At 47.9% G+C, this 288,358-nt stretch overlaps 4 protein-coding genes and 1 pseudogene across 4 annotated transcripts; 3 read left to right on the top strand and 2 right to left on the bottom strand.

Annotated features, from left to right (window-relative positions):
• Nucleotides 1–244: 244 nt before the first annotated feature.
• Otop1 (otopetrin 1) lies at nt 245–28,379 on the top strand. Its single transcript, XM_051164940.1, has 6 exons — nt 245–832; nt 12,973–13,109; nt 19,240–19,298; nt 22,628–22,758; nt 24,440–25,347; nt 28,073–28,379. Exons 1-6 carry the CDS (start codon nt 436–438, stop codon nt 28,241–28,243), a joined length of 1,803 nt encoding a protein of 600 aa, XP_051020897.1. The 5' UTR covers nt 245–435; the 3' UTR covers nt 28,244–28,379.
• Nucleotides 28,380–50,356: 21,977 nt separating this feature from the next.
• On the top strand, nt 50,357–52,134 carry Drd5 (dopamine receptor D5). Its single transcript, XM_051164913.1, has one exon. The coding sequence runs from the start codon at nt 50,646–50,648 to the stop codon at nt 52,077–52,079; it is 1,434 nt and encodes a 477-aa protein (XP_051020870.1). The 5' UTR covers nt 50,357–50,645; the 3' UTR covers nt 52,080–52,134.
• Nucleotides 52,135–80,678: 28,544 nt separating this feature from the next.
• Slc2a9 (solute carrier family 2 member 9) lies at nt 80,679–198,390 on the bottom strand. Its single transcript, XM_051164825.1, has 13 exons — nt 198,302–198,390; nt 189,986–190,064; nt 183,040–183,138; nt 166,124–166,284; nt 156,253–156,377; nt 150,547–150,692; nt 133,899–134,031; nt 119,514–119,701; nt 111,600–111,710; nt 104,307–104,408; nt 102,265–102,340; nt 89,851–89,978; nt 80,679–81,154 (listed from the first exon to the last, which is right to left on the bottom strand). The coding sequence occupies exons 2-13, from the start codon at nt 190,031–190,033 to the stop codon at nt 80,900–80,902; spliced, it is 1,572 nt and encodes a 523-aa protein (XP_051020782.1). The 5' UTR covers nt 190,034–190,064; nt 198,302–198,390; the 3' UTR covers nt 80,679–80,899.
• A 7,848-nt stretch (nt 198,391–206,238) lies between these two features.
• Nucleotides 206,239–206,540, top strand: LOC127205602 (high mobility group protein HMG-I/HMG-Y-like; annotated as a pseudogene).
• Nucleotides 206,541–233,128: 26,588 nt separating this feature from the next.
• On the bottom strand, nt 233,129–268,144 carry Wdr1 (WD repeat domain 1). Its single transcript, XM_051164823.1, has 15 exons — nt 268,009–268,144; nt 267,594–267,715; nt 257,798–257,888; nt 253,020–253,167; nt 251,927–252,107; nt 245,971–246,048; nt 245,676–245,756; nt 245,140–245,373; nt 242,245–242,334; nt 240,150–240,304; nt 239,246–239,333; nt 236,952–237,062; nt 236,256–236,429; nt 235,857–236,001; nt 233,129–234,241 (listed from the first exon to the last, which is right to left on the bottom strand). The coding sequence occupies exons 1-15, from the start codon at nt 268,022–268,024 to the stop codon at nt 234,135–234,137; spliced, it is 1,821 nt and encodes a 606-aa protein (XP_051020780.1). The 5' UTR covers nt 268,025–268,144; the 3' UTR covers nt 233,129–234,134.
• Nucleotides 268,145–288,358: the final 20,214 nt, after the last annotated feature.

The following is a 288,358-nucleotide window of genomic DNA, read 5'->3' on the forward strand; positions in this document are numbered from 1 at the left end:
TCAGAGACACAACCCTTGGCGCACACCTCAGCAGCCCTCTGATCTGGCACCCACGATTCTGTGTGTCCGCTGGCACCCCACCCCTCCCTCCCCGCCAGCCCGGGAGCCCGCGGGTGGCACCTGTTGCAGTCCCCCGTTTCCGGGGCGCCGGGGTGGGGTAGGCGGGCTGGGCGCAGGGGTGGGGTGCGGGTGGCACAGGCAAGGTAGAAGTGCAGCAGGGCTCGAGGCGCAGCGGCAAGGGCAACGGGCTGCCGGGACCGGGGCGGGCATCAGAAGCTCCGGGAGGAAGGCCAGTGGCTGGGACCTGACCGAGGGCCCAGAGTACCGGAGGAGGGCACGGGCGACCGGGGCTGGTGCCCAGAGGGCGTGGGGAAAGGACAGGAGCCAGGAACAACGTGCAGAGAGGGAGCAGCCGTCCGAGGACTAGACTGAAAGATGCCTGGGGGCCCAGGCTCACCCTCCTCTCCCGCAGCATCCTCAAGCTCCTCGCGTGCCATGCCGTTGGGGATCGCGGCATGCCCGCTGCCCCCACCTTCCCTGGCCCGGGGGTCCCCACAAGCTTCTGGGTCCCGGCGTGGCGCCAGCGTCCCACAGAAGCTGGCGGAGACTCTGAGCAGCCAGTATGGGCTGAACGTGTTTGTGGCGGGGCTGCTGTTCCTGCTGGCCTGGGCAGTGCACGCGGCAGGTGTGGGCAAGAGCGACCTGCTGTGCGTACTAACCGCGCTCATGCTGCTGCAGCTGCTCTGGATGCTGTGGTACGTGGGCCGCAGCTACATGCAGCGCCGCCTCATCCGCCCCAAGGACACGCACGCGGGTGCGCGCTGGCTCCGTGGTGAGTGCAGCCCGGCCGCCCTCCACATCTCTCCTGGAGATGGAACTTCAGCTCTATGCTTCATCTCCTTTCCCGCTCTCCCCTCGACTTTCCCTTCTCTGCCTTTAGGTTCTGTTCGAAGGTCTCCTTGCTTAAAGTTCTGTTATGAAGTTTCAGGTTCGGGCGCGGAGGCCACACTCCTCGTCTTGGCGCTCAAGGCTTCTATGATCTGGCTTCAGATAAACCCTTTCCTTTCAAGCCCTCATCCCGCGCGGCAGGCTGTCAACGTCTCGCAGTTCCAGTCATATTGAAAGCCCTCAGGTCCCTACGTATTCTGTTCCTCCTCTTGGAGTGTCATTCCGCCCTCCGCCCGGTCAGCTTTTCATGACTGAACTAAGACTTCCCTGAGACTGAATCCCCATCTTGCTACTCCATTCTGTGCTTCTGTCCACACGCCCGCCCCCCTTCCTTCCTGTAGCCTGGACTTCAGGCAGCTGCCTCTTCACCCCATTGAGGGGAGCCTGTGATGCTCGGTCCTAGTGGCACATAGGCCTGGCTTGGAGCAGGTGCTGAGAGAATGAAGGAAGTCCTGAAGGGCATGGTCTGGGGGGACATCCTCACTGAGTTAGGCAGTTGGAGGCCTGAATACTAGAGGGGCTGCCCATATTGAAATGGGTCAAAGGGGGCCAGGGCCACGCAGGGCAAAGGGAGAAGGCTGGGATCCAGGGCAAAGGGAGCTAGCTGACAGGATCCAGGGCAAAGGTGGCCTCCTCCCACATTCTCATCTTAGAACTGTAATTTCCCTTAGAGCCAGTTTCCCACTTTTTGCACATTTGACCTCAGGCAAATTCCTTGGTTCCCTGCAACTGCAGCCCCAGTGTGAGCCTAAGCAGAGGGGGAAATCTCTGCATGGGGCTAGAGGGAGCTTTGGGAAGGAGAATTCAAAGGGCCTTTTCATCAAGGCCGTAAGGAATCCCCTTTTTGCTTTGAATAGAGACATCCAGGGATCAGTTTATCTCGCCTTCAGGAAAATTGTACATTACTGCAAACTGCCCAAATTCTCCAAAATGGAGATTTTGGTTTGTGGATTATGGATGGGGGGAGAGGGGTCAATGTCACATAGACGGGACTGGTCCTGTTACCCCAGGATATTGACATTTTGACCCTTCCACAGAAGCATCCTTACCTCCTCTCTCTTCTCCATCCCTTTTTTCTTCAGTTCTTCTTTTGCATCTCCCCTCCCCCTTTACTTCTGCCTCTTCTCTTTCCTCACTTCCTTGTCTCTCTCCGTTACCATCCCCTTTCTCCTTTCACGCTTCCGCCCTCTAGTTCTCCTTCCTCTTTCCCTCCCTGCCTTAATCCCTTCCCTCACTCTTTCCTCCTTTCCTGTTATTTCCTAAGGTTGGGAAGTCAGAGGGAGAAGCAAGGCGAGAACGTAGACCAAGGTTTCCCTGTAGACACACGCAGCCATGTCTTTCAGACACCATGTAGGGATGAAGCAGAAGAGCAGGATGGAGAATAGCAGACACTAAAACGTGCATACCCTCAGGAAATGGTACCCAGGAGGAGGGCAAGGGAGCTAAGTTGGACGACAGAGGGCTCACGATGTCCAGATGCTCAGAGTCCAGGGCTCCAAGGAATGCTGAATGGCTGGCCAGTGTTGGGTACTGTGGGGGAGTCTGGTACCACAGAGAAAGGGATTCAGCATGGCTTCTGTGGGATCCCTGCTGACACCTGGGAGAACAGCACACAGTGGGAGGTGTGGACTCTCTGGAAGTTGTCCCACAGTGATGTACCCATCCCTATGAGGCACAGGTGCTGTGCAAATGCTGTTGGCCCTGGAAGGCACAGCTTGTACTCCCTGCTTCCGGCTCCTTCATCTTCCTGAGCTCTGGCTCTCACAGGAATTAGGTGAGAATCTCAGCTACCTCATAGGAGAGGAGCAAGCAGAAAGGCATTGAGAGAAAAAAGCTTGCCACACCCTGGCCATTCCTGCTGAAAGCTGAGTTCATTTGGGAGTGGAAAGACAGTTACCAACCATTACCTAGGTGCCAAGAGGAAGCAGCTTGGCCCCAGCAGGGATTGACATCTCCGTTGGACTCTTAGCTGGAAAGACAGGTTTGTGTCCTGTCTGTCTGTGGGCCAGTGTCTTGAAGCTGATGCTTTGGGATGAAACCTCCTTCCCTCTCCAAAAAAATCCCCTGCCATCACTGAGGTTTTCTATGGGAAGTTGTAGAGCTTTGATTGATCTGCAAGGTGCCTCTTTGAGCAGGAAATATTTTATTCTACTTTCTGTGAGGGAGGAGTGATTTTCTTTGCAAAAAACAAAACAAACAAACAAACAAACAAACAAACAAACAAAAATACTGACCCACTTAAATAATTGGTAGTAGCATTGCACCACAAGCCTAACTAATGAATCTAACTAACTAACTAACTAACTAACTAACTAACTAACTAACTAACATAAATCTAAATCCGTCTTTGCTGACTGAAGGAGGAGTTCCTCTAGAAGAGATCACTGTAGCCTCAGAACTTGTGCCTGCCTCCTGAGCAGCAGTGAGCAGCCTTCTTATGAGTTAATCACCACTTTCTGTGTTTCTTCATTGCTAGCCTGCTCAGGATGCAATGAGATTGGGAGGGTTTTTTGTTTTTTGTTTTTTTTTTTTGTCTGTTTTAAGACCAGAGATACTTTGAATACAAATTCTGGAAATAGTGATGGTTACAGGTGTAGTTACTAAGTGTGTTTGGGATGCCAGACTCATTACAGCCAGCCAGAGCTGTTTTGTGAAAGGAGATTACCCCTGAATTTAGTCTACATTTCAGATTTTCAGCTTCTGTTTTCAAACGAGGCATACTTACACTTGTGTTTTTCCAGACCTCTGTCCAGTATGCTACCACAGGCCATGCCTGGAGATGGGCAACTTGAGGGGGGGGGGGGGGGGGACTGAGATTAGTAATGTTCCTAATGGACCAGAAGAAAGGGGACAGATGTGAGCTGTCTTATGAAAGGCTGGTCTAGGGGTGGTCTTAGGACGAGCTGCAAAGGCAAAGGCAGGAAACACAAAGGTCCCTGCATGAAAAGAGGCTGTCCACAGTGACAAACTGAAGGTGAGAGTGTGTGTGTGGAGGGGGGGGGTGCAGGGAGATCAGGCAAGTTGGCCAGAGGAAGAACAGAGGAAGAAGGCAAGGAGAAGAGGATGGAAGTGGAGGAAAAAACCAAGGGAAAGGAAAGAGGGAGGCAGTTAGGTTGGAGGACAGGTTGTCCTGCCGGCTGTCCTGGCTGTCATCTGCTGACTTCAGGGCAGGCACAGCAAGCTTGAGACCATACCTGGAGCTCCTCCCCTAGAGTTCTCTTTTCTCTTCTTCTCTCCTCTTTTTCCTTTTATTTTCTTTATTCTAAAGGCAGTCAGGCTGTCATGTGCATCCCAGGCTGGCCTCCACTTTCTTATGTGCTGAGGATGTCTTTGAACTTCCGATGCCCTGCTGTTACCTTCCATGCCATTACAGGCACACACTCCCACACCTGTTTTACAAAGTGGGAGGATTAGCAGCAGTTCGTCCTGGCTGCTAGGCAAGTACTCTGCCAGCTGCACTTCCAGCTTCATTCATATTCTTGTAAGCCAAAAGCTAGATGCAGGCTTAGCATTCTTTGAAAAGAAAGTAGGGCTGTAGGGTCTCACAGGGCAGTGGCCCCAGGTCGAAGGAAAAGGTGTTGAATCCAGAAGATGTGGCAGTTCCATGGTAGGAAATGCTATAGGCCTTCATCTCTCTGTTCAGAGGAGCCCTGGGCTTTTCGCAAACAAATGTCATCTGGAAAATCTTTCCTGCCATTTTTAGGCTACCTGCAGCTCTTGAGTTGCTGTTCTCATGACACTTGCCTCCCATCTGCCCAGCCCCAATCCTGCAGGAGACTGTATTATCTAGTTACTGTTTGTAACTGAACAGACTGTGAGTTCCTGAAGGTGCAGACACTTCCTGAATATACTCTCCATGATGTCCCGAGATCCAGCACCAGGCTTAATGTGTAATGAGGGCCAGGTAGTATCTGTAGAATAATTGAATCAGTGGAAGCTATGTGTGATGGGTGGTTGATGGGTGTGTGGGTGGGTGGATGGACGGGTGGATGTGTATTTAGTGTGTATAGATGTGTTGATGGATGGGCTGGTGAATGGGGCAAGGTATGGGTGAATGGACTGGTGGGTGTATGTATAAGTGAACGGGTAGATGTGTGTGTGTGTGTGTGTGTGTGTGTGTGTGTGTGTGTGTGTGTGTGTGTGTGTGTGTGTGATGTCCATGTATACTGAGTGGATGGGCTAATGTATAGGGGAATGTATTAGTGGATGTATGGGTGACTGTCTTAGTCAGTGTTCTATTGCTGGGAAGAGACACCAGGGCCACAGCAAGTTTTATAAAGGAAAGCATTTAATTGGGGCCAGCTTGTATTTCAGAGGTTTAATCCGTTATTGTCATGGTGGGATGCCTGGCAACACACAGGCACACATGCTGTGGGAGAGGTAGCTGCGAGTTCTTCTCCATGTAGACCGATGGGCAGCAGGAAAAGAGAAAGACACTGGACCTGGCGTGAGCATTTGAAACCTCACTCCCCCGCCCCAGTAACAAACTTCTTCCAACAGGGCCATCTCTGCTTCAAGAAAGCCACACCTCCTAAGAGTGCCACTCCCCAGTGGCCAAGCATTCAAATATATGAGCCTATGGGGGCTGTTCCTATTCAACTACTCCAGTAAGTGAGTAGATCCATGATGCAAGAGGCTCCAGGGAAGAGGATGAGAGCTCTGGGGACAGGCTGCACTTCAGTCTAAGGAAGCACTTTCAAACCTAAGCAATAGCCACTGCGATGACACGGTGAGGGATGGTGAACTTTCCAGCATGCATGTACACTGGAGGCCAGATGATGGCTGGTCGTGATGCACTGGGGGAGTGTCCTTCCAGGGAGTGGAGATGGAGACAAACTCTGGGACTGTCCACCTGTTCAATACTCTAGACACAGAGGAGAGTCTTTGGTGCCAGCAGCAGAAAGGTGGTTGGGTGTCTTGGATTACTGTCAAGTAAAATAGCTAATTGATTATTGCTTTATTCTTTACAGTGTATGGTGTGTGTGTGTGTGTGTGTGTGTGTGTGTGTGTGTGTGTGTGTACTACAGCATGCTTGCAGCACTCAGAGGATAACTTGCAGAAGTTGGTTTCTCCTTCTGCTCCATGGGCTCTGGGGATTGCACACAGGTTTGCAGGCTTGGTGGCAGGTGCCTTTACCTGCTCCTTCAACTCGATTCCAACTCATTAAGTTTCCCTTCTTGGTGCAATGAAGAGAAGGCATGACGGTAACATCCTACCTGTAGAGCTTCCTGGCTATTCCTGGGGAACGCTTTGGAAGGAGTCACTGAGTCTTCTCAGCACCGTGAGGCATTGTGGGAGACATTATGATCATTATCTCCATACTACAAGTTGGGAAACCAAGGCACAGAGGTTACATAAATGCTCAAAGTCTCAAAAATTAAATGACAGGAAATAGGACTTGAAGCTAGGCAGCCTCTCTGGCATGTTCCACTTTACTGCCTCTTAGAGCGTGATTGATACTTTTCAACGTTCTATAGTAAAAAAAAAAAAAAAAAAAAAATATATATATATATATATATATATATATATATATGCTCTATTTTAGGTGAGACAAAGTTTTACACAGAGAGAAAATTGTGTGATTTGATTCTTCTGTGACCTCACAGATTTTGTCTATTTGACTGGTCTGGCTCTGAAATCTTCTGCTCTGTTTTTTATTTTTATTTTTTAAAGATTTATTTATTTATTATGTATACAGTGTTCTGCCTGCACGCCAGAGCCAGAAGAGGGCACCAGGTCTCATTATAAATGTCTGTGAGCCACCATGTGGTTGCTGGGACTTGAACTCAGGACGTTTGGAAGAGCAGTCAGTGCTCTTAACCTCTGAGCCATCTCTCCAGCCCCCTTATTTTTAATTAGTGTAGTTACATATAAAAGCAAATTGTTATTGTTGTTTGAGACATGGTCTCATTATACACCTTTAGCTAGCCTGGAATTCACACAGATCCACCCGCTAGGATGGATCTTTCCAGTGCTAGGATTAAGGGCATGTGCCACCACCGGCTGGCCAAAAGTTCTATTATTGAGGCTGCATATAATGTTACATTTTCCTCATTCATTGTGTCTTATCATTTGTAATGTGAAGGATTCTTTGTTCTAAATACCCTGTGTTCGGATAGTAACATTCCCTTCCCACTTTCTGTTTGTGTCTCCTGCTTCCCCTCGCCCACTCTTAACCTTCTCTCAATAACCACTTAGTTATATAAAGAGCATATCCCCTCATTTCATTTTTAATTCCATCTTTCTGATGTTGCTTCCTAGTAAATGAGACAATTTGGATCATTCTGGGCTGCTGTTTGCTTTTCATATCTGACTATTGTTTCCATTTTATTTATAGTTATAATGATATATTTTATATTATCCCCCATTCTTGACTTTTAAAATTATGTTGTTTCAAATTTGTTCTTTGATGATTTCACACATGTATACAGTGTTTTCTGGATGAGATTACCCTCCACTCCCCTGCACCAGTTCTGATCTCCCCTAGTTTGCTTTTTTTGCTTGCTTGTTTTTTCTTTTTTCTTTTTCTTTCTTTCTTTCTTTCTTTCTTTCTTTCTTTCTTTCTTTCTTTCTTTCTTTTTGTTTGTTTGTTTTTGTTTTGAGCACTTGGGATTTTCTTGTTTTTCCACCACACAAATGGATGTTTCATTTTCTCTTGTCTTATAATCTAGGGCATGCAACTCTCTACTTGGAGAAAAATACTAAGTGCCTGCTTCAGCAAGTCAGTCTGTTCCCTGCACCTCCTGTCTCTCCGGACTGTACAGATTCTCCACTCTCCCCTCCCTGCTGCCTCTACCTCCCTTAACGTTTCTCTCTCTTTTTTCTTTCTTTTTACTAACTTGTTCATTTTACATCCCAACCCCAACCTCACTCCCTCCTTTCCTCCGGTCCCACCCTCCTACCCACTTCCCCCATATCTGGCCCCCCACCCAAGCCCCGGGTACCAACCCATCCTGGCACATCAAGTCTCATCAGGACTAAGTGCCTCTTCTTTCACTGAGTCAAGACATGGCAGCCCTATTAGGTAAACAGGATCCAGATGGAGGCAACAGAGTCCAAGTCAGAGACAGCTCCTGTTCCAATTGTTAGGGGCCCCATTTGAGGATCAAGAGCCTATCAGCTTTTATCTGTAGGGAGCTTAAGATCAGCATGTTCTTTGGTTGGTGGTTCAGTCTCCACGAGCCTAGGTTAGTTGGCTATGCAGGTTTTTTTTGATCTCTCCAGCTCCTTCAATTTTTTCCCTAACTTTTCCACAAGACTCCCTGAGTTCTGCCTATTTGGCATCTTTAGTATCTGCATCTGTTTCCATTAGCTGCTGGATGAAGCTTCTCAGATGACAATTATGATAAGTTCCTGTGTGCAAGGATGGCAGAGTATCAATAGTGTCAGGGGTTGGGTCTCTCCCATGGCGTGGGTCTCAAGTTGGGCCAGTCATTGGTTGGCCTTTCCCTCAATCTCTGCTCCAACTTTTATCCCTGAACATCTTGTAGGCAGGAAAAAAAATTGGGTTGAGGGTTTTGTGGATGGGCTGGTGTGCCCCTCCCTCCACTGGCTATGGAAGATGTGGAGTGAAGGGAACACTCCTCCATTGCTGGTAGGAGGGCAACCTTGTAAACCACTTTGGAAATCAATCTAGCAGCAGTTTTTCAGAACATTGGAAATAGTTCTACCTCAAGACCCAGCTATACTTCTCCTGGGCATATACCTAAAAGATGTTCCAGCATACCACAAGGACACTTGCTCACCTATGTTCATAGCAGCTTTATTTATAATAGCCCAAAACTGGAGACAACTCAGATATCCTTCAACTTTTCTTTTTTCTTTTTAAATCACCAGACATTTAAAACCTTTCTTCTCTTCCCCATGTGGTCTTTCTCTAAACTTCAGGTTTTGCAGAGACAGCTTCTTGCTTTCTGGATATTTAGTCTTTAATTTGCCTTAACAGAGACACCCACCCATCCCCGAGGCAGTTTATCTCCAGGCATCTGAACTCAGCTTCTTATCTTTTCTCATCTAGTAAACAATCTCTCTCCTCCACTACTCTCCCATCTATTAACCCATTAGACAAAAACAAAAACGAATTGCCTAGTTAGTCATATGTTGCCTGTCTTCAACAACTTACTAACTTACTCTCTTTTGGCTCAGCAAACATGACAGACACCTCAGCTGGAAACCAGTTCTATGGCCTTCCTATCCCACCCAACTTTGTGTCCCCTCATCAAGGCCAATTTGTGCTGCCCAGATAGTCTTGGACATGTGACCTTCCAATGAAGTTGGTCTTCAGAGGCTACATGTTCAGAGAAAACTGGCCCATCTTCTCCTAATAGTTCCCCAGTTAGAGGTGGAACTTCATGTTAAGTCCCACTTTTTTTTTTTTAAGTCCCACTTCTTTAAAAACTATTTACTTGTCTCATTTTGAGAAAGGACCTATTGTATCCCAGGCTGGTCTTGAACTTGCTGTGTGGTCAAGGATGACTTTGAATTTCTGATCCGTTTTTTACCTCTAGGGTGCTAAGATTATTGGCACATGCCTCTGCACCCAGTTTATGTGATCTGGGGGTTGAACTCAGGGCTTCCTGCACACTAGGCAATGTACCAACTGAGCCACATCCCCAGCCCTATGGACTCATATTCCCTCTCCTCTCCTTTTACAATTTTTACCCAACCCCCATCATCACAGAAAGGGCAGAGCTACCAGCCCCTGACCTTGGGGGACACCCAGAGACTACAACCAAACCCAGACAGGAGGAACCCTCAGTCTGTATCAGTAGATGAGTGCAATGGAATCATGGAAGGAAGAGAGGACCCCGGCAGAACCAATGCCCTGTCAATCACGGACACACTCTAGACCACTTTGGGGCCCCAGAACAATCTCATCCACCCCACTAGGGAACTTGTTGGAGATACTGTGGCCCCATCTCAGACCTACTGAGTCAGAAACTGGTGTGGCAATATGAACTTTATCAATGCTCTTTCCAGGGTGTTCTGATGTGTGCTCAGGTGTGGAGACCACTACTGTAGACCATCTTCATTTAGTAGGTGGGGAAATTGAGTCTAAAGTTAGGGAGAGAACATGTAAGAGCACACACACTGGTCTGGTGTCCAGGATCCCAGAGCTCAGGGCTTGGCTCTTGCCACCAAACCAGGCTGCCTCACTTTGTCTTGTTACCATTATTTCCTCCCCTAAATCAGAAAGGACCTATTTGTCAACCAATCTGAAAGCACTGGGGTTGAATCTCCATTCTTTCAAAGGTGCTGATTTCCCTGGGGGATTGCCAAGATTAACAAAACACGGCTTCTCATCATTTCTATAGGGCTCTGGGCTGCAAGAGTGAGCCAGGCTTGCATTGCATTTCACCAGAGGCAGCTCTGGCAGTCATGTAATGCGATCGCTCCTCCTGGGCTCCCACGTTGGTGCCTCAATACCCTGTACATGTGGTTCAGTTTCCTCTGTGCATGGGAGAGGACATGTGAGTTCATGCCACTGATGCCAGGAGGGCCCAGAAACTCAGACACTGCTCAAAAGTCCAGCATTGCTGCTTTTCTTGTTCAGATTTGTATTTGTCCAGCATCTTCCAAATGTGCTTTGTAATTCCTGGCCAGAATTCTTTTGTTTCTCTCTCTCTTTGCCTTCCTTCTCCCTCCACCCTCTTAGTTTTTCAAGACTGTTTTTACATTTAGCTTTGGCTTTCCTGGACTTGCTTTGTAGATCAGGCCTTGAACTCACAGAGATCCACCTGCCTCTGCCTCCCTGAATTCTGGAATTACAGGACTTCATGTTTCTGCCCAGATGTTTCTCTTTTTCAATCAAAATCATCAATAATATAAAAAGTGCTTAACCCTTTACATTACCTGGTAAGAGCCTTTTCTGACTGCTAGCAGAGACACTCTTCCTACTGAGTTTTAAGAAGTCAACTTTCTGGTTTACTTTTATTTGTACATGTGTGTGTGAGTGCATGCATGTACACTCTGTGTGTGTGTGTGTGTCTGTAAGCTCAGTTTTCTTAACCAATATATTTTATTATGAGCTTATTAACCGATCATACATCCCTTATAACCCGACTAACCAAAACAATAGGAAGAGGATTAAAGAATAACAAAACTGTAAGGATATCTGTTCTGTGGAACAATTCTCTTGGCGTAATCAGCAGGATTTCTTTTGCTGGAACCTGGAGTAACCAGAATCTAGAACCTCAGCAGGAGTCTGGAGTCCCGAAGCCTTCCCTCCAGTGGTTCTCTCTAGGAGCATCTCAAAATGCAGTGATGAACAGCCAAAACTATCCCTAGTCTCAAAAGGCCCCGCCTCCAGTTTTGGGCTCATTTATATAGCTCCTCCCAGAGTCTGTTTACGGGATCTTTTCAGCTGGCAGCAATCAAGCTCCCGAGGTGGCTTGTCTTCTAGTGGATTAACCTCACCTGTTCTCACAAGACCATTCTGATCCCACATGGGATCATAACAAAAACAGGCTTATCTCTCCATCATATGTCTATACCTGTGCATATGAATTTGTGCATATGTGGATGCACGTATATGGTCAGTAGATGGCAGATGCTTTAGTGTCACTCCTCAGGTGCCATCCCCCTTTACTTGAGATAAGTCTCTCACTAGCCTACTATCTCACCAAATAGGCGAGGCTATCTGGCCAGCAAGCTCCAGGGATCTGGCTGTCTAAATCTGCCATCTCTCCATCTGTGGGGCTTGGCCATGCTCAGTTTTTATGTGGGTGCTGGCGATTTGAAGTGAAGTCCTCACACTTGCCAGGAAGTGCTTCAAAACAGCCATCTACCCAGCCCTATTGTTTGCTTGTTTCCTTGTTGAGACCACCTATTTTAGGGGCTGGAGAGATGGCTCAGGGATTAGGAGTACTTGCAGAGGATGGAGATTAGTTCCCAGGATACCACAACCACCTGTATCAGCAGTTCTAAAGGATCTGATGCCCACTTCTGGCCTCTGAAGGCACTGCCAAAGTGTGGTGCACATTCACATGCCCAGGAAAACACACACACACACACACACACACACACACACACACTCTCTCTCTCTCTCTCTCTCTCTCTCTCTTAATATTAAATAAATCTATAAGAAGAATAGCACCAATCCTAGCAGGGATGACTTGGTGTCTCTTGGTCTTGGCTTGCCTCTCCTTAACGTTTAGTGGTTTGGGAATCTTTTCTTGTACTTGGCGGCTATTTTTATATCATCTTTGGAGAAATGTCTGCTCAAGTTTGTTTGGCTAGTTTTATCCTGCAGATGTTTTTGTGTGTTCTAGATATTAATGGCTCTGTAGAAAGTGTCTTAGTTAGGGTTTTATTGCTGTGAAGAGACACCATGACCATGGCAACTCTTATAAAGGAAAACATTTAACTGGGGCTGGCTTACAGTTCGGAGAGTTAGCACATTATCAGCATGGCAGGAGCACAGCAGCATGCAGGCAGACATGGTGCTGGAGAGGTAGCTGAGAAGCCTCCATCTGGATGGTCAGGCAGGAGGAAGAGAGAGCCATACTGGGCCCTGCTTGGGCTTCTGAAACCACAGAGCCCATCCCCAGTGACACACTTCCTCCAACAGGTCACATCCACCCCCAAAAGTCCATACCTCCCAGTAGAGCCACTCCCTATGAGCCTATGGGGGTCGTTTTCATTCAAAGCACCACAGGAGGTAATGTTCAAATATTCCCTCCCATTTTTGGTGACTTCTTTCTTTGCTGAGAGTGTTCTGTGGTTCACATACCTTTTCATTTTGATGTAATTTATTGCTTGATCCAATCTCATGAAGCTGTCTCTTATTTTTTTCCTATCAGTTTTGCCCTTTTTAAATTTTGATATTTCAATGTTTGGATAATTTTGAGTTAACATCCACCTACAGTATAATGGAAGGTCCAGTCTCACTTTTTTGCCTGTGGGTGTTGAGTCTCCCCGTGTGTGTGTCCTTGTTACCTTTCACCCACATGCTCTAGCGTTGACGTCATTTATTTGGGATGACACTATGCGTGCTAACACACGTGTGTGTCTTCTCCTGTCTAGGAAGCATCACACTGTTCGCATTCATCACCATCGTCCTGGGATGCTTGAAAGTCGCATACTTCATTGGATTTTCAGAGTGCTTGTCAGCGACGGAGGGAGTTTTCCCGGTCACCCATGCAGTGCACACACTGCTGCAGGTAAACCATTGGTGTTCGTTCATGGTACCTCTGCTCCTGTGCAGTGTCCTGAGGTGTGTAAAAGCCCGCAACACCAACACATCTAGCTGACAAGAGTCAAATTCAGAATGATCCCATGGCTCCCATCAGGAAAAAGAAGCTGGTCCAGTCACTTCTCTGGACCACTGGGACTCTTTGCTCCCTGTCTTGTGGGCTGGAACCTTTTTAAAAATATTTTTTTATTTTTTATTTTTTAAACATATTTTATTAATTTATTCATTTTACATCTCAATTGTTATCCAATCCCTTGTATCCTCCCATTCCTCTCTCCTTCCCATTTTCCCCTTACTCCCCTCCCCTATGACTGTGACTGGGCTGGAACCTTTCAAGAACACTGTGAGTTTCTTGTTTTTAGAATGGATGATGAACTTAGTTTCTCTAAGAAGTAAGAGTTTGATAGGTGTTATTTAAATACACAGCTCACAGGCAGAAAACATACCTCCCGACTGGCCTTAGCGGGACTGTCTGGTGGCTGGGAGTTACCTGATGAGGAAGTCATGGCTGGAGTCTGTTTAGCACTTTAGGATATACAAAGTGCTTTCATGTTTTGATTTTATGCTCCCTAACTGGTATCACTATTTTTTTTTTTTTGGAGGCTATAGAATTGTTAGAAGGTGGGTCTTGGCTGGTGGAAATAGGTTTCTGGGCTGGGATTTTGATGGCTCCCAGCACAGCCACTGGGTCTGGCTTTGTTCTGGTCTCTTTCTCTGCTTTCTGATCTGACAAGCCTCTGTCACACACTCTGGACACCATGAACCCTGCCATGCAGGCCTAAAACCTTATGAAACGGAGACAGCACAAGCCTTTCCTCTTTTTTTTTTTTTTTTTTTTTTTGAATTTTAAAGATTATTTATTTATGTATTTTTAAAATTAATTTATTCATATTACATCTCAATGGTTATCCCCTCCCTTGTATCCTCCCAAGCCTTTCCTTTTTAAGCTGTTTCTGTCAGGGATTTTGGTCCAGTTGATGCTAAGTAACAAATACAGTGGCCACTGATAGATGAACGGATGGAGAAAGATGCTATGTATTTATGATGGAATAGTATTCAACCATAGCAGTGAGGAAATTCCATCACAGATAGCAACACAATGCAACTGGAGGATGTTACATTCAATGAAATCAATCCAGTAGGAAGACAGATCTCATGCAGCCCAGATTGGCCAGGAAGCCATTGAACTTCTGATCTCTCTGCTTCTATCTCTGAAGTTCTGAGATTACAGGCTTGCGTGTGACTACTTTGGATTACACAGTGCCGGAGATTGGGACACAGAGCCCCTTACATGTAGTGCACTTACGAACTGCACTACATCCTGGATAGCCAAGCATAGAAAGATAAAAACTGTGTTTTCACATATACATGGATAGTAAAAGGCTGATCATGTGGAAGTGCAGGACATCCTGGTGACTACCAGAGCCTGGGAAGCTGTAGGTGTGTAAGGCCTTGTGAGAGGATGCTTGCTGCTTGCCGGGGTCAGAAGGTAGCTGGACAGGAACAATAATGTTCTGCCGCACAGGAGAGGGACCAACTATAGGTGGCAGAAATTAATGGAATATTTTCAAGTAACTAGTAGAATCTGGGTGTTCTCAACATAAAGAAATGTGGCTCAGCAGTTAAAGGCACTGCTGTGCAACCCTGGAGACCTGACTCACAGCCTGGAAACCATGAAACGGTGGAGGGAGAAAATCATGCTCACAAAGTTTTCTCTTGACCTCTACACATGCCTATGCCCATGCACACACACACACACACACACACACACACACAGAGAGAGAGAGAGAGAGAGAGAGAGAGAGAGAGAGAGAGAGAGAGAGAGAGAGAGAGAGAAAGAGACAGAGACAGAGAGACAGAGACAGACAGAAAGACAGAGAGACAGAGCGAGACAGAGAGAGAGAGAGAGAATGACCCTATTTGCTCACTGCTCACTGTACAAACAGAAAGTGCATTGCACAGCATAGCTAATCAATAACAAACATATTTTAACATAAGAACAGATGCTATACCAACCTTTTCTCTAAGTCTTTCTTATTTTATATATTTCAGCCATATAGTATGATGTTTTCACATATGTACACATGGTAGGTGATTATAATCAGGAAAATTGTTATAATTAGTACCTCAGTCTCCCTTCTTGGTCTTACTATGGTGAGAACACCTATAAGCCAGTGCCAGCAAGCCTGCAGTAGACAACACAACATCCCAGCTGCAATCCTTATCTTAGCCACCAGATCTGCATACAGCCATCCTGCGTGCTTGCCACTTTGGGCCCTTTGCCTGCATCTTCCCACTCCGCCCCCGACTCGGTCTCTGTTCTTCTGTGTATTCAAGTCTTCATTTTTGAGATTCCATATATGGTGGGCTCATGCATTGTCTGTCTCCCTGTTCCCAGCATATTTCACTTAGCATAACGTCCTCCAGGTTTGTCCGCATTGCCATAGATGATAGAATTCAGCCTCCTGGTTTTCTGAAGAGTAACTGGAGCTCGGAGAAGACCGGAGCTTACATCCTGGCAAGAAACAAAGATGTTTCCTCCTTCTGAGTCACCCTGGAAGACCATGAACTTGGCCTTTCAATGCTAATGTAATAATATCCTCAGTCATGTGTAGCCCCACAGCTACAGTGGGCATCCTCAGTCATGTGTAGCCCTTCATCCACTGTAGAAATCCTGTGACCTGATTCTGTATGGCTTGGTGCTCTGATCTGGGTGGCAAAGCATAGATAGAAGAGAGTATCTGGCCAGTGTGAGGGGGGATACTCTGTCTGCCAGGGCACTGTCCCAAGCTGGAGCCGAGGTGGTGAGTCATAGTCACTGGAAGAGGATATTGTGAGGCAAGCGATCTTTCCACATGTGGGGTGAGAGAGGAGGTGTAGGTCCAAGGAGCTGAGGTAGGCAGTGGCAACCTGGAGTCACAGCTTTTTTTTTTTTAAGATAAGGCTTCTTAGCTTGGACCGTGACTGGTGCTGACTGAGGCTATCAGTATGACCTTGGGTAATTTCCTTAGTCTCCCTGGGCATTACAGGAGTTACCTGTGAAGAGGGGACAATCAAAAAGGGAGGGCTATTAGGATTCTGCCCGAGTCTGCCTACCTGTGATGTCATAGCCTACCTGCCACTGGGCGTGGTCCTACCCATTATATAAAAGGACAGACCCACCTTGCTCCTCTCTCTCGCCTCTTTTTCTCTTCTTCCCTCTTCTCTTTCTGTCTCTATCTCTCTGTTTCTCTCTGGCATACTCCTTTCCATCTTTTCCTTTCTCCCCTTGCTCATATGATAAACCTCCCACTATCATACCTATTATGTGGCACATATTTCATATCTCGTATTTCATTGGCGGTACTTTCTGCCATGGGCTTGCTGTGTTGACAAAAGGTGTTAAGCATGAACTGAGCTTCGCATAAGACTCGTGTGCAGGAAGCATTAGTGAAATCTGAGGGCCTCTCCTAGGAGGTTGGGCCCCATCTTGAGGGGAATTGTGAGTCACTGAGGGCCTTAGGCAGAGGAAGGGCTTATACAGAAGTGTATTTTCAAAATATTCACATTGGTGGGTACAGATCTCTATTTTCCTAACTTGGGCATTTGGTAAGGCAATCAGTTGACTGCTCTGTGGCCTTGGACACACACTTATTGTGTGCTCTGCTACAAGATGGCTAGAGAATGAGAAGCAGATAGTTTAATAATAAAAACTGCTCATGTTGAAATTGTGATCAGAGCACAGAGCACGGAACTTAGACTCCTGCCTGTCTTGAGTGGGTCTTTCAGTAGTGGTAAGCGCAGCCATCACATTACTGTATGACCATCCCTATCATCCACCTCCAGAACCTTCTCATCTTGCAACAAAAACTCCCTCCCCCTTAAACAATCTCCCACCTACCACTCCTCACAGCCCCCACTTGACTCTCTGTCTCTGTGAGATAGTCTGGATTCTATGTAAGTCTAGCTCTGCCATATTATGTCCCTTGTGGTTGGTTTACTTACTCAGTGTGATGTCTTCAGGTTGTAACATGAAATAGAAAATATCCTCTTTTGGGCTGGAGAGATGGCTCAGAGGTTAAGAGCACTGTCTGCTCTTCCAAAGGTCCTGAGTTCAATTCCCAGCAACCACATGGTGGCTCATAACCATCTATAAGGAGATCTGGTGCCCTCTCCTGGTGTGCGGGCACATATACAGACAGGACATTGTATACATAATAAATAAACCTTTAAAACAAAGGAAATATCCTCTTTTGAAAGCTGAGTCAAATACAACTGTGTGTGTGTGTGTGTGTGTGTGTGTGTGTGTATGTGTGTGTACACCCCACATTTTGTCCAGCCATTTATCTGTTGGTTGCACATAGGTGGTTCCTCTCTTGACTGTGGGACTTCCAGCCGTATGGAAAGTATGCATATGTGTGTATATGCACGCACACGCACATGCATGCATAGTTAGGCATGTGCACATCTTTTAGCAGCCATGTGTCATAGTCATCTTCTCTATTACTGTGGAAAAATACTGAGCAAAAGAAATTGGGGGCAGGGCTTATTAGATCCACCGGTTACAGCCCATCATTGAGGGAGGGCAGGGCAGAAATTCAAGAGAGGAACCTGGAGGCAGAGAGCATGGAGGGACACTTCTAACTGGCTTGCTCTCTCTAGTTTGCTTACTTAAGAGCTTATTTTTCTTTTATGTGTATGAGTGATTTGTCTGCATGATTGTCTGTGTTCATGGAGGCCAGAAAATGGCATTAGAACTCCTGGAACTAGCATTATGAACATCTGTGAGCTACCATGTGGGTGTGGGGAATTAAATCTTGTTCCTCTGGAAGAGCCACCAGTGCTTTTAACCACTGTGCCAATGCACTTTCCCGCACAGCCTGGGCACAACTTCTTAAGGATGACACCGCCCACAGTGGCCTGGGGCCTCCTACATCAATTAACAACCATGAAAATGCTTCACGACCATGGCCCTAGCCCAGTCTGATGGAGGCAATTCCACAACGGAGGTTCTTCTTCCCTCCGAGGCTCTGAGTTGTGTCAAGTTGGCAGCTGAAGCTAACTATGACATTGTCTATTTTGTGTCTTGAGACAGATTTCTCACTTACCTGGGTCTTGGCAATTCAGCTAGGTTATCTTCTCAGTGGGCCCCGGGAAGTCGGCTTTTGTGTGGGCCCTGGGGATTGAGCTCAGCTCCTTATGCTTGCACAGTAAGTTGTTATTAATTAAGCTGTCTCCTATGTGATAGAGTTCATTTCTAGTTTTAACCTTCCTGGTATGTAAAAATTGTATATATTCTTTGACAATTTTATGCACGTGTATAACACACTCTGGTCACGTTCACTTCAACCCTCTCCGATCCCGACGCACTCACACTAACACTTCCCTCCTCCAACAAGTTCCCTCCTATTTTCATGTCTTTTTATTTTTGTTTGGTCATTGTTTTGTTCAACACAGGGCCGGCCATGTGAACGCTGGGACCTGAAACACTCCGGGTCCCAAGCATTCAGATCCACTTGGGGATAGCCGGTGCCAGCGTCTGTGCCCCTCCTTCTCTCCTGCATTGTTAGTGATGACATGGCCAGGGGTGGGATAGCATACCTTGGAGTCCAAAGGAGGCCAATCCAAACCAACACTGCTCTTCACTGAAAGTGCTCGGCCTTGGGTTTCTGGATGTCGGTGCAGAATAGCTGTTCAATGAAAAATCACTGGCCCAAACCTGACAATTATGACTAAAACAACCACTGGGTGGGTTTCGTGACATACAGACTGATGCCCCATGCCTATCCCTATCCCAGAGCAGACATCCTCAATCCATTGCAGCACAGCTCCATCTACAGCAGATAGCACCAGTCAGTTCTAACTGTAGCTTTTTTAGGAGACACCCTCAATCAAATACAGATCTCCATCTGTAGCAGACATTCTTAATTAATTGCAGCACTCTTTCCTCCTGACTTGGGAGGTCCCACCTTGCTTCTCACTGGATCACTATTCCTGCTGTAGAATGGCTCTGCTGGCATAAGGAAAGTCATCTGCTTTCCCCCAGTTTTATAACTTCTCAAGGGTACAAACAGAACAGCCGTTTCCCCACTAATGTATCTTGCTTTATTTCCATCTAGGTCTATTTTCTCTGGGGCCATGCTAAGGATATTATCCTGTCTTTCAAAACACTGGAAAGGTAAACAAAAATGCAAACAATTGCTTTACATGTTGGTTGATACTTGTTTCGATTAGATGTTAGAACAGACCAGACTCAGTAGCGGTATCCAGCTGGGGCTATAAACCCCGAGAGCAGATTTCTGCTCTGCCCCAAAAGCAAATCCCTTCCAGCACGTCAGTCTCTTCTGAGCCATGCCTGGAAGACAAAAATTTCCCTTTCAGGGCCCTCAGTTTGCATCTGTGAAGTAGGGTACAGTGAGGTGGCTACCTCTGAGGATAACTGATACACAGTGTCCATCAAGTGTTGGGTCTGCCACCAGTTCTCCTTGGTTGTTATGGGGTCAATGGAAGAAGTCTGGAAGGAAGGGGCCAACTGTCCAGGGGCAGCTTAGCTATGGATGGACCAAGGACTCAACAACTGCTCTATGAAAAGATCCAGTATTGGGTACCCTTCCCATGGGGGGGGCATCAACACCTCCCTTCCAGCAGTTGAGATGACCACTGGCCTTGAGCGGATTGGTTGACATATGACTAATCATGCTGACATCTCACCACGAGGTATAACAGCTTCAACAGGCTGCAGACATAGAGATCGAGTCTATAACCAAGTGCATCCTTTGCGGCTCCAGTTTGCACAGGGCTAGTAGCCTGGTGCTGTGGGGAGGGTGGTATGATACTGAGGTGTCCTTGGCTGAGTGAGAGGCACCCTGGAGTTCTCATCCACCATGTGGCCTGTGCAGGAGCCTTGGCAGTGATCTTGAACCTCGGTGTCAGGAATACCAGAAGCCCCACCTCATGGGCATGGTGGGCGGGGCATGAAGTGTTCTCGCCTGGTTCCCCAAGGGAGAAGTAGTCCCAGAGATCCAGGACTTACAGAAGCCATCACTGATAACTTTTGGGGTCGGTGAAGTGGCCCAGTTGGTACAGTGCTTGTCTAGCATGCATGGCCCTGGCCTCAAACCCTGATACTGAATAACCATGCATGGTGGCATTTGTCTGTAACCCCAGAGTTGGAAATCAGAGGCAGGAGTCAAGGGTCATTCTTGGCTATGTAGGGATACTGATATTGAGGCCAGCCCTGGCAAAGGCTTCCAAGCCCATTATCACATCTGGTCTATCCCTACTTCAGTGTGAAGGTACACTTCCCATCTGCTGATGTGTTGAGCAAGATGGCGAACATGTTCATTTCTACCACCCTGAGATTTTAGATGCCAACCCTCTTTAGGAAAAGTGGAAGATGAGGCAGTCCCAAGAATGTGTCATGGCCAAGGCTGGAGCTGAATCCAAGGTGCCCCTCTAGAGAGGGCTGGCCTCACTTGTTGGCTCCCAGTTACTATGTCAGCAGCTCTGGGCTGGGTCTGTGGGCTTCTGAACTTGCTAACCTCTTGTGTGACCTATATGAATGCCTCCATCCTGTCATTTCCTTTGTCAGTAGCTTCTCTTCAGAGTTCCATCCATCTCTTTCTCCAGATACACAGTTGAGAAGAACCATGGTTCTTCACACATCCTAGAAAGCACAGATGGATACCAGCAATGACTCCTGGCATGCATTCTGCCACTGTGCTCTAGGTGTATAGGCACTAAGTGTAGGGAAGGCCTCAGGCCTGGGGCATGACATTTGCCCTGAGCTTGAAGGACTTTTCCCCCCTCTAAAGTGGCCTTAGAAGGCTATGGCTTTCAGACTGGTGCATGGCCAAACAGCATGACCCTTGGCAACCTTACACTGCTACTGTGGCTTCAGCACGCTCGTGATTGGACAGTGCTTCATGGATCAGGGAAAGGAGAGACAGAAGGGCAGCTGTGTGCACTATAATAAAAGGAAAGCCACCTGCCAGAGGTAATGACATTGTCCAGGCTATATTAAAAAAGCTGGCTGTGAGCTGTAGCGATAGGAAGGCACAGGGCCAGGCTGATGGACAGGCATCCATGTTGTCTGTTTTTTTTTTTTCTTCCTACATTAGTTCTGGCAGTTGGGCAGATGCTAAAGATGGCCATATCAAACAGAAAGGTGCTTTCTGCCCTGACTCTTGGCAGGCCTGGGTTCAGCTGGGGTAGACACTCAGGAGAGAGGCATGGAGGGTCTGCGACAGACATATTTCTGTTTTTCCATAAGTGAATCATGGATAATTGGTCTCTGAGCTGGACAGGGAAGCATGCACAGCTGCCTCTGGGTAAGGCAGGGGAGTACCCACAACTGCCTTTAGGCTCTCCTCCCCAGTCTACCTAGGATGCCTCTCCTGGATAGCCAGGCTGCTGTGCCTGGGCAATGCCCAGAAGCTACCCAGGCAGATACAGTTTAATCTGCAGCCACATCGGGGTGCAGGAGATTCACAGCAGGCAGGGATCACATGGAGACCATATGTCCTTCCTGCCTCCCTTCTAGTCCCTAGTCTAATGTCCAACCTCCCATGTCCCCTCCTCCTGGTAAGCTGGCTTAGAGGCAAAGGGCAAGACTCTGGACTAAGATTCTTCTCATCATTTCAGTGTGGCCACTTGAGAATTTCTGAGCCTAACTGAGACTCCGGAAGCCCAGAGTGTCATCCGGAGCAGGCCTCTGCCGTGTTACACTCTGTCATCCTCAGTGGGTTGGGGTTTCATTCCATGATGGTTGGTCACAAGCACAAGGTGATGGGCACAATCTCTGCCTTCATGTCTCTCACTCGACTGTTGAAGGAGTCAGTGTTGGAAGGAAAAGGGGCCCACAAAGAGGTTTTTATTATCTTGTACCACCATTATTATATCGCCAAATAAGCAAAATCTTTTCAGTAATGCCGCATGGATTACACGTTATATGCCCCTAGCAAGAATGGCCAAGGCCAGCTGCAAAAGAAGCCATGAGACAGTGTATGTGTGTTGTGTTGTGTTAGTGTCTTTGTGCAGAGGTGGGAATGCAGAAGCAATGGATGGTGATTTTTGGGCTGGTCAATCAACAGGGAGTGTATACTTGCTGTCCACATCTCCTTCATTGCTCTCTCTCTCTCTCTCTCTCTCTCTCTCTCTCTCTCTCTCTCTCTCTCTCTCTCTCTCTCTCTCTGTTTTCCCTTTGAAGAAAGAGTGGGCTTTGGGCATGATTGCTTGGCTTTAGTAAATTTTCTTCCCTGCATTCCTGCTCCCAAGATGCAGTGTCTTTGATGTTCCATGGACAGGCAAGTTCAAGGCGAAGGCAGAATGCCAAGATTCTATGACCCTCAGCCAGCTGGACCAGTGGCTGAGAGAGGAGAATTGTGTGTGTGTGTGTGTGTGTGTGTGTGTGTGTGTGTGTGTGTGTGTGTGTGTACACATGCACTGGATGTCTCTGTCTTACCCAGGACCAGTCAAGAGAAGGTGTCTGGTATTTGCGGTTTTCAGGTTTGGGGTGATCCACTCGGTGTTCACGAACCTGCTGCTGTGGGCCAACAGCGTCCTGAATGAGTCAAAACACCAGCTGAACGAGCACAAGGAACGGCTCATCACTCTGGGCTTCGGGAACATCACCATAGGTAAGGAAGCCTTCCCAGTGCTGGACCATCCAGGTCCCTGGGGAGCCACCCGAGTGGACAGTCCAGCTGGGGATGGTTCCTCTAACCCCACAGCCCTGCATTCTCCCTCCCCAAGGCAGTAATTATAGGCTTCACTTGGCTTGGGCATGTGGCGGTCCAGGGTTATGATTTGGGTGTCTGTCTCTCACAGCTCATTGGCTGGAGAACTCTGTGCCTATTTTCCACGGTGGAAGATTGGTGGTTTTCTCTGTTGGCATTTTAATTAGGCCTCTCTCAGCAAATCTTTCTTCTGAGAGGTTGAGCCTGAGAGATCCGAGGAGCTCTCAGCTAGCCTTTTGCACATGAAAGTTTTTTATTTTTTATTTTTTATTTTTAGCTGACTGCATTTGGCTCATTATTTAGGCTCCCTCATCTTTATTTTTTCTTTGCTCTGCTGGGGAAGACAGCTTGGGGTTGGTGTTAATTTTCACATTGTCTCCTGGCGTTCTTGAGTTCTTGAGCGTGTATGACGTTACTGTATCTGCTTAACGACACCTGGACGGAGAAAAAGGGCAGGTGGAGTGCAGCGCACTGGGAATTAGAGGGCTTGAGTTTTGCTCTGTTCTCCTCAGTGCTAGCTGTGTGGCCTTTGGAGGTTATTCAACCTCTCTGGGCCTGCCTTTCCTCTTTATAAAGTGAGAGGACTTGAAACCCCCCATGCTTTTAAAGATCCTTCTGGCTGTAGCCTTGTGCGAGTGGGGCTGGGCAGATACAGGCTATCTGAGGCCACAGGAGTGACTTCTATAGCCCTCTCGTGAGAAGGGCTCTCTGTCTTTGGCTTCATTCCCTCCTTGGTAACAATGGCAGCCACAGCAGTGACAGTTTCATAATAGAAGTGAACTTTTATTAGGCACTTCCTGGCTTTTATTAGGCACTTGTTGACTATCTGGCAGGGCTTTAAGCATTTACAAGGTTCACTGACTCCTTCCTGGCCTTACTCTGTGGTGGGCAGTATTAACTCTTAATAGGTAAAGACAAGGAGCTGCTGAATAGTGATGCGCCCGAGGCTGCACAGCCACTGAGAGACTGAAAGTTTCTAGCCAACTCATGCCATGCTAGCAGTGTCCAGGTGAGAACTTTTTCCAATCAGAAGGGGCATTTCCCACAGAGCCCTGAAAAACATAGTCTAAACACACACACACACACACACACACACACACACACACACACACACACACACACACACACACACCCTGTATTCACAGAGAAAAATAGAAGCACAGAGGAGCAAGATCTAAGAGAAAGCTCAGACCCCCACTGCTTGCTACCTTTCTGGCTTATTCGCTTTGGGATCTTTCCTGTTTATGGATCAACTTGTCACTGACCCTCTGTCTCTTACACAGGATGGGTTATAGTCTCAATCCTCTTTAGAAGCCTGCTTTTGAAGTTCAAGGGTATATCTCTACAACACTGTTCATAAAGGAGCCATTACATGTTAACATATGGATAGAACATGGCTGATGCTATTATGGGAGTGAGTCCTCACTTCTTTCTCTATGTAGCCATGTCGTTAAACGTGATGATGATTGTGGCTCATGTGCATTTTGGGTCTAGCCTCCAGGTCCAGGCTGGGGGAGGGGCTTGTAAGTCTCCTTACCGCCTGAGCTGATGGCTGTCTTTTGTGCTCTTCCCACTGCCCTAGTTTTGGATGACCACACGCCACAGTGTAACTGCACACCACCTGCCCTCTGCTCCGCCCTCTCCCATGGGATCTACTATCTGTACCCCTTCAACATCGAGTACCAAATCCTGGCCTCCACCATGCTCTATGTGCTGTGGAAAAACATTGGGCGCAGGGTGGACAGCTCCCGGCACCAGAAGATGCAGTGCAGATTCGATGGCATCGTGGTGGGCTCGGTGCTGGGCCTGACAGTGCTGGCTGCCACCATCGCGGTGGTTGTGGTGTACATGATCCATATTGGGCGCTCCAAATCCAAGAGCGAGTCTGCGCTCATACTGTTTTATATGTATGCCATCACGGTGCTGCTGCTCATGGGGGCTGCTGGGCTGGTAGGAAGCTGGATTTACAGGGTCGACGAGAAATCTCTGGATGAGTCCAAGAACCCAGCCCGCAAGCTGGATGTCGACCTCTTGGTGGCCACGGCCTCGGGCTCCTGGCTTCTCTCCTGGGGCTCCATTCTGGCCATCGCCTGTGCTGAGACCCGCCCACCGTACACCTGGTACAATCTGCCCTACTCCGTCCTGGTGATCGTGGAGAAATACGTCCAGAACATTTTCATCATTGAATCGGTGCACCGTGAGCCTGAGGGGGTCCCTGAAGATGTGCGCACCCTGCGTGTGGTCACTGTTTACAGTGGCGAGGCTGCCGGACAGGCTGCATCCAGTCTCGGGAGCCAGGGGATGGCCCTGGATGGGTCACCTGCGGTCAATGGGAACCCGTGTCTGCATCAGGGATGCGGTAAAGAGGACCAGGAGGTTGGCTGGGAAGGAGCTGTGGGTACAGCCCGCTGTCCGGACTTCTTGCAGGGCGGCGTGAAGAGGAGGCTTCTCAGAAACATCACGGCCTTTCTATTCCTTTGCAACATTTCGGTAATCTCCATCAATCTATTATTCTCTCTCTCTCTCTCTCTCTCTCTCTCTCTCTCTCTCTCTCTCTCTCTCAGTCTCTCTCTCCCTCTTCCTGTCTCTCTGTCTCTGTCTCTCTCTGTCTCCCCCCTCTCCTCGTCTCTCTTTGTGTCTCTGTCTCACCTTGTCTCTCTCTGTGTCTCTCTCTGGCCTCTGTCTCTTTCTGTCTCTGTCTCCCTCTCCTTGTCTCTCTCTATGTCTCTGTCTCTCTGTCTTTCTGCCTCTGTGTGTGTGTATGCACAAGTGTGTGAAGGCCAGAAGTTGATGTTGAGATGTCTTCTATCAATTCTCCACCCTATTTTTGATGAGCCAGCATCTCTCACTGACTCCTGTGCTGATCAGTTGGATAGACTAGCTGGCCAATGAGTCCCAGGAATCCTTTTGTCTGCACGGCACCCCTCAGCTCTGGGGTTACAGCCCCATGCCTCCCAGCCAGGCTTCCTGTGTGGTCCTCATTCCTGCCCAGCAGACACTTCTGCACTGACCATCCCCCTAGTTCTCAGTATTTTAAATCAACCAATCTATTATCCTCACTTTTTCCCACCCAGGGACCAGGGCTGTGATAAGACTGGGAACCACGCCCCCACCCCAGCAAATGAGTGGAAATGGACTGTGTGGGGGGGGTGGAATAAGGAAGCAGTGGTGAGGCTACTGGAACCCCAGCAGAGGGGTGGCCTGGGTGGCTGCAAGGTGGAGACTCACAGAAGGTCTAGATAATCATAGAGGGACGGAGTGATGTGGGAGAGGCAGAGGAAACCACAGATGATGCTTGCAGCTTGGAGCAAGCAAGCATCTGGGAGGAAGATGATGTCGATAAGAGGGGAGATGTGAAAGGCAGGGTGAGTTGAGATGTGTGCCAAGCACTCAAGTGGCCAGTGGAAAATATGTGCAGGAGTCCCAAGAGTGGCTCACATGGCGGGGGGGGGGGGGTGGTTAGGTGGAAGTCAAAGGCCCCAGCTGGTGTTTATGACCAATGCCTAGGTGACAGCCCAGGAGGCATATGCACGGAGAAGAGAGCAGGACTCATAAAGAGTCTGAGCAGGAGCTCTTGGTGGGAAAATGGCTGAGTTAGAGAGGGGAGACCCTTTTAAAGTCCAAGAATCTAGAGAAAAAAGTGGGACAGGGTACATACCAGAGAAAGTTCAATGTAGAGGTTAAAATGAAGGCATATGTATCAGTCACTTGCTGCTGTGTAAGAAATATCCCCAAACGTAGAAACTTGAAACCACAGGTATTTATCATGTAGCTTCTCCAGGTGGTGAGCCCAGAGTAACTGTGTGTCTGTCCACGATCCTAGCCTGGCTGCAGGCTGTTGGCTGCAAGACTTCCCTTTGGGGATTTGGATTCAGTGCCTTTGTGGGTTGTTGGATGGAAAGCATGAGTTCCTCACTGCTACTGCTGGCCTGGAACCATCCTCTGTCCTTTGCTATGCAGCCTCTGCATAGGGTGGCTCATCTAGAGTGTGTCTGCTCTAGCCTGGGAGGCAGAGAGACAGAACTGTGCAGCAAGTAAGAGAAGACCTAAGGCGTAGAGAGGGCCTTGGCATCCTAGAGAGCGGTCAGTGGGAAGGAAGTGGGGAAGAGTTTGAGAAAGATGTTGGGACAGTGTATAGGTTCTGGGAGTGACAAGAACAATAGTTTATGGCTTTAGAGGTTTTGTTGAATTCCTTTGATGCTCACTCTCACCAGTGCCCTCTAGAAAGGGTTGGGCTACAGATGAGAAGGTTGAGTTGGTGTAAGGGCTGTTGGAATGGAGAGAAATGGGTGAGGTTATTTGGGTCTGGAGTGCAAACTGAGGAAGCTCACAGATTTGTTGGTTCCCATGGAGGTGAGGAATGCTATACAGACAGACAGACAGATAGACACACACACACACACACACACACACACACACACACACACACACACACACACACACACACACACCCTGCCATTGTGAGTCATGTCTGTGTCAGCATCCATGGAGCCAGGGCTTTGAGTGGGGACCCCAGGTGTCTTGAAAGCTTCTGACATGGGCTGGAGAGATGGCTCAGGGGTTAAGAGCACTGACTGCTCTTCCAAAGGTCCTGAGTTCCATTGCCAGCAACCACATGGTGGCTCACAAGCATCTGTAGTGTGATCTGATGCCCTCTTCTGGTGTGCAGGTGAACATGCAGATAGAGCACTCACTCACATACATAAAGCAAAACAACAAAAAAGAACTTAAAAAAAAAAAAGAAAAGAAAGCTTCTGACCACAGAGTCACAACTGTGACACAACGCCTGCAGCAAACAGCTCAGGTGGGAGAGGTTGGCTTGGCCTCACGTCTTTGAAGGTTTCTGCTCAGGCCTGGCTCATTCTGTTGCTTACAGGTCTGTGACAGAGCACCCTTGTGGAAGTGCAGAGGAGAGCAGCTTACTTCCCAGCAGCAGAGTAACAGAGATGACAGGTTTGGGGGCCAAGACACATCCATTAGAGTAATCCCCAGTGACTTACCTACTCTTTCTGTCTCTCACCTTGTGCTAGTCCATTAAGCTGTGGCTCTGGCCTGCCTTAGCCCACTAATGAAGCTAGCTCCCTCGTGACCTAGTTAACTTGTCAGCTGGGGACCAGGCCTGGGAGACATCTCCAGTTGTGCCTGTGGTGCGAAGCTGCCTCTCGGCAGTGTTCACAGGTGAAATGGTGACGGGCGGCTGCCTCTTCTCTTTCAGCTTTGGATCCCCCCTGCCTTTGGCTGCCGCCCCGAGTATGACAACGGATTGGAGGAGATTGTCTTTGGCTTTGAACCCTGGATAATTGTGGTCAACCTGGCCATGCCCTTCTCTATTTTCTACCGGATGCACGCAGCTGCTGCCCTCTTTGAGGTCTATTGTAAGATCTAGCTTGTGTCCTCATAAAAGGAGAAGGGACCCAGGAACAAGGGGGCTCTGCAGCCACCTGCCAAGGACTGGGATGAGCAAACACTGTCAGACAAAGGCCTGACGGATGCCTCTTTATATCCACTTGCCTGGCGTTGCCCTTGCCCTGGGTGACAGTGAACAGTTAGATCAACTGCACTAGGTGGCTGGACCCTGTCCTTAGTGGGCCAGCTCCAATCAGATCCAAAATGATTCCATGTCTTTTTGCTTGAGACCCTGTGTTTCAGAAGAGGGCAATTCAAGTTTGGTGGGAAATGATACAGTTTTTTTCATAACAAGAATTCCCTTGTCTGTAATTTATGTGACTGTGTGTAACTGTTCCCTGGCCGTCTGTGTAGCAATCAATTTAAATTTTTTCCTTCTCAGAGTTACTGAGTTTGGAAACAAATGCATTTTAGTTTATAGTTTTAGTATTTAATCTGGCTTAATTACGGGGCAAAATTACCTTCAATCAACTGCATGAGAATTTGTTTCTAGATTAATACAAACACATGGGCTTACCTAAAATTTTGGTTTATTTTTATTTGTGATCATTTTGAAGTATTAAAAAATATAAACATTTCTTTTTTGGATACACCTATATCCAGTTTATTATATAGAAAATCTGCATATTTTGGAACAGGAGACAGGAAAAATTACCCATGTTGCGTTGCTAACAAGCATTTTGGACATTGTGGAGTATCTTTTGTCTGTGATGGCAAGAATAACTTTTCTACTGTTGTACTCGCTGGTGATAACCTGACATTTCTAATGTTATCCTTGTGCTTTCCCACTTGACAATATGATGATACCTTTCTCTACACTGTCATAAGTTCCTTGCAAATATCATTTTACCACTGTCAATTTATCAAATGAATGTACCACAATTAGCTTTTTTGATTTTAGAGCACTCACGAGGTTGCTTTCCTAAGTGGCCCTGCAAAAGTCAACCATGTTTGCAAAATGTTCCTTTTATCTAAAATTGTGTCTTAAAGCTGGGCACAGTGGTACATGCATGCCTGTAAGCCCAGCACTTGGGGAGGCAGAGGCAGGAAAATCGCTATGAGTTCGAGGCCAGCCTGATCTACAAAGAGAGTCCAAGGCAGACAAGGCTACACAGAGAAACTCTGCCTTGAAAAACCAATAAATAAATAAATAATAAAAACTATGTTTTAAAAAGGTGGTTGGCTCTCCACATTCACTGATCTCACATCTGCATCCAGCCAGCTTTGAATGTAAAAATGTATTTAAGAATTGGGTCTTGGGGGGGGGGGGGCGGGCGGAGAGATGGCTTGCTGCTCTCAAAGACTGCCAGAGTTTAGTTCCCAGCATGGTGTCAGAATTACTCCCTGTAATTCTGTCTCCAGAAGAACTGACATCCTTTTCTGGCTTCCAAGGATACCTGCACTCACATACAAGAGTGTACCACTCCCATAAACAAAAATAAAATAAACCTTTAGAAAAGAATTTCCTCTTACAGACTTTTGCTTGTGATTTCCCTTGAAACAATATTATTTAGCAGCCATTTCGGCGACATTTGAATTGTGTTAAGTTTTGTGTGTGTGTATGTATGTATGTATGTGTGTGTGTGTTTTGAGACAGTACCTTGTATCTTATTTAGGCTTTTCTCAAACTTGCTATTTAGCCAAGGATGACCTTTGACTCCTGATCCTCTTGTCTCTACCTCCCAAGTGACAGGGTTCAGGTTTGCATGGCCATGCTTGGTTTTACGCAGTTCTGGGAGCTGAACCCTGGGCCTATGCTCCACCCGAGAGAGCTACATTCCAGATATTAGGTATTGTAAATGACCCAGGGAAGATCTTAAGGCCCACAGAAGGAGATGCACAGACTATAGAAACATACAATACCCTGTTGCTAAAAGACTGGAGCATCCATGGGCTTTACTATCCGTGGGTCCCTGGGACCAGTCCCCTATGGATAGCAAGGGACACCCCTATATCTAACACCAGGAAGCCACACTCAAAGTTTATAAACATTTTAGAGCCCCCTAAGGAATACTATAGACACCAGAGTAAGTCTTTGTAAGTGATTTTCCATACCTTTTGAAACTGTAATAAACTGAGCGTACTCACTGTAAATATTAGTGTTAATGCAGCTACATCCAAGTAGGTCATTTCTTTTTTCATTGACTCATTTATTTAATCGTTTTATAGCCTGATTGCAGCCCCCTCCATGTTCTCCTTCCATTCTCCCTTCCTGTCTCTTCAGAGAAGGGGAAGCCCCTCATGGGTACCAACCCACCCTGGCACATCAAGTCGAAGCAGGACTAAGCGCATCCTCTCCCACTGAGGCCAGACAAGGCAGCCCAGCTAGGAGGAAAGGGATCCAAAGGCAGGCAACAGAGTCAGAGACAGCTCCCATTCCAATTGTTAGGGGATCCACAGGAAGAAGAGAGAGCTGCACACCTGCTACATATGTGTAAGGAGCCTAGGTTCAGCCCATGCATGCTCTTTGGTTGGTGGTTCAGTCTCTGTGAGCCCCCATGGACCCAGGTTAGTTTACTCTGTAGATCTTCTGTGGTGTTCTTGATCCTCGGGGTCAATCCTTTTCTCCCACTCTTCCACAAGACTTCCAGAGCTCCGCTATTGTTTGGCTGTGGCTCTCTGCATCTGTTTCCATCAGCTGCTGGATGAAGCCTCTCAGAAGACAGTTTAGCTAGGCTCCTGTCTGCAATCATAGCAGAATATAATTAGCAGTGTCAGGGGGTGGGTCTCTCCTATGGGGTGGGTCTCAAGTTGGGCCAGTCATTGGTTGGACATTTCTGAAATCTCTGCACCATCTTTATCCTCACCCTCCTTGAAGGGAGGACAAACTTTGGGTCAAAGGTTTTATGGGTTCATTGGTGTCCCTGTCACTCCATTGGAAGTACCACCTGGCTACAGGAGATGGCCACTTCAGGCTCCATATCCCTCGCTGCTAGGAGTCTCAGCTAGAGTCACCCCGATAGACTTTCAGGAGCCTCCCTTGTCCCAGAGATGACGCTACTGATTTCTGTTCTTTCTCCCAAGTCTTCACCCCGCCCCCATTACCCTCTCTGTTTCCTCTCCCGTTCAGTTCCCTCCCTCTATCTACTTCAGATGTCTATTTTAATTCCCTTTCTGAGTGAGGTTCAAGCGCCCTCCCCTGACCCCTCCTTGTTACTTAGCTTCTTTGGATATGTGGGTTATCTTGAACTTCGTGGCTAATATCCTCTTATAAATGAGTAAATACCATGTGTGTCTTTCTGAGTCTGGGTTATGTCACTCAGGATGATATTTTCTACTTCCATCCATTTGCCTGAAAATTGCATCTTTGGATAAGTGGGTTATCTTGAACTTCGTGGCTAATATCCTCTTATAAGTGAGTAAATACCATGTGTGTCTTTCTGGGTCTGGGTTATGTCACTCAGGATGATATTTTCTACTTCCATCCATTTGCCTGAAAATTGCATCATGTCTTTGTTTTTAATAGTTGAGTAGTACTCCACTGTGTAAATGTACCACATTTCTTTATCCATTTTTGTTGTTGTTGTTGTTTTGTTGTTGTTGGACATCTAGGTTGTTTCCAGTTTCCGGCTATTACAAATAAAACTGCTATGAGCATAGTTGAGCAAGTCTCCTTGTGGTATGGTGGAGCATCTTTTGGATATATGACTAGGAGTGGTGTACTGGGTTTTGAGGGGGAACTATTTCCAATATTGAGAAAGCATCAGATTGACTTCCAAAGTGGTTTTACAAATTTGCCCTCCCGCCAACAATGCCCTCCCCCCTTGCTCCACATCCTTGCCAGCATGTGCTGTCACTTGAGTTATGTATTTCTGTGTGAGGGGACAGGAGTTACAGACACTTGTAAGCTGCCATGTGAGTGCTGGGAATCGAACCTGGGTCCTCTGGAAGAGTAGCCAGTGCTTCCAGCCATAAGACATCTCTCCAATCCTGTCACTTGAGTTTTTTATCTTAGCCACTCTGATGGGTATAAGATGGAATCTCAGAGTTGTTTTATTTTGCATTTCTCTGACGACTAAGGACATTGAACATTTCTTTAAGCGCTTCTTGGTCATTAGATATTCTTATGCTGAGAATTCTTTTTAGCTTTGTACCCAATTTTTAATTGGGTTATTTGGGTTGTTGCTGTTTGATTTCTTGAGTTCTTCATATGTTTTGGATATTAGCCCTCTGTCTGATGTAGGGTTGTTGAGGGTCTTTCCTGATTCTGTAGGCTGCCATTTTGTCCTATTGATGGTGTTCTTTGACTTGCAGAAGATTTTCAGTTTCATGAGGTCCCATTTATTAATTGTTGATCTTATAGCCTGAGCTGTTGGTGTGTTCAGGGAGTTGTCTCCTGCGCCAGTGAGTTCAAGACTTTCCCACACTTTCTCTTCTGTTTGATTTAGTGTATCCAGTTTTATGTTGAGGTCTTTGATGCACTTTGACTTTTAATTTTTTTTTGTAGGGTGATAAATATGGATCTATTTGCATTCTTCTACTTGCAGACATCCAGGTAGACCACACCATTTGTTGAAGATGATTTCTTTTTTTCCATTATATGGTTTTGGCTTCTTTGTCAAAAATCAAGTGTTTGTAGGTATGTGGGTTTATTTCTGGGTCATCAATTTGATTGCATTGCTCAACCTGTCTGTTTTTATGCCAATACAATGTGTTTTTAAAAATTACTATTGCTCTGTAGTACATCTTGAGATTAGGGACTGAGATTCCTCCAGAAGTTTTTTTTATTGTACAGAATTGTTTTAGCTATCCTGGGTTTTTATTTTTTCCATATGAAGTTGGGAATTGCTCTTTCAAGATCTGTAAAGAATTGTGTTGGAATTTTGATGAGACTTGCATTGAATTTGTAGATTTCTTTTGGTAAGATGACCATTTTTACTATGTTAATCTTATTGATCCACAGGCATTGGAGATCTTATCATCTTCTGATATCTTCTTTGTTTTCTTTCTCCAAAGATATGAAGTTCTTGTCATACAGGTCTTTTACTTGCTTAGTTAGAGTTACAACAAGATATTTTATATTATTTATGGCTATTGTGAAGGGTGTTATTTCCTAATTTCTTTCTCAGCCCACTTATGGCGTGTATAGAGTTTCTTGACAGGCAATGAAAACAGCTTTTTTTTTTTTTTTTTTTTTTACATGAACTAAACACTTTATATCTGTTTTAGGAGAAGAAAGCTTTAAATAAATAGGCATACATTCTAAAAACAAAAGATGTTAAAACACCTTCATTGTAGAACACTGGTTCTCAGTCTGTGGTCTTGGCTCCCAGGGGACAGATGACAATATCTACAGACTTGTTTAGCTGCTGTCACTACGGGAGCTGCTGTCACATAGTGGTAGAGACCAGGGACACTTCTGAGCATCCTACAATACAGAGGAGAGTCCCAATCCTAAATGACCTTTCGGTCTCAAACAAGAGTAGTGCTGAGGTTGAGAAACCATGATTCAGGCACAATGGCTTGTTAACTTGCAGTTTCTAGGTACCTGCTAGTACACACACACACACACACACACACACACACACACACACACACACACACAGACACACACAAGAAAGAACAAGGTCATTCTTACATGCACTGAACTTGGATGTAACTTGCTGTTTTTCTTAACTCTACAATGACTCTCTGCCATTTCCCAATCCACATGGCCTTGGTTTTTACCCTTTAGCCTGCATAGGGTTTGCCTTGGGACTTCACAGTGACTCCTGCCCTCCTGGCTGGAAGTCCAGATGCAGTGGGTCTGGAGTTTCTGAGGCTTGCCCTCCCATCAGCATCTTGTCAACCCATGCCCATGTAGAAGCATCATTTTGGAGTCTGTTAAGTACTTTAGTACCATTAAGGCTCCTTGTTGGATTTCCTTTCATGGTATTGAGATATGATTATGGGTGACTTTGGAGAACATTTCCAGGAGATATTTATGCCACTCTATTTGGTCATCTGTGACCTAGGACATTCTGGTACATTTGGAGAATTTTCTTTTGTTGCTACTATTCCAAGCTGCACCATGGAGAACACCTTTGTTTCCGAGCTTTGGCATTTGTCCAAAGAGCCCTGTTTTATGCTGGTCCAGCAATCATGGCGTGAGAATGCATTTCTGAATTTCGGTTGGCATGAACTTGACCCTTCTTTTTTTATTTTTATTTTATTGATTTATTCATATTACATCTCAATTGTTAGCCCATCCCTTGTATCCCCCCATTCCTCCCTCCCTCCTGCTTCCCCCTACTCTCCTCCCCTATGTCTGTGACTGAGGGGGACCTCCTCCCCCTGTATATGCTCCTCGGATATTGAGTCTCTTCTTGGTGACCTGTTATCCTTCCTCTGAGCGCCACCAGGCCTCCCCATCAAGGGGACGTGGTCAGAAATGGGACACCAGAGTTTGTATGAAACTTGACCCTTCATTTAAGCCTTCAGTAGTGTGGAGGTCTCAGCTTCTGGGTTTAGGCTTTTGCCAAGAAGAGGGAGGAAGCCATAACATTGGACTGGAGTGTAATGAGAGTGACCCTGTTAGAGCTTGACCAAGTAATCACTGTGTCATTGGACTCAGAGTCTTTTAGGGGTGACCCTTATAAAGACAGCCCAGACAGCAGGCTGGGCAGTGGATCTCATCTGCTGGCCATTAAGCTTTCTGCTTTAGCTTTGGCAGAGGGATAGTTTATTATTATAATTTTTTTTATACTGAGGCAGTTCACAAGGGGAAACTAAAGTGAATAATATCCAAGCGTTAGGCTTTCGGTGCTATAATAAAGGAAACAAAAAATTAAGGCCGTAATGAATGAGTTTCCTATACATCTGCTTGGCAAGACACATTGATCTGTTTTCTGTTACTATGTATGATACAATGGCTGAATCTGAGTATTTATTGAGAAAAATTGGTTTATTTATTTCACAGTCTTGGAGGTTGAATGTCCAATCAGCTTGAGTGGGCTCTGCTTCCATGTGGGAAGGCCCTGGGGCATTGTCGCATTAAGGCTGGACCACGTGGAAGAGAGAAGACAGGAAGTCAGAGTAAAGGGAAGGCCAAGGTTTCTCCTACAGAAATGCTCTGATGAGGAATAATCCTTTGTCTTGCAAGAACCACTTTAATCCCACCGAGGTCATGCCCTCAGTGACTCAAACACCTCCCACTAGTCTCCACCTTCAGGAGGTCGCATCATTGCTCACCATCACCACATGGAGGAGAGAGCCTCTGACACATGAGTCCTGGGGGGGGGGGGGGTCACGCTATGTCCTAGTCAAAGTAGTGAAAAGAAAGAGATGCATGTTGACTGCGGAGGAGACAGGAACAGGTAAAAACCAGCCCAAAGAGCTACTGGCAATGCTGAGTGAGGCTGGAGGTGCACGTTTCCTAAGACTGAGCATTTCCAGCCCTCTAGAGTCTCCTAAGACTTGCTCAGGGGTAGCCAGGTGTTCGTGGCAGCATCGCCTACGATGGGGAAAAGTAGAGAGCATCCTTGACGTTTGTCAGGAGTGGGGATACAGTACAGAACTGCTCCCACAGTGGAGTGCCTGCAGGAATGAGAGGGGATGACCCAGAACTCTCTCTTTCAATGGGGACCATTCTCAAATAGTGTTCAAGGAAAAATTCCAAAGCACAGAAGTATAGACAGCACGAAGCCACCAACATGATGCTTAGAAACAGACAGGATAACCCCGAGCATGCTAATGTTCTTGCAGATAATGTGCAGCAGAAGTTACTGACACACTAGGAAAGAATGCCAAGTCCAGTGCGGTGAGCAGGGATGGTGCTGGATGGAGACCAGGGGTCAAGTACATGCAGTGCCTCGAGTATTTTCGCTCTTAAGCAAGGAGACCATACAGCGGCATCCATTGTGTTTCCCTCGGTAGTTTTTGTATGCCTGAGGTGTTTTATAATGAAAACATCTAATAGAAAAATAAGGAGGAAGTCCGGACAAAGCTACCACTGGAGGTTGTCAGTACTCACCCATGGGGGTTGAGAAATGGTGTCCCAGCCAGGTGTGCTCTGATCTCCGAGGCAGTAGATCCCCAAAGTAGGGTATCTCAATGGTAGTAGCTGTTATGATCACGTGACTCAGCCCTCAGAGAGAATCACGTGCTCATCAGCACCGGCCAAATTGACACAATATCTCACTTTTCACCTAGTTTAAAAAACAAAACAAACAAAAAACCACCGTGAGGTAAAAGGGAGTCTTGCTATGGAGAAACGTGACCAGCAGGGGGCGCGCTGACTGTCCCTCTGCCTCCCGCGCCCCCATCCCCCATCCCCCGCACTGAGCGCAAACCCGAGACCAGCAACAAGTGAATGTTCTTTGCAAGGTGAGGACATCCTTTATCTAAACCGAGCCCTTGTTGGTGACACTTCCTTTGCCATGTCTCTTTGCTTGCTGGCCTTGGTTTCTAACACAAGGGTCCAGTCCTGCATGAACCTTCGCAGCGCTAGAGGGCGCTCTCAGCCCGGTTGGAAGAAAGTGACTTTCAGACATCAAGTGTGTGGCCCAGGACTGGGCCTCATCCCTGGGGAGGCTTAAGGGGTTGGGGTCGGCTCTCCTGCTGGAATGGGGAGAGTCTTGAGGTGACTTCTTAATGGTGACTACTAAGTGCACTTAAGCCTATCTTTGCTGGAGGAGAGTACAGAGTCCAGGGCATGTGTGATAAGGAGGACAAGAGGGATAGGCATGTCAAACTGTTCCTGCAAAGAAAGAGTGATTGCACACACATTCCTGCAGGGATATCTCCTAGAATCTGGTCTTTGCAGAAAGAACGTTTCGGGACCTCTGGTCTGGAAAATGAGAAGAAGAGGTTCTTTGCTGGATATAGCCTAAGGAGGATTTTCATTACCAAGTAGGAAAACGGTGAGGTGTGTGTGTGTGTGTGTGTGTGTGTGTGTGTGTGTGTGTGTGTGTGTGTTATTCTTTCTGCCCCAAAGTGACTGTGGGAAGAAGTCACTGGGGCAGCTAGTGTGTGATCACAAAGCAGTTCTTTCATGCGTGCAAGACCAACCTGTGAGAAAACAGGAGCCCAGAGGCCTCCAGGACACGACCCTGGAGACACCTTTTACTGAACTTCTTTTTATGGGGCCTGACCAAACAATATCTATATTTAAACCAAAGAAAGTAAACTTAAAAAGAAAAAAAAGGAATCGGATAGGCTTTGTGGGATGTTTCTGCCTTCTTGAGGTGAGAAAGGGAACTTGAGTGCCTTAGTGAGTAGGAGTAGCTGTGGGTACAAGAAGGCATAAAGGCAGAACTGAGCTGGCTTTGGCCCCAGGTCAGGGTTTGGTGACCCCCTAATGTTGACATGTCTTCTTTGTTGCCTGTAGTTGACTCAGCCTGGTCACCTCCTGCCAGTCAGCCTCAGAAGGACTCTTGCATTCCAACGCAGAGGGACCAGCCTGAGTAATGGAGGCCTCTGAAGCAGGAGTTGATGAGGGCACTTTGAGTCTCACCCACTGGCTGCCATTTTCCACGTGTCCACAGTCCAGCTTCATCAAGAATCCTCTCATGTGTGCCAGAGTCAGCTCAACACCAGTGGGGTACTGTTGCCAGGGTACTCTTCAGTTCCATAGCGATCATAGTCTTTGACCTGACATAGCTGGCAGAGGAAGGCTCTCTTGGTATATTCACGAGCCTAAGCTACACACAGGTGGCAGGGGAGCAGCCGTGTCCAGAGGGCCAAGTAGTTCAAGCTAGGCTGGAGAGAGACAAGTGGAGCCTCCCAGACTATGGCCAGGAGAAAGGATGACAGGATCCTTTGGACCAGTGGCTATGGGTGAACACAGGAATGCACAAGGCTTTTGATCCTGGTGTGAATCTGTCCACTGTGCAGTCTCCTTGAGGCAAGAGGAGATGCTAGCAGGGGCCAGAGGTGGTATCTTCTGGAGAGAAGGCTCGGTTCTCCACTCAGCTGGTGTGCACAGAGTTGGATGGCCCCTCAAGGAGGTGGCTGACACGGTGTGGAAAGAGGCTTAAGTCTCAAGCTGGGTCTCATCTGCCTGTGGCCTTCGTTTCCTGCACTTTGGCTGACGGAGGGTCATCAAGTGACTTGAGATGGCACCCAGGCTGCCCTGCATGTATTCTGCCACAAGGAACCCTTACGGTAGTTCCAAGTAGAAGTCCTAGTGAACCGAGGGGTGGCTGAGCAGCACTAGCTGTTTCTCTGCAGATGGGCAACGCTGATCTCAGCCACCACTGGCTCTCCACACAGTCCAAAGAACGAGAGAGAGAGAGAGAGAGAGAGAGAGAGAGAGAGAGAGAGAGAGAGAGAGAGAGAGAGAGAAACCCACCATGCCTGAATATACCTATGTGCTCAGAACCTGTAAATGGGCACCCAGTGGACAAGGCTAAGTCAAAGATACCGAATAGGCAGTATGTCACCCCAAGTGTCCTTGACGGAGGAGGCGGTGTGACCCTCTAAAGGAGAGCTATAGGATCTGGAGTCACAGGGGAGGGAGGCCAGCCACTGGTGGAGGCTGGGAGGGACAGCAGAAATTCTTCATGTAGGTTCCCCCGCCATTTAAGCCAGCAAGATCCACTCTGACAGTCCTCACCTCCAGGACACTGCAGTGATAAAGGCCTGCTGTTTTGTGCCTCTGAGGATGTTCCAGCAGCTACAAGGAACCATCCTGTCCTGCTCTTTGTGCCTCAGACACGAAGAGACACAGACACAGAGAGAATTCGAGGATGTGCTCAAAGCCAGGTGATCTGAGGCATGAATCAAGCCATGTGTGGCTCAGGATCTCTGTAGAATGAAGGGTGACCCCAAAGACATGCATCCTCTAGGCTGGCCCTGCCCTCTGGCCCTTCTCTGGATTGTGTATGTGGGCTCCCCCAACTTTGTGGCTGGTTAGAGTTCTTTGAGGGTTCAAAGGACCTCTTGGCTCCTTACTGCTCTCTTGGATGACCCAGCTCAGAACCAAGGTTTTGCTTCGCACCAGGATATCGCTGATCCCTAGTTTTGTATCTCAGTCCTAGGCTGGCCCATGCCAATAGCCAGCTTTTTTATGGGGGCAGGGCTTAAACTCAGCGTGCCCATAGCCTAATTGAGATCACCCCTCCCCCTCGAAGGTTTCCCTTCCTGTGGCAAAGCCCAGGCAGGAGCTGTGTGCTGTATCTGTTGCTTCCGGACTCCTTCAATTATGGCGGCTTCCCTGCTAATCTCCCACTCACAGTGCCTCAGGTTGCCCTAGTTCACACCCTCACCAACGCAGCAGGTCTCTGACTCCTTGTCCATTTGAGAGCTGGTACCTTTGGGATGGGAGGTGGCTCTCAGAGTGGCTTTGATTTGCGTTTTCTGCTGCTGATGTGTGCAACTGTTACATGCCGCCTACTGTTTTTATGACCGTTGCCTAAGAGTCTGCTTAAATCCTTTGGCATTTTAAAATTGAGTTTTTCAGGGTCAGGTGTGGTAGTGCACGTCTGTAATCCCAGCACTCGGGAGGCAGAGGCAGGCGGATCCCTGTGAGTTCGAGGCCAGCCTGGTCTACATAGTGAGTCCAGGACAGCCAAGGCTACACAGAGAAACGCTGTCCCCGCCCCCCCCCCCCCAAAAAGGGTGTTTTTTCTATTGGTCACAGGAGTTTGTTTTAAATATTGGCTATTGTCTCTTATCAGATATGATTTGCAAATATTCCCCAAACCTGTAGTTCTTTTAGTCTTGTGCTTTACTCTGCTAATGTTTGTGACACTTTCTCTCTTGGATTTTGTAGCATGAGCTTTTGGTGTGATACATAAGAAGTCACAGCCAGCCAGGTGTGGTGGCACATGCTTTTGATCTTAGCACTCTGGAGTCAAACAGGTAGATCTCTGTGAGTTCAAAGGCAGCCTGTGTACACAGCGAGTTCCTGGCCAGGGAGCCTTCCCTTTCTCCGTTCTTTTCTAGAAGGCTCTGAGTTGACTTTTCATTTTACTTTTCTGCAGGTGGAAATCCTCTTTCCCAGTCATCATTCCCTAATGAGATTATCCTTCTCCTGGGTGTCTTCTTGGTATCCATGCTAAAAATGAGTTTGAGTTCATTTCTGGGATTTCTCTCCTGGTCCACTGGCCTATGCTTCTGTTTTCTCTACCAGTAGCTCACCGTGTTCGTTATTATGGCTTTGTGATATACTTTTATTTAATGGGATTATTCTGAAACTGGTGATAGGACCCAGGGCTTTGCACCTAATAAATGCACGCTCTTGACGAGTCAAACTCCAAGCGCTGTATAATATGACCTTAAGTCAGGAGTGTGATTGTGGTCTGTACTTCCCCCATCGATAATGCCGTCTGTGAGAATGATTCTGGTGCAGGTACAGCACAGTGGTGGCTGAGGATGGCCCACACGGGACCGTCTATTTAAATATTTGGTCCCTGGTTAGTGGAACTGTTTGGAAAGGACTAGGAGGTGCGCCCTTGTGGGAGTAGATATGGCTTTGTTGCAGGAAGTGTGTCAGTGGGAGTGGGCTTGGAGGTTTCAAAAGCCCATGGCAGGCACAGTGTGGCTCTTCTGTCTGCTGCCTGCAGACCAGGATGTACAGCTCTCAGCTACTGCTCCAGTGTCATGCCTGTCTGCTTCTTGCTATATAAACTGCAACTGTAAGCAAACCCCCAATTAAATACTTTCTTTGATAAGAATTACTTTAGTCATGGTGTGTTGTTGGAACAATAGAACACTGACTGAGACAGATACCTCCACCGTTTTTTCTCCTTTCTGAGGAGATGTGAGGCTATGTGAGGCCTTTTTGGTTTTCATCCGGGTTTTACAGTCCTTTTTCCTATCTCACAAGAAGTGCCCTTGGAATTTTGATGAGGGCTATGTCGAATTTGTGGGTTGTTTTGAGTAGTGTAGACATTTTGATAAATATTAATTCTTCTATCTCTGACAGTAGAGTATCTCCAAACAAATTGTGTGTCCTAGCTTCATTTCTTTTTGGTGATTAAAAAAACAAAACAAAACAAAGATAAAGACCAAGATAAAACAAAACAACAATAACAAAAAGTCGCCTTGACTAAAGAAACCGTAAGGGAGGAAGGCTTTATTTGGCTTACAGTTCCGTTTCTAGGAAATCAGAGTGGGGACTTAAAACAGTGGCATCCAAGAGAGGAGAGAAAATGAATGCTTACACGGTTGCTTACACAGTTGCTTGCACGGTTGCTTGCCCGGTTGCTTACACTCAGGCTCCTCTCTGCACTTGCATTGCTCAGGATCTCTGCCCAGTGCAACAGTGGCTGGGTCTTCCTACCTCACTTAACAAAGTCAAGACAACCCTAGAGAGACAAGCCCTCCAATCCACTGGATCTACACAGGCCTTCATCGAGACTTTCCTGCCAGGGACTCTAGGTGGTGTCAGGTAACACCATCACACTGTGGTCTCCAGCTTCATCAACATGTTAAAAGTTGAGCGTGGGGTTCTCTCACTTTTTTTTACTAAATTTATTCCTTGTGGCACTATGGTAAGAATTTCTTTTGTGTGCAGTTAATTCAGAGGGGGAAATGCCACTGGGTTGGGGTACATCAATTTCATAGCCTAAATCTTCACTGGGTTCATTTGTTATATCTCATAGGGTCTTTTTAAAAATTTTTTTGTGTTTGTTTTATTTTGTGAAGTCTTTGGGGGTCTTCCCCCCCTTTTTTGGTTTTTTGAGACAGGGTCTCTCTATGTAGCCTTGGCTGTCCTGGACTCACTTTGTAGACCAGGCTAGCTTTGAACTCACAGAGATCCACCTGCCTCTGCCTCCATAGTGCTGGGATTGAGGCATGTGCCACCACGCCTGGCACTGAGGGTCTTTCCCCAATAAGACCACGTCATATACAAATAGAGATAGTTTTATTTCTTCCTTTCCAACTTGTCTATCTTTGTTTCTTTTTCTTAGCTAATTGCTGTTGCTGGTAATTCAAGCTCTATTCTGAATAGAAGTGGGAGTATGGAATATTGATGGTGAGCGTGGGCATCCTTGCCTTGGACAAATCTTAGATGGAAGCTTTCAGCACCTCCCTGTTGGTACCATCTGTGGGCTTGGTGCTGATGCACTCTCGGACTCAAATGCAGTGAGGCGAGCTTGTGTGTTGCCAGAGTGAAAAGACAGTGGCTTCCTGCCTAGAGTCTCAGGTACAGGGTTTAAGGACAACTATAAATTCCCCTCTACTCAGGAAAAAGAGGGTAGAACAGTTCAGCTAGGGACAAGAGCAAGGGCAGAGTCGGGGCCTCAAAAGAAGTGGGCTGAAAAAAGAGGGCACTACTGAGGTGGTTGGGAAAGCGTGGGTGGCAGAATCAAGGCTAGGAAAATAGGAGGTGGCTGGCGATAAAGATGGTTGGGGTTAATGAGTACATTTTACTAACCAAGCTAATGATAAATAACAGGGTCCCAAGAAATCATCTGAGCGTGGGGGAAAAAGCTGCATTGTTTCAGGAGAGCTGTCACAGCGGGAGAGCACCGAGTGAATGTAGAGCCAATTATCCACAGAAGATGCCAGCCAGTGGTGACTACAAATGCAACCAGGATGCAAAAATAGAGCACAACAAAGGGGATGAGTGCAAGGGCTTGGCTGTCAACCGCTGTGGAGCAGGGAAACAACTTTGGATTTTACGTATTATGGACTGTGTGTATGGGCAACTACTGGCTCACAAGCCTGTCCAGCTCTAAGTGAACATGGGGTCAGGGTGGGCTTGCTGCAAGCCCCTGCACCAAGAGAAAGGAGAACTCCAGGGAGCCACGGTCCGGGAAGGGAAAGACATACAGAGCAAACAGAGCCCTGACCCCTACTCTGAGGTGAAGCTTCTGTCACTGGCTGCAAATCATAAGCAGAAAATACAGCTTGTAATTTTCCAGCCGTCAAGATGCTAGGGCTATTTGCTACATGGCATTAGTTTAGCAAAACTTGACTGAATTAGACACTTGCCGTGTCCTGAGTAAAGCCTTTTATTACCCATTCCACCTAGGCATGGTGCAACAACGCATTGCTCTCATTTAAAGATGAGCCACCAGGGGGCTCTGAGAGGTCAGCAGCTTGCTCACAGTTTTAAGACAGGTAAACTAACAGCTTATCTCACAAGCCTCCTCTCCTTTCTACACAACACTGCACTGTGGAAGCAGGCAACTTCTTTGAAAGCTGACAAAACTTCCAGGACCCGGTTACCAAGAAGAGACTTGATACCCTATGAGCATATACAGGGGGAGGTAATCCCCCTCAGGAACAGTCATAGGGGAGGGGAATAAGGGGAAAATGGGAGGGAGGGAAGAATGGGAGGATACAAGGGATGGGATAACCATTGAGATGTAACAAGAATAAATTAATTAAAAAAAAAAAACAAAACACACACACACACAAAAAACCCAAAAACTTCCAGGACCCTCTGAACTGGGGTGAGCCACATGTGGCCTGCCTTTGCCTGAAGACAAAGGGGCCAAGCTTGAGGCAATGCAGAAGTCTCTCTTCCTTTAATAGCAGGCTCTGGTGTTTCAAGTTAGGCGTGTTGAGGGGCTGGGGATTGGACGTTCAGGGATGAGCTCCACGCTCTGTCACACTAGTGTTGACAAATGACCTTTGTATCAAGAGAAATACATTCACTTAAGGTGCGTCATCAGTAAAAGAAGGACCAGCAAGTGCCAAGGAGAGCATGTGAGTGGTGAGACTGCCTTGTGTTTGGGTGCTCTGAGCATGTCCTTAGTGCAGGTCTGCAGGAGCCAGCTGAGGAGAGAACCATTTCCCACATCAGCTTCTGAGAGCAGGACTCTGGGTGGATGAATGGAGGGGCTTACAGCCACTTATCTGTTTGGAACCAGCCCTGAGGAGGCAGGATCCTGAGATGGGGCGAGGCCTCTGGCCTTCAGCTCCTTTTTCTTTCTTTTTTTTTTTTTTTTTTTTTTTTTTTTTTTTTTGACTCTGGTGGACTGTTTTGAAAACATGAGAATCACGTGAGAAAAAGAAGCAGCCACCTATGCACTCCCCACCCCCCTGTAGGCTTTGGTTTTTTTGGTTTTTTGTTTTGTTTTGTTTTGTTTTAATCTACTTTATTTGGGGTTCCTTAATGCTTCCACCTCCCTTCTAACCCACTGACCCTAGGTAGGAGAGAAAGAAGGTTAGTAGGGACAGGGTAATTAGACCTTTTTAGACTCAGTTCCTTGGGGGTGGTTCTACTCTTTGTTGTCAGGATTTCAGAAGTTCAGCAAAGCAACAGCAAACACAGCAACAGACAGCAACCAACCAACAGCGGCAGCAAAAGGCAACAGTGGAACAAATCAGCAGCAGCTTCCTCCAAACATTCTCCGGGGCGGTTCTCTTCAGGAGCATACGGAAGCAAAGTGATGCAAACTGATGCAAAAGTGATCTCTCTCTCTCTCTGTTTTTTGTGTTTTTTGTGTTTTGTTTTGTTTTTTTTTTTTTTTTTTTTTTTTTGACTCTTATTTATACCTTCTTAGAGTCCAAAACAGGATGTTTTCCAGCTGGCAAAGCTCACCTCCCCACACTGGCAGTCCCCAGCTGACAAGGATCACCCATCCTCTCATGAATCTCGGTTTCACAGTCCCCACTTGGAATCAAAACAAAGGACCTGTTTACATAAACAAAACTTCCACTACACCCTCCTTTTAAGGTCAGGGCCTCAAGACACCCAGTGTGGACTCAAATTCAAGATGAAGACAAGGATGACATCAACCTTCTGCGATGAAACACCATGGCCAAGGCAACTTACAGAAGAAAGGGTTTGTTTGGATTTAGGGTGCCCGAGGGATGAGACAATCATGCCAGAAAGTAGTAGGACACGGTGGCAGGGGCTGGATGCTGAAGACTTTCATCTTAATCTTCCAGCATGAAGCAGAGTGTTGCGGTTAACTTATCAGCAAGGTCTAATAAAGTTTATTATTATCCCTAAAATATTGTTATGGCAGTATTTTCTAACCTGCTAGCAATTAATCAAAACACAGACACCTGTTCTATTTTAAAATAGCCTTAGTTAACCTGGGGCAGGGCAGGTATTAATCCCCTAAACTACCTCCCATATTGGGGCAGGTATCCCATATCCTGCCCCAATCCCATGCCATCTGCTTCTAAGAATTTCTATCAAGCTACCTCCCATCCGTATCCCAAATACTTGCTACCTATCATCGTCTGGGCCAAATCCCCATCCACAGGGGCCACGTGCTTTTTCCTGCACCAAACCCATGAAGCTGCTTTCTTCCTTCCTGCTCTTCTCCCTTCCGTCTTTTCCTGTCTCTTTTCCAAAAGCCTAGGAACCTTAGCCATGCCTATCCCATTTGCCTTGTCCAGGTGTGATGAATCTTTGTTGGTCAAACAGGAAAAAGTGCTGAGGCAAGGAACAAACAACCTGGGATAAGTGAGTTTGTTCCTTTGGGCAGACCAGACCAACCCAACCTCCAACACACACACACACACACACACACACACACACACACACACACACACACACACACACACACACAGAGAGAGAGAGAGAGAGAGAGAGAGGGTCTTTTCTTTTTTTTTCAAGACAGGGTCTCTCTGTGCTAGCCTTGGCTGTCCTGGACTCGCTTTGTAGACCACCAGGCTGGCGTCGGACTCACAGCAATCCACCTGCCTCTGCCTCTCAGAGAGAACCAGTCTTTAAGTCCCCCTCTGGTAACATACTTCTTCCAACAAGGCTACACCTCTTAATCCATCCCCAAACCAGCACCAGCAGCTGGGACCAGTTGAATGGACGTTTTCATCTAACCACCACAACTTGTGACTCTTCTACTTTACTCATGCAAGCTGCTAGGGCCACAGGCATGTATCCTCCTCCTATCCACTTAAGTGGTGCTAGGAATGGAGCCAGCGCTTTGTGCGTGCTAGTCAAGTGCCATAACAGCCGAGCTACCTCTCCCGTCAAACCACTGATCAACCAAGCCAGTCACACACCATTATTCCTGGAAGATGCCCACAGGTATGGCACGCCCTGCCTCCCAGGCTGTATGCTCTGACCACAGAGGGGAAGCTAAGATGACTTCTGTATACCAGAGTATACCATGAGAGCTCTAGAAATCTTTTCCTTGGGAGGCAGAGGCAGGAGGATCGCTGTGAGTTCAAGGCCAGCCTGGTCTACAAAGTGAGTCCAGGACAGCCAAGGCTACACAGAGAAACCCTGTCTTGAAAAACAGGAAAAAAAGAAAGAAAGAAAGAAAAAGAAAAGAAAAGAAATCTTTTCCACACTCTGTTCCCACTGCCGGGAATGCCCTAGTGCCACCTGCTCTCCAGCTGTGCTGTCCCCTCCTGTCAGCCTTGCCCACCCTGCCAGCCCAACAGGCAGGCAATCGACTTCTTGTTCTCATGTCCCTGAGCATTCCTTGTTCCTTGCATGGGTGAGCTTTTGGATGGCAGGTGGCATCCGAAGCTCTAACGATGCCTTTCAGCCAAAAGTGATTCGTTGGCTTTTACAACTGCAAAGACCAGAACTGTGACTAGATTTCAAGATATTCTCTATCTCTTTCTCTGTCTCTCTCTTTCTGCCTGTGTCTCTGTATCTGTCTCTGTCTCTATCTCTCTCTCCCTCTCTCCTCTGTCTGTCTATCTGTGTCTCTATCTGCATCTCTCTTGGTCTCTGTCTCCCCCCACCCCCTGCTCTTTCTCTCTCTCCTCTCTTCCTCCCTCTCTCCTCTCCTCTGTCTATCTGTGTCTCTCTTGGTCTCTGTCTCTCTCTCTCTTCCTTTCTCTCTCCCTTCCTCCCTCCCTCCCTCTCTCCTCTGTGTCTGTGCACCTCTGTATCTGTCTCTGTCTCTGTCTGTCTCTGTGTCTCTCTCCCCCTGCTCTGTCCATCTCTGCTTTGTTCTGTTCTCTGCCTGAGCTTCACTCTCTCCTACTGCAGACAAGGAAGAAGGCTGACCACAGAGGCAAGCCTCACCCCAGTCCCCAGCCTAGCTTCTCAGCAGAAAGACATTGAGCTCTTCTCTGCAATGTTTGTATGCTGGGCCAGGCAAGCAGTCCTTATGACCCTGCATGTGCGGGCATTACTACACCTCCCCTAACACTGAGGCTAGAAAAGTCTGCATGGTGAATGCTGCTTCCAAGGTCTCGACACCCAGTCTCAAGCTGAGGTGATTGTGGCTAGAACAGGGTTATAAGGGCCGAGCCCGTCCATTCCTACCTACCTAACAATGTTGGCTATGTTCTTGAGAGTTCAGTTGTCCTGGAGTCCAGAAAACCTTCGTGCAGCATTTCCTCATGGTTCACACTTCTCCTGGTGGTGGATAGGAACCCCCTAGGGAACTGAGTCAAGGTCAAGACCTAAGTGTAGCTGCTTGGGTCTTATCCCTTCTCAACATTTTGCCACGTGCTGCTGACTAGAACCCATCACACAGCCGCCACCTAGCAGCAAGGGAGTCAGTCTGGTGTTGACTAGAACCCATCACACAGCCTCCACCTAGCAGCAAGGGTAGCAGTAGTCTGCTGCTATCATTGCTGTTAAGGAGCACGTGATGTCTGTTCAAGGACAGCTGGGGCTGACTCTGAGGAGAAGGGTGACTGCAGATTGTCCTGAATGTTGCAGAGATGGCCAAGTGCATCCAAAATAATGATGATGGTGCTGAAAGAGAGGGTTGGAGATTTAAATACCAGTCATCTGGTACTCAGGACATGCTTCAGTGACTTCACTATGGCAACAGGTTCGCCTCCATCTCCATCTCACACCTTTGCTTTGTCTTGGCAACTGTGCAATAATAGCCCCACTGACCCTTGTAGATTTCTCAGTCAAGATCATTCTGCTTCAGGGCCTTTGCATCAGCACGTCTTCTCTTCCAGAGCGATTTGCTTCACTAAATCTCTCTCATCTTTCTGATGGGCAAGAAGCTTCCTTGACCACTCGTTTTTTAAACAGCTTGTCCATCCAGTCTAGATATTCTCTGTTTTGCTTCCTGAATAACACTTAGCATGAAATAAAACAGTTTTGTTTTGATTATGAAAATAATAATAATAATAATAATGATGATGATGATGATGATGATGATAATAATAATAATAATAATAATAATAATAATAATAATAATGGTAATAGTTGTTGTTGTTAGTGCTGGGGATTGAACCCAGGACCTCATGCACACCAAGACCATGCCCTACCACTGAGACACATCCTCAGCCCAAACCTCTTATTGTTATTTGTTTCTTCCTAGAACCCAAGGCCCCAATGGGAAGAAGTGTGCTTGAGATTCTTTCTGTGCCCTGAAGGCCTAAGCAAGATTGTGGCTGTGCCCCCGGCATGAACAGCAGTTTTGTGCTCACCGGGGAACAGGGCTCATTGCTGATGTGGTTATCTCCCACTTCACTATGTAAACCACTCCCTTTCTGTGATTTGCATGTGCTGTGCCCTTTCTATCAGCAAGCACTTGGGTGTTGATGGGTGGATGGATGGAACTGAAGATTTCCAAGGCATCTGAGAACAAATGTAAACTTGCTCGTTGAACATATCCCGGATTGCAAGCCTGAAAGCTGTTAGGCATCAGTTTACCTCTGCATGTATCTCCTCCATTTGACTATATCCATGTATCTATATTAGGACCTCAGATCTAGTAGTTGCCCGATAAACGGCTGGACTTCAAGCCTATTCCTAACAGTCACGGTTCTTTTCCAGCATCCATAGGGGGCGTTCTCCAGAATATCAGGGTCGGGGTACAGGCAAGCTTAGGCTTGGGAATTCCCACTTGACCTATCTGGGCCTCAGGGTGGCTGACCTTTCTTTAGGGTGGTGCTGTTGCTTTCTCAAACACAGGTCACATGTGGAGGAACCTCAGGAGGATCTGCAGGAGTGGTGAACCCAGACAAACAAGCCTAGGAGGTGTCTTGTATGCCTGGCCAAAGGCCCAGCATCCTGGGGGAGCTGATGGAGACTTTCCAGCCAGGAGAAACCATCCAGTAACCTCCCGGACCACAAAGCAGAAAAAGAACTCTGCTTCTTGTTTGAGTGGAGGGTAGCCATGGGACCACCTGGGTTAGGGGACACTGTAATGTGATCTTGGAGATAAGGCCACTGGTGGCAGTGAGGAGAGGCAGGGGTGAAGGGCGGTTGTTCCGTTTGTGTTCTGGCACTGAAACAGGTGGTCTGCCCCATCTCCCCCAGCAGAAAGTCCGAGCAAGAAGGTTGAAAGCACAAGGGGGCCCGTTTGTTGTTCAGAAGCCAGGGCTCCCGCAGAGCAGCTGAAACCATCAAGTGCTTCCAGGTGGAGAGCAAGCAGCTGGACTAGGAGGCAACACCTGCAGGGATGCTGCAACTTCAGGTGCTTGCCTTCCTTCTCTTGCATCTGAGCTCGACACCGACACCACCCCAGGGAGCCAGGAACAGCACGAGAGGCTCTTGTGTGAGAGGTGTGCTAAGGCTGAAGAACCATGCTGTCTTCTCCACTCTTTCCCCACAGTCCTTTTCCTCTCCAGTTTGGGCTTTTTCCGCTTTAGTTTCTATCAAGCAAGGAGTCAGCACTCGCCCCTCCCACTGCCCAGGTAGATTGAGCACGTCCAAAATTAGGAGTTAGGGAGGCGCCTCCAAGATGAAGGATGACGGGGAAGCTCTCTTGTGGAGGCCTGAGTACAGCTGAGTCTCAGGTGGGAGAGGGGGTGAGGCCATTGTCTCTAGCACACCATCTGGGTGACTCTCTAATCCTTGCGTACCCGGGGAGTAGACCTCATTGTCTCTCAAGCAAGGATCAGCAAAGCTGAGTAGGGAATTCAGGGTCCTATGCCCCAGAATACGGGCTCAGGGTGTGTCTGTGACATCTTAGGCCGCCTTCCTATCCCCCAAGTCTTTGAGTTTGTCTGAACGCTGCTGCATCCCACTTCTCCTCCACCTCTGTCTTTACAAACGTGGCTAGGGCTGGGGCCCCAGAGGTGATCCGGGAGAGGCACCAGATGTTCGGGAGAAGCTAATTCCCAGGCTCGGGGAGACGGTGTGGCATTGAGGCCACTCTCGGACCTGTGTGTGGCCTCTGGAGTTGAAAGAAGGCGACAGAGAGTTAGGACGCCAGGGCACAGGTGGGAGGGCGCGCGGGCCGCAGAAGCGTGGCTCATAGGGGCGGGCGCGCGGGACGTGGCAGCCACCGCGCCACAGTGATCGCCCGGTGCCGGCGGTTCCGGCCCCCGCCCCCGTTGGCGGCTGCTCTGCGCTTCTCCGACTCTGAACCAGACGCAGCCGCAGCGGCAGTGGCCGCCCGGCGCGCTGCCTACACAGGATCACATCCTGGCGGGCCCGCGGGCACCAGTCGCTTCCTGCCCCATCGTGGGGACCAGAGGCGCGCGAGGCTGCCAACATTCCAGGATTCCACGCAGTGCAGGGTGAGCGCCCCTCGGGTCTGGGGACAGTCAGCTGCAGGGTTAGGAGCACCCTCTGGGGTGCCCGATGGGGCCTTCCAGAGGCGCAGGGCCGAAGTTGGGACCGCACGCAGCGCGCCCGTACTACCCAGTACGATATGCTGCCTACTGGGCGCAATGGCACCGCGCATCGGGCGCGGCTGGGTTTGCAGCGGCAGCTGGCACAGGCGGGCGCCCCGGGGGACTCGGCGGCCCCGCTGGGACCCGCGCAGGTGGTCATCGCCGGCCTCCTCACTCTCCTCATTGTCTGGACCTTGCTGGGCAATGTGCTAGTGTGCGCAGCCATCGTCCGCAGCCGCCACCTGCGCGCCAAGATGACCAACATCTTCATCGTCTCTCTGGCTGTCTCAGACCTTTTCGTAGCGTTGCTGGTCATGCCTTGGAAGGCTGTGGCTGAAGTTGCTGGATACTGGCCCTTTGGGACATTCTGCGACGTTTGGGTGGCCTTTGACATCATGTGCTCCACTGCCTCCATCCTAAATCTGTGTATCATCAGTGTAGACCGTTACTGGGCTATTTCCAGGCCCTTCCGCTATGAGCGTAAGATGACCCAGCGTGTAGCCCTGGTCATGGTGGGCCTGGCCTGGACCTTGTCCGTCCTCATCTCCTTCATCCCGGTCCAACTCAACTGGCATAGAGACAAGGCAGGCTCCCAGGAACCAGAGGGCCTGCCGTCCAATGGGACACCCTGGGAAGAAGGCTGGGAGCGAGAAGGGAGGACAGAGAACTGTGACTCCAGCCTCAACCGAACCTACGCCATCTCCTCGTCGCTCATCAGCTTCTACATCCCGGTGGCCATCATGATCGTGACCTACACGCGCATCTACCGCATTGCACAGGTGCAGATCCGCCGCATCTCCTCCCTGGAGAGGGCAGCTGAGCATGCACAGAGTTGTCGGAGCCGCGGGGCCTGTGAACCTGACCCCAGCTTGCGAGCGTCCATCAAGAAGGAGACCAAGGTCTTCAAAACCCTATCAGTGATCATGGGGGTCTTCGTATGCTGCTGGTTGCCTTTCTTCGTCCTGAACTGCATGGTTCCTTTTTGCAACAGTGGAGATGCCCAGGGCCCAAGACCTGGCTTCCCTTGTGTCAGCGAGACCACCTTCGACGTGTTTGTCTGGTTCGGCTGGGCCAATTCCTCTCTCAACCCCATCATCTATGCCTTCAACGCAGACTTTCGGAAGGTGTTCGCCCAGCTACTGGGGTGTAGCCATCTCTGCTTCAGGACCCCGGTGCAGACGGTAAACATCAGTAATGAACTCATTTCTTACAACCAAGACACTGTCTTCCACAAGGAGATCGCTGCTGCCTATGTCCACATGATCCCCAATGCCGTGTCCTCCGGAGACAGGAACGTGGGCGAGGAGGATGAGGATGAGGAGGGGCCTTTCGATCACATGTCTCAAATCTCTCCAACGACCCCAGATGGTGACCCGGCTGCTGAGTCCGTCTGGGAGCTTGACTGTGAGGAGGAGGTTTCCTTAGGCAAAATCTCACCTCTCACCCCCAATTGCTTTCATAAAACGGCTTAGAAACACCATCATGGGCATAAACAATTGCAGCCATATTTATACACATACACACAAATACACATGCTCCCAGTGTGCATATGCTTTCTGTAGTCTGGCTGCATAGAAACCAATTGATTCTTAGCTGAGAAAATTAGCCGAGGCTGTTGGCATGAATTTAGATATTCTGAGCCAGGAAGAGAACAGGGAAGAAGGAAGAGAACGGAGCCTGGTCCTTTAAGAGCACACCTTAACTTAACCTTTCTAACAAAGGCTGGTCCTATGACTTGCATTTGGTCTGGTTTTTAAATGATAGGTCTAAGTGGCTATTATTAGGATGGGCTGTGACTTTCTGGAGACTTGAGTGGGTTTATAGTCCTGTGCTCTGGAGCTTCTTTAGTGCAGGGTGTGTGTGTGTGTGTGTGTGTGTGGGGGGGGGGGGGGGGCATATTTTCCTGTGCTCAGTATTTCTTCCTGATTTGTTCTGGTTTTAATAAGTGCACCGTACATGTTTTGGCGGCTGGGGCCGGGGTGGGGTGTGTGTGTCACCTTTGCCTTTCCAATTGGTGCTCAGAGCTCAGCGATGATCTTGGAGAAACCACAAGCGTGCTCTTAAAAGACAGCTAGCTGGGTTTTGGAGCGCACATTTGTTTCCTGAGCAGCTTTGCTTAGGGAACACACAGGACAAGGGGCCTTGAGGAACTGCCGAATTCTCACCTCTTCTTATTAGTCAGTCACACCTGTAGGACACACTGAAAGCTAGTTTCACCTCCACAGTTTTAGGTGCAGAATTCTCAAGCCTGACACTCGGTTTTATTTTGTCTTTTGGAACCTTCTTCTAGAATCACAGGGGACAATGGTCCTGATTGCTAGGCAGATTCTCTCAGTTCATTGAAAAGACAGTCAAGAATAACAACCTCATCTTCTCCATCTCTCCTCCGGAGCGGTTCAGCATGACATGGCTCCGGTAACCCACATTTTCTAGGGTCTTTTAGATGTGATATCGCTTCAAAACAGAAATCCTGCTTTGAAGCAGATGATTTTCTTTGCAGACTGTAGCAAGTGGAATGAAGTACAATCCACATGCAGAAAGCCAGAGGTGACACATGACTGAATGAACTCATAGGGTGAGGGGCTCACAGAGGAGCCCACTTGTTTATCTTTTTGCTTTCCTTCTTTGCACCAAGTACAGGAAAGTGTTCTTTATTCCAGTATTATTTTATTAGACACAGATATATAAATATATATACCTACATCTATGTATAATTATATGTGCATATGTAAGTTTCTACAGGCCCCTGCTCCAAAGATGGTTTCTCAAGGACACTTCAGTCAATTTTGGTTTCCTTGTGGATAATTGTATTATGAGTCTTCTGAACAGCCGTGTCTTGTTCCCTGTAAAACGTGCAGTGCTGTCACATCGTGCTTAATAAATGTTTGTTGAATGAATCATTCTCTGGAACAGTGAGGCCGAAAGCAAAACTTTACTCATTATGTTGAGTCCCATGAATTTTTTGTCAAACTGATCCTGGGATCTGAGCTCTGCGTTCAGGTTTTGCCTTCTTGCAAACTCACGGCTAAACAGATCCCTGGGCCGGGACTGGAAAAGGCACACTGTGCCAAGATTCAGGAGGGGGCTGTGTGATTCTGAATGAGCCTCTGGCCTCCTTTGGGCCTCACTTTCTGGATGCATTTGTAAATGAAGGACTTGACCATTAACTTTCAATCTGTGTTTCATGATGCGGATGATCACAGGTAGAGTCTGGGGAATGCAGCAAACTCAGGTTTGATGCTCATTTTCCCTATAGGGCTCTGGAGAGCTTTTTCTGAGCACCGTGAGTCCCAAGTATGCAAGCATGCATCATTTCCCAGCATCTTTGACCCTGAGAATCCTTGTTGGCTGGAATTCCTATTTCTCTCTCGTTCTCTCTCTCTCTTGTTCTCTCTCTCTCTCTCTCTCTCTCTCTCTCTCTCTCTCTCTCTCTCCCTCTTTCTCTCTCTCTCTCTCCAGTCCTTCATTCTAGGAGCACAGTTTGAGAAAGCTGGAAACCTAGAAGCTAAAAGATAGCTATTCCATTTTATAGAACAGGTTGTGGTAAGCCAACATGGTGGGCAAATGTTTCAGTTTAAAGAGGTTTGTGTTATGGGAAACTCATCTCCTGAGGACTGTGGAATTCCCCTCTCTAAGACAGCAGTTCTCCTGTGTACTATTTCCATGTCCCACGTGCTCAGCATAGACTTAAACACTGGGAATACAGTTATCTGCCAGATCCTCTCATGTCTTGGAACCTAGTATTAGTGGGCTCAGGTAAGTTCCTATTGCATTGCCTTGGACCATGCCACCTGTGACATCCATCAGACACACACGAAAAAGAAACCGTGCTTACACTTAGGGTTCTGAAGGGAGGTTTCTCTGAAAAGGAAGAGCTGATCAGTGTGGACAGGTACTGAGGTCTGGAAACGGACTGTGCTCTGCCAGTCTAGAGAAGAGAAAGGAGGCCAGTGTGCTTGGAGAACTTGGATGAAAGGGTGTGTGCCAGTGTTTGCAGCCATCAGGATCCAATGATTGTGTGGAGTTTGTAACTTTCGTATTCCAGAGCAGCAAGTGCTTGTTAGGCCTTTTTACAGATGCCGAAGTAAAGGCATTAGTAGGAGAAGCACCTTACCTGTGCTCACACAACTTATGAATGGCAGAATGAGACTTGAGCCCAGGCAACCTGGAACATGGGGTCTTTAACCCTTTCTGTATCTCTGTGTGTGTTTATGTATGTATGTATGTATGTATGTATGTATGTATGTATGTATGTTTGTATGTATGTACATGTGTGTATATGTGTAATTATCTCTGTTTGGGGGGGGGGGTCAGAGGCTCATGTTGTTGGAGTGTCTTCCTCAATTGCTTCTCCTGATTTTCAGTGAGAAGGTCTCTCACTGATTTGACTAGACCAAATGACTCATGAGCCCCCAGGATCCTCCTGTTGTAGATACTCATTGGTTATATGTGGGTGCTGGGAATCTAAGCTCTTGCCCTCATCCCTGCAGGGCAAGCATTTTACCCACAGGGCCATCTCTCTGCCCCAGGGTCTTTCACCTTAACTGTCCTTCAAGGTAAGAGGGGCTACCAGGGAGGTCAGCATATCCAATTCTTGGCTCCCATATCACCAGGCCATCCCTGTGCACCTGCTCCATGCTGGAGAGAGAGGCCATGAAAGCAGTGGATAAGGCAGCCTTTGGGCTAAGGCTAAGGCTTCCCATGGATGGACATGTACCTTCCTGGCCTTCCCACTAACCTTACATATTACAAATTTCCATCTCACAGATGAGAACACTGAGGTATAGATAACATCAGTGGTTCATCCAAGATCATTATAACAAGTTATAACATTATAACCAGGGCTTATATCTGGTTCTCAGGTGGGGGCATCCTTCCTATTGCTGGCAGCAGTAGGATATGAAGTCATTTTCCCCAGAAGCCCCACTCTTCAGCTCCTTGGGGAGACCCAAGCAAAGAAGCATTCCTTCAGAGAGATTGTCCCATGACCTCTCCATGGTAGCCCACTGTTCCTCAAACAGCCCTATAACAGTGGGATATTAGGCTCAGCTTGGAGGTGAGGGTGGGGTCACACATTTCCCCACTCTTGACAGTCCACAGGTTTGGGGAAGCATGCTTTTCCACAATGATTCCTCAGAGAGTACAAATGTACTCCCGTTCATGTGTCAACTTGGCCTCGCTGCTGGAGTCCTGTGATGATCAAGACTCCAGGGCTGCATTCCAATTGGTAGCAACAAGGGGCTGATTGATTAAACAGTGTCTCTGACGGGCATGGAAGATGAGGTGTGTGCTATGCTGTAGGCAATTAGCAGCCTAGGTCTACCAGTTGCCCTTTCCTTGTGTGCCACTTGGAACTATCAGAGGTTAAAATATTGGTGTCAGAAATCTACTCCAAGTTGGTTCATGATTTTCTGAGGTTCAGGGCCTATGCTTTGAAGTTTTTTGAAAGTTTTTGGTTTTTCAGCGTGCTTGTCTGTGTAGTCACACCTGAGAAACAGCATGGGGCTGCACTTTCATCAGGTGTGCTTCAGATCTGCGTGCCTTGGTCCTGTCTTGGAGGGTCCCGCTGTATGGGCTGTGATAGGTGATGGCTGTGTCTGTGAACTCTCGGGTCTCTTATTAACTTGAACTATCCCTAGACATTCTGCTACATAAGAGAATTTGAGGGCAGAGGAGATGGCTCAGTCAATAAAGTACTTGCTGTGCTAGGTTAAAGGGTTCGAATCCAGGACCTGCCTCAAAGCTAGGAGGGGTCGTGCCTCTGTAAACTCAGCTCTGGAGTGGGTAGAGAGAGGTGAGTGCCTGGGCCTCACTGTTTAGCCAGTCTAGCTGAATCAGTGAGTTCTAGACCAGGGAAAAAGCATGGCTCAAAACTTATGATGGAGAGAAACCGAGAAAGATGCCCAGGGTTGACCTCTGGTCTCCGCACACATGCATGTGCACCCATATGCACACACATACAGCTATGAACACACACATACACACACACCATCATATTCATGAGCATGCACACACACACATACACACATATACACACAGAAAAAAATCTTATTAGTCAATCTTTGTGGTTCATGATGTAAATTAACAAACCATCTCAGATCTCACTGCCCACGTGTCCAGAAAGCCCCCACTGATGGAGAGCTCTGGGGATGCTTTTCTTCCAGAGAAATCATTCAATAGGTGAAACACGAACAATTTGTCTTTGATTTCTTATTTGTAGAACAGGAATGTAAACAAAACAAAACAAAACAAAACCAAGGCATATAGCAAATATCTAAGAAATATTTGTCTATAAATTAAAAAAAAAAAAACACCAGCTGAGCATGCTGGCACATGCCTTTAATTCCAGCACCCAGAAGGCAGAGGCAGGTGTATCACTGTGAGTTTGAGGCCAGCCTGGTCTACAAAGCGAATCTAGGACAGCCAAGGCTACACAGAGAAACCCTGTCTTGAAAACCAAAAAACAAATAAACAAACAAACAAAAACCACCAAAATGTTTTTGTCAAGGATCCATAAGTGAGAAGGCCATGGCAGCCACCCAGTCTCTGCAGGCCACATGACTGTACACTGGATATTTGGGAGCTGTTAAGAGTTCATATAGCAAATGTCCATAGAAGCTCATGTATGTCTTGGTCCCAGCTGACAGGGTTCTGCAAAGTGGTGGAAACTTTAGAATGCGGAGCCTCATCGGAGGAATCAGGTCATTGCAGTGTGTCACAAAGGGTGTGCTGGGACTCTGGGATCCTCTGGCTTCTTCGCTTCCCAACTTCCATGAAGGGAACATCTGTTCTACCATGTACTCTATTTTGATTTCTCTCTCTCTCTCTCTCTCTCTCTCTCTCTCTCTCTCTCTGTGTGTGTGTGTGTGTGTGTGTGTGTGTGTAGGTGCGTGCACACACATACATGTGTTCGTGCATGTGGCTATCAGAAGACAACTTGAGGGATTCAGTTATCATTTCCGTTAGGACAGAGGGTCTCACTGGCCTGGAGCTCACCAATTAGGCCGGCTGGCTCTCCAGTGAGCCCCAGGGATCCTTCTGTCTGCCTCCCAGTGCTGGGATCACAAGCACAGGGCACCATGCCCAGCTCTTTTAGATGAGTTCAAGAACCAAACTCATGCTTATGTGGCACAGACTCAGCCATCTCCTCAAAGTAATTCCTCTCTGAAGTTGCTTGCTTCTGAGCTGACTAACTGAGCCTGTGCCTCCTCAGTTTCACCAACTCATAGATGGAAAGAGACCTTATCCCGGCTGGTGTGCGGCAGGTATTACTGCCTGAAAGCTTCAAAAATCATGTTGCCTGCCTCCTTCATGCTGGGAGGAAGAACGGTTCCCTGGAGGGACTGAGCCACTTTTTAAAGTGATTAAATTGAATCTGGGTCTTTGGGCTCCCGGTTCTCTTTTGCAGTACAGTGAGCCCCAGTTTAGACTGAGTGCTGTCTGCGGTTGGTGGATTATGGATGGATGGGCAGGGACTCTAACCTGCTGATTAATTCTCGATTGGAAGCAGAATGGAGGACGATAATTTACAACTGACAAATGCTGACGCTGAGGGGGGCAAAACAGCATCTCAAAGGCTTGTTTTTGTTTGTGTTCACGAAAGAAGGCAAGCCTTTCTGTGCTAGGTGCCAGGAAGCCAGTTTCAGAGAAGAAGTGGGGGCAGGGTGGATTTTAAAATTATATTACAATCTCAAAAATAAAATAAATTTTAAAAGAAAAAATGAATTGAAATTAAACACAGGGCACCAGCCCTTTACCGCTATGTGGTCCTTGCGCAGGTTGAGTGGCTCTTCCACTCTTCCAGTGTGGTGGGGAAACTTGCTGTCCCACTCCATCCTGGTCCTGTGACTCTGACATTTCAGGAAGCATAAAACAAAGATAAGAGTGGCGCTAAAGGACTTGAGTTCCAATTTTAGTGACTGTAAGTGAACAATTTAATATTCCAGCTTCATCTGTTCCTCCCCAGTCATGAGAACCGTGCCACTTTCATCCCATGTTAGACTCTACACTCTATCAGATGCCACACTGGGATGGAGACAGTCGTCTCAATGAGCCGTCACACTAGCCCTTTAAGAGGTCATGATACAGGAGTATGGGGCTATCTTTGAGAATGTCGGGACATTTCTTTGGCTCTTGATGAGCTTAGCTCAAAGGACTTTGTTCCAGAAACTCAAACATCACCAAAACTGCCCATAGCCAGTGGCTTTTGGGGTCATTTCCTACAGACTTGAAGGATAGAATATATGGAGCACAGAGGGTGGGTTTCAGAAAGTGTTACAGGGAGTGTAAGTGAGTGACAGAAGGCGGAGCTACTGTATGTGGCAGGAGGGGTCCTGGGGTAGGGTACGATTAAGAGTCACCACATCTAGCCAATGGACAGGACATTCTTTACAGTTGAATGGAGAGTGGGGCCTGACTTTCACACGAACTCTGGTGCCTCATATTTGACCACATCCCCTGGATGGGGAGACCTGGTGGCACTCAGAGGAAGGATAGCAGGCTACCAAGAAGAGACTTGATACCCTATGAGCATATACAGGGGGAGGAGGTCCCCCTCGTACACAATCATAGGGGAGGGGAGTAAGGGGAAAATGGGAGGGAGGGAGGAATGGGAGGATACAAGGGTTGGGATAACAATTGAGATGTAATATGAATAAATTAATAAAATATTTTTTTTTTAAAAAGAGTCACTACCTTGGGGTTAATAAAACATTGCTGCATAGAAGGGCATGGGAGATGAGCTGGTCAGGCCCGCTTGCATTCCAGATGTAATGGTGTTTCTGTCATGCTCTCACTATTGTTTCCATCAAAGGGAACTCCTTCCATGGAGAAAGATAAACCAGACACCTATTCTGGGATCCCTGACTTCAGGCCAGAACATTACCAAAGACGTTTTGGTTTGAATACTTCTGGCCTCTCTGGCCTCCTGATGTGATGAGGCTCAAGGGATTCTGGCTTTTAGACAAGAGGAAAAAGGATTCACATTGGAGTCTTTTATCCTAAAATTCCCCAGACAGTTAACATCTGTTTTCATCACTCTCACACCCCTTTACAGTTCAAGGGGCTGAGACTCTGAGAGGTCAGTCTTCTTGCTCAGTATCATAGAGCTAAGAAGTGGCAGTGTATGACAACTCAAGCCTACCTGGCTTGACACTTTGCCACATGGTAGGAATGTGATGACAAGTCACAAAAGGAAATAAAGCAGAAACCCCATGTGGTGGCAGTTCTTGGTTGTCAACTTAGCTACATCTGGAATTGATGAAACTACACATGGCTGGGCACACCTGTCAGGGGTTTTTCAGCTGAGTCATTTGAAAGGGAAAGACTTAACTTCTAATGCAGACCTTTGGGGGTAAGAAGATTAATCTTTAATCGGGGTCATACCTTCTGCTGGCAGCTGATATAAAGGGCATGCAGGAAGAAAGCTTACTCTCTTTGGCACATTGCTCTTGATCTCCTGGCAAGTTTGTTCCTTCACTGGCATTAGAGCCTACTTTGGGATTCTGATGTATGCTGAAGACCAGCCGAGACAACCAGCCTTGTGGACTGAACAATTACTGAGTTCTTGGACCACTGTTGTTGGGGTAGCTGGACCACAGCTTGTAAACCATTCTAATAAGTCTCTTGGCAGATTAGACATATATGTGTTACATAATAATAGGTTATCTCCGATGACAAAATGAGTCAATTCAAACCAAATTAGAGTATAAAAAAGCAGGTTGGTTGGGGACAGCTCTTGGGTGGGTTCGCCAACCTCACATGAGGGGGTCGGTGAAGTTGCCATGCAGAGGGAACCAGAAAAAGGAGGAACAGACAGAAAGAAAGAGAATGCACACACACAAAGAAAGAGAGGAGAGAAGAGTGAGAGAGAGAGAGAGAGAGAGAGAGAGAGAGAGAGAGAGAGAGAGAGAGAGAGAGAGAGAGAATATGGAACCACAATGTCTGGATTGTATAGGGAAGACAAGAGCTTTCCCTGGGCTGGGAAGTTTAGGGCAGAGAGTGGGTGGGGTATGCTAGCCATGCCCTGTAGCAGGTAGGGGCTGAAGGATGCAGGGAGAACCTGGAGGCCAAGTCTGATTTGGTTAAATGGTCACCTCAGCTGCTTGTCCCAGGTCTGAATCCCAACACTTATGTGTGTGTATACATATGGGGGGGGGAGTGTGTAGATTGTAAATAGATTCATTCTATAAGTTCTGATCCTTTAAAGAACACCAAGTGATACACCCAATATATTTATCATGGCTCACAGTTCAAGGGTGCAGTCCATCATGTCAGGGAAATCAAGGCAGCAGGAGCTTGAAGCGACTACTCATATCGTATCCACAATCAGGACGCAGAGAGTGATGCATGCTGCTCCTCAGTTCCCTTTCTCCACATACCTAGTCCAGGATCCCATCATGGACTGGTGTTGTCCACTGTGGGTACCGTAATCAACACAATCAAGAAATCCCCTGTGGCCACACCCAGAGGCCTATCTCCCAGGCAATACTATATTCTGTCAGGTTGACAAAACTCTCACACCCTCTGTGCTTGTGCAATAGGGGCCATTAGGGCGGGGGCTAGTATCATAGACTTTGTTTCCATGGGCCTAATATCAAGTTCTATAGAGCCCTCAGCATCCTGAGGTCAAGAGGAGGCACTAAAACATCTGTCAGTGGCAGGGAAGACATCAGATGCTTGGCCACCCAAATGTGCTTATGATGAGGAGAGGGCCAGAATAGAGGTCTGGGTTTGGGAGGAACTCCAGCAAACATATCCAATATAGCCTGCCTCACTGTGCCTGTCACTGTGCTGAAGGGATCCCAGTTGTGAGCCCATTCAGTCCTAGAGATGCTGTGCGATTGTGTCTTTGTCACTGCTGTGCCCAAGTGCTAAAGGACATTGTTTCTCAGCTACATTCTACTACTTGGAGATTCTTGTATTCTTCTCGGTCTCCAAGCCCCATGCACATTTCTATTGAGCCACCCAGTCTTGCAAAGATGGAAGGGCAGAGCCGTCTAAGCCTTTTGACATCAGTTATGAAGCTGCAGGAACTGGAGTTTGGCCTGCTGGGTTTCAGTCTTGCTTTGGTCCAGTATTTCCTCATTATGTCCCCTTCACTCCTCCTTTAATGATAATGTATATTTTGTGCCATTGTATGTTGGAAGGATGTCATTTGTTTTTTATTTTATAAAGGGTTTCAACTATGGAATTGCCTCAAGTCTCAGAAGAGACTTCATACAGAGACTTTTGACTTTGGATTAAATGTATTTTGCATTATGACATAGCCATCGGCTTGTAGGGGCCAGGGAGTGGAATGTGGTTGAATGTGGTTTAATGAGAATGTCCCCCCATAGTCTCATATGTTTGAATACTTGGTCCTTGGTGGAACTGTTTGTGAAGGATTAGAAGGTGTGAGTTTTCTGGAAGAGTTTTCTGTCTTTAGGGGTGGGCTTTGAGGTTTCAAAAGACTCACACCATTCCCAATGTGTTTCTTTCTGCCTCCTGCTTGTGGATCAAGATGTGAGCTCACAGCTGTACCTACCACTGTCTTTATTCTGTCATCATGGTCTCTAGCCCTCTGGATTCATAATCCCAATTAAACACTTTCTTTTATAAGTTGCCTTGGTTGTGGTGTTTTGCTACAGCAATAGAAAAGTAACTAAAGAAATGACCCTGTTACAATACAAGAATTGTCACACAAACTACTCAAGTACCAATCTCACTGAGATATTGATCCCCCAAGACTAGTCATGACCAGGGACACAGAAAGAACTGTGATGTTGGTCTGCTTCTAAGGCAGGCTTTTTATATGAAAAACTGTAACAAGGTAACAATCAAGTAATCAGGCCGGAATCAAGGGGGAAGACAGCATTACATCATTTTGATTAGCTAAACACAAGAAGAATCAATTTTCTTCTGAGCACAATGTACCCAGGTAACTAGACAAAGCATTTTAAGCTAACTGGCCAGGATTTAGGGTAGGGGAGCTTTTAAGGGCTTTCTAGTCTCTGGGAGTAAGGAACACAGCAGGATATTGCAGTCTTAACTCTAATAGAACATCATTTATCTTTAACCCAAGCAGAACATGCATTTATAATCTATTGTTCTAAGCAGCAAACATTGAACCTTCCTGGTTTCAGGCATGTAGGGCCTGTGAACTTGAACTTAATTTCACCTTATAATCAAAATGGAGATTTGGAGACATCATGGCTTCTGATATGCTAAGAGCTGGTGTTAATAGAGAAGCTATAGTCATGCTAGGAACTAAAGTAGGTCTCAACTCAGGGGCTATAGAGTTTCAGCAGATTAAGCAGGTGACAACAGGCCCATCCTAGCTTACTGGAAAGACCAAAGTCTAGATTTTGACCTCCAAATGTCGTAACAACAGCTTATGTTTCTTTCTCTTTCTTTCTTCTTTGCTTATGTTAACTTTTATTTTTAAAAATAATTTAATTAATTTATTCAGATTACAACTCAATTGTTGTCCCATCACTTGTATCCTCCCATTCCTCTCCCCTTCCCGCTTTCACCCTATTCCCCTCCTCCCCCATTACATGGTCATAGGCTATCAAGTCTCATCTTGGTAGCCTGCCTAGTCTTTCTCTGAATGCCACCTGGCCTCCCCACCAAGGGGAAGTGGAATATTTCTTTATGCCTATGTCCTGGGGCCTCAGGAGGAATAAGAATGTTTCCACACAGACACCAACCCGTGTTTTTTCTTAAGCCTTTTGAGTATCAGTAGTTGTTTTTAGGTTATTTGTTTTCATGACATTGTCATCTTAAAGCCATCTCCTAGACCATAGATAATTCTCATCTCTCTTGGCTGTCTGTTGCCACCAAGATTGGTCTGTGGCTCTTAGGAACTAAGGGGATCTGGTTCATTTAAAAGTAGGAAGTAAAGAGGAGTAATAGGAACACAGGTACCTTAGGGGAATATGTGTCCCTTCTGGGGTGAAAGTCCCATCTTCCATGAGTAGGGATCCTTAGTTCCCAGCAGCATCTGCCTCACCTGCTCTCAAGGTTCTGGCATCTTCTAACAAGAGCTTGGTGAGTTTAACCCCTGCATGAAATGCAGCCTGTTGAGGGAAGATGCTGTACATGCCTAATTTCTCATGGACGTACTAAGTGATCAGCGCTAACACTGGCCAATCGGGGCATTTCGTAGTAATTTATTGGCAAGCTCCCAGATCCTGGGGCTCTGAATTGGGTCCTGGAATTACAGAAATGGGCAACCGCTGGAATCCAGAGTGAAGGAAGGACCATTGTTCTAACCGCTGGAATTAATACAGGCTGAGGATCATTGGTGTCAATAGCAAACAACAGTAATAACAGCGCCAATACTGGAGTTCAAGGGAGGCAGACTCCCATCTAGAGGGAGAGTCAGGAAGCAAGTTTGTTTGAGAACGTGACACTAGAATCCAGGCTAGACTGCTGCTCTGGCCACAATACCTGCAGCAATCCTCCCTTCCCTTCGCAGACAGTGCCTGTGAGCCCCTAGCTAAGGGGATGTCCAAGGCCTGGAGGGGAGAGAAATTGATCAAAGTAAATGGTGGCCACACACCATGTGCTCCTCCCTTCTCCTGCTCCTGCCAGAGCCTGGCTGCTGTCTCCTGCTGTGAAAGCTGCCTCATCCTCGCACAGGTATAAGGAGAGCCCTTGTTTCTGCCATGTGGCTTTGATTCCTCTCTTTGGAGCCTCTGCCACTTTGTCTCTGGTGCTGGGGGCACTGAGAACTTCCCAGAGCCCCTGCCACACTATGTTTGTCCATCTAGTCTGTCCCTGGTGTAAATAACCCTTTACCCCTTACTTAGTGTCCCTCTTGAAGTTGCCTCCAAGACCTTTTCTTTTGTAGCTAGAGTGGCCTATCCACCTTGAAGGAAGGCGATGTGTGAACAGGTGGAAAGGCATGGAAATAGACCCGTGGGAAGAAAGGTGGTTGACTTTCCCACCATTGGGAACTGCACATAATTCAACTCAGGAAATAAGCATTTAAGTAAGTAATTGACACTGATGAATTTTCCCTGGCAACTTCATTTATTTTTAGTAAAATCACTGAGCTAACTAAGTGCATTGATTGTTTTTTCTGTTTGCCATTAAATCCATTTTCTGTGTTTTTTTCCACTTTCTTTTTAAAAAAAAACTCACCAGATTTATTTTTATTGGAACAATCTTTTCTCTTCAAACTTCACAGTGAAGATGGGATAGTGAGGATTTCCTCTTCCGTATCAAATTTTGTCAATACCTTCCTTTTTCTTTTTGAGGCACGATCTCACTGTATAGTCCTGGCTGGCCTGGAACTCATCAACTTCTTTCAATACTGTAGTTGGGAAGGAAGAATGGATTCTAGCAATTGTCCATCTAATTCTGTGGCTGTCCATTTTATGTCTTGCTGGTGACATATATCAATAGTATTCATTACTAATCACATTAAAAGTAGCAAGTTGGATTCATTGTTTTAACTGACCCATGAGAAACTCGTGTAAATCTCACATACACTGGAATGTGTCTACTGGTTCTGAACGGCCAACTCAGGTCATCCGTATGTTGCCAGCAGGCCGAATATTGGGTGATAATTGTCCGGGGTGCTGCTGGAGCTAACAACAGGATCAAAATACACTCTAAGAAATGGGGGCTTCTGCTTGGGCTTCCTAGTATAGATAGGAGACAGTGCTGTGAGTCTGTGGGGCCTTACAGATCTTGGTGGGCCCCTAAGCCCCTGGGATGCCGCCATCCGTACTCAGGGTGGAACTTCTCTCCCTTAGATAGTCTCTGAAAATGATCTTCATAGACACACCAAGAGTATGCCTCACCAGTCGTCTAGGTGATCATAAATCCACTCGAAGCAGCAATAGCCATGAACTGTCCCTCCAGTTTAAGTAACAGCCCTGGGCCAAACACTCCTAGATTCCTTGTAGTTTCAGAATGACTTATGCTCTAACTAAGAGTTCCCTTAATCCAGGAAATACAGTGGTGTACTATAGTGTTTAGAACTAAGAGGAGACTGGGGCTGAACTGCAGCTCAGCCACTCAGTAGCTGTATTACCCGAGGCCAATCTCTCTTGTTCATTCTGTCCATCTGTCCCTCTCCCCCTTTCTTCCTTCTTTCTTTCCTTCTTTTATGCTTTTTGTTTCCTTATTCCTTTCTTCTTTTATTTTTCACATGATATATGCACTTGTTTGTGTGTATACATGTGTGTGTAGCTCTGTGTGTGTACATACATGTGGAGCCCAGAGGTTGACTTTGATATCTTCCTTGATCACTCTCCGCCGTGTTTTTTGAGGCAGGGTCTCTCACCTAGAGCTCATCACTTGGGATAAATGAGCTGGCCAGTGAATTTCAGGGATCCTCCTGTTTCTCTCTTCTCCTTCACCCCAGCCCAAGCCCTGGCCACCACACCTGCCTTTTAGTGAGTGTGAGGGATCTGAACTCAGGTCCAAATGCTTGCTCAGCTGGCACCTAACTGTCTGAGCCATCTCCATAACCCTTCTTTGTTTTTAGTTTTGGAAAAATAGTGAGTGTTTGACCTCTATGGTTATGAAGCACAGTTCTTAATTCTTACCGACTGATAATACCCACAGATCAAGTCTTTGCTTTCAGAACTTGTCTATGGGGAGAATAAGTCTATAAATATCAGTATTTTATTCCTGTTATTTATCTCCTTATCCTCTCCCTCCTTTCCCCTCTCCCCCCACCATCCTCAGCTTCTAAGGCATTTCATTGGGAATATTGGTTGTGAAATCCAGTTTAATCCTATAGCTCATTTCTTGTTTCTTGACCTAAATTGTATGACATCCCTTACGTTCGAGCCTCTGGTTTCCACATGTAGCCTGGTTGGTGCGACAGAGTGGAGGACCAGGTACATAAAGGAAGCCAGAACATAGGAGCTGTGGAAGCTGAATCCTAGAAGGTTCTGGGTGCCAATTCGAAGTATCTAGATTTTTTTTCCTGGAGTTGGAGGGCACCAAAGTCACTTACTGGGACAGTATGGAGTGATCAGAAGTCTACCTTAGATAAGTAATCAGTCAGTTATGATGTGTTGTGTTTTCTTCTTTCCCATCTGTGTGATGGGGTGAGGTGAGAAAGATTCCATAAGGTTTAACTTTTTGTTTTGTTTTGTCTTTAGAGGCCCAGGTTAGCCTCAAATTCATTGTGTAGTCAGGGGTGACTTTTTTTTTTTTTTTTTTAAAGATTTTTATTTATTACATATACAGTTCTAATCACATGTACACCTACACACCAGAAGAGGGCACCAGATCTCGTTATGGATGGTTATGAGCCACCATGTGGTTGCTGGGAATTGAACTCAGGACTTACTGGAAGAGCAACCAGTGCAGTTTTGCTGTCAACTCTACCTGCATCCAAGCTTGCCCATTTTTAGGCAGAATTCTGTCTGTGGTAGAAATGAGGACATTTTCCCCAGTGGCTGGCTTGCCACCAGGGGTGACTTTTGTGATAGTGTTTCTGTTGCTGTGACGAAACACCATGGCCAAAAGCAGCTTGGGAAGAAGAGAGTTTATTTCAGCTTAGGCTTCCAGGTCACACAGTGTATCACTGAGGAAAGCTGGGTAGGAACCTGGAGGTAGGAACTGATGCAGAGGCCATGGAGGTGTGCTGCTTACTGGACTGCTCCTCATGGTTTGCTCAGCCACCTGCGCAGAGCTAACACTACCCACAGTGGGCTGCATCCTTCCACATCAGTTATTAATCAAGAAAAAAACCCCAAAGACTTGCGTATGGCAAATATAACAGGAGAATTTTCTCAATTGAGATTTCCTCTTCCTAAATGATGCTAGCTTGTGTCAAGCTGAAAAAAAAAAAAAAAAAAAAAAATAGCTAGCATCCTCGACTCCTTGTCAAACTGACACACAGGCACATTACTATTCAACTACAATCTTTGCTTGCTCATTTGTCCCCAAGACGCCATGTTAATATCACAATATAGGTAGCATAACTTTAAAAGTCTTATAGTCAGCTGGGGGCAGTGGCTCACGCCTTTAATCCCAGCACTCAGGGAGGCAGAGGCAGGCAAATCTCTGTGAGTTCAAGGCCAGCCTGGTCTACAAAGTGAGTCCAGGACAGCCAAGACTACACAGAGGAACCCTGTCTCCAAAAAAAAAAAAAAAAAAAGTCCCACATACTTTAAAAATTGTAAAGTCTCTTTCAAAACTCAAAGTTTCTTTAAAATACCTAAAGTTTCTCAACTACGGACTCCTGTAAAAAAAAAAAAAAATCAAAATAACAAGTTAAATATTTTCTTATTCTAAGCAGGGAAGAAACGGCACGGTCACATGTAAAGTAGAGTGAAACCAGAGCCCAACAGTGTAAAGCTCAGTGGGACTCACAATCTACTGGGCTCAGTTTCTCCAGCTCTGCCACTGGCAGCACACGTGACTTGTCTCCTGGGCTCAGGCCACCTCCACCCCACCTACAGATGCTGCTGTCAATGGCAGTTGCCCCATAGTACTGGCGTCTCCAAAGCTGGGTCTCTACTACCAACTTTACCAGTATCCTCTCCTGGCATCTCTTCAGGGACTCTGACCCCGTCACATGACACCAAGCCTCAACGTCTCTCCATAACCCCTTCAATCCTGGGGCTGTGACTGCAGCTGAGGCTGCACCTTCACTAATGGCTTCTCACAGTGCTAAACCTCGGTTTCTATCCTGACCTCTTTCTGCCTTTAAAACTCTTTATACCGTTTTCACCTTTAAGACTCTGACACATTACCACCTTCAGCTGAAGGAACAAAGTGCATGTTGGTTCTCTCTGGACCGCAGCTCCTGTTTGCTCATCCTGAAGATCACTTTCCAGGTGATATTCTCTCTCTCTCTCTCTCTCTCTCTCTCTCTCTCTCTCTCTCTCTCTCTCTCTCACACACACACACACACACACACACACACACACACACACACACACACACACACACACGGTTTCTCTGTGTAGCCTTGGCTGTCCTGGACTCACTTTATAGACCAAGCTGGCCTCCAACTCATAGAGATCCGCCTGCCTCTGCCTCCCTGAGTGATGGGATTACAGGTGTGCACCACAAGCCCAGCTGCTGCTCTCTTCTTAATCATAGATTCAGCCGTAGCTGACCAGTATTGACCATCTCTGGGAAGTAAGGGTTTCACTTTAACAGTTTTAAAGTCAGTATTATGTTAATGGCTCTGATCGGGTCTTTGCTTCCTTCTGAATTATCACAAGCTGCCCTCTGCTTTCCCCAATCTTATCTTCCAAGCTCTTCTTTGTTTGGTTTTTGAGACAGGCTTTCTCTGTATAGCCCTGCCTCGCCTGAAACTCACTTTTTAGATAAGGCTGGCCTCAAACTCAGGGATCCACCTTCCTCTGCCTCCCAAGTGCTGGGATTAAAGGAGTGCACCACCACACCTGGCTCGAAGCTATTCTTAAAGCAGTTTCTCTATTCTACATTCTTGTTTTATTTATTTTTTTTTATTTTGAGACAGGATTTCTCTGTGTAATAGTCCTTGCTGTCCTGGACTTGCTTTGTAGACCAGGCTGGCCTTGAACTCAGGCCCTAAAGGAACTGTGACCTACAGGTTGAGAACCACTCTATGTCATATCTGCAGTGCCTGTGCTTTTCATTGAGGTGGCTCAGTAGTTAAGAACACGTGTTGCTCTTGGAGAGGACTGGGGTTTGGTTCCTTGTACCCACATGGCAGTTCACGACCATCTATAGCTCTAGTTCTAGGGATTCAAACACTCTCTTCTGGTCTTCATGGGCTCCTGAATGACGTGGTGCACATAAACTCAAGTAGGTGCGCGTGCGCGCGCGCGCGCACACACACACACACACACACACACACACACACACACAAACACACTAAACCCTTAGAGATGTGTGGAACGAATAAGGAATGGCTGAATGGTGACTACTGATTTCACTGGAAGAGAGAAGATAGGATTGAGTTTTGTTGCCATCTCTTGTCTTCCGAAGAGATATTGGCCAAGAAGTTTCTGTGGTACCCAGACACCCAGGCACCTAAAGGATGCTGTCACAGAGGGAAGCAAGAAGAGCTCTCTTTGGGAGTCACAGTAAACACTAGCCATGAGATATACTTTTTTCTTTTGTTTTTTACATTTTATTTATTTATTTATTTTTAAATAATTTCTTCAGATTACATTCTGATTGTTATCCCCTCACTTGTATCTTCCTGTCCCCCCTCCAACCCTTCTTTCATCCTATTCCCTTCCCTTAGACCTCTGAGAGAAGGGGACCTCCTCCTCCACCATATGACTGCAGCCTATCAGGCCTCAGTCTGCTTCCCCTTCCTTTGAGTGCTGCCAGGCCTCCCTACCAAGGGGAAGTGGTCAAATTGGAGTTCATGTCAGAGGCAGTCTCCGCTCTCCCCACAACCATGGAGAATGAGCTGTCCATTGGCCAGATCTGAACAGGGGGTCTAGGTTTGCTGCATGCATTGTCCTTGGTTGGTAGAGCAGTTTGTGTAAGCCTCTCTCCCTCCCCCCCGCCCCGGTCCAGACCCACCAGCCTTGATGGTCTTCATGTAGGGCTCCTGGACCATCTGGGTCCTTCTATCTCCCCATTCTGTCATTTTTCAAAATCTCCCGAGTGGTAACTGGAGGCTTCTGCATTCTTAAGTCGTCCGCTGCCTTGGGCATTATGCTGAATGTTGAACTCATGCTGGCTGCCTAAGCCAACTGACTCCTCCCCAATCTGTCTGAATACAGCATCCAGCATCTCCTACAGCTGGGGTTTGGTAGACAATGCTAGCTGCCTTTACAGGTTGTTTATAACCAAGCCATAGTGAGAATCATTATGTAAAGACTGTTGTTTCTCACACTTCCCGCAGTGACAATCTATCAATTTTATTTAACAGTGCTGGCTGTTGTGATTAGATATAATGAGCAAGCTAGGCTTGGGTTAAGAATGAAAAAGTATCAAGGCCAAGGTGGTTTGCTATTCTTACCCTTAAAGAGAAAGAGTCCCAGACATCTATGCTCCCAGACCGTTACTACGAGTCCTTTTGCTTTTCATGAGTGTAAGTAAGAAGGATGGCTGGCCAGTGGGAGGGTCAGGGGAGACATTGTGTACTCAGTCCACGACCCCCATTACTCTGTTTCAATCACTTCATGCTGCTTAACAAACCATTTTGAGCTAGGGGTTTGCAACAACAGGAGCTGTTCATCACCCCTCTGAAGGCCAACAAGTCCAAGATGGAGGTTCAGCTTAATGTTGGGCGAGGGCTTTCCCTCAATGTCAAGATGTTCTTGTGTGTTCTCCTCCACATGGCAGAAGGTGCCGCCTCCGTCACCCTTCTTTTTTTTGAGGTCACTGTTGTGATTTCAACATGAAATATTGCTCCAAGAGAAGGACTATTGAGAGGCTACTGGTCATGAGGATGCTGACATCATCATGTGTTGATCATGAGTTCACACCGAGTGGTTAGGAAGAAGTGGGGCCAGACTGGAGGGAGTGGATCGCTGGGGGTGGGCTCGTGCCCTTGAATAGTACATCTTGTTCTGAGGCCTTTCTTGTCTTTCTCTGTCTGTTTCCTGGCTTCTATGGCTCTTCTGTCATGATGTGGGTACCACAGGGCCAGGCATGATGGGAGGATGCTTGCTGGTACTGAATATTCTAAAGCCGTGAGCTGAAATCAATCTTCTCTTTAAGTCATTTTCCCTGGTGTTTTGTCATTGTGAATTGAAACAAAACCAAATTAGGCTGACTAACCCCTCACTAATATAACTTGTGAGAATACCACTCATACACCTGAGTCAGTCTACAGGCTCCACCATGTATTATTATCATTTTGTGGCAATTGCCAACATACGAATTTAGGAAAATAATTACATTTATTTATTTGACGTGTGTGTTTGTGTGCAGTGCGTGTTTGCGCATGTCCCTTGAAGGTCAGAGGACAAGTTGAAGAAGTCACTTCTCCCCTTTCACCATGTAGATTCCAATGACCAAATTCAGGTCATCAGGCTTGGCAGTAAGTGCCTTCTTGACAGCCCTCAACACATGGATTTTTATGGATGCAGACATCCAAGCTATAGCAGCTTCCATTCCTTGCTATGGATGCCGGCGCGTTCTTGGTCTTATTTCAGTTCTGTGCTGGCCCTAGGATCCCCTCCTTGGCAGAGTTGTGAGGAGGAAATAGCTGTTCTTTCAGGCCCCTGAGCTCTGAGGTAGTTTGCTTCTCAGCAACACATGACTGACACAGGTGAGAGACAAGGCTGGAGGCTCTGGATGCTGCCACATGGAGAAACTGTTTGAGGAACCAAAACCCAAGCTGAGAGGAGTCACCAAAAGAAGAGAGGCTGAACTGCAGCTCTGGATGACATCATCGAAGCCTCTGGACCCAGCCAAGATAGAAGATTATCAGATAAGAACCTTCCTAGACATTGCATAGGTGAGCTACTGCCTTCCCTTCTCTTTAATCTGCTACAAGCCAGGATTCCACCATAAATAACTAAAAGAACTCCAACTGCTATAAAATTATTTCCTGGCTGTGTTATTATCTATAATTGGATTAGAGCCAAGTTTGACTAGCATGGCTTCCAATATCTTTAAATCAGTTCCTCTTTCTCTCCCAATAATTCCTAGCTTTAAAAGTAATCTCATTCATAAGTCAGTTTAGCCATTACACATTCCTTTATCCGTGCTTATTATGCACAAGGAATGGTGGCAATCCCTGGAGCTTTAGCAGGTGACAACACACATGCCCTGTGCCCTTGCTTTCTTCTGTAAGTTGTATAAATGAGTTGTGTTAAATCCCAAGCAGGAGGAGGGAGAGTTATGAAAATGTATGGCTTCCTCTCCACCCTGGGCCACCCTGGTGTGAACGCCAAGTGGAGGCTCAGCGCGGACACGAGCATTCGTCTTTTCCTGCCTGTTCCAGCCTAAACAACACCTTGCAGAGGTTCTTTTTGTCATCCAGACCACACATGGAATGCAACATTTGGCAAAGGCTGAGGCTTTTTGTGCTGGCCAGGAAGCATCAAGTGCTTTAGGCTGCTGCAAATTCAAGAGGCTCCAAACACACTCCTGTCCTTTGTGCTCCCCACCCACACATTGTGCTGGGAACATGCTCTTCTTCTGTTTTTCTTTTGCCTTTCTTTCTTCCAGGATCTAGTTCTGGCCTGAGAAGTCATGCAGTCCCCAAATGCTGTGATTTAATGGGAGGAAATTTACTCCACTCGATGGTCGAATTTGCCAGGGGAAGTGAATCCGATCAAGATAATTACATTCACGTCTTCGTGTAAATTACAGCAAATGCCTAGGAAAGCTGCTGGGTTGCTGTCACTCAACACGACTTTTGTTCTCTGGAGTTCACAACTGGCTAATGAGTATTCAGTGGGAGCCAAAGGAGAAGGAAGCTGATTGCAATGCCCTGCCCTGCCCAACTGTCATTACTTATTCAATTAAGACACAGCATGGTGATTAGGTATTGTCTGTCTAGACCTTTGCTCAGCCATAGTTTAAAAAAAAAATGTGAGGCAGTCTCGGACCTAGGAGGGGTGTAAGAAGTGGTCTTCACCATCATAATTTTTCAATCTAGACTCAGACCTTCCCTTCATCTCCCACCTTTTCCCTCAGAGCCACCGTGTTTGTCCACGGCAACAGTTTGCCCTTCTCTGAACAGGCCGTTTAGCTTTTCACCCCCGTGAAGTTAGTTCTCAAATCTGCTCCTGCAGCTGCCTGATGGCATGCTGGTCCTCATCTGAGATTCAGCTCAGTTTCCCCGCAGAGAAGTGATTTTTTTTTTCTCTAATCATCTAGCTACACTCCCTCCCTCCCCGTGGTCCCCACTGCAGCCTCTTCACACCTAGATTAAAGTTCTCTTTGTTAGTAAGTATGTAATAAGCACTTATCAGGTCTCAGGGCGGTGGAGTCCTGAGGTGACCCTGATGTGATGATCTTAGAGTCTAACTGAGGAGGCATTCAGTGAGAGTAAGTCACAGCATCCCTGAAGCATCAAGGAAAAAACATCAACAAGGAAATGCGCAGGTATCTGAGACAGTCAACAGAAACAAAGTAAGCAAGGATGCAGAAAGCTCTATAGTCAGGGTGCCTTGGCATATCCATGAAGGATTGACTGGCACTGCCAGTGTAAAGAGGAGAAGGAAGAAAGTCTTCACAGAGGGGGGTGCTAGACAAATGATCCCTATCAATGTTTTGATCCTATCCACCTGCCTCCCCAATTCTTCCCAGATCTCCTCCTCCCATTTACACCCAACTTAGTCTATATTTTTCCCATCTCATTAACACTAGTTGTGACACCCAACTTAGTCTATATTTTTCCCTTCTCATTAACACTAGTTGTGTTACCCAACTATTCCTGGCTGTGTGGTCTTCCACTGAACTATGGCTGCCTTTTCAGGGGTTAGACGTACTTTCTCACCCAACAGCTAAGAAATGTCGATAGCGCTTCAACCTTGCATCCAACTTCCCTGTCCATGCTAGGATATGGCCTGCCTTGGGCTTGCACAGGTTATGCATGGTGTCATAATCACTGTGAGTTCATATGTGCTGCTGCCTTGCTTTTTCCCAGTAGAAATTGTCTCCTTATATTCATCTACTGCCTCTGCTTCTTATACTCTTTTGGCCCCTTCTTCAGTGATCTCTAAACCTTTGGAGAAAAAGTGAGTGGTATGTATGTTTCATTTAAGACTGAGAATTCTTCAGGCTCCTACCCTCTGCACCTGGCATAGTTTGGGTCACTGTGGTGATTGCTGTCTACTGAAAAACAGAAGCTTCTTGATTGACAGTTAAGAGTGAGTATAATAATAAATCATTAGGTTCAATACTATGTCCATTTAGTAGAGTAATAGCAATAGGTTCTCTCCCGGAGTCTATGGGAGTCTTGTTTAGTCATCGGCTCTTGACCTAGTAATGGTGCCAGTATGGGTTTCCTCTTGTAAAGTGGGCTTAAATCCAATTGGTTGTTATTCACATGACATTTGTGCCACTTTTGCCCCAGTGGGCATATCTAGACTGTCCTCAGCTGTCTTCAGATTATTCCCTAAAGACTCTGGCCAACCATGCCTGAGTGTCCTCTGCCAGCTTCTCTTGCCAAAGGATTTTTCCCCTCCAGTTTCACATTCCTATTGCCCAGTAAAGGCATATTGTAGGCAGTTAGCACAGATCTGGAGACAAGAACCATCAACCCAGAGGATATTAATTCTGGTCTTGCCTGTCAAAAGAACTCACAGATTTAGTAGAAACACCCAATAAGAAATCATAGGCCCTATTAGCTATTCATTTCTGTTTAACAAATAAGAAGACAAAAGTTAATGGCTTAATCAGAGACTGGAGAAGTAGCTCAGCGGTTAAGAATGTGTACTGCTTTTTCATTGAACCCAAGTGTAGTTGCCAGCACCCATGTCAAGGGGCTCACAACCACCCGCAACCCCAGATTCAGGGATCCCACGCTCTCTTTTGGGCCTCTATGGGCAATGCCCTCAGATGCACACCTTCCACACCACATGTACATGATTAAAATAGATGCGTCAAAATTGATATGTTTATCTATATATGGTCTAGGTAATGTATTATATAATAAATACAATGAAAATAAAGTTAATGGATTAAACAATAGTGGCTTATCATGTCTTATGTTTGCATGAATCATCTGGGCTTCTTGGACCCATGCACACAGCTGGATTCTGGCAGAGGGCCTCTTGGATCTGGGCTCAGCTGGCACAGTAGAGACAGCTGAACCCTCTCTTTATGTGGCCTTTTATCCTTCTCAAAGAATCTAGATTAATCTTGCTCACATGGCACTTATATTTTCTTCATATTTTTCTATTTAACTATTTTTTGAAAGATTTATTTATTTTTATGCATATGAGTGTTTTGCCTGCATGTATGTCTGTGCACCATGTGCATTCTTTGTTGCCCACAGAGACCAGAGGAGGATGTTGCATCCCTTGGAACCAGAATTACATTGTGAACCACCATTTACGTGTGGTAAATCAAACCCAGGTCCTCTGGAAAAGCAGCCAGGGCTCTTAACTTCTGAGCCATCTCTCTAGACCCTACTTATTTTATTTTATTTTGCATTTAAACCATCACCTTTTCTAATTGGGTCAATATGACAAATGTCTTCACTTACTACTCACGCCTACTTCCTATTACATGAATGGTCAATAGAATTAAAAGTCGGCCTAACTGTGTTAAGACGTGTGGTTACAATTTAACATTTAGTAAGACAAAGAGAGGGAGATGTTAGGTAACGGGGATGGAATAGAGGTCACAGGACACATGAGTCATGAAAGAAGATATAAAGCTATTTTTTTTCTAGCTTTAACTCTATCATAGTTATTAATATTTTTATGGTGGATATTTAAATTCTGTGTATTTGAACAAGTTTTGCATTTCCAAAAGAATCTAGCATGTGCCATTCCTTTGAAGTGCTCATGTGCTCAGGGGGTAATTTTGGATCATATCGATTATAATCACTGGTACAAGTCACCTTTTCTGAAGCCTTCATGGCCAAGGGCAGTAACAAGGTCATCAGGGATCATATAAGGCTAGATACACTATGAGACATAACTTATTGAGGCCACTGCCACCGCTGTTCTCGTTCCTCATAGGCACCTCCATAGGCGGCAGGTGGCCACGGAACAGGGACTGTCATGTGAATGTGGCAAATGCATTGGAGTTACTGTTCTGGATCTAGTGGGGTCCTGGAAGTCAGTGATAGATGTCCTGAATATGGTTGGCTTTGAGCAGGAAGAACAGATCTTAGAGTGTATAATATGACCCCAGTAATGTTTACTTCACAGGCCACCTCCAACATCACAGTCAACCATATGAAAGTCTTTGCAGACAGACCCTGAGGAGGAATGAATCCAAGCAGGCGGTCAGCACCGCAGACAGCTCCAGCACTCAAGCAGACCGGGCACCAAGCACAGAGAAGCCACAGGCACCCACAGGCGGCTGTGCCCCAGGGAAATAACTAGCGGTGTGTCAAAAGAATTCGATTTGCTTCATGGATTCTCATTTGCCTTGGGCACTCTCCTGTCACGGCTTGTATGGATCGAGTTTTAGTTGCAAGCGAAACTAGAAATAAGAGGTGGTAGAAGTCATGATAGAATATTGAGAGATGGAGGCAAAAGCCAGGTTCAGGGAACTGGGGGCTGTGATAACAGCTTCGGCAAGTAAGGTCCCCAGGGCATGGTCCTCAAAGCCTCCTGAGAGCATGGCACTAGCTTTGTGTTTAAGATGTTGGCCAATGTTACTGTAACTACATCTTAACATTTGTTCCTCTGCTAAGACAAGAGTTTCTGGTGCCTCCTACGCCACAGAGACTAAAGATGTAAAAATCTAAAATCTAAAGTCAGCATTCTTAGGGGTGGAACCATTTTTCAAAACGTCTGTGAGGAGAAACAGCTAAGATGTGCCACCTAAGCAAAAACCAATCTGGGTTGGGACCTCTGGGAATAATGTAAAAGACTTCCTATATCTCAAGAAGCCTGTTGGGCTCCACTGATACTGTATCCACCACAGAGATAAAAGTCTAGAACATTTGTCCTAGCTTTCTATCCCCACTATAATAAATGATCACAGACATGGTGAGTTATCAGAGAGGAGGATGGGTTAGTGGTGGGAGAGGGAGAGAGAGGGAGGGAGAAGGAGGGAGAGGTAGGTGAAAGGGTACAAGGCTTTGTTATATAGGACAGACTGGTCCTGAGGCTCTATAGTGGAGCCTTAATGGACAGTGATGTATTATATACCTGAAGCAGGATAAATGGTAGATTGTAAGTGCTCATATCATGCCTAAAGAGACAAGAACGTTATAACCACATCTGGTAATGGCCATGCTAATTGGCTTGGCTGCCCTCATGTCACACTATAAACTTAGGTCAAAATGTCAAGTCACGCACCTTAAACCTACAGAATCCTCACTTGTCAAATACACTTCCACAAAAGTGGAAAAAGTAGAAAATAAGAAATTGGGAAATCTAGATAACTTTTGTCTTATTTATGCTTTTTTTTCTGCATATGCAAATGTATTTCCAAACAAAAAGGTAAAGGATGGAAATTTAAAAGGAGTGACCTACACTCTCTTCACAGATTTGTTGTCTTACAGTCTGCGGCGACCAGAAATTCTAAAGGCAAAGACTCTGGCTGAGCTGCGCCCCTCTCAGCATGTCTAGGGACTAATCCAGTCCCTGCCCCTTTTTTGGACTGTGAAAGACTGCCTGCCGTCCCTATCTGAGAATCCTTCCTCCACCATCAAGGCCAGCAAGTGGACATTGTTCCACTCGGTACTGGCAGCTCCCCCATCTTTGTAGGGACATGGTGATCCCAGCCAGTGCTTTAACCAATCCTTAAATCCAGCTGCCAGAAGTAGAGCTCAGCTTCAACCTGTTTGCTGGGTGATTGTATCATATTCTGGAATTAGCTGGTGGCTAGGCACCATTTTTTCTTGTTTTTCTTCTTGTTTTTCTTTCTTTTTGTGTCTGCTTGTATAAGTATGGTTGGTATTCCTGTGTGTAATCTATGTGTACATAGGTGTGTAGGTGTGTGTGCCTGTGAGTGTATGGTCCAGAGGAGGCTACTGGACAGCTTGTGACCCTTCACTCTGTTTTTTTGAGACAGGGCCTTTCACTGATCCTGGAACTGTGCTGCTATCCTGAAAACCCAAGTAATCCTCCTGTCCTTGTCCCCCATAGCACTTGGGTTTTGGGTAAACAAGCACATGGCCACACCCACAATTTGCAATGGATGCTGGGATCTGAAGTCAAATTTTCACATTTATAAAGCAAGAGCATTCTCAGAGCTGAAGGGCTCTATCTCACTTGGCCAGTTTCTGTCTCTTGTATACACACACACTCACACACAGTCTCACACTCACTCACACACTTAATTTTATCCTGTGTATTTTAAATATTATACATTAACTCATTAAGAACCTTCTTGTGCTTTTATTTGAAAGCGGGACATTGGTCTGGTTAAAGTCAGGTCAAAAGTCCTTACCCAAGCTTTGTGGATGGCGACTCACACTTTAGATTCATTAGGAAGTCTCTGTGTTCTTCTTTAAGTCCACCATGCGTGCCTGGGGACTGGACTGGGCCTGTGCTGGGGTCTTCACACATTTTTATTAGGAGATAATCCTCCACTCAGAGTGACAGGGGGAAACAGATAGATTAAGTAGACTGACAAGGACCTCTTGCCTAGAGCTTGGGTGGGAATCAGAGAGTAAGGCCGACAACCAAGTTTCTCTTGGTCCACCACGCATGGATGCAGAGTGCAAATGGCTGCAGTAACCCAGCAAAACTTTGGCCTGCAGGGTACACCTGACTCTGACTCTTGGGTCTCCATTTTCTTCTAGTATCCGAGAATTAGCTTCCTATGTGAAGGACTTTCTGCAGCGGGCATCAGAGTGCGAACAAAAGTCTTCAGGGTTGAGATGATGCATTTGATTTAATATCAAGTGGGGAAAATAGGAGATAAGAGAAAGATGATTGCAATCATATTCTGTGTTTGCAAGTGGATTCATAGCAGGAAGGAAATGGACATGGCAGTGCGAAAAGTAAAACAATGAAGCATGTAAGATGATCATTTTTATTATGAGATTCATTTTTCAAAATGCTCCTAGTGTGGCTTCATTATAACTTCAAATATAAGAACACACAATACAAATAATAATTGCTGGCCTGTGGCCTCATGGTCACACATGCCCTGGCCCTGCTCTGCCCCTTGTCTTGGAAGGCATTCCACTTTTTCAGCTAAGACCCCCCCCCCACTCTTCCTGCTACATGTCCCCACAGCACTGTCCCCCAAGTACTGATAGCACTGCACCTTACCATTACTGCTTTGATTTTTCCATCTCTCTGTCAGACATAAGAGTGTGTAGGTTGGGGAAACATGTTCCCTTGCACATAGATATATCTTCAGCACTCAGCCAAGGCAGAATAGTTATTGACTAAGAAATATTTATTGACAGAATACTTAAATCTCCAAGTGAATGCCAGCTTTCAAATGTCAGGATTTCTGACTTACAATTATTTGGTTCCTTTGGTGACAGGCACTTGTCAAATCTATGTGTTACTTTCTCTTTACACTTATACTGTTCAAGCAAATGCTGGATGGCATGGCTCCATGAGCTGAGAATGCACCCAAGGAGAGGCCCAGATGAAGTGTGTTCAACAGCGAGGGAAAAATCAGAACACAGGGAAAAATAAGAACCCTCATCCAGAGTGGCTAGGAAAACACCAGTGTTACTTGGTCTGGAGACTTTCCTGTGTGGTACCACACCCTCCAAGACATTCTAAAATTAAATATGACAATGCCATTTTAAATACTTGCCATTTGCTTATGACATTTGCCATAAGTACTTTGTTTTAGAGGCAGAAGAAGGGATTCAGCCAAACGATGAGCCATAGATGATGATGGCAAGATGCAAGTTGTTCCAACTGGACACCTACTCAAACACCTTACTCTGCTCCCTAAACAACTGTTGATGTTAGGTGATTCCTCCAGCCTTCACCAGAGCACCAAAAGTGAAGGTGAGTCTTTCTAGGCTGTCTGTTACCTCTGAAGATGAATCTCCTTCACATTCCCAACACAAGGCTCCTGCACCCAGGGTAGACATCACCAATCAATCTCAGTGTTCTTTCCCATCAAACCTAGGTTTAGTCTCAGTCATCCTCAGTGTTCAGAGCTCAACTTGCAGTCTCTTCCCCTTAGTTACCAGAAAGTTCTTTCTCATATTATTTATTGATTGTTCTTCTGTGTGCTCTCTGTAACAGTCTGAACTAAGGACAGCCTCAGACCAGGCCAGCCTTGAGTGTTAGGGGCAAAGCCTGCCTTGGTAGGATCAGCAGCAGTACAATATGAGATGTTCCTAAGCCTCAGGCCCACAGGGCAGAGACAAAGGCTAGCAACAGGCATTCGTTAGTGGGACAAAGAATTTTCCCATGGAAGCCTGAAGGCTTCCAACGCAGGAACAAGGTCTGGGTGCCTGGAGGCTGGAGGCTGGAGGCCGAGGGAAGGTCAGAGCAGCTTAGCAGCAACACAGCTGAGGCAAGCCCCAGGCTTTTGTTCACAGTACAATGAGTGTCCATTGAGACTTTTTCTTTTGAGAAGACAACTTGATCCCTTTCCCCCAACTTTATTTCAAAACTATGGGCTCAGTCAGGAAGATGGCTGTAATAGAATGCCAGGTGTACCAAACCTAGGGAGGACTTCCAGGAGAGTTTGGAAGGGCAGCTGTGAGGTCTGATTCCCACGGGCTTCTTCCTAACACCCCAGTATGAGTCTCACATGGCTTCTATCTGCGGAAACCTTCTAGGTTTTTGGGAAGTAGCTGTAGACACAGTTAGACAATTCTGTTTTGGCCACAGCTGTCCAGTGTGGAGGATGGATCTGGCTCAGGCTGGCCATTAGCCTTCTCCTCTGACACGGGTGAGTCAGCCTTCAACTCTGGGGCCTGAGCCTTGTTCCTCTTGGCGAATGCCTGGCTGATCTCTGCGTGGGTTCTGTTTTTGGTCTCGGGGAGCACAAAGTAGAAGTAGACAGCGGCCGCGATACATATTGTGCCGAAGACGAGGAAGCAGTAGGACTCCAGGCTTTTCTGTGCAAAAGTAGAAATGAAAAACAGCCAGTAAAACAGTCAGTAAATGAACTAGCTGGCTATAAAGCCACGCTGCAGGATTCTCCTCTGCAGCTGGCACTCGTATGCCAGCAGTTCTGGATAAAACCCCACAATGGCTGCTGTCACCACAAGAGGCAAGTAGAACCACATGATACTTGAACTATTCTCAAAGAAATCAGGGATAAGTTAGCTTTCCACCATGGTCAAGATGACAAAAAAAAAAAAATCAGTCTTCATTGCTCTGTCTTTTTTTTTTTTTTTAAGTAGGCATTTAAAATTTGACGATTAAGAAAGGAAAATGTAATCCTTGATGAACACTATCTTAGGTTTATTTCTTTTACCATTCACCATATTCTTCCTCCTCCCATGATACACGAGACAATTGTAAAGCACCAGTTTGTAAGAAAGAGATGGAGCACAGTATCAAGGGTATGTGTGCTCCCTCACCCTGGCCCCGGATACGCACAAGATCCACCTCCCTAATTACAGCCTTGCCCAAAAAAAGAAAGACTAGAAGATAGATGCTGGATGTAGTCACTGTTGCTTGTGTCTTCATTAGAACTCAGCAATTCTGAGATTCTGGCCTTCCCAGGGACTCTGCTGCCTCTGTGGCTCCTGGCATGGTGCTTGGCTCTCAGCAAAGGTTTGTTCAATAAATCTCCCTCAGCTGGGAGGATTCCTCCTGAGCAAGCATTAGGAGCTGTGTTAGAATCCTTAGCACCCATGTAAAAAGCCAGGTTTGGCTGCACCCTAATCTTGCCTGGGACCCCAGCACGGGGAGTAGGAGCAGGGACAGGATAGGGCTTTCTGGCTGCTACGTACATACCTGTAACCCCAGGAGTAGAAGCAGGAGGACCTTAATTTTATGGTCATCCTTGACTTTACAAGTAGTTCAAACCAACCTTTGGAGAGAGCCTATCTCTTTGACCATCAAAGCCTTCCTGGTTTACAGCTGCTAGGCCTGACTCCTACATATTACAAATATCTATTGATCAAAGGCAAGGTGACATTGTTTTTGAACAGCATTCCCAAGAAGTATTGTCAGGGTTTTCGTCAATTCCATTTAATCTCTGATTGGAAACCAGAGATTTTAGATATACAGTTCTTAAAAGCCCAGGTACGCTGCATGCATCCTGATGCTCCAGTCAAACACATTCAGTGTCACGGTGCCTCTGTGGTTGTAAAACAGGAGCAAGAGTGGTTTTGTAGGGTTGTTATAAAGAATAGTTGAAACATTGCTCTTAAAACATGGTGGGTGGCGAAGTGTGCCTTGCTCTGAGGGATGTGCCTTCTGCTCATCCATCCCTGGTGGCTGTTCTGTCCTGGGGTCTTTGCACACACCACCATCTGTCTTCCTGACTCAACCGTCAAAGATGCCTGCCCACCTTGCTTCCTCACGTTCATCATCTCTGCCTGCAGGACCTTCTTTGGAGAGAATCTCTCTCTCATTTTGAGAGAATGCCTCCCAGTCCTCATTAGTTGCTCTCCAACCTCTCATCATTGTACAGCAATAGAGTGTAGAACTGCGTGTTAATGAATTCTCTCACCACTAGGGGAAGCTACGTGGCGGTGGGCATTGCTGTTTTTCTTGCATCCCCAGAATGCAGGGAGTGGTAGAGAGACAGAAGGCTGGCAATGGGTGCTTACTGAGAACATGGGTGTCCTTAGGCTCTTTACCCCACCCAGGGCACTCTGGAGCTGGCTGGGATGTCTTTACTGCCCTCTGGGTACTATGTGCTTGTCTTTACTTCTCAGAGGGCATCATGAGGTTGCTTGGATGTTCCAGTTTCATAGAATTAAGTTAATCCACGGTGCCTGCAACATCTGGGGAAAGGACACTTGCCCCTTTCTTGCCAGTCTCAGGGGCAAAAGGGCAGGGGAAAGTAGGTTGAAAGACTCCATCTCTCGGGCACTGGGGCTATGGTGGAACACACAGATGAAAAGTACTGATGGGCCTCTGATACAGTTCTGCAAACCAGTGTGTTGGAACTGAATCTACCACATGGTGAGGCCTTTCTGAGGTGACTAAATCATGAGGGTGGATCCATCACAAATGGGGTTAGAAATCCCAAACTGGGTTGAAGGGAACCAGGCAAACAACTCCTTTCACCCATCTATCTTCTTCCACCTGTGAAGACACTGAAAGGCACCATCTTGAAAGCAGAGAACAGCCTCTACCAGATCCAACTAAGAACCATCATTATTCTAGAACCAGGTTCCTCCTCCACCTTTAATGACTCAGTGTCAATGCCTCATCATCACTAAAGGCCAATTAGCCACCACTGTCATATCCCCATGTACAGGCTTCAAAGCCACTATAAAGCCTGCACCATCATGGCCTGGTCCCCCTACCCCCGTTTTCCATCCTCATTCAGAAATAGCCTTTTGTTTCACCCACACCAATAAGTTTCTTGCATGATGTCTATTGCATGGTGTGTGTTATGTAACATTCTTTGGCCCCAATTTCCAAGGTACTCTTTTGCTGCAAAATCTTTTTCCTTGGACTCCCAGCCTCATAGAGATAACCACGCCAGTGGCATTTTGTGATAGCAGCATATAGTTAGGATAGCCCTTCTCCCTGAGAGTACTTCCTTAGGGGAGCTACCAAGCTACAGCAGACATACTTGCTCATTGCCTCTTTTACCTTGCCCTGGTGTTGGAAGTGACAGTACCAATCATCGGCTCTGCAGGGGGAGAGTTAGAAAGGGAGAGGATGGAAGGAGCTTATGCAAATGAGGATTTATTCTGCCCTGTTAGGGAGACAAATCTTTGGGGCCAGTCATAGGCCAGCTTAGTTCCTCTTTACAGATCACAAAAATCAGCCCCGTGAGTCAGGTTGTTACTGGAGTTGTTAGGGTCAGCATCTGGCCCCTGGCAGCCCTAACCAGCTAGGCTCAGTCACCCATCCTCAAGACACAACTCAGAGGCAAAAGCAGAGAGAAGAGATATATCAACGTGGCCTCATTGGGAAAAGGAACAAATAATAACGGCCAGTGAGCCTCAAGCCAATTGTTGAGGTTTAGGATTAAATAGAAGGTAAAGGGTGTGCATAGCTAAGCAGTCTTGGTCAAGGTGTGTCCCCACCTATCGCTGATCCATCATTGCCCTGGCTTCAGTTTCTCACACAAATTGGTCTCATAAATTGCCAGAACATGGTGAAATCTCTTTCCCTAAACAAGTTCCTCCTCTGGCTGGCACCATGACTTCTGCCTTTCCTGCTCAGAATCATGAGATTCCTAGCAGAGCATTGCCTCAGCGGTGACAATGGGTGGGGCACAGGTGTCTCTCTTTAGAACGTCTTCACTCCTGCACGGACAGCTCTTGTTATTTGCCAAGTCCGTGCTGGCCAGGGCTGGACTGAAATCTAGCACTGTGCTCTTCTCCAAAGCTGCCTTGACCCTTGTTGGACCTTGACTTGAGCTGAGGACAAGACTGGTCAAAATCAATGAAAACATTAGCAACTGCTTTCTAATTAATTGCTGCCTGTCCTGGAAATGGCTGACCAGCTGTGTTCACCAGCGACATTAGGCTGCGCGCCAGTTAAGAACCAAGCTCATAGAATCTGATGGATGTGGTGGAACCTCGCTTGGGGTGGATGCTTGCCTCTCCCATCCTGGTAAAAGCAATCACCCCTCTTCACAACCTCATTCCAGCTCCCAGGGGTGCTGTTAGCCATGGTTATATCACTTGTAAAAATACATCTTTTATGTCATTAGATGGCCATGAAAGTGGTGCAGACTTTCTATTTTAGAGAGGAAAATTTCTTCTCACAATACAGTAGAATGTTAAACTATGCTAAAAATACAAGGTAATTTTGGCAAAATACTGCTTTTAGGAAAAGGTCCTTAATATTAAGGGGGGAAATTCTCAGCTACTTTTTTTTCCTGCTCCTCTGAATCAGAACGGTGAAGGGGTAACTGCTTCCCGGAACAAGAAAAAGTGAAGTACATGTTGGGAATGCGGACTCCAGCTCCCCCAGAGTGGACCTACGGGTTGCTTTGTAGATGGTGTGGTGTGTGGGCTCAGAGGAGGGGCCTGGAGTTGCCTAAATACATGGCCACAAAACCCCCACTGTGCTCTGGGGGTGATGAAATGATAACCTACTGAAATTCTGGGTTAGGTTTCAAAGTAGCTATTCAATTCATTCATCCAAAGCAAAAAGGTGCTCTGAGTTGCACTAACTCATTTCCTCCATAACAGGCTACATGTTTGGAAAGAAGTGGCCAGAAATATATGTCCATACTTAGGAAGTGCCCGCCCATCCTTCACACTGAGTTCTGTCCTGTCCTTTATAAGGGCTGTTGTGATCACAGTATCTCTTCACAGCAATAGAAATCCTAACTAAGACATCTGCATACAATACCAGCTGTGGGGCTTGTGGAAAAGGACAGCCAATGAAATGCCAGTACGCTTGGGGCAGTGTCATTGGCCTGTGGGGCTCTCAGGCACAGGGATGGCTGGTAACTCCTCAAGCCTCTGGCCATCAGCAGTGATGCTCAGGTTGCTGGGTGATTCCCATGTTGACTTCTTCAGTGTTCTCTTTTGCTCTCTCCTACTCCACTCCAACCCGAGTACATAGGGCTGAGTTACTGTCTTTATTTCCGAATCTGTGTTTGCCTGTGCACACATGCATAGATATGGCAGTCAGAGGGCCACCCCAGGTGCCAGGCTTGGACTTCTTCCTCGTTTTGAGACAGTGTTCTGTCATTTGCTGCTGTGTATAGCATGGTATGTAGCCTGTAAGCTTCCAGGGATTCCCTTGACTGTCTCCCATCTCACTGTGGAGCATCAGGATTACTTCTGATATGTACAGTATTCAGCTTTACATGGATACTGGGGACCTGGGCATCTCAATCCTGGTCCTCATGCTGTGTGACAAGTGCTCTACCTACAGCCGTCTCCTCAGCCTGTATCGCACCCCATTTCTTGGCACACCCACACTTCTGGCCCATGCTGAGATCCTCACTTGTTTCTCTTATTTTTATTCTTGGTCATCACTACAACGTTCTCTCAATGCTGACAAAGTTACATGATGTGATAATTAACCCCAAATCAACATATTATCTGACTATATGCGTGCCATCTTTTTTATGTATCTATGCCCTATATATCTCCTCTCTCCCTCCCTCTCGCTCTCTCTTTCTCTCTCTCCACTCATATCTATAGTTGTATCTATGCCATCATAGGGTTTTGTATCTTTTATTTCTTTGTTTATTTACATGTACACACACATACGTGTGTGTGTGTGTGTGTGTGTGTGTTTGTGTGTGTGTTTCTTTTGAAACAGCATATCAGGCAGTCCAGACTAGCCTTGAACTCTCTATGTAGCCTGAGCTGGTTTCCATCGCTCACTTGCAGGAATTCTAAGTTTCAAAGTTGGCCACACCTATGTGACCTATGCAACACCCTCTCTATGTGTAGGAAGGAAGAGGGGACCTCTGTGCAGCTAGAGCACATGCCATGTCCACGTCTGTCTTGTACAAGCTGATTATAAGGTCACACTCCTGCTACTGAGGAAGGACTGAGAAGCAACTGCACTTGAAGGCAAGGCTTCTGCCAGGAGGGAGCTCTGGTCAGAAGCAGCGGATGGAGCCACTCTCTTACAGAGAAGACCTTTAGTGCCTTGATGAGGCCTCATCAATTATGTAAATCTTTCCCCGGGACCAGTTCAGAGGTCCTGTGCCCCATCGACACTTGGAAGAAAAGGCTGCTGAGGGTCAACAGTAGATTCCAGGTGTGGAGCTGGCTGGAGACAAGGTGCCGGTTGCCAGGAGAGAGCATCACCATACAGGTTTTGCCTCATGCCTCTCACCTCATCCTTGCAGACACTTTCCTCCTCTCCCTGGTTGCCCAAGGCCTTACCACAGGATCCCTGATAAACCAGACTATCCCAGCCCCCAGGTCTCCCTGCTCACAGTCTCTCACACCAATTCAACCTCTGAGTATCTTAAATGAACATTCTGGAGTGTGTAGGTTTGGCCCCATCTCTAGCACTTGTTAGCTGGGCAACTCTGGGACAGTGACTTGACATCTCTGTGTATCAGCTGATATCTGTAAAAAGAGGCCAGTGGGGACACGGATGTCACAGACCTGTTATAGGATTACACAGGTCACACTATGTGACATGCCCAGGGAGAGCCAGCTGCACAGGGATGGCTCATTCAGTCACCTCGTTCCTTGGCTTGCTTTCTGTTTAATTCAATGGCTGCTATAATGAGTTATCATGAACTGGGTGTTTCTTGTCCTTAGTTGGGGGCTACTAGTTCTTGCAGAAACCCTAGCCCATGCTGACTGATCCACGGGACCAATAAGAATGTCCACTCTGTGGTCCGGCTGCCTAGTAACCTGGTACCTAGCCAACACCGCATGTGTGGTCATCGCTCCCTCCATGACCTCTTCTGGGACAAGTAAGTCAATTGAGTGGGCTAGGATAATTGCATTGAATGAGATGTAATATGAAATTTGGGCCCCAGATACATGAGAAACTGCCAGCCTAGGTGCAGCACCCACCGTGATGCCACTGGAGGGATGTGCACATGGGGAACGATTTGCAAATCTGAGTGATGTGAAATATAGGTCAAGTGGAACTGTAGTCAGCTGGAGACCGCTCCAGTGAACACAAAGGCAGGCAGGCAGGCACACGCACGCGTGTCCACACACTCACACTCACCACAGAGCTCTGTGGAAGACACTGAGGAATGGCTCCCTCTGGGTATATCTTTATCTGTATCCATAACTAATTTTTTTTTTTTTTGATAAATTAACTACTTGAGTTGAAGTGGACTTTTAGAATAGGGTCATCTGCTGAGCAACAGAGGCCTCTTTTTCTCCATATCTAACGGGTGAGGATAAAGAACTTGGGCTCAGGTCCTGGCTCTGTTATGCCCGGTGGGGGTGACCTTGGGAGTCTCTCAGAGGGCCCGCTGGAGGCTATACCTCCTGGCACTAACAGGGTTGAACATTTGCTGACACACAGTGAGTACTCAATAGATGTGTGTGTGTGTGAACGTGTCAGTGGAGGCGTCTTGCTCCCGGCCTGGCAGAATGGCATTAGGACTGTAGTCCCTATAAGGTCTTCTACTTTGCCCACACACCCCAGATGCGTAGAAGACAGTGACCTGATTCACAGACCCAGAGAGTATACGCTGAGCGTACGAAAGCTCAGTTGCAAAGGCGTGGAATAGAGGGACAACATGCATCTTCCTTTTCCCCGTGTAATGAATGCTTTACGGCTTTGCCTGCTAGCCTTTAACCAAACAGGAAAAGCCCACTGAAGGCATGGAGTCCATTGAAAAGCTAGTTTGTTATGTCCCGGCTGCAGCTGCCGAGGTACCACAAGGAGGAGATTGCTAAGCGTGAGCCCCTCTGTGGATTCTGTGGTCCATAGAGTGCTAAGCGTGGGCCCCTCTGTGGATTCTGTGGTCCGTGGAGGGGCTTGAGGTGAGAAGCCATTGCTTAAATGCAGCCAAAGATGATTTGAAGGCTGCATGGTGACCTGCTTTCTAGCTGCTGGGTAGAGGAGACTGCAGTGCAAAGGCAGACCAGTGCAGAGAGAAGCAGGCTGGGGAGCTGGGCCTCCAGGGGAAGCTGGGATGACCACTTGTTCCCTGGCCTCAGCAGGCTTGTCCGTAAGAAGGTCAGGAGTAAGTCCAGCTGAGGCCTGTGAGACTTCGTGCCATGGACACGAAGCCATACCCGAAGGCTGTGGCTGTGCTCTGCAGCTGTGCTGAGTCATGGCAGGCTGGGGACAGGGCCTTCTTACTCCTCTGGCTGGCTAGCACTAGGGTCGCTGGCACAGGGCTGGGCTGGACTTAGCAAATGAAGAGGCACTGACTGGACTTTAGAACAGTGGGTCAGAGAGGAAATGCCATTTGAGAAGAGATGGTGGGCTCTTTCTTGGAGTTACAAGATGGGGTCTCACCTTTCTCCAGGCGGACTCCCCTGTGTCCTGGGCCTCAGGGAGCCCTGCAGGGTACTGGAGCAGGGATGTTTCACCTTCTGATTGAGTGCCTGGGCCCTGCCTCTGTACGGAACCCTGGCAAAGACCTTGTCTTTCGTGTTCTGACCTATGGATAACTCCACAAGCTCACTTTTTACTCAGCCACCTATCTGCCTTACCCTGCTGCCACCATACTGGTCCCCATGTTATGTCCCTCCCCCACCCCAAGCCAAGCACACCCAGCCTCAGGGCTTTAGTACTGTTGCTTCAATAATCTGCTTCCCAAACACCCTTGTTCCTACGTTTTTTTTCACATCTCTACTCCAGTGCCATTTCCTTTAACAAGTCTTTTGGTACTACCACACCTCCAACAGCCCACATGCCCCGGAACCGGAACCATATCTCTAACAGCTCATGACCACAGGCTGGGGCCCATGCATTTTTTGTTGCCCCAAACACTAAAAACCTCATGCTGAATTACTAAGCAAGCCAGTGAATTTGCATCTGGAGTACGTTGGCGTTTTTTTGCAACCAATCACCGTCTTCTTTCAGAGGCTTGGGAGCGTGTGTGTAGGACACACTGCCAAATTTCAGTGAGATTTGTCTGGCCCAGTGGTGAGCCCACTGCAAAAGTGATTTGTGAGTCCTGAGATCAGAATTGCAAGCAGATAAATTTCATCATGTCTCAAGAGTCCCCAGACAATGTGATGGCTGGAGGCTCCCTTGTCAGGCATACCTGGATGAAGGGGAAAAGGAGCCCCACAGCGAAGTTGGAGAGCCAGTTGACTGTGCCCGCGATGATGAAGGCTGCCGGCCGCTCTGACTGCTGGAAGAACTCTCCGGTCAGGATGAACGGGATCCCACCTGTGAGGGGAGAGTTGAGACAGGAATGAAGCCCTGAACAGACCTCACCCCCAACACTGTATCCACGGCGGGGTGCTGGACTGTCATGAAATAAGGATGCTGTCCAGGCAGGAGCAGCTGTACCTGCATGAGGGAGAGTGGAGCCCTTAGCATCCCTCATCCCTGGGCTCCAGAGACACAGACATCCCTTTGGCCTGGGCCAAGGAGGAATGGGGTCCAGGCTGAGATCCAGCACAAACTCAGTACTGCATGGAACCGAGCAATGCTTAAAGTGTCAGACATTGATAAAATACAGGGGCCGCTGCGTTTAGAGTCGGGCCGTGCTCCTGCACACCTGTCTTGGGTTAAAATGCATTTAACAGACAAGAGCTACCTGCTCGTCGCTCAGCCTCATTACCTTACACGTGCTCACAGCATTCGCATTAGCCTGATTCCCAGACTCAGTCTCCAAATTAGGACACTGATGGTTTGGACATGAAGTGTCGGCCAAAAGGCTCAGAGTTGAAGGTCTGGCCCTTAGATGGTGGATGTGATCGTGAGATGTGACTGGTTTGTGAGGACGACAACCTAATCAATAGATTAGTCACTTGATGGTGTTAGAGGAAGGCAAGGCATGCCCTGAAGAGATACACGCTGTTGCTAGCCACCTCTCTTTCTCTCTCCCCTTTCTGTCTGTTATGGAATGAGCGTCTCTGCTCTCTTAGTCCTCTCACCATGGTGTCCTGCCTTCACTAGAGGCATTCCCTGGAAAGATAGGTATTATTTCTGACCATCCCCTCTCCCCGTCTGCTTCCTGTCTGTCACAGAGTGAGTGGCTTGGTCCATCAGTCCCTTCATGACACTATATCTCACATCAGGCCCGGGACACCCTCTGTGACCTGTTTACCCAAACCCCTGAAACTGTGAGCCAAAAATTATCTTGAAAATAGATTATTTCAGCTATCCATCAGAACGACTGAAAACAAACTGACATGGCCCATGATCCTTTGCGCCAGCTGCCACAGGGGCATAGCTGTAGGATAGCTCAGCCAGGCAGGTGGCCCACAGAAGCTCAACTTGAAGGGCTGTTGTAATGTATGGTTAGCTGGAGGTGGAGTGGGAGTCAGAGGGAGACATCAGCAGAAAGCAAGTGGTTGAGAACTCTGGTGTCTGTGTGGGGTCGGGGAGGAAGATACAGCCAAGTGCTTCATGGCTTCTACCTTGGAGTTGCATAGATCAGTCATACAGAGAAGCCGCATTCCTCCCCACCCAGCACCCACCCCCACTGCCAATTAGCATGTTTTTCACCCTCACAGAGTTTTTCTGTTCCTCAGTCCAAAGTGATATCCGGGCTGGAACAATGTCCTCCAGAACTCTCTGTCACAGACAGAAGCTGTTGAAGTCTCAAGAGAGATGGGCCATAGGAGTTCAAACTGGCCCTACTCATTCTAATTAAAGATGGGGGCCACCACATTATAGCGGTGATCTGTCAGCTAAGGAACACAAAGTCTATCTATCAGAACAAGCCCCAGCCATGGCTTGGGTGAAGTTTGTCTTCTGGTACGGGAGACGCAGGTTCTCACTGGGGGCACTTAATGTCTCGGGTGAACACGAAAGAGTGGAAGCCTTGCAACAGACAACACCGGGCATTGGGGTGGGCTGGGGTAGAGTGTTAGGATTCTGCTTCAGACGACCTACCTGTGATGTCACTGCTTACCTGCCACAGGGGTGTGGCCCGGCCCTGGGCCATACAAAAGACACCCTCCACGTGCGCACGCGCACGCGCGCGCGCTCTCTCTCTCCTTCTCTCTCGACCTCTCTACCTCTCTCTACATCTCTCTATCTCTCTACTTTTCTATCTCTCCTCTCTATCTTTTACTACTTCTCTCTCTCTCTCTCTCTCTCTCTCTCTCTGTCTGTCTCCATGTGTCTCCAGAGATGGTTCCTGTGTCTCCCTATTAAACCTCTTAAGTGGATCTATTGCATGGTGTGATTCCATCCCTCTGTACAACTCTGCCGTTCACCTATAACCTCTGCCGCCAGCTTTAACATAGGGAACTTGGCAACCTTGGAAGAGGGCCAACTGAGACCATCACATCCTAAACCTAGGGCTTGGACTGCAAGGCTGCAGAATGGATGTGTTCGGTTATTCACTCCATGAACACAAGTGACAGGGCCCCCACTACAGAAGCTTCTTGAGCATGATGTCCACAGCCTAGCTCTGAAGGCCCAAGAAGCTCCTGTTATCTGGTTTGGACCCAGGAGGCTGGAACAGGTTTGGTATTAGATGCATCTGTCACCATAGCAGGGTGCCTGTCCCACCTCCACTTGCCTGTGGCACCCTTGGCCTTGGCTGGTTTTCCATAAGGCAGAGGGAGAGGATCCCTTGCCCCAGAAGAAGGTTGGCCTAAGTCCTTCTTGCAGAATGCATCTTCCCTGTCACTTCCCAGAACTCCTGGGGAGGACCATATTGCTCTTTAATGTACCTTCCATTCTTGCCTGGTACCCACTGCTGCTGTCTCTTGGAATCTCCCAAGGAAACCTCTGTTTTGAGTCCATTCTGAGGAAGCCCATCCTGGCTTTTTCCAGGTCCCATTCTGCCCAAGACTGAAAGCCAGACAGATTTGCTCTGTCCTGAGTTCCTGTTGACATGTGGTTCACCTGCTGTGACACCCAGGGTGACCTACTGTCCCAGCTTTACAGCCCAGTATCAGAAACCTCCTTGGAGTCAGCCAAGCAGCCCTGTCACCCTGGTGAGATCTCAGCTTAATCAGCTCCTAAATGCTTAAAGAGGAAAGCAATCCAGCTGTGACTAATCCCAAGATGCTAAATTGGCATACTTAAAGGAAAACCAAGAAGCAAGAGGCAGGGAAAGAGGGATGGGCCAGGTGGACCTCCTTATTTGGTGAGGGGCTCCTTGGGGATCTGGGTGGGGCCCAGGCTCAGTAGTTTAATTAGTGGATCTGGGACTCAGCTGGCTGGAGAATGGGCTTTTTCTCAGACTCCATAGCATCCTGTTGTTGCCCCAAAGGCTTTGGTGTCTGCATGACTGGCTGTCATAGGATACAAATCTCGCTTATCTTTGCTAAGGGCAGGATGTGTGCGAAGATCCCCAGAGGCTGCCTGATGGTGAGGGGGCAGACTTCTACATTTGTTCTCATCTTAGCCCTTGAGGGGTGGCACTGTCATGGTCATCTAATGACAGAGACACCAAATGATCTGTCTTCAACTCAGACATTTTGAAAATGGTGGCGGGGGGGGGGGGTGGGTGGGTATTACTAACAACTGTGTTCAGAGGCAGGCGTGCTGGGAATCTGGCCCAGACTAGCCACTGAGGAGGGGATAGTGACATCATCCCGGGTCCCACAAGTGGCAAAGCAGAGCAAAGAGGGGTCTGGGACCCAAGCGCGCTTTCCTTGCAGTCTTCTCAGTTGAGGTGACCATCTTACCTAAAATATCTCCGATGTACTGCTGATTGTACCACTGAAGCTGCCTGCGCAGTTGTGGCAATCCATTCTCCTGTCCCTGTGACTCTTTTTGGGCATGCAGAATTATCTCAGTTTACAAGAGATGACATAGAAGGGGTGAGCCTCCAAGGGAGCTGGACAGTGGGACAAGTTGTAGGGCAGATGGAGGTGAAAGTCTGTATGGACTAGCAGCAGGCTCTGCCTGTCTCTAGCCTTCCCTGTAGAGGAGACAGCTTATTTTCCCTTTCCAGGGACCCCACCCCCACCCTGCCCTGCCAAAGCTTATGCAGCCTGTGCTGTAAGTGCCAGGCTGGGATAGGGTTAGAGAAGCCAGAGAGAGTGCTCTGCAGCCGGGCAGCACTGACGTCCCAGGTTAGCTGTATCAAGCGGCTGCCCTTTACAAGGTCAATTTTCCGGACCGGGAGGCTGAGCCCTGTGGGTGGGAGGCTGAAAGCGTTCCCTGAGCTCCAAGCTGACAGCTGCAGGGCTGGACCTGTTCCAGGCCAGTCGCAGGAAGATGTTTTTCCTGCCTGTTTGATTTTTGCAGTACTGGGGACAGAACCCAGGGACTTATACATGACCTCTCAGCTACCCACCCCCGTCCCCCACCCCCAGCGCTCTTCCTGTTTTTGAAAGGTGGTGGGTGCTAGGCTCCTCAGGCAAGACCCCTTCAGTAGCACCTGCTCCCTCAGCCTCTAGCTCTCTCCGCCTCAGGGTCCCCTTCCTCTTTTTCCTTCTTCCATTCCAGCAGCCTGCAAAACAACCTCTTACCTCCAACTTCCTTGTCTATCACTCCTTCCTGGCTCAGGCTGGTGGCACCGCCTTCTGTGCATCCCTAGTGCCCTGCCCACTCTCTGGGTTCCACTCCTCTAGCAGGTTACCGCTGGGGAGTCCCTCTGCCCAGGAGCTTGCCATTTAGGGATCTGCAGGCCTCTGGCTGCCTGCAAGCCTTCTTCCTACGAACTCCACCTGTTCGACAGGAGCTTCCAGACAAGCTTGGTTTTGCCATTTGTCCCCACTCTGTCATTCTTCAGTTTATTATCTGGTGCTTGCACCCCTGATTTCTTAAAATTTAGTCTTGTAGTCAGGCTATTTAGCTACTGTATACCTCTCGGTTTTGAAGTACAAGGCTCCATTAGGCTGGTCCTGACTCCTGGCCCTTGTGTGTAGATGCTACAGTACATGAGAAGTGGAAACCTCTTTAAAGAAGGGGACAGATGAATTCCCCTAGCCCCCCACCCAACCCACCCCCACTACAACAGTGACAATTTAAGAACTGAGAAGAAAAGACAAGGTAGTGACTTGGAGACCAGCAAACATGGTGCACCTATGAACGCGGTCACCCTGCAGACTGTCGGCACTTGCTCCAAGGCAGATGCCCTGGAAGGGGTCGTAGATAGAACATGGAATGGGCTTCTTCCCTGAACTGGGCCATGACACACATGCCCTTGCTTCCTGTGTCTTTCTCACTTATGTCTCACAGTTCTTCCTGCAACCCCATTTCTCCTGTAGGGAAGCTGATGAAAGGGGTAGGAAGAGGCTGCAGCCACATGGGCAGCTGAACGGGCAGGATGTGCACTGAGGTGGGTGACTCAGAGTCCTAAGTTCTTTTACACTCCATGTGGCCTCTCTGGGAAAGCCGCCCTTTATCCTTAAGGTCTGCTGCCTAAAATCTCTGTCAAGGGTCACGTATGGGATTGAACACTTGTAATCTCAGAACTTGGAGGCAGAGGCAGGAGAGTCAAGGATTTCAGGCTATCCTAGGGTACCCTGATAAGCTCGAGGCTAGCCTGGGCTACATGAGACCTTGTCTCAAAAAAGTGTGTGTGTGTGTGTGTGTGTGTGTGTGTGTGTGTGTGTGTGTAAAACAAAAAAGTGAACACGATCTCCTAATTCTGGCCACTTTGCTCCCAGTATGGAGATGATAACCACTCTCTTAAAGCTGAGCGCCCTGAACCTAGCCTTGCGTTCCCTCAGAGGAGCAGGAAAACAGTGGTCAGAAAATAAACGCACTGGGTTGCTTTTACCTTCTTTTAGCAGCTGATTTTTGACACGTTAGAGAAATGAATCATTATCATGTAATTGCTTCTCACTTGGGAAGGTGCAAATTAGAACAAGGCCTCTGTTGATGCCCCAGGCCTATGAGAGTCGCCCATTTGAGCTGTGAAAGAAGCTGTGGAATGGAGGTGGGGGCGGGGCTTCCTCGTGACCTACTCGGCTTGTGGGGTTCTAACAGAAGCCGAGGCCTACTGAGGGCGGTGCATCACTTCCGGTCCCAGCTAACTTTTGAGTTTCTCGTGAAAGGGGATAGCACAGGTAAAGAACGCAGTACCACACCAGAGTGTAAGAGGTGCCCGATAAAGGTGCTGACGATGATAAGGACGAGGGTGCTGATATAAATTGTGGTGTTGATGGTGACAACAATAGTAAAACTGATAGTAGTGACAATAGTGGTGATGTTAGGGACCAGATTGTTGTGCCTTCCCCCATTTGTACATTGAAAACCTGATGATATCAATGCAATGGCATTGAAGAGATGAGAATCAGGGAGGTGATTGCTCCACGAATAGAAAAACCCTCGTGAATTTGAGGCTAGCAAGTCTTTGTTCTGTATCAGTCAGGGTTCCCTAGAGGAATAGAACTTATAGAATGAATCCCATCTGTCTGTCTGTCTGTCTGTCTGTCTATAAAGGGAGTTTGTTAGAATGGCTTACAGGTCGTCCAGCTAGTAGACAATGCCTGTCCAGCAATGAAATCTCCATGTTCAGCCCACAATGCTGGATGTCTTAGCTTGTTTTCAGTGTACACCCGAACCTGAAAGAAGTAGACTCTAAACTTGGACTTGCCAGCCAGAGCAAGAGCAAGCAGATAAAGAAAGCAAGCCTCCTTCTCCCATGTTTTTATATAGGCTTCCAGCAGATGAGTCCTGTATTAAAGGTGGATTTTTGCTCCTCGAAAGATTTGGATTGGAAATAAGTATCCCCACTTTAAATGATATAATTAAGAAAAAAATTCCTTAGAGGTGTATCCTGGCACTTTGGTTTTTGTTAATTCCAGATGTAGTCAAATTGACAACTAGCACAGTGTCTCAAAAACAAAACAAAATAAAAATCCTCCAACCAATCAATCAATCAATCAATCAATCATCCAGCTTTAGTCGTGGGAACTTAGAACTGTTTTTAAAGAGCAATGCTTGTGATTTCCTCTGAAGACAAACCCTTCTGAAGAGAGCTTGGCAGAAAATCAGAAAACACACAGCCATGTGTTCCTACTCAAGTTGCAGGCAGCAAGCTTGCTAATTAACTCTACCTAAGGCTGTGGGGAAAGATAAGAAGGAAAATTGAGCAATAAGAGACTCGAGGGAGAATGGGGTGGCATGGGAGTGGGGAGATCAGGCTCAGAGTCAGGAAAATTCTGGTTGGGCCCCATCTATACTGCATTTGATGCAGACTAAGCCCGGGAGGGGGGGGGAAACCAGAAACATGACAAGTATGTAGGTGGTGGAGGCTCACACTTTTAATCCCAGCACTCGGAAGTCAGAAGCAGGTGGACCAAGGCCAGCCTGGTCTATAGAGTAAGTACCGGAACAGCTAGGGCTACATAGAGAAACCCTGTCTCAAACAACCAAACAACCAAACAAAGTCTCCTTTTGTAGAGATGCTGTGGTCCTCAGGATGCTCATGGCAATGCTCCTGGGGGAGCAGGTGCTCAACTGCAGAAAGCTAATAAGAACTTAGAAAGCTCTCTGGTCTTCCTAGACAAATGGATAGTGTACTGTCCCTTGCTGAGCAGCTTGTCCACATGCCTCTGTCACTCTGTGTGGTGGAAGTCTTTCACTTCCTAGGCCCACCTGCCCTATGCCTACAGTTACCTGGGGTGACAGCGTGCTTTCCTGTCACCACAGTGAGCAGATTAGTTTCCTGTGGCTGCTGTAACAAATGAAGACAATTGTGGTCACTCAAAACAGGAAGTTGTCATCCCAGATGTGGATGCTGGAAACTTGGGGTTTGGCAGTGCCTTGGCCCTACCGAAGGCTCTGGGGGAGAGTCTGCTCTGTGCTTCTTGGAGCTCTCCTTCTTGGTGACTGCTGGTCTTCCTTTGGTCCTTAGATCAGGCTGATCGTATCCCAAGGGCCCTAACTAACTGTTTGCAAAGGTTTTATTTCTAGGCAGGGTTGCATTCCAAGGAAATAAGCAGACATGAACCTTGGTGGATGTCATTTAGTCCAGAGTGAGAGGGACATTATGGACTAAATATGAAATATCTCCTATAGAATTCATGTGTTGAATAGTTGGTCCACAAATGGTAGTTTGTTCTGTCTGTCTGTCTATCTGTCTCCCTCTCTCTCTTCCTCTTTCACTCCCTCCCTCCCTCTCTGCTGTTTGTCAATCCAGATGTCGCCCTCTCACCTACCCCCAGGACCATGTCCATCTGTGCCACCGTGCTTCCTGCCATGAAGATAATGAACTCAACCTCTGAACCATAAGCCAACCTCAGTTAAATGTTTTTCTTTAGAAGAGTTGCCTTGGTCATGGGTATCTCCCCATAGCAATAAAACTCCAAGACAGACCAGAGCCTCCCAAACTTTGAGACAAAACCAACCCCTTTCTGTTTCTAAGTTGACTGTCTAAAGTAATTTATTCTTACACCTGTTCATTTTTCAACAGGTAGGAATATCTGGGGCTGTGTGCACACCAGCCACTGTGCAAAGAGACTCATATCTGTTAGCCCATGACCCAGTGGCAGTGAGATTTACTAGCAGGGCCGGGGCTCTTGTTCTGTTCTTTAATACCAAATGAGGTGCTTGAGGCCTTGGAGCTGTTGCTTGAATTTTATTCCAGGGTGGTTCAGGTCATAAATATGGCCTCCCATCTACCTCTGGGTACCACTTGTATCATGGCAGGGTCCAGAGCCTAGACCTGACCAACTGTGAGATCCTAGAACTAACCTCAGAGACACACAGGACATGGAGAGATGCTGTCTGCACAGTGTTCAGATGAACATAGAATGCTAGCCATAGCCGTGCAGCATCAGCTAGTTCTGGTCCTTCCCTCTCCTGGAAACCCTTTGAAAAATGGCTACCGCCAGGCCTGACTCCCCGAGGTCTTCCCTAGGTCAGGAACAGCACCTTCCCCTCCCTTCTCTGCAGATGTGACGAGGGCACGGCTGACACTCTGCTTTTCCTGTCTGTGTTCCCATCTCCTTATTCAGATGCTCCTCTGAGTCTGCAAGAGCTTGCTTGGGATGCTAGCCCCTCTGTGGAACGCTGGCCTGCATAGCTGGAGGGCTCCTGTATGCCCTTCATTCAGCCCTCAGGTAACTTCTGCCTCCACAAAAGGCTCCATAGGACCAGGGTGTTATGAGAAGTAGAGGTGGACCCCTTTTCATGCCAGACTTGTGCTAAGTGGGCATCTGGTACATCCTACTGAGCCAGCCCCATGCTCTGGGCTGTGTACCTCCATCCTAATTCCCACCTTCAAACACCACCCTCCATCTGGAGACCTCTGTCCTCCCCACTAAGGGCCCCCCTCTTTCCAGGTATCAGGCCCTCATGACAGCCTTCAGACTGGAAGTGAGTTGTTGAGATCTCCCGTCCTTCAAAGCGAGGCTTTCAACTGCCTTCTCTATGAGATTCTTTGAGCCACCTTGAGGCTGCGCACACACATAAAATATGTAGAGGGAAACTGCTGTCTTGGTTGTCTTTCTTTCCCTCTGTCTAATTTCAACTCCCTGTCAGGTCTCCTTAAATTGATTGCTCAGGAGAGAAGCCATCTGTGGCAAACTACTGGATTCTCTCCTGGGAGGATTATTTCTGATAGTCCCTGGGTTCTTGGCATTTCCTTATGGGGAGCCATATGCGGGGGGGGGGGGCTCTCAGCCATTTATCTCTCAGGACCCTCATTTCTCACTTTCCTAGAGAGCTCCTCCTGGAATGGGCTCTGCCCTAAGGGACTTAGGTAGCCTGCTGAAGCTCTCAGTCTGGATTTCCCTTAGATAGGTGATCTCCCTAGGGCCTTGGGCTGGGCACTGTCAATTTGAGTTTATTTTGGTCCTAGACCCCAGTCCACTGTGTGCCTGGGATCGCTGCTTGCTAGGGAGGCATGGCTGCTTGGGCGAACACCAGGGGTTTGAGGATGAAGTGTCAGGACTGGAAGCTAATCTATACTTGTAGGGTGCAGGTGACTTCCCCAGAGGGAAGCCCCGAAATGCCAGTGTGGAGCTGAGCATTTCAGGCCCTGAGACACGAAAACTTTCCCATCAGTACCCAGTACTATGACTTAAGGGTCTGAATTTAAAAGCTAAAGCCTAAGGCCCTGACCTCTGAGTGAGGGCAACGCCTGAGGCAGGAACCCATGGAAACTATGAAAATCATCACGCTTCAGAGTTACCTTCAGCCAAGAGGGTCTGTCAGAGAGACAAGAGTGGCAAAACTGTGTCTAATGTGGGTACATGCAGGGTAGATTTGTTAAGATGGACGTTAACCACATCCTGGGAAGAAACATATGGAAGCACCCTCCTCAAATTCAGAAATCTCCGCATAGGCCCATTTCCCTCTGAATAATTTTGTAAAATTACATTTACTTATGTACATGTGAGTACATTTGTGGAGGTCAGAAGGTTGGTTCTTGCCTTCTACCATGGGTGTTCTGGCATCCAACTCCTATCCTTGGGCTTGGTGGCAAATGCCTTCGGCTACTGAGACATCTAAGTAGTTGTTTAACCTTGTAGGCCAGTCTCAAAATGTATCCAATTCTACTCAAGGTTTAGCAAACAGCCATCGTACGCCAGCCAGGCATATAAGGAGGTGTTAAGATTATGGGTCTTATAGGACAAGATAGTGAAGGTCCAAACCCATTATTTCTCAGCTCTGTGACTCAAGAAATTAATCAACCTGAACTGCTTTTCTTTTGGCTCATACATTGAGAATAAAGTTAATTGGAAAGAAAGAATCTGGCAGCTTACCTTTAACTCCCTTTCTGCTCCTGGGATAGGAAGAGTAGGATAAAAGGGAGAAATATGACCTGGCCATTTCTCTATTCAACATGCCAGTCCCATCTCAGAATCATAACGATGAGCAGGAAAGCAAGAGAGCATCTTACGTGTTCAAAGCTGCTAGTGGGAGGCACCTGGTCTAATATCAGTGCGTAGCTGGGGACAGACTCCAGGAAAGGTGAGGGGTAGCTGTTGGTCATCAAATTCAGGAAACATGGAGGTCCCTAAATCTTCAGGAGTCTGCAGCATGCACTGGTGTTTATCCTCCTGCTAATTCACTGTCCTGTCTTATAGGTACCCATCTTAGCTGGGATTTCTACTACTGCAATAAAACACCATGACCAAAAGCAATCTGGGGAGCAAAGTGTTTATTTAATCTTACAGCTCCATCACTCAGAGAAGATAGGGAAGGAACCTGCGGGCAGGAACTGACTCAGAGACCTTGGAGGAGTGCAGTTTACTGGCTTGCTCCTCATGGCTTGCTCAGCCTGCTTTCTTATTGTATCCAGGACCAGCATCCCAGAGGAGTCAATGCCCATAGTAAGTTGAGTTCTCCCACATTATTGACCAATCAAGAAAATACACCACAGACTTGTCCACAGGTCAATGTGGTGAGGGTATTTTCTCAACTGAGATTCCCTCTTCCAAGCTGACTCTAGCTTGTGTCAAGTGGAACATCTAGCCAGCACAGTGCTTCTTTTGTCCTGTAGCCATTCTGAACACCCGGCCTTCATTGTGTGTGTGTGTGTGTGTGTGTGTGTGTGTGTGTGTGTGTGTGTGTGTGTGTGTACTGGCGTGCCTGGTGCTTCCTTGGTCATTACAAGGTCTCCTCTGCCATTGTATCATAGTTTCCTAATACTCGGGATGGGGTCGAATGCTTTCCGTCCACCAATCGCAGATGGGAACCAACAACATGAATAACCCTTGAACGTCAACAACAGTGAGTAAAACAGAGGTTTACTTCCATTTGTTTTGCTAGAAATCACATAAGCAAATGTCATGACTGACTTATGAGATGCCGGGGTCATCTTGCACACCAGGCAGTGCATGACTGGCTGAGCCCCAGCCCCATAACTCAGTCTTTTCACCAACATACAGAGAGGGAAAGAAAGGCTATGATGGCTCTGTTAGGGAGAGTGTGCAGCCATGCTGATGGCTCCCCTAAACCTACCTCTTAGAACCAGTCTTAAGGAGGCTTTAGCTTTACACAGACGTGAGGCCAGGAGAATGGTAAGAGCCTGAAGAAAACCTCATCCTACAGACAAGGAAACTGAGGCACAACAAGGAGAAGAGACTTTCCCAGTTGGTGCACGGCTAGCAAATATTGGAATTGGGTTAACTGAGGTTCTTCCCAGTTCTGGCTCCAAAGTCAGCAGGCATTATGCAAGGTGGTGGGATAGGCCCAGGTCTGTAGCCAGGAAGCTCCCCGGATATTGAGTCACAGCGGCCTAGAGCTGCTAGGAGTCCTGAGGGAGTTTGCACTTCCAGGTTCATAGGCTGTTGCCCGCCAGCAGTGAGTCATGTATCCCCACCACCGTCATCAGTGACCTTCCAGGGTCACCTGTGCCTTCTCTGAGGCACAGAGGCAGCTTGGTTATCTCTGATGCCTCACAAGTCAGTCCTGAGCTTGGTACACAGCATCCCAGGTTCATCATTATTGGGGCCTGTGGGTTATCATGTATCTGCCTTCTGTGAACAGAATGAAGGCAGCCCACTGCACTTCAGTATGGCTTAAGTGCAAGCAGGGGCACACCCTTTGTCCCATTAGTGTCCAACTGGCCAAGGAAGCTATTCCCCACCGTCACCCCGAGTCCCCAGGCCAGGCACGATGCGGAAGGGTGTCCTACCTGGGCCGCTGCAGAACGATGCGATGACGGCCAAAATGCACACGATGCTTAGGTAAGGGACCCAGGAAGCTTGGTCCTGCAGGAGAAGGACAACGGGAAGAGGTGAGGAGCCGTGGAATGTCCAGAGAACCTGTGTTTTTGCAATTTTTATGACTCCATCTGTGTGACATGACATTTCATATCCCCGAGCCCCAGTTAGTTGTAAATGTCAACCACTTAATCATTTTGTTCTCTGATTTCCCAGATGTGGGCTGCAAGCTGATGCCAGCAGAATTCCATGGTCCCCATTAAGCAGCAGGTGGCAAATAAATGCAAATTTCACATCCAACTGACTGCTCTACAGCAGAGGTTCTCAACCTTCCTAATGCTGCGGTCCTTTAATGAAGTTCCTCATGTTGTGGTGACTCCCAACCATAAAATTATTTTAGTGCTACTGTAATTTTGCTACTGTTATCAATCATAATGTAAATATGTTTTCTGATGGTCTTAGGTGACCCCTGTAAAAGGGTCATTCAACCCCCCCCCCAAAGGGGTCACGACCCACAGATTGAGAACCACTGGGCGTCATCATGTCTGCAATTTCTCTCTGCCATCACTTTCACTGTGTAAAGCGCCATGCTTACACTCCTGCCACCCCATGAGAACGGGGAGCTAACACACTCATGGAATGCATGCAGCGGGCCTGTCGCTCATCTATAGGGTGTTGAGAGAGCTCTGAGGCCCTGGTGGATGGGATTAGATTGGGGAATGCCTGATGAAGAAGAAAGGCAGATGCAAAGAGCAGCTTCCACTTTCTCTCTCAGAACTTCAGAGGTTCAAGGACACTGCAAGGTCACCCAGCTGAGCACAACTATGCCTGGATATGGGCAAATGCCATCTCAGGCAACATACTGTCCCCCAAGGAGTATCTGGTTCAGCACCACCTTGAAGGCTGGGCTTCTGCCATCACCTCACTAGCCTTGCTTCTTCCCAGAACTTTTTGGAATGTTAGGACGTCTACCTGATGACCGAGATATCCAACTTTCATTGTCAAAGTTTATTCCCGGAAAAAAAAAATAAATATCAAGACTTATCTCAAGTCTCGGCTTGAGATGCCCAGTAAGAGCTCAGTGAATGCAGGTTTCCTCGAGCAGGTAGGAATCAGAAAGGAAAGTTGTGAGGCCTGGAATAAAGACCCTGGTATCCAATACACCTCTGCTTAATCTAGCTGTGAAACCTTGATCACTTGTAAATACAATTCAGACTTTCCCTTTATAAAAGGAAGTGATCTGGGGCTAGAAAGATGGCTAAGCAGTTAGGAGCACTTGTTGCTCTTGGAGAGGACCCAGGTTTAATTCCCAGCACCCACATGGTGGCTCACAACCATCTGTAACTCCAGTTCTAGAGGATCCAGCCTTCATGGGCACCAGTCATATATGTGGTGCTCAGACATACATGCAAGGGAAACATCTATGTGCATAAAATAAAATATTAAGTTTTTAAAAGGCGACTTTAAATTTCATAAGCCTAATGGATATAATTGTTCCTCCATGTAAACTTATGCACACTTCTGCATCGCTCACTCCACATGCTGTCAGCTATACCTCAGAGCATCCCAGGCTATAGGGACAGCTTTCCCTGGTAGAGCTAGGACCCAAGAAGAACCAGAAGAGAGGTAAGTGGAAAAGACAGGATTCCAGCCCAAGGAATTCAGGTGACAGAGTGATTCTTGAGAAGTCACATGACAGGCAATGCCCACCTCCCTTTGCAAGGAGGTGATACCTGGAGGGGCACCTTAGGGGCATCTAATATGCTCAGGGAAGGGAGGTGTCTTGCTCACCACAACACAGCTCATCCATGGCAGTGACAGGGCCAGAAGTCAAGCCCTTTCTTGTCTCCAAGTTCCAGGGCTCATCACCAACACTTCCCCCTGACCCCACCCCATCCCCAGTGCCCTGGAGGAAGGGTCTGTTGAGAGGATGAACCCACATGGCTCCAAAGCATTGCAGCAAGAACCAGTTCCCTGCTGATCCCCTCAAAATGTGACAGGCACAATGTCTCACCTGCAGGGTCAGTGTCACGGTGAGGGTCCCAAAGAAGAGGGCCATCAGCCCAAAGCCACCAATGAGGAGAGGTTTTCGTCCTAGGCGCTCAATGACCAGGCCCTACTCAGAGAGAGAGAGAGAGAGAGAGAGAGAGAGAGAGAGAGAGAGAGAGAGAGAGAGAGAGAGAGAGAGAGAGAGACAGACAGAGAGAGACAGAGAGAGAGAGAGAGAGAGACAGAGAGAGAGAGAGAGAGAGAGAGAGAGAGAATTATTTTATTTATTTATTTTTTTTGGTTTTTTTTTTTATTAATTTATTCTTGTTTACATCTCAATGTTTATCCCATCCCTTGTATCCTCCCATTCCCTCCCTCCCCCCCCCCCCCATTTTCCCATTATTCCCCTCCCCTATGACTGTTCCTGAGGGTGGATTACCTCCCCCTGTATATCTCATAGGGTATCAAGTCTCTTCTTGGCTACCTGCTGTCCTTCCTCTGAGTGCCACCAGGTCTCCCCCTCCAGGGGACATGGTCAAATGTGAGGCACCAGAGTACGTGAGAAAGTCATATCACACTCTCCACTCAACTGTGGAGAATATTCTGACCATTGGCTAGATCTGGAAAGGGGTTAAAAGTTTACCTCCTGTATTGCAGAGAGAGTTATTTTACCTTGAGCACAATAACAAGAGACCATGGTCCTGGGAAGATGGTGGAAGGCTGAGGAAGGCCATGGAACATAGGGGGCTGGTTTTACATGAGGGTATGATCTAGAAGGAGCAACTTATGCAACCCCAGCAGCCCTGCCCACCAACCTAGCTCTCTGCAGCTGTGGCTTTTGGGATTGTTACTGGTCTCACTCCACTGGCTCTTTTATCTGCCACCAAGGTGGGTAGAAGCCAATGAGCCTAAAATACAATGATAACGGTGGCAGGCTTGGACTGATAGCCTGGCTCTGCCACTTTGCACCTGTCTTGACTTGAGCTTATGACTTCAGGTCCCAAAGTCTCTGTGGCAGGAACTGGAATGCATTCACCTCACTTCACCCCACCCCCAAGGCATCTAAGATGTTGAATGGGTTAAAATAAGGGACTGCCTGTTGTTTATATCAGATGCCTTTCCCTTCCCATCCCGACTGTTTTACAGGGAATGGACATCAAGGATCAGAGAGGTGAAGTAACCTAGAAAAGGTCACACAGCAGAAAACAAAGATGGCTAGGAATCCAAACCCAAGGTGTTGTCAAGACTCACAATTGATCTCAACTGAGGAATTAGGAAGGGCTGCCTGGAGGAGGTGGAAACAGGCAGAGCTTGTCAGGGAGAGGGTCAGCCTGAGCAAAGGCATGGAGGTGGGAAGACTCCTATTGAGAGTACCACCTTCTTTCCCCTCTCATGGTCTTCTTCCTAATGCTCCCCCCAACACACACAAACACACACGTACACAAACACACAAACACACACCATCTTCATGTGAGAAAAGCCTGCAGTGTTTTGTTTTCTGAATCATGCTTTTTTTCTTTAACATAAATGCATTTATCTTCAAATGTCATGATTTCAATATTCTTTATGGCTAAACAACATTCCATTGTGTGTATGCATCACATCTTCCTTATCCGTTCGCCTGCTGGAACTTCTACTTCCTGGCTACCATGAATAGAGCAGCAACAAACACGGATGAGCAGGTGTCTATGGCAGGCTGACTTAGAGTCCTTTGAGAGGAGTAGATTTTAAGTGGGAGGGAGAGAGAAAAGGGAATAACAGAGTTCCTATGACAAGAAAGAAAAGGGGGGCTGTCCTGAGAAGAAAGGGGGCCTTCTTTTTTTGTCTGGGTTCTAAGGAATGGTCCTCAGGCTTCCACAGCAAGCTCTTCACCAGGTGAGCTATTCCCTGGTGTTTCCTGTGCCCTATCATGGGCCATTTCCACGCCCCACCCCCGGGCCTATCACATTTCTACAGCCATCTGGAATGTACCTCCACTAAGATATAATGTGTGGGAGCCACTCCTGTGACTAACGATGAGAGACCCAAGGCTAGCAGAAGCTTAAGTGGAAAACTGCTCGGAGCTGGAGGATGATGGGGGCGTTTTGTCTCCTCAGTAGCTCAGAGGTGCTGAGCTGAGTATGGAGCTTGCCAGGGACAAGCTCAGGTACGGCCTAGGGGAGAGGGCACATTGAGATGAGTGGGTTACATTGCTTTAGTGATTCTGACCCATGTAACAGCTGCATTGAGGTTAGAGCTCAGTGTGCCTGTGTTAATAACAGGGAGTCTCTGTGGTGCACCTGCCTTGTGCTGTGAATCCAAGATTAAGATGTGTCATCCTCAGATGGGACAATATGTTACATGCTACACAGAGGTGGACCGACACTGTTGATTGCTATCCATGTTTTCAAACATTACACCAGGTCCTCCTAGTGTGGAGTACAGGGCCCTGGGCCAGAATGTGAAAGAAGCTTCTACAAATGAGCCAACCACTGGGTCAGCATTTGAAAGTGTGCCTGCAAATACGAGCTAGCTGAGAGCTAATATTTTACATCATGATATTGATATTCAGGGACTTTGTTGGGGGGGGCGGGGAGGCGTGGTCTCCGCTGTGTCACTGAGGAAGCGGGAAACCAAGCCAACCTGAAGCTGTCACATGCTCCTTACATGGGTAATGACAGAGCTCAAAAGTCCTAGTGCTGTGGGACTTGTGACCCCCCCCATGGGGATCACATATCAGATATTTACATTATGATCATAAAAAGTAGCAAGATTGCAGTTATGAAGCAGAAACAAAATAATTTGGCGGTCGAGGGTGTCCACAACATGAGCAACTGTGTGAGAGGGTCTCAGAAGGGTCTCAGAAAAGTGGGTCTAGGGAGCCCCTAAGGATACAGCTTTCGGAGAGAAGAGAGTGGTCCTGTTGGGTCAGGGCATCAGTGTGCTCCCTCCTTCAAGCCTTACTGAAGCCATAGCCTGTCCGAAGGGGCTTAGAGTGACTGGATATTCCTACTTGAACTAAAGCTGTCAGGAAGACACTAACTCAATATGAACAGCTGCTGTTGAAGGTTACTGATGCCAGTTAGGAACCAGCTGTTAGGCTTCGGGTGCTTTAAAGAAGAGCCCCTCTGGGGACTTGCCACTGTGAGGCTCCCCTCTGCACCCACTATCTCTCCCACACTGTTCTTGGGACCTTTGGGAAGATAGCAATGGCAACACATTTCTTGTTAGGATCTTAAAATTCAACTTTATTGAGTTACGATTTTGTTCCCTAGTATCATAACTACAACTGAGATGTAGAAAATGCCTGCCGCCACCAAAAGACTCCCTATGCCCCTTCCTTTAGGCCCAGGCAGCCCCTGATCCATTTTCTTGTACTGGGTTTAGAGTCAATGGCTTTAGAATTTCATACAGATCTTTGTAATGTTTTTGAGATCTATCTTGTTTGTAATTCACACGAATAGATCTTTTTCAAGACTGAGCAATATTCCACTGAGTGGATATACCACAACTGGCTTCTTGATACACCTGTTGATGGACACTGGGTTGCTTCCAGGTTTGGTCTCTTTTACACAAAGCTGATATGGACACCAGAATATGGATCTCTATGTTGACATGGGTTTTGTTTCTCTTGGGTAAATATTTGTAAGTAGAATAGTGAGTGAATGTTTAACTGTCAAAAAGGTTCTCCAAAGGGGTAATATGACTTTAAACTCCTACGGGCTCCAAACTCTCCTCTGCCTTTTGAGGGTCTGCCTCAGCCCCACCACTGCCTTCTGACGGTCTGCTCCAAACCTTCCTGGTAAATGACCAGCAACAGGGCCAGGAGACCACTGAGCCCAGATATACCCTAGTTGTGCCATGTCACCCTCAGCCTTACACTCTGCATACATTAGATCCAGTATTTCACACCATGCTTACAGAGAGTGCAGACTGTGACCTTGAAATCGCAAGAGTCCTGGGAAGTTTGGAAACCCTTAAAGACTTGTATTTAGTTCAACACAGCAGATCCCGAGCTGTACTGCCACAAACAAGACCACACTGCTGTGGATTCTGCCCTTGGCTTGTAAAAGCTGAGTCCGTGTGTCCTATCAGAGACAGAGCTGGCTTCCCACAGTCCCTGCCTGCACGACAGTGGATGCTCATCCTCATGGGTGAATGACACTCTGTGGAAGTTCATTCATCTGATGGTTGAAGGCCCCCAGCCCCCGCCAAAAAAATAAAAACCAGTCTGGAAAGCCGGCTGTTCTACAAGACAGCAATTATCTACAGCCAGCAAGCTGCTGAGTGATGGCCGCTTCCCAAATTAACTGCAGATCAAAAGAAGGAGAGCGTCTTCCCATCTTGGTTTTATTAGGCCTTAGAGCCATTTTAATAAACCGTCAAAAATCTCAGTAAAGACAGTGTAAAAAAAGAAAAGAAAAGAAAAAGAAAAAAACCAAAACCAGGCCATCCTTTTATTGATAGGCAATTACCCCGACGGGTTGGATCAAGTTGTCTGTGTAGCCCTGAAAAGCAGGTCACACAAACTTTCAAAAAAGCCAAGGACTTGCTGAATTTGGAGGAAGAGGAGGGGCTGTCATAGGCTTTGATTTTTGTTTCCATGACTACTCTTTCTTGAAGAGTTCAAGTATCTTGCTGTTACTTTAACAAGCAGCTTAAACCAACTCAAAGGTGGCAGTTTATAGTTCAGGCAGCCAGAGGTCTAAAACTGGTCTCAAAGAGAAAAACTCACAGTTTTGGGGGTGGAGACTCTGAGGAGGAAGATACTGGCTTGCCCGTTTCCCAGAGGTTCTAAGCCCCCACTCCTTCCTCATCTTCCTGGTCAGGCAGCAATGGTGCCCTCTTCTTCCTCACATCCTGACCTCACCTGCTACTCGCTGACCTTTTGTCCTATTCCTTTTGTCATTTCCAAGGCTCATTGCTTGCCCAGGTAAGCCCAGGTAACCTCCACATCTCAACCTCTTCATTCCCACCTGTGAAGTTCCCTCTGACGTAATCTCATGACCTGTGACGTCAGACCTAGGGATCTTTTGGACCCATTAAGTTTTGCCTGCCAGAGATGGCAACAGTGAAAAGCTAGTTTTATAAATCCATTCAGAGACATATGGTAATTTTCCTAAGCCCATCCCACTGGTAAGTGGATGTTGGGGATGGGATTGTAGAGGTGTCTAGTTCTTTTTCGTTGTTGTTGTAGTTTGTTTTTGTTGTTGTTGTAGTTTGTTTTTGTAGGGTTTTTTTAAATTTTTACATTTTAAAAATTAATTTATTCAGATTATATCTCAATTGTTATCCCATCACTTGTATCCTCCCATTCCTCCCTCCCTTCCGCTTTCACCCTGTTCCCCTCCCCTAGGTCTATGACCAAGGGGGACCTCCTCCCCCACTATATGGTCATAAGCTATCAAGTCTCATCTTGGTAGCCTGCTTATTCTTTCTCTGAGTGCCACTAGGGCCTCCCCACCAAAGGGCAGTGGTCAAATATGGGGCACCAGAGTTCATGTCAGAGTCAGTCTTTCTCTGTGTAGCCTTGGCTGTACCGGACTCCCTTTGTAGACCAGGCTGGCCTTGAACTCACAGTGATCTGCTGGCCTCTGCCTCCCGAGTGCTGGGATTAAAGGCATGTGCCACCATGCCTGGCTGAGGTGTCCAGTTCTGAAGCTCCTCCCCCTCTCTCTCTCCCTCTCTCTCTCCGTCTCTCTCTCTGTCTCTCTCTCTCTGTCTCTCTCTGTCTCTCTCTCTGTCTCTCTCTCTGTCTCTCTCTCTGTCTCTCTCTCTCTGTCTCTCTCTCTCTCTCTCTCTCTCTCTCTCACACACACACACACACACACACACACCAGTGTCCTTGTGAAGTTCTTCTCTGCAAGGACACAAGGACATGTACTGTAGCCTCACTTCAGGTGATAGGCTGTGACTTTCCTGCCAACATAGAACAGCAGGAACTTGCCGAGCAGGCACCATCCTCCAGCCCTGCTGATCACTGAGTTATCATTTGTTTACTCCCCAGTCCATGTCCATGAGGTGGGGACGTGTCCTTATATAAAAGGGGAAAGTGAAGCACAGAGACATTGAACAACCTGCTTAGAGTTGCCTGTCTCAGAAGGAGCAGGGCTGGGATGGGAGCTTAGTCCATCCATGTTCCAAGTAGAGAAGCCAGAAACTCCACCTGCTGGGTGGAGGCATGGGCTTTGGGGGGCTGAGACAGCCTTCATGAGAAACCCCATTAAAGCCCAAATGAGCACCCCATTAAAGCCACTGGATCAATGGTAGAAAGGAAATCATTCTGTACCCGCTGCTGTTACAAAGGTAGGAGCTGGGCTGAGATGTAGACAGGGCCACGGCCTCCCGGGCCCAGAGCAAAGCTGTACACAGAGTGGACATGAGTGGGTATTTCCCAGGCTGTCTCCACGCAGCTGGCTAGAAGGAACCTCTTTATTCTTTTAAGCTTTTATGGGTTTTTACAAATTTGCCATAATATGTTGGTATTGGTTTCTTATAAGAAGCCACAACCACCACCACAACAAAAACAAAAACAAAAACAAACAAACAAAAACAAAAAACCCACTCCAAACCCTCTTCGGCTTCCTCCACTGTTTCCACCCCAGGCTGACTGAGTTCTGTTAATCAAAGTTGTAATTAACAATGGGCTTGGTGCAGTCTACAGCTAGAGACAGGAAGTTGGTGACACCTGCGGACAGCAAAGCATTGAAATATTTCCCCTCTAACAAAAGGCAGGTCAGGAAAGAACCCGAACATCACTTGTCTGCTTCTTTAATGGCATCCATTTTAAAGAAGTAGCTTGTTAGAAGTGATGTGGGGAGACAAGGAGAAAAATTGAATCTCCTGAACAATCAGCAGTAGGAGGGGAATCTGTCTGTTTGCGCTGACATCATTCTTGTCAGTGGAGATGCACGAGGGAGACTGAACACCCGAGCATCTCTTTCGAGGTTAGAACCCATACTCTGCCATGTCAGAGACATCAGCTCAGCCCTCATTCATTTCTGGAAAACCTCAGGGGTACTGTGTGTCTACAGAAGCCGAGACCGTACTCACACAAGAAGATGGATGTGAAATTCACCAGGAGAGAGGCTAAGGCTCAGAGAGGTTGAACACAGTGTCCAGCATCATACAGCTAGAGGTCAGCTTGTTTTGACTGGAGACACGAGGAATTGAGATAGAGAGCAAGAGCCTACGTGGACTAAGGGTTTATGGAGCATAAGCCTCTCCTGACAAGTCCTCTGTCAAGGCCCGCCCTCATCAAGCAAACCCTGTTAGTTCCCCCGGATGCCTGAGTGCTGGTCAGCCCCCATGGCAATCTCAGGAGCTCTTGGTGACTTACAGAGAAGATCGCAGCTAACGTCTCGATTCCACCTGTGCTCAGGGTGATGTACGGGATCTTGTCCTGAGGGATTCCAGCTCTGCCAAAGATGCTGTTGGTATAGAACCAGATCTGCAATGCAGAAAAAACAAAAACAAAAAACAAACAAACAAACAAATAACAAAAAAAAAAAAAAACCCCAAGGAAGGTTAGCAAGAGACCGCCAGCCTCCTCCCTAAGTTAGACTAAGGTGTGAGGCTCTCTCCACACCTTGCCACTGAATGCGACTCACACATGAGCTGCGTCATGTGGGCACATGGTTCTTTTCCTTCTTCACATGCAGACTTCCGCATTACTGGGATTGACATCTGCCCACCCAAGACGCTGTTCCCTAGACTGCCTTGCAATTAGGAACGGGTAGCAACAAAACATTGGTGGATGGGCAGGACGCTTCTTATTTTACTTTAGTCTTACATTTATTTATTTACTCATTTATTTATTGTGGGGGTCTGTGGCGTGCACATGTGCCGGTGTGTGTGTGTGTGTATGTGTGTGCATGTGTGCGTGTGTGTGTGTGTGTGTGTATGTGTGTGTGTGCATGTGTGTGTGCATGTGTGTGTGTGCGTGTGTGTGTGTGTGTGTGTGTGTGTGTGTGTTGGGGGAGTGGAGGTCAGAAAAGAAGTCGTAGGAGTCAGTTCTCTCTTTCCATCATGTCGGACTCAGGGAGTTGGTAGAAGAACCTTTACTGGTCACCCTCTCTCCCTCCGGCCCCTGCTTCTCCCTCCTCTTCTTTTAAAGAGACCCTATCAAAGAGGTATGCTCTCGTGTTTATTTTATTTTTGTCCACTTCCCCTTCTGTAGCCAGGATGATGAGTGCCATGGTTGGAGCCTCAGTAGCCCTCTTGGGTCATTAACTAACCTTGGTTAAGTATGCTTTGTAAGAATCAGAAATGGTTTCTGCTCCACATAACAATTTACTATCACCCAGCAGAAGCAGCCATGATAAATCTACAAATGTACAAATGATGCTCCTGGTGTCTGTGTAACTGGACATATACAGTCAGGTCTGAAGCAAAGCTCCAATTCCCCAGACCCCCAAAGACAGTCTGAATATCCCGAAATGAGCTCAACCTGGATTACAGGAGGATTTCCGGCAGTTAGATACAAGGCAGAATTCCTTATGAGGAGCTTGTGAATCTGGTTCGCTTCTATCCAAAGGAGTCACTTCCATTACAGCTGGCAGAAGGGACAAATGGCTACCTGTGGTGCCTGTCAGCTTATCAGAGCCCAGGCTGACCCCCAGGCTCTTTCAGTGTCACAAGTACCTGCTACACATTTAAAAGTCCATGCAAGCATCCTGCCCTTCTCATCTCCTCCCCTCCCCTCCACTCCCTCCCTCCAACAGCATTCCCTCCACCAAATACTCTCCTTACAACCCTGCTATTCTGCTATTTGCCCTCTTACTCCCCCCGCTTCTTGCTACCCACTTATCCTTTTATTCTCACTTACTGCCTCTTATTCTCTTACTCTCCCACACTGTGCTCTATTCTCTCTCTTGCTATCCTACTGTCTCCAATATTCCTCCCGTTTTCCCACTTCCCTAGTCCCGGCCATGGCCAGTCTGCTGATCATGTATTCTGAACTCTTCCAGAAGCCTCTGGCTCTTCTCTCTCTCTCTCTCTCTCTCTCTCTCTCTCTCTCTCTCTCTCTCTCTCTCACATCTACACAACAAAAACCTTAACCATATTGTGGAGCAGTCATGATGACAATTTCTTTGCTGCACCCACCTACACACACACACACACACACACACACACACACACACACACTGAGACTGTGCAGCACTTGGCAGATCCACTCATGTCCACAGCTCTGATGTCATGCAAAACACTGGCTACACTGCTCTCATGCTTGTGTAAAGAAGCCCTTGTTTCTAACCCTTGTTTGAGGCGCTGTTCATGCATCTCCAGGCAGGGAGAGTCAGGACTAACTTGTATCCAACAGGTGGTTAGGCTTGCAGTGACATGTTATTCTTCATAGGGTTTCCCAAACATCCAGAGACACAATGCAAACAAGTCACTGTCCTCATCCTTGGCATCAGTTGGCATAAATGGGATTTAATGAAGTAAAGTGCTTCCCCCCTGAGGGGGAGGTAGGACTTTAGGCTGTCAGAATTAATGTTGGCTATCACATTTGCAGGGCACAGAAGCCTTTCCTAGCCTACCAGTTCCTGTAGCTCTGAGGTTCTCTATAATTCCAAATCCTCAGTGTGCCTGGATTTGTCACATAAGCTCCTTCCCTTTTGGGTAGCCATTGTCTCCCAGACCCAGACACAGTTGGATTGCAGACTCTGATAAGAAGTGTTCTTTATTGTCACCCTGGATTTCAGTGCCACAGTGCTCTGTGCCTTCCACTAACAGAGGGGCAGAGCTTCCGGCGCCCACCCACACTTGGTGCATATTTTCCTGTGGAAGCTATTCTCCAGCCCCACACCATCTCAAGTCCTCTGGCATCCATGACCCCTTTCTCATCTAGTCTCCATTCTCCCTGAGGTGGCACAGCTGTGGACATCCTCAGAAGGTTGAAAGTCCATGGCGCGAGTCGCTGTGCGTGACATTCTGCATTCATTATAATGTAGCTATGAAGAGGGCTGAGCTATCTTGCTAAATGCATCTAGACATCAGTAGGCAGGAGCTGCCCCTCACGCCACACACACCCCACCCCCAGCCTGGAGCTTGTGAGTTCTGCATGACTGTCCTGCCCCCTTCTGCCCTATCCCATAGCACCCTGCCCCCACTCCCATTTCAAGGACAGGGAGGTGACTGCCTTCACTTTGACCTCTGTGTGAACTGAAGGTGATACGATCGGACAGTTCCAGGCCCTTGTGAGATGAAGAAGGAAGAGCCTGGAACACTCAGAGTCCCGGAACCACAGAGCCAGGGCTGCCCCTACCTCACCAAGTCAGCGTGAGCAATTCCCTCCACCCACCTTCCCTTTTGCAGGTCACCCCAGGTCCCCTACTCCAGTGGTTCTAACATGCTGAAGCATCCAGGAAAAAGCCTTTAATATAGCAAACAATAGGCATCTTTCTAGATGGTTCCATCTCTCCGTGGAGATATACGGACTCTTCAGGAAAAAGAGACTCTGTCGCCAGTCTGTGTGGGAGGCATCCGTGATGGCCTCTTCCCTGGAGGTCTGTCCTTGAGGAGTCCCAAGAGGGCAGGGCCAGCATCTTTCTGAGTCTCCTAGTGCCCCACTCTTAGCTCCTGACACAGTGTTTTGATGGGGCAGTACCCCATGCCATCACTCTAGCATTTCACAGCTGTGAGAAGACCAAGGCGAAAGCAGGGGCCACTCCCCACATGATGACACTAGAGTGGAGAGGTGCCTCCTGGGAACCCACTCTCTTTGCAGTACATGCCATGGTACAGATACTTCTACTGTCAGCTGTGGCTCCTTTATCTGCTCTTGGCTGTAAATACAGTGGCCATGGGCTACGAGATGCCATCTGACTTTTGCCAACAAATCCCAATGCCTGCTTCATCTTTGTCCAGCATATCAGTGACTGTTCTGGTGGTGACCAAACAGCCGTCAAGAAAGTAACTTAAGTGGATGGTTTGGGTTGTTTTGTTTTGGCTTGTGGTCTGAGAGGCTACAGTCTGTCATGGCGGGATTCATGGGGGTGGGAATCCTCACAATCTCACAGACCAAGAAGTAGAAGGCAAATGGGAACCTGTGATCCCTAAGACCTACCTGTCCCCCAGGGACACACTTCCTCCATCTCATCTCCATCTTCTGAGCTGTCCACAGTCTCCCCACACAGCAGCACCACCTGGGGACCATGTGCCCTAACACATAGGGACAGTCTAGATTCAAACTCTGACACCCAGAGCAACATAATGCTGACCTGGACATGCACGCTGGACGTGGTGAGCAGAATCGTGGTCCCTTCAAAACATCCCCGTGTTAATCCCAGAGTCTGGGAATCTTAGTCTACATGGTAAATCTGACTGTAAACATGGTCAGGCCGTTGAGGCAGCAGTTTTTCCTGGATTGCTTGAGTGAGCTGTCGATACCATCACTCTTTATAACAGGGAAATGGGGAGGCAGGGACGGAGAGAGAAGATGTAGGGGTTGGAAGAGGAGGGGAGGGGAGAAAACTGTATTGCTGCTGACTGTGAAGATGAGGAAGGAGGCCACAAGACAAGGGAAGGAGGCTGGGAAAACAGAGGAATGCGTTTTCTCCTGGTGTGTCCAGGAGGAGTATGGCCTGATTTGATTCGAGGACCTCTGACCTCCTAAGCTGTATGTTGACAAGTGGTTTGAGACCTCTGGGTACCAGTACTGTGACTTTTTATGTCCCGTGGTGACAAGAAATGCATGCTGGAGAAATGTAATTTGTTTATATTGTGCTATGTCCGGAGTGGGTACTTTCCACATACAGTGATCTATGGCTCTATTTTGAGATCTAGAACGAAAAGGCCTGCTCACTTCTTGTTAAACAGTTTTTGGTCACTCTCTTAGGCTTTGCCCCTGCTGGGCAGAATCTACTTGCATTTTCTGCGTGTCCTGCTCAGGGCCTTACCCAGTTAAAAGCGTGAGTGTTTTTCCCCTGCCCATTCTTGTTCTATCAACAGCTTTGCCATGAAACACCAGGTTTGGCTGCAGGGCAGCCAGGTGCACAGACTAAGGATCTCTTGGGACTAAACCAGCTAAAATAGGCAGGGTTTAAAAATGGCCACACACGAGATAAACACAATGTGGGAACTGTTACCAAGTTGAAGCTCTGACTCGTAAAATGCCGTTGGTGAGATTCCCCAAATCAACTCAGATATTAGATAATCTGTCACTGGTGTGTGTGTGTGTGTGTGTGTGTGTGTGTGTGTGTGTGTGTGTGTGTGTGTGTGAGAGAGAGGGGGGGGAGAGAATGTGTATGTGTGTGTGTGTGTGTGTGTGAGAGAGAGAGAGAGAGAGAGAGAGAGTGTGTGTGTGTGTGCGCGTGCATGCGTGCGCACATGCATGCACGTGCATGTATGTCTAGGTCAGAGGTCAACCTCGGGTGTCATTCCAGGTGCATGCACCTTGCTCTTCGAAGCAGGATCTCTCTTTCTCACCAGGTTGGGCTTACTGATTTATGTAGGGCGGGTGACTGGCTAGCGAGCTCCAGGAGACACTTGTCTGTCTCCTGGTACTGGCATTACAGGCATGTGCCACCATACTGGTTTTTTATGTAGGTTGTGGAGATGGAACCAAGCCATCATGCTTGCACACAGTAAGCACTTTACTGGCTGGGCCATGTCCACATCTCACAGTTCCTTCTCACAGTTCCTTCTTAATGGGTCTAACAAACATCTTAAAGGCCCTTTAGCGTCATTTGATCTTAATTTTAAAATTGCTGATCTTGGAGGCCACATGGCTGGGCAGTGTGCTGCTCATCTCCTGCTGGCTTGGCTATAGATAACATTGCTGACATCTAAGTTCTGATGAGAATGCCTGCTCAGGATCCTCTGCACCAACGCTCCAAGCCCTCCGCTTCAGTCTCCAGAGTGTCCTGATCTGTGTGCCTCACCAAGCCAGGTCTCCTTTGCAGGAGCTTGAAGTGACTATCACCAAAAGCCCCGACTCTTGACTCGAGCCTGTCTGATAGGTGACTGAAAGGAGAGAAACTGCCCAACATGAAAAAGGAATTCAGAGGTAACTAAAGGCTGTTAGCTCAGTGTTGGCACACTCTAGAGAACGTGTAAGCCAACAGGGATGCTGGCATTGGTGGCCTGAGCAATACAGAAGGTCTATTTAATAGTATGTTCTTAGTCAAGGTAACTTGACCCTGCCTCATGGCTGCAGCTGGGCAGGGAACAAGGATGACACTAAAAGTCCTGTGGCATTGAGACTGGTTTCCAGCCTAAGATATGAACAGTTTGGAATTGAGAAAGGCTGGTGCTGGGGGGCACTTAGAGAGGGAACCAGCTGTAACTTGACAGGGCAAGCTCCACACTCCCTGGACCGTGAGCCATCTGTAACCTACAGTGTCTTTCTTGTCTAAGAAGTACTAGGACTCCTTGGGAACAGAGCAAAGTAACCAATGGGAAGGCGCCTGGAAGTATTGACTAGTGTCCCCCAAGGGATCATTGTCACCTAAATGAAGGGATAAAGCGTGTTTTAAAGCCACCTCCTGGTTTTATCTGGGTTAGTTCTTGGCTACGGTCTCTGGGGTATAGAGGAGAAGGCTGCAGCACAGGAGAGGGCCTGGACCCAAGCCAGCACATCAAGCTTGTGGCTGGCGTTTACCACTGACCAGTGTGTGTCTCTTTGTCTGTTACATGGGAGAAGTAAGATGTCTTCTGTGACTGTCTAGGGATGAGGTGAGGACAGCCTGAGAAACACAGATGGAATAATCTGAGGGGGCATTGAGGACCCTCCCTGTTCGGGGCTTAAGTACGTAGAACTTGGAGTTTGGACAATTGGTGTTCAAATCTCCTTTATTCAGCATCTAGCATTGAACCTTTGGGAAAATGTCTGTGTCTCTACCCTTAACAACGGGGCCTGAAGGACAGCTCCACCTGATCAGGACCACAGGGGAATGCATAGTCGGGCTGTGAGGGAGCAGATGGCTCAGGTTTCTGGCTAGAGGTTGATGGTGACAGCGAGGTGGGAAGCCAGGTCTCTGAGTTAGTCTGGAGCTCTTTGTCCTGTGTCAGGGCAAGCAAGTGAGCTGGGAAGGTGGAAACAGTCACCATCCCACAGCTCAGCAGATTAAAAAAAAAAAATTTGGCTCAGCTCTGGGCAGTGAGGCTTGAAGACACACTGGCACAGTTCGTCCATTGCAGAATATATAGATGGGAAATTGGGTCCTGGTGGAAGAGACGGTCTGCCCAGCAATGCCATGGCTCTCCATCTAACTGCCTCACTAAGTGTGAATTCCATGTGCCCTTAGAAAGCAGAGTGCATCCTTGGGAGTCTGACACAGCTGACCTTGAACTCGTCTAAAGGAGGAGCCTCTGGGTGGGCCTAGGCTGAGCTCTTAACACCACCACTCCATTTGTTCTTCTCATGTAACCAGACCAAGGCAAAAAGGCAGAAATGACTAAGGAACAAAGTGATCTCATTTTATACCAGTGTTCCCGAAAACGGAATGTGGAGTTGTTGAAATTAGACAGAATGCATGGCTGCTGTCTTCCTGGGTGGCCATTGACCCCCACCCCCTTCTGGACAGGAGCCTTGCTATCACTCCTTCTCCCACCTGCGCACCAACAGAATGATGGTTGGGGGTGGCGGGCTTTTGTCCAGCAGGTGTAAATGTTGATCTCCATCATCTGGGCTCTCTGAAGGTCCTCCCTAACAGCCACCCTTCCCTCTCTCTGTTAGATGCTCTCAGTGCTGTGTGCCTCGAAGCCTGTCTGCATCCCTTCATGGGTGGAGAACTGACACATCCCAAAGTGTGGCATACCATTTGGTTTCCCAGAAGCCACCACACCCAGCTTCCTCACTTCTCAGATTTGGGGATTTTATCTACTAGGACATTGGAGAGAGCTGGAGGCGCCAAGACAACTGCTTCTACTTAAATCATATTGGTCCTCTGCCCCTTTGACTTCCTGTATCTGTTTATTGCACTCCATGACTCTTAAGAGACACACAGTAGGACAACTGGTGACAATGCAAGGGATAACCTTACTAGCTCCCGAATGGGACGGTGTATAGATACACTTGTTCCATATCCCTCTAGCACATCCTGCAAGGTGGGAACTGAGGACCAGCCAAGTTCCATGGATGCTCAAAGGCACAGCCTCTGTGGAGGCTTACAGAGCCAGGGTTTGAAGCCAGACATCCAAGGCTCATACCCTGAGCCACCCACATTCTGGCCTCCCTTAGTTTCTCTGTTGGTGCCGATACTGGTGTGTGTGTGTGCGTGCGTGTGTGTGTCTGGGGTCCACTCACCGCATTGAGTCCACACAGCTGGTAGCTGGCCATGGTGATGATGACAGTGATGACCTGCCAGCGGACAAATGGCGCTCTCAGAAGCTCTAACACGGACACCATACGAAGGTTCCTTTGCACACGGCTCTCGGCCAGGGCCTCCTCCAGCTCTCGGGAGACATCTGCTTTGCCCAGAAATGTTTGGAAGGCTGTGGAGAAGGACCAACAGCGATTGAGATGCTGGCCATCTAGGATGCTGATCCTGAACCGATGGGTCCCACCACCTGGACATAGACTTGTCACAGGCCTTTGATCTCATGGAGTCTATACAAAAACTATGTTTTAAATGGGAAGACAGGGGCTCAGACACACACACTAAACTTTCCTGAGGTTACCAAGTGGCTTGAGTGAGAAACTGGATCTTTCGATGGCCCCATCCCCCAGAAAAGCAGAATGTTCCCAGCATTCAAATCCATTTCCCAGAGCATCAAGCATGTCAAACCTTGCTTAGAGGTTGCCCACCAGGACTGCTATTCCAGTGAGCATTCATTGAGTTCCTCCCATTTGCATGGCCAGTTCTCACTGGGAGGCATCTGAAGGGAAGTCAATGGCCACCTGGCCACAAGTTTGCCCATCCCAAAGTTGCTTCTATGGGTAGAAAGAGGATTGACTCTAATGATCCTCATTATGGCCCATTCCATGTGGCCCTCTGGAAAGTGGATGCCCTGAGTGAAATAAGCCTCAAACAGGACCCACCTCAAGCAAAGACCTACAGACTCTCTTGATGGATGTATTTTCAAGTCAAGCACTGAAAATGTCCAGCCACCAAGGAAGCACATTTCAAGTCTTACAGTCAGATCCTTACAACTTTCCCCACGCTTTCAGAGTAGCCGTTTGTGTAGTCATTGCTCTCCATCGTCCCCCTGCAGGGAAAGGTGGCCATGGTGATGGCTCCTGTGGACAGTCCATTCCACACGCAGCAGGCAGTGTCCTTAATGACATAGCTCCTGCACCGCGGGTATGTGAAATTGGTCTTTTTAAGCCGAAAAGTAAAGTGGCTAAGCCTACTCCAGATTTTCAAGGCAGCAAGCTCAGGAGGGCTTCAGCGGTACTGCAAGCGGCTTTCAACATCTCGTTGGAAGCTGTGATTTAATTTTTTCCCAGCACTGATTAAGGGCACAGGAAAGAAGTAGCTGGGTTTGCGCTGCACACTAAACCACTGTGTTTTGAATTCTTCTTCCAAGTTTAAATTGCACCATCCATGTCAGAAAACAGGTCTAGGGTTTGCAAGCAGGAAAACATTTCTCTCACCTCCTTGGTATGCATATTTCCATTACAAAACATGGACAACTTTATCCCCTATCCCTTTCACCTTGAAGCTCTCAGGTAAGTTCAATGCACAGAGCTGATCAGAATTTCCCTGCACAGCCATGTTCTTGCTGACAGCTCCAGGGTGGGCCTTTCTCTACCTGCACTTTCTCTTCCCAGCATCCTCTCCTGCACTGTTATTGGATCTCTAAGCCCCTCACCTCCACCCCCTCTCCTTTTGTCAGCACCAGAGTACAGGTACCAGGGTGATGTTTGTTAGCCTGGCTCAGATGGTAAATCTAGAACCTTCCCCTACAGCAGGGCTCTCCACTTTGGTACCAAGGACTTCTTGGGATGAGTAGCTGCAAAGGGGACATTGGTGCATGGTAGGATGTTTGACACCATCCCTAGATTCTATTGCCCTCCACCCTTATGACAATCTAAAAGGCCTCTGGATACTGACAAGTACCTCCTGGGGTGAGGCAAAGAACAGGAGGATCCTGGATCCTCCCAAAGGGACACACACACACACACACACACACACACCTGCCACACCCTCCAGCATGCACCTCCCTCCCTCCCAGTACAGGACAGTCCTCAGGACCTTGACCACTGGACATCTCTTTTACCAATTTGCAGCTAAGTGTGAGGGGTGCGTGGTTCCTGCTTTCTATGGCTTCTCTGAATGATGACATTGTTGTTGGGGTTTTGGCTTATTTGGTTTGGGGCTCTTGTATGGCATGAGACCCTCTCCAACCAGAGATGTTCCTCTGTGAATGACAATCTAGAGCTAAGCTGGAAGGGGTAGGTAGTGAAGGATATCCCAGGCTGCCATGGGGGGGGGACAATCCTGGAATTTGAGCAATGCCAACACCCTTGGGCACATGCGGCTTATTTCTCTGTTCTCTGGCATTTTTGTGCCTGTCAACCTTCTTGTTAATTGAGATTCAGCTCAGTCATCTCCTCCAAAGAACAGCAAGCAGAAGAGTGCAGGCATGGCTCTGGGGTGTAGGTGAGGCTCCAAGCACATCCTGTGCTATGCCGGGGTCGGGGTGTAATGGTTAGGCTTCACTGACCATTTGGCTGGGTTTAGAACCATTTAGGAGACAGACTTGTGAGCATGCCTGTTGGGTGGGTGAGGGCGGGGGGAGGGAAGTTTGTAGGTTGACTTCACTTAAACAAGAAGAGTCACTTAGCTGTGGGTGGCACATCCATGGGCTGGAGTCCTGTACTAAGGTAAAAAGGGGGAGCAGCTGAACTCCAAACCTCGGCTCTGCTTCCTGACTGGTGGTGATATGACAGCTGCTGCCTCATGCTCCTGCCACCAAGGCTAGTGCAGCTCCTGTTGTCCTGCCTCTCCCATCAGCATGGACTGTGTTAGGATACTGCCCCCGCCCCAGTCTGCCTAGCAACCTGTATAATGATTAACTAATTAGATGATATGGAGAAATTTATTGTATGAGCATGAGGGAAGGAGGAAAGGAGGGAGCACCCCAGAGACAGAGGAAGAGAGAAACAAGAGAGAGAAGGAAAGACAAGGTGGGTTTGTCCTTGTGTATACTCCTGAGCAGGGGCATGCTTAGTGGCAGGTAAGTAATGACATCATAGGTTGCTAGGCAGACTGGGGCAATATGCCAAGACTGTGCCCTCAAACTGTGAACCCAAAATAAGTCTTTCTTTCATCAAGTTGCTTTCCCATCAGGGATTTTGTCACTAACTAATTCAGAGGAAGAGGCTGACATTTCTGAGAGCCCAGAAGGGGCCTGTCCTTGGAGCTGAGTTCACAGCAACCAAACCCAGCTCTCCAGTCCCATGATGCTGTGTGGCTTTCCCTGAGGAGACCTAAAGAAACATCTCATCCAGCTGGAAGGATATCGGCAGACCAAAGAAAGGACTTTGTTCAAGTCGACTGTCTGATGTATTTTGGTGCTAACTAATAAAAAGCCATCCCACCTGAGAAGGACAGATGAGTAAGGTGGGGCTTAGAGTGGGGGAGAGAGGAATTCTGGGAAGAAGAAAAAAGACCTCCACTAGGAGGAAGGAGAAGAGAGACCCGGAAGGTCCCAAGAAGGGAAGATAAGAAGGTCGCCATGGGTTAGACAGAGGAGAAGCACATGGCCGGTGTGGATGGAGAATATGGCCCAGATAAAAACCATGAACAAGTATTTGAGATTATGATAGAAGTTATTAGAAGCAGATGGCATGGGATTGAGGTAGGTATCACATACCTGCCCCACTATGGGAGTAGTTAGAGGATTAATATCTGCCCTGCCCCAGGTCAACTAAGGCTATTTTAAAACATAACAAGTGTCAGTGTTTTAATTGATCACTAGCCAGGTCTACTGATAATACAGATAATTTAAAAACAATAGACTTTCGTGGACCCATGAGCTTACCGAGGCTATTTACAGGAACATGGGGCACTCAAAGACAGCTACACCATTGAGACATTGTCCCACCTCAGTGACTGTTTAACACTTATACAGTGAGACTGGCATCTCAGGGAGAGATGAGCCTCTCTCCTCCATCCACAAAAGGGTGGTAATAGATCTGAGCTCTCATGAAGGTTGCTATGGATGCTTTGCTCCAAGACTGTGACATCATTCTGTTCAACTTGGGGAAACAGTATGTGATATGCCTCATTCATTCACACGACTGAGACTGACAGAGCCTGTGCCTTCTCCTTGCCATGTCTGTCCCCTGTGTCTCTGTGGCAAGCACTAGACACGTAAGGGACATAAGGCAATGTGTGGTCCCCAGCAGTGGGCACCCATGGGATTCCCTTGGCTAGTGATGGAAGAAAAGAAATCAGGACACCCAGATTCCTGGTGCCACACTGTCCCCCAAAGTTGATGGGTTGTCAGGTGAGAATGCTGTGTGGGTAAGGGTGGAGCCCTTGGCCACCACAGCTGAGCCTGCCTCTTGATGTGCCTCAGTTACCAGCTCCCCTTCTATCTGTTTTCCAGATTTACTTTCTTGTCCCATTTCCTGGCCGGCACCCCTAGGATGTCCTCAAAATCTGGGCCTGGAGCCAGAGTCACTTGCTCTAAATGCCTTGTGGCCACCTAGACACCACATCTCTGAGCCCTGCTGATTCCAACTTTTATTTTAAGTATTATAGTTTGTATTTAATCCTACTGCAGGATCTTGCTATACAACCTAGGCTGGCCTCAAACCCAAGAGTCTACTGCTTCAGTCTCCTAAATGCTGGGATTTGGGCATGCAACTCTGTGCTGGGCTTGGATGCCTTTCACCTCTAGCACCCAGGAGCTCCTCCCTGCTCAAAGCTTAGGGCCTCAGCATCTCCAGAGGGACCACTCATCCCCGGGGTCTTGTCTCCAAGGTGACTGGACTAACAGCCTATTTATGATCTCTTTCTCACAGGATCCTGCTAAAGTTCTCATCTGAGGCACAGAGCGCTCCTTCCTCCTTGCTGCTCAGGATACTACACTGGAGAAGGCATTACCGTGCCCCCCCACACACATACTCTACAGACTTTCCTCTGTGCCTGGACCATGGTGTCCCTCTCCCTGGGACACCCACCATTTTGCCTGCCTGGAATATCCCTTTTCTGAAGATGTGCTGAGCAGGTGTAGCTTTCAGACAGCCTCCTTGTCCCATCATGGCTAGCCCATGCCCCTTTCTCATCTGGCTTCTTTTTGGCCCACATCTGTCTCTCAGAGGGAGCGTCTTTCCCTCTTGACTGGTGTGATCTGTCTTCATGCCTCTAGTGTTTTGCGCAATGGGTCATTTCCATCAACAAAGGGATGCTATGAAGGACACCTGCAATATGGTGGGAAGGATGAGGGCCTGGGAGCTAGGATGGTTTAGGCGTCACACCCTGCCCTGCCTCCCTTGTGTGACCCCAGGCTAATTAACCGTTCTCTCTGTCTGCTATGCTTGATTCTATGAACTAGAAATAATGAGACCCAGCTCTCAGCTTGTTCGGGGATTAAAGTTCCTTCACCCACAGAGCCGGCGCATAGGTGATGTTCAACAAATAATAATTACCATTATCATTTGTGTGTGGAGCTGTTGTGAGTGACATGTTCTGAATGAATGAAGAACGAACACAGAACTCCCGTCACAGGGAACAGGGAGCAGACAGAAACACAGATGTAGAAAGCAGCAACTGAGCGAGCACAATAGGGGGATTTGTGCAGTTAGCCTCACCACTCTAGAGGCCATGTCTTGACAGCCAATACATTTTGGGGGTAGCTCCCATGACAGCTCACGAGGAGACTGAGAGCGATCATGCATGCCTTACCCAGAGCCTCTGAGGGTCATGCTGCTGGTGTGAGTTCCATCCTGACCTGGGGAGCCCCCAAATGTATTGGACTCTATAGGGGCTCACCCACCCTGTGGGTATTTATTAGTACCAGCAGGAGCTCACTTTGTGGGAGACCACATAACCCTCGGCTGGACTCTGAATCCTGTGGCAGGAAGTGGGAGAGCAGTTTCCTGACTTCAGACTCTTTGAACAAAATTCACATGATTTCCCTTCCCTAGGCCATGTGCTTGCTTGTAATCTGGCAGAAAGGGCTCTGAAGGCTGTAGATGGGGTGCAACTGCAACCTGGAGATTTGGAGGATCAGCTTTTCCAGCTCCTGTGGTTAGCAGTCAGCTTTCAGGCTCCCTCGTCTGATCGCTGGAGCCTTGGGTGTTAAAAGAAAGGGGGCTTTCTTATCGAGAAAGTCTCTGAGCTAATGAACAGAAACCGTGGCCTCACTCAGTCCGTGCTCAGAATATTTCCTGAGTCACTGATCTGTTCCTGGTGCTGTGCCATGCACAGAAGGAGAAACAAAAGCTGCAGAGTGTGAGGAGGTGGTGTCCTTATTGCGTAATGCTTAGGAGTGTCCCAGCCAGTGGCTTGAGCGAGATGGACCTCATAGGCTCAGGTTTGAATACTTGTGGTGGATTGCTTGGGAAGGGTTAGGAGGCGTGGCTTTAACAGAGAAGGTATCACTGGCAACAGGCTTTGAGGTTTCAAAGATTCATTTCCAGGTCACCCTCTGCCTCCTTCCTGAAGATCAAGATGTGAGCTCTCAGCTGTTTCTGCAACCATGCCTTTGCTTGGCCATCAAGGACCCTAATCCTCCAAAGCCATAAACACAATTAAACACTTTCTTTTATAAGCCTTGGTCATGGTGTTTTAGCACCACAATAGAAAATAACTAATAATTCCCCATTGCATAATCATGCCACATTTTTACAAATGAGTTTTGAGTCATCTCTGTACTAGAAAGGTTTCATGTTTCCTTGGCCCAAATACTGCCTGAACTCAGTTGGTAGGGTAGGGCTACATGCAGATGCTGCTTTCTGGTCCTTACAGGATGGAGTGCCAGGACTATGGATCAGGTCCTGCCCCCAGGACCTCACTTTACCTAATTACCTCCTTACATGTCCATCAGGCTGTAGGCTTAGGGCTCTGAGGTGAATTAGGGGGCACATAGTTCAGTCCTTGACACCTGCTGGAGTTCTTTTCCGTTGCTGTCAGATTTCTGAACCCCCACATCCTATCAACCCAAGTCTGGGTAGGACTTGCAGCCCTGAGTGAGTACTTTCAGATCAATGAAGTGGGTGTCTGGAGCTATTCATGTACCAGCCAGACTCAGAGCTGAAGTCGATCACAGCCCGACTTACCACTTCAAACATCCCCCGGGACACAGTGTTCTGCATTAAACCACAGAGGGCTGGGGCCCATCTCAGGATGCTGCTCATTAACTGTGGGACCTGAACAAAAATCAGCCCTGCCTCAAGCCTTCTTCCTGGGGCTTGATGTGGCTGATGTGATGGCTTGGGGTCTCTAAAGGCCACTTAACATCTTGTACAAAAGCATGATATGTAAGCTGGGGCTGTGATGGTTCATTTCCACTGTCACCTGGGTCTAGAATCACCTGGGAGACACACTTCTGGGTGTGTCCTTGATGATGTTTCCGATGAGGTTTAACTGAGGAGGGAAGGCCCACCATGAATGTGGATGGTACCATTCTATGGGTTAGGACCCCAGACTGAAGAAGCATGGGCAGATGGGAAAGTGAGGTGAGCATCAACACTCAAGTCTTTCTGCTTCCCCATTCCCAGAGACATGAGGGCCAGCTTCATGCTCCTGCCAGGTGCCTTCCCTGCCACGATGGGCTGTATCCTCTGACTGTGACCCAGGCAAATCCTTCACCCCTTACATTGCTCTGTTAGACAAGCAAGAAATATAAGACACCTCCTCATGACCACACTCCTCTATTCAAACCCTGGCTTCAGCACTTCCTTGAAGTTTCTGTGCCTGTTTTCCCACCTAGAAACTGGACATAATAGCACTGGATTGTTGTAGTACTGAATGCCAGCACACACATTAGAGTGCTGCCTGGTTCCTACTGAGTGGTGAGCACTATAAATACACATCAGGGGCTGGGGATGTAGTTCAGTGATAGAGCACTTGCCTAGCATGTTCAGGGTCCTATGTCTGGTCCTCAGATATATATGTATACACACACACACACACGTATGTATGTGTGTATGTATGTATCTCAATACACTGACAATTACAGTAGGTGCTGGCCACATTCCCCCTTCCTTGACCAGCCTACCTTCCCTTCCTTTTCTTTGTCCAGACAGTACAAAAGGATGTGACCATCTGTTGTGGCCTAAGCTCTTTACCTATTATCATATGGTACCTGTGAATGTGAGCTCTGGAAACACTTAGGGAGGTGCGGTGGTCATGCTGACATAGCCTGGCACATCTGACTCCTGTCTTTGTAGGCAAAGGAGAGCAGAGAATGGATGTTGAAGCTCAGTAAGTGAGAATGTTAGCATCGAGGAGGCTGGGGCATGCAGCTGCTGTCCAAGGCACCCTGTGGATGTGGGAACACTGCAGGTACTGGAAGACTAAGGATGTGGGCACAGTGAGGATGCAGGAGGACTAAGGATGCCTGAATGCTGAGGATGCAAGAGGACTAAAGATATGGAATACCAAAGGCACTAGGGCACTAAGGACACTGCTCACCATCACCAGCTAGCAGAGGAGTATGGCTCTGCAGGTACTTTGACTCCATAACTTCTGGTCCCCAGAACAACTGTACAGAGTCAATGGATGTACAGTTAGTTTCTCTGATCTGGCAGCTTGTGACTCTGTGCTGTGGTGACAGCCATACTTTGTCTCTTTGAGTGCTCTTGACCTCTTGCTGAGCAAAGCCCAGAGCGGTCTGGAGGCTTCTTTCCCATGATAAAGCAGGCAAAGGGATGTGAGGTAGAACATGCCTAGCGGTTCTTTGTGATCATGTGCGGAGAGATGCCCTGACCTCTGTGTCTTGCACAGCGCAGGACTAAGGACTTCTAAAAGTAGGAGCCGTGTCAGGCCATTTCTTTTCAATGGCTCCTGGTATTTAGGAGCAGGATGTCATGGGCTTCTAATGCAGGCTCAGGGTCTCTTCACTATCCATAGGTGTGATGTCTTACGTGGGCTAAGAAGAAGGGGTGTAGAAGGAGATGCTGAGGTTCTATGCAGCTTTATGTAATTTTATTGCAACTGGGCCTGGAACCTCATGGTCTATATGAAGGTATGGGAAACCCCACAGTGCGGAGAAGTCAGCAGGGCACCCATGGTTTTCCCTTGTGATCTCGACATGGTGATATATTGCTTTTGTGCAGTTTACTAGTCAGTAAATTGGATAATAATTAGAAAATTAGAAAATGATCATTTTTTTGGTCTTTTGATTGAATTCATCTGACAAAGAGCCTGCCAAGGGTTCACGGTATAGTGGTACATGCCTGTAATCCTGAAGCATTAGGAGCGCAGGGTCATCGTGGATACTGTGGTGGTTTGGTGAAGTCCTCCATAGACTCATGTGTTTGAATTTTCCATGCCCAGTTGATGGTGCCGTTTGGGGAGGCTCAGGAGGCATGGCCTTGCAGGAGGAAGTGTGTCACTAGGGGTGGTCTTTGAGAGCTTATGGCTCTGCTCTCCTCCCAGTTTGTTCTTTCTGCTTTGTGCCCATGGTTCAAGATGTGAGTCCTAAGCCTCTGCACTAGCCACCATGCTTGCTGAGTTGCTGCCACGTCTTCCTGCTGTGATGGACTCTTATCCCTCTGGAACTGTTAACCCAAATGAACTCTTTCTTCTATGCTTTGGTTATGGTGTTTTATCACAGCAGCAGAAAAGTAACTCATACAGCTACATAATGAGTTTGAGTCCAGCCTAGGGTTACTGAACACTGAGGCTTTTTTTTTAATCCCCAAAGAAATCAAAGATTTAAAAACTAACAACAGCACAAAATAAGACGTAACACAGTGGGGACACTGCCTGTACTCCAGTTACAAAGCAATACAACTTTCAAGGGCATTGACAGACACCACCTAGCAGAGGATGTAAAACTAACAAATAATTAATTTATGTCCTCAGGATAAGGGAGACATTTCTGCGGGAGTGTGAAAGTAGTGACTTTTAAATGAACTCATGCAACAAAAAGAGATGTTTCTGTTTGGGAGTCAAAACTGTATACTCAGGTCATTGGTGAGAACTCTTGTGTCTGTACATCTAAGCCTGAGTTCAGACCCCAGAATCGGGGCAAAGCCTGATGTGGTAATGTGTGTAAGCCCAGCATTCTCATGGCAAGATGGGAGGCAGAGACCAAATGCCCAGACCACCATGGCATACACAGGGGCAAAAACCAGAGAGAGCCTGTCTCAAACAGGGTGGAAGGTGAGGCTATCCTCTGACATCTGCATGCTTGCTGTGGCAAGTACACACATGTGAAGGTACACATATGAACACACACACACACACACACACACACACACACACAGAGAGAGAGAGAGAGAGAGAGAGAGAGAGAGAGAGAGAGAGAGAGAGAGAACCCCCAGCATCTTGCAAAGAGTTTGTTTTTCAATCCCTGCTTTACAATGATCCAAAAATTTCTGTAGGCTTTGCAAAATTATGTTTGTCTCTATAAAAACTGAATCCTTTTATTATCTCACACGAATGACTGACTGACACTGGGAGAGATGGAAATGTTCACTTTCTCCAGATGCTTTGTTCTGGGGATGGAGCTGGGTAGTAAATGTGATGCACTGGGTCATCAGCCTCTCTGCTTCCTTCTATAGGGTTCTGTGTGTGCTTACTGCCAAGGTCAACCTTGGCTCCTGCGTGCTCACTTTAGAACAGAGACAAGATTTCCGCCTGCTCCCCCACCCCTCCCCCCACACACACATGGGGGAGGGGGAGACTTCTTGCTGTTATTTAGTCCTCTTGTGACCGACCCCTGAGGTGGCAATATTAATGTTGTCATTCTGCCTGTGAGAACAGGGAAGGGACTTGGACTGAGAGTGGGTGCCTGAAAGCACAGCCCAGGAGCTCTGTGAGAAAGTTGGAGGTCTGAAGATTGGAAGGCCACTAGCACAACATGCATCATGGGGGCCTCCCTAGGACAGATAAGTTGGACTCACTGGACTTCTGAGCAGCCTCTGAAGGATAGATCTCAAAATGCCCTCCACAGGGGATGCTGGATGTTTACCTGAGAGGCATTTGCCAAAGCTAGGTTGGAAGTGCTTAGTGTCAGTTACATAATTAATCTGATGAGCTCAGTGCCATGGACAAAGTACACCAGTGAGTGTCTCAACTGTTCCTAGCTCCCATGGCTGCCTGTATTGCCCGACTCACAGCCCTGTCTCTCCATATTGAAAGTCAAGTCCGTCTCATGAGAATGCCCCTTTGGTTCTCCCTCGGCTTCCAGTTTTACTTTCTAGAAGGATCCTAGGGATTGTACTGTTCCCTCCTAGGCAGATACCCTTCCAGTATGAATCCATGGGATTGGCAGCCTCGATTCCATCGATGCTTTCATTCTGTTGTCTTATGCCACTGTTAATCTTGACTGTCAGCAGATTGGGGTTGAGAGCCACCCACGGGATTAATTCAGTGCACATTGGGTGTGTCTCCAGAGAGGACTAGCCTGATGATGAATAGTTTAACTCATTGATGGATTTTAGAATGTGAATAGACTCCTGGGGCAAGGTGGACCTGTGGAAAAGGGGGCCTAGCTGGAGGAAGTGGGCCGCCAGCAGGTATGCCTTTGGGAGCTGTCTCTGGTCCTGACCCTTCCCTGTAAAGGCTCAGTGCTGGTCTTTGCTTATCACGATGTGAACTGTTTTGCCACATTGTTCTACTGTGATGGACAGAGGCCTCGGAAACTGGACTTCTCCTTCATTGTTTGTACTAGAAATTTCGACCCAGGGGTGCAGAGTCTGATTGGACACAGCATGTCTTTAGCACAGACTCAGGCTCTGGGAAGCAGGAAGCAGGCCCCTTAAAGAGGGGGAGGTGGAGATAATTTTTCTTCCTTCCATACTAGCACCAATGAGAAGGCCAAAACAATGGGGGGTCATTTGTAGAGCTGGAAGACTCACTGGTATTTCATAAGGTTTTCCCTTATAAAGGCAGAATTCAAGGCTCAGAGATGCTTCTGGTGATGAGCCAGTTCAGTCAGTGTCCTGTGTCACTTCACCTGCTTGGTCAGAGGGTCCAGGCCAAGGAGGAGATGGAGACACTGTGTGCCCATGGGGTAGTGAGAGCAGACACTTCCCTGGCACTGGACACCTGATGACCACACCATGCTTTGGAAGGCAAAGACCTGATGACCACACCATGCTTTGGAAGGCAGATATGTTCACTGCTATCCCACCAATGCTGCACCCAACACTTGCCACACTTTAGTGTTTTCTTAAACAGCTCTGCTTCTCCTCTTATGACCTAAATGATCTGAGAATTCAAGCTTTGCCCAGACCACTGAAACATTTTTTTCTAAAGAAGCACCAGGCCCTCTGGGATGGTTAGGGCTGAGGCCCAGAGAGTCATACCTGCATGGATCCCCTATGCAGATGTAGAGCTAGACATGACACAGACTGTGTAGAACTGTTGGCCTCAGGGCTCTGTCTTAGAGGATATACCATGATGTGTGCATGCCTTTCCCACTGCTGTTTCATCTCCCTGGCTGCCCTTCAATTCACAGTGCATGGTGACAGTTCCCAGCAGCCTCCAGGCTTTTCCTTAGCATATGCATACTGGTGCTTTGCCATCAATCTTGCAAGGCATGTTCTTCATGTACCAACCCATCCTCATCTCTTGTTATGTTTTCCATGGCAACTTATATAGAGCTATCAGCCTCTGGGGCCTCCACATGGCTCCTCCCATCTGGTCTCAGTCACCAAACCACTCTCGTTATCTACCTATATGGTATCCAGACACCACCATCCTTGTCCTCTTTCCCTTGGAGAAGACCCTGACATATGTGGCAACAGGTGGCCAAAGACCTACATTCCCAGGCTCTGTGGCAGGGAGGAAAGGCTGTGAGATCACGTTCTGTCCAAGGGGGCATGAGCGGAAGTGTGTGACACTGCCAAGGGGAAGTCCGAATCTCTCCTCCTCACTTGTCCACTTCTGGCTGGAATGTAGCGTGATGGCAGCACTTTACAAGATGAAACCTGGAGGGTCTTCATCACAAGACCTCCTTGGCCTGATCCATGAAGTATCTACCTGCCTGTCACACCCCCACAGTGACATCATATTTCTACTCAGTTAATAAACTACTTGGGGCATGTTTGGGCTCTTCTCTCCATCCTCCCTCAACCCCCATGTTTTAGGTTTAGACAGTGTCTCATGAATAAATACAATCAAGGGCTAGGATTTGATCCCTGGCCACTTTGAACTAGAAGTGGGACTGAGTGAAAATAGGGCCACAGAGAACTATATCACACTATTGGCTCCAATTCATGGCCTTTCTATGCCTGTGTCCTTTGCCTTCTGAGTGTGTAGCCACATCCCACTGACTCTGAACTTGGTTATGTGATTTACTTTAAACAACAGGATCTTCATATTAGAATCTTAAAAATATGCATGTGCTTCCCATTTTCCACTCATGGGTGCTTTCTCTCCTCTTTTTCCTTTTAAGATATGTTCTCTATTTTTAAAAGATACTCCGGGGCTGGAGAGGTGGCTCAGAGGTTAAGAACACTGACTGCTCTTCCACAGGTCCTGAGTTCAATTCCCAGCAACCACATGGTGGCTGACAACCATCTATAATGTGACCTGGTACTCTCTTCTGGTGCCCAGGTGTACGTGCAGGCAGAGCATTGTATATATAATAATAAATAAATATCTTTAAAAAAAAGATACTCTGTAGCCTAGATGGGTCTTGAGCTCATGAGGATCCTCCTGTCTCAACCTTCAGAATATTGAGTTTACATGCATGCTCCACCAGACCTGGATTTTTGTTTTCTTTTTCTGTTGTTTGGGAAACTGGAGATTGGGTCCAAGACTTCACATGTGCTAGGCAAACAGCCTACTGCCTATACGGTCTACCCTCAGACATGTCTGCCCATCCTAACAGACCACTCCAGTCACTCCAGGAGGGCAGGGGTGCCATCTCATGATCCCATCTTTACCATTGCCTGACAGAACACCCAGCATGTCAAAAACCAATTGTTTGCTGAACATCTGCAGTGAAGTTGGTACTGTTATTGATAAAAATGCAAATCTCAGTATTACTTTTCTGCCCAAGACTGGGATCTCAGTATCTTTGTTCTTTTTTTTACCAGGTATAGGTATAGTGTTTATCATGACTTAAGATGTGTGTGTGTGTGTGTGTGTGTGTGTGTGTGCACACACACACACACACACACACACACACACACACACACACTCCTATTGTGCTGTGAAACCAAATGTTAGAGCCGTGCTCACTCACTCACTGCATCCTGCATTGCCTATTCTGACTAGGTGCAAATCGAAGCCCTTTCCAAAGGCCCTTCCTTGGCTGTGCAGATGGAGAGGATTCTCCCGAGGCAGGATGTATCATGTTTCCATGAGAGGACTCAATTTCTTCCAGAGAGCCCTCTCAGGTTCTTTTCAGCCACCCTCTTCCCATTCCAGAGCCTCTGCTATCTGAGCAGTGCCAGCAGCTGGGGAGGCAAAGGGAGCAGGTGTCCCACAGCACCCAGTGCAGTGCTTGCAGAGATGCTGGGTGCTTGCCCTGTTCAGCCGCCCAGCATCGTGCTGTGACCCAGGCACAGGCTGGTACCGTGTGTGTGATGAAAGGAAAGGACCATCCCTACCTTTCGTGGCTCCTGCCTCATCGTGCTTTTCAAAGAGGAGGTAGCGTGGGCTCTCAGGGAGAAATGGCAGGCTCACCAGCTGAACCAAGGCAGGGACAACGATCACTCCGAACAGGTACGGCCAGGTGCTCTCCTGTAGGGAGAAGACTGTTGATAGAGGGGACCTTTGGTCGTTGTACTGGGGACACTGGACTGAGCAGTTTGTACTCTGCAGGAAGCCTCCCTGCTCAGCCTGTCCTCACTGATAACATCTAAGGGAAAGGGCAAAGTAGATGAGATAATGGCCCTGTGCACACAGCATTTTCCTCACTGAGTTTGTGTGGAGTCCTCGAAGTCCCCATAAGATGGGGAACTAACACATCTCTGAAAACCAGGGGTCCCCCAACAGCCAGGCCACTCAGAGGGTACCAGATATGGCTGTCTACCTAGCCTAGGCCACCATGGCCAACCTGGGGTCTCCTTGGATCTCCTTTAGCCTGGCTCCTCCCAAGCCGCCATGGCACAAAGTCAGACTTGCTTGAGTGTGAACACAAGACCCCCATGCCATGCTCACTATCTTCCTATTGCCAATGAAGATAAGGGAAAAAAGGATGGCCCTTATGTGTGGAGAACCTTCACTTTCCAGCTGGTGGGGAAAGACACATGGCCACCCCCAATACTGTGTGCCATCAACTCACTGTGTGCAGTGACTCCCATACAAGGCAAAAATTTAAATGCAGCATTGAGCATACACTCTTGTGCCCATGAAGGCGACATCCTTCCCCATCTTTGTCACCCAGATTTACAAATATGCTCCCACTGTACACCCTGCATAGGAACACGCCACCCTGGGCAGTGTTGATGGAAAAGACAAAAGGCTCTGGCTCCAAGCTGAGGACTTATTGTTGTTTATTTCCTAAAACTAGAAAGGGGGATGACCCAGAAGAGAACAAGACACACTGAACCCTAAAAAAGCCTCGTATGATGGGCAGGTCCAATGAGCTCAGAGCTCTCAGGTATATGTGACTCCTTGTCCTCAGCCCATAGCTGCTTGTCTCCTGTAATGGCTCTCAAGAGAGAGAATGTCCCTGTCAGCTTTTCTGGGACCCACTGTGGAGCTCTGACAGCAGGGAGCTCATGAGAGTGCCAGATACTACCAGGGTGCGGCAGCAGGAACCCCCCAAAGCACAGGGCAAGTAAGAAAAGATATGCCAGGATACTAATCCAGTGTTGGCTCAGCCTTCCTCTCCAGGGTGACTCCAACCCTCCTCCCCTTCCTGAAGCTCGTGAGTGCTTCTGTTCAGTGGTCAGTGCAGTCCCTGCATCTCCCTTTCAAGGGCAGGCATGGCCAAGTCAGGCTTTCATCCTGAGGACTTGTGACCAGGAGACCATGCAAAGAGAGAATTCAGACACATGATCTATGAAAGGCTGGAGAGAGCAATGCTAGGTGAGGAGTGCTGAGGGGCATCATGGAATATTCTGAATGTAGAATATTTTGTGAATGTTCTAAAAGCCACAGGGGTTTTTTAGTATAAACTGGTATTCAAATTATATTTCAATTGAAAAATGTAAAACCAGGGCAGAAAACAACAGAGTCTGTCAGTTCTGCCTGTGTGTTCTGCACCCAGAAGTGCCTCCCACTGTGGATTGAAACTATTCAGAAAAAAATTGTTTCTGTATTGAACACTCACAGACAGACTTCTTTGTCGTTCCCTAAGCAATATGGGGTAACAACTATTTACATATCATTTGCATTGCATTAAGTATTAAATGAGTCTCAAGATGATTGAAAGTATATGGGAGGACATATGTAGGTTACGTAAAAATATCACACAGAAGCATTCTGATAAGGAGCAGTAACAACCACCATAACTGAGAAAAGCCTTTCAGCCTGACCCAGGATTACCTAGTGAGTGGTAAAGAGCCCTCCCCCTGAACAGGCAGCTCAGATCTGAATTTGTTTATACCACAAGTCATTTTGTCCTTGGAGGACAGTCGGAGCCAGGTGAAGTGCATTTGACCTTCTGTCTTTCTGATGCAGGTTGCTGTCCATGGTGCTGAATGTGAAACCTGGAGACGCTGGCCATCTCCAAGGCTCTTTGGAGATGCAACGGGATATTCTATATATTTCTTCATACTCACAGTCTGCAAATGGGAGGTTGTCAGTGGGGTGAGGTCTCTATATAGCTCCATCGAAAGAACAAATTACATTATTTTTCTGTGTTCTTTCTTCCAGTGGACTGTTTCCCAAGAGCCTTTCCTAGCTTTGCATCATGATGTATCTGCTAGTGTTTGAAGCATGGCGGTGTACAGCAAGCGCTGAACACACCCAGTGTGTGTTGGGTGAGGTGAGTGGTGACAGAGATCATTAATGCAGTTGCTATCGATGAGATCCCCTTGAGACATTCTTGAAGCATTTGTTTTTAAAATTAAGCCTTTCCTATAAGACATTCTATTAAAGGACTGACACTTTAGAGTAACATTAAAAAAATTTACCTATGTGACACCCTTATGGTTTCAAGTCTATTGGAGAGAAATCTGAGCCCTGAATGGTCAAGGAATATATGTGAGACTCTTTGAGAAGTTGGGGGACTGGCTGGGTGATGGGTTAGCTCTTATGACCCCCTGCATAAGCTGTTCCCATGTTGTCCCTCAGCTCAAATCAAAGCAGATGGTTGCTTTCCCAGGCCTTGCAGCTGCTAGCTGGAATTTGTGTGTTGGTTCTGTTCGGGTAAATCTGTCCCCTGAGCAGAATTCATCGGCAGTCACTCAAACTCAGCTTCAGTGGCTCACCATAAGGGAAGACACAGGTGCAGTGGCAGCCATTCTGCGAGGCAGATGCCATGCGCAAAGCTGGGCCACCTTGCGAAGATAGCTTTGCCACACATCGGAGTGATCTCAGAGTATATAGAAGCGGGAGTCCAGAAGGTAAAGGGCTCCATCAGCAAATGCATACAGAACTCCTGGGACCTTACCACTCCTCCCCTCAGCCACTTCCCAAGGTAAGGTCCTGATAGCCACAGCTTCAGGGGTAGAGCATAGCCACCTGAGTGTGGAGAGGCAGTCTTGACCCAAAAACATCTGCATGCCTTATGACCATATGTTGTTCTAGGTCTTTTTGATGTGTGTCTATGGCCTGGCTCCATTTCTATAACGAGAGGGATGCTTGTACAAGTTTATATTACTACCCCATTTTTCTTGGTTATAAATAAGGACATGGCAGTCCAAGGTCATGACCCTCACTGTGTAGTAAGTAGTTGCCAGCATCACATGTGGGGACGCTAGACTTCTTTCTACACATGGAATGCTCATTCTCAGCCCTCTTCCTACCACTATTTCCTGCTTTCAAAAGGGTTCACCTTTGTCTTTGTCTTCTGCCTTGTTTGGTTCTCAAGACAGGCCTCTATTACTCCCATCTTATAGATAAAGAACCTGAGGCTGGTGTGGGGAGGAAGGCGGTGCTTGGAAGTCCTACGGCAAAACATTATTCATAAGCCAACTTTATTCCTCTCCTATTTGAGAGAGAGAGTCAAAATTCCACACTGGTTTTAAAGGTCACTGATCCTATGAACTGCCCCTAGCCACACTATTAGATGGGACATTGTTGGATTTGTACAACAATTTGTTGAGTCTTTGGCACCTGTTCTAGTGCTCCTGAATGCTAGTGCTTGCAATGAAACCAAGGTACCAAGAATTTTCTACTCCATTGACAATTATACTCCCTACAAGTAGCTGTGGGGAGACTGAACCGGGGCAGGTGAGCATCAGCTCTGTGCCCTTACCCTCTGCTGTCCACAGGGCCAGACAGGCCACTGTGCAGCTGTACCTTGCTAAGGAACACCCAAATTCCCTGACTATATTTGTATAATTCTCTTCTCCTCTGATTCCTAAGGTGTTAGCTACCTGCTGTACTCAAAGGCACTCTCCTGAAACTGAGACCCATGACTAATCCCTTCGCCAGTGCTCTGTTTTCCAACTGAACCGCCCTGGCTTCTGAATTGCATTGTTCCCTTTGTCTGCCACATGGTTCTTCACCCCTCGCTGATCAGCATCCCCCAAATAGAACTCCAAGTGGAAAGGAGGGCTTGCAAATGTGGTGGGACACAGATGGATGCGTACAGGCACACTGTACGAACTGGGTTTGATTTCAGATGAGGCCAGACCTACGTAGTGGTGCACCTATGGCCTTGGGTGTCATCTGAGGATACTGGAGTCCAAGGGCAGAGGAAGGACATCAGCCATGAAATTAGATCCAAATTCACATTCTGATTATTCTGCTCCTAGCTATGGGGCCTTGAACTTGCTCTCTGTTGAATTGGTTTGATCAGCTAGAAAATAAGGAGAGCCCACAATGACTTCTGTGCAGGTCACTGTAGAGGGGGTGGGGGAAGGGGTGTGGGGGGGTGGGAGGGTGAAGGGGTTGGAGAATTCCCAAATGGGCTGCAACAAGGCTAATGGACAATATATGAAGGCTGGTTCTCTCCTCATACCCTTGCTGGAGTCCTCAATTAGCCTATATGATCCACACTAACTCAAGAACTGGTCTAAGATCTTATTTATTGCCTTCCCCACTCCTCGGGGACTGTGGCAACTGAGTTGAGTGTATGGAAGACACATCAGGCCTGGGTGTGAGCGTAGGCGTTGGAGAACAGACACACCCACCCGTAGGGGCCCTGCCCCTCCTCCTCAATTCTCTCTCTCTCTCTCTCTCTCTCTCTCTCTCTCTCTCTCTCTCTCTCGCTCTCTCTCTCTCTCTCTCTCTCTCTCTCTCTCTCTCTCTCTCTCTCTCTCTCTCTCGCTCTCTCTCTCTCTCTCTCCCTTCTTCCCTTCCTCCCTCTGTCCCTCCCGCAGGGTTTCTTTTTTGTTGTTGTTGTTGTTTTTCAAGACAGGGTTTCTCTGTGTAGCCTTGACTATCCTAAACTCACTTTGAAGACCAGGCTGGCCTCAAACTCAAAGTGATCCACCTGGCTCTGCCTCCCAAGTGCTGGGATTAAAGGCATGTGCCACCAGCTACCTGGAGCCCTGATCTCTGAGACCTCAGCTACAGGGTGACATCTCAGCCTATGAATCCTGCAATTCAGAGCTATAGAGATGGCTCAGTGGTTAAGAGCACTGTCTGTTCCTCTTGTGGACCCAGGTTCAATTCCCAGCACCACATGGTAGCTCACAACTATCTGTAGCTCCATTTCCAGGGGAATCCACTGCACATGGTGAGCATATCTGTGCATGCAGGCAAAAATGCCCATACACATAAAAAATCTTTAAAAATAAGAATACTGTTAATCTCCTTTCTCCTTTGCATGTTCCCACACTTCAACTAGCCCCTACTCACCTAGAAATACTGAAATGAGCACTGCAAACAGGATGGTTCATCTGATACTATGACACTGCCACTTACCCATCTACCATGCCTTTGACTCCTCCAAGCTTGCACCCTCCCCCAACCAGCTCACTGTGCATATCCCCAGGGACAGAGCCTGGAGACCCATCACCCAGTGCCGGTTTTCCCCAGGATTCAGTGGGACTACTGGTGGTCTGCTTCATGTACTCTCAGCTTCTTTCTCCTCCATCATCCCCTTCTACAGAACATGTGGTGAATGGACATGGTGCCCATCCCCATGCCAGGAGCACTGCACATCCTCCATGCCTCTAAGCACACTTTACTCTGAGGATCCTCTCTTACAGTTTGATTTTCAATGATGAGAGCAACCTCATCCCTCAGCTTATTCACACCATCGCTCCTTTAATCCACAGAGATTCTCAGAAAGGTGCAGGCAGACCTAGGGCAGGAATGGTCCAGCAAGGCAGCAGCACAACATCCTGGCCCAGGCCTTACTCCTCTAGCATTTCTCATAGACTCTATGCCATCAGATTTCCAGCTCCCCATATGCTCTTGGTCCACAGAGCTGCAACACGCACAAACACACACACTCACAAGCAAGCACAAGTGCATGTATGCACAGTAAACCAATGAATAAATGACAGTCCTAGAAGCACAGGCTTGTGGCATTTATCTTCTATGGTCAACTTTCTGTGGCACTGTGAGAATCTGTCTTATGGCTTTCGGCTCGGCATCCATGGTGCCCATCCAGGAATCTGACAAAAGAGACAAGCTCTGATTGTCCTATTTCCCTAAAGCACTGAGTCCATGGCCTCAGCAGGAAGTAGAGTCAAACCCCAGAGAGAGAGAGAGACAGTGCTTGACCTGGCTCTGAGGTGGCCTCTTATGGTGTCGCTTCAGCCTCCCGAAGTTCAGTCACACACTGCTCCTTCACAAGCTAGTGTAGCCACCAGGTGAAAGAGACAATAGCTAGCCTACAGTGCAGGCTGTCAGGAGAACAAATGCACAGAGCTTGGCCTGGCATCTACTTCTCAGTAACACTCAGCCAATGGCTGCCATTGCTGCCACATTACACACCTCAGCAGCTCCTGGTACAGACAGGACTCGAGTGTGGCTACTCCTTGAGAGGCTTGCTTGAAGCCTCATCCACCAGAATACAGAGATATCCTTGTTTCCACTGCTGTATAAGCTACCTAGCAGGACTTGGCCTGCACAGTCCTGGTCTCTCACCCTGTCCAGGCCATCCCCAGGGTTCCAGTCATTGAGCAAGCCGACTGGTGCATGCTGGGTGGTGTGGAATAAAGACTAGGAGACGCCTCTTTCTGTACCCTTCCCAGGGTACAGTAGCCACCTTGGCTGGCCCAGTGTCCATTCTACCTTGTTATGGGGAGCTTCTTCTTTTCCTGTATGCCTCTATCTACTGTGCAATACACAATGGTACCCTGGAAACTTCAAACAAATGCATTTTTAAATAATCAAATTATAAAATGTTGGATCAGAAGAGTACTCTAAAAAAAAAGCTTGTGATTCACCCCCAGAATCACCTCCCTTCGACTCCCACCCAGAGCCATGTCCTCAAAGGGCAACCTTACTAATCATTTCCCCTGTGGCCCTTCGAGATAGGATAGCTGGGTTCAGACAAGCTTCAAAGGCTTTCTTTACAATTCCATTTGACACGACTTCAAGAACTGTTAAATTTATCTTTGCTTCCTTTGCTCCCTCGCTTGCAGATAGAGCTGGCATGGCCAAGCTGCCTCTGGAAGTAAAGTGCCCTCAGTGGAGGCATGAATCACCAAATCAGACCATCAAGCAGCCAGGAGCCTTAGAGCTAAATCAACACTGAGACTGCCTTTGATGTGCAGGGAACTGGAAGTCAGGGGAGGTGGATCACTCTAGAAAGAGACCGTGAGCACTTGGTGGCCAGCAGGAGTCTCGGCTACTCACCGCCTAGCCCATAAGCACACGTGTCTTAGTTCTCTTCTATCGCTGTGAAGGTGCCCATGACCAAAGCCACTTATAACAGAAAGCATTCAATTGGAGGCTTGCTTACACTTTGAGGGGAGTCTGTGACCATCATGGTGGGGATCGAGGTAGAAGGAGGCAGGCCTGGTGCAGTAGCCAAGGCATTGCTTGTTTAGATAACAGCTGGGAGGCAGAGAGAAAGAGCTAACTGGAGAATGTCATGAGTTTTTGAAACCTCGAATGCCAGTGACACACCTCCTCCAATAAAAGCACACCACTTAATCTTTCCCAAAAATGGTTCTACCAACTGGGGACCAAACATTCAAATATATGAGCCTATGGGGACCACTCTCATTCAAACCACCACTGTGGAGTCCTGTTGGATTCTTGGGGGCACTAGAAACTCCAAGTCAAAGAGGTGCCTTCCCTCCTCCTCAAGGGGGGAGACTATGTATCCATTTGGATCTATGACAACACAAAAGGGCACATTTGATCTGGGAAGGAACAATAGGCCAATGACCACTTAACTGGAATGTGGAATAAAGGGAGTTTGAGGAAGGAGTCTTTGTGGAAGAAGTGAATTCTGGTGCCTGGCAGAACAGAAGGCACCTCAAGAAGGGCCCCTGCCCTGGGGACCTCGAAGAATGATGCAATCAGAGGAGGTGAAAGGAAACTGGGGAGGCATGAAGGCAAGTTCTAAGTGGGGCTCAGGGGTGACCCAGGGATGAGAGTTTGGGTCCCCTGGTTTAGCTGTTCTGGGGGAAGGAGCACGGCTGTGATGAGAACAGAAGATGGGAGTTGGGAGATGGGTTACCAGGCTGGCATGTCGCGTTCCTAGGAAGTCCAAACCTTGTCATGGGGAAACCATGCAGTTACCATCCTATTTGAAAGCCCATGTGTCTAAAAGAGGGAATTAGAAGGCTGAGTGTCATTTAATAATGGTGTTTAGACTCGGATGTGACATTTAAAAATACGAAATCATGCCAGTGGGATGCTTGCTTTACAAGCATGATCCCCTAGGCATGGTGTGGTGTGGCAGAGATGAGTGGAGTCTTGGGGCTTGTTGGCCTATTATCCTGGCCTGCTTGGTGAGTCCCAGGCCAATGAGAGACACAGCCTGAAAAGAAAGGGATGGACACCACCTACAGAATGGTAACTAAGTTGTCCTCTGTCCTCCACATGCACATACACACATGTGTACCCACTCACACACAAACAGATGTGTATACATACATACAAATGAGACAGAGACACAGACAGACAGATAGACAGACAAAAAGACAGAGACATAGAGAATGAAAATACAAAGTGGTTCATTTTGTGGCTATTTCCAACTGACCTGGTATTTTCTCGGTCTAAAGAAGCAGTTGTGGGCGGGGGGGGAGCGGTGCCCCACATGAGAATCTTCCTTTCAATGAAGAAAGGTAGGACTTTCAAGTCAGGGTGACCAAAGACTCTTCTATCAGGTGCAGATGCTTGAAATAAATTCCCCCAAGTGACAAAAATAAAAAGCTCTCTCCTTCTGGATTTCAGTGAAGTCTGCTGAGTCAAATGTTCATTGAAAACAAGCGCTTTCACATGCATGGAGCGGGGTGGGGTGCACTTGAGATAAATAGAGGCCAAAAGGGGCTGACCTCACCCAAGGCTGTGCTCTAGGGTGTTCCTCCTGATCTCTGCACAGGGGGACAGAGATCCACCCTACTGCAGAGATGTGGGCTTGAAGCCAGGAAGCTCAGGCCCTGCCTCACTGCCATAGGCTTTGGTATCAAAAGTCTCCAGGACAAAGGTTTCAACCGGATGGAAATTAAAGCTACTCCTTCCTAGTGCTGAGCATGAGCTTGAGTGATGGCTAATACCAACTTCATAGCAACTGCATGCCTGCCCCAAGATCTTGTTGTGCATCTCATGACATGTGGCACACCCACGGGAGAGACGCCACTATTAGCCTCACTGCAGAGATAAGGAGGCATGCTCATAGATGTTCAGCAACTTACTCAAATCCCTTCAGCAAGTGAGTGACAGATGGGCTGTAGCCTGCGGGGTGGCTATCTGGCATAAGAGACTCTAGCTGTCCTGTGATGACTGCCTGGCACCCTTCCCTATAAGGTCACTCTTCAGTGACATTGTCACACGTTATCTCTACTTTCTAATATCATGGGTAATTTTTCTGATTTAAAGTCTTTTGTTACGTTACAATAATTATTTTGCTGGGACGGTCACTTTCCATGTGGGGTCTGCATTTTTTGGCACCAAGAGGAAGCTATACTTCTTGGGCAAGCAAACGTGGAGCGTTTACAAAGACTGATCAAAAAATAACTTCAGAATCAACCTCCATGGTTCCCCAAGGAAGGCACTCATGAATTACTTTCCATAAAGAAAACAAAGCAGTGAATGGTAATAAGAAAAATCATAGCTACATGGGATTAAAGACATTGTTCTGAGTAGTTTGACTTAACTGCAATCAAAATGACAAATTATTTAGGAAACTGTCTCTTGAGAATATGGCAAATCAAAAGTTCTAGAAATAATACTGTCAAATCCGTCATCCAAAATGTCACAGAGGGAAGACTGTGAAATATATGCACCAAGAGTCAGATCTTTCTTTCAAGAAACAAAATTAGAGGCAGTAATTTGTGTGAGGGGGGGCAGGAGAATTGGCTTAGTGATTTAAGCATTTACTGTTCTGGCAGAGGATGTGAGTTTGGTTCCCAGAACCCACAAAAGACTCACAACCATCTGTAACTCTATCTCTAAGGGGTCTGACACCCTCTTCAGGCCTCTGCAGGCACTGCACCCAGTGGTGCACATACAGAGATGCAAGCCCTCATTCATTCACAAAAAATAAAAAAATAAATATATACATAGAGAAACATGATAATTGTTTCTAATAAAACTCCCTACAGACTCCCACTGTGTCAAGTTGCAGTGGCAGCATCTGGAGACCACCGCCAGCTGTGGATGTTACTATTAAGAAATGAGAAGTTGACTGCTAGCAAGGAAGAAGATGCCTTGAGGATCCTGCTTTGGGGATGTTACCAACAGCCATCATTTTGAACTATCTAGCTAAGCAAATGACAGACACTACTAGAAAGTGAGAAAGAGTCCCGGATCAGTGCACAGTGACCTGTCAATCACCATTTTGAAAACATAAGGCAGAAAAGAATTCTCATTAGTAATGAGACATAATAGCTTAGGAATCAATACACAATTGCACCATCTATTTTCCTAGGAAAGAACAGAGCACCAGGGCTGGGAATCAGTGAGTGGCAGATAGGGCAACTGCCTGGCTTGTGCAAGGCCCCAAACTTTCTTCCAAGAACTGCAACTGTAGATGATAACAACCGTTAGAAGGGAAAAAGGAAATATAGCACTCCAGTCACCATAACTCAATGATACAGACCCAACATGAGGAGGGAAGCTCTCTTCTTAGCAGAAAAGCAGGGACCAACCTCAACCTTTGTAAGACAACGTTATCAGTTTAGTGTACTCTGGATCAAGCATTCAATGGCAGTTTTGTTTGAGATGAGAATGGTCCTGAAGGTCCTGGGGGACAGTGAGCAAAGGAAAGATTCCAGCTTTGATCGTCCAAAGGCAGTGATACCACGTTTAAACCTTGCGGGGTGGGCCAGGGAATGAGCAGTCTACAGGGACACGATGGGCGGTCCAGAAGCAGGAACTCCTGTGGATGTGCTAACTTGACACGTGTTTAAGACATCTTCAAGATGGATGATGCATGCCTTTAATCCCAACACTGAGGTGGTAGAACCAAGTCGATCTCTGAATTGAGACCAGCCTGGTCTACAGAGGAGGATCCAGGACAGCCAGGACAAGGCAGAGATATCCTATCTCAAAAAGAAAAAAGAAAGAAAGAAAGAAAGAAACCTCAAACAAGAGCAGTGGGAAGGTTGTTTAACTTAAAGTGGAGCTTGGGAAAACTGGAAGAAAAGTGGGAGGAAAAACAAAACAAATGTGAATGTTTTTGTTTTGTTTTGTTTTGTTTTTACCTTATTCTGAAGGAGCTCAAATGACCTTAAGTGTCAAATACAAAAGCAGACACAGTTTGGGAGATGGCTGGGCAGACAAAGAGCTTGCCAGGCAAGCATGAAGAGCAAAGGCCTGTGCTGGAACAACGCAGACCTGTGTTGCGTGGTTGGCATCCCTGCCTGAAAGCAGAGGCCAGCTCTGAGCTTCCATTGCCTGGCCTGATGCCCTAGCCACAGTGGCTGCTTCAAGCACATGTCTCCCACACCTCTCCTCCCATATCCCTGGCCAGGATCTCCATCCAACTTCTCTCATGTTTGCTGGAGAAATTCTTCATTAGTATGCCTTTTAACACGTCCCTCGGACGCATAAAATGTCACAGAAATGTCCCACCACCACTGTTTTTCTTTCCTACAAGTCTGATGAAATTCATGACACCCGTTTAATTGCTCCTGTGCTAGGATTGCTCTTTCTTCTGTTATCCTGGTGCAAAAGTAACTCTCACTACTTCCTTCCTCCTTTGTGTTTCAAAGAAAGCACCCGAGTGGAAGCAGCTCCTTTCATGCTTTACGTTTTTTTTTAAAAGCTTAGCTGTCTCCATCTTTGAAGGTAAATGAGAAACAGGATTAAAAATAAAGAAATACAATCCTTACACCTTGTGAAATGCCTGTGGCATCCACTAAGCTGGAGCCTCATAAAACCCCAGAGGAGATGAAGGAAAAGCTTCCATCTGATGTCCTTTCCCTCCTCAGAAGTCCAGTATCCACTGACATGAAAACGCATGACAACAAATGCAACCCCACAGTGTTTACTGGGTGTTTATTCTCCTAGCCAGAGTTAATTCAGCCTAGAAAATCCAACTGATATGTGGGGAGTATTAGGGCTTGGAGATTGTGTCCCCCAGAGAGACCCTGTGTTGAAGGCTTGGCCCCCCCACCCATCATAGTGTTCCCAGGAGAGGCTGTGGGAAAGTGGCCGTGGGACGAGGGCTCTGACCTTATGACTTGATTAACATGGGGTTAGCTTCACTGGGACAACCATGCCTTTGAAGGATGTATTTTGTTTCCCTCTGTCTCTCTGTCTCCCTCCCTCTCTGCCTAACTTTTTCTCTGTCTGTCTGTCTGTCTGTCTGTCTGTCTGTCTGTCTGTCTGTCTCTCTCTCTCTCTCTCTCTCTCTCTCTCTCTCTCTCTCTCTCTCTCTCTCTCTGCCTCTATCCCTTCCTCCATGCTGTGAGGTAAGCATTGTCCTCTGCCATGCCCTTATGTCATGTTCTGCTTTAACACAAGTCCTGAACAGTGCAGCTAGCTGGCCAAAGACTAAATTTCTGATACCATGAACCAAAATAAATGTTTGCTCCTTTAAAAACATTTATTTTTTTCCAGTTTTTTGTTTTTACAATAAAAACTAACACAGGAAAGGACAGTTTGCAGAGACTGATGTCTTCTCAGCTGGCCCAGGTGAGGCGATGGGCATAGTCAATGGACCTTATGGCCAGAGTCACACTGATGTGCCCTGCTATTCCAGGGGCAGCATTCCCAGCCTGGAAATAGAGGTGCTCTGCCTCAACTCAACTCAGCCTCCCAGTTGCCCTGTAACCCGAACCCTTCATTGTCACCTTGGAGCTTTAAAAGATATTGCTCCTTCCTCCTCAGTGGTTCCTGACTTGGCATCTTGTGCCACTTACTACTCTACCTGGCCAACAAGTCAGACACCCAGAATGATCCCTGACTCCTTTCCCAAACTGTGACAGACCATCACCCACTGATGCCCTCAATCTTGTCTGCCCCATGCACCCTGTTGCTGCCGTTCTAAGCCAAGCTGCTATTAGCTCTCTGCTGAACCAGGGCAATCCCTCTGGTCTTGGCTGAGATGCTGAGGAAACGGGACACCCATATGAAAAGAAGTTCTAAGGGATCTGATGCCCTCTTCTGCGTGCACCTGGTACATGACCATAAACTCAGGACCACACACATGTACATAAAATTAACAAGTAAAATAAATCTTTTAAAACAGCCAACGGGTATTTGAAGAGGTACTTAGCACCACTAGTCATCGAGAAAATGCACATCAAAGCCACAGTGAAGGATCACCTGCCACCCTTACAATGGCCATTATCAAAATGACAAGAGACAGAAATTGGCTAAGGCCTGAGCTAAGGACCCTGTCCGGTGGAGGTTCAAATATCATGCCTGGGTTTTCTGCTTCTAAACAGTTGCTAGTGTTTTGCCTACACTGTTCTCTCTGGTCAACAGTATCCACTTCACTTAGTGCCCTCCCTCCTCCCCACCAGTCCTGGCCTAGACAAATCCTAAGCATCCTTAAGGTATTCATTTCATATCACTTCTGCAGAGAAATGTCATCTATGGATCACTGGCTAACTGCCTCCTTGTGGTTTCCATGGTGTGGAGCCTAGTCTGACGACCCCAGGTTGTAGCAGGAGCAGCCAGCCCAACACCTGACCTACAGCAGACAGGGCAGTCTACAGACTTGCAGAGGGGGTGGATAAACTCAACACCTCTGGGCCATAGTACAGAACCATCATCAAGATGCACTCCGCAGTAGGGAGGAAACACAGAAGCGAACAGAAACCACAGAACAGGAGAGACGAGTGCACAAGGTGCCCTGAGGACACGTTTGCCAGAGATGTATTCCCAGAGGAAATGGTGTTTAAGAGGGACATGGGGATCTGGGATTCTGGGCCATGCCTGCCACCAAGAAGGATGCTGGGGAAGGGGTGACTTCCACACAGCTCTTGCAGTCTATACTTTTTCATGAGGATGTGGCTATATCTGACTCTCTCATTGCTGGACTCCAGTATTCAACTCACTCTTTTACCTACTTGTTAACTGACTGAGGGTTGGGTCGATGAATGAAGACAGAGGTTCAAGGCAGACCTGGGATAACAGAAAGTCTTTGATATTGACATCCAAAAGGTTTGATGGGTGACAAGGAATCTAGAGTTTTGTAAGATGGGCATTTACTTTATTAATCCCTGGAGAACAAGTATATTATGTGTTGGCTTTGGCGGGAGGTTCTTTTGTTTTTCTGAGACAGAGTTTTTCTTTATAGCCTTGGCTGTCCTGGACTTGCTTTGTAGATCAGGCTGGCCTTGAACTCACAGAGATATGCCTGCCTCAGCCTCTGCCTCCTGGAGTGCTGGGATTAAAGGTCTGCACCACCAAGCCCAGGAATGACAATATGACAGAACTATACATGTGGCTTTTTTTTTTTTTGCCCGTGTCAACTTCCTAGTTTTCTTTTTTGTTTTTCTGTTTTTTGAGATTGGGTTTCTCTGCATAGCTCTGGCTGTCCTAGAACTCTGTAGTCCAGGCTGGCCTCGCTCTCAGAGATCCACCTACCTCTGCCTCCCAAGTGCTAGGATTAAAGTTGTGCACCACCACCACCCTACTCTAATATATGTTGGCTTTAATATACACTTTTATGCTGTAAAGGCTCCGGCTGTGAATTGTTATATTGTTTTTATTGTCACTGACAAATGTTCTTTTTGAGAATTTAAAAATAGCTTTAAACGAAAAGCAAGTGAGTTCTTTAATTTGAGACCTTACCCTGCAGACAGACTGTTTCCAACACACTCACACTAATTATGGAGACAATTGGAAGCATAGAGCAGGCATTATTTGTTTTCGTAAAAATGAGGAAAACAGGAGTGTTTCTGTAGTCCCTCCAGACAGTCGGCTTAGAGAGGTGAGAGGCAGGTGGCTCTGAGGCAAGCTGGGCCAGCTCAGATGTAACAAGGCATGCATAATGACACATAGATACACTTAAAGGCAGGGAGGAAGGTTCATCTGGTGAAAGAGCTTGCTGTGCAAACCTGAGAGCCTAGTTCAGTCCCTGGAAGCTATGGTAGAAAGTTGTCCTTTGGCCTCCACATGTGTGCCTGGTATGTGCACGCGCGTGCGCACACACACACAGAGGACACAATTAAAATTTTAAAAGGAAATACATATTTTAAGTGGTTGGCATAGAAATTATGTTATGAATGCTTTAACATATGAAATGTCAAAATACTTTAAAAAAAAAAAACTTTTAAAATGTGGTACACACTGGTCATTTTCACCATCTCATCCTAGCGGACAACTTGCCCAATTATTCAGCCTCGCGGAACCTCTACGGAGTCAGATAGAAGCTGTATCCAGAGTTGAATGAAGCTAGGCAGGCCACAGAAGCCCTGGCAGTCAGCTTCTTTCTTACATCCAAGCACCCCCAGAGAAGCTGGCATTGGGCTCGCGGCTGAGTGAGGCTTGCCCAGCAGATAGATTTGAAAACCAAGGACGAGCTCCTTCTGCTTCTGAACCCACTGTCTAGCTCTCAGCTCTCCAAGCAGGAGGCAATGGTACAGCTTTGGATGGCTCACCAAAGCAGCATGTGCCATGAGCACTCTCCTGGTGGCCTTGCTCATTGAGCCGTCTTGTCTCAGTGCCCTGATGCCCAGAGTCCAGGTGCTAAGAGCTGTTGGCATCAGGCACTGCTTGAGCACCCAGAACAGTTCTTCGCGTGTGTTAGCTTTGAGCCGAGTCACCCTGTCCTCCTCCTCCTTCCTGCACTCATCCCATAGGAGGCTAGGAGATGCCTCTGTATCCCCCTGGAAGCATCAGGACCACTCTCTTACCATCACCCTCACCTGTCACAGGCAACAGGTACTGTGGACTCAGCTTCCTTCCAGGTCTTGATCAATGCACTGTTCTCTAACCATAGCCACTGATGGCTCTGGCTGCACATACCGGCAACCATAGCCTCCTCCTGGGCCTCTAGCCTACCTCACCCTTCCCGCACCCTTCCCATTACCTCCTCATAACCCCTTCTTGCTATGGACTTGGCCACACCACTGCTGTGTATGTTGTTGTGTTGGATTCTAATCCATTCCTTCTTGCTCCTCACGCAGCCAGGCAAACTGGAAAATTGCATGATTATTTAAGAAAAAAGAAAACCTCAAGAGTGAGGCAGAGTTAGTGAATATCGTGGAAAGAGACCCCCCCCCCCCAAAAAAATGTGTAAAGTGAAAGCAGCGAGCTAGAGAATCATACATATGGCCAGATCCTACGAAAACAACACAACCAAAGCAGCCAAGCGCATATTCAGGTAAGATGCATATGTGGTTTTTGAAGCTGAGAACAAAGCCTATACAAATGCAAGCTGAACCGTCAACAATGGTCAGGGGGCAGTGGACTAGGACATTTGTTAGTAGCACTTATGGTCTAAGAAAGTGAAAGATGCCCACAGCGTTTCCCCCATGAATATGTAAAACACTGGAGGCCTCAGGACTCACTACCTCAGGGGATGAGCTTTCTAAATGGAGGGTTCCTTGTGACCTGGTAACAGTGAGATAGAAGCAGACGTGGCTGCCCCCAGGAAGCCACACTTACCTTTCCCAGCAGCTCGGGCAGGCCCAGTAGCTGTCCAAAAAACACGCCAATGCAGATGAAGATGGCAGTCACCTGGCCCAGAGAGCCCCGGATCTCCTTGGGTGAGATCTCATTGAGGTACATGGGGAGCGCACTGAGTGCGATGCCTGAGGGAAAGACGCAGAAGTGAGAGAGGCCCCTACTTATCTGCAGTCACCTGATGGGCACTTACAGATGCCTTTGTGTCTCCTGCTCATTACACCAAGGCCATGGGAGAACGCTCCTCAGCTCCCAGCGATGATAATTGCCATGGGGAAGAAGCAGCACGGGTCAAGGCATTAAGCACACGTGACACTTTAAATGAGAAATGCCCACCATAGGCTTGGGTAGTTGTACATTTATTTCCCAGTTGGTGGCGCTGTTTGAGGAGGTTTAGGTGGTGTAGCCTTCCTGGAGGAAGTACATCACTGAGGGCAGGCTTTGAGATTTCATAGCCTTGTCCTACTTGTAGTTTGATCTCTATGCTTCATGCTCCGGATGTGAGCTCTCAGCTTCCTGTTGCTGCTGCCGTGCTTGACACCTGTTGCTTGCCTCCACGCTCCTTCACCATGATAGTCCCTTCCCCTTGGGAGCCATAAGCCATAACAAACTTTTATAAGTCACGATTGGTCATGGTGTTTTTTATCACAGCAATGGAAAGTGCCTGATGCGGTGTGGTATTAACCTTCTCTGGCTCACCAGCACAGTGGGGTTAAGAGCAGACAGGAGGGACATGTGAGGCCACGGCCACTCTGTATTATAAGCACATTTGTGCTTTGGATTATGAAAAGGAACTGCACATACTTGGTGTGCACACACTGCTACTTGTTCTTAGTTGGCCTTTGACTCAGATGGCGCCTTGAAAGGAACAGGAGATGCAGCGGCCTTGGGACTATGTGACCCTACACTTAATAGAAGGCGATAATGAGAAGAAAGTTCAAGAAGCCATAGGAGAGAAACACATTGTAAATCTTAGCGACAAGGCTGAGCCCTACCCAGCGGGGCAAAGCTGAACCATGGACGACAGGCTGCCTTTGTTCAGATTCTCTATAAAATGTGCTAGCTGGGGACAGCGCAGAGAAGGTAGACTGGGGTGATGGCTACCTATATTGCTAGATTGTTGTCTCTAGGAATGAAGTATAGTTTAAAGATTTAATTCCCGCATCTGCCCACTGGTGTTTCTGGTTGTGGGCAGCACAAACCATTGTGTCCTGGATATAGGGACAGGAGAGCTATCACCATTATGGATGTGAGAACACAGACTATATATAATATGTACATATATAAATGTATAATATGTATATGCATATGCATGTATGTGTGTATGTACATATGAATATGTGTATATATACACATGTATACATATGGATCGGCAGGGTTACTGGCACTCATTCAGCTGTCAGTTGATGGTGACTGTGGCTAAGCTGGTGGTAAAGGAGAAGGTAAGCTGTGTGACAAGCCAGGGGTCAGGCCCCTGATGCATCCTGGTTTGCCTGGCACCCCTAAGCAGCCTCGTGCAGCTTCTGGCCCTACTCCCTGGCATCCGTCCTCCTTAGACGTGTGAGCCTCGGGCCTCAGTGAGCACTCTAGCCCCACTGTGTTCTAGAAGACTGACCTTTGCTCTGTTTGTTCCAATCCCTCTATCCTCAGAGTCCCTAGGCTGACGCCCATCTAGCCTTCCTGTTTCAGTCCAACATTACATCCTATAGTAGGAGATGGAGTTGTGTCTTCCAAGCACACCCAGTCTCCATTCTCAGTTACCCATGAGCCTGGCATTGTTAGACAATAGGGGCTTTGTCAGTATTATTACGTCCAGATGAGGTGATGCAGTTTTGTATGGACCCAAACCCAGTACTAGCATTTTCTAGGAAGGCCACATGAGGACACAGAGGCTCAGAAGGAAGAAGATAGCATTTTCTAGGAAGGACACATGAGGACACAGAGGCTCAGAAGGAAGAAGATCGTGTAAAGATGAAAAGTTAGAATGGGGCAGCATCAAGCCAGGGACCACCAAGCAACAATTCTGGGCAGCACCAGAAGCTGGGGACGAGGCCACGAAGAGAGTCTCATCGGAGCCTCGGGAAGGAATCAGTCCTACTAACTAACACCATGTGTTAGTTGTGGATGTGAAACATTCCACAGGGACTGTGTTTGAAACTTAGTCCCCAGCTGATGGTGCTGGCATGGAAGGCTTTGGAAACTTTAGAAAGTAGAGCCTCACTGGGGGGAGGCCCACTTCCTAGTCACTCTATGCTTCCTGACTGAGAAGGCGATGAGAACAGCTATGTCATACTTCTGCAGCCGTGCCTTCCCGCTGGGATGGACTACGTTGCCAACGTGTAAGTCAAGCCCTTCTCCCCTGTCTGTCTGTCTGTCTGTCAGGCATTTGGTCAAACAAACAAGAAAAGGGGTGTGTGTGTGTGTATGTGTGAGTGTGTGTGTGCACGTGCGCATGTGTGCACGCGAGCATGTGTGCATGCACCTTGATTTTGGGTTCCTGGATTCCATGAGAGCACACTTGGCTAGTATTTTAAGACACACAGTTTGTGGTATTTTGTGACAGTAATGACAAAACCTCTCACTGCAACCTTCCCTGACCAGTGCTGGGAAATCAGCCCTTCCATGCCCTTCTGAGTTTTCTATCTGCCTGGTGTCCTTCATAGCACTCAACACTAACAGGAAGTACAGTTGTCCCATGGGGAATGCATTGCAAGCCCTTCAGCAGATGCCTGAAACTGTGGATAGCAGCAGAGAGAGCCTACACCCACGGGGCTTTTCCCTGCATGTGAATGACTATTGGAAGTGCAACTGATAAATTAGGCATAGAAAAAGATCAACAACAGCAATAATCTACAAAATAGAAAATGATGATGATATGTTGTTAAAAACATTAACTTTACTCGGGCACGGTGGCACGCATCTGTAATCCCAGCACTCTGGGAGGCAGAGGCAAGTGGATCTCTGTGAGTTCAAAGCCCACCTGGTCTACAAACCAAGTCCAGGGCAGCTGAGGGTATACGGAGAAACCCTGTCTCCTAAACTCCTTGAAAACAAACAAAGGTGTCCAGCATTTCTAATCTGATTCAATCGCTCCATGAAACTGGAAAAGTGTCTTATTAATAGATTTTTCCACTTCTAGAATGTTCGGGATTAGTTTTCTTTTGAGGCAGAGTCTCAGATAGACTAGGCTGGCCTTGTCCCCAATAAGTAGTGAAACATGTCAAGGGTGACCTTGAATGTCTCATCTTCCTGCTTACACCTCCCATGAGGCATGTCCTCCACTATACCTGATTTTATATGGTGCTGGGGACTTGAACTCAGGACATGATGAGTGCTAGGCAAGCATTCCAGCCACTAAGCCGCACCCACAGCCATGTATTTAAATTCTTTATTATCAGCACACAGCCGACCTAGCCCATGCCTAGTAGTTTTCCTGTCTTTCTGTATAACTTCATTACCTTAAATGCCCTCACTTTGCGCTCTCTCTCTCTCTCTCTCTCTCTCTCTCTCTCTCTCTCTCTCTCTCTCTCTCTCTCTCTCTCTCTCTCTCTCTCTCCTCTAAGGGTTTGGTGAGAAGACATGATGTCTCTGTCTCTGGGTCTTGGCACAGCTTCAAGAGGCTGTGTTCCAGAAGTCAGCATGCATTTAAAAGTTCCCCTCTTCTTCCTTTTCTTTTGCTTCTTTCTGAATAGCTCACAGGAAAAGGATCTAAAAGGCGTTTATTTTGAGTCTGTGGCTGTGAAAAGAGTTGCATTCATCTGTGAACGTGGACATTCAGAGAGTGACAAGTTCAGTGTGAGTCTGCGAGACAGTCAAAACCAAGGGGCTGATAAAGATAGAACCTTCCAGAGAGAATATGGCAGAGGCCTCACCGGGGTCTGCCAAGCAGCTCCCACCTACCCAGCCTTCCTCTGTGTTGGTTCCACACAGAGGAAGCTTTACAAGCTTAGAACTAAGCATATAGCTGCAGCACGCACAACAAGAATATCCCCAGCACACCTGGGGTGGGGGCAGGCAGGCTTGGATCCTGCTAGACCTACTACTGCCCACACAGGATGATCTCGTTCCGGCATCATCCAACCAGGGCAGCCTTGCTATTTGGTTCCTCTATGGCAGGAGGAGGCTCAGACTGCTAGAAAAGCTGCAGTGCTTGTCCCCACTGCAAACACATTCCCAGCTGGAGATCTGTCTGCTCTTCCCATTGGCTTTGCTTTGGCCAAAAGTGACTGCGGCTAACGTATTGTACAGTATTCGCACCTTAGGGCCTTTTGCCTCCTGCTGTATACTCTGGAGCCCTGAGAATTTCATGAGAAGAGCTCCCAGATACTTGGTTGGGTGAGGCCCCTCTCTTTATGATTTCTATCTCCAATTGAGCAAGCAAGAGAACTGAGAATTAAACCGACAACAGTAAGAGTACAGAACGCAGGCAGGTGGGATGGCTCACTGGGTAAAGGTGACTGCTGCCAAGCCTGGTGGACCTGAGTTCAATTCCTGGAACCCACACGGTGAAAAGTGAGACTCTAATCCTGCAAGCTGTGTTTTGACTTACACACACACACACACACACACACACACACTGGCACACACCTTCCCTTCAATATAAATAAAAATAATTTTTTAAAAGTAAAAGCTGAAACGTGTAGAACTGACTGATAACACTGAGGCTTAGACTCTTTGCTCTACAGATCTGCAGGCTTAGGGCAAAAGCAGTTTGTTCTGATAGTAGCCTGAGTCTGTGAATGTCACTCCAGTGGCAGAGTCTGGCCATTCCTCTCTGCCTGCCCTGCCAATTAGTCTTGCCCATGTCGTATAGGCTGTACCTGGTTCTCCCCGTCGCACTCCTGGATCCACCTTGCACTCCATAGCCAATGCCCACAGGTTAGCATTGAATCATAAACCAGCCCATGCCCCGCCCCTCTCAGCCCTTTCTGGCTGCCTCTCATACTCAGCACAAACACTTGGTCCTAACTGTGGGCTCTACCATCCTGCCCTGGTTCCCTTTCAGCCTCAGCTCCCACACTCCCCTCCTCACCAAGCTCCAGGCTCCTTGGCCTCTCATTCTTCCTCAGAAATGCCAGTCACCTTCCACCTCAGAACCACAGTGCTCTCTGCTCAGATTTTCACTCAGTTTGAAGAATCTCTGTGCATCCCGGTCTCTGCCCGCATTTCCCCATCTCTAGCTGGCTTTCCTAAAAACCTCCTTGTCTCCTAGCCCTGCCTTGTTTTCTTCCAGTCTATCCCAGGTTTTATTCCTTTGCATAATTATATGCCTTCTGCCCCGGCAGCAGACTCCTCCCCAGCAAACTGGAACACAGGGCACAGTCAGTATTCTAACACTTGGTGAATGAATGACAAGATGAGCTGTCAGAGGCCCAGAATCTTTGGACAAGCAACTTATCACCTAGAATATGGACTTTATAAAGAAGGTGACAGAGGGAGGCATGATACACTGTAAGCCATCCTGGGCTTCGGAAGTGACTCAGCTCTACCCAGCTTGGTTTTCTCAGGTCCGGTGCTACAGCACTGTGTAGGGGAGGACTTAGCACCTCTGGCCACCCCACTTTCTGTGGAGTTCTAGAATCTTGCTCTCCCCCCAAGTCTATCCCAGGCCCAAGTACCTCTCTCCACTCCAGACAAGCCCCGGAGTGTTTCTGCCTTCCTCCCCACTTGGGGTGGAGCCTCACTCACCTCCATCCACGCCCATGATGAACCGTCCTACAATGAGCATCTCGAAAGTTCCTGCTGGGAGTGAGCAGGCCATCAGCAATGCTGCAGAAATTGCAAATCCATTGTTGACCAGCAGCGTGTACTTCCTGGAATGAAAAGTGACTTGATGAGGACAGCACACTGGGAGGCATGGAGTGTCCTGTCTGCCTCCAAAACAGAGAAGCCAGTCCCTCCAGACGGTGGGATGGGACACACTTGGCTGTGTGACCTTGAACCTGGCATCACTCCCTGCCTGTAGGTTCACAATGGGGTGGATGGGGGCACTGCCATCCTGAAAACTATGGAGTCCTTGTGGTAGTGTTTGAGTTCATCAATTCTGAGTTTTACTGAGCTTTTTTTTTTTTTTTTAGTTTTTTGAGGCATGGTCTCTGTGTTAGCCTTGTCTGTCCTAGAGTTATTTTGTAGATCAGGATGACCTTGAGCTGACAGCGATCCACTTGCCTCTGCCTCCCAAGTGCTGTGATTAAAGGCATGCACCACCACGCCCAGCTTACTGAGCATTTTTAAAGGCAAGTTATAATGTAAGAACTAGGCTAAGGGGAAAAACAGAAGCCAGTCAGTATTCTAGTGCAAAGGCATTAGCATGTCAAGTCAGATAAACCATTTAGAAGAATGATTTGTGTAAAGACTCTCTGAAAAGAGGTGCATTCTGTCATGCTAGTGCCTTAAGGCCTTGGGAGGGGGTCCCCAAAGAGCTGGCTGGCTCAGAGTAGTGCTGCCCACTGGTACTGCCTCTCTGGTGGGCTTTAGTCTGTTTCTGGGGATTGGACAATAGCTAGGACTGGAATCAGTAACCAAGGAAACTCAGGCAAACAAAAACAGTCAGGGAGCATGGTGCCCAGACAGCAGCTGGACAACCAGCGTGGCCTCCCACTGTTCTAAGCTGGCAGCCTTGATCCTGTTTCTCTTTCCTTCTTCCCTTCTTTCCTGCCACCCTCACTTGCTCCCTCTCCCTCAATAAAACAATCATATTTCCTAATGTTCAATAGGCACCTCAGATTTAATGAACTACAGTTTTAGATGTCAAGCTGCATTGGAACCACCAAGCAGAGCCAGACAGATTCCCTTGGCAATCGTTACTTTTACTGCTCTGTGTCAGGACCACTGTCTGTTTCAGCAATGTGTCCCTGGGCCCTCACAGTTGAGATTCATACCTCACTTGGGGGGCTGGATTCCTGGGCTGGCTCTGTCTTTAAGGAGTGAGGAGGCTCTGTTTCCCTTTCCTCATTTGTAGAACCAACCTAAAAGCTTCCATGTATTCAAGCCTTGCTGTGTGACAGGCCTTAATCTAAGCACCCGACATGATTAGTCCTCTTAGCATGTAGAGCTGTCTTCTGGGGCAAGCACTCTTCCATGCTGAGGTCATACAAAGTTAACCAGGACCCTGACATGTTAGAAACTTGCTGAGAATTATGAGGTTAGGCAGTCAAAAGAGTTTGGGAAGCAGCCTTTCCCCCCCCCCAAAAAAAAACCATTAAGTGAATTAAGAAACATTGAGTTGTTTTATAAATTATGAGAAGTGGGGGGTTTTCAAGGGAGACTCGGCACCCCCTGTGGCAGTTGGACTTCTGGAGTTCTAGGGCAGCTGCCTCTGTGAGCCTCTGTGACTTCTGCCTCATGTCATCATTGGAGCTAAGTTTTTTCCTGTCTGCATCTTCTGGACCATCGCATAGGCGCTGGCTTTTGCAGCTGTGACGACGGTACCAAGATCCTCACAAATGGTGTCCTACAGTAGCAGATGGTTGAAAGAGCCCAAGTGTTCACTAACAGAACACTAAGTTCTAGCCTGTTTGCCTGGGTATTGTGCCGGCCTTAAATCAGAGGTAGCTTCCTATAATCTGAATCGGGAAGAGCTGTCGAGAGAAGAGAAAAGGCCAGTGTGCAGCATTTGGTGTAAACTATGCAGTGATCTGTGTAGAAAAGCAGTGTGACTATGTACGCGTATGAGTGTGTGTGTGTATGTGTGTCCTTGTGTGTACCTGTGTGTCTGTGTGTGTATGTGTATGTACGTGTGTGTGTGTGTGTGTGTGTATGTGTGTGTACTAACTCAACCTTGTAGTACTGGGTGTCTCCAGGGAGAACTGAGGGACTGGGGGGCAAAAGTCAAAAGGGAGCTTTGTGTCCAGTAGGTCCTTTAGAAAGCAAAGCCACATAGATGTGTTATCTAGTCCAAAGTTGTGTGATTTTATTATTTTTAATGTAATTTAAATGGACTTTATGATGGAAAAACAGTTATTTCGGTGACTATCCAAGATGGCTAAACACGACTAGTGTGCATGTGAGGTGTATATATATCATATGGATATGCTAGATGGAGGGACAATTTGTGTCCCAGGACAGAGTAGGACATTCATCTCTATATTCAGAATAGCAATTAATCTAAAACGCATCAACTGTTTTGCTTCTGGAACTCCCCCTTAAGATTTCATAATACAGCTTATGTCAGGTGACTACAATCAAGGAAGTGAAACCCCAGATAACGGTGGAGCATGTGTCACCAGGACGGTGTCTGTCGCTTGCCCATTTTCCCTCTATCCTTTTCCCTTTTCTATGCCTTGCTGTAGGAGTGACATGAAAGGCCTCCCAGGGGAGCGCGGGGAAGGGCAGTCACAGGGTGTCCCATGCCCCCCCTCCCCATCACACTGTCTCTACTGTGCCCATTACTGAGTGCGCATCTCCTCTAGGGACCCAGCTGTGGTTCTAGCAACTGTGCCTTGCAGTAGGTGGCCCTGGCCTTTGGACCACAGTAAAGCTGCCTTTCCATTTCGACTTTCCATCCCAAAGATGGAAGGTGCTTGACTGTAAAAAAAAAAAAAAGGGAAGACTATTTCTCGCAAGCACATTTCTTTCCATGGTCCACATCTTAACCATTACGGCCTCGCAGGCCCAACCCTGTTGGTAGAGTCTTATCAGAGATGCCTGTCAGAGATGTCAGTTCTCAGAACTGGCCAAGACAGTGTTTCCCTCACTCTGCGGACAAAGGGCTAACAAGCCTGACTAGAAACCAAACCTCAGCTCCCTCACAGACACCTCCTCCCTGGCATCACTGCCATTAGAGTGGATGTTAAAGAATGTGAGAAAGAAAGCCATGGAGTCACACCTCTGTGAGGGCTCTCAAGCCGGGCTGCTCCTCAGATTCACCAACAGCGCTTACACACAGTCACCTGACATATTATGACAGGGATATAGTCTCAGGAATGTGTGGCTAGCCAATGACTCTGTAGGTGATGTGCAGAGGGCTGAACCGAGAACTGAGTGTCTCTGGTGCCCCCTGCTGATAACCTCTTCAGCCAAGGTTGTTCATACGGAGACATCACAAAGCTGCCCTTTCTTTCTGTCTATCTTTCTTTCTTTTTAAAAAAAAGATTTATTTATTAATTGTGTATACAGTGTTCTGCCTGCATATAATACCTGCTCACCAGAAGAGGGCACCAGCTCTCAGTATAGATGATTATGAGTCACCATGTGGTCCTTGGGAATTGAACTCAGGACCTTCGGAAGAACAGCCAGTTCTCTTAACCTCTGAGCCATCTCTTTCAAAGCAGCTGTCCCACCTAGCAAACCCAGGCCTTCACTGTAAAGCAGGCACAGGCTTAACCACTGTATATTCACTGTAAAAGATACACTATGAATTAGATAATCTTTTTTTAACATGTGTGGGTGCTTTGCTTATATATAAGTCTGTGTAGAACATGCATGCCTAGTGCCCACATAAGCCAGAAGAGGGCACCAGATCCCCTGGAACTAGAGTTACACACAGCTATAAGCCACAATGCTGGTGATGGGACTTGAACCTAGGTTCTCTGAAAGAGCGGGGAATGATCTTAGCCACTGAGCCCTTTCTCCAACTTCAAGTTGGAATAATCTTGAAGAATCAGGCCTGCAAGCATCTTAATCAAGGCCATACCATTGAATGAAGAGCTAGCACTCCAGTGACCAGGATACAATCTGCCTGCAAGGGTAGCTGCCATACTCACTCATAGACATTTATTCTTCCAGCAAACATTTACAACACAGGAATATGTGCTGAGCACTAGTCTCCATTCTGGCTTTATAGGACAAACATGGCAACATCCTTACTCTTAAGTCTTCTCAATGCAACATGAAACATGTGGCATGCCAAGTGGTGACCGATGCTAGGACACATGAAGCACAGAAGGGGCTATAATTTTACACAGTGACTGGGAGGGTGTGTCTGGGAAGGTGTACGAGCGAAGGTGTGAAGGAGGGACAGACAGCTTGCCAGGGACAGCATTCCAGGTAAAGAGAAATAGATATCCAGACACTATCATTGAGGTCAATATGGCTGGAGACAGTGGAGGACCAGGGAGGAAGCAGCAGTGGGCAGGTAGAGAAGAGTGACAGAGGAGCTCCTGAGGGCAGGGTGTTCTGGGCCACCAGGGGCTATGTGGTTTCTACCCCTGGTGAGGGGAGTTAGCCACAGAAGACAAAGGAAGGATGGACTTGACCCGACTTCTAACAAGACTGTTCAGGCCTCTGAGCTGTTCATGGCCAGAAGGGGACAGGGGCTATCATATGAGTGTTGGCAAGGGCTGCTGTCAACCAGGCTGACAGCGAGGCAGGTCGTGAGAAGCAATGAGATCCCAGTGTATTTTGAATCCAGACCTGCTTGCATTCACTGTTGGGCAAACAGAGGTGAAAAGAGAGGGAGAAGCCAAGATGTCTTTTGAGGTTCTAGCCTAAACCTTTGCACCATCCCCAGTGGTAACGTTAGTCACATCTGAGTCAGACAGGAAGCATTTGCAAACAGGGATGCACCCCGGCTAGCAACTTTATCATATTAAATCGTTCTTCCCAAAATAACTCTAGCCTGCCGGCCTCCCAGAGAAGAAGAAAACCTTATGCGCAAATAATTCTCCAAGCTGGCTCCCTGGGGTTCAGAGGCAGGTTTTAATCATCGTGTTTCCATTTTCTCCCAAGGATGAGCATAGCAACACAAACAAGGGGCATCAATTTTGAGAGCAGAACCCACTATCCTCTGCAACTCCACCCACGGTGCCTGATTCACTTCTGCGAGCTTCTCCAATAGTATCGGCCTTCCCTGTGTGACCTAGAAAGCCACTAGCTCTCAGGCAGAGAGGAAAATCGATAGGGTGATAGAGAGGTTGGACAACAGGTCCCTGAGAAAGGCTCAGTGTGAGGAGACTTGACCTGGACACGGGAGGGTTAGGAGAATCGTGGGAGCTGCCTTCTACAGGCTCAGCCTTTACAGGATCAGGATTTGTAGCTGGGAGACTGGGGGGTTACTATTTTGGTTTGCATTTGCAAAGCACTTGTCTGCCAGCCCTAGTGAATGGAGAGGCTGTGTGTGCCTTCCAGCATCCCTTAAACCATACTAGGCCTGAATGCCGAGATGATACCTTACTCCACATCAGCCACGTTCTCCATCCTTTCCTGCTTCCCCAGCTTGACTTCTACTGTTCTCCACTTCTTCCCATGTGCTTGACAGAGCTCCATGGTTAAAGGCTACCCTGTCAAACACGTGCTGAACATCAAGCGTAGCTGAACAGGTGGAAGGTCTCATCAGAACTTAGGACTCTATGCCTCTATCTCTTTCCACTGAACTGGAAGCACATTGCCTTGGCTAGGCTGGCCAATGAGCATCAGAGATCCATGTCTCTTCCCCCAGACCTGAAGGCTGGGGTTACAGGAGGTGGCCGCCACTCCCACTCTCTCTACCTGGGTTTTGGGGGAATCTGAACCCAGGTTCTTGTGTTTGTGCGGTGGGCACTTTACCAACAGAGCTTTGCAGCCCAGCACCAGATGCTTTTAAGGTAATTATTAAGAGAGAGACCACAGTGCTGGTTGACGCTGGCGCTCTATGGAAGAGATTGACAGGAAGACGGCTAAGAGATGGAGGAGAAAGACAGATCGCTGGGTTTCCTTATGACATTCTGGGAGCTGGCTGGTCCAACATAAGTTACGTGTGCCAACAAACTCCTTTGGGGACTTGAGCCAACTTGATTTGGGCTCCATGACAGGCATTTAACGGCTTTCCTGGGAGACATGAGATGCCATGTAAGTTTGTAAATTGCGTCATGTTCAGCCCTCACAGGTCTCCCTGGGGTGGGTCCTGCTTGTCTGCGCTTCACAGACTTTCCCCTTGGGGGACCAGCTGCCTCTTGCTGAGCCTGTCACTCATCCTCAGTACTTTCAGGGGCCATGAGAGCCTGCAGGTGAACTCTCTCTCTGCCCCAGTGGCAGCCCTGGGCCTCGGGAGGGGTGCTTTTCTTGTCCAGAAACCCAAGTGTATCCATACAGTGCCCAACCCCCATCCTGACAGCTGTTCAGATGCGTGTGCTGCGCAGATAGATGTGGTTGCACAGGCTGTCTGAGATCTGATTTTAAAGCCCGTGTAGGATTTCTTACTTTTCTTACTTTGTTTCTTGTTTTTACCCATTTCCAGAGGTAAGGATATGTGCAATGAGAACAATTTTGCATAGTTTAACACACTCACACACACACATACACACACACACACATACACACACACATACACACACACACATACACACACACACACATACACACACACAAAGGAAAAAAGAGAGGAAGGAAAGAAAGAAAGAAGAAAAGAAAAACAATGTTGCTCCACTGAGCACTAGTGACCCACATCAGGAAGAGCCCATGGTGATAAGGCCACTCATATCTCACATGGCTATGGGAACCATGATAATTGGTTGCTAGGATGAGCATTTTATACCCAGCATCCACTTTGATCTCTGTTAGGTCGTGCTCACAGAAGCCATTACTTTAATTTCATGTTACTGTGATCCAGGTGGGGCTGGAGAGTTCATGTAACTCAAAGATATCCCATGAGCCACCAGCATCAAAGCCAAGAGCTGAAGCTGAGCCTGCGGCTACATCTGTAAACAGAAGACAGGCCGTCCTGTGTCAGGAGGGATAGAGGGGTCTGGGGCAACAGCACAGGAGAGATGGCTCCAAAGAACTCTCTATGGTCTGAGTTCTCCCATTTAGAGACTGCCTCGGAGGAGGGAAAAACTGTATCCCTGGAGCCTGCCTAAGGTCATGTGTCCCCTCTCCTGAGACTTTTTTGCTATTTGAGCTTCCCCATCTCCATTGCTCTCTGAACACAGATCTTTTTGTGGTCCAGCCACAGCTCCCATCCATGCCCAGAGACTGTTGGGATTATCAGTAGCCAGTCCTGCCCCCACTGCTGGAGTTAACAGTCTCCAGTTCCAACTTGAGCAGAGATCCATGTCCACTGAACTTTTCTTCTAGTCACACACTGTAGCACCCTCTAGTGGCACACCCAGGCTGCTGCTGTTGTCCCTCAGCCCCTCACCGGGATCTGGCTTCCTTGTCCTCTTCTCCCTGTCAGTCCCAGGAGGGATTGGGTCAGTTTGGCCTGGATCTGTGTTTCAGACCAGCCCCGCTCTTCGAGAAGGAGGTGAGCCACCGAGCCTCACAGGGCATGGGGTTCACGGCTTGTAAAGCAAGGACAACAGTGGAGGGTTTCTGACGTGGCCTTGATTCCCAGGACGAGGAAGAGGAGCCAGCAGTGGTTAAAAGCTTACTGAGCAGAGCACTCTCATCTGGTCTCAAAGCATCACTCCCACAACCCCTCTGGGCTGAGGTGAGGATTCAAAAGCATGAGTTAGGAGATGAAGGTGGCAAAGTCCTGAGTTCCATAAATGGCGGCTGGGAGCATTTAGCTCCCCAATTCCCGGAGCACCTTCCTCCACTTCACTGCCTGGTGCAGAGCCTCCTTAAGGGACAGCTTTGGGGCAGGAGTGCACAGCCAAGTATGAGGTGGGTAGACATCACAGTCCACAGAGCCTTGGGGCGGGGACAACTGTGCCTAACTGGGATAGGCAGGAGGACTGTGGCCGGAGTGGCGCCATCTGGGTGCTACCTCATTGTGTGCCTAGGGTTCAGTAGCCATTGAGTTCACAGTTCTGTGGCCGGGCAGAGGCCCTACCAAGATCTGCTTGAGTTGCAAAAAGATGTGCTTGAATTGCTGGGCCCAGCATGAGCTCAGCCCGTGTGAGCTACAGCTGAGCCTACACAGCACCCCCTGGCCTCTCTGACCTCCCGTTTCCCATCATAGAGCCACCAAAGCAGAGCGGACGCAGCAAGAGTATGTGAGAATGCCTGGGATGCTGGAGGACCTTAGAGAACGTTTCTCAGTGCCCTCGGCAGAGCCTATGCTTTCCTAATACTCTGAGCCCAGTAGTCACTGCTCTGAACCTGGCCTTGGGGACTATGAAAACACCAGAAGTCCCCCTCGCTCACTGGACACCCTATACCTTCACAGGCACCATGTAGATATCACCGACATGGTCTTCAGAGAATCTTGCTGAAACATAAATATCCTAATGAGCAGGGTAGGAAGGACTGGGTGGGACCCTTCATAGAAGTGTATGTTTCTGTAACCCCAAAATCTGAGAGATTTTTCTGGGCCTCGTTGACTCCCCTCTCTAGTTTGTCTGAATGCAAGATAGTGACTTATTGAGGAGCTACTCTGTATGGAGAACAAGGTGGCCATAAATTCACGGTCTCTGTTCACTGGGATACCTCTCATAGCATTCTCTCTCCACTCCTGTTCCCTAACACCTGTAACATTGCCTAAGGGGGAAGCCATCATCCTGGGCTTTGAATACATTAGATGACTTGGCCAAGGTCATCCATCTAGTAGTGGGAAACTGATGATTCAAGTTCAGACGTGAAAGTTGCCAAGACTGTCTTGTCCACACACACCTCAGCAGCCCCCAAGAGGCTGTTGCTAACAGAAAGGAGACTGAACATACTGAGGGGGGCAGGAGGTGGAGGTCTGATAAGCCAATTTGCCCTGAGAGAAGGATTCAAGTCATAAATAAATTAGGGATCAGGCAAACAAAATGGACCTGATTCAAGAGGGATTGGGTGGAAACTTACACGTGTGTGTGTGTGTGTGTGTGTGTGTGTGTGTGTGTGTGTGTGTTGTACAGGGGTTCACTGTTGTGTGGGTGCATGTGGAAGGCAGAGATCAACCTCAGAAGTTATTGTTTGGGTACCTTCCATCATTTTTGAGACAGGGTCTCCCATTGGCCTGGAACTTCTCCACATCAGCTAGGCTAGCTGGCCCTCCGGCTTCCAGGGCTCTCTCATCTCAGCTACCTACCTCACCTGCCATCCCTGGGATTTCAAGGATGCACCGCTGTGTGTACCTGATTTTTTAATGGGGATTCTTGGGATCTGAACTCAGGTCCTAACACTCATGGAGCAAGTCCTATGCTGACTGAGCATCTCCCCAGCTCGAAACTTGTTGTTTTTGATACTTAATTTGTTGCAGCCTTATCAGTGACAGGAACAGCCTGACATTCCCCCAAGTGACCATCAGTCATACAGTAGAAGCCATCCTGGATAGCTGGTTGTCTTACAAGGATGATCACTTTGTGCCTCTGTGGAACAACTTGCATGGCTCTGTGCTGTGACCCAGACCCATTCTCCCCCCTGCTCTATTCTGGCCTCTTGGATGAAAACAACTCGGCCCTTTTGTTTCCTGCAGCAGATCAGAAGACAGTAGGACAGAGAATTGAGGCCATCACTTCCCTGGTCCCCTCATTGGGTTCTACACAACCTAGACCCTCCACACTTTCAGCCCCCACTCATCACTGTATTACCCAATCTTCCTGGATACTGCCACCCTCTTTCTTCCCCCCCTCCAACTCTCTTGCTCTTTAGGCAGTAAAGCCTTTTCAGTTAAACTATATGGAATCTTGTTGTCATTAGGAACATTGATAATGATGTAGACATGTTATAATCATTATAGAAAGGACCCCCAAATGGAAACAATCCCCCTACTGACCTCCCAAGAAACTTTCCGATCATCTTCACCAGCAACGTTCCCACCAGGCCACCAATTGCAAATATGGACACAGTCACAGACCAGAGAAGAGTCAGGGTATCCGCGTCTATGGGATGTCCATGCCTTCTGACCCAGGTTTCATTGTAAAAGGCCTTGATATACTGGAAACAAACAACAGGAGAGGTTATTTCCTTCTCTTCTGCCCACTGCTGGACACAAGCACAAAAGGTCTTTACAGGGCAGTTTCATCATGCTTGGCGCCTTGCAGAACTCCGCACTCTATCTCACCAGGTTCTTCTAAGAGAAGAACTTTTACTTTTACGTCACTTTGCAGGAAGAGAAAGCGAGGCTTGGAGAGATAGCATGATTTGTTTGGTAGTCAACAGATATGGCCCTAAGCTCTGACTTTACATTACAGTGGCCTCAACTTCAGAGTACATTCACAGCTCACAGTTCTTAGGCCCCCTACACATATGTAGTAGATGTGCAGCTTGGTAAACATGCGGGTCTCCTAACAATGGCAGTGGGGGCTGTGTCTGGCTCTGTTGCCTGCCTTTGGATCCCTGTCTTCTAGCTGGGCTGCCTTGTCTGGCCCCAGTGAGAGAGGGTGTGCTTAGTGTTGCTGAGACTTGAGGTGCCAGAGTGGCTTGGTATCCCCTTGGGAGTCTCCTCCCTGAAAAGAAGGAGAGGGGGATGGGATGGAGGTGGAGGCATGAAGGTGAGACTGGGAAGAGAGGATAGAGGGGGCTAGGATTAGGCTGTAAAGTGACTTGATTAGTTAATTTTAAAAAGCTCACACTTCTAACAGAAAAGCCACTGTGCGATAGCAAAGAAAAGACAATAGGCACGAAAGAAAAATGTTCACTTGAAGCGAATCAAAATTCATGTCTCTTGTTCTTCAAGAGACACCAAAAAAAAAAAAAAAAAAAAAAAAAAAAGACATGAACCTAGTGCGATGACTCAGTGGGTAAAAGGAGAGAACTAGGTCCCTCAATTTGCCTCTGGCCTCCATACATGTACCATAGCATATACCCACATACAAATAAATAGTGTAAATAAAATTATTTCTAAGTGAAGATAAGCCATAGACTGAGTTAAAATGCTTGTAATGCATATAGATAGCTACAAAATAAAAGTATCCATGGTACATAAATAACTGTTAAATATCCATTTGGAGACAAGTGCATGGTTATAGAGAAGGCTCAGCAGTTAAGGCCACTCTTCCAGTGGGCCCAGGTTCAATACCCAGCACCCACTAGGCAGCTCACAGGCACCTGCAATGCTAGTTCCAAGGGATCTGACAGGTTCTTCTGGCCTCAACAGAGGTCAGAGACATATATGCAGACAAAAACACCCATACACATAAAAATATTTTTAAAAAATAAATACATTTTGAAATGATCAAGAGATCTGAACAGACCTAAGCAACCATGCACTGGTCCCTTTGGGCAACAGCCGACCCAGTATCACTAGCCAAAGAGAAATGCAAATGAGATGCATGCAAATGAGATGCATGCAGACACCCACTCCATCCTCATCACAGCCACTGTGTTTGGGGCAGGCACTGGGTGGGTCTAACATGCAGCAAAGACTGGGTTCAGGGCGCCTTGCTCTCCAAGGAAGTTCACTTCCCCAAGACAGTCACAGTTGTACGTTGTTATTAACATGGGCCCACAGACCTCAAAGCAGCCAGCATATGTCAGCCAGCGTATATCATTACAGGAAGAACTTGGGTTTGGCTCTCACAGACCTGAGCCCCATGCTTGCAATTTAAGCAGCGCCTTCACCTGCAGGGTAGGAATGATAACTCTGACCTCTAGGGCCTGCTGTGAGGGACAAATAAGAACATGAAGCAGTGTCCAGTCCTGGAGTGGAGCTCACACAATCCCCACCTAGATAAAGATGCTGTGATGCCCAGCACAACAGATCTGCTGCTAGAAAACCTCATCACAGGGCTTTCCTATGGGCAGGCCCTAAGATATATCTAATTGAATGTCAGTGGTGACCTTGCTCATAATAGACCCAAACAGGAAACAACCCAGACGCTCACAGCAGAACAGATAAACAAATTACAGAACAATTATAATGGGAAACGCTACAGCTATGAGCACGAACTAACTATAGCTCCATGCAAACAGAGAGGGACCATCACGCCATAATATCCATCCAAAGAAAGGAAGGAAAGCAAGCAATGGTTCCATGTGTAACACTCGAAGAGTCTACTGGTGGAATTCCATACAGGTAGCAAAGTGGGGAAAAGCTGTTAATATCGGGCCAGTGGCTTTTATGGGGGACGCTGTGAGAAATGAGTACTCCATCAGGACCTTGAATCATCACCCAGTTGATAGCAACAAAAATTCTAGGCTAACAAACAATCTTTATCCTGTGGGTGAATTCATGCATGCGATACACATATGTATTTTATGTGTTCTTATGTGAATCTGCATATATTGCCTTCTTAAAACTTAGAAAAATAATAACAATGAAAAAATGTTCCAGATGAAGGGAATTTTGTTGAAACAGTATGGTATAGACTGGAGGATTGGAGTAAGGTACTTGACACACAATCATAAAGATCTGAGTTCTGTCCCAAGAATCTATATTTAAAAAGAAATCTGACACTGTGGCACATGTTTCTGATCTCAGCACTGGAGAGCCAGAGATAGGTGGACAGCCTAACTAGCCAGCCAGTGTTCTGAATCAGCATGCCCTAAGCCAGGGAAAGACCTAGTCTCAAAACAAACAAAGCCATGGTGGACAGTCCCTGAGAAACACCATAGGAGGTCATTGACTTCTGGTCCTCACACCCATGTATGCACATATGTGTGTGCATACTCACAGAGATGTGCACCCATGTACACATACATGTGCACACACACACACGCGCGCGCGCGCGCGCGCACACACACACACACACACACACACACACACACACACACACACACACGCATACACCCAAGCAAGACAGCAAGGTGAAGAAAAGCTTGGGTGTTCAAAGGAGAGTCAGTGGTGGTAGGATGGGACAAAAGGGGACAAGACAGGCAGGCTGAGGTGGAAGAACTGTGTGTACTTTCAGGATTCTGATTGTGATTGTGGCTTCCTTACAGTTTTCTCTGGGTGGAGTGGGTTTGAGAGCAAGGGGAGGGCACGGTATGTTTGCATTTTCACAGGATCTCTCTGGCAGAGGGGTGGAAAGGAGGTAGAAGGGGAGGTAGAAATGAAACCGGGTGCCTTGTTGAGGAAAGTGGTGTAACCAGTGCAGCCTTCCAGACATCATGGAAGCCTGGACTAAGAAACGAGGGTGTGTTGCAGGATATTTGATCCCATTGTGAACCCTGAGATTGTGAACTGTAAAAACTTGTTTCTTGTTTGGTGTGGTTCAGCCTTAACACACACCTTTATCCCAAGAACTTTCCGTTCCTTGTAAACAGGTGATTATGCTGTGGCTCAGCTCTAGCACACCCCTTTAATCCAGGAGCTTTCTGTACACAGGATTTAATAAAGTTAACCCTAGGTCAAGATGTGGAACAAGAAACCAGCTGACAGGGATTGAGTAGACAGGAGGGACTTTGAGAGAAGGGTATTTAAGGCAGCGTGGAGAAGAAGAAGGAGCTCCTCAGCCCTTTGACTCTTTAGATTTTGGCTTTCTCCTCCTGGGCTGACAGGTAAGCTAGAAAGCCTTTTCCTCCTGAGATGTCAGCTGAGCTGAGTAAGAAAAGCTTTTTCCTTTGGGACATGAGCGGAGTAGGAAGGTCAGCTGAGCGCTTTCTTTGAGCTAGCAGGTTTTCACGCCAGCATCTGGCTCCTGGGTCTTCGTTGATAAAATCGAAAGTCTGGCATTTTCTATTTTTATAACAGCAAGGATGGGCAGACAATGGGTGGTGAGACAGAACCTGGGAGTAAATGGACAGGACTTGCTTGGTGACGGGCTGCAGGTTTGGAGAGTGAAGGTGCTGAAGAAGGTGAGGGGACATAGAAGACCCCCTCGGTTTCATGCAGGCTGGGGAAGAAGCCCGGAGTGCAAGCATCCTCTCCTTGCTTGGTAATTTTCTTTCCACTCCCTCTGTTCCCCAGATGTACAACCTCTTTGCTCACTGCATGGAGTAAGGCTGGAGTGTGACCTATTGATGATGATGACGTTTTTACACCTTCATCCATCGGTTCATCGGACGAGCATGTGCTGAACATCTAGCCTTGAGCTGGACATGAAGGTCAACTAAACCTAATCCCAGGTCTCAAAGGAATAGCAGCCTAACAGATCTGGCTACATCCTGCATCACTTAAGAATGCTCTTGGCTGCAGGTAACAAGAAATGTCAGCCTAAAATGGCTAAACCACAAGGCTACTTAATGAAATGGTAGCTCATAGCAGTGGTAAGCATGGAGGACGGGAGGTCGGGTGGCTCAGGAACTTAGAATGCAGGAGCTTCCTGATGCTTTGCTCTGCCTTCTATAGTTTGTTCTCATCCCCAAGGCTGCATTGTTTTACAACCGTGGGATGCTCCGCATCACAGCTCCATCCACATGCTTTCTCACTCAGGTGTAGCAAGAGAAAGCAACCCTGGGCCCTCGTTGATGACTCTCTACTCGAAAGAACAGACTAGAGCCTTCCTTCCCATCCCTCAAAAGGACCCAACCCTGCCTAAGATATTGATCTTAGATTTTTGGACTACAGGGCTAGGAGACTGCATGGTTCTATTTTTCAAGTCAAGGGTACTTGTAATAGCAGCTTCGGCAAAACCACACTGTCTCCATGGACTTCCTCATCACAACCAGTCTAAAACCACCACCTGGTCACCAGGGATGCCACAGTGCTGACCCTCAGGCCCTCACCTAACAGCTATGAGCATCCTCTCTGAAGAAATATGTCTCTGTCAGTGGTGAGATGCCGCTTAAACGTTAACTGCGTAGTCATATGAAGTCACTGCATACAACACTAGTCTCCTTCCTATTTGGGAACAGGACTCATCTTCTTGGTGATAAACCCGGGAGGGCCACTAACCACTTCAGAGGTCAAGAATACCACACACCATCTTCAGGTATCTCCTTGCAGCTAGGGAGTAAACATGTGGTCAGGACTAGCCAATCAGATGCCTGCATTCCAAATGCCATTCTGATTGGATGTGGCAACTTCCCAAAGTGGCTGTGCTGGGATGTGCTGAGGTCCATGGGATGATGGATGACCTGTGCTAGGATGTGCTAAGGTCCATGCCTCAGGACCAGCTCTGGGTGTGGATTTGGCATAGGATCCTGGGTGCAGAACTCGGGGCCTTGCTCAATTCACTATTCTTTTTTTTTTTTTAATAGAGATTTCTTTATTTATTATGTATACAATATCCTGCCTGCAAGCCAGAAGAGGACACCAGATCTCATTATAGATGGTTATGAGCCACCATGTGGTTGCTGGGAATTGAACTCATGACCTTTGGAAGAGCAGTCGGTTCTCTTAACCTCTGAGCCATCTCTCTAGCCCCTCAACTCACTATTCTTTCAACAACTTTTTAGCATTGATCATGCAAAAATTGTTTGGGTAGCTTAAACTACGGAATTCACTAATTTACACAATGTCTGCTTTTTACCGCAAACAGACCTGGAAATAGATGCCTTTGTGTACAAATGAGCCGTGACATGGGCGGAGCTAAGGGCGGTTCTGAGGCTCATGTAGGGTAGGGAACATTTGTGCTATAACTTCTGCACAAGTGCAACAATTCCTGTATATACATTGTTGAACAAACCATAGTGGGGCAAAAGTGAAGCAGCTGGGTCCAGTAGGGCATTTTTGGATTAAAAAACAAACAAACAAACAAACAAATACCAAGGGTTGTTGGAAAGATGGCTCAGTGGTTGAGAACACTTGTTGCTCTCCCAGAGGACCAGAGTTAAGTTTCAAGCCACCAACTTTAGCTCCTGACCCCAACACACACATGGGAGCATATACTTCTACACACATACACACAAATTAAAATAATTTAAAAAAATAAACAAATAAAAATTTAAAACTCAACATCAGCCAAGCCTCTGTATGGGCTAGACTCTGTTGGATCCTGGAAATACAATCTATAAACACCCAAGGAGCACACGGTATACAGAAGCAGCCATGCGAGCAGCTACGTCACGGGCATAGAAGGGTTCGAGGAACTGAGGGTCACAGGACATCCCAGGAGCACAGCAATTATAAACAGGGGCTGCAGCCAGTGGAGGAGCTTGCAAAGGCAGTAAGTGCTCTGAAATTAGCAGCCGCTGTTCCTGCCACTAGTTAGACACATAGAGGCTGCTCTCGCTACCGACCTTGGCCCTTGTAGCAAGCCTACACTGACTCAATAGTTAAACTCACTTATGAAGAGCGCAGCCACGCAGCCAGCTCCTACCCCGGAGAGTCTCTTAGTGCCTTGCTGGGAGAGAAGTAACAGGTGTGGGCTTGGAGAAGCCAGCACCGTACCCACCGAGTCACAGTGCACCGGGAAGCCTGGTGGGAGACGGGGAAAGTGTCACAACCCTTCCAGTGGAGTCTGTGTGACAAATACTACACGGCCTAAGGCTATGACCCCTACTCTAGGGAGAGCCTTCTGGACTGGAGCTGATGTTTCTGCCAGGAGAAACTGATTGCAGTTCTTTTCTCTCATTGTGATTCCATTCCTACTCTTTTAACATAACTCTATTTCACTCCCAAATCAGGGACTTTTCAGGCATGACCACGTGGCTGTGAGACGACCCTAACTTAGGACTGCAGCCAGGGACTGTTCAAGTCCGGAGTAGTTCTTCTTCACGTCCACTTATTAAAAGAGACATGACTAGAAATTAATCATCAGTTAATAATTTGTATTGTGGCTTACAAAGAAATAAAGTGTTTCAAAAGAAAGCTCCAGATAGTGGCGCTTAGATATTAGAAAAGAGAACTAAGAGAAAAAACTGTCTTGGCACACAGGTGTTAGGCATAAGTTCCATTTGTGGGAGAACATTGACCCTGGACAAAGGGAACATATGCATATTGATACCAAGCCAGTAACTCAGAAGTGAGGACGTCTTTGCTGTGTGTTCTGTACCCTGTATTGTTTCATTTAAAGTTGTAATTCAAACTATGACAACACAGTAACTTTGCATTCTGTACCTGCACTGTGTATGCTCACTGACTTCCGTGAATCTACTCTGTGGGAAAATGTAACCACAACCTGCCCCCCAATGCCCCCCCACATTTTTTAAATGTATGTATAAAAATGTAGACTACTTGCCTAAAAAATATACTCAGATGCAACCTCAATTCTTGGTTGCTCTGTTTGTCACTCGCCTTATCTCTGCCCACCGACATTTCGAGAACTCTCGTTTCCAAGCATCTAGCCCCAACTGAGCCGGTCCGTGGCAGGAAAGCATGCTATCACTAACTGCCACGTGCTGCTTTGGGAGCCTGCAGAGATTTCTTGCTTTCGTTTTGGAAAAATCACAGAGAGAAAAGCCTCTCTAGAAAGCTCCAGAACCTCGAAGACCGCACACAGCCTGTGTCCCTGCAACACGCAGCTCACAGTTTCCCTGGAAGCCTTTCTAAGTGCTGCTGGTGAGGGAAACCTGAGATGGTCCAGATGACGGACCGCCTCCAATTCATCACGGCTGCCTGTCAGTGTGACCTGCAGTGTGTGACACAAAACAGGTGGCTGTGTGCATGCTTGTGTCTTGAATCCGGGCTTCTGCTTTGTGTCGTAGCCTTGTGAAATGACAATAGCAAAACTCATGAAACAGGCACTGTGTTGTTCTGGGCACAGGACCCCTAACATCATCACCTCCACCCACAGCCCTGAGATGGGTGGCATTTTTGGTTCTCTTTCAGAGCAGGTGAGGAACTGGAGATGGAGTCATAAAGAATTCACCCAAGCTCACAGCACTAGGTGTGTTGTCGTCAGGAATGAAACCCAGGCAGTGGGCTCAGATTTCCCCCAATGATTTGCTTTTATTTGGTTTGGTTTGGTTTGGTTTTGAGTTTTTAACCCAGGGTTTCTCTGCGTTAGCGTTGGTTGTCCTGGACTAGCTTTGTGGGCCAGGCTGGCCTTGAACTCACAGCGAGTTCTGCCTCCCAAGTGCTGGGATTAAAGGTGTGTGCCACCATGCCTGGTTTTTATGTGCTTTGATGGTTTGTCTGCGTGTGTGTCTGTGTGAAGGTGTTGGGTCCCCTGGAACTAGAGTGCTGGGAATTGAACCTGGGTCCTCTGGAAAAGCAGCTAGAGCTCTTAACCCCTGAGTCATCGCTCCAGCACACAGACATACTTTTTTGTTTGTTTGGTTGGTTGGTTTTGGTTTGGTTTTTTGGTTTGTTTGTTTTCCAAACAGGGTTTTTCTCTGTAGGCCTGGCTGTCCTTGAACTCAGAGATCTGCCTGCCTCTGCCTCCCAAGTGCTGGGATTAAAGGTATACACCACCACCACCTAGCTAAAAATTTAGTTTTCAAGATTTATTTAAGTGTGTATGAGTGCTTTTGCCCATATAATGTGTCTGTGTACCATGTGTGTGCAATTCCCACAGGGATACAAAGATGGCATCGGAACTCCAGGAACTGGAGTTCCAGATGGTGGTGAGCTATTTCTGGATGCTGAAAATGTAACCTGGGTCCTCTGCAACGTTAACAATTGCTCTTAACTTCGAGCCCTCTCTTCTTCAGCCCCTCCAACTTGTTTCTTTAATGTGCATGTGGGTGCACATGTAGGTAAAAGCCAGAATTCAGCCTTCGTTGTCATTTCTCAGGAGCCATACACTTTGCCTGAGACAAAGTTTGTTAGCAGGACCTAAAATTTGCTGACTTGCTTAGCTGACCTGTCAGTGAGCACCAGGGATGACTTTGTCTCCTCCTCCCCAGCACTGGGATTACAAACCGGCACCACTGCACAGGGGGTTTTACATAGGCACCAGGGACAGAATTCAGGCCCTCACTCTGTGGCAAGCCATTTCCTCGGGCCTGGTTTCAAGTCTTTATGTAGAAAATGTAAAAATGGTTCTACCAACACTTCTGTTGCATGCCGCCTAGCTTTGTGCTGAGGAGAAGACACATGCCTGTTGGCTGCTGAGCAGAAGGCACGTGCATTCCCAATAGCCTTTCTGAGACGTTTCCCTTCAACACAAGCAAACCAGAATTTGAAAAACAAAACAAAACAACAACAACAAAAACAAAAACAAAAACAAAAACAAAAAACACAGAGCCTGCTAGACTTCAACAGGTTAGAGTTTGTGTCAACTTTTCTGCCTCTCAGAGCCACGTGACTATGCTCTTTGCACCTGCTAGGGCTGTGGGAGCGCTTGCCACCCAAGGAATGTGAAGTGATTCTCTGAGCATGCACATTCACAGGTGCCATTATGCACACTGCCTTTCCCTGTCAGCTGGCCTGTCCCCCAAGAAAGCAGAAGGGCAAAAGCCACTGAGAATGGTGGGGCCACAGGCTTTATGGAGCAGAATCCCGTGGTCACCTGTCTTTGATAGCGACATGAGTTTTAAAGAGTGTCCATGGTGTCATAGGGGAGGAGAATAACGGGAAAATGGGGGGGGGGGGAGGAATGGGAGGATACAAGGGATGGGATAAACATTGAGATATAACAAGAATAAATTAAAAAAAAAAAAAAAGAGTGTCCATGGTGTTGAGCTGCCATGAGTACTGAGCTTATTTGTTATAGCACACTGATTTCCAAAGGACAAAGCCCATGGCATTGCTACTCACGGTGATGTGAGCCTTCAAGGGGGCAAGATTCAGGCGACAGTGTGAAGGTGAGCAGGGGTGGACATACAGACCTTTGCCTAGTGCTTCCTTCTAATGCTTCAGGGAAAGCTGTTGGCTTCCATTTGAAGAATACATTCTGCAACCCAAGATGGTCTTCAGGCCACTGTGGTAGTGAGATTCTAAGTCTGCACCACCCACATCCTGCATCTCGTGCTTTACTTTTTCCCTAGCCCTATATCCAAGGTCTACACATCTGCTTCCTTATTTAGGGAATCAGATCTCCACCTTTTAAGGCTAAAGCTCCCAGCCTTCTATCTTCAGGAATCTCACGGGGGGCTAGTAAGGACAAATCTACCATGACAGCATGAACAGGAAGCATTGTGCTTAAGGAATCCGGCCACATGGCCTAGATCTGGGAAGTCAAAGGTGTAGGTAGGCTGGGCTCAGGCAAAGGGAACACAGAGTGCATAAGCTGGAGGTCACATGTGGACACAGAGGAGTTGTACATGGCCCAGTGGTCCTGAAGGGTAGCCCAGACTAGAAGAAATACTGTGGGGCAAGGCGGGGGCTGGCCATGACTGGCTTTACCCACAGGCTGTAAGTGTACACAAACTCCTAGAGGGCTTGAAAGTGGATTAGCAGTTGTGATCTGTCGCTCATGGTATTCACTTTAGTCATAGCTTGAAGGCTCTTCCAGGGTCTAGAGAGGATGAAGGCAGGGTGGTGAGGGGGCTTCTACGTTTAGTATGAACTGATGAGCTGATATAACCTTAGAAGGAAGCCCATAAGGAGTGCTAACTAGAGTTTAAACTTCAAAGAAATGCCTAAGAGGCAGCACGGGTAAAGAAAAAGAGACCAAATGGAGAGCCGACCACCTTGAACCCAAGACTTGCTTGCACCTTTGAGTGCTTTTGTGACCTTTGAGGCAGCCAGCCTCAGCAAAAGTTTCATGTCTCTGGAAAAGTGTGCTTGGGCCCAGGGAGGGACCCTGGCAACTGTTTTGTTCCATTTGCATCTTTGACACTTGCCTGCTGGGTGACAGAATGTATTACTTTACCTCTCTGAATCTTATGTCCTGCAACTAATGTCATTGCCCTGTTCAAGGATTTACTGTGTGAACTTGAAGGAAGAAAATAAGAATCCCCGTCCTGTGTCCTTAGAGTCCCATAAAAGAATCCAGGCAGAGGGGAAGCTGGTGGCAAAGGAATCACTATTATTATAGTTCTGTGTCTATAAAATAAAGGAGGTCTAGACACGTTTGCTTCTGAGGTCTGAGAATCTATAAATAATTCACCATTACCTCACAGCCTAAAAACCCAAGGGCCATGCTTTGGCAATAAATTGAACTCTACAATTCTCCTCCTCCAAAGGATGGCAGGCAATGCCAGGCAATGGAAGGAAAATTACCTTGCAGCCAGGTTTGTGATATTAACACGGCACCAATTTATCAGGACCCTGGCATGCATTCAACCACAGCGACTCTCAGGGGGGTGCCATAAGTACACACAGAAATAGAATACTCTGTAGGTGGTCCAGAGGACTCGCGTGTTGCCTAATAGAACCAGACACGCGTGCGGAGCTTGTAAAGGGTCAGCACTCACAAACACACCACCAGAGGGAGGAAACGTATATGAACACCCTTGCCAAGGCTCCCCACTGTAAGCACTACCCAAGCCTAACAGGGCCATCTCATGTCACCCAGCTCCCCACACCAAAGTGGTGTATAGTTGACACTCAGTACACCTCAGTGGCATCTCCCATAAGCAGAAGTGCTGTTTCTACACGTGTCTGGTTTTCTTCTTCTTTTTTAAAAACAGATGTATTTATTTATTATTATGTATACAGTGCTCTGCCTGCATGTACACCGGCAGGCCATTATAGATGGTTGTGAGCCACCATGTGGTTGCTGGGAATTGAACTCAGGACCTCTGGGAGAGCAGTCAGTGCTCTTAACCTCTGAGCCTTCTCTCAAGCCCCATGTCTGGTTTTCTTCATCCCTCCAAGTTTCCCCACCTCCCATCTGCCTGGGTCATCTGTCCTACCTCTCTGATGATAGAGTCCACTGCCTCCATCCTATTGAGCGAGGGCTCCTTCGAGCCATGATGACACTGTGCTCTTTTCCCCACAGCGGCAACAAAGGCATTTCCCCAGGGGAGCTTCGTGATGAAAGAAGGCTATGAATCAAAGATGAAGGCTTCCCAGACCTAGTAAGATGAGATGCCAGGGGGTGCAGCAGGGGAGGGAGTTGGTTCCCACCACTTAAAACACCCAAATCAAGAAGGCCCCATCTGTCTGCCAGTCAGTGGCCCTACCAGTTCTGATCAAAACCAAACCACACCCAGTAGAGGCTCAGTGCTCCCAATTTAAATAACACAGTAGCATCCTCAAGATAAATTAGAAGTGATAGCCCTGAGTTATAGATGTACAGTACACTGTAAACAAACAAACACGCAAACAAAAAAACAAGCAAGCAAGCAAAACAACAACGAAAACCAGAATGGAGATTTCCCAGTGCATGAAATGATGCTTATTATATAAATAGGACACTGGTGGAGGTTGGGGGCGGGGGGAATGTGCCACAAGAAATAGCCTATGTGCAGACATGTCAAAAAGCAGGTTTACATGAAGCCTTCACAGGGGCCTCTAGGAGGAGCCCAGGCTTTGGCTGTTAGGGCAACTGCTTCCTTTCCCCTTCAGTACCATGGAGTTACGACCCTGGCCTGGTCTATCGACAAATAAGAGACATGGTCCCAACTCACGAAAGCGATTCATGCCAGAGGTTCTTTTGTTATATCTCTGGCTCTTCTCCTAAGCCTGTTGCTTTTTACAACTGCCAAACAAGACAAGGTGAGAGCAAGGCTGAGGGCAGAAAGTGGAGCAATGGGGAGGAGAGTCTTGGGTTTGGAGATGCCCATCCCAGCACAGCGAGGCTGGCTGGACTGTGTCTCACAAATACAGACATCCACAGCTAACTGAGAAAGACACATTTGAGAAGAGGCAGGAGGTAGTCAAGGAGAAAGCATGGGCTATCTGAAAAAGAGCGGTCCAGCCAAAGAGAGCAGAAGGTGCCAAGGCCCCGTGGTTCCGGGGGGGGGGGGGGAGGGTCTACAAGGCAGCACCAAGGCTCAAGTGGATGGAAGATCCGTAACAGCCATGCTCCTTGTGTGAGAACAGTGCTAAGCAGAAACCAGGCTCCCCACTGTGCAGTCGTAGAGGACTGTGTGGTCTTCTAAGTGTGATGTGCAGAGGACTGTGTGGTTTTCTAAGTGTGATGTGCAGGTTGCTGGATGTCAATGCACCTGAATTCATCAAATATCCCTTTGGTCTTTGACTAGAGGGGAAGCTGTTGGGACCAGGATGAAAATAGGGGAACCTAGTTAGAAAATAGCTCCATGGGCCAGCCTCCAGACAGAACTGGGGGAGAAGCTATTACCAGCCATCGTGATCACCAATTCCTACCTCATCGAAGTCCCCCCTCCCCCCACCTCACACAAAGTCTATCTTGTGTCAGAAAGCTCTCCTGGGCCTGTGGGCACCTTCAAGGCTGGAGCCTCAAGAGGGCCATACACACCTGCTCTGGGCTCATCTACCGGCTTGAAGTGACTACTCTGTGGACACACAAAGCCACATGGGCACTCTCTGCAGAGCGACTCTGGGACAGGACACAGTCAGATTCTGGAAACCCCTGAGAGCATGGCGAATAGGTTCACTTAGGATGGTGGCATTAAGGGGAGATTTAGGAAGATGCTCATCCATGGCACCAGGACATATTGGCCTCACCCCCCCCCACACACACACACATGCTTCAGTTTCTTCTACCAAAGGAGAGCTGAGGCTCCTGGCAGAATGGTCATAAGATGGAGTGTGTCACAGTTCCTCATATTGGCCAGAACAACCAGAGCCCAAGGTGGTGTGTGTGTGTATGTGTGTGTGTGTGTGTGTGTGTGTGTGTGTGTGTGTGTGTGTGTGTGTGTGTGTGTTTACTATTATTGTCTGCATTCCAGGCTTCTAAATATCAGAAGTAAACTGAAACAATGAGCCTCCTAAGGTTGGGCCTGGATAACAGTCAGGGCAGGGTCAATTAGTGTGTGGCTTGGTCAAGCATCGAGACACTGCCTCCTTCTTGGTAAGTAGCTGAAGCACAGATTCCTTCTGAGCCTTGTCACCAGGACTCCGAGTGCCTGACCCATCACTGAAGCTGGTGACAGGGGATTAGGAGTCAATGCGAGGTTTGAGTCACTGTGCCCCCCAAGTGATGGACAACCACAACTTTTCTCTCACAGCACCCCCTGGTGGCAGCCTCTGTCATTTGCTCTGGACATCTTCCCTGGACTGCCTTTCCCTTCACAAGGTCCCTGTGTCTCAACCCCCTGCCATGCTCCCATCTGCACAAGAGCCCCTCCCTTGGAGAATCTGCTCTGTCCCCAGCCCCTTTGGTGGCCCACTTCCCCCAGTCCTACCCCTACCACAGAGCAAAAAGGATGCAGGGGCCGTGGGATGCTGAACACGGCCTCTCCAATGTCTTTCTATCTCCCAGCTAGTTCAGGTGAGGTTTCACCCTGTTCCACTAAAGCCATTCCATGGAGGAGCTGGAATCCTTGCTACAAGCCTGCTTGCTCCAGCTCCAGGAAGGTCTGACCTGGAGGTGCTTCCTGGGTGAACTTGGCCCTCAGCCTGACTGCCCCTTTTGGGGCTCACAGCCTGGTCACTGTATACCTGCCACAGATGGCCCAGATCTCTGCTCTATTCCTTCATGTACATCTCTTTAACCACACCCTAACCATGACCCTAGTCTCCTTGGAATTCCCTAAGTAGACTAGACCCTTCCACGGTCCTAAGCTCACGGCTCCACTTATGCCACCTCTTCTTACCAAGAAATGTCTTGGGTGTGGGTTGCTGCTGGGGGTATCAGGGAACCTCCTAAACATGGCAGTGAGTCCTATTCATCTTTTTACCCCGGTACTTCGCCACACAGTGATGCCAAATGAATGTCCCACAAAGCAACATGAAGTGTTTTTAAAACTACATCAGGCCTTTGGTCAAAAGAGAAGAATGAGTGACACAAACCAAGAAGCTTCCTGGGGATATTTCAGGGATGCTGCTTTGCCTAAAAATGAAGTCAGCATTCAGATCTCTGTTGGACCATGTTTTTACATGTACTCCTTCCATTGGAAGCCTAGGGGTAAGGAAGGGCAAGGCTGCAGCATCCGCCAAGTGTGCCCTGGAGCAACTGTATGCAGAGAACGGCCACTCCTGCATTATGGACACTCTCTCTGTCTCTGTGTTTGCCCTGTTTCTCAGCTGGCCATGCCAAGTGTCCTCATGCTTTAAGAAACTGGCAGTGGTGGTCAATAACAGGAGTTCAAAAGGTCATGGGGTGGATTCAGACAGGCCTGGGTCTGGATCTCAGCCCCGCCTTCTCCTAGCTAACCTCCACCAAGTTGTTGTTTTATTGTGCTGAGATAAAGGTAAGTAACACCAGCAGATTGAATTCTGTCCCTCCACTACCAAATCCCCATTTTGGAGTCTTAACCCCTTGGGTCCCCCTCCTGAACTGGCTTTATCTCCCCAGTGCCCAGAGACCAAGGTCAGGCTCCTCAACTGCAGATCTGAGCTCTATTTCTTTTCCGTTCTGACTTTTCTCTTTGAAGCTATTTTCTGTCCCTGGGACTGAGCCTAGAGCCTCAGCTGTGTTAGGCAGGGGCTCAGCCCCAGCCTCCTCTGTGTTCCACCTCTTCTCCCATTCCATCTCCTCATTCCCCTTGGAGCCTGGCAAGTCACGCAAGTTATCAGCACAGCACCATCTCTTTGTAGCCTGGCCTGGTGTGCTTTGATTCCCCTACCTCTGCTTCTGCCACTGCGGGAAATACTTGCAGCCATGCGGGGCTGCGCTCAAGGGCCACCTCCTCCAGGTAGCCTTCCTGAGCTCGAGCCTCCAGCACGCGATGGGCAGCCACTTTGGTACATACTTGTTGAATGGGTGACTAAACTGCTCTTTCCTGTGGTTCACGGGTCAGTGACATCACGCTATTCCAGGCTCAGGTCTCACATGGATCTCTGCTCCACCTTCTTGGATGAATGCCCTGATGAACTTTCCAAATGAAGCCAAGAGTCCAAATTCTCAGGTTTTTTCTTTTCTTTCTTTCTTTCTTTCTTTTTTTTTTTTTTTTTTTTTTTTTTTTTTTTTTTTTTTTTTGGTTTTTCGAGACAGGGTCTCTCTGTGTAGCCTTGGCCATCCTGGACTCACTTTGTAGACCAGGCTGGCCTCGAACTCACAGCGATCCACCTGCCTCTGCCTCCCGAGTGCTGGGATTAAAGGCGTGAGCCACCACGCCCGGCTCTTTCTTTCTTTCTTAACTTTCAGAAATCCAGATAAGTCAGATTCTCATGTTGAAATGACAAAATCAAAGACCCAGGCAGCTGCAGACATCTGGAGGAGCCACCTGATGTCATTTTTCCCAGCAGCCTTTAGCATCAGAACCCATTTTTTGAAGTAACTTAGACAACAGCCCAAATGTCAGAATTACCACAATTTTCACAACCCATATCTGCCTTGTCACTCATGGAACCTGCATCCCTGTGGCCCGTGTACCCTCTTGGAGACCCACCAACCTTGGCTCCACTGTATTTGACCCAGGAGAATGCTGGCATTCAAACAAAACAAAGCCCCAAAAGGTCCTGGAGACAGCAGCCTGGCTTCTGTCTGCCTCAGGCTGCCCCCCCCCCCCCAACATGCCCTGTGTTCCAACCACCTGGAGCTTGGAGCCTTTCCCCAGCTTTCTCTGAATTGGAAGCCTTTCAGCCCCACCCTACTAGCCTGGGCTCAGCATTGGCTTCCGATCCTCCCCTTGCCATCTCCATCCTGCCAGGAATCTGCAGCAGAAAACCTGCCCTCTGGGAGACCTCCGCCTCCGACCAGCAGAGAGCCTGGAATTGATCTCAGACTGAAACAGGAGCCAAGAGTGAGTCATGACAGGTGGCTCTGAGTGTGGTTAACTCCTTGCACTGGCATTCGATTCCTCAAGCCCTTTGGACCTCTGCAGCCCCTGCTGTGCCCAATGATCAGCGATCTGATTCTCCACATCCACCCGCACACACCCTCTTCTACTGTCACCCTGTTTTTGCTAATCACCCTTCGTCTTTAGCTTTGTATCCACCCTGCTTTCCCCAACAGGTCTCTGCGTGGGCGCAGCGCCCTCTGGCGGACGGACAGCGCGGACACTCACCGGCGTAGGCGCGTTCACCACCGAGAGGTTGTACCCGTAGAGGAAGGAGGATCCGAAGGCTCCCACGAGAGCGGCCACGAGGAGTGAGCAGGACCAGTTCTGGGAAGGGAGAGGAAAGCGTCAGAGTAGATACTCCCTTAGCCAGAAGGCAGTCCAGAGGAAATTCAGGCGGGAAAAGAGCCAAGGAGGCGGGTGTAGCAAGCAGAGTTCCCGCCTCGAGCTCCCAATGGCAGGATTGCCTAAGGGTCTCCGAATCCTCCTAAGCAGTCCTCAATTGGATGTGGTCGCTGTCTGACCCAGGAGGAGGAAAAAGGAAAGTTGTCAGCGCTACCACCAGGCATTGCTCTAAACGCTTTCTATCTATTGTTCTTCTGTGAATCTCTGGTCACTCCGGCTCCATCCAGTGTCACGGTGGAAGGGAGTGGGGCAGGGCGGGGGAGGGGCAGAGCTGTCCCTGGTGCTGCCTGGGGAGGAGCCCTGAGCCTGCTCCCCATTATAGGACAAGGCTCCCTTCCAACACAGCTGACTCTTCATCTGGGTCTGAGAGGGGCGATAGCCACACAAATGCACGCCCACGTGCGTGTGCATCTACACATATGCACAGTACCAAGCCAAAGCATCAGCCTGCAGCCTGGTCAGCACATCTAAGAATAGGGACCTGCAGATAGAGATGCAGGACTTATGCTGAAAATATAGCATCTGCACCCAGGTACTCCTGTCCCAGCCTCATCCAAGATGACCATAACCAGGACCTGGCCATGCTCACAAACACCTGGGACCTAGGTGAAGGAAGGCTAGGCAGCTGGCACCAAGTAGGGACTGGAGAGCTGCTGCAGGCCTGTGGTTTGGTAGAGGGAACCAGGGATTCTTACAGCCACCGCTTAACATATTTGTGCACACAGGCTTAGGTTTTGTAGGGGTTTGGTCCTGTCCCCCCAGGGGGATGCACCAAGACAACGTCCAGTTTAAGGAGCAAGGTCAGGCGCACATATAGTTTGGAACATGGCACTGGCCCCTACCAGCCCGTGCTCTGCCCTGAGTCCCTTCATGCTATGTCACAACGCCATAAAGTTGTGGGCCATCTGAGCATAGACTGGAGGGTTCTGGGATTCAACTTGCCCATCTGTAAAATGGGCTTTTAAAACAATACGGGTGCTAAGAAACTGGCTGCTAGGTATGGCCAGTTCCTCCTCCTCCTCCTCCTCCTCCTCCTCCTCCTCCTCCTCCTCCTCCTCCTCCTCCTCCTCTACCACCACCACCACCACCACTACCTCCCCCCCAAAAAAAAAGAAAAGAAAAAGAAAACCTCTTCTACTTCCTCTCTTTACTTCCCTCCTGTCCAGCCTCTGCCAAAATAGACAAGCTTAGACCTCCCCACCTTGTCCACCCGAAGTCCTCAGAGGGTCTCTCATGGCCAAAGCCCTACCTCTGAGAAGCATCCTGCAAGCCACATGCCTTGCCTCAGCTCTCATTTTTATCTCTTTGGATTCTAACACTGTAGCATCTACTGTGTAAACTTTGACCGATAACACGGCCACTCCTTGGCCAGCTGCCTCATCTTTAAGACGACGATGATAACAGAATCCACATCATAAAGGGTTTGCATAAGAAGAGAAGAGCCTAGTATTGGCACATGCAAGCCTGTGTCAGGCTCCAGGGGTGGGGTGGGGCTTGTCCCGAGGGCTGGGGCTACACTGTTCATCTCCTGTGTCTGGCACTAAGGCTGCTGACACAGGTGCTGGTGACATGGTAGAAGAGAGAGGTGTGGGTCCTCACTCCAGGAATGGGCACTGCCAAGTGAAATGGCCTAGGGTAGTGTTGTACAGCAGGAGGAGTCTGCATTGAATTGGATATAACGCGTCCGTCTCTTAAGAACTACTCAGACTCCATCACTGTTAAGTCCCTTCTAGGTCTGAGCTCTGAGACCATTTGCTCTGCACTGCTTGGCATCACTTATCTTTTTGTAAAAAAAAGATTTATTTATTTTATTTATTGCATATGAGTGCTTTATCTGCAGAAGAGGGTATCAGATCACATTCTAGATGGCTGTGAGCCACCATGTGGTTGCTGGAAATTGAACTCAGGACCTCTGGAAGAGCAGGCGGCGCTCTTAACCACTGAGCCATCTCTCCAGCCCCTGGTATCATTTATACTAAGCATCTTTTCTGGTCCCTGCACTTCCCACCCCCACCCCCACCCCACCCCACCCCACCCACCCCATCCCGCGGCTCTCAATTCTCGTTCTTAAGGGAGGACTGCTCCCATCAGATCTGGAGGGGTCCTGCTAGGCCAGGGAGAATGGCAGGTGGAAGCCATCTCCTGCCCTCTTCTGGGGGTTCCTGCTTCTCTGTGTCCTACTGGTTCACTGTTCTTTCATAGCCTGCCCCCCCCCCCACTTCTTCCCACTGGTTTTACACACACACACACACACACACACACACACACACACACACACACTTCTTCCCACTGGTTATGCACACACACACACACACACTTCTTCCCACTGGTTACACACACACACACACACACACACACTTCTTCCCACTGGTTACACACACACACACACACACACACACACTTCTTCCCACTGGTTACACACACACACACACTTCTTCCCACTGGTTACACACACACACACACACACACACACACTTCTTCCCACTGGGTACACACACACACACACACACACACACACACACACACACACACACACTTCTTCCCACTGGTTACACACACACACACACACACTTCCTCCCACTGATCCCAGGGAAGAAGTCTCTATGACCAAGCGTATCACGGTTTGTGCCTGCCCTGGGAAAGGAAGGACTACCAGCCCTGAGCAAGCAAACATGTGGCAGCTGCCTCAGTGCACTGACAGGCTGCCACCACCGGGAGTGACAGAGAGTGGAGGCACCAAGAGCAACAGGAGGGAGTACAGAATTCAAACTCCAGCATTCAAATTCCTGCTCCCGGGTGTTATGATGCACAGCTGCCAGAGAAAGGCGGGTGGGGGGCGCGGCGGAGCCCTGTCCCAAAGCAGCCACCCAGGCCCGCACTCCCCACAGCACAGAAGCTGCTGTTTACCTTCTTGCTCCTTTCCCCAGGGCAGCTGGTATCATGTATCAGGGAAGCTAAGACAAACTCCCTGGCATCCATGCTTTTTTCTTCCTGGCTCCCGGACCCTGGACTTGCTGGGGCATCTCCGCAATGAGGAGGCAGAGTCCACAGGAAGGAGGGCAGAGCAGGAAGTATGGCTATGTGGCCTGTGCTCGTGCCTGAACAGGAAGCGAACAGCGTTGCTCCACTGCTCCTAAGCAACCAGAGACTCAAAAAAGACAGCTGCTCTCCCCCAGAGCCACACCCAAGTTATGTCTTTTTGGTTTTGGTTTTGGTTTTGGTGGTGTTTTCTTTTCCGCTTATGAGACTCTCTCAAACAAAGCCAAAGCTCTGCATAGGGCAGCTGGCAGAGAAATTTCCTAAGAATTAAGGCCAAAGGTCACTGGCTCTGCTTTAGAATCTGGGTGGGTTCCAGTGCTGACTCTCCCACTTAACTGTGTGTCTGACAGGCAAGTCTTGACACTTCTCTGAGTTTCCACTCTGCCAGGGCAAAATGAAATATTGATCTTTCTCCAATTGTCCTGCAGAATCAGCTCTGCCGCTCAAATAGCAAACAGCCAGCCAGAGCTGTCTGTCTGTGGACCTCTCTGCAGGCCGCAAGTAGCTCAATAAAAGCATAAGGAGATAACGGCCTCACGCACAGCAGGATAGCATGAGAATTAACTCACTCTGTGACCAGTTTGCTCCAGTGTTGGTCAGAGAAGGACAGGCTGCGTGAACTATGTGCTCTGAAAGGCTGGGAAGGGGCAGGGGCAGAGGCAGGCTTGGTCAATGCAGAAAGCCTAGAAGGTGGGGGCAGGGTTCAAGCCCCCACAGGAGACTCTGAGAAGCTATGTTTAGTGGAAAGGACACATGGAAATACAGAATGTGAGCTGATTGTCACGAGCACCTGAAGGCACCCGGACCCAGCTGCACAGAACGGGAGGAGACAATGCTGTCTAGTGTAAGCAAGAGCCACAAGAATCTGGAACTGCCAGCCCCAGTCCTCAGCCAGGGACACCTCCCACAGGCTTCGATAGCTGATGCAGGTGACAGGCAAAAAGATGGCATGGCTGAGATCTCAGTTGCAGGGGGGTCAGCAAAAAGAAAAAAGAGTCGGGGATGGCCACACTCCTCCTACACGCCAAGGACTTCACAGGCATAGTCTCATTTTTTTCCCTCATCCACCACCCAGCTTCACTGGGTGTACTGTTTTTTTGTTTGTTTGTTTGTTTGTTTTGTTTTTGTTTTTTTCACTGCAACATCAGGTCTCATCAGCTACTAAAAGCTCGCTGAAATTGCATTGGGTGACCCCTAAACAACTTCAAACTTCCCCAGTTCCCACTGGACTGTAAGCTCAAGGGCACCAGGATCTGACGGTTGGTCAACACGCACTTGCAAGCACAGCGGGGCACTGGATCAGGGAGGGTGCCAAGACCCTGGATCACCTTGAGCACTGAGTTGGGGAACTAACTGGCTTTCTACCCCACCCTCATCTTGCTTATTATTGAGGACAGACTGCTTGAATGTCAGATGTCCCTCTTCAAGTGGGCTATCCCAAATATCTAACCTTAGGGGGCTGCCAGGGTGACCAAGAGATTCTCTCTGTATGCCACATTCTCTCTCTCTCTCTCTCTCTCTCTCTCTCTCACACACACACACACACACACACACACACACACACACACACACACACACACACACACGATAGTTGACAGTTACTATGGTAACAACAGAAAAGGACCATAGGAGAAGAAAAAGGAGATAGCTCAAATCTTGGACACCTCCATCTACTCTGAGAAAACATACACTATCCCTTGACTTGCTAGTTTCTTTACTTCTATTCTTTGCCAAGAACAGATTGACCAAGAGAACTGAATGATGGAATAGGTGTCCATGCAAAGGTAGCAGCGGGGTTAATTTGGTTGTAAGCTCTTGGGTGTGGTTCAGAGAGGTGCAAGGAGTCCTAAGCAGGGAATTGGGGAGGAGGGAGGATCTTCACAGCTAAGTGTTAAGTTTGAGCCAATCAACTTTGGTGCTCCCACCATTGTACAGGGATCTTATGGTGGGGTCAGGGGATAGGTCTTTGCTAGGCTCCCTGGGGCCTCCAGACTTCAGGTTATGATTAATTCCAGATGTGGGACCACTTGCTATCTCTCTGGCTCCTGCAGCAGGTCTCTGAGTTGATTCTGGGCTCTCTGATGCTAGAAAGATGCAAGCAGCCTGTCAAGGATTGTAAGGCAACCTCTAGGTTTCTAGACTCCTCAGAAAAATGACAGAGTCCTAAGTTTCAAACCTGTGGCAAGCAATGCCTATTTAACTATCAAAGCAGACCTATCCTCCAGATTCTCCCAGCATCCCTCAGTTCCTACCAGTTACAGGGTATGGCTGGCATAGCTCTACTTGAACTCTCTACCCTGAACTCTCCAGCCCAGGGGCTGGGCTGCCCTTACCGCAGAGGTCTTTCTAATATAATGCAGACATTTTGGTTACCCCCACCTCTCCCTTTGCCCCTTCTTTTGGCCTACTGGCTGCTGTATTTGGCTCCCCTCTTTCCCTTCCCCCCTTCTTTTCCCTACATGGCTCAGGATCATGACCACTCTAGGCTCTCCCAGATGTGTCTGCCTCCGGCTATACTTTGCCACATCATATCTATAATAAACTTTCTCCTCCATCACACCTAGGAGCAGTCATGTTCCTTTTCCTTCTCTTTTTCCATTCCTTCTCTTTTTTCCATTCACTTGGGAACAAAGAGACTTTAGACATCAAAGGACTAAGGCACTTCCTCACCCAGTGAGTTATCTGAGGTAACTTTTCCCTACAGTGACACCCCCTATCTGCTAGGTTCCTCACTTCCCTAAGTGTAAGAATATTCCCAATATTTCCCCTTCCCAAATGTTTTAAAGCAGCACCCACACAACACATCTTCCATAGTGCCTAATATTTCCCCTCTTCTGGACCCTTGCCTTGTCCTGTCCTCTCTGGCATTAAATAAATCTTGTTGCCGGAAGGAATGATCTTGGTCAGTGTCTTCTATCCTACTGGGGACCTTCTGCTGAAGACTTCCTAGAGGTGAAAACAGGTATAGCAGACAAGGGTTTCAATTCACGGCTATTGAAATTGCGTGTGTGCATGTGTGCATGCGTGCATGCATGCACATGTGCATGTGTGTTTGCATGTGCATATGTGTGTGCATGCATGTTTGAGAGCATGTGCAAGCACTTGCAGGAGGAGGGGCATACACATAGTGTGGAGTCCAAAGGTTGATGCCAGATGTCTTCTTCTTATTTCTTGAGACAGGATCTCTCATTGAACGTGGAGCTCCCCCATTCATCTAAGCTGGCTGGCTAGTGGGTTTCAGGGATCCATCAGTTTCCATCCCTGCCTCAGCACTAGAGTTACAGATGTGTGTGCATCACACATCTGGCTTCTACTTGGGTTCTAGACAGCAAGTACTGTACCAACTGAGCCGTCTCCTCAGCTCCTCAATACACCCTTGATTTAAGAACAATGACAATCATTGTCATTAATGTGCTTCCCCCTTTGTCCTTTGGAATGGGGACCCTTACAATAAATCCAGGAAACCACAGCATAGCGGGACTCTGATGACTGTGTCCCTGCAGAACCCATGCCATACTTAACACAGTCCACAGCTTCCCACGCTGCTGTACTCTCAGCTCTCTTCCTGCTCTTGTCATCCCAGCCCCACTCCCCCTGGAAGAGGAAGTCTGAATGGCTTGGGTACCAGAATGCACAGAAAAGGGAAGCCAAGAAAGCAGGACTGACCACCTGCTTCCTCACCCCCCTTCTCACCCTCTCCTCATCCCTCCTCCTCACCCCTCCTTCTCACCCTCTGGCTCTCTTTGTTTTCTGCTGGGTCCTTCTCACTGAGCTTCATGGTTTTTCAGGTCTTGAGCTTCCTGTTATTCCTAAGAACAAATGAAAGGGTGCCATTAGCCACCTGCCGCCAAAGGTGGGTAAGTCAAAGGGGCCCAGTGATGCAGGCCTGTTACTAGGGAAACTAAGGTAGGAGATCACAAGTTCAAGGTTCACCTGGTCTGCACAGTGAGTCAAGGTCAGTCTGGCTTGGTGAGAACTTGTCTCAAAATGAAAGGTTTTTTAAAGGGGCTGGATATGTAGCTCAGTGATAGGATACTTGTGTAGCATACATGAGGTCCTGGGTTCAAGCCACAGTACCCACAAAAAAGAGGAAAGCACGGGCGATATGCTAAAAGATGCTCTTAGGCCAGGACACTGGGATGAGACACTGCAGAGTCCTCACTTGACACCAGATCCCTGGGAGACCCGGTCACCTCTGGCATGAGACAGGGCAGTGGCTGTGTTTCCCACACCTGCCCCGTTGCCTAGCTGTTCCCTGCAAGGAGCCTCACTCAGAAGGTCACACTCATCCAGGCACACGCTGGAAACACAAGACTGTCTGTCTCCAGAGGGGAAAACAAAGCCAGTGAAAATTGAGACAAAGTGCAAGTCTCACCTTCCAGGTTGAAAACAGTCACCAAAAACAACAACCCAAATCTCCCGGTGGCAGAAATGGGAAACCTTGCCAGTTTTCTAGAGTTCTGAAATGTTTTAGAGCTTCAGAAGGATTTGTATGCTTTCACTAAGTCATTTGTAAAAATGTATCCTGCGACAGGAGAAAAAAAAAAAAAAAAAACTGAGCACAAAGGTTTCAATCCAAGATACCCACTGCAACATTTTCTACACTGTAAAATGGTATTTACATAGTAACTGTGTGGTGTCTTGACCTTGAGTGGCTTTGTTTTCATTGCCAGTTAAAGTAGCAAGGGAACCTCAGACAAAGCAGTCAGAATCATCCCATGAAAAAAAGGAGAGATGGCTCAGTGGTTAAGAGTGCTGCCTGCTCTTCCAAAGGGCCTTAGTTCAAGACCCAGCAACCACATGGTGGTTCACAACCATCTGTAATGTGATCTGATGCCCTCTTCTGGCCTGCAGGTGTACACACAGGCAGAGCACTGTATACGTAATACATAAATAAATCTTAAAAAAGAAAAAGAAAAAAAGCTTTTACTAGAGGCAAGGAAACACACACACACACACACATACACATGAGAGAGAGAGAGAGAGAGAGAGAGAGAGAGAGAGAGAGAGAGAGAGAGAGAGAGAGAGAGAGAGAGAGAGAGAGAGGCTCAGAAAGTCTCTGATTTTGCAAATCAGAGGGGGAATTCAGGAAGCCAAAACCTAGTTTCTCCTTGAGTGCTGGCACTTTCAGGATCTTCAAGGGTCTTCCTCCCCTAATTAAGGAGAGGAAGTTACTCTAAACAAAGAGAAAGCTGACAGGCCCAAACTTTGGAGTGAGCATGTTCTGAGCCTCCTTGAAGCCATCAGAGCAGTCCACAGGCGGGGATTCCTGCTTACCAGAGGAAAAGTCCACCAGCGGTTCTCAATCTGTGGGTCTTAACCCCTTTGAGGTTGAATGACCCTTTCACAGGGGTCACCTAAGATACATTACAATTTTTTATTTTTATTTATTTATTTATTTATTTTTCTGAGACGGGGTTTCTTCATGTACCCTTGGCTGTCCTAGACTCACTTTGTAGACCAGGTTGGCCTCGAACTTACAGCAATCCACCTGCCTCTGCCCCCCAAGTGCTGGAATTAAAGGTGTGAACCACCATGCCCGGCTACATTTTTCTTTAAAAAAAAAAAAAAAAAATCTGCTTGTTGCCCCTGTCTATCTACTGGGGATCTGTCTAACTGCTAGTCCTGAAGCAGGAAATTTATGTATATCACAGCTCATCCACAGTGGTGTGTGTGTGTGTGTGTTGTGTGTTCTCTGTGTATATTATATAGTGCGCGTATTATGTGTTGTGTGCAGTGTGTGTGGGTGTGTGTGTGTGCGTGTGTGCACACCAAGGCTAGAGTTCCAAGTCAGATGTCACTCAATTACTGCCCATCTTACTGTCTGAGATAAGATCTCTCACTCAATCTGAAGCTCACAGGTGTTGTTTTTAACAAAATCTCAACCATTCAATTTTACCAATAAAGACTCGGCAGCCAGGTGCTGGGTGAAAGCCTGCTAACTCAGAGAGACAGAGAAAGCCCTCAACTGTCCATTCTCCTCAGCCAACGTCTCAGAAGAAAAAACAAGCCTCCTTCTCCAAACTGAATGTTCCTCCCTTCTACTTCCTGTGGGTCTTTCTATCCATCCTCCTCACTTCCTCTTACTCTCTATGGTTTTCCCCCTACATTTACTTCCTTTCAACTAGTTGCTTGCTCCACCTCTTGACCTATGATTGACTTGATTTAATTCTGTCTTGGATTAAAAATGTGTGCTAGGGTTGAGCCACACTACAACTAGAAATTGTTTTGTTTTGTTTTTTTTCCTAGCAAACAGCACAATCCCGGGGGGTCCCAGCTTGATCAAATATCCTTCAACACACAGAGTTGACCTCTGTGGCTGACCAACAGGCTTCAGGGATCCTCCTGTCTCTGCCTCCTCTCTGCTCAGGTTACTGATGCTAATGCAATGCCCAGTGGTGCTGAGGATCCCAACTCAGGTTTTCATGCTTTCGCATCAAGCGCTCTACTGACTGAGCATCTCCCTGGCTCATGGAAACGCTAGCAGTCCTTTAAAGATGTTATCTTTGGGCGGAGCAATGGCTCAGTGGGTAAAAGTATGTACTACTCCTGTAAAGGACTCAAGTTCAGTTCCTAGCATTCATACGAGACAGTTCCCACTGCCAGTTATCTATAGCTCTAAGATAGCCTCAGGCACCTGCACTCACAGGCACATGTTCACACGCACATACACATATACATAATGTAATATAAAAATAAATCTTGTTTAAACGCCTGCTATCTAAGAACATGTGGTGACAGGAAGAACTACTCAGAGTAAATTTATGTTTGACAAGTGGAGGAAAATACACACGTGACTATGATTTGTTTGACATTAAACACAGATGTGCTTGTGGTTAATATTGTATGTTAAACATTGCAAGTACTTCAACTAGGTCTGTGTCCTCTTACTCAAACTCAAGTGCTAAATCTGTGTGTTGAGCCCTCGCTAAGCAAACACTAAGTTCCAGGATCCCAGTTATGGGCATTCCAGTCTTGAGCCAGGCAGCCTTCTCTCAGCTCTCACAGAGCTGGCATTTGGGGAGAAGAGATGGTTTCAGGAGAGCACTCAGACTGATCGCAGGTACTGAGGTGAGGGGCTGGCCAGGCACAGGGCAGACACAGAGAGACTGGGCTGAGAAGGGGAAAACACAGGCAGGACTGCGGGGCTGGGAAGGGACAGTGGAAAGGAGGCTGCAGGCATGAGCATAGACAGTGGAAGTGGGCGTGGGAGGATGAGGATGGAATTTTCACAGATGGGGTGTCAGAAACAGCTAAACCTAAGTGGCGGTCACCCTTAGCCACAATACTATGGCAATTCTGATCTTTTTTGGGGTTTTGTTTTCCCATAGTTTTACAATTTTTCTGTACTAAAAAAAAAAAAAAAAAAAAAAAAAAAGCTAACCTAATTACACATTTTAATTGTTTTAAATTTTTACTTAAATACACATTATAAAAAAAAAAGTTCTGAAGTTTTTGAGTAGCCAAGCCTGCTTGTGGCACTTCCTAAGGGAAAAGGCACCACCCTTAAAACTGCAGGGTCCTCACGGGATGCTGCAGCCTAAGCTGGATTCATCCCCCGCTCCCTACCTCCCTGACTTACCACAGATGCCTTAGTCAGTTGTCAGTAGGACATTGGAGGCCCTGCATTGATGGTGGACCTAGTACCACATCCCACCTTTGACCCATTTTTCCCAAAACATGTGTAAGCCTCTCTGCAGCTGCCTAGGCTACCCTTGGCCTACAGGAGAGGAGGAAATGCTTTTGCTGCCTCCTCCTGGAAACCTGACCTGTGTCTGCCCCAGAGCACAATCTTATCATCCCTGGAGAAGCCAGGACATGGGGACAGTGTTATGAGTGTCTGTCTGTTTCAGGGTGTGCGTGTGTGCATGCGTGTGTGCGTGCGTGCACCTGTCTGTCTGCCTCTGTAAGTATGGATGTCTTCTCATCAGTGATGCTCGCCTATGTGTGATGGCCCATTCTATGTATCAGCACGGCTAGTCTACCGTGCCACTGGTTGGACATGTGAGGAACAACCAAGATGTTTCTGGAAAAGTGTTTTTCCATTTAATCAGCATTTGCAATCCACTGACGTAAGTGAAGCAGACGGCCCTCTAGGATGCAGGTGCCCTCCCCCCAGTCACTTCACAACCCGGAGAGAAAAACATGTGAGCCCTGAAGAGGAAGGGGGTCCACCTCAGGCCTACAACATAGGAGTTCTGCCGAGTTTCCAGTCTTGGAACATGACTGCAGTCAGCATTGCTGGAGTATATTTGTAGCTTGTCGTGTGAATTTGTGGCTTGTCAGTCCCCAAGACTGCATGAAACAGAGTTCCTTAAAAGACTGTGCCAGACTGAGCAGAGCTGGGAGGTGGGGTGGAGAGAGTGTCCTGCTGGCTCTGTTTTCTGATTCTCCCTAGGCTGGAAAAGAAACATAGTCTTTTAATGTGATCTACTTAAAAAGAGAATGCACAGGGAGGATTCCCGAGGAAGCCGGCCTGGAAAGAGAACACAGGGATTGATTGAACAGGGAAAGAAGCGGGGATATGGAAGACAAGGCCACTGAGGGCTGGGGTGACCAGTCAAGAGGATGGCTGTATCAAGAGAGGGGTGTCGTCATACCAAGGGTGTTCTGAGCACGCCGGCAGGGGAGGGACAGAGCTGAAAGAGAAGCCTGTGTGAAGACTGGCTTCTTAGGGCATCAGCAGTGAGGGGTGCCGTGAAGCCTCGGGTGGAAGGGTGTGCCATCAAGGGTGGACCACAATAAAACTTGGGCAAGGGGGAAGATGGGTGACTGCTGTGAATGGCTTTTCTGTTCCCGGGCCACCTACCCCCCAAAGGCACCTGCCCTGTAGCGCCTCTACATGCTGTCTACCTGTCCCACTCTGTCTGAACTGCATCATCCAGTGATGTCCACAAGAACTGTGAGGCAAACAGTCAACCAAGGGGAAGGCAGGACCTGGTGTGGGCGTGCGTCATGAATGCTGTCTGAAGAGCAGCCTGACGTCGTCAGTGCTGCCAGGGCCCGTGAGATAGTGTTGAGAGTTCAGCATCGGAGAAGGAAGATGGTTCACAGAGAGTTCATGGTGTCCACTATGGGATTATATTTGGAAATGGATTAGAGAAAATGTGGCCTCAGCTGTGCTCAGAGTTTTTGTTAAGAGATGCACTATGTACCCACCACAAGGGTCATCTAGAAGTCAAGGTCGGGGTGTACAGGCAGCAGGCATGATCATGGAAGAAAGAGTAAGGACAGATGTGGGTGGAAGCAGAGAAATTGCCAAGCTCGTGTGACAGGATTATGACAAGGGGCCATGGCCTGGGGGTGGGGCTGGTGGGGTGCACAGAGACTCCGCAAGTTCAAACCAGTAAGGCCTCTGGGCTGAGGGAGGCCAGGAAAGAGTTAGGACAGGATGAGGGATATGTACACTCTTCTAGGAAAGCTGCTGTAAGAGGCCTTTCTCCTGGCCCTCTCTCTGGTACATCTAACCTTTGGCCCATGTGCCCTAGGATAGCTATGAGTGGAGCCCAAAACAAAACTGTAAACATACTGAAAATGTGAGGTTTTCTTTGCTTTCTTTTCCAGTTCAATCAAGTCGCTCTCAAGCATTAACTCTATAGATGACAACTCGATGCTGAAATGCCAAAGATTGGGCACTATGTGAGATGGCTGTGAGAGATGAACAGGGCTTCTTTCTCCTTCACAGACAATTGGGGGTGCCTCCTATCTCCTAGTCAGCAAAGAATAGGAAGGGAGCTTCTCAGTCAGCAGAACCCACTGCCCACGGAGGATGCACCTGTAAGGGCTCCAGACTAGAGGCCTCACCCTTCAGAACACAGTGCAGAGTCAAGGACCCCCTTCCTCAGCCCAGTATGTCCCAGGCCACATTTGAGAGCTTGTGCCTCAGGCAGTATGGACGCTGGGACCAGGGTTCTAACCTCAGCTCTGTCACTTACAGAGCTGGGTGGCTAGCAGAAGATTTCATGACTTCTCTGCACCTCCATTTTAAATGGACAGGGTGACAAGGCTGGCCTCATGGGGCCGCTTTGAGAAGGGCTTGCGCTCCTCGTGGGTTACACCTAGTCCACAGCAGAAGACAGCAAAGAGCCTCTGCAGCCAGATAGGGTGTTTCCTGCTTATACAGCATTTGTGGAGCAGCTGATAGTAAGATGACTCACCATGTAAGTCCACTCGGTATTGATCTAGAGAACTCTGCATGCCCTCAGAACAACTATGCGAGGCTTAAACAGAATAAGAAACAAGTAAAAACCCCTAAGATGTGCATGCCTGTAATCCCAGCACTCGGGGAGGCAGAGGCAGGTGGATCACTGTGAGTTCGAGGCCAGCCTGGTCTACAAACTGAGTCCAGGACAGCCAAGGCTACACAGAGAAACCATGTCTCGGAAAAACAAAAACAAAAAAAGCAAACAAAAACCCATAAAATAAACACGAGATCTGTTGGGGGCAATACGAAAGTGTCCGCCCCCTGTCCTCAGCCTGCAATGACGAAACGGTCATTCAGGACAAAACTATGCTAATGCCCACCCAAGATAATTGGTCAGTTCCCACACAAGAATGCTCCTGTATTCAATGGAGAATGGCCTGGTCCCTCGAATGCCAGCAGCCACTATGGCAGCCAATGCTCCTCTTCACCAGGCCTCCTCAAAATCTAGCAGCTATGGGACAAAACACCAGGACTCCACTTGAGTAATGTGATTGACCCCTACCTCCTCCATCCCAAGGTTAAATATTTAGAAAATGGCCAGCACTGATCTTTTGCCACAGATGCTGGCCCTGCTAATGGAATCCTGCAGCCAATGCAGGGCTGGCTCCTGTTAGAAAGAAGACAACTGCGACTCAAAGAAGTGATCCCACCCACACAGCTTGTCTCAGAGGCTGGCTCTGAGCCCCAGAGAGCTGAACTGAGACCCTCATTCAGAGCCTGCATTGACTACAAGAGCAAAGACAAGCGAAAAGCGCTTTCAGCAGCCACAGACGTCAGCAGAACGTGATGTGGACTTTTCTCCCTCACCTGGCCAGGCAAGCTAGAAGCTACCCTTCCTGGAGGTTCCTATGTCGCGCCTTACACACCATCCATTTGGGTATGTGGCTCTGCTGAGCTTAGCAGAGACAAGTGTTGGCTCCAACAAGCTGTTGGTTGGCAGCTCAAAGAGAAAAACCCCACCAGAGGAGCCAGGGAGATGGATCAATAGACAAAGGAGCTTGCCACCAAGCCTGATTACCAGATTTCAATCCCCTAAACCTACATGGAAGGAGAGGACCAAAACCCAACTTGTACAAGTTGTCTTCTGATCTACATGCTCTCTCTCTCTCTCTCTCTCTCTCTCTCTCTCTCTCTCTCTCTCTCTCTCTCTCTCTCTATATATATATATATATATATATATATATATATATATATATATATATATATCCCTGAGAAGCAAAATGAACGAAAATCTATTCTCCTCTTTCATTACCCCTACACTAATAGGACTACCCGTAGTTATTATTATTATATTCCCCTCTATAATATTCCCCAATTCAAAGCGTCTACTAAATATATATATATTACACACACACACACACAGTGGGAAAAAAATCAAAGAAAAAACCCCTCTCCCACTGGTTAGCTTGGCTGTGGCTATATTCTTGATGTTCAAGGTTCCTTTTAAATTAGTTCTTGCCTTTAGCATGAAGCTAATGTGAATCCTAAAAGAAGGATCTAGAAGTGAGTGTGGAACAAAGGAGACTTTGAGAAAGAGAGGGAGAGAAGAAGAAAGGTGGAGTATGAAGATTCGGAGTAGAGAGAGGACAACTAAAGGGAGGGAGGAGAGAAACGGGAGGGAGGGACGTAGGAGTAACCACAGCCCAGCCCACCATCGATGCTGTTTCTACAGACTCCACACTAAGTGCTCTATCTGCATATTCTCACATAATCTTTACCAGACCCCTGCAAAGCTGGTCCTCAAAGTCTTCCTTTGCCAAATCTTTGCCCCAGTTGCTCTGGAAATGCTCCTCAATGGCAAAGCCCTCCCAAAGCTGCCCAAAATCGGTGACGGTAACTCACCTGTGCCCGGAGCCTCCTCGCCTACTCTAGTCTAAAGAACAAATGGACTACACCTCTTAAGTAGCTCCCAATACGATCAGATATGAACCTGGGAACTTGTGAAATAAAGCAGCATTAATGATTAAGCTGCATCCAGCCGTTATTGTAAACATCTCGGATGCCCATCGTGATAAGCAATCAATGATTAACGTCTGAAGATGGGTGATGGCAAGCTGGGCTGATTGAAAACAAGTGCCCAGGCATGTGGCGGCATGTGCTTGGGCAGGAATTCCAGGGGCAGGGAGATCCAGATGAAGCTATTTATTCCCAGACAAACCAGCGACCTTGGCATCTTCTCTCTGTCTGTCTCACCCAATCCTCTTAACAGAAGGATGCCACCATGAGAGAATTAAGCCTCCAGGCCTGGAGCACAAGTCAGCTGGAATACCACAGAAGAGTCACACTATGGCAATAAATGACATCTAGCTGTCAATCCTGGAGCTCACATGGGCAGTGATAGGCAAACTCTTGTTACTCGACCCTTAGCCAGAGGAAACTCTGTGATATTGTTATTTTATGAACACCTGTTGCCATGGCTCCCTAGCTGAAAAGTAACCCATACAGGCTAATTCTCTCTTCAGCACCTGGAGATACTGGGACTGGTAGAGAGATATGGAAGAGAATATCTGGAGAGATACTGGACACCCTGGGTAATTCTTTATTTTGAATTTTGTTTTTGTACCTTTGTTAATTTTCAAATGTTCATGGATCAACCACTGTCCTAGTGTGCTTTCTGTTGTTGTGATAAACATCATGGCCAAAAGCAACTTGGGAGAGAAAATTGTTTATTTGAGGTCCAGGTCCCGATCCAGTCATGGAGGGAAGTCAAGACAGGAAATTAAGCAGGAACTTGAAGCAGAAACCTTGGGTGAACACTGCTCACTGGCTTGCCTCCTCACTCACATTCAGCTACACTTCTTATATATATAGCCCAGGCCATCTGCCTAGGAATGACACCGCCCACAGTGGACTGGGCCCTCTCTCATCAAGTAGTAATCAAGAAAAATTTCACAGACACTCACACAGGCCAATCTGATGGAGGCAATTCTTAGCTGAGGTTCCAGAAGGAACCCAGTATGTCAAGTTGACAAGCACAATTAGCCTTAACACTTTCTTATATAGCCAACACGTGGCTAGAGAGTAGGCTAGCTACAAAGAAACACAAACCTGTTCCTTCACACACTGTAGTTAAAGAATAAAGCAATAAGAGGGATATGCATTAAGAAAGCACCTACTGTATGCCAGGCATGTATGATGCAAAGCATCGTTGAGTGGTGCATTGTGGTTCCATCTGCAACCTACAGCTGTGCTTGAGAGTTAGACCACATGGCCAAGGCTCCAGGCTTGGGGGTTCAGGGTAAGGTACAAAGCAAAACCATCTACATTCCCTGTCTCCTCCACAGATGCTCACTCATGATGCACACTGTTGGAAGCCCATCCACTGGCAGACAGGTAGGCAGAAGCAGGTGGGTGACTGGCCAGGGCTGAGACATCAGTCACTGTGATGGCTAGTCTTGTGTCAACTTGACACAAGGCATAGTCATCTTAGAGGAAGGAACCTCAATTGAGAAAATACCTCTGGAAGATCCAACTGTAGGCAAACCTATAGGGCATTTTCTTGATTAGTGATCGATGGGGGAGGGTCCAGCCCATTGTGGCTGATCCTCAGTTCTATAAGACAGGAGGCCGAGCAAGCCATGAGCAGCAAACCAGTAAGCAACACCCTTCCATGGCCTCTGCATCAGCTCCTGCCTCCAGGTTCCTGCCCTGTTTGAGTTCCTGTCCTGATTTCTTTTGATGATGAACAGCAATATGGAAGTATAAGCCAAATAAACCCTTTCATCCCTAACTTGCTTTTGTCCACAGTGTTTCATCACAGTGATAGTAACCCCAATAAGGTCAGTGACCCTCCCAGAGACAAATGTCTATTATATAACAATCTCTCTTATTCCTGGGACTTTCTAGACTCTTCCTTTTCCTAAACTCTATGCATCCATGTTTCCTTCTCTACCAAAGTTCTAATGGTGGACTCCCCCACCACCCCCACCCCCAATTCTCCTCTGCACATTCTCTCCATGGGTGGCTGTCTTTGTCAGTGTTCTATTGCTGTGGAGAGACACCAGGACCACAGCAACGCTTATAAAGGAAAGCATTTAACTGGGGCTGGCTTACAGAGATTTAATCCATTGTCATCATGGTAGGAAGCATGGCGGCATACAGAAAGAGTTCAAAGTTCTGCATCTGGATCCGCAGGCAGCAGGACCAGAGAGACACACTGGACCTGGCTTGGTCTTTTGAAAACCTCAAAGCCCACCTCAAGTGATGCACTTCCTCCAACAAGGCTATACCTCCTACCTCTTTCAAATAGTCAGTTTTCCAGTGACCAAGCATTCAAATCTATAAGTATGGGGGCCAATCTCTTTCAAATCACCGGACTCATGTCCTTTAGCCCCCCCCCCACACACACACTGAGCCATCACACACCTGTCCCCCAAGATCCAGCCTGAGAGGGCCCTGCTCAGCCAGAGTCTTCCTGTGGCTAAGAAGCTCCTTAAACACTGAAGACTGCAATGAACTTCAGTGATCCTCTTCATGTGCTCTGCCTCAAGCCTTGGTCTCCTTTGAGCTGCCTCCTTGGCCTCAGGCCTTGAAACCCCCTCCTCTGCCTGTCCAAGCCAACTAAGTGCATCATTTTGGCCCTGCTGTGGCTGAGGCACATGCCATCTCCTCTTACACAGGCAATGGCCACACCTTCTTTGTCTACCTAGCATCATTTGATTGATAGCTACAGCAAGTCAGACTCTGGCAAACCACCCTACTGAGAGGCCTCACTGCTTTCCCAGGAATCCAGGCACCTTCAGTCCAACTCAGACAGTCCTCTAAACTCATCAGAGTGGCCATAGCCATCAGAGGAAGGCTTTGGTACCCCAGACTGGGGCTCGGATTCTAGAGCTGCTGACAACCCACTGGGAGTCCCCCAGAAAGACAAACACACACACACCACACACACACACACACACACACACACATACACACACTACTTACTCTCTTGCTAGTCCATCTGTTTTCTGCCATGCCTTGCTGGCATCACCCACACTTGAAATGCCTCCACCTCAGATCTGCTTAGATGCTGCCTGCCCCTGCCCCCTCCAAAGGCCTGGTCTCCCTGTCTCCCCTCCCTTCCTTCTTCTCCCTTCTCCAGCTTGCCTTTGATATTTTTAATTTTCTTCTTTGTGTCAATGCCTGAGACTATATGTCTGGGGGCTTTTGCTACTATCTTGTGCAGAACTTAAGTCCCTAGGCAGAGCCCTCCTCTCCTTTACCCTCTGCTGACTTCCCCAGGCAACTGTTGACAAACCCAAAGCAGTGGGTTAGTTAGTTGTTCCTGATGAGAGGAGTCAGAATGCCATTGGGGCTGCTCAGCTTGGTCACAGCTGCCAGGGAGTGCTGCTCAACAATGCACCTGAGCCTGGCCCAGGGAGGCAGGACCCTACACTGAGCTTTATGCTGAGGGTTGGGCAGACTTTTCTGTAACAGAGGTACAGTCCTATAAGCTTGGTAGCACTGGAACCCAGGGTCCTGTGTTGGGCCAGGGACCTCCTAGCTGGCTGGCTTTCCTGCTGCCTATTCCCATACTTGCTGCATCTGGCCAGACCCAGGGGGGCCTCCTGCTACCCATCCTACAGAGACCCAGAGGGGCCACTGCAGCTACTGGCAGAGGGGGACCTGGATGCCTGTATGACTGTTCTACCTGCTGCATTTGGTGCCTCCTTGTCCTGCTCACAGGTGTCCCATGGGACATGTGACTTCTCCACAGGTCATCCTCATGGAGAGCTGAGAGTTTAGGTGGGATAGTGAAAGTGAGCTTTCTTTTTCTTCTGTCTTTCTCTGTGTCTGTGTCTGTGTCTGTGTCTGTGTCTGTGTCTGTGTCTCTGTCTCTGTCTCTCTCTGTGTCTCTGTCTCTGTCTCTCTGTGTCTCTGTCTCTCTCTCTCTCTCTCTCTCTCTCTCTCTCTCTCTCTCTCTCTCTCTCTCTCTCTCTCTCTCCCTCTCAGGACATGGAGATATGTCTGTGCCTGGGCATGTGGAAGCCCAAGGTTGGCATTGGGTGTCATTATTCAGGCACCATGCACTTTGCTTCAGGAAGTGGGGTTCTCCCTGACCAGTTCTGCCCGTCTGTACCTCCTACTGCTGTGACTACATATGCATGCCACCAGGTCCGGCTTTTATTTTGAGTGGGTGCGTGCTGGGGATTGAATGTGGGTCTTCATGCTCGCAAGGAGAGAACATCGCCAGCTGAGAATTCCCCAGCCCGCCCCACAAATCCTTTTGGTTGAAGAAATTAAATAAATGTGAACATCTCTCTCTAAACTTCTTCAAGCTTAGAGCCATTTAAAAAGAGAATTTGAACATTCCACAATCTGGAACCTCTTCCTCGACCCTTGGGTTTGGCTTAAGTAGGAGCAGCAAAGCTCTGTACACACATCAACCGAAGTTCAAACCACGACTGTCACCAGCCAGCTCTGTGACCTCAGAGCATGCACTCAGCCTCTCTGAGATTGGCTTGCTTGAATCACAAGGGTGACAACATGTTTCTGTTTGGGGATTAATGATAACATGTAGACATAACACCCAACCTTCAGCAGAGACTGGTTGGGTATAGCTATTTTTAAGGTCTGTAAGTCAATCATTCATAAGATTCAGAGAACTCAAGATAAATATTTATACTTGGATGTTCATTGAGAGTTTTTCTCAGGTTCTGGCTCTGCTTGGCTGGAGCCATCTGACAAAAACATGGCTGTCTTTGGGGCCTGAGGTCTGCACCACCATACTGCTCCCAGGAGACTCAGCACACATCCTGATGTTGAAGCAAAGGTCCAAGACCCCACACACCGGCTAGCGTGGGTCTTATATAGACTTGAAGAGGTCAGTCTGAGACCTTTTGCTGAACACAGCCTGGAGAGTAAGAGCCTCAGGCTGCTGGCATCTCTGCCCAGTGCAGAGATCATGGGCATCTGCTGGTGGGACAGAGAAATTGAGAAACCCAGAAGATGAGGTGTTGGAGAGGGTGGTTCTGATGAAGAGATGCATAGACTGATGTTTGCGGCCTCAGCAAAGAAGAAAGGATCATTTGTGCCCCAGGATGCTAAAATGCACTGGAGTGCACTGTGTAGAGTGGGGCATTCTAGTATCCTGTCATTCATAGTCTCTCCAGCAAGACAGAACTAGAAAAGAGGCATGTTCACTTATGCATTTGTTTATTGACCATCCACAAGTCCATCCAGCAATTGTATTAAGCCCCTACTGTATGCCAGGTTCTACCTTATATCTATGTAGACAATGTCTGTGCCCCCAAGCCCCCCCATCCATCCTGTCCCTTATACAATAGACTACAATCAGGCAATAACAACCATATATTTACATTATCATTTAGATACAAACCCTTGGGATTGATGCTTAGGCACTGTAGTAATTTCATTTGGTTGGTTTTGTTTTGAGATTTTTTTTTTTTTTTTGCTTTGTTGTTGCTTTTGTTTTTTGTTTTTGTTTTTGTTTTTTTAAACAGACTCTCACTGTGTATCCCCAGCTAGCCTGAAACTTGGTATGTAAATTATCTTGGCCTTGAGTTGATAGAGACCCAACTGCCCTGCCCCTGGTGGCTGAGATTAAAGGTACCACCATACCTGGCTCACTTTGCAGGCTTGTATATAAAATGTCCCCCTTAGGCTCATGTATTTGAACACTTGATCCTCAGTAAGTGGTTCTATTTGGGATGGTTTTAGAATCTTTAGGAGGTGTGGCCTTGCTGGAAGAAAGATGTCACTGCAGATGGACTTTGAGGGTTTATAGCATCACCCCATTTCTTGTTCTGTCTCTCTGCTCTCTGTGTGTAGATGAAAAATATATCCAGTCAGCCTTCTGCTCCTGCCAGTATGGTGTGGCCCCACTTTCCCCATCATTATAGAACTGTAAGTAAAAACAAATTCTTTCTTTTACAAGTTGCTTTTGGTCATGAGATTTTGCTGTAGCAAATGCTAGAGATGGTGGCAGGTGGCGAGAGAGCAAGAGTCAGTAGATCCTAACTTACATAGGAGACATTAAGGGGCTCATATATAGGACAGATGGAGTGGAGGCCAGTCAGTCAAACAGCACAAGCCAATAAGCAGAATGCCCTTGAACTAGAAGGAACACGGGTCGCGCCCTCCTTACAGTCCAGTAACCCTTGCAGAGGAGTCACCTAAGAACATCTGAAAACACAAATATTTACATTATGATTCCTAACAGTGGCAAAATTACAGTTAAGAAGTAGTAACAAAAATATTGTTATTGTTGGAGGTCACTGCAACATGAGGAGCTGTATTAGAGGGTCGCAGCATTGGGAAGATTAAAAACCACTGTGCTAGAAAGATCCATGTGGGTGAACCCTGGTCACGGGGTAAGCAAGACTTGTGTTGGGAACAAGGTTAGAGGTGTGGATCTGTCCTGAGAGTAATGCGAATTCTAGTGGTTTCTGAATTGGGGTAGGGGCTGGAAGCTGACTAAATCAGATCTTTATGAAGGTGCCCTGGTACCCAGTGGAACTGAGCTGGGAGGTTGGGGGAGTCAGAGAGTGTTGAAGAAATGGAGACAGAAACACCATCTGCAGATGACATAGGCTAGACCAGAGTGAGGCCACTCATAGAAGGCTACCTGTAAGGTGGCCCCAGGGGTGGCAGGAAATGACTCCTGCTAGGCCCCTGGGAACATGGTGCTTGGTGAAGGGTTATCAGGAGGCCTGTCATCACCTGCTTTGGGCTGCAAGTGAAGGCCACACTTATTAAAACAAAACAAACAAACAAACAAAAACTCCCCAGGGAAGATAGCTTAAAGGGGGCAGCCTAGTGCAGGACTCAGTACAGGGACCTCAGCTTCAGACACAATGGCTAGGCTGTGTGACCAGGACAAGTTCAACGACCAGGTTGACTGGATTTCTTTTGGTCAAGGAGATCTCTGGCTCTCTCCCTATGGCCTTAGAACTGCAGCTAAATGATGCGTGTGGAGAATCAGACTTCCGTTGCGGAGCTGTTCACTGAGTCTTCGTGCCCACTTTACCCTCTCTGCACCATGGCACGGAGTGTACACCCGTCTCTCCATTATGTCAGGCCGAGTCTCCAAGTGGTTCCCTTCCCTCTTTTGTCACTGAGACTGTGAGAGCTTGCATGAGTCTGCGATGTTACGTCATGCCCCTGCAGAAATCTACAACTATTCCAAAACAGATGGGACGAGTCACATGTGCATCTATGTCACCCTGCCCCAACTCTGGAGGGGAGTCTCTGCACAGAGCAGGGTGCCTAGTACTCGTACTAGAACGTTTTCTGTCCTTTCTGAGTATCTGTCCACACTTAGCCTGCAAAACGTAGGCTGGGTTTGAGCCTTCCCAAGAAATCTCAGTAATCATGAGGAAATCTCCTAGATAAGATTCTGTTTGAAATGACAGCCTACAGACTGGGAGAAGATCTTCACCAACCCTACATCTGACAAAGGCCTAATAACCAAAATATATAAAGAACTCAGGAAGCTGGGTGTGGTGGGCACGCCTTGAATCCCAGCACTCGGGAGGCAGAAGCAGGTGGATCTCTGTGAGTTCGAGGCCAGCCTGGTCTACAAAGTGAGTCCAGGACAGCCAAGGCTACACAGAGAAACCCTGTCTCGAGAATGGAAACAACAACAACAACAATAACAACAACAAACAAACAACAACCCAACCCTCAGGAAATTAAACACCACCAAACAAAATAATGCAATTAAAAAATGGAGTAGAGCCTCTAATTGGGACTCCGAGTCGAGTCGCGGCTATTTCTAGTGTTGGCGTGGCTCCAAGGAGTCCCAATTACTCTTAACTGCCCCATAGAGAAAGAAGATGAGCGAGTCAGGCTCAAAGTCCCACCCGCCACTGGCCTCCAAACAGAAAAAGGACTGAACTGAGAAGCAAAGCCAGGGCAGGCCATGCAAGCAGCTCCTGGTGAGTTCTGGCGCTGGTAGGAAGTGCCAACACGGAAGAGAATTCAGGGGCTCTGATCAAAGGGAAGCAAAAATAAAGGTGCTGCCAAGACATGGAAAGCTACCACAACTCCAGGGATAAAACCAAGGGGCAGATCCAAGAAGTTGGAGAAGGAGGAAGAAGAGAACACCTCCCAGGAGTCCTCCGAGAAGGAGCAGTAACAACACGCAGTGCCGCCTTCTCCTTAGCAACCAAGGAGCAGCTTTCTCCTGAGACTGGAAGCCCTGCCCCCAGGGCCCTGCCTGCCCCCACTGCACGCTACCCCACCAGCTGCAAGCTCTTTGGCGCCCATGGAAGCAGGATTTGGCTCAGTCCCTGAGTCCTCCTCCCCACCACACCTGCCCTCTCCTGACAAGGCTAACTACCCACTTAGCCTCAGCCCATCTTGCCACACACCTCCCTTAGAGACACAGCTCTTTGGGCTCTTGGTTTTGTGGGTCCCTTCTGCTCTGCTGTTCCTGGCTTCCCTGTAGAGGGTCATGGGCAGATTGCTGTAACTTTGACATCAGCCTGGTCTACAAAGTGAATCTAGGACAGCCAAGGCTACACAAAGAAACCTTGTCGAAGAAGAAGAAGAAGAAGAAGAAGAAGAAGAAGAAGAAGAAGAGGAGGAGGAGGAGGAGGAGGAGGAGGAGGAGGAGGAGGAGGAGGAGGAGGAGGAGGAGGAAAAATAAGAAGAGAAAAATGAAAAAAAAAAAAAGAAAAGAAATGCTCAATTTCCTTAGTTATCAGGGAGATGCAAATCAAAACAACTCTGAGATTCCATCTTACACGTATCTGAATGGCTAAGATCAAAAACTCAAGTGACAGCACATGTTGGCAAGGATGTGAAGAAAAGAAAAGGGAACATTCCTCCATTCCTGGTGGGAGTGCAAACTTGTACAACCACTTTGGAAATCAATCTGGCACTTTCTCAGAAAATTGGGAATAGTGCTACTGCAAGACCCAGCCATATTACTCCTCAGCGTATACCTGAAAGATGCTCCACCATACAAGGACATTTGCTCAACTATGTTCACAGCAGCCTTATTTGTAATAGCCAGAGTCTGGAAACAACCTAGATGTCCCTCAACCAAAGAATGGATAAATACTACTCAGCTATCAAAACCAAGGAAATCTAGCAGGGCGGTGGTGGCACATGCCTTTAATTCCAGCACTTTGGAGGCTTAGGCAGGTGGATCTCTGTGAGTTCGAGGCCAGCCTGGCCTACAAAGCAAGTCCAGGACAGTCAAGGCTACACAGAGAAACTCTGTCTCGAAAAACAAAAACAAAACAAAACAAGGAAATTTTTATATTTGCAGGCAAATGAATGAAACTAGAAATGCTCATCCTGAGTGAAGTAACCCAGAACCAGAAAGACACGCATGGTATATATTCACTTATAAGTAGATATTAGCCCAATATAGATGTCTTCTGAGAGACTCCACTCAGTGGGGGATTGGGACAGGTGCTGAGACTCACTACTGTACTCCAGGTGGAATGCTGAGAGTGGTATTGAAGAATGGGGGGATGGAAGGACCCAGAGGGTTCAGGAGCCCCACAAGGAGACTATCAAGGCCAGTGGCTCTGGACCCAGGGGGGGGGGCTGCACAAACTGTTGTACCAACCCAGGACAATGCCTGCAGTCAACCTAGACCCCTGTTCAGATCTAGCCAATGGACAGCTCATTCTCCACAGTTGTGGGGTGAGCGGGGACTGCCTCTCACATGAACTCTGGTGCGCCCAACTTGATTACTTCCCCTTGGTGGGGAGACCCAGCTGGCACACAGAGGAAGGAGAAGCAGGCTATCCGGATAAGACCTGATTAGGCTGGGGTCGTATGGTGAGGGAGGAGGTCCCCTTCTGTCAGAGGTCTAGGGGAGGGGAGTAGGGCAGAAGAGGGGGGGAGTGTAGGAATGGAAAGATAAAATCAGATGGAGGGGATAACAATCCAGATGTAATCTGAATAAATTATAATAAATTAAAATTTTAAAAAATACAATACAAAAAAGAATCTGTATTTGGTAAGTGAAGAAAGAAAGCTTATGAACTTTGACACCCATGACCAAGTTCGAATTCTTCTGCACTTTGCCTTCATCCCTGGGTCTCAAGTATCACCTCCAGTACAAACTAAGAAACAGCTGACACAAGGCATCACTCTTCCCTTTCCCTCCCATGGCAGACACACACACACGTGTGTGTGTGTGTGTGTGTGTGTGTGTGTGTGTGTGTGTGTATTCGTGTGAGGGGTGTGAGTACACGTGGAGTATGAAGCACAAGAACTTTCTGGTTCTCACTTTTCTGCCCTCTTTGAGACAGAGTCTCTTTGCAGCTATGTAAGCCAGGCTTCTGGAGACCCTGCTGCCTCCGCCTCCCATTTTTCCTTAGGGATATGGTGAGATTACAGACCCTTTCATTACTGTGTCTGGCTTTTCTGTTGGTCTGAGGTCATGAAGCCTGCACAGCAAGCACTTTTAGTCACTGAACCACGTCGCCAGCCTCCAACAGCATTCTTTTTTAAAAAAATATTTTATTAATTTATTCATATTACGTCTCAATTGTTAGCCCATCCCTTGTATCCTCCCATTCCTCCCTCCCTCCCATTTTCCCCTTACTCCCCTCCCCTATGTATGTGACTGAGGGGGACTTTCTCCCCCTGTATATGCTTATAGGGTATCAAGTCTGTTCGTGGTAGGCTGCTATCCTTCCTCTGAGTGCCACCAGGTCTCCCCATCAAGGAGACATGGTCAAAAATGGGGCACCAGAGTTCGTGTGAAAGTCAGTTCCCACTCTCCACTCAACGGTGGACAATGTCCTATCCATTGGCTAGATCTGGGTACGGGTTCGAAGTTTACTTCCCATATTGTCCTTGGCTGGTGTCATAGTTCGAGCAGGACCCCTGGGCCCAGGTCGCCCGTCATAATGTTCTTCTTGTAAGTTTCTAGGACCATCTGGGTCCTTCTACTTCACAATTCTCCCATGCTTCTCTCACCTAAAGTCCCAATAGGATGTTCTCCCCTCTGGCCCACCTTCCTGGTAAGTGAAGACTTTCATGGGACATGCCCCCTGGGCTAGTGTCCAGATATAAGTGAGTATATACCATTTGACTCTTTCTGCTTCTGGGTGAACTCACTCATTATGATCATTTCTAGTTCAATCTATTTGTCCACAAATTTTGGGAATTCCTTGTTTTTAATTGCTGAGTAGTATTCCATAGTGTATATGTACCACAGTTTCTTTATCTGTTCTTCTACTGGTCTTACAGCATTCTTAAATAAAAGATTTATTTTTTTATTTATTTATGTGTGTGTGTGTGTGTGTGTGTGTGTATGAGTGTGTGTATGACTGTGTGCCTGTATGAATGTATGTCATATTTGTGCAAATGCCGAAGGAGGCCAAAACAGGATGTCTAAATCCCTGGAGTTGGATTATAGGCAGTTGTGAGCTGTCTGATGTGGGGGCTGGAATCCAACCTTGGGTCCTCCAGAAGCAGCAAGTGCTCTTACCTGCTAAGCCTCTCTCTAGGCCCCGGGAGACATCCTTAATCAATTGTACTACCCTTTCCACAAGCCCAGGCTGTCTTTGAATCCTTTCCTACACAGCACAGTGAGTTTTCAGTGGAAACCGGACTGTGGAGTGAGGTGGCACCTGCTGACTCTTGCCACTTACTCAACTCTGCCTTGTGCCAACACCGCACAACTGAGGAACATTTGCCCATGTCCTCTGCCTTCCCCGCCCTGACCACAACCACATACTCCAGATATCGGCTCCCAGTATTTGGTTGATTCAACAGACAGGAATCACTGATTCCCTCACTGGCAGATGAAGATACACCAAGGCATCAGTGCAAAACCTTCCTGAGCAAGTGATGAATGGAATTTCAGGTGGCAAGCTTGTCTTTCATTTATTTGCTTTTTTTTTTTTTTTCCTCATGAGAGAAGCAGTGGTGGTAGAAGAGAAAGAGAAATACTTGAATATGGCATAGATTCTTTTCAAGATCCAGTTTCTAGACCAGTGGGTCTCAACCCCTTTGAGGGCCATGCATATCAGATACTTACAATATGATTCATAACTCTAGCAAAATGACAGTTATGAAATAGCAACAAAATAATTTTATGGTTGAAGTCACCACAACATGAGGAACAGTATTAAAGGGTCATGGCATTAGGAAAGTTGAGAACCACTGCTCTAGACGAAGAAAATCCTTGTCCTGGCTTCCTCATTGTGCGTGCTACTCAACGTAGGTCATGAAGGGCTGATCAGATTGTTCAGCAAGTTAAAGGGCTTGCAGTAAAAGTTTTGTGACCTATGCCAGGCGTGGTGGCACACACCTTTAATTGGGAGATTGAGGCAGGCGGATCAATGAGAGTTTGAGACCAGCCTGGTCTACAAAGTGAGTCCAGGGCAGCCAATGCTACACAGAGAAACCCTGTCTCAAAAAAAAAAAAAAAAAAAAAAAAAAAAAAAAGTTTTGTGACCTGAGTTCAGTTCATTCATGGAACCCAAATAAAAGTGAAAGGAAAGAACTTCAGACTCCACAAGGTTATTTTCTGACCTCCATAGTGTGCTGTGCGTGCACACACCACCACCACCACCACCACCACCACCACCATCACCATCATAATCATCATCATTTTTAAATACCTCAAAAAAGAGATCATGGGAAAGCTCCTACGGGCCAGGTCCTTTCAGTACTTAAGGGCACCACTCTTTCTGGTTGTCAACCCAGCTGCTGCCACTCCCTGCTTTTTAACTCTCAAATTCTCATCTGGTACAGGTTTCAGAGGTCAGAGCCCTTTGTGCTGATGTGCTAAGCTCTGTCCTTGTCAACAGTCCCTACTCCCTCTGCCTGTCACGGAGGCTCCTGGTCTTTGCACCCTTGGGGCGCTGACTGGACAGAAATCACACCCATGTCATGCTCGCTTCCCGCTCCCCGAGTGGCCTTGGCCCTGAGTCAAGCCTTTTGACAGTCTCAGCTCAGGGACACTCCCACTTTCCCAGGACACACCAGATACTTAGTCCTCAGCCTGGGCAGCTTCCCTCTCAGGCCTGAGCAGTTACTGAACCTCTCCAAAGGCCAGATTTTGCATCTGTACCATGGGCATAAGCCCCACTTTCTGATCTGTTATGGCTGCCCGTACCCAGAGGCTCTGCAATTGGAGTCAACCAACCGAATACCAAAAATAATTGGGGAAATAATTGTATCTGCAGGAGTCTCATGAGTAGGATAGCACTCCTGTGGCATTTATTCCCAGTGCATCAGCTGTTAGAAGTCACCCAAAGATTCAGGATGGTTAGCATTGGAGAGCCAGTGTCAAGGCATTTGATCTATGGGGTGTGAGCATCCAGTTTGGTACTATAAGGCTGAAATGCTATGTTTAAAAAAAAAAAAAAAAAGGCTCTCTGGCATAAGGGACAAATGAGCTCTTAGTTCTGATTCTCCCAGTCATCCTTTGTGCCCCTTTTATGATAGACTTTATATTATGTTTGTCCAAGACCACATTAATGATGGTTCGAGTCTTGGTTCAATTCCTCTCCATGGATAACCACCTTTGTATCCATGCTTTTGGGTCCTTTGTCCATTTTGTTTCTCCTTCTCACCTTAGGGCCTTGTATCCTAAATAAGATAATACAATTCATAAAAGAAAGCTAATACAACTGATGGTCAACAAAGTCCACTACCAGCCCCTACCAAAATGTGGGCCTAGACAGTGATGAGATGCAGAGAACATAGAAGCCCAGGATTGACTTCTTTCTCTAGTCACTAGGAGAGGGGGAAATGTAAGGACCAGACAAACTCCATTTTGTGTTAAACCTGGCCAAGGGCTGAACCCAGATTCCAGGAAAAACCACAAAGTACTCTAAACAGAAAAATTCCCCTAGCAACACAATCAGCTCACCTTGGGAAAATCCAAGCTGACCAGCAGGTGGTTTGGCACATGGCAGCAACCAATTAGGAGAAGCCAGGCCAAAGTTCCTAATGCCCCCATGACTGCTTCAACCAATCTTTTCTATAGGTCAACTTGCCCCTACACCTATTACCCAACCACAAAACACCAAGGCTTGTAACTCCCTGCTTGCAGCTTTTCTGCCCAAATGTCATCTAATCATGTACTGTAAAAACCCATTTCTTTGTCTAAAACCTATATAAACCCCTCTCAATTGAGACTCGGGGCCACTTCCCTGCATCTGCTGTATCAGCATAGGAGGTGTGGCCCAGGCTGGAAGCTGCAATAAAGACTTCCTTGCAATTGCATTTGGACTCGGTTCTTGGGTGGTCTGCTTGGGAGGGGTTCTCTCAAAATGTGGGAGTAACAGTACCCAAAGGGCATCTTGGAAATTAAGGGATGGATAACGGTGTTGGTGCTAGGTATTATTAAACCACAGCCACAGTTATTGGCATAGACAACAAGCAAAGTTAGGGAGGGAGGGAGTGCAAGCATTTTAGAGGGCCTGTTCTGGGGAGGTTCAGGGCCAGCAGTGTGTACTTGCTTCTGGCATATGTCCTACTCTCACTCCTGGCTACAGACATCAAAATGTCTGAGCTTCCCACACCTCAGCCTTTCTCCTATTGCTGCCTCAGCCTATGGCTCTCCTACAAAAGCTTCCTTCATCTGTGTGACTCCCCTGCCCAATTCAAACCCACAATCTGAATTCTCCCACACAATCTGAATTTTCCCACGCAATCCCTGGGAGGTCCTGCCTGGTTCATTCCAGTTCTGTGCCTGGCTCTCAGGCAGCAGGAACTGAGTGAACAAATAGCAATGGCTTCAATGTTCTAGGGCAGACAGGATAGGGATCTCACTGCGACTGACTCATGCTTCAGAATTAATCATCAGGCTACCCCAGACAGAGACTTGGAACACAGACGTCCCTCGGCTGTGCAATGGCATCAGCCCCCATCACTGTACTATCTGCTCAGTTTCAGTGACTCAAGTTCTCAGAGAACATCGACCTATCAAATGCGTTGCCTGTGGTCACAAAGCTGGGTATTAAGACTGAAGTGTAATCCCAGCACTCAGGGTGGTTCTCTGTGAGTTTGAGGCCAGCCTGGTCTACAGATAGGATTCCAGGACAGCCAGAGCTGTTACTCAGAGAAACCCTGTCTTGAAAACCAAACCAAAGAAAAACAAAAACAAAAAAACAAACAACTAAAAACCACTGAAGTGTGCTGGGGCGTCTTAATAACCCACTCATACCTGTTTTCACCCAAGAAACTTTCATGTGACCCAGGGTATAGAAAAATAGGCATACAAAATCAAGCATTTACCGATAAAATCCTAAAGAAATATATTTTAATCCTAAGCATACATTCAATTTTACTATGTATTGTACTCAGAAGCAAAGTTGTACCCTAATGAAATGGATGTACTTGTTTATTTCATGCAAAAAAGTTAAGTCTTGGCTGAAAGATTGATTCTGCAGGTCAGACACAATATCTTCGAGGTCTGTCTGGCCTGACTGGGATTTAATTTTAGCATTGTCAATGCTGGCAAGACTGCTTCACATAAATACATAGCACAAAATGACAGGAGTGTGTTTAGGGCCATTTAGAAATTGCTAGAAATTCTGTCCTAAGCTTGGAGAGGTGGCCCAGTGGCTAAGGGCACATGATGCTCTCGCAGAAGATCAGTTCCCAGCACCCATATCAGGCAGCTCATGACCACCGGTCACTCCAGCTCCAAAGAGTTCCTCTGGCTTACATGAGCACCTGCACTGATATTCATACACACACACATACACATAACAAATATATATATATATACACTCCTAGTGCAATACAATCTAAACATTCACTAATTTGGTACTTAAGTGGTAAGGAGTGATAGTATGAAAATATTAAAAGTTGTGTTTCCATAATTAAGCCATTGTGTTTCTACAGAACAGAAAACTTGCTTCATACAGTTAAAAATACCGGAAGTCACAGCACACAGTCGTTTCAAATCTGAGCCCATGGGTTTCCAGCAGAGCTGGCAGTGCATGAGAGTAAGTCCAGAGCAAAGTGTGTACATTGTGTGTTCAGATTCAATGACGCAGTGGTCATACCAAACAACATGGGTGAACTCACTGCCAGAAATGGCTCAGATTCATTACATGTTTGATTTTGAATTATTTTTTGGTCATTGTGTCTTCAAATCCCTTTACTGTTGCCAATACTTTTGTGACTTCCCCTCATACTCAGTCACAGGACCCTGCCGGGTCTCACCGGCAAACTCCAGCTGGCATTCTGACCATATCAAGAGTCTTGTGTTATCATGGACCTAGGGGAGGGGAATAGGGTGGGGGTGGGAGGGAGGAAGGAATGGGAAGTTACAAGTGATGGGATAACAATTGAGTTGTAATCTGAATGAATTAATTTTTTTAAAAAAGAGTCTTGTGTTAAGAGAATCCGGAGAGGCGGAGTGTGACCTAAGGAGCCAGAAGCCTGGGCCAGTGGCGTGACACAAGTGAAGAACCTTCCGGAATATTTTCACCAACAAGCTTCAAGCACAGCAGGACATGTCAGGAGGCTGCTGGCCAACCAAAGCTTACCATCTCCCTTCTGCTGGTGAAATGGGTGTTAGGTGGTCCTGCTTTAAAGTTGTGAGTGGAGCAGGGCCTGAGCCTGACTCCAAACAGTGCTTACCTGGTAGCACCTCCGTTTCCTGGCAGCAAGATCACATTCCCAGCCACACACTCTTCTCTGTGCTAGAGAGTCACAGCTCTGCTAGCTCTCTCTCTCTCTCTCTCTCTCTCTCTCTCTCTCTCTCTCTCTCTCTCTCTCTCTCTCTCTTCTCTTCTCTCTCTCTCTCTCTCTCTCTCTCTCTCTCTCTCTCTCTCTCTCTCTCTCTCTCTCTCTCTCTCTCTCTCCAGGGCCATCAGCTCTCCATCTTGAGTGCTGGGTATTCCAGGTAACAATCAATAGGCTTTCTGTTCCCAAGCCTGGTTTCTGGCGAAAAACCTGTTGCTTTTTCATTAGAACCGGAAGCCTGACTCATTGTTCCCAATGCGGAAATGCAGGTTTTCTTCCCCTTGCTTGGTTGTAACTGGACCAATCAGGACGGGTAAAGGCAGAATTGGATAAGCACTGCTTACTAAGCAGCCTGGGGCATGCTAAAGCCTGAGGATCTTGCAGAGATCTGAATAGTTGATGGGCTATGATCCTTTCCTGCCCGCCCTCCATTGTTATGTGTACGGGTATGGTATATGTGTCTGTGTATGCAGTCTTGCATATGTGGACACCTATATGGAGTGCACTTCTGTGTATGAGTGCATGTGCGTGTGGGGGCCACAAGAGGGTAGGTGTTGAATCACTCTAGCTGCAGCTACAGGTGGAGTAAGTTTTGTTTTGGTTTGTTTTTGAAATAGGGTTTCTCTGTGTAGCCTTGGCTGTCCCTGACTCACTTTGTAGACCAGGCTGGCCCCACATTCTTTGCCTCCCTGAGTTCTGGGATTAAAAGCGTGTACCACCATGCCTGGCTACAACCAAGTTCTTTTTGTTTGCTTGTTTGTTTTGTTTTGTTTTGTTTTTAGGGGGGAGGGTCATTGAGACAGGATTTCTCTCTGTAACAGCCTTGGCTGTTCTGGATTTTCTTTGTAGACCAAGCTGGCCTTGAACTCACAAAAATCTACCTGACTGCCTCCCAAGTGCTGCAATTAAAGGTGTGCACCACCACGCCAGACTAGAAGCGAGTTCTTTTATCTATTTCCCACAGTGGTCCTGTTCCCCTGTAGAACACGGGATCTGACTTGGATCCCTGTACAGGTATCCATAGACTGCAGCTATGCAGCCTATTGCCCTCCCTCCTCTCTCTGCTTCTGGGATCTCTCCATCATGTTATGTTACTAGCAATATTCTGTGCCCCCCCCTTCCCTGCCCCTGTCCCAGCTTTGATGAGTGTTGTTGGTAACTCCTCACAGTGTCCTCTTCTCAGCAGAGCCACCAAGCCCCAGATCAACCAGTGACTACCTGATACAGGGATACTTGTGACACATCCCCTCAAGTTCAAAGAGTGAAGGGACACCATGGAGGTTCCTTTGTTTAGTACCCCAGAAGACCCAGTGGATATTGAGTTACAGAAGCACACTGAGGAAGGACAGACATTGAAAAAGCAGGGGGCTCCAGGATCTGGGTTGATGCTTGTATCCAGGACCTCAGGTACCACTGGCTCCCCACCCTGTCCCATAGACCATATAGAGGAGGTAGGACACTGTAGGTGGGACATGAAATACAGTGATCTGGCTTTGGTGTATCTCATGATGGTGTACCATAGCCATAAACACACCATGGTCATTCCCCTGGGGTCTAAGTGCATTTAGGAAGGGCACACTTAGTCATTGAAGGAATCTCACCTTGGCCCCTGACCTGCAGCATGAGAGTTAACTAGAGTAGAAAAGCCAGCAAAAGCCTGGAACTCACAAGGACTTTCCTAGTGAGTGAGAAATGCCTCTGCATCCAAAGGTTGAGCCAGGAGCCAGGTCAGGTGACCCTCTGAGTATTCACACCTCCAGAAGGGGCAGTCTCTGTCATATTTCATCTGCTTCACCATTCTGATCCTCCAAACAGTATGTGTCACAGTAGATGCTTCTGGAACTATAGAGGTTTTGGCAAGCAGCAGCCCTAACCTTAGCTATTGTCCTAGGTAGTGCCTCTCTCCTCAACCTTGGTTGTGAATAACACAGCTCCTGATTGTCCTGCTTGGCCAATGGATTTCCCCTTAAGCCAATCACAAAGAGAGATAAAAAAAACTGTTTACATTTGTGATGGTTAACACTACGTTTAAGGTTTTAATTGCATATATATATATATATATATATATATATATATATATATATATAATTGTAATTGCTATGATATAAATGTAAACCCCTCACTTGTACAAGCTGTACCCTGTCAGCCCACTTCCCTTTCCCCCAGATACTGGACTTTAAAAAAATTTTTTTATTTAATTAATTTATTCAGATGACAACTCAATTGTTATCCCATCACTTGCATCCTCCCATTTCTCCCTCCCTTCCTCCCACTTTCACCCTATTCCCCTCCCCTAGGTCTATGCCCAAGGGAAGAAGACTATTTTAAACTGACAAATCTTGTAAAACTTGCTGTTCTTGAAAGAAAGTAGGTCATAAAGCTAACTGCTATTTCTGCTTTTGTGATCAAGCTTGCTTACTCTGCTCAAAAAGGCGACTAGGACAACTGTGGGACACATATGTCAAAATAAGACCCTGTGTGGTGGTTTGAATGGAAATGGCCCCGTAGGCATCTAGGGAGTGGCACTACTAGAGGGCGTGGCATTGGCCGGGTGTGGTGGCGCATGCCTTTAATTCCTGCACTCCGGAGGGAGAGGCAGGTGGATCTCTGTGAATTCGAATGCGAGGCCAGCCTTGTCTACAAAGCGAGTTCCAGGACAACCAGGGCTACACAGAGAAACCCTGTTTTGAAAAACAAAACAAAACAAAACAAAAAGGTGTGGCCTTATTGGAGGAAGTGTGTCACTGAGGATGGGCTTTGAGGTTTCAAATGCCCAAGCCAGGCCCAGTGTCACTCACTCTTCCAGATGCCTGCCCATACAAATGTAGACCTCTTGGCCCCTTCTGCCTGCATGCTGCCATACTTCCTGCCATGATGACAATGGACTAAAACAAACAAACAATCAAACAAACAAACAAACAAACAAAAACCAAACCTCTGAACTATAAACCAGGACCAATTAAATGCTTTCCTTTATAAGAGCTGCCATGATCGTGGCATCTTTTTACAGCAATAGAAACCCTAAGACACCCTGCTGTTGTTATTTTTTAAAAAACAAAACAAACAAACAAAAGCAAAACAAATAAAACAACCCAAATCCCAGTTATTCAATTTTACCAATAAAAATTCAGGAGCCAGATGCTAGGGTAAAAGCCTACTTGCTCAGAGAGACAGAGAAAACACCCAGCTGACATTCCTACACAGCTCACATGTCAGAAGGAAAAAGCACCCTTCTCCATGCTGTCGTAAACACACTCAACTCAACGCCCCTCCTTTCCACTTTCTGTGCATATCTCTAAGCATCCTCTGGACTTCTTGTTCTCTATTGTTTTTTTTTCTCCCATGTTCACTTTCTGTCAAGCCGGTTGCTTGCTCTGCCTCTTGACCTAGGGTTAACTTTATTTAATCCTGTTTACAGAAAGCTCTTGGATTAAGGTGTATGCTAGGGCTGAGCCCCACCAAATAAGAAACAGGTTTTTCCAGTTCACAATCCCTGGGTTCACAATGGGATTAAATAACCTACAGCACCCTGTTTACACATAGGCAGAATACATGTAATTTTGTGGTTTGTGCCTTAAAGCCCTGGGCTAATATGGCTAGGGGTTGCATCTTGGGAGAGCTCGCAGGTAAAGTCCTGGCCCCACATTGGATGCCAGTACCTACCTAACTAAAGCCTTTTCTTATTAAAATTTATTCATGGTCATGGTGAATCTCTGAATGACCCCAGACCTATAGCAATACTCACCAGGACAAAACCTTTCCAGCCAGTTCTTCTAAATGGGAGACCTGTTGGGGGGGGGGGTGTAGGCATCACCACTGGGATGACCCCAGGCAGGGTCTTGAGGTGCTGGCCACAATTTCTTTCTATCTCAGGCCCCTGTGTCTGACTCAAAGCCTTAGCAATCGGTCCCACTGGCTTCCTGTTCAGCAAGGACCCCTAGCAGTATCTGATTCTATCTACTTTTTTTTTCTTTTTCCTTTTTTGAGACAGGTTTCTCTGTGTAGCCTTGGCTGTCCTAGACTTTATAGACCAGGTTGGCTTCAAACTCACAACAATCCACCCGTCTCTGCTGGGATTACAGGCATGCGCCACCACGCCCGGCTTCTATCTACTTTCTTTTTGGCCTCCTGTGTCTCAGGAATTCACTGAGTTTCAACCCAGAGAGCATCTCAAGCCTGGTCTCTCACTTGGCTGCCCTCCAGCCTGCCTCTTGTCCCTCTGTGCACTCATGGCTCCGTGGCTTCCTATCACATCCAAAAAACAGCCTGTGTGGCTTGTCCTCTCCAGTTACCCTGTCTGCACTGCTTCTCTTGTAGTTTTGGGAGCCAGCTACCTTCTTTGGGACCACTTAAGCTCTGTTCCAGCTGGGGTTGTGCACCTGTCTCACTCACAGCTGTAACCTCACAGCTATGCCAAAGGCTGGCTCACCGCCAGTGTTCATTAAAAGCCTCCACAGCCAAGAACTGTAAGTATCACTAAACCTGGTAATGGCTCAGCCATCTTACGCAATATTCAGATCTGACAGCACTGGCCACTGCCTTCGAATCCAGCACTTGTACCACATGTTTCCAAAACAGTAAAGTATGAAGTTAAGACAAGACCATAATGATTGCAGGACCTAAGGGCAGAGGGAGGACAGGCCACCAGCAGGGTGAGCGGCCTTTGCAATAACCTTTCTGCAAGGGTACCTGTGAACATTCTGAAACCGCTGGCATCTTCACCCTGGACACTGTAGTAGTGATCAGAACAGCACAGTGGTCTACAGGTAGGAAACAATGTCCTGGCTCTTTGCTCACCCTGGGGAGGACCTGCAGGTGATGTGGACCCTCTGCTTCTGTTCTGGCATTCTTGTTCTGCCTAGCAGTCTTGTATGAAGGATGGGTTCCCTCTCCTAGTTCAAGTCCCTCGAGAGAGCTTCACATCCTGTCTTTCTGCTCCCTCTTGCTCTCTCCCCTTCCCACCCCTAACTTTGCAGGTGCTCACATATAGAAAGCGAGGGTCCGCCATCCTGTCTTTCTGCTCCCTCTTGCTCCCTCCCCTTCCCACCCCTAACTTTGCAGGTGCTCACATATAGAAAGCGAGGGTCCGCTAGTGTTGGTGAAGATGCCTGCAGGGCCTGCAGAGAACCTGGGGGATTTAGTGGGTCAGCTGAGGTCCTTGATGCCATGTGATCATTCTTCAGAGCCCCTAAAGGTATATGTGACCTGAAGAACACAGTCTGCTCTTCTATGTCCGTGGCACAATCGGGAACACAGAGAAACAGAAGGAGCAAACTGCAAAGCCACGATTTTGTATGGCGTCACTTTATTCTGATTTAAAAAAAAAAAAACAAACAAACAAAACTCATTCGAAGGTCTGCTTTGGTCTTCTAAGAATTAAAGAGCAATATGGATTTGTTTTAAGATATTTGGATAGATGGAAATTCACACAGGAGTCTGGGAATCAGAAGTCTCCTGCCTGCCCTTCATGCTTTTATAGAGAAATAAGGAGATGGGGTGAATCCATCTTACACTATAGATGTGGCCATGGCTCAGCAGAGCACAGCCCTGCTCTCTGATTACGTAAAAGGATAAAGGTCAGGCTCTGAGCTCCTGTTGTGCCCTGGCTCACACACAAAGGGCTCACCTGGTCTCAGCTCAACATGCAAAGGCTCTGTAGAGAACCCAGACCTGATCGAGGACAGATTGGAAAAGGTCCCAAGGCCACACAGGAAGGACTAAGGTGAGGCAAGACTGGAATGTAGGTATGCTTGCTTCCCAAGCCAGGCGACTGTCCCTGTGTCTTCACTTCCGCCCTTCTCCTGGGAGGACCTTGTAACTGGCGTTGGTTGCTCAGGCCCAGAAACAGGAGAGGTTTGTGTCTAACGTCTGTGTTCCGTTAATCTCTGTCTTCACAGCCTGAGGCACAGCCCTCTCTCCATCTTCCCCACACCCTTGGCTTGTTTTGTTTTGTTTTGTTGAGACAGGATCTTATTACATGGCCCAGGCTGGCCTTGAACTCATGATCCTCCTGCCTCAGCCTCCCGAATAGTGATGACCGCAGGTCTGTGTCGCAGGCCTCGCAGTGCTCTATTCATGATGCCCTACCCTCCATCTTCCACACGGGGAAAAAAAAAAAAAAACTCCCTAAAAATATATGGCTTACTACTGGGGCCTCACATTATATCCAGCTCTCTTCAGGCCCAAGAGCCCCTGGAACATGAGCTGATGTCTCCTCTCCACTCTGGTTCCTTTGTGTCATTCCAGGACAGAAAACAGTGCCATTCCACTCAGCAAATTTTGTTTGTTTGTTTGTTGTTTTTCGAGACAAGGTTTCTCTGTGTAGCCTTGGCTGTCCTGGACTCACTTTGTAGACCAGGCTGGCCTCGAACTTGCAGAGATCCACCTGCCTCTGCCTCCCGAGTGCTGGGATCAAAGGCGTTGCGCTATCGCCACCCCACCCGGCTCACTCACCAGAATTAACACAGGACTTATTGGTTACAGTTCTGGGTACAGACTGGAAACCTGGCAACAAGGTGCAGGGGACTGGGTAGGTACTTTGGAGAAAGTGAGGCCTCAAAGGGACTTTATAAAATGGAGATGTTAGACCTTAGAGCTGAAGGTGTGAAAAAACCTTCCAGAATGAGAAAGACCCGCTTCACTCAGCACTGCACCTCCAGGATGGTAGATAGTCCACACTACCCTGCCTTTGCTCCTCCTAGTGGCTTTCAACTAGTCCTTTTATCTCTCATCAGAGAAGCTTCTAGAGTGGTTCAGAATCCTCTCGTGTTGATCTGAGTGGGCTGGTATACTGGAATTGGTGCAGGCATGCCTGGCCACAGCTCCATGCCACCACGCTGATTCCCATTAGTTTCAGACTGCAGAGGGCAGCTGAATTTTGCTCCTGAAGCTGAATGACATTGGCACCATTATTACCACTGATACCTTGCTTTGATTGGCACCTGTGCTGGACTGGGCTGAAGGACAAGCCCATCCCTCTGTAGGAGGTGGTGATCCTGGGTCATCAGGGTTTGTGTACTGCAAGATGACAGAGAATTAGGCTCACCGTGACCTCTGTAAGACCAAGACCTTCAAAGAGATCTCTATGTTATACCCAGAGTCCCCAGAGAGAAACGGAGTTCCATGTCATGCAATACACACAGGAAGTTTATTGAGCTGATGTGTCAGGGTCTGTCCAGCTCTTTCAAGCTGCAGACCTTGAAAAATAGGAGCAAGTGCTTTTTTTTTTAAATATATCTTTTTGCAAAAGCAGAATTTAGCAGGCTAGCAGGGAGGGATGAGTACATTTCAGGGGCAGTGGAATATTTTTAGACACAGCTGGTTGTCCTTGAGTCAAGCTGGACCCTGGGCACAGACTGAGACCTTGAGTCAAGTTGGACTTTTTATTATCTTTAAACAGAAGCTAGCTGTCCTTGGGGCAAGCTGGACTCCACAAGGGGGCCCAACAGCTTTCCCTTGTGTCCGAGACACACAGTGATCAGTGATTTAATATTGGTACCTTGGTTCAATACTGATATTGCTTCCTGGACCCTCCACCTCTGGCTCCCACATCATCAGCCACCATGACCTATGGCTCCTGTATCTTCAGGCTGCTGTGAGGATGCATGGGACGCAACACACACAGCTGTGGAGACAGGGCTGTTATATTTGGTTCCTACAGACAGTGTCCACTGGGAGGTTGGATGATTAACAGCATAAATTCTCCCTGCAGCATTAATTCCTCCTGGGACAGTAAGGTGACATAGGCACGGGCTCCTGGGACCCAAATGTGGACATCTTCAGGGATATCAGGGATGCTATTTTTACCTGCCACCAGTTGTTGAGTGGTAGCAACACTGAACGTGGGGTGGGGTGGGGGTGTATGTAGTTTGTGTGTTTATGTGCATGTGTGTATTTATATACATGTAACTGTGTGCATATATGTGTGGTGATTTGTGAATGTGTGTGTGTGTGTGCATGTGTGTGCACTCACACGTGTCTGTGTTTTTTCTGTGTGTTTTCCTGAGGTTCAGAAAAGAAGTCATTTCAACTTTCTTCTCATCCTCTGAGATAGAAGATGAACAAGAGGAAAACAGGTGTTTTCCAGAGGACAGTGATATTTAAAAAATGGCATGCCTGGGTGGGTGGGGTCTCGTGCCCTCGAAGGATCTGCACATCATCTTGGCGGCTTTAGCACCCTTATTTGCAGATGAAGAGGGTAGAGTGTTATTTAGTTGTATAGTTCATCCCCCCGACATTTCTTGAACTCTTTTAATGACATTGACTTAGGTCAAGTTGCCAGCATTGGGTATTGCATTCTGAAAAATCACGCATGGCTGTTATCGCGCGGCGACTCTGGGTTCCCCAGAGACTCCCGTGTGAGGCCATATTAGCTGCTGTTCTCAGTGCTGTGGTCAAACACTCGACAAAGAAACTTAAAAGATTCCGTTGGGCTCACAGTTTGAGGGGTCAGTTCATCCTGGCAGAGGGGGGCACGGCAGCCAGAGTGTTAGGCGGCTGGTCACGTGGCATCCGCAGTCAGGAAGCTGAGGGAAAAGAGTGCTGACACTCAGCTTGCTTTCTCCTTTTACACGGTCCAACCCTGGTGCACCAACACTAGGGATTGGGTCTTCCTACTTCTGTCCTTTCTGAAAATACCCTCAGAGATGCACCCAGAGCTGTTTCCATGGTGATGCTGAATTCCATCAAGTCTGGCAGCCATGATTACCATCCCGGGGGCTGAACTGCAATCTCTACCTCTACCCACCAGTGCCAGGAACATCCCTTTTTGTGACAATGGACAGTGTATCCATGCACTGCCAAATGTCCCTGGAAGGCCAAGTCACTCTGGGGTTCTTCCTCCCTCCAGACCTCCAGTTCAGCAAGGCCAAACTCTGCTCCATCCTTCACGGTCTGAGAGGCACGTGCTCTAACAGCCACGAGTTTAAGAGAAGTCCTGGAGTGGGGTGCTGCGTCTACCACTGTGTTGTCAGAGGACAATTCTCAGTTCAATGTATCAGTCAGGGTTTTCCAGAGAAACAGACCCAACCCGCTGTGTGTCTACATCTGAAAATGCACAGAGATGGTGAGAGTTAATTTAAAGAACTGGTCCATGGGACTGAGAAGAAGTCATAGGTCCCAAATTTCCAAAGCAGGTCAGAGTTTTAAAATGCAACAACCCATGCCCAAAGGCGTTTGTTGGTCACTTTCCTTGTGGCTGGGGCAGGTCAGGGGGGTTGTTTGGTTGTTGATCACCTATGTTGGGAAGCTCCGGCTGAAGTCTCACCTCGATCCAGCAGTGTGAGGGGCTTGTCAGTCATGCTTTACCCAGTGTGAACAACTTCTGGGCAGAGGTCTGTTGTGACCCATGTTTTGGAGGGCTGTCTCCATAGTGGGCATGCTCCTTGTTTCGGAGCCTGTGGTAAGCTAGAGGGAGCATCATGGCTGAAGGGTGTGAGAAAGCTGACAGCAGAGAACTCACAGATACATCCAGGAACACTTTACTAATGCCATGCAGTGTTTTTGTTGTTGTTGTTGTTGTTTATTTTGTTTTTGTTTTTGTTTTTGTTTTTTCTGAGACAGGGTCTCTCTATGTAGCCTTGGCTGTCCTTGGACTCACTTTGTAGACCAGGCTGGCCTCGAACTCACAGCAATCTCCTACATCTACCTCCCGAGTGCTGGGATGCACCACCACGCCTGGCTCAATGAAGTAATTTTTTAAGCTGATGGATAATTTTGAGACTCTAAAGAATGTATACAAAATAATGTCTAAGGATCTTGTAGAAGAAAAGTAGTGAGAAGGATTTTGCTGTTATAATTTTGACATTTCAAAGATGGGATCATATTTCACACTTGTGAAATAAACGGATAAAGTGGAATAAAAACACAAAAGAAGAATACTGTGGTTGCTGATCGTTTGCTCCCAAGTTAAGGTGGCTCGAAAGGGGATTGTGTGTTGAGTGTGTTTATAATCCCAGCCCCCAGGGGACTAAAGCAGAGAGATTGCTACCAGCTGCTGTCTCAGAAATCATAAATAAATGAATCCATTTATAAATAGTAAATGATAATAAAAGGGGCTTTTCAAGAAATCTGTAATAAGAAACCTCACAACATGTTTGCGCCTACCTCTGCTGCCCCCCCTACTTATGCATGCGTAAAAAAGTGAAACTACAGCACAGAAGAAAACACCAGCACCCCTGTCTTTTGGTGCTTGAAAACTCCTATCCACTCGTAAATATTTAGGAGTGGCATGGTGGGGTGCAACGGGGTGTGTATTTCCTTGTCACCACCAGTGACAAACAGTGAGAGCCACAGTGGGGGTAAAGAGTTGCAGAGTCCAGTGGTTAGGGACATACTTTCAGAGCTACTTGACTAAAAGTCCACCCTTTTTAGGATCTGAGCTTGCAGTGTTCATGTCCTAAGAAAATATGAGGTCCTAACAGATGCCTGAGAAGATGCCAGAAGAGGAGTCACTTTGGCACCTTTGAGGAGCAAATCCTTGAGTGAGCTAGAGAGAATGCAGTGGGGACTAGGAAAGCCTAGAAGGGTGACAGCAGGGAAGCCAGGCTGTCAGGCCTGCCCTCCTTCCCCTGAGCTGGGCTAATGCTCATTATTTAATAGTAAAAGGACATTTTACCAGAAGGGGTGAGCCCAAGTGGAAACAACTATCTCTTCTCATCCTGAACAGGGGAACTGTTGAGCAGTTCCATGCCAGATTGTCCTGTTTTGTTTTGTTTTGTTTTTCAAGGCAGGGTTTCTCTGTGTAGCCTTGGCTGTCCTGGACTCACTTTGTAGACCAGGCTGGCCTCGAACTCACAGCAATCCGTCTGCCTCTGCCTCCGGAGTGCTAGGATTAAAGGCGTACACCACCACCTCCTGACTCAGATTGTCCTTTTAACATAAGGGGAGCGATCAATCGAAGAAGGCAGGTACACCTCCTGCTGTGCCCCAGCAGGATCCCAGTGCCAATGCTTAGCTGGGGTGCTGTCCCTTTCAGCCTCTTTGGGAGGTTTTTAAACAGAAGCAGCCAGTTTTTGTGCGGGTCCCAAGGCTGGAGGACCAGGGCCTCCAATATCTGAGATGAATGTCCTAGCTCTGGGGCAAGTGGCAGAGAAAGAAGGGAATGGGGATGGGAATAGAAGAGGAGGGGAGAGGGGAAAGAGAGGAGAAAGGAGAAGGGAGGAGAGAGAGGGGAGGGGAGGCTAGAACTTACCCTTCTCCTGCTCTTAGGTTCTATATGCGCTTGGGGTGGTGCCACTGCTGGGCTGGTGTCCGGGGTCCTATAAGAAAACATGCCGAACAAGCCATGAGAAACACACCAGTAAGTAGTATCCCTCCACAGCCTCTCCTCCAGTTCCTGCCTTGAGCTCCTGTTTGGACTTCCTGGATGATTGCACTGTAGCCTGAAGGCCAAATTAGTCCTTTCCTGCCTAAATTGCTTCTGGCCAGTGAGTAGTTCCCCGCCCCCTCCTACAACAGAGCAGATGTCTTACCGACACGGAATCTTCTTTACACAGTTTAGCCACTGGAGTACGATAATCTGTTGCTACTCTTCTGCAGCAGTCAGTTTGTCTGGGCTCCTTTTCTTTCCCCACACAGACATGGGGTTGGGATTTGGGCAGGTGAGGAGACTCTGGGCTTTGGCGCCTTTGTGGTTTACCAATAGCGGTGACAGCAGCAGGTGGCGCCCTCTAGTGTTAGAGATCTTAAGTTGCCCTTGGATGTTGAGAAACTTACTGTGCTAATGTTACCCATCTTGCTTAGGCCCTAAGAATTGCAGATTTTTAACCCTTGACAGCCTCCAGGCAGGCCTGGGTACCAAGATTGCCCCATCCTTAACGATAGCTACTATCACAGTTCCTTAACCCGAGGTGTCCAAAGGCCCTTGTCCCCCAAAAGGCTCAGCAGTCTTCTGTAACTGTCTCAGTCACAGGGCCTGAAGCTAATGTTGAGTGCCTCAGCCCTGTCTCCTCTGCTTCCACTTTCTCCCTTGCTCCTGCCCTGACCATTTTCTCCAACTGTCCAACCTCCTCTTCATCAGCTGCCGGTCATTGTCACCGCTTGTACAGCTTGGCCCCATGAGGGCTCCTTCCAGCCCCACTCTGCTGCCCCCCACCTCCGCTGTTCCTCCCTTCATGTTGCTGGCCCTAGTAAACATCAAATAAGTGAATAAAACGAGTAAGTATGGCTTCTAATTCTTTTAATCTAGTAGGCTTGTGACGCTCTTCTTCCTTACAGCACCATCAGCCTTTTAGAAATAAAAGGATTCTTTCAATTAGGCATTTCAGGTGTAATCCCTAAATTGAGGGGAGCTACTGGCATCTCGTGCTCAGAGGCTGGGGGTAGGGTAGGATGGGACTGCTAAGCATGCGCAGTGGCCAGGTCTGGGCCCACCATGAGGAACTAACTGTCCTGCCACAATGTCAGCAGTGTGGAGACTGAGGGGGCTGATCTCGGGGGAAACAGTCCAGAGGAGGCTGAGAGCTTGCTGCAGACAAACGTGCTGAAGGCCACAGTCAAGGTTTAAACATTGAATTGAATGAGAATCATACAGAGGAAGCGGACTGGTTACTTCGCTATTTGCTGTGACATGGCACCTGACAGAAGCAACTTGAGGGAAGAATGCCATCTGGTTCGCAGTTTAAGGGGGCTTGAGCGGTGGCTCAGGGTTAAGAGCATTTGCTGCTGCTCCTGCAGAGAGGGCCTGGGTTCAGCATCCACTTGATGGTTCACAAGCATTCCAGGAGACCCAGTGCCGCCTTCTAACTTCCCTGAGCACCAGGCACACACTGTATACACACAGTACACACATACACACTGGCATGCAAAACACTTATACACATGGAATAAGATAAATAAATCTAAAATTTATCTTTAAAAAATAGGGTACCCATTTTTTCTTTCCCCACAGTGAGTAGGGTATGGGGGAGTTCATGGCTATAGGATGTGGCCCTGGAAGCACTCAGAGATCAAGGGGCAGAAAAGTGAGGATGCCAGCACTCATTTGTTTCCTAGCTCTTTGTATTAATGTAGGGGTCTGGGCCATGGGACTATGCTACCTACAGTCGGAGCAACTCTTCACCCTCCCTGGGTCCTCATGGAAACGCCCTAGCAGATACACTGAGAAGTGTTCCTCATTAACTCCCTAGGCATCACTTAACCCAATCAAATCGTCAATCATAAGTAAGAATCACAGGTTTTAGACTTCTTTATCACAAAAGCAGAAAAATTGGCCCCAAATGAGGAAACGGCTCTGGTTCCTATTAAGTCTGTGAGAAACACTCAGACCATTTGGACTGGAGCTGACAAGGCAACAAGACAGCTTTGCTCCAGGCCAAAGACATGTGCTTGTTGTCATTTAATGCTAATGGCAAACCTGGCTTCATCTTAATGGCTAGTAGACCAGTACGCTGCAACCTTCAGCAAGTGAAGAGAAGCCTAGAACTGGGGAGGGAATTTGTCTGGAATGGGGGATGTGTGGCTGGAGAGCGACAATCTGGAGCTCAGCACCCTTGCTTTTAAGGCCTGTGTGTGTGTGTGTGTGTGTGTGTGTGTGTGTGTGTGTGTGTGTACCTTGCAGTTCAAATATACTGTTAACATACATGCCAGAAACAATACAAAGTGCCTTACTATGTCTCAGTTTGTCCAGAAGTGCCTCGGGCAGGGGAATACATGTGTTGAAATTCGCTGTAAATGGGAGGTTGGTTGCTCTCCTTCCCTCCTCTTCTGGGGCAAACACGCTGGGCATGAAGCCACCTCCTTGTAGGCTTCTTTCCAGCCTCCAAATCCAGCCCTTCAGCCCCCTCAAAGTGTGTTCACTGGACTAAGGGCACCCATAAATGTAGATTATAGGAGCAGAGACCAAAAGACATGAAATAGCCACTTGGAGTGGTGTCAACTTTTAATAATTAGTGGTGTTACAGGTGACAATTATGGTGACTTGAGGATGGGGCTCTGATAGATGTTTAAATGAGTGAATCATTTCCCAAATAATGTTTCAAACTGGCAAATGGACACAAGAAAAATCCAAGCTGGCTTTCAACTTAACAGCGGACAGAAAATCAGTGGCTTGTGGTTTCAGACTGTTCTAGACAATTCATGTCTGGCTTCTCACTGCTCTATTTTGGGGATAGTGTCCAAGATGAAGACCCAGAGCTTGCTGCAAAGTGGATCAAGTCTTTGCCCCCTTCCATGGAGAGCAGATTTTTCAATTGCTTCAATGAAAACAACGTATCACAGATTGGAGACAGGCATCTCCTAAAATGTAAACAATATAATGGCATTCTAATTTTAGGTGGGGGGTTCTGTTAAGTGTGCTCTGTTAACCAATTTCTTTTAAACACACTCTCATGTAGTCTTGTAGAGCATTCAGCTCTAGTAGGTTCTGGGTGACTTGTTGAGGAAAAGATCCTTGAGAAGTATTTCATGCCTAGTTGTCTGGTGGCCACTGTCAACACGGGTCAGTTGCATGAACAGAGGTGTGGCTCAGCTTCAGTTGTACATTCAGTTTACACGTGTACACTTCAAAAACCAAGTAGTGAAAGCTGCCAATCCTAGTATGTGGGAGGTGGAGGCAGGAGGGGCAGGGACTCAGGGCTAGCCTTGACTACATAGCAAGTCTGAGGTCCAAGAAGAAAAGAGGTTCTGCTCTAGCACAGACCTCAATGGGCAGTTTAATAAGACTAGTATCGACCCCTTTAGCACTGGGAACAGAGTTGGGGGATGGGAGAGCACTGGCCCAGTGTGAGGCTCCCTGTATTCCATCTGAGTGCATGCTACACAGGAGACTACTCTAGAAGGGCCCTACTGGGTAAAACAGGCTGCATTCGTGAGGCCATAGGAGTCAACCTCCCAAGCTGGCCTCTTCACCTTAGCATTTAGCAGATCAATGTGAACCGAGAAAAGGAGTCCCCATACTTTGTCCAGATTGTCTTTAAATTATTGAGCAATTCTTTTTAAATTGAAAATACATTCTTTTTCATGTTTCCTGATCATGGGCTAGCCCAAGAGGCATGTCCCATGAAAGTCTTCACTTATCAGGAAAATGGGACAGAAGGGAGGAACATCCTATTGGGACTTTAGGCAAGAGAAGCATGGGAGAATAGGGAAATAGGACTCAGATGGTTCTAGAATCCTACAAGAAGAATTATGACGGGCGATCTGGGCCCAGGGGTCCTGCTCAAACTGGCACCAGCCAAGGACAATATGTGCAGTAAACATTGAACCCCGACCCAGATGTAGCCAATGGACAGGACATTCTCCACAGTTGAGTGAAGAGTGGGGACTGACTTTCACACGTACTCTGGTACCCTATATTTGACCACATCCCTTTGATGGGGAGGCTTGGTGGCACTCAGAGGAATGATAGCAGGCTACCAAGAAGACACTTGATACCTTATGAGCATATACAGGGGGAGGAGGTCGCCCTCAGTCACAGTCATAGGGGAGTGGAGTAAGGGGAAAAAGGGAGGGAGGGAGGAATGGGAGGATAGAAGGAATGGGATAACTATTGAGATGTAATATGAATGAATAAATTAAAAAATTTTTAATTAAATTAAAAAAACTAAAAAAAATTATTTGAATAACGATCTTCAAGACTGGTTGCGTGTTGTCGCCAACAGCAAAGAGAGTTATGAAGTGTGTTACTTCAGATTAACCAGATGAAGAGGAGGAGGAAGAGGATTAAGACACATTGGTCTGGAATGTTTTGTATTAATTCATAAATAAAATTTAGGAACAACAACAACAAAAAAAACAAAAAACAAACAAACAAAAAAACCAGGCAAAAATATATTAAAAAAAAAGAAAAACTAGATCAGAAAAAAAAAAAAAACCATACAGCTGCAGACACAGACACACACACACACACACACACACACACACACCATACCAGCAAAAGACATGAAAGGTTGGGGCTGAAGAGATGGCTCAGAAGTTAAGCACATGAACTGCACTTCTGGAGGTCCTGAGTTCAAGGTGGCTCACAAACATCTATAATGTGATCTGACGCCCTCTTCTGGCCTGCAGGGGTACATGCAGAAAGAACACTGTATAGAAAAATAATAAATGAATAAATCTTAAAAAAAAAAAAAAGATTAAAAAAAAAAAAAAAAGAAAGAAAGAAAAATCTCCCCAAATGCCACTGGTGGGCATGGGACCTGGTTTGTACATCCAGTGAGACTCCACAGGAGAGAAATGCCCTAGCTCCCTTAGGGTGAGAACTAGGCAGCCATGTTGCCCAAGCTGGTTGAGGAGCCTGGCTGGTGGACATGCTGTGCTGATTCAGTGTAGCTGGTGGTCTTAGGACCTTTGCTGTTGTTTCAGGCAGCTGCAGCTGTACCCCAAATGCAGTTGACTGGCACAGCTATTGTCCTGGGTACTACTGTGAATGCTCGTCCAAGATATCAGTGATCTGGGCTTTCACCCTGACATTCTGTGCTGCCTAGAGACTTTCACAAACAGATCTTTCTTTTTGAAATGGCAAAGGTCATAGGTGTGGGCCCTTTCTTTTTCTTTTTTGTTTTTCTTTTATTTAAGCCTCCAAGGAAATGAAGCCCATCCCACTAGCACACCTCAGAGTTACCTGCTTACACATGCAATGGGGTCACTTGATGGTATTATCCTGTAACATGGTTTCTATTCTTACAGTTTGAAAATTAGACTACTTTTATGAAAAAAAAAAAATCAGCGTGTTTAAAGAAAACAATTACCAGCACCAAGCATGTGAAAATGTCCCCTGGTCTGGTACAGGGCAGTGTCCATATCACTTGTCATATTGCTATTCTCTTGGCAGCTTGGATCGGAGAATTGTGAATGTGATCAAATATCACCGCTCTCACTGTCTTAGGCACAAGTGTGGGGGCTGTAGAGATGCCTCAGTGGTTAAGAGCACTCAGTGCATAATCATGAGGACCAGACTTACAAAGTAAGCCAGGTGTCCCTTTATATGGCTATGCCCCCAGTTCCAAGGGAGTTAGGTTTGCTTGGGATTGCTGGCTTGCAGTCTGAGGTAACAAGAGCCCCAGGTTCAGGGCTGGAGTTACGGTTTGGGGTTAGTGTAAGTGTTAGGATTAAGGTTGGGGTTAGGGTTAGTGCTGGGGTTGGAGTTGGGGTTAGGGTTAAGGTTGTGGTTAGGGTTAGGGTAGGGGTAGGGTTAGGATTAGGGTTATGTTTAGGGTTAGGGTTAGTGGGGGTTAGGGTTAAGGTAGGTGTCAGGGTTAGGGTTAAAGTTGGTGTTGGGGTTAGGGTTAGGGTAGGGTTGGGGTTGGGGTTAGGGTTATGATTACGGTTATGGTTAGGGTTAAGGTCAGGGTGAGGCCCTCACTCAAAAGATTCTGGTCCCCACTTATATAACATATGCATGTATATTCACACACACACACACAAATAAAGCTTGAATTCAGAAAAACAAAACCAAACACTTTTCACTAAATTCTCCCAAGGAGTCTTCTACCAATGCTTGCCGTTCTCAGCTGATGTCCACCTAACTCGAGATAGTTTAAGGACAAGACAGGCTAAGCCCCTCAGGTGCTGCCCACTGACTCCGTCACAAAAACATTTGGTCTCAATGCCAAACATGTTTTTGATCTTGTTCCGTGGTGGCTTGTGTCTCAAATGACGTAACCTGATTCTCTTGGCTTCTGCCATGTTTTACACATGAATGGCAGAAGCAACATCAAGAACCGGAGAGGAATGTTTCTATGGAGACTACACACTTGCCCCCAGAAGCAGTGCTTTGAGTTGTTTTGGCTGCACTGCAAGTTTTCTCAAACTAGATCCAGTTACTGGCTTGAAGTATTGAGGGTGAATACAGGTAGGAGGGTGAGGCAGGATCTAGCCAGTATCAGGCCCAATGCTGCAACACATGAGGCTGGGTTGTAAGAAAGGGGTGGGCCAGGTCAGGCTACGCCGGGTCTGAAAGCAGGGATAGGAACAGGGTGAGTCTTGTTTTCTCTTGGGCTGTCCTGCCATATGATGGCCACCAGAGATGTTGGCTGCTGAGCGCCCCCCAAAGCCTCCCATCCTCCCACATGCACCACCACACAAAGCCAGTGATCCACAGTCAAGAGGAAAGATATTTAATTATTTCTCAGTCTAATCTCTTAAAGCGCTCAAAGTGTTTTCACAAGTGCAAGGGAGGGATTGTTCTCAGCCAACGTTTACCAGCGATTCCGACACACGCAAAGAAACTGCCAATCACGGTGCTTTATACTTACTTTAATTTCTGCACTGAAAAAGAAAAAAAAAAAAAAAAAAAAAAGGTAAAAACATGACAAGTCACAGTGACATCATCTTGTCCTTAATCTCTGTTCTTGGGGCCAGAGGGGGGAAGAGACAGGAAAACATTGAAGCATGATGATCATGTGACCAGGCCAACTCAGTCTGGCTAACAAGGGCTCTACTTGCCTGGACACGGTACTGTCAGCGCGCCAGCTCAGGAACATGATAGACAACAGTCAAGGTACATTAAAAAAAAAAAAAAAAAAATCCCATAATTCCATTCTTAAAATCAAGCACAAAATATGACGATGAGATCAAGGTTCACGTGTCCCTGTGGGATCTGGGGACGGGTCCAGGGAGGCAGCCATATAACATGACTCACACTGAGGAGCAGACCTGCTCTACACAGAATGCTGACACAGGGATCTGCATGCGGCTCCTCCTCTCCAGTGCAGCTGCATCCTGCATGGGAAAGGGGAGCCGTGGCCTGCTCCCTACCCTGCTTCCTGATAAGCTGCAAGAACCACAGGGGCTGGGGGTCTGTGCTTTGGAGGCTGCTGCCTCTGGAATGTTCCACGCTCTCACGATCTGGTGGGCTGTAAGTTTTTAGGTACGCTCCACACGCTCTTTAAGTCTTGCTTTATTTCTCATGTGCAAACTGTTACTGTCTAAAGCTTTCAGAAGGATGCGTACAGACATGGACACCCTGCAGAGAAGAGGGTATTCACAGGCCCTGCTCACTCCCGGGGGGGTGGGAAGGGGAGTGTTACAGAAATAGTTAAGAGAAGGGTACTCCGAGGCAGTTAAACTCTAGTCCCTGATTCGGTCCGTGGGGTGAGCGGCGTCTTCAGTAGGTGATTGTCCACTCCTTCACAGAGGCATCATGAGAGGTGGTGACCAGTGTGTGCTCGTCCAGCCAGGCCAGGCTGCTGACATGGTGCAGCCGGTGAGCATCTGGGAAGAGAGTGGAATTAGAAGAAACGGGCCTACTCTTACCTCTACCTGTATTTGACTAAGAAGAGAGCCACTGGGCCAAAGTCATCAGTGAGAAGCAGAAACTAGCATAGTGAAAGCTCCACTTTCACAAGGACAAGTTTGTCAGGACAGAGGCGGGAAGAGGTGAACTCATCTTTGTACCAAATCCAGGTGAGCCAGCAGAGGTTCCTGGCTCACCACGTGGCTTCTCTCTAACTCCCAACACTTAATCCTCCCTGGGGCAAAAGCATAAAAACAAAAACAATACAAAATCCTTTTCAGGATGGATCAACAGTCAGACAGATGTAACAGACACACATGTGGGTCCACAGGGTCGGTATTTACAGACTCAACCAATCAAGCAGGGGAAGCAGCCAGCTCCACCATGGCTCTGGCCTGGATGTGAATACAAAACATGACAAGTGTTTATGTAGCATGCATGCTTGTCAGCTAACGATGGCTGAAGTGTACCAATGATGCATGTAGTTTATATGAAAATGCTACTATGCCATTTTTGATAGAGAACCTGTGTGCTGGGTATGGACAAGAAATGAGACTGAGGACCCGCGTCTGGCGTCTCCTCCAGCAGTCACGCTGGAGTGAATCAACTCCAGCTGCCCTCTCACCTCCATTATTGACTACAGCCATGAGATACTGTACTTTTGGGGTTAACTTCAGCCCAAACTTGTCATAAAGCCCCAGGGGTCTCCAAGTTCCAGGAAAGGGGTCCCCGTACAGGATCCCTGGTCCTTACACTCAAGGCCCAAGTGGATCCAGTTCAGCGGCCCCACCTAGGTGGGGCAGATGTGTCTCAAAAAGTCAAGCCATCCTGGGCCTGAGAACTCTGCAAGCTGCAGCATCCTCCATGGCCAGGCCAGGTGCCAGCACCTTGTATTTGAGAGGCTGTGAGCACAGTAGGTTGACACTAGCCCCATTCTGCACATGAGCCCTGACACGTTGATTAGCTTCCTGATCCAGTTCACTTGTGAATTTCCTAGATTTCCTTACAAACCAAAACGGCTCCTTGGAAGCTGCTTCAGGGCTCCTCTTCCTAGTCTGCCTTCTAGGAGAGTGTGTCTCTCTGACTTGCAACTGTAGTAGGGAGTGGTCTCAGGATACTGTTAAAATAGGCCAGGATCCCTGTTCCACTGAACACAAAAGGTTGCCTTTTGTAGCAGGTAGACCAAGGGGACAGTATAAAATGGCATTTGGCTGTCTTGCTCAAGACCACCAGCCATATGTGACTGTGGACCCTAACATGGAACTACCAGCAGGAGCAGTGGTGAGAGGTTAGATAATCAGAATAATGATTAAAAACAAAAATCTGGCTCCTTAAAAAGGCTTTTCTTCATGTATGTCCTATATATGGAGACCAAGGATTCCTACCAGAATGAGTGTCTGAGGATTCATCTGCACAGGCCAGCAGGGTGCCTAGTGTGTGCTGGATGAAGAAAGAATGGAACATCTCCTTCAGGTCACTTTTAGAGCAGACCCCAGGGTTACTTGACCCTAGGAGCCACGATTAGGGGCCGATCTCTGGAGCAGCCTACATAGGCCGGATCTTAGCCAGGCTGAGGCCAGGGGTGGGAGTTACCTTGGATCTTCACTTTGGTCTCTGGGTCACTCAGGGTCCACACGTACACCATCATGTCCATGCCACCAGAGGCAAAGTGTTCATTGTCTGGTGACCAGGCCAGGCACACAATTTTTGCATGGTGTCCATAAAACACATTATTCTCCTAGCATAAAAAGAAAAGAGGTGTAAGATCAGAGTTAGGCCATGTGTCCTCCCAGACAGCCCTCACAGTAACAGGGAGAAGCCCCAGTCCCTGATCACCACCCCCAGTTTACCGCATCTTCCTAAGAGCCCCACTATGTGCCTGTCACTGATGGCGATGAAGGCATGGCTGAGAAGCCAAAGCCCAAGAAGGGCTGGCTAGAGTTCTCCCCTATGCCTGCTAGCGTACGATGCAGGGGTCCGCACTCTACTCACCGAGTAGCCATCAGCTACACTGAACACAGTGACCACCTTGCTGGCATCACACACGGCCAGGAAGGCACCATCATGGGAGTAGGCCACGTCTGTCACTGGCCCCTTGGCCTCTAGAAGTTTGCCTTCATCCTTTAGTGTGGTGCCCAGGATGGAGTATACACGCACATTACCATCCTGTAGGCAGGGACAGGAAGCAGTCACTCCTGAGCATACACACCATGTGCCCTCTGTCATAGGGGAAAGTTGAGGTTTCAGTAAAGAAGTGCTCTGCCATAACTCATTAAGCACAGTATGTGCCCTGGGCTCTGGCTACTGAGAAATGGCTGGCTCCTCCCACATACTCCCTTAAGTGTTTCACCTCAGCGGAAATGATGGACCCCAGGCCTCCCTAGTCTCATTCTATGTTTGCTAGCTGCCAAGGAGGTTCTCTGAAAGGTCAGCCCGGAGAACACTGCTCAAACAGCTTCCCATGCTCTAGAGAGCCTTCTGATGACAGCCTATATAAAGGACATGGAAGGAGAAAGCTCTCTCTTTGCCTGCTTGCTGCTGCTCTTACTGGCAAGTCCATTTAAATAACAAAACAAAACAAAACCCTAGCACTGAGCCTACTTTGGGATTCCAACATATACTGAAGACCTTGGCCTTCTCCAGGCCCCAAATCAGATACCAAGGTCACAGGGTAAAGGAGGACCTTACCGTTCCCCCAACAGCCACTGTGTCCCCACCAGGGTGCACAGCCACGACTTCAGGCTCATAGCCAGGGCTATCGATGCTGAAGCACTTCTTCTGATCTTTTAGAAGGACAATCTGTGACACAGAAGATGCAGTCAGATCAGTGGCTCCTAAGACACTGCTCATCATCAGGAAAGGCGAGTTCTCATTAGTGGCTTTTGGCTCTAAGCCACACCCTAGGCCAGTCTCAATCTTTTGATAGAGGTATTACCTCCCTCCCCACCAGGACTATGCTACTGCTAGTTGCTGGCCAGAATTTGAGAAAATGTTGAGTGTGAAGTGCTGGTCTCTGAGGTCAAAGAGCAGAAGCACCAGGAAGGGACTTGATTCTTAGCCATCAGGGGCAGTAGTCTGGCCCCGAGAATTCCCACCCTAGATCCTAAGTCATAAGAAACAACTGGTGCCTGTGTAGTGCAGGTTTTTTCCAGTGGGGGACAATGTGGTGTCCATGACAAAGGTTACTGGACACCCAGCACTGAGTGTCTGTCCAGTCAGGGCAGCATCGGAGCTCTGCAGGAGCAACTGAGCAACCACAGGTGCCTGAAGGAAGACGAGCTGGACAACACGGACTAGCAGACGGGTCAGCGGGGGTCTGCAAATGACACTGCTCTGAGACAATCCTCAAGTCCTACCCTGCTCTAAGAAAGGTGGAAGACTGTGTGGAGAAGGCTACACTACACTCATTCATACTGAGGCCTGCCATGTTTGCCTTACCGGCAGACAATTCCACATGTCAGGGCTTTAGAGTAATGTGGTGGCCTGATCTCGACTAAGCTGTCTGCTTAGGGTCAAGGTCACGCATGGACCTTGGCTTGTCCTCGGCAACCAGCAGAAAACATGGTGAACATACATGCACAAAGAAAACCCCTTCTATCTGGGAGCCCATTCCCTAACCCACTAGGACACTGGAAAACTTTGTCATCACCTTCTGAATGGCAGGTAGTCTGAGTCCCTGGTTTTACCCACCTTGGCTAATTCTGATCAGCTTCAAGGACAGGGTTGGCTTAACAGCCCTATGACCTCAGATGAAGTAACTGGGGTTGGGACAAGGAGGTATCTGTCTGAGGCCTTGCCACAGAAAGTCCTCATGCACTGTGCACCAGGACCAGGTGCTGATACAAGGCTGGCAGATCTGCCATGGAGAAGCAGCTCTGCCCAGGGCACCCCGTGCAGCACATTCCTTTTTGTGTCCCGTGGCTTCCCAGACTGAGTGTAGTAATTATTTGGCAGGGACATCTGATTATCTGGGACACAGAATCCACTCTCCCTTTAGCAGTCAGCTTCAAGGACCAGGGAGGGGTAGGGAGATCCTGAATGGCCTTTTCTTCAGCAGGGTTTGCCACGCATGCCAACAGGAACCACTAGTTGGCCCTGACCACATGATAGGATGCCTGGGTTTGCAGAGATGACATGTGGTGAAGCAGAATTCTGCACAAGTAGGACAGGCACAGATGTGAGCCAAGGGCCCCATCTAGACACTCTAGAGGGAAAGGTACGCACGGACTTCAGAGTTAGAACCCACCATGGGCTGGGATCTCCCTGATCCTCATGTGGCAGTGTCACTCAAAGTCAACTCTGTGCTTGTTAGAGAGACCACAAGAGCTCAGAATGGGTGAGGAAGTGATTCAAACCACACAGCTCCACCAGGGAAAGGCTGAGATAGGATGGATAATGACAAAACCACATACTTCAATGCCTCAGACCCCCATGGACAGATGGGTCTACAGTCTGGTGTGATGCTTAAGAGACCAGCTCTGGTCTTTCCCTGTGCCTGATTCAGAGGGCAGCACTTTCCCTAACAGCACAATGACTCCATGAGAAGCCACAGGCATAGGCAAATAAGCCTGTAGCATAAGACTATCAACTTGATATAACTTGGGAGTTATCTGGAAGAGGGAACCTCAACCGAAGAACTGCTTTAATTGGACTGGCCTGTGGGGCGCTGTCTTGACGGCTAATTGACGCGGGAGGGCCCAGTTCACTGTGCAGCACCAACCCTAAGCAGGAAGTCCAGGGATAAGTAAGAAAGCTACCTGAGCATAAGCCTGAGACAAGTAAGTAGCTTTCCTCCACGGTTCAACCATGGACTGTGACCTAGATTAAAAGCCAAGTAAAATAAACCTCCCCAAGTTAAGTTTTGGTCTGTGCTTTATCACAGCATCAGAAAAGGAAACCAGAACATGGATGAAATTCACAAACTAGACAGCAGTACACATCTCATATTCTACTATTTCTGCTCAAAATGTAGCCAACCATACCTGTCCAATGCACACGACCACAGTATAGCCCCCGGGGCCAACAGCTACACACTTTGGTTGAACATCCAGCTTCACAACGCCTTGCCCACTGTTGGTGAGGGAGAGGGAGGGATGGCAGGTTATTTCCATATTCAGGTGGCTCAGTGTGGTAACATTACATGCATTGCAAACACTGCACCACTTGCATAGGTGGGGGAAAAAAAATCCTACTTTAATCTTTCCTAAAGGGCAACTTGTTAAACTATGAGGTGACAAAATAGGACACTGAGGTCAGGGAGAGCAGAGTGGGGAAAAGGTGGCAGCAAGAACTATGTGGTCTCTTCCTGTCCACCTGCGCTAAATGCAGTCATATTATCCTCACCCTTCTGTAGGCCCGAGACTGCAATGTTATAGTTACATACAAAGAGTTCTGCTTCTTCTGTGGGTCACAGCTGCTCTTCCCATGAGGGGAACTAGGACTCCAATTCCTTTAATCAAAATGCCAGTTCCCTCCTTTCTTTTTCTTAAAGGCAGGGTTTCTCTGTGTAGCCTTGCTGTCCTGGACTCACTTTGTAGACCAGGCGGACCTCGAACTCACAGAGATCTGCCTGCCTCTGCCTCCCAAGTGCTGGGATTACAGTGTGCACCACTGCATCAGGCTTCACCTGACTTTTTCAACAGCTCAAGCTCCACTGTCACTATCTCTGCTAGCAGAAAGACACAAAGGAGAGCAGACAAGCTAATGGCTGATGAGGGCAGGGTCTATATGTGGTCATGCTTTTGAGCCTGGTTATCAAGGTCTTGTTGCTCAGCACCAAACAGAAAGGGCAGACAGGAACACCGCTGACTTGGAACCTTTACAGGCACCTGTAATTCATTCTGGACCTCTCTAGACCTATGGCTTGATTCCTCAAGCAGGACTTACCTGTAGTCTCTCAGTGTCAGGTTGGTGTACCGCACAGTGTCATCCATGCTGCAGCTGACCAACTGCCCAGACTCATCCACGGTCATCCTGGACACCTGATTTGTGTGGCCTTTTCCAGAGAAGGAGTCATTCTCTCCTGTCTCTGAATCCCAGTAATGTAGGGTATAATTAAGGAGAAACTGGACCTCAGGATAGTGCCACCTATGGCTCTAGAGAGGCACGGGTGCCCTACATGCAGGCAGAAGACACTAAAGAAAGAATAGGAGGCATCCTCACGGATGGCCAAGCTTGGGATTTCAGAGAGCTAAGGCAGTGTGAGCCAGTGGGGCGGCCTGGCTACTAACTAGCCAAAGGACCAAGGCAATAAATAGCACAACCTCTGAGAAGCATGAGAAGCCAATTGTGACGATACAGGCAGACTTGTCTGTGATGGCTGTGACAGATGACACACCTAATGTGTAACTTTCTGGATGTAGATACAATACCATGATAAGCCAGGAAGTTCCAAGACATGCAGCAGTTGCAGTCAGAACACAGGCACATGAGAAACACTGTATAGTATTAAACCTCTGTACTGTAAAGTACACATAGAACAAATGAACTTCAGGTTTAAACTTGGGTCCCACTGCCAAGGTAGGTTAGTTATCTCTACGTAAACTCTAGAAACGCGGACAAAACACTCCTGGCCACAACAATCTCAGATTAGGAGTACTCCTAACTGTAGCATCACTGACTACTCCTGGAACAGCCTTTAGGTGTGTTCCTGCAGTGGCTCATGTGTTACTGTCCACTACATGGGAGCCAAATGCTCATTTTGTCTTTCCTGCATCAATAGCTGAGGCTATGACGACCCCTAGGTAAGCTGGCTGTGCCCCCAATGCTCAAGTAACTACTGCCTGGTGCTACTGGTACCAGCCTGAGGGTGTGGGAGGCCCACCTTACAGCGGTGGTGTATGGGCTCTGAGCCTGAGGTGCTCAGGGAGAAGGGGTGGCTAAAGTGCACAACAAAAGAGAATCTCTTTCAAGTGTCCACCGTCATTTCCATGGGAGGCTCAGGGTACATGAGCTGCACGGATGGAAATCCAGACATGGGCACTGAAGGACACAGTTCAAGTGTGAATAAAGACATAGGTGGTGTTGATGTCCCTGGTTACAACTACAGGACAGATTGGCCCTAAGGACTGCTTGGCCATCAGCTGTAACACTTTTTCTTCCTAGTAGTAAAGGGTGGGTTATCTACCCTTTTTAGGCTAGAGGAACTTCCTGGGTCTTGTGAAAACGTAAGACAAAGCAGGTGTGGGAAGCATGCTGCCTCCAGCAAACCAGCAGCATGTGAATAAAAGGCCATCATGCAGGCAGACACCACAGCACACGTCTTTAATCCCAGCACCCAAGGAGGCAGAGGGAGGTGGATCTCTGTGAGTTCGAAGCCAGCCTGGTCTACAAAGCAAGTCCAGGACAGTCAAGGCTACACAGGAAAAACTCAGCCTTGAACCACCTGCCTTACCCGCAAACCCCCCAAAAAGAGGCTATCATGCAGAGGCAGCCTCACAGTGGTGCAAAGACCAGGGGACAGCACAAATACGGCAAGCGTGCCACTACTAAGCTCCACACTGCCTAAAAAAGCCTAAGTTACTGGGGTAAAGGGCACAGTGGCAATGGGCACCCCCTCCTGAGTTTAGGCCCCAGCCTGCTTTGTTAACAGCCCACGTGATTTTGGGGAAAGCACACTGTCTCTGGGCTTCAGTTTCCCCATGTTTAAAACAAAGTGCCTCTGCTGAAGGGTCTTTAAAGTTCTGACTCCTAAGACTCAATGATTTAATTGTCAGTGACTGGACAGACAGCAAGGCACCATCGGTACAGAAAAAGGAGCTCAAGCACAGAGACAAGCACCATGCTATGAGCAGTAAGCAGGACTGAGGGTTTTGCTCTGCCCAAAGCCTGGAGAGGGCAAGGCACCCAGGTGCAGACAGATGTAGCAGAGGCTTAGTGAATGAGCTGGGGCTGGAGCCATCTGGCTGGCCAGGCCCTAGCACCATGGGAACAGAAAAGTCCTCTCTTACCAGCGACTGTGCCAGCTCCCCAGTCAAAGGATATTGATATGTCCATCGTGGCTCCCAGAATAGATGTAGGACTTGCCACCATTTCTGTGCACTGTCAGACACTGGATGGATTTACTGTGACCCTGAAAGACAGACAACGGTATGGGGTGAGCTGAGGTAGCATGCCCTGCCCTCTGCCACTCACCAGCTGAGCTGTGCTTGGACTGCAGCAGACACTGCCCACAGTAAGTCATGAGCTACAAGCAGTCGGCTGATCTGACAAACCATCACATGCTGCTTCCCTCAGTGCCTACCTGGACTAAAAACAACATCTACAGAGAAGCCTAGCACTCAGGGAAGCATTACCATGAACCATCAGGTGGGTCTCTCAGAGACTGAGGCAGCCAGAACAGGATTACACAGGGAGACCCTGTGCTCTAGGTTATTTTTCGTAGGACCCCTCGCTACTGATGAAGCAGATGACCTTGCTGTACACATAGGACTCTGTAGAGGGGGCCTCTTGCCTGCTCTATAATTGGCTCAGCTTGCACTTCTCAAGTGTGCTCTACTCTAACCAACCCTTTCCCTCAGTCCCCACCAGCCTCCTCTGCTATTTTCCAGGAACTCTTGAAGGCTTTCTCCTTACATCTTGTCTCAGGGCTTCTGTGGGTTTCCTTTCCTGCCACAGTATGGCATTTACGCTCAGAAAAACAATGACAGTCCTTGGTAGAATACACTGTATAACCCCTTAAAAGACATGAGGCCAAGTTATCTTCTGTTTGACCTAGCAAGGGCCTCAAAGGTGCCCAGCAGACTGCCTGGTCTGCTGAATGAAAACCTGGGCTCAGAAAGATTCCAGAGGCTCCTGTGTGCTTCTTCATTGCCTATGGCAACAGCCCCACTTGACCGATTTAAGATTTCAACCCTTACTACAATGTCTAATCCCCTCTGAGGCTCAATTGCTTAACAAGCTAGTATTCTTGGGCGATTCTCACACACCCTTAAGCTTAAGAAACACAGGCTAGAAAAAGTACCACAAAGGCCAACTCCAGAGACCCTGACTGAGCCCCTTTTGGCAGCCAGTAAGCCCTTTGCTATAAAGCTCCCAGGTAAGACAGCCAGGTAGCCAGGGGTATTCTAATCTCAAATTCTGGTTTACTAGTACACTCTTTTTAGATCAGAGTGGCAGCTGCATGGATCACCTGACATGATCCATGTCAGCTGTTCAGAGAGGTGGTGATGTAGGTTTCTCTGAGAACTTAAAAGACAGTGATACTCCTAGAGCTGCCTTGACCAAGCAGCATTCGCAGGACCCCATGAGTCTAGCAGCAAGGGTGGCGCACAGCAGTAGTCAGGCCAGAATGCCCAGGAGGAAGCCTACCAGAAACTGCTCTTAAGGGCACAGTTGCTGGTAGGAGCCAGGGCTGTCTGACTTTTCACCACTGAAACTGGAGTCACAGCACAGAAGTGTCTGTCTCTGGGAGATGCTGGCCTCCTCACGCACAATTTCCCACCTGCAGTGGTACTATGCTCTGAGACCCAAGAATAGAGGGGCTCCCAATTCTATCCTTAGGACCAGAGCCAAGTTACTTTGTTCTGAGGAGCCACTCAATGGGGCTAGGAGGGCTGAGAGATCAGGAGGCCCCTCTCTTCTGTACAATCTCACCTACAGAATGGGGATCATGATGCGGTATGTTTCTATTCTCTAATAGGCTGCACTAGCAAGAGAAAGGCTGGCCTGGGGGTTTCACTAAGCAGCTTAAAATACAAGCTTTGGAACTTATCAGAAACCAGGATGGGGAGGCGGAGGCAAGGCATGGAACCTGTATTGCTGCACAGTTTTTGCCAACTTGACACAAGCTAAAGTCAATGGAGAAGAGGGAACCTCAATTAGGAAAATGCCTTTATAAGACTGGGCTGTATGCCACCCTGTAGGGCACTTTCTTAGTGATTGATATGGGGAGGGGAGGTGGTCCTGGGTTCTATAAGAAAGCAGGTTGAGCAAGACAGTAAGCAGCAATTCTCTATGGCCTCTGCATTAGCACCTGCCTTTAGATTCCTGCCCTGGCTTCCTTTGATAAGGAGCTGCAATATGAAAGTGTAAGCCAATTAACCTCCTGCCTCCCAAGCTGCTTGTGGTCATGGTGTTTCATCATAGCAATACTAACCCTAACTAAGTCAGCCTGGCTGTGGAAAACCTCCCTTTAAAAAATCATTAAAGGACCCTGGGAACTGCCAGAAGACAAAGCAAAGGTGATCCTGGGAGCTGTTCCTGTGCCACCTGCTCCAGGTCTCCTGAGAGGCTAACGTGGCAGGGGCAGATGGAGGAGGCAGAAGCAGCTCACTCAGCCAAGGAAGCACAATGTGGCCTGAAGCCGCAGGAAGGGTTTGGAACCTCAAGTTACAGTCTCGTCCAGGGTGGCCTTCTGGGCCTCCATTGGAGCCTTGACAGCTTGTCCAACTTCATTTGCTGTGAACATCAGGGCTCTTTCATACTTATGTCCATGTTCAAACTTCACCATGATCCACAGTCAGGGCCATCCATCTCCCCGCTGAACTCCTAGCTGAGCCACCCCCTCATTTATTCACCCTACCTTAGCCTCCATGCTCTTACCACCCACCCTCATGGCCTGCCATCATCTCACCCTCCATGCTCTATAACCAGCCCTAACACTTAGAACGCTCCCAGCAGTTGTGAGGCAGACTCCAAGTCCTATCAGAAAGCAAAGCCACTCAGGTAGTAGTCACTTCTAGCAGCAGACCCCAAATGTGCATTGTCACACTACTTCCAGGGGCTACTAATGCCCCCAAATACCAACTTGACTTCTGCCCAAACTCAAGACCAAGGAAACCTGTCATCTCTCTTCCACTTGCCCATCTATGTTTCCCCGTTTACGGTAGACCAAAGGAGTTTGTTTCCTACACACCATGCCTAGAACAAGGCTCACCTTGATGACCCGGAGGGGCTTGCTGGGGTTGTTCTTGTCCAGGTAGTTGATGTATCCAGACAGGGAGACGCTAAGGAGGTGGTCCTTCTGCCACAGGCAGCCCAGCTGCTGGTCCAGAACATTGGAGCCCATGGGAAACGTGCTGACCACAGAATTCACATTGACATCCCAAATTTTCGAGGTTTTGTCTCCAGAGGCAGATAGCAAATGGGTGCTGTCAGGGCTCCAACTAATCTATTTCAACAAAGCAGTGTTGCACGTCAGAGGGTTTAGAGCCACACGAGCCCTGAGAGCACCCGCCTACAGCTTCCACTTCACAGGAGAGGACAGGGACCCACAAGAGGTGGTAGGATGGGCCTGGCCCCCAGGGTCACTGCTCGGCCACTGACTGTTCCCACCTCCTGAATATGGCCTTAAAGCTCCGCGCCATGGCTCAAATCTTAGCTGCTCTCATCAAACATTCACCTAGCTTCAAAGTCATCTTTGGTGACTATCAACATAGAGCCCAGCAACTCAGGGAACACGCTCATACTCACAGCATAAATTCCTCCATCATGGGCCTTGGTTCCTCCAAGGGCACACACCTTCTCTCCAGTCTTCCCATCATAAATGAATATCTTCAAGAAACAAACAAGTGATGTAGAAGCTGGTGTAGAGGGCCCTTAGCCCACCATTTCCCAGCAATTGTGGCTATACAGTTGGGGCTTCAAGCATCCTTTGAAATGAAATGAGAGACTATGTCTGGTGGACTTTGGTGACACCCTGGGAAACAGAGGACAGGGAGCATGGAACCTGCTTACATCCAGCCTCCTTCCCTGCCTCAGCTCTTACCTGGCCATCAGCGCTGGCTGTGGCAAATCTGTTCCCATCAGGAGAGAACCGCACACAGTTGACAAAGCGGCTGTGGTCCTGTGGGAGAGAGGGCTATCAACACTTGACAAAGCTCACAAAAGCTCTCTACTTAACACATGTAGTCTCATGCACCCCCAACTAACATCAGCAAGATTCATCAGTCCACAGGAACACTTCAGGACTTAGAGAACTCCCAGGCAGACCCTCATGGCAGTTAGGTCAGCATTCCTGCTCCTGCTTGCTCACTGCTCCGCCTGGAAGGCCATTCTTCAGCCAACCTGCCTCCCTTATCAAATGCCTCCTGATGAATCCTCTTCCCTCTCGGACCTCAGACAGCTTATGTATGGTTGAGCTCTGAGATTGGCATGTAAGGTACCCCGTTAGGCTTAGTTTGCTAAAGAACAAATGACTTTTAAATCAAAGAGTGGCTGTGACTTTTAATCAGGGCTAAGGGTCTGAGACCAAGGTCTAAGGAGGGCCAGGGCAGTACCCAGTCTTAGGAGGCAGTGATGGCACCAAAGGCCCCTGCTCTTGTTATGGACCTCCCCGCTTGTGTTTGTATGCACTTGCTGTTCTGCTTCCTTGGTTCCTCTCACATGTCCACCTGTTTCAGAGGCCTGTATCGTCATTTGCTTAACTGTAGTTTCTCAGTACACACAATTCACCATACCACATGAAGTCAAAGCCTTCCCAAGTCAGACTTTCATAAGTACTACATGCTTCCAGCTCTGCCACTGTCACAGTCTGTCGCTGTTCCATGCATAGAGGCCATGGCAAGTTTTAGGGTAGGCTCTTCATAGCACAGCATGAGGTCCAAAAAAGCTGAGTAATTCAAGCTGCACCAGCTGTGAAAATCCAGACTCCAGTTTCTTGTCCAGCACTGGCCTGCCTACACTGGCAGGCTTGGGCATACTCTGGTCAAGAGCGACCCTAGTGGGTCAAGAGCCTTAACTCCTCAGACTGATCTGCCACCCATTCAGGCACCCATCTCTGGGTACAAAGAGCCTATGTTCCATACCCATTAGCCATGGGGTCAAAGATGATGGGAGACAAGATTTCAGAGCCAAAGCCTTTACTGACCACTGTGGGTAGGGGTTGGGTGGGATACACACCTTCTTTGGGTCAGGATGAAATAAAGCAGGCGAGGTACTGACACAGTCACAGCTAGACCCGAGTATCCAGCTCACTGCCCCTTAACCCCACGCCCAGCATGAGAGCCTCACACTGGCTCCTCGAATCCCTGTTCTGCCTACTCCACAGAAAGAAAGCACTGGAGCCAGCTTACTCCAGGATCCCTCTATTTGGACAGAGTATCAGAGCACTTTAGAATTCAGAGGCCAAAGTGCCCATTCAAGAGAACAGAAGCCTGGAGACCAGAGGGTGGATCTGGGGTACCAACTCATCACTGCGTGAAAGGAACATTAGCTACCTCAGTGGGTCTCTCTTGGAAAACACACAATCTGGCAGGGGTGAGGTCATGTGCTCTAGAGACCACACAGGTCTGAGAGGCAAGTGGAGGCGAGTGGATGGGTGACAGAGCCTATATAAACCCATTTAGAGACTGAGCCATCATTCCTTCCTGCAACTCAGCCAGGAGACATGTCTGCTCCTGAAATAGACCCTGTGCAGGCAAGGAATAGCCAACAGCAGCCCATTAGCCAAAGACAATGAGGGCTAAGAATAGCTTTTCCCATAGGGAGGGCCCAACAGCAGAGAGGGAGAGTGTGCAAAGTTCAGAGGTTCAGTGGCTTCACATGGCAGCCTGAACCCTGCCATCTACTGAGCCTGACAAGACTTCTGACCCCCGGCCCAGACATCCAGAGGGGTCCCATTCAGCCCCACAGGTTCAGTCTCTTCCCATGTGAAGTTGTCCCATTTCCCTGGAACTAAACTTGGATGCTTGTAGCCAACACTCAATGAACCTGGGGAGAGGCTATGCCAGTGAGCTCCCCAAGAACTGTTCCCCCACCCTCATCTTTACCACCAAAGAAGCTCTACTTCAGATCTACTCCATTGTCAGGGATTCAGGTGCTCCTGGTCTCCCAATAGCCTGCCTCTGTCGTGGACATGCTTACTACCTTACTACCTAAGAACCCTCTACAGAAGCCCTCCTGAATTCCTACTGGTCTCTCAAAGGGAGAACAGTAGTCTGCAGATGACGGTAGAGCCTTGCTCAAAATCCCACAGGTCTCTCCTCTGTGACTCACTTATAGGGACCTGCTAAAGGGTCCAAAGAGTATTCCTATTTTCTCTGGGATGTTCACTGACACTTCAAATTCTACCAGGTCTGCCAGAAGCATTATGTGCAGGGAAGGCAAATCCATAACAAGAGTAAGTACCTACTCCAGTAAGGGCAAAGCATTGCTCTTCTCATGAAGAAGTTGTTCAGTGTAGTCAACCTGCCTTGTTTGGCTGGTCATCCTAGGGAATGGTGCCATACTGGGCTGTGTTTGTCTCTGCTGTTGGCATGTCTGGCACTCAGCAGCAGCTGTAGCCAGGCTGGTCTATGTTGTCAATCCCATGCAAAACCTCCACCTCTGACACCATGGCCACTTTCTTTGTCCATGGGCTCCCTGGGTAATGACAGGGACGGCCAGCAGCAAGGAGATCTCGTTCCCACTCAGTCTTTCCTCCCCATCTCATCCACTGTCTCTCTTATGACCCTGACCCTCCTAAGGTCTCCTATGACATCTAAAACACACAGTAGGTGGGGACAGGTAGTACTTTGGCCAATTTCAGGAAAAAGGTCTCTCCACTCTACCTTCAAACATAGACAGCACTCAAGTATGGAAGTGAGACCTGGAAAGCATAGGTAAGTCTGGCTATGGGTGAACCTGGACTCACTTCAGAGTAGCTCACGTCTATGCCCTGCTCTTAACGACGATGTGATATGATCTGCAAACTTGGACTAGCAAGTTGGATATGATCTCTGTATATCAGGTCCTGCTTCTCTTTCTCGCTGCTACTATTTACCTTCTGAGACTGGCACATCACAGGTTGGTTTCAGCACATACCACACAGAAATTCTTTTTGAGGCAGCGGTTTGAACTCACACTCAACTGTGCCCTGTCCCAGCCATATACTATGGAGCCCCTGCCCAGTACTTGGGAAAGGTCCCACAGGGTCACTATCCACCTTATCCATCTCACCCTTACAAGCTCTGGGGCTCTTGCCTAGTGACAAGCTGGCAGGTAATAGGTAGATGGGAGCCTAGATATTTGACTTCAAGGACAGAGTGTCTGTGGGCTGTTCATTTGGATGAAGGTTCTAGTAAGCACAGGCCATCTGGCCTGCAGACAAGAGAAGGAAGTGGAGGTAGCCACACTTCTAGTATTCATGGTTAGGAATGAAAGATTTGGTGACAAAATCTTGGCTATTTGGTTCACAGTACAAACAAACAAATTAATTTCTTCTGACAAAACACAACAGCAAATACTTCCGCACAGTTTAAGTTGTAAAACTTTTCACTAGGAAAGGCACAATGATTTCATCAGAACCTCTATACCTCTAGCTTTCAATTAGAACCCATGTGTGGGTGCTCGGTCCCCATTTAACACACAGCCTCACCACCATGTTTTCTGCTGTTCCCCACCTGTCATTTAGTTGAGGCAAATCAAGGACTCTTCCTGGCCTACCCTCCCCCCCCCTGCCATCGCAAGGCAGACAGCCCACCATGCAGCCCTGCAACTGCAGCTTCTTTCCTGCTTGCCAGCAGACCAAGGTCAGACACATACTCAGTTATTGGCTCTAAGTCTCCAACAGCTTACACATGGGCCCTCTTTCCCTTGTGTCAGCTGGGCCTGTAGGAATAGCTTTAGATGGAAAAATGAACCCTCCCCACAGTCCAGAGGCACATCTAGCTGGAAGGTAGCAGAACCAACTAGTTCTGTTCCAGGTACCACCTAGGTCTCCATCCTTGGTCCAGAACCCTTTCTGCTTCTTCCAGGACTTTCCCCCAAGACCCAGGGCTCTGGCTCCAAGGACTTCAATATAGATGGTGGTGCCCACCTAGGAAGAGGGCCAGCTGGGGGTGGGGGGGTAGGGTTCGTGTACCAGGAAAGAAAAAAGAGATGTGCTAGGTGGGGTCCCAGTAAGCCTACATAGAAAATAGTGGAGAGTGTAGGCATAAGCTCCTTGGTAGCAACAAACCCTGACCCCATGGCTCCACTAAGTGCTCTTCAGCTGCTCTGTGTTCTTTCCACACAAGTCGAATCCAAACGTGCAAGAGAAAGGATCACTCCTGCTACTGGAAAGAGAGCCCTGTCCACAAAGAGCTCAGACCAAGGCCAAGAGTCCCAGCAGTGTGTGGGAGGCCTGGGAAAGGTAGACAGCATCACTAGAGGATGACAGGACAGCCTCTGGTTGCTGCAGAAACCTCATCGTCTTTCCTCCCCCAAGATCAGAACCCAGAGACTGGCTGGCTTATCAGTGCTTAACTCATACCCCAAGAGTCACCCACCCCTGCTTAAGAAAACTGACCTTAGCCAGTGAGATGGCGCACGCCTGTGATCTCAGCATTTGGGGAGGCAGAGGCAGGCGGATGGTTGTGAATTCAAGGCTGGCCTGGTCTACAAAGCAAGTCCAGGACAGCCAAGGTTACACAGAGAAACCCTATCTTGAAAAAAACCAAAAACCACTCAACTGAATTTAAAGAAACAAAACTCCAAAAACCCTCCACCACCACCACCAAAAAACTGACCTTGAGTCACATCTCTCAACTGAGCTCCCAGAACAGCCATGTCGCCACTACCCACCCATGGTAGCTGCAGCAGACCAGGATGAAAACCATGGGAAGTTAAGAAAGGCTTGGATCAGCAAACCTGCTGGACACACAGGCCTCACTTGGCTTCCCAGGGATGAAACAGAACCTGCTTCACTAAAAGAGGAAATCCCTAGATAGCCATCTGTAATCCTAAGCCAAGACCTGCTTATGGAAACTGCCTACTACAAGTCCAGCCTGTGCCTTAGCCAGGAACGCTATGCCTGCTATTTATGGCATGTTACTAAAATACTAAAATTAACAGTCTTCCTCAGCAAGCCACTTTAAGGATATTATCTCATTTAATCCCCAATGAGGTACGGGCACTGGAACCACTGACATTCCTGAAGGATTAGTTTGAAGACCTTGGAGAAGCCCCAAACTCAACTACTGCTAAGGACAGAAGACATGTCCTTTCTGATTAAACAGTCACTTCATCTCCTATGAGCAGAACTAGTACTGGCTGCTTTGTTCACAGTATGTGGGAAAGACCTGCTGGGAAAGCTTGGACAAGCAGAGAGCTGCAAGGGCTGCCCAGGTCACTCACCCCTGTCACTTGCCCTCACTCAAGAATGGCAGCCTGAGCACCAGAGCAGCGACAGAGCATGAACACTACCAGCTGGGCCTCAGACAAGGCCCCATAGACCACCATCCCGGGACAGGGAACAGAAGGTGGAGGAGCCTATTGGCCAAGCCAGGGACAACTGCAGAGCAGCCCCCACTTCCACCCCTCAAGCAATGCTCCCCAGATTACGGGCTGAGTGCTTGCCTCCTCCAATCAGATTCCACTCAGCGGCATCTTTGCTCCCAGTCTCTACAGGGAGGTACTCCTGAGGACAACCCAGATGTCCTGAAGGCAGATCTTTTGCTAATTTGGTAGCTTAGCAAGGCCAGCTCAAAAGAACCAAATACATTGGCATTTCATTACCCTCACACTATCCTGGGACATACCCTTCCTTGCTGGAACCCAGCCTGAGACCTAGGATTATGAGGGCTGGGAATGGGAACTCCTTCACTGTTTATTTTCCCCACTGAATCTGCTTCCTATACATTACAGACCTAGAGCACAGTTACGTTCCTACATCAATATCTAATTATGTCTACTCAGGCCCCATGTACTCATACAAACCACAAAGCTCACCCAAAAACCACCCTAAGAAACGAAAGCCCACTTACGCCGATTGTAAACTTGAACTTGAATGGGGGGCCCTCGAAGAATGCAGCACAGTTATCATCGCTCCCTGTTGCTAGTCGGTAGGGCCTGCTCTGCTTGATGTCCACACTGTTGATGACTTTGTTGTGTCCTGTGATCTCACCCACAGAAGAGCCACTGTCCCACAAGAATACAGCTCCAAACCTTTCCCCAGTCAGGGCCAAGGAGAGAGAAATAAGGAAAAAAAGAAAGGGGGGGGGGGGGAGTCAATCCCAGAAGGACAACGGGAAAGCCAATGGCAGAGCTGCTGGAGCACAGACTGGTAGTGAGTGTTGCATGCCTACCTCAGGACACTCTAGGGGCATATTAGGACATATTGGGCCTTGCAAGCTCTATGTCCGAAGGTGTTCCAAAACAGATGGAGACCATGTGAGAAAGGGTCAGGATGTTCATGTCTGCATGGCCCAGTGTCAGCACCTCCCACATGGATCGTGCTATAGGAAGCAGCACAGGGGAACATCTTTATGGCCTCATTTCCCAAGATCTTTGAAAAGGCTGGGCAACAGGCAAGTTGCTACCTCCTAGTGGAAAGGACCTGGCCCACCCTGTGCTGGGATCCATGACAACATAGTCCCATAGCTACTAATGAGAAAACCTGGGCTACAGCTCTCACCCTACTAGTCATTACACCTCCCCAAAAGGATCTGTTCACCTCCTTGTTATACAGAGAACCTCAGGTTATGAGCCCATTTAGGGGAAAAAAAAAAAAAAAAAAATGCCCAGCCCTTCCTGCAGCTTCCAGTGCTAAAGTAACATACCTACACCTAACCTTTCTTGTAGCTTGGGATGCAGGAACAACTAGCGTCCAGAGTTCCAGGAGGTAAAGGGCTTAGGACAGAGTGTGGAAAGTGGAGGTGACACTCTGCCTTGGTGGAGAGTGATGTGAAGTCTCCCTTCTCCAAGGCAAATTGACCCTAAAGGGGCCAGTGGCTCCAATTAGTCACACTACTGGGAAAGAAGGAGTGCTGACATCTTTCTGCAGCCCCCTCCTCCTACAAAGGCAGCAAGGCAGAGTGTGGGGGTGGGAGCAGGGAGGGGCCAAGGTGAGTGACTCACTTCTCCCTTCCTTCCCCGACCACGGCGATCCTCTTACTGTCTTCAGTCCAGGCAATGTCCTTGATCTTCCCAGCGAAAGGCTGGTACTCATACTTCAGAAGGTGCTCCTTCTGTGTGGTGTCCCAGATCCTCAGCTTCCCAGAGACATCTGCAGGACAGGGCAGGGCAGGGCAGGGGTGGAAGGGCCACAATTCACCACCAGCCAGAGAAGCATGGGCACAGGACCCTCCGCATCAGCTCCATTTCTTCTGGTGTAGGTTCAACATTCAGCCACTCTTAGATCAAGGTGCTGCCTCCACATAGCTGTCACAGTAACCTTTTGTTCAACCTGCCCAGCACACCTTGTGTGGGAGGCCCCAGCACACCAGGAACCCGTTTCCTGTAGGACTTGCAGAACATCCACATGGTCTCTGCAACGCTTTGACTGAAATCCCCATTTCTCAAGTATGACAATGCTACAGGGCCTGCCTCTCCTGTCAGATACAGGTACAGGTGCAGCTGAGCAGAACATATGATGCTATGACAGCCTGTGGCCACTTGCACCCCATAAGCCTTGCTCCCAAAGGCAGATCTGCAGTCTCAGTCTCACAAGCACTTGTCCCTCCTCCCCATGTATGAGAGCTGGAGTTGAGTAAGATGCTTCTGTGAGATGGATGAGGTGGGTGGTACAAAGAAAGAACATAGGCGTGGTACGAGATGTTCCCACTGGAATTCTGCCAGCCGACTGTAAAGAAAGGAATACTTAGGGCCCTATCTACCTCTTACCTCTTCCCAAATTAGTGCTGTGCCTGGGAAGAAGTGAGATTGCTTTACCTAACACTTCAGGCTTACAAAGCTCACATGGCCTCTAAGAAGGCAGGCAGGGTGTAGCTTTCCCTGAGGATGCCAGACCATTTTAGTAAGGCCTGAGTAGAAGAAGCAACTGAAAACAGCATCACTTTCTGTACTAAGCAGAGGTAATGGACAACAAGGGCAGAAGCTGGCAGCCAGGCTTTGTGGGTCTAGTGTTCAGGGACCAAATCTGTCTCAGCTGGATACAGGCTACTAGGACCTCACCAGGACCTCATCCTCGGCACCTTTGTAAAAAGCATACCTACAGCATCATCTTATGGGCTTGCTCTGAGATCAAAAGAAAGTCACACGAGTGAAGTCTCAGGCTGATCCTGGGGTGCAGTCAGTCCTTGTTACAAGTGAACCATGAACTAAGGCTCTACACACTAGACCCCACATGCAAACATAGGGCCAATGCCCAGATAAGTAGTTTTCAACCTTCCTAATGCTGTGACCCTTTAATACAGTTCCTCATGTTGTGGTAACCCCCAATCATAAAATTATTTCCTTGCTACTCCATAACTCTAATTTTGCTGTTATGAATCATAATGTAAACACCTGTGTTTTCCAATGGTCTAAGGGTTGTCTGCTCTCTATGTTGAGAATCCCTGGTCTAGAACCAGGAGAGTCATGAGACTTGAAATGCTGTTCCTATATCATGTCCATCTAGGGACCATGTAAGAGAGAATACCAACCCCAGGAGCAGAAGACAAATTAGGTAGTGGTATGCCAAAAAGACTGTCCTCCCGGTCATCTGTGGATGAAGTTCAGGAAGACAGCGTGTTAAGGCATGTTCCAGAAAAAAATTGAGACCTAGTTTGTCACTGAACCAACAAGTCCAGCAAGGAAAGGATGAAGTTAGCAGCATGAGGAGTTGTGTATGTGTAGGAAAGGCACTGTTTCTCCCAATATACAAAGGCAACATACACATACATAGGCACCCTATATATACATACACACATGCATGCATATGCATTCATGAATAAAAATGTACCTAGTAAGACACAGACACATACCCATGTAACTCAAGCACACATGACCAGGAGGTCCCTCCCTATCAGGGCCCACAATGTTTCCTGCATAAAACAATAAGGATAGGATGGAGGGTGTCTCTCCCTTTCAGAGAGCTCAGGACCCAGCTTTTCCAGCCCCTGGTTATTCGGCCTCATGTAGTTCTTGCCTCTATCTCTCCACTGGCATCCAGTAGTTTATGCACTACCTCTGCCACCTGACCAGCTGCCTCTTCCTCTGGCCTCACTTCACTCTTCAGAAGCAATCGGAACAGGAAAAGAGACAGAAGGATCCTGGAGGTAATAACAAGACCTCAACCTATCAGGGTAGACCCCAACAGTCATCAAGTAGTTGAGAATTAGCTAGATGATTTTCAATAATCTGTTAGTCTATATAGCACCAGGAAGAAAAACCGGCCCAGTGTAGTGTGCCATCAGGGATGGGCTTCTAGGCAAACTCATGTTCACACTTAGACAGGAAGCAGAGTCAATGGCACAGCCATTCTTCTGAGTCTGCATCATCCCTCAAGCAGACACATGTGGTGCTGGGAGCACACAGCTGCTCATCAAATGTCATGGGGCTTGAAGGAGGAGGAGGAGAGCTTGAGCAGAGTGCCTTTTATTCCCCAAGGAGACCCAGCCTGTAGAACTCTCCCTATGGTGCCCTTCCAGCCTTCATCTCAAGCTTTCCTTTAGGAGGCCTGTCCTGGGCATTAGGCCAAATCAGGCATCCCGGCTTGTGGCCTCTTCTTCATCCCCAGGGCTGTCTGGGAAATCACTGTCTAGAGTGAAGAAAAGTGAGACTGCCCTAGAAATGACTCCTGTGGTCAGAGGGCCTCCTCAGAGGCATGGGCTCCAGGAACAGACCTCTCATGTAGTTAGTATTCCTGCCAGAAGGTTCTATCCTTCAGTAGCTGCTGGCCAGCTAGACTGACAGCATGTACAGATTTCAAAGAGATATGGCTTCAGGGTACTGGGATCCAACCCTGCTGGGCACACCCATTAACAGCTAACCTACCCATGACAGCATAGCCTTTCCTAAGCTTCCCTGCCCCCTCCCTTACCTCAAACATGCAACACTATTTTTAGCCCAGTGCCTTCATGTGCACAGCAAATGTCCTACTGTTCCCCTTAACAATCACTTTGCTCTCCTCAAAGTACATTGGAAATGTGACCATCCTGACAAGCTCCCTTCATTCTGCCAGCAAACCAGAGCATTTTTAATAGAACATCAAAACCATACCAATGTCCCCTTTTGAGGACCGTCTTTGTTGCAGTCTCTGCATCAGCCTTCCCTACATAGCTTCTGCATTCATTCTGAAGGCCATTGAATTTCTGTCTGGTTCAACAGCCCCATGGGGACTGGTCTAGGGGACTGGTGAGGTCAGGTCTAGGCCCACAGGCTCTCAGATGGAAAATGCAAAGCAGGAGCTATGCCAAGATAGGTGGCTGCCTCACCGGCAACCTTCTTCTCTTAATAGATTTCTCAGAGCACTCAGCTGTGTGTTAAACACAATTTTAAAAGGCATTTCAGCCAAATCCTGGGACTTAAATGAAGAAACACTTTGCTGGCAAGCAGGGCCAGAGGCAAAAAAAAAAAAAAAAAAAAAAAAAAAAACCTACAAGGTTACAACATATCATGGGATCTGAGTTAGTTTTAGAGAGTTGAAGTATCTAAGCAGAAACCCAGTAAGTGCTCTACAATGTGTCAGACTCCCAGCCCAGCCCCTCACTATACCACCAGCACACCTGCTGTCTTGCCTCTGTCCTTTCTCTCTTAAGTCTGCCCTTGTTTCACTGATAGCTGCCATGGCCATCCCTAGCAAGCCTTGTGCTACTAAGTACCGAACACACATCACCTTGGATCCTCAACCCATGGAGGAATTATCTGAAGCTCCAGTTCACAGAAAAAAATAAAGATACAAGAATGTTAATTACCAGACTAAATGTACAACCAGTAAGGGGTGAGCTAGGGACCCTCCCGGCACTGCAGCCTGCCATCCCCTTAGGGAGCAGGTCCACAACACCAACAAGGGTGTGAGAGCAGTGCAAATAAAGATGGCCACGGCACCTAAAAATCCTGGTTGTCCCTGTTCTGGTTAAGTGTCTGGACTCTCAGTCCCAGCCATCTCTCATTCACACTTCCCTCCCTGTACTGGAAACAGATAAGCAAGCAAGCCATTAATTGTTTATTGGCTATCTGAATGAAGAACTGAATTAATAATTCCAGTGGATAAATGAATGAGATGCAAGGTACACAGTCACTCTATCGTCTCTGCTTCTGCTTATCTATAAATGGTTAAGTTCTATTTCTAAGAGCTAGGAGTGTAGCTGCGCATGGTGGTACATGCCCATAGTTCCACCACTCTGGGAGGTAGAGGCATGTGGATCGCTCTGAGTTCAAACTAGCCTAGTCTACAAAGTCCAGGACAGCCAAGGCTACACAGAGAAATCCTGTGTGTGTGGGAGGGGGACGTGGGGAAGCTAGGAATGTAAGCCACCACAAATGAAATAATGCCTGTCCCATCTGGCATAGTCCCCCACTGAGCCACACAGAGGCCCAGCTGGAGGGCATAAAGGCCAGGTCTCACACACAATGCCAGATCTGGTAGTAAGGCTGGCTGGAAAGGAGCAGCAGTGGATTAACACAAAATAGCCATTATATACCCAGGGTAAACTCCAACACCACAGTGCAGATACCCAAGGGCTTCCAAGAAGTCCTGTTAACCTCCAGCTAGAACACTGGAACACTACAAACTACAAAGTGCCCATTCTAGGTCTGCAATGGGCACTTTGGGGGTGTTTACTTTCCTCCTTGCTTTAACTAAAGCTAATAATCAGTTGATCTCCATACCCTTACCAGGCACCATCCCATTCCCAAGTCAAGCAGGTGCCACGTGGGCCACACATGTGTCCAGAAACAGTACTCATAATTACCTCCAGAAGCAATGTAGAACCCACTGGGCGCATACTTGGCCACTACAACCTGATGGGCATGTTCCGTGTAGATGTCAGCAATAGCAGGGTTCTGTCGGGGAGAAAAGTGGAGGCTGAATGGAAGGAAATGTACAGGCACCAACCGCTGCTAGTTCCCCAACCCAAGACCAGGGCAAAAACAGATAAGGTTTAACATCAGACCATCACAGACCATATCCTAAAAAAATACTTACCTATCCATCCACTGGTGCCCGTTTGGCTTCTTGGAGTGAGAGAATCTGATGTAAATTGTTGCTGGCTTGCTTTTATATATTTCTCACAATGAATATGAATTATGAATGTGTGTGTGTGTGTGTGTGTATACACACAAACATATATTTTTTGTGGAATATCACACAAACTAACATTTTATTAAAGAATTCTATGAATGGGAAGCTGTCAGCTGACAATGAATTCACATAGCCTATCATGCCCATCTCCCCAGAGCACTGCCAATCCTACCCAAGCACACCTTGGGGTCTGTCACAAGATAGCTCCTAACTCTGATGTTGAGGAGCAGAACAGGCCTGAGGCTGGAGGCCTTCTGTCAGAATCCTTGGCTTGGGTAGAAATAAGGGTCCTTTGCACCTTCCCATAGCACAGATCAAAAATGGCTGAACCCTGAGGAAAGGATGGGGGCAGAAGCTGGGGCTGGAAGCCTCTCTACGCCTCGGCCATGAGGGTTGGATGTGTAGTGTATAAAAGCAGACCCCTGTCCCATCATTCCTGATGCCCCTTTACACAAGTATACACACTCGGACAGTCCCCCAGCACAACCAGAGATGCTTCTCAGTCCTCCGCAGTTAAATGTGCTTTCTGGAAGGAATACAGAGGAGGTTGTCCATCCTGATTCCTGCTGTCAGCTTTGTCCCATCAGTACTCTTTGGGAAAGGAGGCAGGCTTCCCAGACTCAAGGCTGAGATCGCAGTAGGTCAGGTGGTGCCAAAATTCCCCCACTCCCCCAAAGCCCCTGACTGTCTTCCTAAGACCCTAGAGGTTTGTTTATCCCTGGTAAAGGGACACCACACTTCTCTTAACTCTATAGACCGAGCCACCCACCATCTGGCACTCCTGAGCAACCTCACTGCTCTGTGCATGCTGGTCCCTTGCCCAGCACGGGTGCCTGTTTGCTTGTACCACCACTCATCTTAAACAGCATCTCCTCTATATCCTCTCTCTACAAAACTTGCCAACCTGCTTTACAGCTCTTCTGTACTTCCAAAGCAATCACCACATCCTAAGGGGGATGCATGGAAAGCTGGGCACCCCATTTCTCCACACAGCTACCTGCAAGCCCTTAATGTGCCTGTCCTCCTCTAATATTTCTGTGACCTGCTTCATTTGACATCCCATGAGCCATCATAGCACTTAGCAAATAATGTGCTAAATACATGGTGTGAAGTGGAGGGGTGGGGCACGGGCAGGAAAGAGATGGACCACTGACCAGTCTTTTTTATTTTTCTCACATAGCATATCTACCATACCTACAAGAACCAATGAGACAAAGACACAGCTGTCAGTGAGGATGGAGGCATGTTGGAAGCAGAGTGACACGGTTGGAAAATAGCTTGGTAATTACTTCATGTGGAATGGCAGGATAGCTCAGTGGATAAAGCAACCTGAGTTCAATCCCTGGAGTCTACATAAAGGTGGCAGGGAAGAACGGACTCCAAAGTTGTCCTGACTGCCACACATGCACCACACATGCCAATGATAAAAATAAATTGAAAAGCCGGGCGTGGTGGCGCACGCCTTTAATCTCAGCACTCGGGAGGCAGAGGCAGGCAGATCGCTGTGAGTTCGAGGCCAGCCTGGTCAACAAAGTGAGTCCAGGATGGCCAAGGCTACACAGAGAAATCCTGTCTCGAAAAACCAAATAAATAAATAAATAAATAAATTGAAAAAGAAAAGCAAGTTAAACATGCATTCAGGAAACAATCCCATTCTTGGGGGTACTTCACTAGAGGAAACCAAACCCTATATCCACAAAAGGCCACGAGGGAAGACTTATGAAGAGGGCTTCAAACTGAGGATAACCCAATGGCCATCAGAAGAAACTAGGTGTGGTATATCCATTCACCCTCAGCACAACATTGTTCAACCACAGAACTGACCAAACTACTAGCACCTATCCAGCTGGCCTGCCAACGGACCAGGCCTGAAGACCCAGGAGGGAGCACACACTGCTGTCTCCTGTTACTGGGAGCAAGTTTTAGAATGGTAGGCCCCATTGTAACAGCTCAGGAACTGCCACGGATGCAGCATGCCTGGTAGGAGCGGGGGCTTTTTGGAGTGCTGGGAGAGTTGATGCGATTATAGAACTGGTCAGCTCAAGCTGTGCACCTGCAACTACAGCACACCTCACTGAGCACTGAGGCAAACCCCCTCTCTTGCTCAGATCAGCTCAAGCTTGACATGCTGACCAGCCCCTTCCTTCATGGCATCTGACACACTGCGAGCTGGTTCCGACAAAATACCCACCCTTACCTACAGCTGACATAGCCTCTTGTGGGCTGTGAACCCTGCATTAGCTACAAAACTGTGTGACCTACTGCACTGCCTTCCATGGGTAGGAAACAAGTCAGCAGGAAAAGGTACTCCAAAATGGAGGAAGAAGCAGAGGCCAAAGGCCTAAGATCTGCTCCTAACATTCCTGACCCTAAATGGTCAGGGTGCCTGCAGAGGGTTTGTAAAACCTCAAAAGGCACCAAATCCCGCCTAAGCAGGATGAATCATTCACTCTCTCACTCACGCACTTTCGTTTGTATTCTGAATACAACTGGGTCAAAAGACTCCAAATTACAGATAATGACTTGCATCTGAGTCAGCAGCCTCCCCCCCTCCCTCCTAGGATCACAGCAGGAGTAGTTACTAGTGCCAAGAAGATGGCTTTCCTGCCCCAGGCTACTGTGTCCCACTGCAGGAGGCTCAGTCCAGGCCAGAAGAAACCCAGAGTGATGACACACACCCTCTCCCCAGCTTCCTCCCTAGGGTTAGCAGCCTATTTGAAGAACCAATTTCAGGAGCCTGGGGTATGGTAACCTGTATGCAGGGCCCACTGCCCTAGTTAGGGCTGGGGTCACCATTCAGAACAACCTCCACATGGTGGCCATCCTCACTCTAGACTTCCTTTTTACACTACCACTGCCAGAGGCATCAGGTCAGGCTCCAGCCACCAGGTCAGAGGCTATAGGATTCCTGGGAGAAAGCAGAAAGCGCTACCTCATCCCATGGACACCCTGTGGGGCCTCCCAGGTTCCTAACAAGCCTTGGAACACTCTCATCTGTAGCCACCACATTTGTAACCCAGTTCTTCCTGTCGCACCTGGTGTCAGCAACAACCACTTAATCAATCCCTCTACCATCTCATCCATAGCCTTAGATGTCAGCTGGCCCATCCTGTGCCCTGGAACCATGGGCCTTTCTTCTGGAGTTCCCAATAATACATCTTGTGTGGGAGGCAGCAGCAAGTAGCATAGCCCCTGCAGCTTCCAGAGTGCTCTGCCTTCAGAATGAGGCATTAGGATGAGACAGGAGGTAAGTCTAGGTCAACTATACCAGCGCATGGTGGACCCGATGAGACATGTAAACTGAACCTTTAAGCCATGTCAGTCAGTGCCACAAAAGGAGCCTCCATGTAATTGTTGAAGGTCTCCTGAAGCCCATGGAGAAGAACACTGGGGAGCCTCCACCATTCATCTGTGTGGGATGGAGGCACACTTCCAGAAAGGGAACAGTGTTCCAAGTACTCCCAGGCGAGAGGTGGCAGGGACTAGGAGCAGATTATGCTGTGAGCAGGCCTGTGCTAAACACAATGTACAGGGCCCCTCTGTTCACCAGCAAGAACCCCGTTACTGCAGTAACACAGCTCCAATGCAGTACAAACACCACAGCGAACCTTATGCCTGGGCCAAGCTGAGCCCAGACTACACTATGCTGAAAGAGAGAACTGGAGGAGTCCAACTGGTCACTCAGAGCCACTCTTGTTTAGTATAGTGGCAGCCCTTGCCCCAATCACTCACAATGACTGGGCAGCAACCAAACAGCACACCAGACACCTTCCCTAGCTGGGTACCACAACTCTCGGTTCACCATGGAACAAAGTGCTTTCTTTCCCTGTTCCACTCCTCAACCAGCCCGTGCTCCACAAATCCCCTGCTTGAAAACCCTCTGCTTCCATTTAGACTGTGCCTCCTTCCCAATCCTCAATCCCCCCATTCCTAATCAAAGATGTAGCAAAGGACATCTTGTCCACCTGGCCTTCCCTGACAAGTCACACTAAAAACTTCAGAACTCATGGTGCATGCCCTCAACACCCACATTTTGGGATGTGCGTCCTTTTGTATACCTCACCAACCCTCTATACCAAGTGGACCATACACTTTAAACAGGACGTGTGTATATGACTCACCATCCTAAAGAACCTGTTTTTACTATGATGGGCACTGGGCAGACTCTTCCATTGACACTCTCTGCAAGAACATGTGAGTTATATATCCTAATGCCTAGCTGAATAAGCTAAGGCACAATAACACTAAGTGACTAGATGTGACCCAGGCAGTTGTGGTAAGACAGGACCTGAATTAAGTCTTCATTCCTCCATTTGGTCCCATTCTCCTATCATAGCTGGTATCAATCAGCATTAGTCTGGTTCCTGAGCTCAGGAGTTAGAACTCACCCTGGATGACAGACATGTGGCTGTCATGCTGGATAGAGCCAGGTCCTCAGAGGAGTAGGGTGCACTTACAGGTCTAGGAGTATTCTAGTGTGACCTGAAAGCATCACTGACCCTTGGACTGTATCAAGACATTGCCACCTTTTTTCTGTACCTCCTCCTACCTGCCCAGCAGCTGCCTAAGCATGAGCTGTTGGGAGATGACTCCATCTACCTAACAGAGAGGCAGGAAAGATGTCAGAGAGAACAAGCACAGCTAGGCAGCTTTCTGCAGATACTCTGTGAGTCAACCTGGCTATACCCAAAGACAACGATAACAATGACAACCACTCCTCCTCCTGCTCAATCCCAACATCTGACCCACTTATTAAGGGTACAATGAGATGAAGAGTCTTCACAGGGAGTGACAGTCCAGAGATGCCCTGGGTGAGACAAAGGTGGAGATAGCTACGGAGGTGGGACAGGGCCTTTTTAGGAAGTAACAAGTTCAGTATCAAAGCTGGAAACCAGGATCTTTTCTGAAGGGAGCATCACAAGAGAGCACTCTCCACTGAGATGGCAGAAGCCAAGCAGGAAAAGCTCTTCAGGAGCCCAGGCCTAAAGTAGGGCTAGGTACCTCTCCATTGGCCTCAAGTACTAGCTTCTTTTTTTTTCCCTTTCTTTCTTTTACATTAAAGGGATCTATGATCTCCTTGCCTACTCCTCCCAGAAGACACACACCAAACCAAAGCTACCCTGCAGTACAGACAGGCTTCTTGTCTGGACTTTGCCCACATCTACTGTGTCGAAATCGACTCTTGTTCACTCTCTGAGATCCTACATGTGCCAGGGTGTCTCCAGCTGTCCTTACGATACTCTCCAGCTTGAATGGCTCTTCCCTCATGCTTCACAGCACTCATGCCATTCTTGTAAAACGGCTAATACAGTGTGTGAGGCTGTTAGCCACAATGTTCTCGAACCCACTGTTCCTGGCATTTTGGAGTAGGTATTTCTATTACAGGATGGTCCTGTAATTTGTAGAATGTTCTGCAACATCTACCTACGAAATGCACTATATTTAAAAACTGATAGTGAACAAAATCACCCTCCCTCAGGAAACAGTAACAGAAGTCTCAGCTTATAGTTTACGGGCTAAGCTAAACAACATCCTGGCTTAATGGATGTGAACTAGAAATATCCAGAAACAGTGGACAACTACCTAAATGACGAGTCTTTGAGCAATGTATTTATCTCCAGGTTGACTACGGGCTTCCTGGCCTCAAGCTTTAAAGTCTCAACTACATGGGCAGCTGTCACCTTGTCACTGTCACATATCTTTGAATGCTTCCAGTGGCCTTAAGAACTATGCTGGGCTGGGGTTGGGGATTTAGCTCAGTGGTAGAGTGCTTGTCTAGCAAGCGCAAGGCCCTGGGTTCGGTCCTCAGCTCTGGGGGGTGGGGGGGGGGGAAACAAAAGAATTATGCTGGGCTGGGCAGTGAGTGGTGGCACATGCCTTTAATCCTAGCACTTGAGAGGCAGAGGTGGCTCTCTGAGTTCAAGGCTGGCCTGCTCTACAGAGGTGAGTTCCAGAAGAGCCAGTGCTATACAGAGAGACCCTGCCTCCAAAAAACAAAAGAACAATGCTAGGCTGCTGGAGGGTAGCCTGAACAACACATACAGCGCTTAGCTGTCATCTTGAGTCTTCTTAGCCCAGTCTTCTCCCTCATCCATGTTGTTGTAGCCACTACTCTAGCTTATGTAAATGGTACCCACAGATCCTACAGCCCTTGCCTGTCTGCCCTGTGTTGAAGCACCTTATCCACCAGGTGGTCTTGGGGTGAAGGGAATGGAGTTCCTGGCTTTGGACACTGAGCAGCTATCCAAGTAGCCAAACACACTACCCTGCCCTGTTCTGCTATACAGAACTCATTTCCATAGAGTGTGCTCTGAGCAGGCCCTTTAATTTGTGCTCCTTTGGCTGACAGCCGTCCTGGAAATGCAGTATTAACCCAAGGCATGCACTTGGACAGGGGACGATTAGTCCTCAAGTCCTGTTTCTCCCACCCCCACCTGCAGGGACCCACACAGGGTCCTTGTGCGTGGGCTGGTAACAGACGGTGCCAAATGAAAACTGGTTTGAGTTCAATCTCCTCTAAGCAGTTCAAAGAGACAAGACAGTGAGTAGTCCAATTGCTGTGTGTCACTCTCTGAGACCTGATTGTACAGAACCTAGTTCCCCAGATACGAGAACCAAGCACCCTTTAAAAGCTCTTCTCGTGACGCTCTCCCTATTTAGGGGGTTCACATCCTCCAAGTATAGAACTGTTCTAAAGTTCTCAAATGCCAGCTTCCAGATGGCCTCCATCACCACAGGCTTTCACCCTGAAGAGAGTTTCCTCTTCAAGGGTGCCAACAGGGCATGGGGAAGAGACAGAGCACCTTTCCTGCCAGCTATCCAAACACCAGGTTCACAAAGCTATGGTTCCGTCACAGAACAGCTGACACAGGCGCAGTAGGAGGCTGGCAAGAATACTCTTTTGTAAATTCAAAATGTGGGTACCAGAAAATTTAAATCAAAATGGTGCCTTGCACGTTATGCCTGCATTTTATGCAGCCTTGGCTATACAGAGAAACCCTTTAATAGGAAAACAAATTAGGTGCAATGAGGTCAGTGGAATACTGTGTGTCACGTGTAAGGACATATATGAATAACACAGGAAAAGGCAAGGGAGAACATCCTCAAACAATTAGGAACAGCAACAGCAGCTGCTTGGTTCACATGTACTGCCAGAAGAAAGTGACACAAGGCCAGAGGCAGAAATGCTGTTTGGAAGAAAGGCCCTCCTCCAGTGAGGGAATTTCTAAATGGGAGGGTAGAAGATGGCAGGACCCAGGCCTTGTGGACACAGAATGAGTCTCTAGGCAAAGGCCACATACCACCAGCAGAGCCTAAGAGGGGTGTGAAGGATGTGTGGCATGTGGGGAGTCTGAACCTGACAGAGCAGGGAACGTCAGAGGAAGAGCCCTGGGGCAACACTGCTGAGTGTGGAACACGGGGAGACTGAGCAGAACTGCTCCAGCAGGCACCTCAGGGCAGCAGTTGTGGTGCACGGATATGGGAGGGAGCCAAACAGGGCAAGTCTGTGAGATTCTGCAGGACTCTATAATCAAATGTGACGTGGCAGCTATGGGGGGCAGAGTAGTCTTGGCTCTTGTATCTCAACACTAGAGGGATAGGGTTGAATCGGGGGAAAGGGGCATGCAAGAATCCCAAAGGTGGTCTAGGACACATAGATGGTGAGAGGTGTATAAGACATTCAGACCTCTCATGATATGGTGCTAGCATTTCTGAACTTGGATTTGTATTGGACCATCTTTCTTCCTGCATCCTGAATGCTCCCAAGATTTCACACCTCATTTTCTCTAGCAACACTGTCATAATAAAATCGCAACCCATCTCTGAGGACTGGTAGCCCATCAGCAAACTAGTGTGTGCCTGATGCTATCCAGCACACAAAGAGATGTAACAACAGCATTGGCACCGTTTGTCAGGAACTTAACCTGGGTGGGATGGGAAGTGGCCGCACCTTCAGGAGAGGACAGGGAAGCCTTGAGGGGAAAGAACTGGCATGGGTACATAAACTGGAAGAGAACCCTCCCCTTTCAGCTTCCCTGTGCACCTGCTCCTATGATAGCACAGGGCCAGCTAATTCAAGGGACAAGCTGGCCAGGCATCAGAGTGACCACTCAGTGCAGTTCTCCTAACTGGCAGCAAAAAGAGACAAAGTGGATTGGGGAGGCTGTGCAGGGGACAAACTCGTCAATCCACAGAGCTCCCACTGTGGACATCTCCATTTTAATTTGCTTACTCCAAATCTTATGACCTGAGTACTAGGTTAAGGCCTAGAAAAGGCTTCCCCAGTTCTCAGGGGGCTGGGTCAGCTTTCTAGGAATCCGTGCAACTAGCAAGGGAGGCTCATACCCCAGCTTCCACCTCATTTGAGGTGCCCAGCAATCACTCAGAGGTCAGAAGCCACCACAGAGCTGATGACTGGCTAACTTAATCAGACTTACAGAGACACAGCCAGCCCCCACCACAGTCCAACATGTAGCCTCTCTTTACAAAGAAACCGGGTTCTGCCCTCAGCTAGCTGGGAGGCACTTGGAGAACAGGCGTGTCTGTGAGCCACCTCACCCGATAACCAATGATGCTCCTGACATGCAGGAGCTGAAGGTGTCAGCCTTGGTGGACGAGTCAAGCAACACCTCTCTACCAGCCCTTTGCCAAGCATGGCAATCAAGTGTCCCCAACTCCAGGCTGCCACCTCCAGCTTCCACCCCATACCATTCCTTAGGGCTGAGGAGGAGAGACAAGATTTGAGCCACCATCCTGGAGGAGAGGAGGCTCAGCAGACTGACTCATTTCAACAACCAGGAGGGAAACCATAAATTTGCACGGACCTCCCCCAAAAAAGCTGGCCTGGGGACAGCAAGTGACCTGCAGAGAACCATCCAATAGAATACACTAGTTCCTGTTTCTCCTCTGAGACTCAGGTCCACAAAAGTTGGAGTTCAGAGGATTGGGTGTGTAGGTCTGGGCTCTGGCATATCAGGAAGCCGAGGGTATTAGGATGATTAAGCAGAAGGGCCATTTACCAAGTGCTCCATGTATGCCAGGCCCAGTCAGCATGAGGACACACGACCAGCCCATTCAGCCAACCCAGTCAGCCAGGGGAAGTGGAGGATTATCTCACTATCTCCATTTCCCCAATGCGGAAACTGGGCTCTGGGAGGAGCAATCACCAACCACCCCACGATCAAGCAGCACCAGACTCAAAGCCCTTGGCTCTTAAGGACTGAACTGATCCAAGTCTCAGTTTCCCAGTCAAAGGAGGGGATGGGGGTAGATTAAACAGTCCAGTCCAGTCTAATCTAGTCCACTGAGCCTCCAAGGTGTGGCTCCTGGGCAGAAGGGGCGTGGCTGCCCCCCCCCCAGGCCAACCCGCTGCGAATTGAGGGGGTGGAAGGGCAAGAATTCCCGACTCTGAAGATAGATTTCAGGGCAGGGACGGAAGCAGGCCCCGCTGGGCACGGGGTACTCACGTCGATGTTCCTCAGGATGACGCACTTGCCATTGGTGTAGAGGAAATGATCGCCCTTGGGGTCTCCACCGAGGATCTTGGAGACGCCCCGCTCCACCTGGGGGAGGCTGGCGAACACTTTCTCTGGGGAGACACAAACGCCGCACGGTGCATGAGGACCCGGGGAGTCTCTGCCCGTTAGCGCCGGGGGTCCCGGGCCGGTCACCTGTTGCCGCCTGTGGGCTCGGCCGGCGGACTTCCTGGTCGTCTGCGGCGGCCAGGCCCCGGGGTCGCGCAACTTGGCCGGCCCAGCTCACAGTGCCCACTCCGGGATTCCCAAGCCCGCACCCCCGCAGCCGTGCTCGACCCTGGCCGCGCCCTCCTGCCCGCATCGACCCCAGGAGCCGGCGGCCGCGCGCGGAGGCCCACGGACTCACTGATTTCGTACGGCATCCTCGCCCACTTGTTACGGCGCCGCGCTCGAATGGGACCTCGCAGTGGCCGTGCCCGGGGACGGCGCGGAAGGCGGCGCCGGGCGTGCCGGGCGCGGAGGGGGCGGTCCGAGGCCGGGATCCCAGGCCGGCTCGCGCCTGCCCTGCGCGCTGCCGCAGCGGACGACCCAACCCGGAAGCGCGGCCCCGGCGCGGCTCGCCCCCAGCTTTGACCATATATAGTCAAGCGCTCGGCTCAGCGGCTACAGCCCTGAGAGCCTGCGCGGACACCGCTCCGCCCCGCTTACGGCTCCGCCCCGGAAGTGACGTGGGACACAACCCGTAAAAAGGCGGCGCGGAAGGCTGTAGTTGAGGGACGTGAGGTTCCCTTTGGGCTCTGCATCGTTAGCTTTTTAGCTAAGCAGATGGTCTCTATCTCTCTTTCAGCTTGACGCCCCAGCTTGCAAAAGACTTGAACGTAAAAAAAAAATTTTTTTCACTCGATGTGGTTAGGAACTCTTCTTTGAGTCAGAAACTTTATTAAGAGCTTTCTGGACCTGGACGATGGGGTTTATTTCCTAACAAACGGGGCTGGGGGAAGTGAGGGTGGAACTCTTCGCGGAGGGGGGAAAAGAAAGCAAAGCCTGGAATTTGCTGAGCCTCGCGATGAGTCACTAGGCAAAATGAGACCTCCTGCTACTAGTTTGAAAAGCTCTGAAACTCTAGTTGGGAAGTGGTCTTTCATGGGAGAGCTCTTAGGATTTTGCCACGGATGAAAAAGTCAAAGGAGAAGTCAGAGCCAGGTTTGTCTTGCTAATTACTCTGCGGGCCAAACTGAACCCCCCCACCCCCCTCGTCATGGTTCCCCTGTATACTCACCTGTTTTCTCTGTGGCCTAATTGAGCTTTTCCTCTATAAGCTATCCTTGATATTTAGTTAGTAGTTCAGATGAATTTATACCCTGCAAGAGCTCCAGATTTCATAGAGAGCTTTTTTTTTTTTTTTAAAGTGTTCTAGGTCCTGTGTGGGCGCCTCTGTCAATTTTAAACTGTTCTATTTTCCTGTGTACCTATTCTCTTGTGCTTTGATACACCAACATTGGGTTGGGGGGAATGCTTTTAGGGTTTCTCTGTGTAACCTTGGCTGTCCTGGACTCACTTTGTAAACCAGGCTGGCCTCAAACTCAGAGATCTGCCTGCCTCTGTCTCCGGAGTGCTGGGATAACAGGCATGCGCCACCATGCCGGGCCACCCTTTTTTTTTTTTTTAAGTTATTCATTATGTATACAGTGCTCTGCCTGCATGTACACCTGCAGGCCAGAAGAAGACATTGGATCCTATTATAGATGGTTGTGAGCCACCACATGGTTGTTGGGAATTGAACTCAGAACCTCTGAAAGAGCAGACAGTGCTCTTAACTGCTGAGCCATCTCTCTAGCCCTACACCCAACATTCTTAAGATTCTACCTCCTGCCCTCTGTGATACCTGTTGTTTGCCAGGATTGCTGGTCTGGAGATCCTAGGTGATCACAGTCACTGCTTTCTCAATGAGTCACCTGCCCCAACCTCTAAACAGCAACCTTCTTGCCACTGTAAATAGGGTCCGAGCTTGCTCTCCCCATTGGCTCTGTGATGATGTAGAACCACCAAACATGTGGCTGCTTAACTACAGTTATGACTTAAAACAGCCCATCTGTTATAGCTACCATACTGAACAGTGTAGAGGAAAAACATTTTCCCTGGTTTTGGAACATACTACGAGACGCCTCTGGTCCAACGCTATAGTAGGCATGTGCTGGGGATATTTTCTCTTAACAGCGAGATATCTGCCCTAGAATTCTGGGCAGAAGACCGTGCATGTTAGGGTTCTGCTTCAGTCTGCCTAGCTGTGATGTCATTGCTTATTTGCCACGGGGGTGTGGCCCTGCCCAGGGCTATTTAAAAGGACAGTCCTACCTCTTACCTTACTCTCCCTCTCCCCCCTCTCTCCTCTCTTCTCTTCTCTTCTCTTCTCTTCTTTCTCTCCTCTCCTCTCCTCTCCTCTTCTCTTCTCTTCTCTCTCTCCCTCTCTCTCTCTCTCTCTCTCTCTCTCTCTCTCTCTCTCTCTCTCTCTCTGGGGTACCCCTTCCCCCTTTCCTTCTCTCCCCATGCTCATTTAATAAACTCCTCTACAACATAATATCTGGCATCTAGTACCTTATTACCTTGTATCTTATTATTAAACATAAAAGTGTAGGCTGGGAGTTTCTGATTAAGTAGAAAGAATTGTTTTAGATAACAGTTTAAAGATAACCTTTCTAAACCATACGAAAGTTCCCAGTTCGGTAAGCTGAGGTAATTTACAGCTTCAAGAACTTGAAGCTCTTTACGGGCTGGTGACTGTCCTGTATGTATAAAGCTTCCACATTGACAATGAACGTGACCCTACAAAACACTGTTGGGGGTCAAGCTCTCTAGCAGAATCTGGGCTCTGGTGTATTTTTCAGCTTAAGTTACACTAAAGCTCCAGCTTACTCACCATAAAAAGTGTGTGTGCCATGTGTCAAGTTTTCCGGGTGTTAGTGTAAGAGGGGCACTCAAGTGTTTCTTGGCTTACTGCTGGGCGAGCTCAGCTGTTTTCTTTAAACGGTAGTGCAGCCAGGTGTAGCCAACTTGTTCCTGGCAGTTCTTCTAGTCTGCATGTAAGCCAGTAGGGACCTCGATGTGTCAGTACAGTGACTTCAGCCTCTAGAAATGAAGCTGGCCACTTGCACCCACTTTCTCTTTGTACCCGGATGTCTCCATGGCTGTCCTTACAGTCAGCTAGTTGTTTAGAGGCACAGGCCAACTGAGATGAATGCCCTGCCTTCCCTTCCCTCCTCACTGCAGGCTCCTTTGGCATGTCCTTGCCCACACTGACTAGTGAGTGGTCCAGCCTCATACTGTAATGGCAGAGACCTCATCCCTCCACTTTCAGTCCTTCATCAAATCCAGTCTTTATGAAAGCACTTAAGCTTGTATCTGTGCATCTCCACCCTATTAGTGCTACCCCCCTGCTCCAGGCTGTTTCAAGTCACCTGAGCCAATTTCAGACACTTGTTTCTGCCCTGAATAGAATCACCCATTGCAGTCAGTGTGCCTGAAGGGCCTCTAGCTAGCCCAGCCTTGGCAAGCATGGCTCTGGCAGGCCGTGCCCTTCTCCCCCATTCCCTCTGCCTTGCTAAAAACCATAAGATTACATTCCTTAAGATAATCACCAAGGTCTGTTGCCTTATTTGGCTGCTTCCTCCCCCTGAGGCTGCCTACCAAGATCCAGCTATCAAAGTATTGAAGTCCTTCAATCAAAAACCCCATTGTGGCTAAACTAATTAACAAGATGAATTAAAATTAAACACCTCACCCTAACAGGTGAGCCACAGGGATCCCCTTTTACCTTTATAAACTGTCATTTGCCTATGGGCTAAGTCTGTCTGTCTTTATCCAGAGGTAGTTATTTGTGTGCCCCCCCCCCCCCACCCCAAACACCCCTACTCCCTCTCCCTCATTTCCCTTCCTCTTCCCCGTTGTCCTCTATCTCCTGTCTTTGTGTCTTATTTCCTATTTCCTGCCCTTTGTCCTGGGGCAAATAAATCTTTGTGCTGAGAGCCAATATAGGTCCTCTCAGTGTCTTTAGCTGCCTTACCCTCTACTTAACATTTGGCCCCTGAAGTCCTGGAGTTACCTGTCCTGCCTCGTCCCTGTATAGCTTAGTGAGGGTGGCTCTGCTCTGCCTGGCACCTACCTCAGCCTCCTGTACCTGCTATTTCTAGGCCATGCCAGACATCACCATCTGAGGTCACCCCCTTTACAAGCTGCATGTATACTGTGCTGGGCACGGGCTACAGCATTCCTCCCTTCCCCCATTAGCACAGGGCTTTCCAGACAATCCAGATGAAGCTGCTGATTGTCATTGCTGTGAGGGAATGAACAGCATACAGTATCCAAATTGGCATCCCGTTCCAAAGCGCGCTGCTTTAAAACAAGGGACCCAGAAATACTTAACAGCAAGACAATCAGTCTTGAGTAAGCTAGTTTCAGTCCCTTGAATTGGGGGACATGGGTACCCCTCAGTTAGACTTGGGTGTGTTGTCTCATAGCCCCCAGCTGGAAAGCTGCCTCTTGTTTCTACTCATAAGTGGCATGCACCAGAGTTGTGAGACCTCTGTGCTGAGGAACAGAAAACAGGGAGATGGTTCTGTATGACCAAGGCTGATCCAACCACTTCCTTGCAGCCCTCTTGTTCTTAGGCCCAGTTCTAAACAGAGGAAAGGACATTTCCTTGTCCCCACCTACATCTGGCCTGAAATGCTGCCATTCAGCGTCAGAACTAGGCCGGTGCTCCCCTGCCCTTTAAACTCTCCAGGTTTGCTGTGTGGACTGAGCCTCCTGGAGACGGGGAGTGTCCCCTCTCACTGAGTCTGCCTTCTCATGGTCTGTCCTCTAAAGGAAGTTCAGTACCTCTCCCAGTCTCAGTCTGTTAAATGAGCTGAGGTAAACAAACCGTATCCAGGGGCCATCTCCAATCTCTGGAATAGCCAGAGTTAGGGTCCACTCCTTCTACTGCAGCCTCAGCTTCTTCTACCTCAGGCTGCACCAAGACAGACTCTCCAGGTGGTTGCCATGTGCTCTAGAAGAGATGTAACTGTGGGTAGACGAGAGCTGTCCGTTGCTGGAGCCAACCTGCAAGGTCCTTGGCTGCATAGCCTGCTTTCTTGGATCTTGGACACCCTAAAACCTAACACAGGTTAAAGACTTAGGTGTATTTAGATGTGGCTTGGAAAGGTTTTTAAGTCACATGGGGGGAAAATGAGCTTCAAGGTACTTGTTTAATTCCGGGGCAGGGCCTGGGGGTGGGGGGGGTGTGTCTGTTACCTGGAGGGGAGAGCTGAGCGTTTATCCCAAAAGCACTGCTGCTCTGGTCTTCAAGCCCTGGTTGAAGGCATCTGAGGTTACAGGAAGCCTGGTTTGACTCTGTAAACCTACCAGGAAGTTATAGGCCTTAGCATTGTACATTCTTCTGAGGGGAAGAGCAGGTAAATTAACTCCCTCTAAGGGAGTATTACTGGATCCCTCCTGAGTGTCTCTATACTTTGTTTTCAATTGATCAGCGCCATGGTAACCTTGTGGAGCATCACAATGTCTGCTGCTGCAGTTTACTTTTCTGTTTCCATGAAGGATCCAAGAGCAACCTGGGAGAGGAAAGTTTACTTCAGCTTGCTTTTCAAGTTCACAGCCCATCACTGAGGGGAAGTCAAAGAAGGAGCTTAGAGCAGAAACCGTGGAGGACTGCTGTTCACTGTCTTGCTCTCCAGCTTATCCTCCTCAAGCTCAGCCATCTTGCTTTTACAACCCTGGAGCACCTGGCCAGTGATGGCGCTGCCCACCGTGGACTTGTGCCCTCCCACACCAATTATCCAAACAATACATCACAGACAAAGCTACTAGCCAGATCTCACCGGGGCAACTCTCTCATCGAAGTCTCCTTATTCCCAGGTGACTCAAGGTTTGTGTCAGGCTGACGTCATAATCCAGCATACTGACTTTCAATTCTATCATGGGCCCAGTCACTTTCCAGTTTGAGGTCATCTACAGTAGACACTTTGTAAGAACTTTGCATTGCTGCCAGCATCATGGCTACTTATAACCGGGGGCGTGTCCTGTTGCTCCTTACCTATCAGTTTCCTGAAACTAACTTTCTAGGCAGCCAAGCCTATTACTGAGGGATGATCCTTGAGAGGTCTGGCTGATGGATAACTGCTCTAGTTCTCAAACCTTGTTTTGAAAGACTTAGGGACCTAATCATGTGGTTCTATGGCCATTCAGTGGAATTCTCCTGTAGTAGCTATAGGTTCTATTACTATCTCCTGCTGTGCACCCCCACACCCTCCTTTTTGCTCAAGTGCTGCAGCTCAGGAGCTTCAACCTTCACCTGTCATCTTGTGTTCCTGTTTGCCTACCTAGGGCTGTTTTCTGGGATGATGTTTCCTGTCCTTTTTTTTTTTTTTTTTTTTTTTTTTTGTTTTTTTTTTTTTTTTGGTTTTTCGAGACAGAGTCTCTCTATGTTAGCCTTGGCTGTCCTGGACTCACTCTGTAGTCCAGGCTGGCCTCGAACTCACAGCGATCTGCCTCCCGAGTGCTGGGATTAAAGGTGTGGGCCACCACGCCCGGCTTGTTTCCTGTCCTCTTAATTCAGTGCACACTTTAAGAAAGCTGGCTCTGGGCACTGGCTGTGTGCTCTCTGAACACTCTTTTGTTTTGTTTGTTTTTCCAGACAGGGTTTCTTTGTGTAGCCCTGGCTATCCTGGAACTTGCTTTATAGACCATACTGGCCTTGAACTCAGAGATCTGCCTGCCCCTGCCTCCCCAGTTGCTGGGATTTAAAGGTGTGTATCACCACCACCACTCAGCTTAACATATTTTTATATGAGGGGTGTCAAGAGTTCAGGTTTTGGCTTGTCCAAGTTCAGAAGCTATAAATGGTATGCAACTAGGGTTCCAGATGAAGTCTGCCTTCTTTAGAGCTGTTTTAATATATAAGAGAAACTTATGTTGTACTTACACAGAAACTGTGACAATTGTGAACTTCAGTTGCAGCCGTTCAGCGAAAGTTGATGTTTGTAGAGGTCGAGCTGAAGGGTTTACATTTTTTTCCTTCTTCCAACTTAGGCTGAGAAGTCAGCCCTTTTGGCTTCCAGATGTGTGGTCACATGTCTGGTTGTAATGTTTGGTTCTGGGGAGTGGCATGGATATGGTCTCTCATGGTAAGAGGGTTTGACCTTGATTACACTGCATCAGTGTGGGCACTCTCATTGCAGAGTCTGATCTGGTTGCATGGAGACAGTTCCTCCAGCGATCTGCTTGTGTAGACTCTAGCCTGTCCTGACTTGCATGTCTAGTTAGCACTGTGCTCTCATCCTGACCCTAATGGGAAAACTATCATGAGATGCTTTGGGGGTCAGGGAGAAGGGGGAGGGGTAGGATGCTTCTTCAAGCCATTCCTACGGAATTAGCCCAGCCTCTTCCCAGGGGGTGCTGAAGATCTTTGTGTAGGTCCTGAAGCTTGGAGAACTCCATCCCAGCTCCTGCTTTTGCCTTCTGATCTTGCTCCTAGGGTGGATGCTCTAGAAGCCTCTTATTAGCTTTCTCCCTACTCCACATCTCTGAATTAGCAGGAGCCAGAGGCCCGCTCCTTCTGAAAGCACATCCATGGGTACCTTAGCCTCCATGGCAAAGGGATGCTGATGAGCTGGCTACTCCAGGCTTCTTCATTCTCTTGCTTCCTACAAAGAGAAGAGTGAGTGAACTCTGCCCCACAGATGGCCTAGGGGAGGACACCAGTGTAGTTTTACAGCCTGTCCTCCAAGCTCTGCCTGCTGCTACTAGGTGCTCTGTAAGTCGAGTCTGCATGTGAATAAGGAGGAATATTGGTTAACGAGGGTGGTGACCACAACCAAATACTCCAAACCCAAGTGCCTTAAAGATCAGAAATCTGTCTTGAAGAACAGAAGCCCAAATTCAAGCGAGTGCTAGGGTCAGTTTCTTCTGAAACGGAAAGTGTTGCAGTTAATTTACCACTACAGCGTAATAATGCTTATTATCAGGCCTATAATTATTATTACAGTATTTTTATACCCCGCTAGCACTCAATCAAGACACAGAGACCTGTTATATTTTAAAATAGCCTTAGTTAACCTGGGGCAGGGCAGATATTAATCCCCTAAACTACTTCCTATAGTAGGGCAGATATGGGATACTTGCTCCAATCCCTTGCCATCTGCTTCTAATCATTTCTATCAAGCTACCTCTCATCTGTAGTCCCAAATACTTGCTAATGTTCTTCATCTGGGGCAAGTCTCCATCCACCCTGGCCATGTGCTTCTCCACCTAGCCCATGATCTTGCAACCTTCTTCTCCTCTCCTCTCCTGTCCTCTCTTCTCTCTTCTCCTCGGGTCTTTCTTCTTCCCAAGATTCTCTCCATTTCCCCTTGCTCTGGAACCTTAGCCACGCCTGTCCCATTTGCCCTGCCCAAGTGTGATGCCTTTTATTGGTCAAACAGGTTAGGCTCTTAGGCAAGGTACAGGTGGGTCACAGAGACAGCAAGCAGTAAAGAGCATCAAAATATATCAGACCAACCTCCAACAAGAAAGAGAAATCATCTCAGTCTTCTTTCTCACCCGGCTGCTGCTGTGGGTAGTCCTTGGTAGGCCTTGGTTTGGCATCATCCCCTTGCACTTGCTATTCTTCCTGTATAAAATTTCCTCAGTCCTCTTCTCTGAGAACACTGGTCCTGTTAATGTGTGTGTTGATGTAAACTAGCCAGCGGGGCCTGTCACTTGACATGTTATATCGTATTGTCATAGGATAACCACTACTCAGCTCGTTAACAACATATATATACACACACATATGCAATATTTCTCGGCTTATGTGAAGTCCCAAAGTGGGCAGCCCCCTTGTTTTTCATCTAACATATTTTAAAGGAGGGAATGTGTGGAAACACATACGCTACTGCATGTTTTGGAAACTGCTACCGGTTTTGAATGAGTTTATTGTGTATACAGCAAGTAAAAGCAGAAGCAGAGAGCAAAAGCCTAAGAGTCAATGCTCATAGCATCCAGCAGAGGTGGCTGGAACAGCCCTGCCAGAGCAAACAAATGGTGACATCAAACTGGGCTTTACAGACATGCAGCTGAAATCAACTTGGGGGTGCCAGCTTGAGTGGCCAATGGAGAGACCCAGATAGAGAGTGTCCCCTAAGTTAGCTTTTCAGTAGAAGAATGAGTAGTGAAAGGTTCACAGTAAAATTGGCACTTAAGAGGATCCAGGAGCAGCCTGAGGAAGCTTAGGTAGTCAGATGGAGTTCAACACTGAGTCCCTGCTGTCCTCTTCCATGGGTGAGCTTTCTCACTGCAGGTCTGTTTGGATTGTGGGACAAACACTAGTAACCCCTGTCGGAAATGGCTTATACCCCTCAGCCCTTTCTAAGGGCTTATCTTTATTACTGGGATATTTGCTGGGGTTTTTTCCTCCCCTGTTTAACCACATGGGGTGGGGAGTAGGGAAGCACATTTTGGGACTTTAGAGGTCTCAGACACTTGGAAATATGCTGGAGTCTGGCAGAGGATAGCCCTCATCCCCAGAGCCCACTTTTGAAAAGCCTAAACAGCATGTGACAACTTACCAGTGTGTTACATCACATCACACATGTAAATATATATAGACATGTAGAGGAAAGCAAGGGCCCTGCTTGCATAACTGAGCATAAAAAAAAAAAAAAATGCCCTCTTCAACTCCAGTCATTTTAGGAAGTAACAAAATGCTGCCCATTGTGTTCATTAAGAAATTATGGTGGGTATCAGTGGAAGTGAAAAAAGTAGACTCATGAATAGTATTGGTACAGAAATTAATAGAAAGGACAAGTGAGGAGTGAATCGGTTTTGGCTAAAGGTAGGATGAAAATAGATTATCTAATTGCACTTTTTAACCTAAGTTGCAGGTCCAGGGAGGTTAAGATGCAGGCCTTACAAGCCATACTGGCCTATGTCCCAAGAAAATTGGGACATAACAGTAAAGGTGGGACAGGGCAGGACACCTGGCCTACCCAACTGATGTTGGGGACATTGAAGAAGGAAATAAGTGTGGAGACCTGGATGGGATATATGGAGGATGAATTTACTCTCCCCCAATGGCTGTTGCAGCCCTCAACTCCTTTGCTGCACTCCTGTCCGTACTCCCAGGTACTATGACAATGGACATTGCATGGTCAGGTCACAGATGCTGGTCATCCTTGTGGGTGGCCTATCTGGGAGCCTATTATCTGATCCAGCTCCAGAGCAGTCCTTGGAGAGGTTGGGGTCACCCACATTAGTCCTGTCATCATGGTGTGTGTGTGTGTGTGTGTGTGTGTGTGTGTGTGTGTGTGTGTGTCTGTTTTCTTCTTCTAGATGTCTCATGGGTCACTTGAATCTGTGTCAGCATTTCCTTGAAGACTGACTCTGACTTTGCACTGAGTACTGTGACAGTGCGCTGAGTACTGTAGGGTTCTGATCCAAGTTTCTTAGGCTATAGGTATTTTGGCTAGGTTTCTTTGATTCTCTAGTTTCCTGAGGGGTGTGGTCCAGCAAGCTGCTGCCTGAGAAGGCATCTCACTGCTGCTCTGGATCATTAAGATTTCCTGAATTGTTTACCGCTCTAGTTGGCAGCGTGTACCTGGGAGAGCAGGACCCCAAATTGAGGCGGTCTAAAGTCTCACGTCATAGCCAACTTTATTCAGAGCATCAGACAGTTTGTACTCTGAGGGTTTAGAATCACCTGAGTAAAACATTCAGTTAAACAAAGGCCAGGCCACAAGCAGCAGAAACATGCTTTTCCATAGCGGCATATAAACAAATAGCCTATTGTAATGAGTAATCTAAAGTAAATGCCTATCGCCAACACCTGGAAGGGCCACAAAAACACCTTCCAAGGACAGCCCATGTTATGGATGAACAGAGACTACACCACAGTCTTGTTTACTTCGAGTTTTCTCACAAGGTCTCAGATATCTCACATAGCTCCCTTCATGCACTGACTCTGAATATCTCCTCCTTAGCTGCCACAACCAGTTTCTCCTTAAAAGTGTTCCCAAGAGTAATGGGCACTGCCTTAAGTATGATGTGGGTCACTGGGCACAGGGAAATCGCTGGGCTGCCCTTACCATATCCCCTCCCCCGCTGGATGGACTCTTTGAGTTTTCTCTTCTTAAAAAGTTTCCTATCTCTTTATAACATGAGAGTTTCCTGTGTGGATAGGATGTATTCTGGTAATTTCTCTTGATTTCCCTTGCTTCTGGCTCCCTTCAGGCTTTCTTCAATGTGTCTCTCCCAATTGTATCTCCCACAGCCCCTCCACCCACTTTAGCCACTGCACCCTGAATAGTGCTGCTCTTAAGTGCCTGGGTATGGATTCATTGGCATGGCAACCTTATCAGATGGCCACAACTAAAAAGAGAAATGACACCCCACCTTCCTGAGCTATCAACTGCCAATTACTTCTACGGTAGGGATGGAGGCTCAGGAGCTCCATGCTGGGGTATTGACCAGCTTGATCTTGGCCAGGCATTTACCACAAGTTTTATGTAACTGCCCTGACCTGTGCAGAAGACAGCATTTTGCAGCACACACACCCCTCCCACCCCCGTGCCTTCAGTTCTCACACTTCTCTGCCCCTTCTTCCTCAGTGTGGTGTTTCTGAACTTTGTTGGGAGAAGGGGCTGGTGATAAAAACGTCACATTTAGGACTTGAACATTCAGTCCACTTGTGTCAACTTCTTGGACTAGTTATGAGTCCCTATGTTAACAGAAAGAACCCATGGTTGACAGAAGTGCCATGGGCTGGACAGAAAGCCAGCAGAGACAATTCTTAAAAACTGTGATAGGGGACCAGGCGTGGTGGCACACGCCTTTAATCCCAGCACTTGGGAGGCAGAGGCAGGTGGATCGATGTGAGTTTGAGGCCAGCCTGGTCTACAAAGTTAGTCTAGGACAGCCAAGGCTACACAGAGAAACCCTGTCTTGAAAAACCTGCCCCCCCAAAAATTTTTAATTAAAAATTGTGAGCCGGGCATGGTGGCTCATGTCTTTAATCCCAGCACTCGGGAGGGAGAGGCGAGCGGGTCGCTGTGAGTTCAAGGCCAGCCTGGTCTACAAAGTGAGTCCAGAACAGTCAAGGCTACACAGAAACCCTGTCTTGAAAAAAAAAATCTTTTAAAAATAAAAATTAAAAACTGTGGGGCTGGGCATGGAGGTGCATGCCTTTAATCCCAGCACTCGGCAGGCAGAAACAGGCGGATCACTGTGAGTTCGAGGCCAGACTGGCCTACAAAGGGAGTCCAGGACAGCCAAGGCTACACAGGGAAACCCTGTTTCGAAAAACTAAACTAAACTAAACTAAACTAAACTAAACTAAACTAAAATAAAAACTGTGATAGGATACTGAGGTGTTGCCCTTTGTGGTAGATGTCCTTCAGCAGGGATGTGGGAGGGGAAGGATTTAGCTCCATTTACGGGGCAATCTACTGTAAATTTGACCACACCCAAGATAACACAAATTGGACCTCCCTGGGACAGGGAGGTAACAAAGGTGGAAGAAGACAGGGAAGAACTGTAAAGTGAATGTAATAGGGGTTTATGGTGTGAAACCCCCCAAAGAATAAATATAATTATGTTGGGAGAAAAAAAAGAAAAGAAAAGAAAAGAAATTGCCTTACTTCTAGCCAGCATTGCAGAGGTGCATAAATTGAAAGTGTTTTCAGGGTAGTCTTATGTAGTTGGGGGTGGGGAGGCTCAGCTGCTCCTGTAGGGCTGGGATGCTCCTTGTGGAAGTGGGACAATTTGGGAGTTTGAGCTCCCACTGTGCTTGTATGCCACGTAGGTAAAGTTATGAACTTGATGGGTTCTCTCCTTGCCTGACCAAAGTCATGCCTTAAGTGTAGCTCTGCCAGCCCAGCAACTCGGTGAGAGCCAGAGGTTAGATTGCTGGGTATATTTCTGTGCTGAAGACAAATGTGTTTCCTTTCACCATAGTGTCTAGGACCTAAGAGTGTTCCACAACATCCAGGCATGCTGGGTCCCAGGATGGTAAAATAGAACTTTGCCATGTTTGTAGGTACATGGCGTCTTAGTGTCCTTGGATAATCCAATTGAACTCTGAGGGGACAACCTGCAAGGGAAGCCGTGCTCTTTCGGTATTCTGTTGGCGGGGCTCTGTGCTCTTCACCCAGATTATAATTAGGAGCATGTTGGAAAACACCTGCTGTACCTTTAGTTCCAGCAGACCAGCTTTTGTCTCTCCTCCCTGAGGAAAGGAAGGAGCCTGTAGAAAGCGCTTCTTTACTGCGTTCTAGTCTCAAATGGCAAGGCGAGTTTTGACTTCTGAGGAACGTCTGGAGCCAGGCACACAGAAACAGTGTTAATGCACACCTTGATTTGCTGACTCGTCTTCTGATTGGAAGCTCTCTAAAGGCTGACCCAGGCGGTGACTGGATGGTATGCTGGATGATGGAACAATGGATGTTTTTCTGTTACCAAGCAATGGTCTGGTGACCAGTGAGAGGCACATCTAAGCGGCAATGTTCCGCTCATGTTGTTAGAGTCAGCCCATGCTCAGACTTCTCTTAAGGCCTTCTCAGATGTGTTTTCCCGGAAACTGAGTCAGGACTGTTTCCGGGAAAAGAGCCCTAGCATGTTAGTGACCCTTTGCATAGTTGCTTGCCTGTGTCCATTATCTCTACTTTATCCACAGCCTAAGATGGGTGTGGTTGGAAGCCCCTTGGAATTCTCTCCAGTTTGACAGAAGATCATGTTTTGAGTTCTCTTTAGGCTTGTGCCAGCTCAGTCAGGGTGTGTGTGTATGTGTGTGTGTGTATGTGGTGTTAAGCTGGCAGGCAAGCTCAGGCTTACTCCTGAGAGATTACTTATGGGGCAAGAGTGGCCCAAGGTGGTGATTAAGAGGAAGCAGCTCCTTGAAGATCGTATGTGACCTGGAGGGAGGAGTGTCGAACATGGAAGGGCTTTCCTCACAAAGGATTTCCCAGGAGAGTTCAGAGGAGAATCAAGCAGGTCTCAGGTGTAGGATGTACAAATCAACCCAAATGGCACCAAAGTGAGCAAGTGGAACCCGGCGAAGCTGAAAAAGCCAGAACTCAAGTAGCATCCTGAGAGCTGGTGAGAGCCCAGCACCATGGGAGAATGATGGGGTTGCAGGCACAGAGCCTTGAGCTTTGCATCTTCTGCTCAGCCGGTGGTTTGCCTGATTCCATGATGCTCTGGAGGGCCTCTAGGGACCGAGCTGTTCTTGGCCAGAAGGAGTGTCCACAGAGGATCACATGGCCCTGGCTACCTACAACTTAGAGTCAGTCTTGGCATTTCAAAGGCATCCCCAGAGTCTGTAACAGCCTGTTTTCATGAGTCTTCTTCTAGAGCCCACCAGCTGTGAGGTGGCACTTTCCTAATGTATGAGCCTGTCCATCTGGGAAAGGCTGACATGGTGTATTAGTATTTTAATGATATTATAAAACTGATCAAAAACTACTAGAAGGGCTTATTTCACTTTGCAGCTTACAGCCCTTCAGGAAGGCAAGTCAGGGCAGGAACCTGGAGGCAGGAACTGAAACAGAGCCCATGGAGGAGTGCTGCTCATTGGCCTGTTTCCCCTGAGTTCTACTGCCCAGGCATGGTACCTCCCACAGTGGGCTGCCTACTCCCACATCAGTTATTAATAAAATGCCCAAGTTGCTCAGACAGGCCAGTGTGGCGGGGGCATTTTCTCAGTCTTTGCAGTCTCTTGTGTATGTTGGCATGACACCAAGCAGGATATGTGGTCTCTGGGACACGAGCAGAACACTTGGACTGGACTTAAGGGCTGTTCCAGCTGTTTCAGGAAGTGACTTCAGTTAGGAGCTCACCAGGATACTGTCTTCAATAGTGTAACTTTTCCGTATTCATCCACTGGGTGGTTCAAAGTGTAGCCCTACACACCCTGGTAAGAGGAGCCTCAGAGGAGGCAATTTTGCACGGATTGTACTTTTCCTGACAATGAAGCAGGAGTCTTTCCAGAATGAGAGGCCTGTGGCAATCTGAGTCACTGATTTTCAGAGGCTAGAACCTGGCGCCTTTGGTACCTGTAAAGCTAGAGTCTGCCTCCGCCAAACCTCCTCCAACTGACTCAAATTGAGCTCCCTTGTTCAATAATGGAGTGATGCGTGCCACTGGACTGATGCGTGCCACTGGACTGATGCGTGCCACTGGACTGATGCGTGCCACTGGACTGATGCATGCCACTGGAGTGATGCGTGCCACTGGACTGATGCGTACCACTGGAGTGATATGTGGCATTGTTTCCTGGGAGAAAATTGTTGTATTGTAGAGCTCTGCAGTTGTAGGCTGAGATGCCCTGTTTGTAAGGCTTTCCGGTCTCCATTCTGCTATGCTGTCTCTTGGCCACCAGGTGGTGCCAAAGAATCCCGCCCCCCCTCAGTTTAGCAGTAGGCATGCTCTTTGGTTTATGGTTCAACCACTGTGAGACTCCATGGCCCAGGTTAGATTCCTTTGTAGGTCTTCTTGTCCCTCTGCTCCCTCTATCCTTCCACTCTTCCACAGCACTCCCTGAGCTTGGCCCATTGCTTGGCCTTGAGTCTCTGCATCTCTCTCCATCAGCTGCCGGATGAAGCCTCTCAGAAGACAGTTATGCTAGACTCCTGTCTGCAAGCACAGCAGAGTATTACTAATAATGACAGTGGTCTGCCCTCTCCCGTGAGGTGGGTCTCAAGCTGGGCCAGTCATTGGTTTGCCATTCCCTCAATCTCTTTTTCATCTTTGCCCCTACACTTCCTGTAGTCAAGAGACATTTTGGGCCGAAGGATTTATGTGTGGGTTGGTGTCCCCCTCCCTCTGCTGGGAGTCCCGCCTGGCTACAGGAGGTGCTGACTTCATGTTCCTTAACATCCGCTGCTTGGAGTCTCAACTGGTGTCACCTCCATAGACTTCCAGTAGCCTCCCCTGCCCTGAGATACTCCCCCACCAACAGATTTCTGGATTTCCGTTCTCTCTCCCAGCTCTTCCCTCACCTTCCTCCTCCTCTCTCTGCTCACATGATCTCCACTTCCTCTTCTACCCAGTTCCCTTCCTCTACTTTGGATATTTATCATATTCCTGGTTCTGAGTGATATTCAAGCATCTTCCCTTGGGCTTTCCTTGGCTTCTTTGGGTCTGTGGATTGTAGCATGGTTATCTTGTACTATATGGCTAATACCCACTTATAAGTGAGTATACCAAGTGTGTCTTTCTGGGTTTGGCTTACCTCACTTAGCATGATCTTTTCTAGTTCTATCCATGTGCCTGCAAATTCCAAGATTTCCTTGTTTTTAATAAGTGAGTAGTATTCTATTGTGTAAATGTACCACAGTTTCTTTTTGTTGTTGTTGTTTTGTTTTGTTTTTATTTTTATTTTTTTCTTTTTTATTATTAATTTATTCAAATTACATCTCAGTTGTTAGCCATACCACAGTTTCTTTATCCATTCTTCAGTTGAGGGACATATAGGTTGTTTTTCAGTTTCTGGCTATTACTCAGCCTCCATATCCCCAGGTTAGAGGATGTGCACTAAACAAGCAAATTAGTTTCTTAGCAATATTCTCATGTGTAGACGTGTAATTTTCAGAGATGGCTTAGCAGCCTGAGACCTTGCATGAGATAGACATCCCCATCTGCAAACAAAGCCACCAGTCACTTGAACCTAACAGTTCTGAATACATTTGCCTTTCATGCTTGAACATATCCTAGAACCACAGGCCTTGCACTGATGCAAAATAGAATTTTTTTCATGCACAATAAGGCAGGCATGGGGGCTTCCTCATAGATACACTCACCTTTTCTCTAGCCTTCTTCAATTCTAACAGTTCAGAACACCCTCTGTTTAGAGAATGGTGTCTCAAAATGGGCTGGATCTTCCTACATCGGTTGAGAATTCCCACAGACACACCCACAGGCCAATTTGCTCCCAGCTTCCCCAACTGTGAAGCACACTTCAGCTGATTCTGGGTCGTGGCACGTTGACATTTTAAACTAATGACTCATGGTGAGGTTTGGAGATTTCCTGTGACCTCACATGGGCAGGGATTGCTAGGTGGTGGTGGTGGTGGTGGTGGCGGCTGCCTTTAATCCCAGCACCCGAGAGTTAGAGACAGGTGGATCTCTGAGTTCGAGACCAGTCTGATTTTCAGAGCTAGTTTCAGGATAGCCAGAGCTATACAGAGAAACTCTGTCTCAAAAAAAAAAAAAAAAAAAAATTAATAAATCAAGCAACAACTCCCCCCCCCCCAAAAAAAAACCATATGAGCAAGGATGGCCTTGAGCAATGGTTTTCGGTAAGTAGGGGTGCATGGCCTATCTTAGCTGTCTGCTAGTCAAATATTGAATAGTTTCCCTATGAGGCTTGCTATACACGTCCTATATTTGAGGGAAGGATAAGTTTCTTTAAGCTGTAGGATCTGAAAGGCTACTAATGTAGCCTCTTGCCTGAGTTTCTTTGTCACAAGATGAGTGAGTACTTCTTGCCACATCCAGCACAGCTCTAGGGATGGGCCTGACTTGGCAGGGGCGGGGAGAGATGAGGTGTGGCAAGGGAATGAAGAAAAGAGACACACACAAAGCAGAAAAGCTGTGTGTGTGGGGGGGGGGGCGGGGCGGGGAGAACTGTGCTCGCTGATGGAGAAACCACAGCCTCCTGGGTGGATGCTCAAGGTATTTGTTACATACAGCTGAGCCAGGGAGGTAGATTTATCTCATCTCCATAGGAACAGCCTCCCAGTCTCTGTAGGGGAGCAATCTTCAGGCCTCAATATCCAGGAGACGAAAGATATGGTGTCCTTCTTCTGCACATGCTGCCAACATCCACACAGACCAGAGGAAGGCTTCACCATCGCTCTGAGTCTCATCCCTGGTGTGCGGGGTGGGTGTGGGAGTGTTGCTGGTTTGCCATAGGTCTGATGCTTTGGTCCTTAACATGGCTAGCTCATGTCAACATACCCATTCAGCTGCCTCTGTTCCCTACGTTGCCTGCCCACTGGACTGCGAAGGCCTTTTCTTGCTCTTCAATGGCTTCAAGCAGGACATAGTTCATTCTCTCATTGATGTCTCGATTTCTATGCGTTTAGCATCCCTCTAAAATCCTAGATCTGATCCTGTGTTTGGAATCATACCAAGGCCTTCCAGTATCTTTTCCTGTTTGATTGTGGCTTTTGTTGATGCTGGGCCAGTAACAGGCCCTATAATTCCTCAGTATTCTGATTGCTGGCTTCCTTTGAAATGGGGAGTATTTTTACAGCCGTTTTGTATTGTCTAGCTAGTTGCTGTCCCTAAAGACACCAATGAGGCTACAGGATACATGGTATCTTTTTAGATGTTGTCATCATGGGTCACTTGACTTTTAGCTTGATCAGGATTGTTGGGGCCAGAAGCTCAAGAGAACTAAAATCACAGTGGAATTGAAAGCACTAGGAAAAAAAAAACCAAAAAAACAAAAAATAACCCAAAACAAACAAACAAACAAACAAACAAACAAAAAAGCAACTGATGGGAGCAACAAAGGCTAGAAACAAAGTAGATCCCGGAACTGACATTCTTTGTGGTAGAAGGTCACGGCTTGCTGGATGAGGCTGCTGCCTCTTCTAGAAAACAGTGTGTGGACATATTGGTGACAGCTTCAAGGTAGGCAGGGCTGTGACCCATAGTACCACAGACAGCTGTAGCTGCTGGAGGTGGCTTTGCTCAGCATGGTGTGAAATTAAACCTTACAAGACAGGAAGACATGTGTAGATGGCTCTTCTCAACACATGATGGTCAATAACATTCTATTCTGGGCACTTTCCATTGGGGAAGCATGCCCAGCCTGCCTAATTTGCAGAACCCCAGTCACGTGGATGTGACTCCTGCCATGGAGGGGGCAGGACTGAGAGCTATTCTTGATGTTAATCTGCACATAAGAGAACATTCTAGAGAGTTGAGGTTGAAGGAAAGCATAATGGGAGGTGCTAGTCTCCTAGATATTGGGGTCTGAATTACCCATTTGGAGGGATCCGGTTAGTGCCAGTCTGCTGCTAACCGAGGAAGGAACAGAAGTAGGCACAAAGCTGAGCCCAGAAAGAGTACCTTGCTAGGACTAAGGAGACTGGGTTCAACAGTCACATCTGGCCTCTAGGAGATGGGCTAGTTAGTTCCCTAATTGACTTCAGGGTGGCGCACATTGGCCTCTAGTGGAAGCAGGAGTTGGTCTTAGTTATTCCCCACATTCCTGCCCATGTGTACAGTCTTGGAGGCAGCAGTGTTGCCTTGGGGACACTTGGTGCCTTCTTGGCACCCCTGGGCTTTGATTGGAATGACCTCATTTATCATGGTGTGCTGCTTGGAGGTTCATAGCAAAAGCTGAGTTTTTCTGGCCTGGCATATGACACTTGATTCTGCTTCTTAGTGTCAGTACTACTTGGCACGAGGCTGCATGATTTTCCTCTAGTGATGTGTCCTGCACGGTTTTAGTGGGGTCTATGTTAATGCTAACTTCCAGATACAGTGACAACTAAGCATGGCTCTCCATATCTGAAGATGGCATGCTGGAGAAGCTAACTATCCTTGCAGAGGGGCACTGTGTATGGCACCTGCAGTTCTTCCAATAGACTGCTCATGTGAAGAGGCTGACTGAAACTAAGGTCTCCATGAACCAGGCAGTAGGGAGCACTTGGCTGTGACTTTGGTCAGAGGTCAGGGGACAGACTCTACTGCCAAGAGAACCCTAGACTCAGCTAAGACTTCAGAGAGTGGACTGACTGGGCCATTCTTGCCTCTCATTTTGGGAAATTCTCTTCACCTCTTGAATTGTGGCCAAGAATTTGAATAGTGGAGGCAGCAGGCTGCTTGAGCAACAGCTGAGAGTGCACATCTCAAACTGCAGGTAGGAAACAGCACACACTCAAAATGGTAAGTCTTTAATCTCAAAGGCCACCTCTTAAGCAAGGTTATACCTCCTAAATATACCTAACTAGTGTCACTAACTGGAGACATGAGTATTCAGGTGTGCAAGGATATGAGGGACATTTGCATCGAACCACCACAAAAGATTGGAGACTCAGGGGCTAGATCTGTGCATGGACAGGTCTTCAGGAGGGAGTGGCCATGCTGTAAGTTGAGGCCCTTCAACTTTGTGAATTAGCCTCCACCGATACTAGGATAATTGCACAAAGTCAGTTGATTGCTGAGGTGATCTACAATTTTTGCAGGCCGTACCAGCATTAGTGTTGTCTGGAGTTTGAAAACTGTATCCTTGATTAGACACTGTGATGGCTTTATCTTTTCTTTCTTTCTTTCTTTCTTTCTTTCTTTCTTTCTTTCTTTCTTTCAAGCATTAAGAAAACTGAGTCCCATCAGTTCTAGGGCAGCATCCTGAAGCTGTCGGCCTGTTCATTGCTAGGATCTTCTCATCTTTAGAGCACAAATCAGAAGTCCTCCTAAGGATAGGATTGTTTCTATGAGCATTTACATGGTTACCGTTACAGCTTCAGCTTTGGAAATGGAGTATCTGGGACAGGCTGGCTTCACTTGGGAAGGGATGATTGGCAAGTTGTACTTAAGTACCAGTGCATCTTGAAAGCTAGTCTTTGAGAGCTTAAGTCAGCAGCCTGCATTACCTACAGCAGGCTAAGTAGCCTTTACTTAGGCATCAGGATATAAGCATAAACTGCCTAGGCTTATCTAGTCAAGAAGCCATCTTGCGGACAAGTGGCCTCAGACTATCCATCACACTGTGCTCT

This window comes from Acomys russatus, chromosome 22, assembly GCF_903995435.1.
Source record: "Acomys russatus chromosome 22, mAcoRus1.1, whole genome shotgun sequence".
Taxonomy (NCBI): domain Eukaryota; kingdom Metazoa; phylum Chordata; class Mammalia; order Rodentia; family Muridae; genus Acomys; species Acomys russatus.

What these genes read in the sequence shown, in the direction of transcription:
- Otop1 (XM_051164940.1), top strand. Translation starts at nt 436, where the DNA reads ATGCCTGGGGGCCCAGGCTCACCCTCCTCTCCCGCAGCATCCTCAAGC. An exon ending in CAGTGCACACACTGCTGCAG is followed by an intron (nt 13,110 to 19,239) that starts GTAAACCATTGG and finishes ATTTCCATCTAG; the next exon opens with GTCTATTTTCTCTGGGGCCA. An exon ending in TCTTTCAAAACACTGGAAAG is followed by an intron (nt 19,299 to 22,627) that starts GTAAACAAAAAT and finishes TGCGGTTTTCAG; the next exon opens with GTTTGGGGTGATCCACTCGG.
- Drd5 (XM_051164913.1), top strand. Translation starts at nt 50,646, where the DNA reads ATGCTGCCTACTGGGCGCAATGGCACCGCGCATCGGGCGCGGCTGGGT.
- Slc2a9 (XM_051164825.1), bottom strand. Translation starts at nt 190,033, where the DNA reads ATGAAGCTCAGTGAGAAGGACCCAGCAGAAAACAAAGAGAGCCAGAGG. An exon ending in CATCATGGGCGTGGATGGAG is followed by an intron (nt 150,693 to 156,252) that starts GTGAGTGAGGCT and finishes TCTTTCCCTCAG; the next exon opens with GCATCGCACTCAGTGCGCTC. An exon ending in CCGTGACACTGACCCTGCAG is followed by an intron (nt 102,341 to 104,306) that starts GTGAGACATTGT and finishes CTTCTCCTGCAG; the next exon opens with GACCAAGCTTCCTGGGTCCC.
- Wdr1 (XM_051164823.1), bottom strand. An exon ending in GTTCTACATTGCTTCTGGAG is followed by an intron (nt 253,168 to 257,797) that starts GTAATTATGAGT and finishes CCTGTCCTGCAG; the next exon opens with ATGTCTCTGGGAAGCTGAGG. An exon ending in GCCACGATGGACATATCAAT is followed by an intron (nt 240,305 to 242,244) that starts ATCCTTTGACTG and finishes TATACCCTACAT; the next exon opens with TACTGGGATTCAGAGACAGG.